Source organism: Procambarus clarkii, chromosome 50, assembly GCF_040958095.1.
Source record: "Procambarus clarkii isolate CNS0578487 chromosome 50, FALCON_Pclarkii_2.0, whole genome shotgun sequence".
Lineage (NCBI taxonomy): Eukaryota > Metazoa > Arthropoda > Malacostraca > Decapoda > Cambaridae > Procambarus > Procambarus clarkii.
The window spans coordinates 33,893,023-34,166,327 of NC_091199.1; the positions used below are offsets into that span (position 1 = coordinate 33,893,023).

The window sequence follows — 273,305 nt, forward strand, 5'->3', positions numbered from 1 at the left end:
CCGAAAAAGCATGTTTTTTTTTTTTAACCATCACAGACATGACATCTAAATAGTATGTATATAAAACCTTCTCGGATGCGAATGGAACATTGTGTGAAAATTTCAAAGCAATCGGCGAAGAAGTTTCTGAGATTAGCGATTTTGAACAAACGAAGCTTTCCATTTTTATTTATATACTAGCAGTCCCCAGCCACAGCAACCTTCCTGGTCCCCTAGTCCTGCCCACAATTCCCCACTGCACTGTCCCCAGTCGTACCTCCCCACCATTCCACGCTCCACTATCCCCTCTTCTTTCCCCACCATGCCCCACTCCCCTTGTCCCTTTGTCCTCCCTACCATTCTCCATTCCCCCCATCCCCCTCGTCCCCACCATCCCAAACTCCCCCGTCCCATCGGCTATCCCTACCATTACCCCCTCCCTTGTCTCCTTGTCCTCCCCACAATGTCTCACTTCCATCTCCTCATCATCCCACCATTCCCCATTCCCATGTCCGATGCCATCCCAAATGGTCTGATGTTACCATCAGAAAACTGGAAACATCAAGTCATCTGAAGTTCCCATCACTGAAATATAGATAAAAAGTTAAAAAACTGAAATGAAAAATAGGAAAAAATAAAAAAATAAACTATTCTCCACAAAATTAACGGTCTGGGTACAACAACATAGCTCATTCCATGCAATTAATACAAAAAAATAAAATCGAAATGAAAATACATAAAAATCTAGGAAAATTAATTATCAACTGCATTCAGAAACATTGAAATGGAATTGTAACATATCTAGTAATAGCATGTGTTGTTGCTCTTACATGCACCAGATGGCGCTATTTTTTCAAGAAATGCGTAGTTTTACCAGTCACAGGTGTGGCATCTATACTTATACTTACGAAATGAATGGTATGGTAAACAACACAACTCAATTCCAACACAATGTCACACAAAATAATTCACTAAAAATAAAATAAATCGAAATCTATGAAAATAAAATTTATCAATGAAATCGGAAACATTGAAATGAAATTTGTGATATATTTAGTATAGCCTGCATGTTGCCATTATGTGCAACAGATGGTGTTGTTTTCAAAAACGCATGTTTTTCCCTGTCACAGAGGTGGCATCTATATAGTAGGTATAAAAAAGATGCGCCTATTCGAAAGCAACGTTGTGTCAAAATTTCAAAGCAATTGGTGAAGTACTTTTGGAGATTACAGCGTGTGTTGTCCTTACGTCCAACAGATGGCGCTGTTTTTCAAGAACTGCATATTTTTTTCCTGTCACAGGTGAGGCATATATATAGTAGATATATAAAAAGATGCGCCTATTCGAAAGCAACGTGTGTCAAAATTTTAAAACAATCGGTAAAGAGGTTTCGAAGATTTTCCTCACATTAAAAAAACAGTTTTTTCAGACAAAACAAAGCATGTTTTTTACTGTTACAGACGTGACATCTATATAGTATGTATATAAATACCTGCTCGGATGCGAATGGAACGTTGTGTGAAAATTTCAAAGCAATCGGTGAAGTACTTTCGGAGATTAGCGATTTTGTACAAACGAACATTTCCATTTTTATTTATATAGATATAAGATTTCATCTTAGAGTGATAAGAAATGTTGCTACTCATCCAACAGCGATAATGAGGATCTAGCTTGTGGAAATTCCTTTAGTAACAGTGATTACAACTCAAATCTTTGTATATATATATCTATTATTTAACGTTTGTATGCCAACCTCTACATGAGGTAAGATATCGTAGCCTAGCAGCTGAAATTTAAACACTAGGCTACTACCCCATGTACTTGTTCAGCATTTGTGGGTAAGTACCCAAGTTACACGAACAACAATAGTACAATCCCTACTTAGCTTACACAAACAGACTACATGGAAAGATGAATAGAACCTTGTTAGGCCTTAATGTCCACCTGACAAGACTACTCAATAAATGTAAGAAATTGTCACAAGGATCTCCAGTTGATTATAACCAGCAGGAAATAGCTCTAAGAGTAGCTGATGGCAAATTCGATCAAGTCAAGGGAATGATTGGGTCATACATAGGTGTATTAAATGCCAGGAACACTGACTCTGATGATTCAGATCAAATCATGGCAGAATTAGCCATGTACGAGGATGACACTCAAGAAAGGTTCAATACTTTAATCAATTTACTAAGTGCACATTAAGTAACACCTAACTTCACAGTGTCTCAATCCAGTGCAGCCCAGTCAAAGGCACGATTACCCCCTCAGGACTTGCCTACTGGATGAAGAAAAATGGGACACCATTTAAATGTCCTTTAACACACACATGTTTATACTAAGACATCCATATCACAGGTAACAAAGTTCACATACCTTCAAAGCCTCCTTAAAGTGGAAGTTAAGAAGGTTATCGCTAATCTGTCCCTTGATGAGGACACCTATTATATAGTTGTTGAAAGACAATTACTACAACAAAAAATTTTGTATAGCTAATTTTTTTTATCAATTAACGGATTTAAATCCTACTAGTAATCGACCAGATTCCCTTCAAAACTTTAGGTTAGAGGTAGAGTCACTTGTGAAAGCCCTTAGCACCAAAGTAAATGTACAAGCTTCCGAATGGTCACTAAAACTGATCATCCAGAGGAAGCTTTCTCGGGATGTTTTAGCAGAAATTTACTTCCATTATAAAACTGATATCTAATCCCTTGATGATATTTTTGAGGGATTGAGAATTGCTGGCAATCGGTTGAAAGCTCATGACAGAATAAAATCTGACACTAACAAGTCTCCCATTGATAAATCAGTGAGACCAAAGAGTGCCTCAAATAAAACTAAGAAATCTAAGTCATCTACTTCCACTCTAAGGTCAAAAAACAGCTGTGTAGGTACGTACACAGTGAGTCCCTCCAAACCTACAGTCACTGTGTCACCCAAGGCAGTGACTCCTAAGCCTTCTGTACGACAGAGAGACTGTTCTGTCAAACGGAACATTCGTTATACCACTGCCAAAACTACCCTGACCATACTTCTAGAATAAAGCGTCTTAAAGAGTTGCACATATGGACTAGAGGCTAAAATCATGTGACCCGTATTACTTGTGCAATCCAACTATACACTTGCAACAGGTGCCATAAGGGTCAACACCATACAGTGCTGTGTGGGGACACTAGACCAAGGACACTCAAACCTCAGTTTGAAGAAGAAAATTCTACAACAGTTCAGTACTGTAAAGTACGACAGGAAGTAAATGTATTAACCACAAAATCCGACAATAATGCAACTTTACCCACTGCTCAATTACACATAACAAACAAAAGGTCCAAGCTCACCACTCATGATGAAATTAAGGATCTCAAAAGACGTTTGTCATAAAAGAAAGCGGCAGATGCCTTAAAACTCAAACCAAAATGTTAAATAAAATTTAATATCTCAGGGTTCCTGACCAACATGGGACTCCGAGACTACATAGTAGTATGACTACTCGTATGCCTTGACAGCTATGCCCGACCAGTACAGGCTATAGTGGTAGACAAAATCCCATCTGACCAATATGTTCATGGTCTAGGGAACACAGCCAAACTCAGTCAAAGTAAAGGAATCAAGTTGGCTGACAAAATAATGTCTGATCACCTCACCAATATTGGTATACTTGTAGGGGCTGACTATTATTATAAGTACATCACTGGAAGTACTAAGCAGCAGGGAATGAAACTCCTACTGTCCGCAGGAGGCAAACTGCTCACTTGCCCAGTATTGAGTAAAAGACAGTAGACATTTGTGGACAGCAAATAAGTCAACCCAGTGATGGTTGCGTGACTAGACATAGAGCAGTCACCACTTAAATTTGGAGACATGTCCGATGATGAGCTCGATCCCCCTTAAACAAATTATGGTATTTTGCCACCTTAGGCATTGTCTCTTAACAACCTAGTCCAGACGATACATGGATGTACTAACAGTACCTAGACTCGGTCATTTACAAAGAAAATCAATACTGGGTCAGGCTTCCATTGAAGTTGAACTATCCTACGCTTCCAGTCAATCACTTCATGGCACTAAACGAATGAAATCTCAGGTGTTGCGCTTAAATAGACAACCTGAGAACTTAAACTTGTACTATGAAATAATTCAGCAACAACTCGATAAAAAATTCATCGAAGATGTGACCATTGATTACCCTATGGAGAAACACTGTACACTGTACTAGATCATGTCATGCTAAAAGATTCGATTATCACACCTATAAGGATGATGTTTAACTGTAGTGCTAAACTAAACCATACAGTGTCTCGTTGAATGCCTTCAAACGGTCCTACTGTAACACAGAGGCTATACGATATGCTTTTACAGTTTACCACAGAGACTTATGCATGTACGGCTGTCATCAGCAAGACGTTCCTTAGGGTAGGTATCCAAGAAGAAGACTGTAATTACACCAAGTTTCTCTGAATCAAGGATCCAGTGATCCAAATAGTGAAATATTCATATTCAGGCTTGCATCAGTTTTGTTTGGTGTTACTTCTTCACCGTTTCTGCTACAACAACCTTAGATACGCATTTGAAGAAGTCTAATAGTCCAAATAAAACTGAAATCAGCAATAACCTGTTTGTAGATAATTTCCAGGGAACTACCAGCAGTGAAGAAAAACTGCTAAACATATATCAAGAGGCTAATGAAGAGTTGTTGGGAGCAAATATGCCTCTCCAGTCGTGGGCCTCCAATAATCCTAAATTAAATCAACTAAATGAAGCTGAATTTCCTAGCTACAAGGTGCCTCATAAATTTAAGGTACTAGGAGCTTAGTGGAATACAACTTTGGATGTGTTGATTTTTTAAATCGGTGGAACCAGATATAGTCAACTTAACTATAAGGAAACTAATATGACAAATCAGTAAACCATTTCACCCTTTGGGACTAGCAAGCCCTATATTAATGAAGGGTAAACTACTTATGCAGGAATACTGGCAGAATAAAATTGGTTGGGATGATCCACTACCAAATGCCTTACAAGAAAAATGACAACAGTTAACAACTGATTTAAGTATCCTAAACAACCTTAAGTTCCATAGATTTAAGAAAGCATAATTCAGCTCTCGGATTGTATGCCTGAAGAATTTAAACAGAGATGTAAATAAGCTTGATATTTTGTAATTATTGAGACTCAAATCGTTTTTCTCCACAGAGCATTAGAAATTAATTATGATAGTTCTTATTTTAATAAATTTTGTATTTTCAAAGTTTCTACAACAGAAAATAAAATTCCTTAGTGCAGATTTTATTGAATACAATTTAAGTAAACTATGTAGGAAATTTTTCAACAGTATATATAAGATGCTCCACATAGTTACAAAAAAGTATTAAATAAACAGGACGACGGGTTTTAAGATTGACAAAGTGTGAGGAGACTGAACCCTTCAGAGGATTGTCCACTTCACACACACACTAATGCACCCACAAAGTGTGAGGATAGTGGAGCCCTCAGACGACTGTCCACACCACACACACACACTACTGCATCCACCAAGTGTGAGGACAGTGGAGCTCTCAGAGAACCGTCCACAACACATACACACACACACACACTATTGCTTCCACCAAGTGTGAAGACAGTAGACTCCTCAGAGGACTGTCCACACCACACACACACACACACTACTGTCTCCCCCAAGTGTGAGGACAGTGAGTAGTGGGATGTAAGGCTTAGCAGCGCCTCTTTATTTTGGGGAAAGGCACTGCTGATGTGGGAACCGACCTGTGAGATTTATATATATGTAATTTATATGAATATATATAGAATTTATATTTACGTTAATTTATATATTTCGATAGCAATTGGTATGCTGTTAAGTGGACTGTATTTCTGCAATAATCTCACAAATCGATCCATACACATTAGGGCGGGGGGTTTATATTGAATATATATATATATATATATATATATATATATATATATATATATATATATATATATATATATATATATATATATATATATATAACCTGAAGACAGCACACTCCTAGGAGCTCCCCTGGGATGAAAGCCATCGATGAGGTCCTTGATAAGAAAATCGCCGACCTTAAGAGGATGGATGGGAGGATTGAGGATATTGATGCTCATGATGCACTCTACCTCATCACCAGATGTCTGTCCCTCCCCAGGTTAACCTACTTTCTGAGGTGTTCAGCATCTTACAGTAGCCAAAAACTAAGTGAGTATGACCGGTTACTGAAATCAATGCTAGAAAAAGCCTTTAACCTCTCTCTCGATGACCTACAGTGGAAACAAGCCTCTCTTCCCGTAAGACTTGGGGGCCTCGGAGTTCGAACAGCAACGCAAATCGCTGTTCCAGCCTTCCTGTCCTCCTTATCAGCATCCGACGACCTTGTGAAGGAAATTCTACCTGCCCACTTACATCAGCTGGCAGGTGTACATGATCCCAATTTTACACGCTGTGCCACAGAGTGGGCCTCTCGTGCAGGCCAATCACCTCAACCACCATCCCCAAAATCCCACAAGCAATCCAGCTGGGATGGTCCCATTGTAGACCAAGTTGCTGCAGAGTGCCTGGGTGCTGCAACAACACAACACGACATTGCTCGCCTCACAGCAGTAGCAGCACCACATGCAGGGGATTTCCTGTTAGCAACCCCAATGTCGGCAACTGGCACGCGTCTCACACCACACGCCCTCCGAATTGCTGTGGCCCTCCGCCTTGCTGCCCCAATCCACACCAGATATAGGTGTATTTGCGGCGAGGTGGTGGCTGACAGGTACGGTCACCATGGCCTACTCTGCCAAAGCACAGGGGGATGGCACTCGAGGCACAGTGAAGTTAACGACATCATCAAGAGGAGCCTCACCACAGCTGGATGCCCAGCTGAAAGAGAGCCCCGTTACCTAACGCCCCGTAACTCTGATGCTCTTATTGGTCGCCCGGATGGTATCACAGTGAACCCCTGGAAGAATGGCAAGCAGTTGGTATGGGACTACACGTGCGTATCAACCCTGGCTAACACCTACATTAACCTCAGTGTTGCACAACCAGGTGGCGCTGCCACCCACAGGGAAGCAGCCAAATCCCGTAAGTATAGAGAACTGGATCACCACTACAATTTTGTCCCCATTGCTTCTGAGACGCTCGGCGCCTGGGGTAAAAGTGCTACCAGTTTTTTGAAGGAACTGGGTTCTAGGCTCATTGAAACAACAAGGGACCCGAGAGCTGCAAGCTTTCTTTTCCAGCGCCTCAGTGTGGCGATACAGAGGGGAAATGCGCACTGCATCCAGGGTTCCTGCCCGCCATCTGAGGAGCTGGAGGAACTCGACAACCTATGACAACCATCTTTGTAACCCATATGTAACTCCTTTTTTGTAACAAAGTTCAAATAAAGTAAATATATATGTGTACATACAAAAGAATGGGGGGGGTAGGAGAAGATAATATTAGTGTTCAGTGAGAAACCACAAGGTCTCCTCTGAATACTTTTTATTTTCTTCTCCGAGGCTATGGGTCCCCACATTGGCACCAGAGGTGGTACCCTCACAAAATTTAAAAAAAAAAAAAAAAAATATATATATATATATATATATATATATATATATAACTGAAAACTCACACCCCAGAAGTGACTCGAACCCATACTCCCAGGAGCCACGCAACTGGTATGTACAAGACGCCTTAATCCACTTGACCATCACGACCGGACAAAATGAGGTGATAGCCGAGGCTATTTGAACCACCCCACCGCCGGCACTCGGATAGTAATCTTGGGCATAGCATTTTACCAAATCAGCAAATCAGCAAATCAGCATTTTACCAAATATAGCCTCGGCTATCACCTCATTTTGTCCGGTCGTGATGGTCAAGTGGATTAAGGCGTCTTGTACATACCAGTTGCGTGGCTCCTGGGAGTATGGGTTCGAGTCACTTCTGGGGTGTGAGTTTTCAGTTGCATATTGTCCTGGGGACCATTCAGGCTTGTTCGCATATATATATATATATATATATATATATATATATATATATATATATATATATATATATATATATATATATATATATATATATATATATATATATATATATATATATATATATATATATATGGCTAACACCTATATATATATATATATATATATATATATATATATATATATATATATATATATATATATATATATATATATATATAGGAAGGGAGTACCACCTCTAGCTTGAATAAGGGGGACCCATAGCCTCGGAGGAAACCACGCATAACGCATTAGAGGGAATGTTTGGATCCCCTCCAATACAGTTTCTGTGTGCTTTTCTCCTACCACCCCCTTCCTTGAATATTTTTTGTGCTTTATTATGCATTTGATGGTTACAAGATATACATGGGTTGATACAAAAATAATAATGCAAAAAGGTGCTTAAAGGTTATGGATCTCTTGAAGAACACAACAATGGGAAACATTGATGAATGTCACAGACGGGTTCGATCATTGTTGCAAGTCAAACACTTCTTCGAATTCCTCTGAAGTTGGACTAGTGCCCAAGACGCAACAGGCATTTCCCCTCTGAATCGCAACACTGAGGCGCTGGAACAAGAAACTTTTTGCTCTCTGGTCTTTTGTAGCGCTGATCAATTTGTCCCCCAATTCCTTCAGGAACTTCAATGCACATTTTCCCCACGAACCGAGGGTCTCCGAGCCGATCGGAACAAAGCTGTAGCAGTGTGCTAGACCTCTGTATTTAATAATTTTCTGCGATTCCCTGAAAGAAGCAGCACCACCGCTTTCACGTGTGCTGTAGTGGAGGTAGGTACTGGCCAGTGTGGCAGCGCACGTGTAGTCCCATACCACTTGCTTACCATCCTTCCAAGGTAGCAAGGTGACCCCATCAGGGCGCTTCTGAGGGTCGTTAGGTCTGGATAAGTGTGGTTCTCTTTGTGCCGGGCAGCGGGCTGTGGCGAGGCTCCTCTTGATGATGTCGTTGACTTCTTCATGTCTTGCAATTTTACCCTGTGATTTACGACATACCAGACCATGACGACCATATTGGTCTGCCATCGCAGTTCCGCAGATGCACCTATGTTCGGTGAGGATGGGGGCGGCAAGGCGAAGGGCAACTCCAATGCGGAGAGCGTCATGACTGAGGCGAGTTCCCAGGGCTGCATTGGGCACAGCAAATAAAAAATCCCCGGCGTGGGGTGCTGTTACCGCTAGGAGGCGGGCTTTGTTTTTAGCATCAGCGTTGTCAATCATTGCTGTGACAGTCTTTTCCATTATGGGGCTATCCCAGTGGGCCTGCTTGTGGTCTTTTGGGACTAGTGGTCGCGGTTGAGGGTGTGCAATGGTGTCCCATTGTCTGGTAGCTTCGATGAACGTTTGATCATGAGTTCCCGCTGTCTCTCTCATACGCTCTGGTAGGATCTGCCCTACCAACTCGTTGGCTGCTGTACATGAGGATAAGAATGCTGGAAGTGCTACCTCAGTTGCCTTTCGTATGCCTATCCCTCCAAATCTCACTGGTAGTGTTGCTTGGTCCCACTGACTGTCATCTAAATCTAGGTTGAGCGCCTTCCTGAATATTGACCTGAGGAGCTCATCATATTGATTTAGAAGTGGGTTGCCAAAAGTTGGTGCACACCTTAAGAAGTATGTTAGCCTGGGCAGGGTAAGGCACTTTGTGAGAAGGTAGAGGGCATCGTGGGAGTCCAAGTCCCCAATTCTCTCTTCCATCCTCTTTAGGTCTCTAAACTTTTCGTCAAGGACTGCAGCAATGGCATTGTGGCCCAGAGGTGCTCCGAGTAGTGTGCTGTCGGTAGGTTTAACGACTGAGGCTTCTGGTAGAACTGATTTCACTGCTCTAATGATTACTTCACTAGATGCAATAATTTCGCACTTGGAGGGGCTAAGAACGAGACCCATGGACTCCCCCCGTGTCTTCACCAGCTGTAAGTCTTCTAGCAGGGAATCTTGTGTGCCTGCCAGAGTGCCATCATCCAGGAACCAGATGTTGAGTTCGCTGGACAGTCTGGTTGTAATTTCTCGAACCGCTATGCAAAAGAGGAACGGTGCAAGTGGGTCACCCTGTTGAATTCCCTCTGCTGAGGTGACTTCATGTTTGCCAAACAGGAGGGTTGAGTCTTTGCTGTAGCCTGCTGACACAAACGGGAGAATGCTTGGGCAATGTTCCTGGACTGCAGTGAGGATTGCTTCCCTTTTGACCGAGTTGAAAGCGTTTTTAAAATCTAATTTTACTACTGCCTGGTCTTCAGTAAGAGAGCTAATGTAGGCTCGTGCAGCATGAGCCGCTGCTTCACAGCCTTGGGGGACTCCAAACCCCAGCTGGTTGGGTTGCAGCATGGTGGCTGCTTCCGTTCGGATACTTCTGACAGCAGCCCTTGCAACTAGGCGGCGAAAGGTATTACCAACGGCAATGGGTCTGATTCCTCCCCCCTTCTTTTTGAGGGCACATAGGGATGCACCAAAGAAGAATGGTTTGATTTCATCAGGGATTAACCCGGCGAGGCAGTTGTTGACAAACGTTGTGATTTCTGTCAGGAGCGCTTCTGCAGCTGGGCCAAGAACAGGGTTCACCATTTCCTTCACATGTTGAGGTCTTACCCCTGTGTAGCCTCCTGAGGAGCCCGGGGGAAATGAAACGATAGCTTTATAAACCTCTGACTCCCGGAGGACGAGAGGTTCCTGGTTAGGGGCGAGCCTGACCTGTGGGGGAGGTCCACCTACGGCCCTGACGGGGTGTTTTTCTCTCAGTGCTTGGGCTGTGGTTTCATCCCTGGGCAAAATTTTGTCCTCACTTGTGATTAACCTGAGTGCCCCGACTGTATTGCCCTCTTCAATTTTCTTGCTGACTTGGGTACCTAATTTTCTGTTGTCGCTGATTGTCGTACTTGGTCTGCCTCGGCGGTGTTTGGTGTGTTTGGGGAGGCGGACTAGGTTGTCAGCCCTCGGAAAATCCCAAATTGCTTTATTGACGGATGAGGCCAGTGTCTTGCCTCCTCTGTCTGGTACACCTAAGCATGCATTGCCAAAAAGTAACAGATTGTGCCAGGCTTTGATGGTATCAGGTGCAACAAGGTTATTTGACCCTCTGTTGACTTTTGCGATGAGGTCCGTGTATTTCCCTGCAGCAAAAGGGCGAGAGGCCTTTGGGATGTGGGTGAGTGTCCTGGTTGACGTTGCTTTAATTGCCTCTAGCAGGTCGTCTGTTGCAATGTAATCTGTTGCGATTTGTACTGGTGCAACAGGCTCCTGAGTGCTGCCTCCTCCCACGGGAGGCCTCCCTGACCCAGGACAGTCACCATGCTGGCGTATGACTCTGGAGACAGAGTTGATGCTGACGATGTTCCCACAACCACTGCATGTGCCTCTCCTTTGATTGGCTTCGGGAGGGGTGAGCTGGCTGGTAGCGGCTTCTGCCATCCCCTTAGGTAAAGTAAATGTCACCTTGCACTGGAGTATTTGTCTCTCCCTCCTGGCTGGGGGGGACGAGGTTGTCCCCTATACTATGCGTCATGTCTGGGCAGATGTCTGGGGTGGGTGGGCTCGTGGAGGTGGTGGGTGGGGGCTGGGAGGCTGCGCGCTGGCCCGGTCTGGGAGGGGGGCCGGGGAGGGAAGGCGCGACCACCTGATCGTGGGAGGTGGGGGCGGGGGAGCGGAAGACACTGCACCACACGGAGGGGGGGGGGGGGGGGAGACACTACACAGGTGGAGCGGGCGAGCGGGAGACACTACACTCACTGGGGGGGAGGCACTACACTCAGGGGGTGGGGGGGAGGTTTGATGTGGCACGTAACACTTGGATAATTTCCTTTTGTCACTAAACACTGGTGAATGTGTCCTGGCTCACTGGGTGTGGTGCTCTCAACACGATACTCACAATGGTCCAGTCACCACAGGACTGGACTCAACTTATCTTTTTCAAGCACTTATTGGCACACTGGTGTCCCAGTCTCTTGACCCCACCACATGTGTCCTTCCACCCTTTCCTGGTGAGGGAGCCGTAGGGCGTGTGGCGTGTGTGGGCGTGGGCTGGCGGTGGGCGTGGGGTAGCGGTGGGCGTGGGGTTGCGTGGGGTGACGGTGGGCGTGGGGTGGCGGTGGGCGTAGGGTTGCGTGGGGTGACGGTGGTCGTGGGGTGGACGATGGTCGTCGGGTCAGCCGCCGGGAGCGGGTAGCTGGGTGGGCTGGCGAGGCCTGTGGGAGGCTAGGGAGAGGGGGGGAGAAGGTATCCCGGTCACACACAATTAGCACAAAGTTTCACAGGTGCATTATGTTTATCACTACAAACTCACCGTTCATCTGAAAAGACGCACACATTCACTTATAAGTCTGCTGGAATACAAGCAGGTTTGTGAGCCTCCCCTTCACTCCCCCCCCCCTCCACATGAGGCCTCCTCCCCGCCTGGAGGCTGTTGTTTATGGAGGCACGGAGATAACCCTCAGCCAGGACGGTGTCCTTCCCCTCCATAGCACGCCTCCCGCCAGGACAACACACCTTTTACAGTTGATTCTGTTGCACTGCTGGAGAGGTAGGCTTCCTCGACCCACTAAGAGTCTTCAGCAGGTATTAACACAGACATGAGTCGATTCTTGACTTCCTCAGGCACTGTTATCCTTGTTGAATGGGCACAAATGTGGGACCCAACCCCCTGCACGACCGACTGCTACGGCTGCCACCATATATACGGCTGTATATATATATATATATATATATATATATATATATATATATATATATATATATATATATATATATATATATATATATATATATATATATATATATATATGCAGCCAATCAAACTACAGTATTAAACTACATATATTAGTATACATTGAGGAGGTTCCTTATCTTATTGTACAACAGGCTTAGTCCACCAGGTATAACTAGGATGTAGACACCAAATTATCCTCGTGTGAGGCAGCTTCCATCACCCAGTAACTGATATACCAAGCTTGTTTCCTCTTCTTGTACCTATCAAAGGGCGCTAGCTGTAAAGCCAGAATCCTGGCTTTACAGAGAATCCTTTTACATAATATACAGAGAAAACACTGTATATTATATATGATAAGGACCAAGGCTTAATTACCTTTAGTATGAGGCGAGTTCGCATTCTAACCAGTTCGCCCAATATCTACCTAACATTAATGGCCAAAAATGATTAGATAAACGGGTTTCGGTAGAACACTTCCCTTGATTATGTTGACAGCGTGTTGATGATGGAAGACCACTACTCTGGTCTCCTTCACACTTCGTCCAAGAGAAATGATAGGAGCCGAATTTGCTCCCTGCACCTCCGGTCTTAACAACAATGGCTGACCACTCCTTCCTCACTCACTGACGCCTCCCTCACTTTGTAGAGATGTCAGTAACTGATAGAAGGGTCACATTTACTTTATTATGATACTATAATTAAGTTAATTCAAATGAGATGTTTTTATGATGGTAAAAGTCCAAAGACTAATCTATTTAAGAATAATTCCCAACAAAATAGGTGGTGAATTTATAATAGTATGTGGCAATGATATCCCATTTTCTATTGACGAAAAATTCCATTACAAGCTACATTTTCTATGGGTTAACTTGTGTATACAATCGCAGCAATATTATCTGCAATTGCAGGTAATATTATTAAATGGTGTCGGATTTTCCGACAGCTGAGCCATCACTCTGAGAAAGATCTGGGGGTGTGACTTGGAAAGACGCCGCTAAGTCGTCACCCTTTTAAGACCAAATTTTTTCAGTTTCACTTTTTTGTAAGTCGTCACCCTTTCAAGGCCGAATTTTTTTCAGAGTTCCACTTATCGCTAAAGCATCACCCTTTTAAGACCAAATTTTCAATTTTTTCAGAGTTCCAATTTGTCTCTATGTTGCCACCTGTTTTCAGGTTAATTTTTTTCAGAGCTCAGTATATGCAGTTTATGACTGAATTTTTGGGGGAAACTGGAAAGAGTCCAGTTTTACCTACATCTGCAGTCTTAAAGAGATCTTATGGAGACAAATAACTCTACAGACTTAAGAAGATACTTTTAAAAAGATCATCAGAATTTAGTTCTCGGACCCATCTCTAAACGTTTATATGTGTGTAGTTTCGCTACTAATAGTGCCAATTTTGCCCAATTTAAATCAATCATATTTCTGACGTATTACCCACTGCACTGTGCAATGCGCTTTGAGGCGCACAATCGGTGGTGCGTAAGGCACTTCAGGGCGCTCAATGGTATAGGGTAGCTTCAAAACTCCTGTGACTATATGGGAGTTCACTTAAGCTTCCTCAGGGCTCTCGTAGACAGACGCCCAAAAAAATAAAAAATCTTAGGCAATATTCCTGCGTGTGAGAGCTTCAGGTTCGGAACCCCAGGATACTAAGGTGAGTTGTAGTATGCATCTTCGCCGTGCTCGGTCCCCAAAATGGCAGGTCCTCCTGATGGTGATGAAGGCTGACCCTGCACCGTCGTTTTCCCTCACTCACACCTGCACTATAGACAAACTCTCGTTCAGTGACCCTTTCTATCCTCCAGTGGACTTGACCCTGTCACAGCAGCTCACATTTCGTGTCGGGGCTCACCTGCAGGGCTTAACACCGCTCTTCTCCGCCAAATATTATCAGCAAAGAGCTCTTGGCGCACTCACACCAACTGAGCTCTGCCTTCTTATGCTCCCCTGGACTCCAATAGTCTTCTCCAACATCCTTAGTATGTTTGTTGCTGCTTAAATCCACTGGTCGAGGCTCTCTGACCTCCAATCTGGAGAGCTCACTGACACATGTCTGCGCTCTATGCCAGCCTGTGAAACTCTATCTCCCTCCGCGGGCGTCCACTGCCCAGTGACGTCACATCTGGGTGGTGGTACTCCCATTGGTTAACCCAGTCACGTCACCCCTCCTTGCCAATCTCCATGAGGCTGACACCTGAGCCCGTTGGCGGGAATTTTGCTGTCCCGTCGCCATATTGCAATCCTAAAGTGCGTAAGGTATTTGTAAGGTGAAAACTAAAATGATAAATTTAACTTCATATTATAACTTCCCTGCACCTCAGAGAATGTACGGGATGTAGAGATATGACTCTTACTGCCGGATAAGGGAAGATATAGGATGGGGCACCGTATAATACCCCTCCCCTTAAAATAAGAGTCATCGAATGAAAAGCACTGGAGAGGCCAACCGGTGTTCTTGCTCTCTCTATCCCTGACATGCCTCTCCTCCAGTTAGTGACGTGGCTCGTTCCACCACGTCAGTCACATCATTCTTCCACCTTGTATAGTACTGGGTGAGGTGGGTGTTCCCAGAACACCTATAAGGGGACCTCCTCCCATGTCCCAGAGTATGTTCCAGCGACTTGTTACCCCCTTTATGATTTAGTGCATGTAGGACCTACACTACGTCATGCCCTCTAAGGTACTCTTGCACCTCCACTGCATCCTACAGGTACTCCTTGCTTGCTTTCATGCCCTTCTTTTCGCCCATCTTCTCTGTTCTCAGTTCCTCTTCTCCGGTAAGTGCTTTGCCTCCTCACAGCAACACCAGTTACCTGTCCTTCCAGTAATTTCCTCTCTTCCACACTAGACTTTAGATTTGACCCAGCGAACCTCCAGCTAGGCTGGTGCCTATCCTCGGCATACCTCTTCTCGGCATTCTTCCTATTACCATTTCAATACCATTCATTCCGCTGCTCTCGACGAACATCTTCATTCCTCCTCAAAAGTTTCTTCCCTGTAAACATCTTCCTAGGTTCGTGGTCGGGCCCAACCACCTCACTGTAGCTCACATCCCCACAGTGATTCTTCTTACCCCTACCACAATTTACCTGTCTGGCGTAGAGTACAATACGTCGTCTTCCTACCTGCCCCTCACAACAGCTCGCTCACCCACTGAGCTTACCTGGCTCACACTTTCAAGTGGAGGGAATGCGGCCTGCAGCACTTTCATCGTCTAGGCGCTTGTAAAGCTGCTCCTTGTCATCCTCCACATCCATTATTAGGCTTAGTTGAAGGTCCTTGATGGGGTTCTCCACGATCTCCTACGACCTCTTTGAACTCTCGCCCTCGTCGTCTTTCCTGGCGACGTCATCACTAGTGCGGTCGGCTCCCTCGCTACTGTCTGCATCGTCTGCCACCTCACCTGGCATGGTTACACTACTGCCTGACACACAGGCACTCCTGGCCCATTCGGGTTGTATGTTACCTCCACCTAGGTCGTTACCCAGCACCATCTGTATATGCTTTAGGGGTAACGTAGGGACTACAGATACGATCGCCTTCTCGATTCCGTAGTCGGCAATCAGCTGCACCTTGTGAAGCAGTAACCTCCGTCACCTCCTTCCCCCCTCCTACAGTGCATAGTCTCACTACTCCAGCAGGTGACTCATCAAAAATCTTGGAAGAATATCTCTGGCTTCCATACTCACGTCAGCACCCGTGTCGCGAAGTACAGTAATTTTCATGGTCTGATTCCCAAAACTTAAAAGTTAACCCAAAAACGAAGGGATGCACACCAGTTTTGTCTCCCAACTATTCACATTGGGACAATATAGTAAGGAGTATGGGTAACCACTCTCTCTTCTTCCAACATCAATCCCACAGACTTCTGGTGCTCGTTACACTCCCACGATGATTGTAACAGCGTCCCACCCTGGGGAAACCTCCCCCAGTCACCTGGACAATACCTCCAAGGGTTGCCGAGCTCTGGGTCCCCGCAGAACTCCCAGACATGTACTACCTGGTCGAGCTGCTTGCACCGTAACTTCAACCTAAGCTGCCACTCGGAGACTTCCTCACAGGATCTCACATGCTTATCTGAGCTTGGGTTATGTCACTTGAGTGGCACGACACATCACGTCCAGACCCACTCTTTACTTCTCCATGGCTGCAAAAGCGGTCGTCCTCCTGTTGGGTTGGTCGCCTAGCTCGACTCTCCCTCAGAGAGCTGAATGCCTCCTCTAACGGCGTCCGCCTGATCACCTGCTACCCTCAAGTCTTTTATGCCCGGTTCCTTTACTCTATCTAACTCTCGGTTCCGGATGGAGTATTGACAAACTTCTCCATCACTATTGGTTGCTTGATTTCCTCGGCTGTCTCTGCCTCTTCAGCCTTCAACCTCTTCAAGAACATATGCTCCCGCACCCTTGCTGTCTCTTTGCAAGTCCCCCCTGGTGCTCTGATGCACACTCTCTGAACCTCTTCTGGTACAACTCAGTAGTCACCCGAAAAGAACACAGCACTGCATTCTTCACTGCCTTATAATTTGAACACTCCTCGAGGTCCAGCATGCTATATGCATCCCGTGCTTCACTAGTCAGCCTACTCTTGACCAGGGCTGCCCAATCCTCCTCCGGCTATCCTTCCAGGGTCGCGACCCTCTAAAAATGGCCGAAGAAACTCTCAGACTCATTAGGTACCAATGCTGGCAAGTCACGCTCCTTCAGTCGGTGGTCGTCCTACTGCATAGGTAGTGGGGTCATCCCATGCTCGACATGCTTCAGTTCAACCTCCTTGTTAGCCTCTATCTCTTCCTGTTGCAGCTGTGCCTCTCGTCCCTCCCACTGCAGCTGCGCCTCTCGTTCTTCCCGTCACAGCTGGGCCCCTCATTCCTCCCTTTGCATCTGGTCATCTATCAGGAGGATCTGGTTGGGGATTTAAATCTTAAGGGGAGCTCTGGTTGTTGCACCAGACTGTTACTTGGGTACAGGCGAAATGAGTTCCCCACCACTCCATGATAGAACAACAGCCGAACTCGGCAGCCACACTCCTGCTACCGTCGGTCGACCAGCAATGGACACTATAGTGCTTGCAATTTACCTAGGAGATCACCCTGTCCGCATCTTGATCTTGGAGAGGGGTTCAGCGTCACCTGTTTAGGGGTGCAGCTCCAAAACTGTCCTCGATGTCTTGAGTACACACCCTTCTGAAGCCGCCGTGACTTCCCCACTCTCTCCTTGTTTGGAATTATCTCCTAAATCCCCTTTTAGTGAATTAGTTTCTACTGTCACCATATCTGCAGCCGTGACCCTCGCTGTCCCTCTCTTGCTTTCCGGGAAACTTCACTAAGACAAGAGTAAAGACCATCTGTAGACAAGCATTTAATACAAAAAAAAAACGTACATAATAAAATATAAAATAATATCCAATATTACCTAACAACACTAAACTGCTACAACCCAGTAGCACTGCAATATCATATCCTGGCTTCACCAACTATCTACATTAGGCGGCTGCACAACTCTTGGATCTTAACCTACTATACCCTCACTGCTTAGGGCTGAAATACCTGGCGCAACAATAATGTATCTTCAACCATAAAAGTATATGAAACCCAGCTTGGGGCTGACATACCTGGAACATCTACATAAATATCCCCCAACAAAACAAGAAAATCAATCTCTCACCTTACACTGCATCTTACATGTCAATGAGCATTCAAGCACTCCCCTTATACATCAATGTGTCCACATGATTCTCTGTTCTGCTCCTAGAGGCTCACTACCAATGCACACGTCTAGGTCCTCCAAAAATCAGGAAGGCACTTCTGAAGTTTGCCTAATCTGCTGCACAACGAAGTCCTACTCCAACATCAGTCACCCTCCTCCACTGGCTCCACAAAGAAACATGTAGCTCCCCTACACTACTTAAAGTTCAACTTCTCATTATGGAGTTCCTGCTCTACCTCAGAGTTCAGCATACACTTCTCCTCCAGCCTCGAAGTTCCTCCATTAACTTCTTCCCACACAAACCCTCAGTTCCATTACCATGCCACTAAAAATGTTTTTCTAACAAAACATAAGTAATAAACCTATATCCCAGCATTAAATCTCGCCCTCCGACACTGCACCGTGCCATTCCAACTGTGGAGGGTATTTCCCCATCCTGGACAAGTCCAAGCTAGAAACGTGGCTTGACACGGCACTGGGACCTCCGCCCCGGCTACGATGCTGGGGGCCTCCTCCCCTCAGTCGCCCCTTGACCTCCATCGAGAGAGGATGTATCACTCCTCTCTCCAGCATGTTCTCTTAACTCTAACTCCTTATTTTAGCTCATTGGCTCAATAAAATATTAATATATATATACATACCTTAACTATGATCGCTGGGCACACGTACAAACACTGGTAGCTAATCTATAAACTATTTAACAAGCTTACCGCAGAAATCTATGACGTGGGGGCGCTCACACTCTGGCGCTCAACATTGCACTCACTCAGATCGCCCACAAAAATCGCTTTAGGACTATTTCACAAGGCTTCCTCCAGTCCTGACTTGAGTACATGGAGTCGCCTGGCGGGCTCCACACAGAAATGCGAGCTTACTTCCTTCCTCTTGAAGGCACTCGCAATTAGATTTCCATACAGGCACGACTAACCACTCGCTTCCAGGTTGCCTCTTACATATTCAAATCACTGTGAAATGGTGTACGATGTCCCCAACAGCTTTCTCACACTTGAAAACAAGTAGTCTTCACCCCATCGCTAACACAGGGCACTATATTCTTCCTTCTTCCAAGAGATCATCAAAGTAAAACCATTCCTGATGACTGCTGTAACTCAAGTAACGTCACGACGAGATGCTAGCATCACATCACGGCACCAAAATATCAACATCTCCATGTCACATTTACCAGATGCTCATCCTCCGCTCGTATTCTCAAATTACTCACTGACGTTTATTATATATATTTCTTTCTCTGACCTCTAATTCTCAGGTCCAGAAAGCAGAATAACTCTCACTGGGTACACTCGTTCCACCAGACTACATGGGGTCATAACAGCTTTAAAAGGGGCCTCGTAGCCTGGTGGATAGCGCGCAGGACTCGTAATTCTGTGGCGCGGGTTCGATTCCCGCACGAGGCAGAAACAAATGGGCAAAAGTTTCTTTCACCCTGAATGCCCTGTTACCTAGCAGTAAATAGGTACCTGGGAGTTAGTCAGCTGTCACGGGCTGCTTCCTGGGGGTGGAGGCCTGGTCGAGGACCGGGCCGCGGGGACACTAAAGCCCCAAAATCATCTCAAGATAACCTCAAGATAACCTCAAGCTTCTCTCCCTCATGTTCCTCCCATTGCAGCTGGGCTTTTCGTTCTTCCCTTCACAGCTGGGCCTCTCTTTCGTGTTCCTCCCTTCGCAGCTGCCACTCTTGCTCTTCCCACCTCAGCCTCGCTTCGAGTTGCATCTTCAACTTCTCCAGCTTCACACTCCTCCCACTACAGCTGGACCCCCCCCTGGTGCTTACCTCTTCACTCCGGGCCCTCCCAACACTGGCAGGTGTTTGGGATGGTTCTTCACCCAGTGGCCTCCTTCCATGCCATGAAATGTACCATGATCTCTATGTGCCGCTCCGCCACTTTGGACGACCTCAGTCATATCCCAAAGAGGTTCGCCACTGGTTGGAGCTGAGCCTTGGTACAATCCTTCAAAATACTCTCATCCCTCGACTCCACGAACTCAGCAACACACATTCGTTGCTGAGTCACGTGGAACTCGACTCCACGTGACTCAGCAACGAATGTGCGTTGCTGAGCCACAGCAACCTTCCCTTTCCCCCCAGTTTTCCCCACAATTCCCAATCACAGGCTCCTCGGCATCCCAACCATTCCCCACTCCACTGCCTCTCGTCCTCCCTACCATTCCCTACTCCACCATCCCCTTTTCCTTCCCACCAAGCCCCACTCCCCTTTCCTTTTATCCTCCCCACCATTCTCCATTCCCTCATCCCTCGTCTCCACCTTCCCAAACTACCCCGTACCCTTGTCCTTCCCCACCATTACCCCCTCCCTTGCCCCCTCGTCATCCCCATCATTCTCCACTCCCTGGTCCGATGCCTTCCCAAATGGTCTGCTGTTTCCATCAGAAAATTGGGAACATCAAGTGATCCGATGTTCCCATCACTAAAATATAAGAAAAGAAGTTAAAAAAAAATTCAATGAAAATATGAACAAATAAAAAAAATAAACTATATTCACAAATGAACGGAATGGTAAACAACACAGCTCAATTCCAACGTAATTCACATAAAAAATTAAATCAAGATGAAAATAAATCAAAACGTATGAAAATTCAATTTATCAATTCAATCAGAAACATTGAAACGGAATTGTGACATATTTAGTATTGCATGTGTGTGTGTGTGTGTGTTGCTCTTACATGCAACAAAAGGCATTGTTTTACAAGAAAAGCATAGTTTTACCTGTCACAGGTGTGGCATCTATACTTATACTTACGAAATGAATGGTATGGTAAACAACACAGCTTAATTCCAACACATTATCACACAAAATAATTCAATAAAAAATAAAATAAATCGAAATCTATGAAAATCAAATTTATCAATGCAATCGGAAACATTGAAATGGAATTCGTGACATATTTAGTATAGCGTGCATGTTGCTATTATGTGCAACAGATGGCGCTGTTTTTAAAAAACTCATATTTTTACCTGGAACAGGTACGGTATCTGTATAGTAAGTATATAAAAAAATGCGCTATTCGAATACAATGTTGTGTCAAAATTTCAAAGCAATAGGTTAGGAACTTTCTGTGATTACAGCGTGTGTTGCTCTTATGTCCAACAGATGGCGATGTTTTTAAAAAAAAAAACATGTTTTTCTTGTTTCAGGTGAGGCATGTATATAGTTGATACATAAAAAGATGCGCCTATTCGAATACAAAGTTGAGTCAAAATTTCAAAGAAATCGGTAAAAGAGGTTTCGAAGATCTCCCTCACAAGCAAAAACACATGAAAAAAACAGTTTTTTAGAAAAAGCATGTTATTTTACCGTCACAGACGTGACATCTATATAGTATGTATATAAAAAACCTGCGCGGATGTGAATGGAACATTGTCTGAAAATTTCAAAACAATCAGCCAGGGTCGTGATGGTCAAGCGGATTAAGGCGTCCTGTAGATACCAGTTGCGTTGCTCCTGGCAGTATGGGTTCGAGTCACTTCTGGGGTGGTGAGTTTTCAGTCGCATATAGTCCTGGGGACTATTAAGGGCTTGTTCGCATATATATATATATATATATATATATATATATAGATATATATCTATATATATATATATATATATATATATATATATATATATATATATATATATGTCGTACCAAGTAGCCAGAACGCAATTCTCAGCCTACTATGCATGGCCCGATTTGCCTAATAAGCCAAGTTTTCCTGAATTAATATATTTTCTCAATTTTTTTTCTTATGAAATGATAAAGCTACTCATTTCATTATGTATGAGGTCATTTTTTTTTATTGGAGTTAAAATTAACGTAGATATATGACCGAACCTAAACAACCCTACCTAACCTATCTTTGAAGGTTAGGTTAGGTTAGGTAGCCAAAAAAGTTAGGTTAGGTTAGGTTGGTTAGGTAGTCGAAAAAACATTAATTCATGAAAACTTGGCTTATTAGGCAAATCGGGCCTTGCGTAGTAGGCTGAGAAGTGCGTTCTGGCTACTAGGTACGACATATATATATATATATATATATATATATATATATATTTTTTTTTTTTTTTTTTTTTTTTTTTTTTTATATAGGGGTACCACCTCTGGTGCAAGTGTAGGGACCCATAGCCTCGGAGAAGAAAATAAAGAGTACTCAGAGAAGACCTTGTGGATCCTCACTGAACACTTTGATATTTTCTTCTCCTACCACCCCTATTCTTTTGTTAAGTATGTATATTTATCTAACTTTATTTGAAAATGTCATTACACAAAAAAAGTTACAATATTGATTACATGCAGGGTACAAGGCTGCTTGTCACAAGTTGAAAAGCTCCTCCAGCTCCTCAGATGGCGGGCAGGAACCGTGGATGCAGTGAGCATTTCCTCTCTGGATGGCCACACTAAGGCGCTGAAAAAGAAAACTGGCAGCTCTAGGGTCTCTAGTTGTTTCGATTAGCTTAGACCCCAACTCCTTCATAAAGCTAGCAGCACTTTTACCCCAGGCACCAAGTGTCTCTGAGGCAATGGGGACAAAATTGTAGTGGTGCTCAAGGTCTCTGTATTTACGTGACTTGGCCGCTTCCCGGTGATTACAGCTCCTCCTGCTTGTGTAGCACTGAAGTCAACATAGGTATTGGCTAAAGTTGAAACGCAAGTGTAGTCCCACACCAACTGTCTACCATTCTTCCAGGGGTTCACCGTAATTCCGTCTGGGCGACCGACAGGCTCATCAGAGTTGCGGGACATTAAGTAACGGGGCTCTCTCTCTGCTGACAACCGGCTGTGGTAAGGCTTCTCTTAATAATGTCATTAACCTCGCCGTGTCTTGCATGCCATCCTCCCGTCCTTTGGCAAAGAAGTCCATGCCGTCCATATCTGTCGGCCTCTGCCTCGCCGCAAATACACCTGTATTCGGTGTGGGATTGGGGCAGCTAGGCGGAGAGCCACGGCAATTCGGAGGGCCTGCGGTGTGAGACGGGTGCCGGTTGCTGACATTGGGGTTGCTAATAGGAAATCATCTGCATGGGAGCTGCTACAGCTCTAAGTCGGGCAGTGTCATGTGGTGTTGTCGCAGCTTCTAGCAAAGTTGCAGCTTCTTGGTCGGCAATGGGGCGATCCCAGCTGGATTGCTTATGGGCTTCAGAAGGCGGTGGTTGGGGTGCTGGTCCTGCGAGAGAGACCCATTTGGTTGTGCAGTCTGTGAAGCTGGGATCATGCACCCCTGCCTGTTGAACTAGGTGCTCAGGTAGGATTTCCTTCACCAAGTTGTCAGACCCCACTGAAGAGGACAGGAACGCTGGTACAGCAATTTGTGTTGCTGTGCGCACGCCAAGGCCCCCGAGTCTGACAGGAAGGGAGGCCTGTTTCCACTGTGAGTCGCTGAGGGAAAGATTGAGGGCTTTTTCTAGTGTTGATTTCAGCAAGCTGTCGTACTCTTCTAATTTAATATTGTTGAAAGATGGCGAACATCTTAGAAAGTAGGTCAGCCTGGGGAGGGACAAGCATCTGGTGATGAGGTAAAGTGCATCATGAGCATCGATGTCTTCAATCCTCTCGTTCATCCTCTTCAGGTCAGTGATCTTCTTACCAAAGACCCCGTCAATGGCATTCCTTCCAAGAGGAGCACCTAGGAGTGTGCTGTCCTCAGGGTTGGTTGTATGAATGTCAGGCAAAACAACCTTTATTTGCTCTATTATGTGCTGATTGGTGGAGGTTATTCGCACTTGGAAGGGTTCAGGGTGAGGCCTAGGCTTGCTCCTTGCTCCTGGATTATTCTTATGTCGTCCAAGAGTGAGGCTGGGGAGCCGGCTAGAGTACCATCATCCAAAAACCAAATGTTGAGCTCACTGGACAGGTTATCGGTGACTTCCTTGATAACTAGGCAGAACAGAAAAGGAGCAAGGGGGTCACCTTGTTGGACACCTTCTTGTGATTCAATTTCATGTTCCCCAAAAAGCAGAGTTAGATTCTTGCTGTAGCATGAGTTTACAAACGGGTAGAGGGAAGGAAAAAGGCGATGAACTGCACTGAGTACTGCATCCTTTCTAACCAGATTGAAAGCATTTTTGAAGTCCAGCTTTATCAGGGCTTTTTCATTCGTAATGTTGGCAATGTAGGCTCTAGCTGCATGAGCCGCTGCCTCACACCCTTGGGGAATGCCGAACCCAAGCTGTTTTGGCTTCAGCATGTCGGCTGCTGCCTGACTAACTGCTCTAGCAGCAGCCTTAGCGACGAGATGCCGGAGTGAATTGCCCACAGCTATCGGTCTGATTCCTCCATCTTTTTTCCTCAGGGCACAGAGGGTAGCGCCAAAAAAGAGAGGCCGTATGGTCTCTGGTATGTTGCCAGCTAGACATGTGTTGGCGAATCTAGTTAGTTCCACGAGGAGGCCCTGTGCAATGTCTCCCAGTGCAGGGTTGAGCATTTGTTTGATGTGGTTGGGTCGTAGTCCTGTGAACCCACCTGCTGATCCTGGTGGGAAGGATAAAGCTGCTTTGTGCACCATGGATTCGAGCACACTCAGGGGTTCTGCTCTGGTGACACCGACTAGGGGGACACTGTCGTCACGAGGCGCTCTGGGTGGGTGTTTTTCCCTCGGCTTGTGCTGTATTGGCATCCCTGGTGGCAACTGTGTCTTCACTGGTGATGACTCTGATCGCCCCTATTGTGTTGCCTTCTTCTATTTTCTTGCTGACTGTTGCTCTGATTTTGGATGCCTCGGTTCTGCTGTTGACGGGAGGATGCCATCCTCCCAGGACAATCTTTGTAAAGAAGATTACAAATTCTTGAGGCAATTCACATAAGAATAGAGCGACCTACCATGAACACCCAAATCACGGAACTATTTACTCTACCCACCATGAGAGTAAGGACAAGACAAGAACATATCGATGCCAACACAGAAGACAATGTCCAACATAACAGGCCAATTACACTGGATTAATCTTTGTGTTTAGATAGGAGATGCCTCGTATGGGCCAATAAGCCTTCTGCAGCCCCTATGTTTATCCCTTATGTATCCCCCCATGTTTTTCACCTTCATTGTATTATCACCTGACCTAATGCGGGTATAAAATCAACTAGTATTGTAAGATCTGTTCACTTGAGAATGAACCACGGAGGTTCGAAACGTCGTGCAAATTATACAAATAAGTGTAATACACTCTATAGTAAATCACTTCTTTTCTTCACCTTAAAAGTACGAAAATGAGTTTTGGAGAACTCCTATTCCAATTAAGCCCTGATGCTAAGAAAATAGTTAGAGGGATAGAAGCCCTAAACCAGAAAATAATAAATACAGAATATGCGGTCATATTCAATGAAACATGTTTGAAAGAAAACCTGCTGCCAGTATACACCAATATAAACCCACATGACCCAGCAGTCCGCAATACAGAGTTTACCTATAGGTATAGGCAAGAGCTCATTCGGCATCAACTAAACAAGAAGAAGGAAGCCCTCCAAACCTTTATAGAGCAGGCGGAGCATCTGTTAAACAAATGGACCCAGTACGACATCCCTATCCAACTCAAGCAAACCATCAACAGTGAACTATTTAACCTGAAACAACAACATAAAACTCTTGTAGAAACAAAGACACTCCGTAAGTTAACATCCCTAAACGGTGGACAGCTAAAAATCCCTCGTCCTAAAGATGGCTACTTTAACCTGACTTCTTATGATCTTACCCAGGACCAACGAGACCTCTTAAATCTTGGTCTAAATTGTCAATTCTTATCTAAACCAAAGATGCATCAAAAACGCCTGGAAATCGAAATGCTTCTGGACGATATCCATAAGCTAGAAGACAACAAAAAAGTCATCACCACGGACACACTTCAAGCTGAACTACTTGCAGAAGCAGGGAAAAAACGAGGAACATATTCATCTACAATCTTAACCCCACGACTCAAAGAAGCAGCGAAACAACTAAAAAATCTGAAAGACGTAACAATAAGAAAAGCCGACAAAACAGCAGCATATGTATTGATTCCTACCCATGAATACATGAACAAAATTAGCGACATCCTAAGTGACGACTCCAAATTTCAACGAATCACGAGGAACCCCGTAGAAGACCTTAAGCGGAAAGTAAACAAAACAATTACAGCAATCAACGCAAAGAAAGGTAGTGTGCATTTCAATAAACTTCAAGGCGACTATGGCTTAGGATATGCCTACGGCAATGTTAAGACGCATAAACCAGGTAACCCACTACGCCCTATAATCAGCCAAATACCAACCCCAACTTATCACCTGGCAAAGAAACTCAATGAACTCCTAACTCCATACACTCCAAGTAAGTTTAGTCTACAATCATCAGCAGATTTCCTAGAATTGATCAAATCTACCCAGCCCGATGGAATCATCGCTTCCCTGGACGTTGAATCCCTTTTTACCAACGTCCCAGTCGACACAACCATAGGAATGATACTGGACAGAGTATACAGAGACGAGAGCACCCCCAAATTAGACATACCTGAGCCACACTTGAAAAGTCTTCTCGAAGCATGTACAAAGGAAGCCCCTTTCATCAGTCCACAAGGAGACATGTATTTACAAATAGACGGAGTAGCAATGGGCTCCCCCTTAGGAGTTTTATTTGCTAATTTTTATATGGGAACCATCGAAGATAGGGTCTTCAGTAGCAGACAAAAACCAACTGTATACTGCCGTTATGTAGATGACATATTCGTAATAGTAAAAGACTCAGATGAACTAATTGACCTAAAAAGACACCTAGAGAGAGAGTCAGTACTCCGATTTACACATGAAAATAGTGAAAATAACAGTCTGCCATTCTTGGATGTACTAATAACAAAAACAGGAACCTCTTTAAGCACCAACGTATATACCAAGCCCACCAACATAGGATTATGCCTGAACGGTAGAAGTGAGTGCCCCCAAAGATACAAAGCCAGTGTTCTCAATGCTTATATTCGTCGAGCGCTTACCCACTGCTCTGAATGGAGCAACGTGAGTAGAGAGTTTGAAAGAGTAACTCAGGTATTGGTGAACAACGGATATAGCAACGCGGAAATAAACGCTGCTATAAGAAGACACTTGGACCGTTGGTATAATTCAGAACCTAGAACAGAAACCACAACACCCCCAATAAAATTATATTACAAATCAACCATGCACAGTGAACATATAAAAGAGGAAAGAATAATGAAAGAAATAATCCGTAAAGGAGTAAAAAGCACTACTCCTAACCAAAACATAAACCTGATAATATTCTACAAAACCAAGAAGACTTCCGAACTCCTTATCAAAAACAGCCCGAAGCCGACGGAGAACCCTCTACAGCAGTCAAGCGTTGTATACATGTACACTTGCCCCCACGAAGGATGTAACCTTCAATGTAAGTACATAGGTATGACGTCGACCAAGCTGACGAGGCGTTTGACATGCCATCTTCAATCTGGTGCCCCTAGGAATCACATGAGACAAGCCCATGACATTACTCTAACAAGGGAAATGTTGAACAAGAATACTTGCATAATAGACAAAACCCAAGATTCAAGAAGATTACAAATTCTTGAGGCAATTCACATAAGAATAGAGCGACCTACCATGAACACCCAAATCACGGAACTATTTACTCTACCCACCATGAGAGTAAGGACAAGACAAGAACATATCGATGCCAACACAGAAGACAATGTCCAACATAACAGGCCAATTACACTGGATTAATCTTTGTGTTTAGATAGGAGATGCCTCGTATGGGCCAATAAGCCTTCTGCAGCCCCTATGTTTATCCCTTATGTATCCCCCCATGTTTTTCACCTTCATTGTATTATCACCTGACCTAATGCGGGTATAAAATCAACTAGTATTGTAAGATCTGTTCACTTGAGAATGAACCATGGAGGTTCGAAACGTCGTGCAAATTATACAAATAAGTGTAATACACTCTATAGTAAATCACTTCTTTTCTTCACCTTAAAAGTACGAAAATGAGTTTTGGAGAACTCCTATTCCAATTAAGCCCTGATGCTAAGAAAATAGTTAGAGGGATAGAAGCCCTAAACCAGAAAATAATAAATACAGAATATGCGGTCATATTCAATGAAACATGTTTGAAAGAAAACCTGCTGCCAGTATACACCAATATATTATATATATATATATATATATATATATATATATATATATATATATATATATATATATATATATATATATATATATATATATATATATATATATATATATATATATATATTAGTATATTTTGGTAGCAGTCTTTCCTGTAGACATATATTATTAAATATGACCGAAAAAGTAAGATTAATAATTCTAACACGAATTTTCTCAATCTTTCGTACATTACGCTTCACTGTTGGAGGTAAATCAAAAATCAATTCTCCAAAATTCATTTTTATTTCTAGTCTGACGCGACACGGGCGCGTTTCGTAAAACATATTACATTTTCAAAGACTTTAGTTCACAAATACACAACTGATTAGAACTTACGTATCTCCAATTTTATATCTACATTTGAGTGAGGTGGGAGGGGTGATGTGGCATTAACACAAGACAGAACAAGAGGGGATATTAATAGGGTATTAAAAGTATCAACACAAGACAGAACACAAACAATGGGTATTGAATAGAAGTGTTTGTAGAAAGCCTATTGGTCCATATTTCTTGATGCTTCTATATTGGAGCGGAGTCTTGAGGTGGGTAGAATATAGTTGTGCAATAATTGGCTGTTGATTGCTGGTGTTGACTTCTTGATGTGTAGTGCCTCGCAAACGTCAAGCCGCCTGCTATCGCTGTATCTATCGATGATTTCTGTGTTGTTTACTAGGATTTCTCTGGCGATGGTTTGGTTGTGGGAAGATATTATATGTTCCTTAATGGAGCCATGTTGCTTATGCATCGTTAAACGCCTAGAAAGAGATGTTGTTGTCTTGCCTATATACTGGGTTTTTTGGAGCTTACAGTCCCCAAGTGGGCATTTGAAGGCATAGACGACGTTAGTCTCTTTTAAAGCGTTCTGTTTTGTGTCTGGAGAGTTTCTCATGAGAAGGCTGGCCGTTTTTCTGGTTTTATAGTAAATCGTCAGTTGTATCCTCTGATTTTTGTCTGTAGGGATAACGTTTCTATTAACAATATCTTTCAGGACCCTTTCCTCCGTTTTATGAGCTGTGGAAAAGAAGTTCCTGTAAAATAGTCTAATAGGGGGTATAGGTGTTGAGTCCTAGGTAGGTCCTACCTTAAGGCAGGTCCTAGTCAATAACGGCTTCTCCAATGGTTTCATCGAAGACATCATAAGAAGGAAAGTGAAAAGCCATGCAACCTCTGAAGAGACAACTAACACAACACCTATACCCCCTATTAGACTATTTTACAGGAACTTCTTTTCCACAGCTCATAAAACGGAGGAAAGGGTCCTGAAAGATATTGTTAATAGAAACGTTATCCCTACAGACAAAAATCAGAGGATACAACTGACGATTTACTATAAAACCAGAAAAACGGCCAGCCTTCTCATGAGAAACTCTCCAGACACAAAACAGAACGCTTTAAAAGAGACTAACGTCGTCTATGCCTTCAAATGCCCACTTGGGGACTGTAAGCTCCAAAAAACCCAGTATATAGGCAAGACAACAACATCTCTTCCTAGGCGTTTAACGATGCATAAGCAACAGGGCTCCATTAAGGAACATATAATCTCTTCCCACAACCAAACCATCGCCAGAGAAATCCTAGTAAACAACACAGAAATCATCGATAGATACAGCGATAGCAGGCGGCTTGACGTTTGCGAGGCACTACACATCAAAAAGTCAACACCAGCAATCAACAGCCAATTATTGCACAACTATATTCTACCCACCTCAAGACTCCGCTCCAATATAGAAGCATCAAGAAATATGGACCAATAGGCTTTCTACAAACACTTCTATTCAATACCCATTGTTTGTGTTCTGTCTTGTGTTGATACTTTTAATACCCTATTAATATCCCCTCTTGTTCTGTCTTTTGTTAATGCCACATCACCCCTCCCACCTCACTCAAATGTAGATATAAAATTGGAGATACGTAAGTTCTAATCAGTTGTGTATTTGTGAACTAAAGTCTTTGAAAATGTAATAAGTTTTACGAAACGCGCCCGTGTCGCGTCAGACTAGAAATAAAAATGAATTTTGGAGAATTGATTTTTGATTTACCTCCAACAGTGAAGCGTAATGTACGAAAGATTGAGAAAATTTGTGTTAGAATTATTAATCTTACTTTTTCGGTCATATTTAATAATATATATATATATATATATATATATATATATATATATATATATATATATTATATATATATATATAATATATATATATATATATATATATATATATATATATATATATATATATATATATATATATATATATATATATATATTATTAAATATGACCGAAAAAGTAAGATTAATAATTCTAACACGAATTTTCTCAATCTTTCGTACATTTCTTTTCACTGTTGGAGGTAAATCAAAAATCAATTCTCCAAAATTCATTCTTTATTTCTAGTCTGACGCGACACGAGCGCGTTTCGTAAAACTTATTACATTTTCAAAGACATTAGTTTACAAATACACAACTGAATAGAACTTACGCATCTCCGATTTTATATCTACATTTGAGTGAGATGGATGGGGTGAGGTGGCATTAATAGGGTATTAATTTCATCAACACAAGACAGAACATGAAACAAACTTGTGTTGATGAAATTAATACCCTATTAATGCCAGCTCACCCCATCCATCTCAGTCAAATGTAGATATAAAATCGGAGATGCGTAAATTCTATTCAGTTGTGTATTTGTAAACAAAGTCTTTGAAAATGTAATAAGTTTTACGAAACGCGTTCGTGTCGCGTCAGACTAGAAATAAAAAATGAATTTTGGAGAATTGATTTTTTATTTACCTCCAACAGTGAAAAGAAATGTACGAAAGATTGAGAAAATTCGTGTTAGAATTATTAATCTTACTTTTTCGGTCATATTTAATAATATATGTCTACAGGAAAGACTGCTACCAAAATATACTAATATATATATATATAATATATAATATATATATATATATATATTATATATATATATATATATATTATATAGAGAGAGAGAGAGAGAGAGAGAGAGAGAGAGAGAGAGAGAGAGAGAGAGAGAGAGAGAGAGAGAGAGAGAGAGAGAGAGAGAGAGAGAGAGAGAGAGAGAGAGAGAGAGAGAGAGAGAGAGAGAGAGAGAGAGAGAGAGAGAGAGAGAGAGAGAGAGAGAGAGAGAGAGAGAGAGAGAGAGAGAGAGAGAGAGAGAGAGAGAGAGAGAGAGAGAGAGAGAGAGAGAGAGAGAGAGAGAGAGAGAGAGAGAGAGAGAGAGAGAGAGAGAGAGAGAGAGAGAGAGAGAGAGAGAGAGAGAGAGAGAGAGAGAGAGAGAGAGAGAGAGAGAGAGAGAGAGAGAGAGAGAGAGAGAGAGAGAGAGAGAGAGAGAGAGAGAGAGAGAGAGAGAGAGAGAGAGAGAGAGAGAGAGAGAGAGAGAGAGAGAGAGAGAGAGAGAGAGAGAGACAGACAAATTGTGTCACTCAACCTTGGCCAGGAGGAACACCCACACTTCAGTACATGTTGCACCCACCATCACGGGAGGGTGGCGCGAGGGGGAGGGGGGTTGGAAGAGCGAGGGTGGTGGATGGTGGGTGGTTGTTGGTGGTTCGAGGGTGGGGGATGGTGGGTGGTTGTTTGTGGAGCGAGAGTGGTGGATGGTGGGTGGTTGTTTGTGGAGCGAGGGTGGTGGATGGTGGGTGGTTGTTGGTGGTTCGAGGGTGGGGAATGGTGGGTGGTTGTTTGTGGAGCGAGAGTGGTGGATGGTGGGTGGTTGTTTGTGGAGCGAGGGTGGTGGATGGTGGGTGGTTGTTGGTGGTTCGAGGGTGGTGGATGGTGGGTGGTTGTTTGTGGAGCGAGAGTGGTGGATGGTGGGTGGTTGTTGGTGGTGCTAGGGGTGGTGGATGGTGGTGGATGTTTGTGGAGCGAGAGTGGTGGATGGTGGGTGGTTGTTGGGAGAGCATATGTGGGGATGGTAGGTAGTTGTTGGTGGAGCGAGGTTGGGGGGTGGTTGTTGGTGGAGCGAGGGTGGAGGATGGTGGGTTGTTGTTGGTGGAGCGAAGGTGGGGGATGGTTGGGTTGTTGTTGGTGGAGCGAGATTGGGGGGATGGTGGGGTAGTTGTTGGTTTAGCGAAGGTGAGGGATTGTTTGGTTGTTGTTGGTGGAGCGAGGGTGGGGGATTGTTTGGTTGTTGTTGGTGGAGCGAGGGTGAGTGAAAGTCGGGTGGAAGTTGGTGTAGCTAGGAACTTGGTGGAGCGATATTGGGGGATGGTGGGTGGAAGTTGGTGGTCGAGGGTGGGGAATGGTGGGTGGAAGTTTGTGGAGCGAGGGTGGGTGATGTATGGATGGTGGATCATCAGTGGGAAAAACGGTGCCAAAGTACTTTTTATTGGGAGAGACGAGAGAGAGAGAGAGATCTGGGGGGAGAGGGGAACCCAGAACGACACCGATAGTTGGAGAGAAGTATTTTCCATTGCAAAAGAAAGGCTATAGATTCAACACAGAATCTGATGAATTAGTAGGAAGTGGGAGATGAAGGAAGCGGGGCTGAGGGCTACCCAGCCAGCTTACGCCGAGCTACCCCATGGCTGCGGTGTCTACACCTCTGGCTACACCCTGTGGATACACCCTTTGGCTACACCCTGTGGCTACACCGGGTCTATACACGTGGTTGTGACAGAACCACGTGTGAGAAGTTGGGTGATCTTCAGACCCAGTGCTTCAGCTTCAGTGGAGTGAAATCAGATACCTGGTGTGGTTGTCCGAAGCACCTTGCTAGGTGATGGAAGCTAGTTGGTGAGGCGCACCTTTATTGACGTCATTTAGCAGCTGTGGGAGGGCACAGACTGTCTGTAAGGACGTGAGTGTGTATGATATACACATTAACACAATTAGATGTATATGTAGTACAAATTGTGTGCTGACTGGCTTGGTTATATATACCTTGTATATTCATCTCATTCCAAGAGAAAAGCAGGTGCAGGGCCAGGTAATATAGGTTTAGCCAAGTGTCACCTTGAGGTCTGTAATATCTGTGCAATTTTCTTTAGTGCTGTAATTGATTTATTCGTTAGGGGTTATAGAGTACGATTTATTATATATATTGTGCTAGGACCATATCCAAGAATGTCTCACTGCAGGTCCAGTAATTTGTTATTGTTGTTGAGTTAGAGGCGACGACGATCGTGGGATCGGATGCGCCCCGGCGTACCCGTTAAGGGTTAATCGCGAAGCCAGGAAAGGCGAAACGCCAAGCCAAAACGCGAAACGAGTGATGCCAAACACTAGAAACGAATGTGCCACACGGCAAAGAAACGCACAAAGGGAGAGGCACGAGCACATAATATAACAGGGCAAACAAACAGCCAGAGGGGCACACAGCATTTCATATAGCAAATATACAGGAAATCAGTGGACATACTTGCCTGGGAACCTGGCCCGTGGGAACCGTACATTGAACGCTTCCCAGAGCACCCACCGCCAAGGGTCCCGTCTATCCACCGGGGACGCCATAACATCCAGAACCGGGGCAACAAACACCCGCAAACAGGGGACACTACTCGCCTACCCATGAGGCGAGTAGCTGCCACCCGCCCCCACATGAAGGGAACCTGCCCACCAAGAAAGTTCTCGGTCCGTTAGACAGCACTAACTTGGCAATCTCCGTTCAATGACCCGGTGGCATCACAGATGTCGGCAACACGTCCTCCAGGTCCCCAACGCGCACCCTCACAGGAACGAACGGGCCACAGGGCACCACCACAGGGGCACCCGTGGCCCCGGGCACACCACCAGAAGACAGCAGGAGAGTCCCCTGGCGAGGAAAGAACCGAAGGCATGTCCGAGACACAGGCACCAGCACCAGCAGGCACATAGACCTCCGCCACCACTAACTGCGGAGACATCGACGTATCCGCATCTACACCGTCAACACCCGAAGACCCACAGTCACTGAAGTCACCAACATCGGCCCAGGCAGAAGACAAACGCCAGGAACGTTTGGGCCCCGGCCGGATATCGTCAGAGCCGGAAGCGGACCCAGAAACACGGGTACCACGAGCCGGATGAACCGACGCCCGACACAGAACGGCAGCAGCCTCCACCACAGGGGGAACCAGGCCACACACAGCAGGAGGCTCCGCAGCCACCCCAGCACCCAGCACATCCGGGACCCAAGTTACGGAAACAGGGCCAGGCGCAGCATCCGAAGACGAGGGAGAAGACAGCGATGCCACACAGGGAGCACCAAGAAGGCCCACGGGAGCAGCTTGGACAGTGACAAGATCAGGCAGACTAACCGACGGTACTGCAATACCTGGAGGAGGGTCGGCAACAACCGGAGGAACGTCAGACGTCGCCGGGGGAGCTGCAGCAGCGAACGGGACACGCACCTCCTCATCACTGGAGACTGCCTCCAGTGGGAGCGGCGGGAAATCCTCTTCTCGGAATAAGTTGACAGGAGTAGCTGGGGCCTCAGAGCACCCGGCAGCCTGATGCCCCAACAGGCCACATCGGAAACAGGTACGAGGCTGCTGGGCATAATACACACGGACGTAGTATCCCATAAGCCAGACAGAAGAAGGTATGTCCGACCGCAGGTACATTCCCAACATGCGAATGTTCGTTCGCCTCCCAGCATACCGCCCCGAGGAGAGCGTGTTCACCCGCACGCTGACAACAGTACCAAACCTCCCGAAGGAACGACGGAGGAGGTCTTCATGGAACTCCAAGGGCACACCATGGACACTGACATAAGTCAGGGCACCACTGCGGTCCGAAATCGCCACAGGGCCGGCATCATCCGGCAACGGCAACGTACAGCCCTTGTACTGACGGAGGAAGTCCCGGTACTCCTCCTCCTTCTCGAACTTAATAACAACCCGGTGGGCTGTAACAAGCTCTACACCGTAGATAGCCTCCACTGGGATACGGAGCATGTCACATATCACCATTTCGTGGTCGTATATCCAGCCTTACAAGTGAACTCCAGGCCCACGGAGTTCACACGCACAACAGGGGGAAGATCGCCTCCCATGTCAGAACCGACACGCAGCCAGGCAGCAACAAACTGAGAGGGCAGAAACGCCCACACCACCTGGCGACCAAAATGGCAAACAACCCCAACACCCACGGAGGGTCGGCAAGACGTCCTCACTCCACGGCCGCCAGCAGTTGACCCTCTGCTGTAGCTGGAGAACCCACTCGTCCAGTAATTTGTCAGACCAAGGTCATGGGTGGTCGGTTGACACCCTGGTGTCTGTAATTACTGTGTCATGTGTCGTGTGGGGAGTCAGTAATTGGTATTACTAACTTAATGTGTAGTGATGTCATTAACATAGGGATATGTTAATGACACCTTCGTTGGTTGTCTTTGGGTAGTAGCAATGTATGTATATATGTTTATATGGCTGCCCCGTGAGCTGTGTTGCCTGGTGGAAATCTTAAGTGCGAAATTGGGGTTTTTAGGGTAAATTATGGGGTAATTAACTACATCAGGGGATGCGCATTGGTTTTGATGAGCGCATTAGCGAGTGGGTGACAGTGCCTGGGGTTAATGTTTACGTTAAGAACTAGTTAATTGTTCGTGGGGCCATTATTTGGTTACTGTGGCTAATTAGGGTTAATTAGTGCCAGCTGTCGGTGGAACAACGGTGAGTTAACGTATTTTCATTATTTACTCATGCTAATTAGGATAATTAGCATTCAAAGTGATTCCACACAGTAATTCTTTGCAGGGTGTTGCAGAATTGTGGGGCAGTGATGTTGGTGTATACAGATGTATTGTTGCCAAACCGTGTGTGTCATTACTGAGGGTGTTCACAGTAATTAACGTGTTGCAGTGGGATGCAAGCGTATGGGGCTGTGACATTTACGTATATATCACTGAGTGGTGTGACTTGTGTCACTTACGTGTGTTGATTGTCTGTGGAGACAAGACCCTGATAAATTCTTGTAGTGATCTTGGGTCATTAAGGATTCAGAGTTAATTAGGGGTCATTAACTTTATAAGGGGTTGCACATTGTTTAATGAGGGATTTGCTGAAAGAGTAGTAACGAGAGACGTTTCAGGTGCAATCAATTCTCCGTGTGACAGCTAATTGCTAACTCTAGCTAATTGTGTAATTAGCATTCTCATCATGAATTCACATAGTGGTGAGGGACTGTCAAGGGTGACAGTATTTTGTGTTAACGTAATTTGTTTGTGACTAATTACCGGGCTGTGGGACGGCTAATTAGTGGCTCATGTTAATTACAGTAATTAATGTCAGAGAGATTGACTGTTGTAGAGCGAAGTCATTGGGCTAGCATTACTCGCTGGATTAATTGTATCTGGCTGTGGGACATATGATTAAGCACTAATGTTAATTAAGGGTAATTAGCACCTCGTCCGTGAATTCACTGTGTTTGATGGGACCTGCTTAGGCAGTGTAGAGTGAGACGTATTTGTGTATAATTAATTATCGGTCCCTGGGACAGTTAATTAATTGTTCAAGGTTAATTAGGGGAATTAACTCTCATTAAAGTAAATTTGATATAGGCTGTGGAGAAGATACCAAGAGGGTGGTAAGCTTGATTAACGTAACTCGATGGGGACTTAATTAGCTGACCGTTTGACAGTAATTATCAATTACTCACTGAATGCTTGATGGATCAAGTGTAATGTAATTATGAGATAAAGAGTTATTTTTTAACAGTTTGACTTGTCAGACAAGTGTTTGTGATTAACGTAGAGTACTGTTGTTGTTTGTTGTCTGAGAGAGACAAGTGTTTGTGATTAACATAGAAGTACTTTGTTGCTGACTGCTGTTGACAATTAACGTAAGTAATCACAGAATCACTTTAGTAAATGATTAAGGCAATTTGCTTGATTATCGTCTCTGGAGACGAAAGTTAAAGTAATTTGGGGATTACCAGAGAAGTGTTTCAGGCTCCCACCTTGCCTAGCTTTGGTTACATTTGCAACTTCATTGCAGGGAGTCGTAAAGAGGGACTGAGAGGAGGTTATTGGAGGTACTGTCTTAGAACCTGCCTTGATGTTGTTTGCAATAGTTACTGTATTGCAGGATGTTGCAGGGGTTTTCTTGATTGCATTCTCGTGTCGTCTGGGGCACCATTGTTCATTTAGTCAGCCCAAAGTGACAACAAGATGGAGATTGTTATTATTTCTCGATAAGCTACTGAATAGCTGTCTTTCAATATGCCACTGGATGAACATTAACATAACGTAACGCTCGCTGTTGTGTAAACCTCGTCTTGTTGAAGTAATTTGCTTGCAATATTGTCGTCAGTGGGCACACCTGTGTTCAGGTTAGATCAGTATTCAGCCTCGCGGCAATTGACAGGAGTCATTGATACATGCTTGTTAAGTAGCTGTTGTTCAGTGCTACTGGATGGACATTAACGTAACATAAACTCGATGTTGTATTAGTTTAGTCTCTTTATTAATGAACTTGCTATTGTTATAGAGAGTGGTCTTTTTGTCAAGCCCTTCAAGAATATTGTTCCACCCATGTTCTGCATTTTACGATTGTTCTAAGTAATGTGATCTTTTTAATTTAATGAAGGTCTGCTTCTGGGAATTCGATCCTGATTCGCCACACACCAAAATAAGAATTTGATATGAGAGTCCATGGGTTACCCTTTCTTGTGCTACGAATGGAGCCCAGCGACCTAGCTGATAGGGATTTCACCCTCAGTGAATCCTGGCGGTTGCTCCCGCCTTCCTTTTTCACATTACCAGCCCTTGTGGGGTGTTGGATGAAAGCTTATGCTAAGGACCATCGTTTAAGACTAGCCAGTAGTTTGTGACTGGTCTGTAGAGAGAGTTACAGAATTTAGTCTGTTTTCTGAGAAATGGGACTTGTGAGAGTGAGTGTGGCATGAGAGGGTACTTGAACTTGTTAGCCAATGATTTCATGGGAGGTGGGGGGGACAGAGGGGTGAACGTCGCCTCCCCCACCCTGTGTGGTATGACGTCACACTCCTAGGCCTCTCCCGCCTTGTGACGTCACGGAACACCTCAGGGTAGGGACGTCGGTGATTCGTCTAGGCATCACAGCCTCGTGGTGATGTTTAGGCGCGAAAGGCTGTAATTCGTAGCGACACGATAGGCTGTGCCGGCTTTGCTCTGATTGATCAAGATAAGGTGGGGGGAAACGATGATCTTTTGAGTCCGCTAGCCTGCCAAAAGTTAGTCTAGGACCCGCGAGCAGTGGACAAGGTGTCCCCGGGTGGGGATGGCGTGTTTGCTACCTCCACCACCGGTAATCGCCGTGTTATCTTCTTCTTACTCACCATGCACGGTAATCCTGCCATCGCGGATCGTGTCTGGATCCAATTTGCGTGATCTTGTGCCAAGGAGTAAGGAAGGAACTGTGTTAGACTCTAGAGAACAGTGCAATCATGAGGCCCCAGGCAAGCCTCGTGGTGTATGAGATGTTATTGCTCACATCTGATAACGGACAAGTGGTGGAATAGGGCAGGGCCTCCCAGTGTAATTGAGGTGAAATTACAGGCCCCGTTTGACTTTGAAATTCCACCTTGCCATGTGCGCCATTTTGTCTCCCTCCATTCATCACACCCGGTGTACGAGCGAGCCCTGCTTGTGGTGTGTGTGGGTGTGAGTGAACCTTCTACCCACGTTTGTACACCTGAGACAACCCCAGGTGAGCGCCGCGCACCACTCCATGGCTAGACACCGTGGGGCCACGTGATGGTCACACCCTGGCCACACGCCTGTGGGCCACACCAGCTACCCTGCGCACCTCCACCTCCTGGGTGGGATGCTGCGACCGTCTCGCGCTTGTCCGTGGCCACCCCTTAGGGTCACGCGGTGGCCACATGTCTTGGCCACCTCCTTGGGCTACGGTTGGCCACATGCCTTGGTCACACCCTAGGGCCATACCTAGTCAACACACGTGGGAGCGAGCTAGGTGTTCTTCAGCTTCAGTGCTTCAGCAAGTGAGATTGTGACCGGGGAAGTTAATGTAAAGAGAGTGGTAACGTGAGTACTCATTATTATGTAATGTTGTTACAGTGTCTCTGGACTGATGTTAGTTCCGGTACCAGTTGTGTTGTCCCCATAACGCCTGCCAGGCGAGGGGAAACAGCTGAGAGGCTGTTCTGTACTGACGTCTGTACTGACGTCAAGGTGACAGTGTTGTGACAGGAGTGTACGTTATACACAGAACCACACATGTAGATGTATATGGATATATGTTGTGTGTAGACTGACTCGAGTATGTAAACAGGTCAGTGTAGATATTTCTCCCGTATAAGTGATTGTTGATCTGTCGATTCAATGTATATCGTTCAGAGTCAAGATAAATGCCATGTTGCCGCATGTTAATTATATCATTACAGAGGTAGGCAGGCCACAGTAGTAGCGTTGTCAGTGGACACCCTGAGGTCTGTATAATTATGTATAATTTCTCTAGTGATATTTTATTATAATGAAATTGATGTGGATGCATGATAGGTAGCTATTTGATTTATGATCATTGATTAGTGTGTACCATTTCTATGTGTTTCATTTGCATGTATATATTATTACGGTGTTGTGTGGTGAGTCAGTAATTGAGATTGCTGACTGATTGCATAGTGATGCCATTAGCATGTGGGGTATGCTGACGGCATCCTTATATTTGTGTGTTTGGGCAGTGTTGATGTGGTATACGTTATATTATTGCCCTAGGCACTGTGTTGTAAATTAAATGACGTCCATCTTTAATTATTCAGGGGAATTCTAAGTACTTAATGAGAGAGCAAGCAAATGATTGGTTAATCTGCTTAGTTAGGAGAATTTTTATTTTTTTTATTTTTATTTTTACATGCAAGCCTGCGTATACATACAATAAAAACAAACAAAAACTAGAACAGAGCATTAAGTATAAATTGACAAATCACAAACATGCAAAAGTACAAAAATAACAAATTTCTAAATCACAAAACACCGGCTGGATGGGCCGACCACAAAATAACAATAATGACAAGCACAGTACAGAACAGAAATAACATTACAACCAAACCCGCACCCAACAACCCAAACACCAGAACATAAGTACACAGAGCAAGCCTAAAGGCACCGCAACCACACACGGAGATGCACCAATACAAAACGATAATAATATACAACAATAAAGGAAATACAAATATATAGCAGAAACAAAAAGAGAAACACAATCGCATTACATGATAATTAGAACAACCCGGGCCAGGCCATGCGCGCAGCCTGAAGGGCACTCGACACTACACAAACAAGCGCACAATCAGTAACAGTATAACATGACATCCACAACCAGACATACACACTAACAAACACCAGAACGCACAGAAACCGGACAAACACACAAGCCACACAAACCCACAACCACAAACTGGAGCACGCAGGAACCGGGAAAACAAACCCACCCCACCCACATACACACACTCGACCCGCACCCAACAACCATGCACACAAATGGAAACAACCCACAACATACAGCATTCAAAGGAATCGTGGGTGAGGAATACATTTCTCAGAGACTGGAACATATTTCTCAGGGAACACATCCTGAGCATACCTGTTCTTATAGGCCTCCTAAATCAAATACTCCATGTCGGTAGGCGGACGATCCCCCTCCCACCGTGGGCCCCGCATGAACTCAGGAATCACCAAATCAGGCGGAAACGGCCACTTCCAAAGCTCTCCGACGCAAGTCGCATAACGAGGCAGGGGAGGGCGAAACACCCCCTCCGAGGAAGCAGAAGACACCAAAGAAGCGTACGAAGGCCGCCGAGACGGCCTCGCCGCTAAACGCACAGGAGACGAAGGTGATGGCTGACGAGACGGTACCACCTCCACCGCAGGAGACACAGAAGAGACGGCTGGAGACGGAAGAGGCGGCAAGACCGCCGCCGATGAAACAGGGAACGAGGAAGGGGGTGCGGAATCCCCAGAGCGAGCAGGCGTTTTCAACTCCACCACCAGGTAACCATGCTCACCACGAACCTCCGCAGGGGGAACCACCCCCCACGAAGAACCGGAACCATCCGACGCAGGCGACGCACCCGAAGCAAGATCCACAGACATCACACTGGAAGAGGAGGCTGAAACTCCGGCACCGGCATCCGCAAGCAAATGCACCTACACCACCATCGTAGAATGCAACACAACCGGAGCCACCCCATCGTCGCCGGAAGATCCACTGTGGATCCACTGTGATGTTGGCGAAATCGCCAACATCAGCCCAGGCAGAAGAAGAACGCCGGAAACGCTTAGGCTCCGGCCGAACATCATCAGATCCGGAGGCTGACTCAGAGACACGTGCACTACAAGCCGGGCGAACCAACACTCGTCGTAGAACGGCAGCATCCTCAACCACATGGGGTACCAGGCCAGGCACAGGAGGAGGCGCCGTATCCACCCCAGCACCCATCACAGCCGGGACAAACGGTGAGGGTGCAGGGACTAGGACAGACGGTGAGGGTGCAGGGACTGGGACAGACGCAGCATACGAAGAACTGGAAGACGGGGGAGCCACGCTGAAGGCAGTTGGAAGATCCACAGGAACTCCAGGGACACCAACCGGAGCAGAACGGGCACCAGACGGCGACACAACCACCGGAGGAGAGGCGCAACAATCGACACCGGGGGTGTATCATCGGCCAAAGAGACGTCCACATCCACACCCACCGAAGCCTCCTCCACAGGAAGTGGCGGGAAATCCTCCTCACTGAAGAGGTTCACAGGCGCAACAGCAGGCGCAGAACACCCAGCAGCCTGATGGCCCAAAAGACCACAACGATAACACGTCCGAGGCTGGCGGGCATAAAACACCCGAACGTGGTATCCCATGAGTTTCACGGAGGACGGAATGTTCGACCAGAGCCGCATGCCCAGGGTGCGAATATTCGTCTGCACACCCTTGAGCGGACTCAAGGAGATCATGTGCAACCTCACACTAACAACGGCGCCAAACTGGCCAAAGTAACGCCGCAACAGGTTCTCCGGAAACTCCAAGGGTGCCCCATGAACACTGATATAAGTGAGGCCACTACTACGATCTGAGAGGGTCACAGTGCCCGCACCGTCCGGCAGGGGTAAGGTCCGCCCCTCGTAGCGATGGAGAAACTCCCGAAACGCCTTCTCTTCTGTGAACTTGACAATAGCCCGATGGGCAGTCACCAACTCGACGCCATACACGTCAATCACAGGAACACAAAGCATCTCACATAACACCAGCGCCACCTCAGGATAACCGGCTCGGCCGGAAAACTCCAAGGCCCACGGACTGAGCCCTCACTACAGAGGGAAGAGGTACCCCCTTCTTGCAAACCATGTCAGCACTGACCAGGCGGGCAGAGACACTCACACCCTCTACCGGCCAAAATGACAAATTTCCACCAACTAGCTGTTTAGGAGAATTAGTGCCAGCTGTCAGTGAAGCGACGGTGCCTAATGTTAACCTAAATTGTTTTCCTAGAGTAGTGATTCTACACAGTAGTTCCTTGCAACTGTTGCAAGATTAGAGGGGGAAGTAATGTAGGTATACTTTTGTGTGATGCCAAACCGTGTGTCATTACTGTGGGGGTACGGTAATTAACGTGTTGCAGAGAGCTGCAACCGTATGTGGTTGTGCATTTATTTTGTTATGCCACTGTAAGTGTGACCTATGTAACCTGGGGTTACTTTGTGCTCTTTAAGTTGTGTTGATGACTTAAGGATTCAGTGAGAGTTAATTAAGGGGTAATTAACGTCGTAAGGGTTGTACATTACTTAATGAGAGAGCTGTTAAGGGAAACAGTGTTGAGCTTGTTGAGATACGTTTCAGGTGGAATTAATTGTCAGTGTGACAACTAATTGACCACTCTAGGAGTTGCTCTTTAGCTGCCGTGAGGTGCAGACGTGTCACCTGAGCTGTCCGGTAGTTGCAGTGTTTGTCGCTTTCGTCGGCAGGGGATGTGGGTGTCTCTACCCTCCCTGCTGTTCCTTGCTAGTGTGGACGTGGCACTTTTCACATGGGCAGCCATCTTCCCCTTGGCTCCCTGCTGTTCCTGGTGGTGGAGACGTGGCGTGTTTTGAGATGGGCGGCCCTATTCCCGCTGTCATGCGGTTAAACTCCATCGGATTGGAGTTTACTGGCCGTGCTGGTTACCCGCTGGTGGACGTGGGGTTGAGTGACATGCTTCGTGTCCCGGTTGGGGACGTATATGGCATTGAGCTGGTAACTGCTCACCGTGTTGTTATCAAGTTTGTGGGTGAGGTGGTGTACCGTGCTTTCTTATGGAGGTACGAGGGACGTACTTTGCAGTTACAGGACGGCACCGGGTCTGTGACCATTTCAGACCGTAGTAGTGCTGTGACGTATGTCAGTGTTCATGGCGCCCCCATGGAGTTTCCTGAGACTCTCCTCCGGCGATTCTTCCAGAGGTACGGCTCCGTCGTCAGTGTGCGGATGAACTCCCTGTCGTCTGGCACGTATTCGGGTGTGAAGACCAACATTCGGACCCTCGGGATGCGACTGAGGTCGGACATACCGTGCTCTGTCCGGCTGTTGGGGTACTACGTGCATGTGTTTTATGCCCATCAACCCAGTACTTGCTTCCGGTGTGGCTTGTTGGGGCATCAGGCTGCCGGGTGTACTGCTGATCCGGTCACTCCTGTGAACTTGTTCCGTGAGGAGGATTTCCCGCCGCTCCCTCTGGAGGAGGACTCCGGGGGTGAGGAGGTGAGCGTCCCGTTCGCTGCTGCAGCTTCCCTGGCGGCGCCTGCCGTTCCTCCGGTTGTTGCCGTCCCTCCTCTGGTTCTTGAGGTACCGTCGGTTGGTCTGCCTGATCCTGTCGCTGTCCCGGCTGCTCCAGTGGGCATTCCTGGAGCTCCCTTGACGTCGCTGTCTTCTCCCTTGTATTCTGATGCTGCGCCTGGCCCTGTGTCCGTGACTCGGGTCCCGGATGTGCTTGGTGCTGGGGTGGCTGCTGAGCCTCCTGCTGTGTGTGGCCCGGTTCCCCCTGTGGTAGAGGCTTCTGCCGTCCTGGACTCGGTTCCTTCGGCTCGTATGCACCCGTGTTTCTGGGTCACTTACCGGCTCTGACGATATCTGGCCGGTGCCCAAACGTTCCCGGCATTCGTCTTCTTCCTGGGCCGACGCTGGTGACTTCAGTGACTGTGGGGCTTCGGATGTTGACAGTGTGGATACGAATGCGTCGATGTCTCCGCGGTTCGTGGTGGCAGAGGTCCATGTGCCTGCCGGTGCTGGTGCCTGCGTCTCGGACGTGCCTTCGGTTCTTTCTCCGCCGGGGGACTCTCCACAGTGGGGGGTGGTGGCTTCCGCTGCCAGGGATGGTGTGGACTCTGGGCGTGGCCTGGTGGTGACGTTACGGAAGGATGCGCGCCGTCCGGGTTCCCTGCTGTCGTCTGGTGGTGTGCCCGGGGGCACGAGTGCCCCTGTGGTGCGGGTGCGCGTCGGGGCCCTGGGGGACGTGTTGCTGGCGTCTGTGATGCCACCGGGTCACTGGTCGAAGATTGCCGAGTTACTGCTGTCTGACGGACCGGAGTGCTTTCGTGGGGGGCAAGTTCCCTTCCTGTGGGGGCGAGTGGTGACTTCTCGCCTCATGAGTTCTACCATCTGGGTCCCCAGTTTGCAGGTGTTTGTTGCCCCGGTTCCGGATGTTATGGCGTCCCCGGTGGATGGACGAGACCCTTGGCAATGGGTGCTCTGGGAGGCATTCAATGTAAGATTCCCGCGGGCCCAGTTCCCGGGCAAGTATGTGCTCTGATTTCTTGTGTATTTGCTCTGACATGCAGTGTGCCCTTCTGGCTGTTTGTTTGCCCTGTTCTATTATGTGCTTCTGCCTCTCCCTTTGTGCGTAGCTTTGCCGTGTGGCATATTAGTTTCTAGTGCTTGGCGTCACTTGTTTCGCGTTTTGGCTTAGCATTTCGCCTTTCCTGGCTTTGCGATTCACCCTTCACGGGTACGCCGGGGCGCATCCGATCCCACGATCGTCGTCGCCCCTAACTCAACAACAACAACAACAACAATCTTCCCCTTGTTGTGAGAGTAAACTCCGTGGGTTTAGAGTTTACGTGCAGGATATCCTGTCGTGAAGATGGTTATGTGTGACATGCTCCGTATCGTGGTCATGGATATCTACGGTGTTGAGCTGGTAACTGCTCACCATGTGGTTATCAAGTTTGTGGAAGAAGCGGCGTACTGTGACTTTCTCCGGCGGTATGAGGGACATACCTTGCAGCTGCCAAATGGCGCCGGATCTGTGTCTATATCGGATTGGAGCGGTGCTGTGACGTATGTGAGTGTCCATGGGGCCGCCCATGGAGTTTCCCGAGACGCACCTCTGGCGTTTCTTCCAGTGGTTTGGCACGGTCGTCAGTGTGTGGATGCACTCGCTGTCTTCTGGCAAGTATGTGGGTGTGAAGACCAACATTCATACCCTAGGGATGCGCCTGAGGTCGGACATTCCATCCTCTGTCCGGCTGTTAGGGTACTACATACGGGTGTACTATGTATGGCAACCGCGGACGTGTTTTCGTTGTGGCCTGTTGGGCCATCAGGTTGCCGGGTACACTGAGGCTGCAGTTACTCCCGTGAACATGTTCAAAGAAGAGGATTTCCCGCCGCTCCCTCTGGAGAAGGACTCCTGGGGTGTGGAGGTGAGTGCCCCGTTGGATGCTGCGGCTCCCCCTGCATCGCCTGTCCTTCCTTTGGTTGTTGAGGACCCTCCTCCGGGTGTTGCCATGCAATTGGATGTTTTTCCTGATCCCATCACTGTCCCCACTGCTCCTGATGACCTTCCGGGCGATCTCTGTGCATCGTCGGCGCTTTCCTCTCCCTCGTCCTTTGCTCCTGCACCTGCCCTTGCGCCCTCGCCTTGTGTTCCGTCAGTGATGGGTGCTGGGGTGGCGGTGCTGCCTCGGCGGTGCTGCCTCCTGCTGTGTGTAGTCCGGTTCCACCTGTGGTTGAGGCTGCTGCTGTTCTGTGCCGGGCGGCGGTTCGTCCGGCTGGTAGTGCCCGTGTTTCTGGGTCTGCATCCGGCTCGGACGATGTCCGCCCGGTTCCGAATGTGCTGAGTTGATGCTGTCTGATTATTCGGACTGCTTTCATGCTGGGCGGGTTTCCAGCATGTGGGGACGCGTGGCGACTACTCGCCTCGTCAGTAATACCATCTGGGTCCCCTGTTTGCGGGTGCTTGTTGCCAGGGTTCCGGAGGCTATGGCTTCCCCAGTGGATGAGCTAGACCCTTGGTGGTGATTGCTCTGGGAGGCATTCCATGTGTGGTTCCCACGGGCCCAGTTCCTGGGCAAGTATGTCCACTGATTACCTGTTTCTTTTACTTTATGTAGAGCTTGTGCCCCTCTGGCTGTATGTTTGCCCAATTGTGTTATGTGGTCGTGCTTCTCCCTTTGTTTGTTGCGAGGCCGGTGGTTAGATGTGAGTGTTTTTGTTTATGTGTTTGTTTTATGATGTTATTGTGCCCTGTATGGCTTTGTTTGTTTTTTATTTATGGCTTGTTGTGTATTTCGATTTTCTTGTTAAATTTCATGTTGTTATATTTATGCCTTACTTGTACGTCATGAGAATTATGTTTGTTTTGTTTCATGTGTTCTTATGTTTTGTGCATTGATTGCTTGTTTACATTGTTTTCTCTGTGTTATGTTCTTGTCTTGTTGTATGCTTTTTTTTCTCTAGTTATGCTTATTGCTGTACTGTGCTGTCGGTCCTTCTGGCCGGTGTTTTTTTGTTTTGCTTTGTTATTCTGTTTCCTCTGTTTTTTATTGTATTTATTGTATTTCATTTGCATGCTTGCATGTAAAAGTAAAAAAAATAAAAATAAAAAAAATTGACCACTAGCTAATTATGTAATTATCATTCTCATCATGAATTAACATAGTTGGGAGGAACTGTCAAGGTCTAACAGTATTTGTGTTAACGTAATTTGCTCGAGACTAAGTACCTGTCTGTGGTACAGCAATTAGTGGCTCATGATAATTAGTGGAGTAATTAACGTCAAAGGTCTTGATGACTCGGTAAAGCGAGGTCACGGAGCCACGGTGACAGTGGATTAAGATGCACTCATATTAATTAGGGTAATTAACACCTCGTCTGTGAATTTACATGATGAGGCCTGCTTAGGCAGTGAGGAGTGAGACGTATTTAAGTATAATTAATTATCGGTCCTGGTGACAGTTAATTAATTGCTCAGGGTTATTTATGGCAATTAACGCTAATTAATGTAAAGTATGACATAGACTGTTGAGAAGCTACCAAGATAGTGGTAGGCTTAGTTAACGTAACTCTATTGGGACTTAATTAGATGTCCGTTTGACATTAATTAGGAATTACTCAGTGAATACTTGAAGGAGTCAAGTGTGATGTAATTTAAGAGACTTTGAGTTATTGTTAACAAGTTGACTTGTGTTAAGAGAGACAAGTGTTGATGATTAACGTAGAGTAACATTATGTTGTTGTCTGAGGGAGCCAAGTGTTTGTGACTAACGTAAAGTACTTTGTTGCTGACTGCTGTGGACAGTCAATTAACGTAATTAATTACATAATCAATTTTGTAATTGATTAAGGTAATTTCTGTTGTTTATCGTCTGGAGACGAGAGTAAAGTAACTTAGTGATTACTGGAGAAGTGTCTCAGAATCCCATCTTGCCTGGCTTTGTTTACATTTGCAACTTCTTGCAGTGAGCGGCAAAGAGTGTTCACATTAGATTGTGATAGGGGGAGTCAGTGTTGGACTACCCGCCTAGTTACGTGGGTATCGCGCCTGGAGGGCTGGAGGATCCGCAAGATTCTGATTGTAGTATCTGGTCACCGTGAAGCCGTCACAATATTGATTGCAAGCTTGTGTCATCAGTGGACATCATTGTTCAGTTAGTTCAATTAATCAGCCCGCAGTGCGAGGGGCTGTTGAATAGCTGTGTTGCAAGTACCGCTGGATAGACATTAACTTAACGAATCACTCACTGTTGTGAAAATTTAGTCTTGTGAATATTGGTTTGCAATATTGCGTCGTCAGTGGGCACACCTGTGTTCAGGTTAGTTCAGTATGCAGCCGCACAGCAATGGTTCGGAGTCGTTGCTATTTAGCTCTTGTTATAGTGCCACTTGATGGACATTAACGTAACGTAAACTCAATGTTGTTGTAGTTTAGTCTCTTGTTAATAAATTGTTTTATTGTTATAGAAAACGGTCTTTGTTGTCAATCCCTCAACCACTATTTTCCACCCATGTTCTGCTTTATGCGATTGTTTGCGACGTGATCTTTTTTAATGACATCTGTTCTTGGGAAATTCGAATTCCAATTCATAGCACCACATCAAATACAAATATTTGCTTATGAGAACCCTTCGGTTACCCTTTATTGGTTTTAATGTCATTTTTAACTAGGAGGAACTAGCGGCCTAAGTGGACAGGTTTTCATCCTTGTGGTGGAAGCCTGACAGTTTGCTCCTGCCTTTCCTTTTTCTATTGGTCTCATGCTTAGAGTATAGATATCTGCAGTGTTCAGTTCTTTATGCTTCAGGTCCACCTCCTAAGGGAGGTAAGCGTAGAAAAAAATCTCACAGAGTGAAGGTGGAGGGTAGGGGGGGGGGGATGGTGGTTGTTGGCGTAAAGGTTGATGGTAATGGGAAATGGTGGTTGGTGGTGTGCAGGTGGAATGTAGTGGGAGATGTTATATTGTTGTTGGTAGAGCATGAGTGTAGGGTAGTGAATGGTTTAGTGAGGGTGGGGGATGGTGGGGTGGTTGCTTTTGGTGTGTGCAGGGAAGGTGGTGGTGGGGTAGTGGATGGTTTAGCGATGGTTATCTTCTTCTTGAGGTTATCTTGAGATGATTTCGGGGCTTTTTAGTGTCCCCGCGGCCCGGTCCTCGACCAGGCCTCCACCCCCAGGAAGCAGCCCGTGACAGCTGACTAACACCCAGGTACCTATTTTACTGCTAGGTAACAGGGGCATAGGGTGAAAGAAACTCTGCCCAATGTTTCTCGCCGGCGCCTGGGATCGAACCCAGGACCACAGGATCACAAGTCCAGTGTGCTGTCCACTCGGCCGACCGGCTCAAACTGGCTGGTGAGGGATTGTGGATTGGTTGGTGGTGGTGGTGTGTACTCACCTAGTTGTACTTGTGAGGGTTGAGTTTAGTCTCTTTGGTCCCGCCTCTCAACCGTCAATCAAGTGGTGGACTATCGAAATAATCCTTATATTGTGCTTCAGTGAACCAATGTATAACCCAGAAATGCTATCCTCATGTACCTAGTAATCCTTGTTTCTCTATTATGTATTATTATTATTGTGTATTATTCTGATCTGCTTTTGTGTCAAAATTTCTTCAAATTACCTGTAAACATTTTTTGTTGATTTTACTGTAATTATTCGTCTTAAAATTATCTGTACCTGTAAAGAAAAGCTGTAAAATACCTGCTAACATTTTTTATCAATTTTACTGTTAATTTATATAAAAAAAATGCTGTTAGTTTAAGGACTTGCCCGAAACGCTATGCATGCTATTGGCTTTACAAGAATGTTTAATTAACTTATTTTCTATATTCTCTGTTAACCCCCAATGTAACTTCTTGTCTATATATAAATAAATAAATAAATAAAATAAAACAATAAATAAATAAATAAATAAGTAAGTGAGAGATGGTGGGGAGGACGAGGAGACAAGTTAGGTTATCTTCAGATGATTTCGGGACTTTAGTGTCCCCGCGGCCCGGTCCTCGACCAGGCCTCCACCCACCAGGAAGCAGCCCGAGACAGCTGACTAACACCCAGGTACCTATTTTACTGCTAGGTAACAGGGGCATAGGGTGAAAGAAACTTTGCCCATTGTTTCTCGCTAGCGCCCGGGATCGAACCCGGGACCACAGGATCATAAGTCTAGCGTGCTGTCCGCTCGGCTGACCGGCTCCCGTAGGGGGTAATGGTGGGGAAGGACAAGGGGACGGAGGAGTTTGGGATGATGGGGATGAGGGGATGACGGAATGGAGAATGGTGGGGAGGAAAAAGGGACAAGTGAGTGGGGCATGGTGGGAAGGAAGAGGGGATGGTGGCGTGGGGAATGGTTGGGAGGCCGAGGAGATGGGTGAGGGGGGAATGGTGAGGAGGACTGGGGGACAGGGAAGGTTGCTGTGGCTCAGCCACACACATGCCTTGCTGAGCCACAGCAACGCGTGGCCGGGTACTGCTAGTTCCTTAATAAAACTTTTATGACAATGTTCTCTGAAAGTGGTCTTTTTTAAATAATTTCGGTCTTAAACTCGTAAATAAACTTCTATGATTATATGAGCTCTGAAATATTTTCATAAAACTGAACTCTGATTTTTTTTTTTAATTTTCCCCATAAGAACTTCTTAAGAACATATGGTCCCCTTTTGTCTCGAATTTTCTCCATAAGAACTTTTTAACTCCAAATGAGTGATTTTGAAGCAAACAAAAATTGACCATAGAATTTATTCTTAGTAAGAAGGGAGCGAACTTTGCCCCCTGAATTTTTCTATAAGAGTTTCTTGAGAAACTTCTATGATCTATGAAATATTTTCCTAAACTGAACTCAATTTCTTTTTAAATTTCTTCCATAAGAAACCTTTAAGACCATATGAGGGACTGGGAAATTTAACTGGAAACCCCACGTCACAAACACGATTCCCCCCCCCCCCCCAAAAAAAAAAAATCGTGTTTAAGCCGTCATCCCTACTACCCTACTGGATGTATATTTCTTATATGGATATATATCCCTACTATCCTACTGGATATATATACATCCATACCTACTGGACTACATCATACCTATATTTGAAACTTTGTATGGAGTCAGCCTCCACCACATCACATCCTAGTGCAGGAGTTGCGCCCTAGCTGCGGTGGGGGTGTAAGCGTCCCCACCCTCCCTGCAGTTGCCGCTTGGCTGGTGTTGACGTCGCACGCTTGCGATGGGAGGCCTTCTTCCCCCTGTTGTGAGAGTGAATTTCATGGGCCTGGAGTTTACAGGCCGTGTTGGTTATCCTGTAGTTGAGCTTGTCATGTGTGACATGCTCCGTGTCCCGGTAGATAACGTCTACGGAGTTGAGCTGTTAACTGCTCACCGGGTTATTGTCAAATTAGTTGGGGAGGAAGTGTACCGTGAGTTCCTCCGCCGTTACGAGGGGCGTTCCTTGTCGCTGCCGGATGGTGCCGGCTCTGTGACCATTACGGACCATAGTGGTGCCCTGACATACGTGAGTGTGCATGGGGCGCCCTTGAAGTTTCCCGAGGCCCTACTCTGGCGTTACTTCCAGCAGTTTGGCACTGTCGTCAGTGTGCGAGTGAACACGCTGTCCTCGGGGAGGTATAAGGGTATGCGTACGAACATTCGTACCCTTAGGATGCGCCTGAGGTCTGACATTCCTTCTTCAGTCAGGCTTCTGGGGTACTACGTCCGGGTATACTATGCCCGGCAACCTCGTACCTGCTTTCAGTGTGGCCTGTTGGGGCATCAGGCTGCCGGGTGCTCTGGGGCAGCAGTCGCTCCTGTGAACCTGTTCCGGGTGCAGGATTTCCCGCCACTCCTTGTTGGGGTGGATTCAGTGGGCGAGGATTTGGACGTCCCGTTGGCTGCTGCGGCTCCCTCTGCATCGCCCGGTGGTCTTCCAGATGATGCAGCCCCTCCTCCTGGTGTTACAGTGCCGTCGGCTGATCTTTCTGCTCCTGTCACTGTCCCAGATGCTCCCGTGGGTCTTCCGGATGGTCTCTGCTAGTCGTCGACGTCTTCATCTTCTTCGTCTGCTGCTGCTACTGCGACTGGCCCTGCGCCCTCGCCGGCTGTGCTGAGTGCTAGAGGGGCTGCGGAGCATCCTGATGTGTGCAGTCTGGTTCCCCCTGTGGTTGAGGCTGCTGCCGTTCTGTGACGGGCGTCGGTTCGCCCGGCTTGTGAAGCCCGTGGTTCTGGGTCCACCTCTGGCTCTGAGGATGTGCAGCCGCAGCCCAAGCGTTCCCGGCGTTCTTCTACTGCTTGGGCTGATGTGGAGGATTTCGACGCCGTTGGATCTTCGGGCGATGATGTGGTGGTTCTGGGTGCATCGCGCTCTACGTCGATGGTGGTTGCTGACGTCCATGTGCCTGCTGATGACAATGTTTGTGCTTATGATTTACCTCCTGTTCTTTCTTCTGCAGAAGGTTCTCTGCAATGGGGGGTGGTCGCTCCTACGGACGTGGGTGGTGAGGGTGCTGGTGCGGGCAGAGGCCTCGCGCTGGTGCTGAAGAAGGATGCCCGGCGTGGGGGGGTCCCTGCAGGTGAAACATCCGGTGGTTGACGCAGGACCCTGTGAGGTAGCCGAGGACCCTGTGAGGTAGCCGAGGAGACTCCCAGTGCGCTGCCCATTGCCCGGCCCCGTGGGAAGAAGCCCCTCCGTCTCGTTTTGGCCTCCGACGTGGCGAATGACGATAAGAACCCCTTGCTGTTTGACATTGTTGACTGCGTGCATCCTGTTCCATGGAGCCCTTCTTCCATCTGGGTTCCGCGGGCTCGGTGTTTTGTTGTGGGTGTGCCGGAGTTGATGCCTGATCCTCGTACAGTTCATAGTAAACCTGTTCCGGATAACCTCATGTTGCTTTGGGGGGCATATGGTGTTCGATTCCCGGCAGCAGAGTGGCCGGATAAGTATGAGCATTTTGAGTAGTCTGTGTGATTGCTGTGCGTTTGGTGTGTGAATGGGACCTGTGGTTTGTTATGCTAATGTGTTATAATTATTGTGCGCCCTTCGGGCTGGTGTTATGTTTTGTTCTCATGACCTTGTTTTATTGTATTTATTGTATTTCTTAGCATGCTTTGCATGTAAATATAATAACAATAAAAAAAACTTCCTGTTGCATTCCATTTACTAACTACTCTGACACTGAAAAAATTCTTTCTAACGTCTCTTTGGCTCATCTGCGTACTAAGTCTCCACCTGTGTACTTTTGTTCGTGTTCTACCCGTGCTGAAGAGTTTGTCTTTGTCCACCCTGTCAATTCCCCTTAGAATTTTGTAGGTGGTTACCATGTCTCCCCTTACTCTTCTGTTTTCCAGGGACGTGAGGTTCAACTTCTTTAGCCTTTCCTCGTAGCTCATTCCTCTCAGTTCCGGGATGAGCCTGGTGGCATACCGCTGAATCTTCTGTGTGCAGGGAAGGTGGTGTTGGGGTAGTGGTTGGTTTAGCGATGGTGAGGGATTGTTGGGGAGGGGGGTGATGGTGGTGTGTGCAGGGAAGGTGGTGGTGGGATAGTGGTTGGTTTAGCGATGGTGAGGGATTGTTGGGGGTTGGGTGTCGGAAAATCCGACACCATTTAATAATCATACAGATAATAGCTGTATTGTATAAACAAGTTACCCATAGAAAACGTAACTTGTAGTGGAATTACCGTCTAAAGAAAACGGGATATCATCACCACATACTATTATAATTCACCAGCTATTCTGCTGGGAATTATTCTTAAATACATTAGTCTTTGGACTTTACCATCATAAAAACATCTTATATAAATTAACTTAATTATCAATATTAAAGTAGAGTAAATGTGACCCTTCTATCACTTTCTGAAATCTGGACAAAGTAGGCCAGGCGTCAGTGGGGAAGGAGGGCAGCCATTGATATACGAGACCAGAGGCTCACACGGGAGCAAATTCGGCTCCTGTTAATTTTACTTGGACGTAGTGTTATGGATACCAAAGGTGTACCATCTGTCAACACGCTGTCAACAAATCAAGTTAAGTGTTCTTTCCGAAACCCATTATTTATCATTAGTGGCCATTAATGTCATTATATAGGGTGACCCGGTTAGATCACATGGAAGCCTCAAACTAAAGGTAATTAAGCCAGGTCGGTTCCCACATTATTTGGACCTTCGGAACCGGAATATTTGGTCCTATGAACCCACATTTGGTCATCTTAGTACCGGATGAACCAGTTAACCAGTGGATTCATTAAATAAACTAGTGCAGTGTGATTTAAACAAAGCCAGCAGTCAAGACGGCAGCGTAGCCTCGAGGGAGCTCAGGAGCCTCCCTCAGCCCAGTTCAGCTTCGTCAGCGGTTTCATGCACACCCACAGATATTTGGTGGCGTGTTATTTCGTGAAATGACAGCGCTAATATAGAATCCAGCCAAATTAGTGGCTGGGGTCTTCGTGAGATTGTTCACGGATTTCGTGGTGTTACATTTCGCGAGAGATTATCTACGAATTTTGTGGAGTTTATTTCGCGAGGTCACTAATAATATTTAATACTTCTTGATAATATTAGAAGTTTCATAGAGGCTAATTAAGAGGCTATTATCAATAATTGTGTATATTATTTCTCCAAAATAGAGAATTATTTAATATAAATTGCACTAGTGATCACAGTATAATATTTACTAATTGCCAACCCACAACAGGGTAGGATATTAACCATTGACTAGTTGAACTATTATCGTTCATCCTAGTCCCATTATTACCATAGTCAGTTGTACTATATTGATCAACCTAACACCATTAATGCATGGTCCAGACCCTATTTTGGGTGTAATTTTTAACAACTCGAGTTGAGTTGTATATATAATAAATTACTTATGATCATTACACCTTTGAGTGATTAATTAGTGTCTCTACCATCCTAGGGTGATATAGAAGAGCTAACCTAAAGGTACTTCCAGTGACACTGGTTTATCACTCAAATCATTAGTGTGTATGATTGTATATATATAATGTGTATTAATTTTAAGTGCTAACCTCTAGTAGAGGTAGGATTATTGCCTAGTGAGTTCAGAATTTACCCTAGGCTACCATTAGAGCTAGTTCAGTATTATGAGCAGCCCAAGTACAAGTCCCACAAGGCTTCACCAACTAGCCAGTATGGATAATGCAGGGAGAATGAAAAGAACCCTTGCAGGTCTTAAAGGCCACTTAACAAGACAGATCAAGAAATGTGAAGATTTGTCACAACAATCTCAAGTTGATTATGCTGACCTGGAAAGCTATTATCAAGCAGCTGCAGGTAAATTTGAGCAAATCAAATGCCAAATGGCTGTCCTTGTGGGGACAGACTACTACCATCAATTCATTGGTAGCCCTACTAAATATCAGGGTATAACCATGTTAAACTCTGCAGGAGGTAAATTACTCTCAGGCCCAGTATCAAGCCTGAGGAGACCTATGCCTGCAGATAAACAATACCAATAGAAACTAAATTTGTCAGCTGATTATATTTCTCCAGTAGCATTATACTAAGGAGATTACAGCTGACTATACCAACAGAGGTTGATGTTAGTATCATCATTTAAAGCTGAAGATGATTTCATGAGGCCGCAGTGGCAAATCAGTGAACAGTAGCCTAAAACAGCTACAAGTCACTGCGACCAATGTCACTGATCCCACTGCAGTCTCAGAACCATACTTTACTTTAATGATGAGCTATTCAATCTTCTGAATCAATTAACTAAATTAAACCCTAATAAATCTGATGACTGATTTGATACATTTATTATTTAATCAAGATGTATTCCATGGGCCTCAGTGTTTATATATCAGTGACCAGTTACCTGAAGAAACTTCAAGTTATATCTAATGTCACTGATCTCACTGCAGTCCCTGAATCATACTTGACTGTAGTACTTGATCACATCCAGTCTTCTGGGTTAAATAATATGTAATAAGGCTTGAATATTAGCCTTTCAAGAGTTGACAGGGAAATGAAATCGCATTAGACTTCTAACCCCTACAACTCTAGTACGGGACATCCGTCCTGTACGAACAGACGCACAAATGTGTGATTACTAACTACTAACATCAAATTAATGTAATAATTCGAAGGAGGAGTATCGGTGTTCGTCTGTTCTAAAGAGGACTTCGACCCGTGAGCAGCCCCCTGGGGAATTATGTCGGAAAATCCGACACCATTTAATAATCATACAGATAATAGCTGTATTGTATAAACAAGTTACCCATAGAAAACGTAACTTGTAGTGGAATTACCGTCTAAAGAAAACGGGATATCATCACCACATACTATTATAATTCACCAGCTATTCTGCTGGGAATTATTCTTAAATACATTAGTCTTTGGACTTTACCATCATAAAAACATCTTATATAAATTAACTTAATTATCAATATTAAAGTAGAGTAAATGTGACCCTTCTATCACTTTCTGAAATCTGGACAAAGTAGGCCAGGCGTCAGTGGGGAAGGAGGGCAGCCATTGATATACGAGACCAGAGGCTCACACGGGAGCAAATTCGGCTCCTGTTAATTTTACTTGGACGTAGTGTTATGGATACCAAAGGTGTACCATCTGTCAACACGCTGTCAACAAATCAAGTTAAGTGTTCTTTCCGAAACCCATTATTTATCATTAGTGGCCATTAATGTCATTATATAGGGTGTCCCGGTTAGATCACATGGAAGCCTCAAACTAAAGGTAATTAAGCCAGGTCGGTTCCCACATTGGGGTTGGTGGTGGTGTGTGCAGGGAAGGTGGTGGTGGGGGTAGTAGTTGGTTTAGCGATGGTGAGGGATTGGGGGGGGTTAGTGGTGGTGGGGGTAGTGGTTGGTTTAGCGATGGTGAGGGATTGTTGGGGGGGGGGGGTGATGGTGGTGTGTGCAGGGAAGGTGGTGGTGGGATAGTGGTTGGTTTAGCGATGGTGAGGGATTGTTGGGGGGGGGGGGGCTGTGCAGGGAAGGTGGTGGTGGGGGTAGTAGTTGGTTTAGCGATGGTGAGGGATTGGGGGGTTGGGGGGTTGGTGGTGGTGTGTGTTGGGAAGGTGGTGGTGGGGGTAGTGGTTGGTTTAGCGATGGTGAGGGATTGTGGGGGGGGGGGGTTGGACGTGGTGTTTGCAGGGAAGGCGCTGATGGGATAGTGAGGGGGGGGGGTGTTTTTGAATGATAAACGATTTACACTTGACTCACCACTGATGACGTCTGAACACTTCCGGAACAAGTGCTTCTCTGACGACATTTGTTCGAACCACAATGATGTAAATGCTTTACCTTCTTACAAAAAAATACAAATAATTGCCAACAGAACCTAAACACCTAACCTAACTTTACCAGTGCCTAAATATGCAAAATTTGATTATATATATTTTAATTATTTATATTTGAGAAAACTTCTGTATTCAATTAACAGAAGACTGATGAATGTGTCTTCGGCGTCGACCACCGGATGGAATGGACTTGGTCTGAGAATGGGTTGCTAAGGTAAGTTAAATATAGCTCTTTAAACCTCGCCTACTTGGGCCTTGTTGTACTTGATGCATTACAGTTTAACTATTCTCACGTTCACAATCTTTTTCGAATCTTGTCTTAACATTCTTGAAGAGTGGTGGCTACTGCAACTTCTTCTTTCAGTGCATTCCACTTGTTACCTGGACATACAGGGTATGAGTATGTCCTTATTTTATTTATTTATTTATTTATTTATTTATTTATATACAAGAAGGTACAATGGGTTTGTGAGAATACATAGCATGGTGTTTACAATCTTTTTAAAGCCACTAGTACACGCAGCGTTTCGGGCAGGTCCTTAATCTTTCTTCTACTAATTTGTGTTATCAACTTTAACCTATGTCCGCCTGTTCTTTCTCTCGTTAAAAACAAGTTGTCCCTGTTTACCTTTTACATTACCTTAAGTATCTTGTATATTATGATCAAATACCCTCAGATTGTTATATCTTTTGTTTGTCTCATTCTGTTTCACAGTCTCCGTGGTGTAGTGGTAAGACACTCGCCTGGCGTTCCGCGAGCGCTATGTCATGGGTTCGTATCCTGGCCGAGGAGGATTTACTGGGCGCAATTCCTTAACTGTAGCCTCTGTTTAACGCAACAGTAAAATGTGTACTTGGATGAAAAAACGATTCTTTGCGGCAGGGGATCGTATTTCAGGGACCTGCCCTAAACGCTACGCGTACTAGTGGCTGTACAAGAGTGTAACAACTCTTGTATATATCTCAAAAAAAAAAAAAAAAAAATATCCTCCCTGGTTGTAAGGCGCAGTTCTCTTAGTTCTCATAGCTTAACCTTCTTAGTAACAGATCTCTACATTCTTTCTTATTATTTTATGCTCATTTTTCTCTCTTGACGTCTCCTCTTTATAAAAGCATGAGTAAGAACTGGGCATATTGAAGGATAGTTTCCTGGTTGACCAGTATATTTATCAGTGTGGGCGTTGAGCGCGGGTGTACTTAGTGCGTGGTGGCCAGCCAGCCAGCCAGCAGTCATGCTGGGTGTTGTTTAGTGTGTAGTGTGAGTGTGGTGGTAAGAGTCATGTCTGTCTGTCTGCTGCCTCTCCTCTGTGTCCTGGTGGGCTGGTCGGCCGCCTTCCAGGAGGTCACCATGGGCCACACGGAGGAGTTGGACTTGACTGCTAACGTCATCCTCCCGGAGGCCACCATGGGCCAAAGCAGGGAGTTGGACTTGACAGCTAACGTCATCCTCCCGGAGGCCACCATGGGTCACAGGGAGGAGATGGACTTGACAGCTAATGTCTTCCCCCCGAAGGCCACCATGGGCCACAGGGAGGAGATGGACTTGACAGCTGACGTCATCCTCCCGGAGGCCACCATGGGCCACAGGGAGGAGTTGGACTTGAATGCTAACGTCATCTTCCCTGAGGCCACCATGGGCCACACAGAGGAGCTGGACTTGACAACTAACGTCATCCTCCACGAGACCACCATGGGCCACAGGGAGGAGTTGGACTTGACAGCTAACGTCATCCTCCCGGAGGCCACCTTGGGCCACACGGAGGAGTTGGACTTGACAACTGTCATCCTCCCGGAGGCTACCATGGGCCACATGGAGGAGTTGGACTTGACAACTGTCATCCTCCCGGAGGCCACCATTGGCAACACAGAGGAGTTGGACTTGACAACTGTCATCCTCCCAGAGGCCACCTTGGGCCACACGGAGGAGTTGGACTTGACAACTAACGTCATCCTCCCGGAGGCCACCATGGGCCACACGGAGGAGTTGGACTTGACAGCTAACGTCATATTTAACCTGATTGCTATAAACCAGCTGCAGGAGGAGCAGCGAGGCGTCCAGGAAGGTGAGAATAAGAACAAAGTTATGTTCACAGTTCCTTGGGAGTTTTTTTAATGAGTTAGTAAACAAAATATTTGCTGCTTATAAAAACATCACCATAAGGCACCAGTACAGAAGATAATTTATAGGGTTGAACACATCATAGTTACACATGTAAGGATACAATCTTAATAGAGGCAACTGTTTACAGGTGTGAACAATATGCAGATGGTGATGGCTAACCTGACTGAACTGATCTCCACTCACCTGATTCTTGATGACAATTATACGCAAGGTAAGGAGTCATATGAACAAATCCACAAGGGCAGTGACGAGGATTCGAACCTGCGTCCGGGAGCATCACAGCTCGGGTGCAGGGAAGGGGGTTGTGTAATAGCCTGGTTTGTGCCTCGGAGAGGCTACGGGATCCAGTAAGTTCAGTAGAACTTCAGTTTCAACCCTTTTACCCTGTCGTAGCTCAGTCGATTAAGGCAGTGTCTGGGATGCTCCCGGACGCAGGTTCGAATCCTCGTCACTGCCCTTGTGGATTTGTTCATTTGATGCATCACGTTAGTGTGATCTCTGTGTGTAAGGAGTTATATATACAGTACATGTGTCGATGTTTCTTTGTCTCAGTTTCGACACTTGATTCATGTCAGTTTTACTTCAATCAAGTTTTAGGCACAGAAATTAGTACAAGATAATTGTTAAAATAATATTCACTTGTTCCTGGTGCCATTATGTCTACAATTTGTTGAAGAATCTTGGGAATGAAGTATTCAGTCTTGTTGCCTTCAGCATCAAGCACAGCCTGTCATTCACAGACGATAGTACCTATAGTCACTATGGACGGACGAGCATAGTACCTATAGTCACTATGGACGGACGAGCATAGTACCTATAGTCACTATGGACGGACGAGCATAGTACTTAGTCACTATAGATGGACGAGCATAGTACCTATAGTCACTATGGACGGACGAGCATAGTACCTATAGTCACTATGGATGGACGAGTATAGTACTTAGTCACTATAGATGGACGAGCATAGTACATATAATCACTATGGATGGACGAGCATAGTACTTAGTCACTATAGATGGACGAGCATAGTACCTATGGATGGACGAGCATAGTACCTATAGTCACTATGGATGGACGAGCATAGTACCTATAGTCACTATGGATGGACGAGCATAGTACTTAGTCACTATGGATGGACGAGCATAGTACCTATAGTCACTATAGATGGACGAGCATAGTACCTATAGTCACTATGGATGGACGAGCATAGTACTTAGTCACTATAGATGGACGAGCATAGTACCTATAGTCACTATGGATGGACGAGCATAGTACCTATAGTCACTATGGATGGACGAGCATAGTACTTAGTCACTATGGATGGACGAGCATAGTACCTATAGTCACTATGGATGGACGAGCATAGTACCTATAGTCACTATGGATGGACGAGCATAGTACCTATAGTCACTATGGATGGACGAGCATAGTACCTATAGTCACTATGGATGGACGAGCATAGTACTTAGTCACTATGGATGGACGAGCATAGTACCAATAGTCACTATAGATGGACGAGCATAGTACCTATAGTCACTATGGATGGACGAGCATAGTACTTAGTCACTATAGATGGACGAGCATAGTACCTATAGTCACTATGGATGGACGAGCATAGTACTTAGTCACTATAGATGGACGAGCATAGTACCTATAGTCACTATGGATGGACGAGCATAGTACTTAGTCACTATAGATGGACGAGCATAGTACCTATAATCACTATGGATGGACGAGCATAGTACCTATAGTCACTATGGATGGACGAGCAAAGTACTTAGAGTCACTATAGATGGACGAGCATAGTACTTAGGGTCACTACGGATGGACGAGCATAGTACTTAGGGTCACTACGGATGGACGAGCATAGTACCTACAGTCACTATGGATGGACGAGCATAGTACTTAGGGTCACTATGGATGGACGAGCATAGTACTTAGGGTCACTATGGATGGACGAGCATAGTACCTATAGTCACTATAGATGGACGAGCATAGTACTTAGGGTCACTACGGATGGACGAGCATAGTACTTAGGGTCACTACGGATGGACGAGCATAGTACTTAGGGTCACTATGGATGGACGAGCATAGTACCTACAGTCACTATGGATGGACGAGCATAGTACCTACAGTCACTATGGATGGACGAGCATAGTACCTACAGTCACTATGGATGGACGAGCATAGTACTTAGGGTCACTACGGATGGACGAGCATAGTACTTAGGGTCACTATAGATGGACGAGCATAATACCTATAGTCACTATGGATGGACGAGCATAGTACTTAGGGTCACTATGGATGGACGAGCATAGTACCTATAGTCACTATGGATGGACGAGCATAGTACCTATAGTCACTATGGATGGACGAGCATAGTACCTATAGTCACTATGGATGGACGAGCATAGTACCTATAGTCACTATGGATGGACGAGCATAGTACTTAGGGTCACTATGGATGGACGAGCATAGTACCTATAGTCACTACGGATGGACGAGCATAGTACCTATAGTCACTATAGATGGACGAGCATAGTACTTAGAGTCACTATAGATGGACGAGCATAGTACCTATAGTCACTATGGATGGACGAGCATAGTACCTATAGTCACTATGGATGGACGAGCATAATACCTATAGTCACTATAGATGGACGAGCATAGTACCTATAATCACTATGGATGGACGAGCATAGTACCTATAGTCACTATGGATGGACGAGCATAGTACTTAGTCACTATAGATGGACGAGCATAGTACCTATAATCACTATGGATGGACGAGCATAGTACTTAGGGTCACTATGGATGGACGAGCATAGTACCTATAGTCACTATGGATGGACGAGCATAGTACCTATAGTCACTATGGATGGACGAGCATAGTACTTAGGGTCACTATGGATGGACGAGCATAGTACCTATAGTCACTATAGATGGACGAGCATAGTACTTAGGGTCACTATAGATGGACGAGCATAGTACCTATAGTCACTATGGATGGACGAGCATAGTACCTATAGTCACTATGGATGGACGAGCATAATACCTATAGTCACTATGGATGGACGAGCATAGTACTTAGTCACTATAGATGGACGAGCATAGTACCTATAATCACTATGGATGGACGAGCATAGTACCTATAGTCACTATGGATGGACGAGCATAGTACCTATAGTCACTATGGATGGACGAGCATTGTACTTAGGGTCACTATGGATGGACGAGCATAGTACCTATAGTCACTATGGATGGACGAGCATAGTACTTAGGATCACTACGGATGGACGAGCATAGTACTTAGTCACTATAGATGGACGAGCATAGTACTTAGGGTCACTACGGATGGACGAGCATAGTACTTAGGGTCACTACGGATGGACGAGCATAGTACTTAGGGTCACTATAGATGGACGAGCATAGTACTTAGGGTCACTACGGATGGACGAGCATAGTACTTAGGGTCACTATAGATGGACGAGCATAATACCTATAGTCACTATGGATGGACGAGCATAGTACTTAGGGTCACTACGGATGGACGAGCATAGTACTTAGGGTCACTATGGATGGACGAGCATAGTACCTACAGTCACTACGGATGGACGAGCATAGTACTTAGGGTCACTACGGATGGATGAGCATAGTACTTAGGGTCACTACGGATGGACGAGCATAGTACTTAGGGTCACTATAGATGGACGAGCATAGTACTTAGGGTCACTACGGATGGACGAGCATAGTACTTAGGGTCACTATAGATGGACGAGCATAATACCTATAGTCACTATGGATGGACGAGCATAGTACCTATAGTCACTATGGATGGACGAGCATAGTCCCTATAGTCACTATGGATGGACGAGCATAGTACTTAGTCACTATAGATGGACGAGCATAGTACCTATAGTCACTATGGATGGACGAGCATAGTACTTGGTCACTATAGATGGACGAGCATAGTACCTATAGTCACTATGGATGGACGAGCATAGTACTTAGTCACTATAGATGGACGAGCATATTACTTAGTCACTATAGATGGACGAGCATAGTACCTATAATCACTATGGATGGACGAGCATAGTACCTATAGTCACTATGGATGGACGAGCATAGTACTTAGTCACTATAGATGGACGAGCATAGTACCTATAGTCACTATGGATGGACGAGCATAGTACTTAGTCACTATAGATGGACGAGCATAGTACCTATAATCACTATGGATGGACGAGCATAGTACTTAGGGTCACTATGGATGGACGAGCATAGTACCTATAGTCACTATGGATGGACGAGCATAGTACTTAGTCACTATAGATGGACGAGCATAGTACCTATAATCACTATGGATGGACGAGCATAGTACTTAGGGTCACTATGGATGGACGAGCATAGTACCTATCGTCACTATGGTTGGACGAGCATAGTACCAATATTCACTATTAATGGAGGTAAACAGTACCTATATTCACTATCGATGGAAGTACATAGTACCTATAGTCACTATTGAAGGAAATATATAGTACATATAGTCATTATTAGTGAATGTACATATTACCTATAATCACTATAGATAGATGTACGTAGAACCTATATTCACTTTGGATGGACGTACACAGTATGTATAGTCACTATTAATGGACATACACAATACCTATATTCACTATGGATTGGTCATACATATATAACTATAGTCACTATAGATGGACGCACATTCAGCCTATAGTCACTATGAATTGACATACATTGTACTTATTGTCACTATGGATGGGCGTACATAGTACCTATAGTCACTATAGATGGAGGTGCACAGTACCTATAGTCACTTTGGATGGACGTACATAGAAAATATTGTCACTATGAATGGACGTACTTAGTACCTATAGTCACTATGGATTGGCGTACACAATACCTTAGTCACTATTTCTAGAAATTTCCAAGACTTAATTACTAACCGCTAGTACAATAAGATGTAATTCTTGTACTAGGCATTATAATTAACTAACACTTCTAACCAGAAGGGTAGTGAAATTAATTTAATTTAATTAAGGCGTAGTACCGCCCGATTTCTCCCTAGAATCATGGCCGTGTTCCGTCAGTCAGCCAGCCATGCAATCATATCTATATATTAATGGATTGAGCTGAATCCAGCCACATTTACCTTTCTTTATTAACCCTTGGGCCGCTAAGGGTCATAATGGCTTCAACACCCTCAAGCGCAACAAAAAAAAATCCAAAAAACTCTTCCTTCTTATAAAAGTGTTCATTTGTGTTCCCTGATCAAGGGAAAAATAAAAAAAAATCGTAGGTGGCATAATTTGGGCGCAATAGAGCAGGGAAGTGTGGCAAAAAAGAGGCGTTGACAGAGCAGTCGCAAGACGACGTCTGCTCCGCCCGAGCTGTCAGGCGGGGTTGCCACAAAGATATTATTACCTAACTATTTCAATGTCTTTGATTGATTTTTTTTTGCAGTAATATTATTCAGTAGTGTGTATTGTGATATGTTTATATAATAAAATGTGTGAACCATCGCTGTACTCAAAACTATTGTTTTCATTTTAGTGATTCAGTTATTACGTTCATAGAACAATATACAAATAGTTTTGCTGTTATTACACTATATAAACATTTTATATATACGTATCTGCATGTTTTGTTCACCATAACGAACCACTAAGATGGTATTGTGAGTCAAAAAGCAATGAAGAATGGCCGTCACTCACAAGCCAGCCAGCCACTCGCCACCTCACTCACCTCCTCACTCGCCAACATACTCCTCCCTCCTTACTGTTTTTGCTTTTATTCACTATACACAGACGTCAAATATAAGTATCTACATGTTTTGTTCACCATAACTGTACATGTAAGCTTGTATGGTGAGTAAAGGCAATAAGACGTAGCTACACAGAGTCAACTGGTGGCGGCCGCCCTCAAGGCCAGATGCACTAATATTTCTCCTCCAACAATACTGTTTGTGGTGTTATTACAGTATATACACACATTTGTATATATAGTACATAAGTATCATATAAGCATAAGTATCTGGAGAAGAGGGGGCCGAGCGGACAGCACACTGGACTTATGATCCTGTGGTCCCGGGTTCGATCCCGGGCACCGGCGAGAAACAATGGGCAGTGTTTCTTTCACCCTATGCCCCTGTTACCTAGCAGTAAAATAGGTACCTGGGTGTTAGTCAGCTGTCACGGGCTGCTTCCTGGGGGTGGAGGCCTGGTCGAGGACCGGGCCGCGGGGACACTAAAAAGCCCCGAAATCATCTCAAGATAACCTCAAGATAGATCTCCATGTTTTATTCACCATACCTGTACAAATAAGATGGTATGGTGCCCAAAGACCATAGTGGCCACCAGTACACATGACAAGTCGTGCAGACGACGCATCTGCCTCACCAAAATGGCGGCTCCCAACCTACTCCTATTGCTGTTATTACACTTTATACACACGTTATATACAAGTATCTACATATGTGTTTACCATAGCAAACCACTAATCTGGTATGGTGAGTGCAGTCAGTAAAAGTTGGCCACACATAGTCAGATGACAACGCCACCACTCTCTCTCCCACAGCCTTACTCCTCCCTCCATGAAGCACAGCGCTAAAATCACCACAATCCTGCTATTATCAGAATCCTGGTCAGTTTGATCACTGTCAAGGGTCTTCTGTAATACTATCATCGCTAAATAATAGCATGTACATATATATTTTGACATTTTGAGGCGATGCTATGGTACAAGCTGAAAGGCAGTGATGTGCGCTCATGCTGCGTGCATCAGCCTTGTTGGCTCGCTCACTACTGAGGCTCTCACACCCAGGAATGTTGGCCACGATTTTTTTCTAGGCAGAGTCTGCCAACTATCGGTCGTGGCTGCACTAGACTTGCACTATGGAATAGCATTTACTATCTTATAAACTCTGTATTATGATGTAAATATTCGTCAGACAAGCCTCCTATATTTCGGAACTCTCTTTAAAAATAATACCAATTATACTAGGAGCCCCTGTATAAGCGCGAGTGCACATGCGTCACTGGAAGGAGTGACTTTGTGGAATCAGGAACATGTCTCTCTCAGTCTTAATACCACGCTGAAAGGCAAAACTTATTTAATTTCCACTCCAACTACGTATTCGCAGCTCTTATCCCTCTAATTATTTTAGATCTTGTGGTTAAATACGCGAATACTAAATGAGAGTGGAAATTAAATAAGTTTTGCTACACACAAAATCACAATAGCGTGATGTAGCAAATGAACAAATCCACAACGGCCGTGATGAGGATTCGAACCCATGTCTGAGAGCATCCCAGACGCTGCCTTACTCGACTGGATGTGATTTAGTTATTGTCGATTAAGACAGTGTCTGGGATGCTCTCAGACGTAGGTTCGAATCCTTGTCATGGCCCTTGTGGATTTGTTCAAATAAGTTTTGCCTTTCAGCGTGGTATTAAGACTGAGGGAGACATGTTACTGATTCCACGATCATCTGTTGACACGGATTTCTATATCGGACTGGATTAAACGTGTTGTAGAGGATGATGTGATCTACGATCGTCCAAAACAGCTAAGGCTTTTCCAGTATTCTATTGTAGAGAGTTATTTATTATTATTGAGAGTCAAATTATTTTATATATTATTTTCTTAATCGATGTGTATTAACATCTCAATATTTCTTTAACTGAATTGCATTAACTTCCCATTATTCACCCCCTAACTTGTAGGGTGTTAGGATTTAGTTCTGAATTAGTATTAATATTGCAGTCCATTTCTTTAAATATATTTAGTTATATTCATGAATAAATTATTTGAGATCCATAAGCCACTGGTTCTCTTATCTTTAATATTAATATTGCTCCTTCTAAACTTTTACTATAATTTCATTATAGATCTAACTTCTCCCCCACAACTATGGATGGACGTGCATATTAACTATATTTACTATGCATGTACTTACATAGAACATATAGTCACTATTGATGGACGTACATAAAACCTATATTCACTATGGATGGACGTACACTGTACCTATATTCACTATGGATGAACGTACATAGTACTTATAGTCACTATGGATGGATGTACACAGTACCTATAATCACTTTGAATGGACGAACATAGTACCCATAGTCACTATTGATGGACGTACACAGTACATATAATCACTATTGATGGACGTATGCAGTACCTTTAGTCATTTTTTCCTTATTCTCATATCTGATATAGACTAAAATACAAGTCATAGCTTCGTATCATCCTTTACAGATGACTCAAAAATCACCATGAAAAAATTCCCTCTGCTGAAGACAGTGAAAAACTTCAAGCAGATATTAATAAAGTTTTCGACTGGCAACAAAAAGTAACATGATGTTTAATAGTGATAAATTCCAAATACACAGGTTCGGTAAAAATGAGGATCTTAAACATAATACGGGGCACAAAACACAATCAAATGTGAACAAAGTGGGAAAGCAGCATGGAAGTGATTTGGGAATAATGATGTCTGACGACTTAACGTTTAGGGAGCATAACCAAGCAAATATTGCGCCAGCCAGATAAAATATTAGGATGGATTACGATAACTTTCAAATATAGGGATCCCATCACAATGGTTGAACTATACAAATCACTTGTACTGTCCTGGCTTGAGTACTGCTCAGTATTCACTTCCCCCTAAAAAGCGTGAGAGATTGCTGAAATAGAGGAAATACAGAGAACATTTACGGCATACATAGACTCGATAAAGCGCCTAAATTATTGGGATCGTCTCTAAGCTCTCTAAATGTACTCACTAGAAAGGAGAAGGGAGAGTTATCAAATAATATACACGTGGAAGGCACTGAAGGGTCAGGTCTCAAATCAACACAGTAAAATAACAACATACTGAAGTGAACGATATGGAAGAAAAGGCAGAATAGAACCAGTAAGGAGCAGGGGTGCCATAGGCACAATCAGAGAGCACTGTATAAGCATCACAGGTCCACGGTTGTTCCTCCCAGGTAGCATAAGAAATATTGCCAGAACAAATGTATACATCTTCAAGAGAAAACTAGATCATTTTCCCCAAGGAGTGCCTGACCAACTGGGCTGTGGTGGATATGTGACCCTGCGGCCATTCCAAGCAATAGCCTAGTGGACCAATCACTCAGAAAAAAAGCCTGACTTCGGGCCAGGCTTTGGGAGTAGAAGAACTCCCAGAACCCCATCAAGCAGTACCTGTAGTTCTTATTGATGGACATTCTTAATAGTCACTATGCAGTTCGTACATAGAACCAAGCAGGTACTATAGATGGTCTTACACAGTATCTATATTCACTATGCATGGACGTATCCGACATAACATAACACAGTTACCCCATTAAAAAAGGGAATGAGCGACTCCGTGACGTCATCACAACAGTCGTGTATATATTAACTATTATTTCTATTTAAACCTCAGTCTAGTGTTTAAACTTAATAAAAAAGTGTTCACTAGGACTGAATATAATTAAATACAACAAAAATATAGCTTGACTCTCGTATCCTTAAGACATTAATGGAACCATCAAATATTATTGGAACAAAAACATTGAAGGAGAGTCACAGCGTCACTACAGACAGCAACTTGTAAACAATAGGAAGGAGGCAGAAGGTCTCTTTGAGGTTCGCATTCGCGGCACTGCAGAGGTTAATTTATACCGCCCAATAGTGTTCCAGCCACAGCAACCTCTACATCAACCATAAGAAGTATTGTATCAGGTAAAACAAATAGTGTATATAATTGTAGCGGCCATTATAAAGTGTTTGCACTTTTGCCGGTTATGATATGCCAGCAACCCAAAAAAAAGGGTAAGCCTGGGTTTTATTTAAAACAATGATTCCTTGTTGTATAACACATTTGTGAATGAAGTTTAGTTCTCTGTAATTTATTCACAGGTGTGGTTCAAGGGAGGATGTCACTGTGAGAGTTTAAGAAATGGAATATGGAATGGTAATGAGGAATTGAACTCGGAAAATTTAAACAAAAATTCTTTAGTTCTTTAAACCTTTATTCCTGTCGTGATATTCAATTAGGTCGCCTCAGGAAGGACTTCCTTAGCTAACACACCAGTGTAGTAAGCAGCTCATTCCTTACTCTAGGACCATTTATGAACAATTGACTAGGCGCGAGCAAGCACCGAGACCCCAAAAAGCTTGAAATCCCCTCCACTAGGCCGTTGACCTTCGCCATTCGCCAAAGTGAATCTAGCGAGTAGGTCCACGGCTCTCACAACAATAATTTATTGGTGTGTGGTGCCATATATTTAGTCCAAAACCCATGAATCAGTCTCAATTTAATAGTTGTGTGTGTGAAGAAAAACTTACAGAACCATATAAATGTGTGGGGTGTAACGAAGAGACAGTGTTCAACATAACAACTTAGTTTATTCAATAAAGACTAACTACAACAACAACAAAAACAAAAGAAATATCAATGACGTTACTCGAAATCCTTCCTGTGACACTATCAATGACAGCTAGACACCAGCCCCTCGGACTGCATAATGAACTAACTCGAACATAAGGCGTGAACACAGAGGAATCAAACAAGCAAGCAAGACACAGATCTATAATCACACCTGCAACTATGACACAGCAGGTTCTGAGACACGTCTCCAGTAACCTCCTAACTGTTCTATGCCTCTGATCAGTCTACACCTGCACTAGCGGTTGCAATGCAATTAAATCAGTAGCCTGTCAATGACACATCAATGACTAATGGGTTCACTGGACACTCCAGCACCCTTCCTCAATTAATCTTTACGTTAACACTCCGTCCCACAGACGATCAACAATCAATAAAAATTTGATTTACGTTAATAACAAAGTAACATTTACGTTAACCTAATAAATCTTACAACTGTCTCTAGTAACACGGAAATTACACAAACACTCTACCCGTCGAATATTCAGTGACTAAATCCCATTAATCCCTATACGTCCAGACAGTTGAATAATCTCTTTACTAGTTATGTTAATTTACGTTATTGGTTCCTAACAATTAACGATAGTTAACTCTGATTTACAATGTCTAAAGTGCTAAGAAAACGGTAATCACTCGTGATTACCCTTAGAGCAATTAATTACTATCCTCAAGATCAATAATTAATCAATTAAATACGCAACCTTTCACACTGGCTCAGAAATTTACATTAAGGTTTGAATTCCCTTCCGAGCCTTCAATACGCAGACCAATTCAGATGATTAAGGAGCAAATCACCACGTTTACGTTATTCTAAAATGACTTAACTCTTCCCACCAGTCAGTCAAGTGCCGGTATTTCCTGACAGATAAATAACGACGTTACGTTGATGGAACAATGGAGCCTTCGTGTTAGTCGATCAAACACGGATAGAAGTTAATTACTTTGACTTCCTGAAACACGTCAATTATCCGCCCAACTGACCGGTAATTACGACAGACAATACTCAAATTCTTGTCTGGCTGATGGCTAGCCTACCCTGAGACTACCGTAGCTGCTTTCAGGAAAATAATTAACCCAAACGTATCTTACTCTACTCTACTTGTTAAAGAACAAATTCTCTTAAAGCAATGGGTGTTTCCTTGGTTACGTTATATTAATTGCCTCGCAATCACCTCACTGAATACTGGACATCGATGTCCTACCAGATAAACAGGAGAATATATGTATACCCAAGTACTCGTCTTCAACCGAGTTCACCCATGACAATGATAAATCACACTAACAAATCATAGTGATTTATGTTACAATCCGTTGCAATGACAATACTGCAGGGGTCTGACCCGAGCTTCTGTTGGGGACGGACGTGTTGCCTTGGCGCTCCGGCTGTTGGTGTTGTTTACCAATTTGGTCGGTTGGGGGGCAGGTGTGTCACTGCCTGCCTGTGCTGACGTGAAGTTCACGATGGGGGTCCCCCTCCCCCCTGTACTGCGGGCTCAGTCTGTAGTCCTCGAATTTTCCGGCCGGGCTGGGTACCCAGAGATAGGGCTGGTGTGTGAGTTGCTTCATATCCCTGTGATCAACGTTTATGGTGTCGAGCTGGTGACGGCTCGTCGAGCGATATTGAAGTTTACCAAGGAATTGGCATATTGCGACTTTCTCCGTCGTTACGAGGGGCGGACATTACCCCTGCCGGATGGTGCGGGCACTGTGTCACTATCTGATCGGAGTGGTGCCCTCACTTACGTCAGTGTGCATGGAGCTCCGTTGGAGTTTCCAGAGAGTCTGTTACGGCGGTACTTCGGCCGGTATGGCGCAGTGGTTAGTGTACGGGTGAACGTGGTGTCTTCCAATCCACTTAAGGGTGTGAGGACTAACATTCGCACCCTGGGCATGAGGCTTCGGGAAGATATTCCATCCTCTGTACGGCTCATGGGCTACAACGTTCGGGTGTTTTATGCCCGCCAGCCTCGGACGTGTTATCGTTGTGGCCTCTTGGGCCATCAGGCTGCTGACTGTTCTGCGCCTGCCGTTGCATCCGTGAACCTCTTCAGTGAGGAGGATTTTCCGCCGCTTCCTGTGGAGGAGGATTCGGTGGATGTGGCCGTCTCTTCAGCCGCGGATGTGCCCCCTGTGTCACCTGTTGCGCCGCCTGGTGTGCCCCCTGTTGTTGTCGCCTCTCCTCAAGAGGTTGTGGCGTTGCAGGGTATTCGTCCTGCTCCGACTAGTGTCCCTGGGGTTCTTCAGACTGCCTGCTGCTCGATTCCTCCGTCTTCCAGTTCGTCCTCTGCTGCATCTGACCCTGTCCCTGCACCCTTGCCGGCTGTGCTGGGTGATGGGGTGGATCCTGCGCTTCCTCCTGTGCCTGGCCTGGTGCCCCATGTGGTTGAGGATGCTGGCGTTTTATACGTGTGTCGGTTCGTCCGGCTTGTATTGCGCGTGTCTCTGAGTCGGCCTCCGGGTCTGATGATGTGCGGCCAGAGCCTAAGCGTTCCTGGCGTTCGTCTTCAGCTTGGGCTGACGTTGGCGATTTCGACGCTTGTGGCTCTGGTTGCGTTGCAGACTCCGGTGACGGCGGAGGTGCATTTGCCTGAGGATGCCAGTGCCGGTGTTTCGGCCTCCACTTCAGATATGGTGTCTGCGGTTCCTGCTTCGGGTGCGTCGCCTGCCTCGGATGGCTCCGGTTCTTCGTGGTGAGGGTGGTTCCCCCTGCTGAGGTTCACAGTGAGCGGGGTGGCCTGGTGATGGTGTTGAAAAAGACTGCTCGCTCTGGTGGTTCTGTAACCCCTTCCTCGGTCCCCGTTTCATCGACTACAGTCTCGACGCCTCTTCCGTCTCCAGCCATCTCTTCAGTGTCTCCTGCGGTCTCGGTGGAGATGTTACCATCTTGTCGCTTGTCCCCTGCTCCTGTGCGTACGGCGACGCGGCCGTCCCGGCAGCCCTTGTACGCTTCATCGGTGTCGTCTGCTACCTCGAAGGACGTGGCTTGCGCTCCCCAGCCTCGTTATGCGACTTGCGTCGGTGAGCTTCAGGAGTGGCCGTTTCCACCTGATCTGGAGGTTCTCGAGTTTATGCTGGGCCCACGGCGGCAGGGGGATCGTCCCCCCACCGACACGGAGTATTTGATTTGGGAGGCCTATAAGAGAAGGTATCTTTGGGATTCGTTCCCTGAGAAATATATTCCTGTCTCTGAGAAATGTATTCCTCGCTCATTGTTTGTGTCGTGTTAAGTGCCCTTCAGGCTGTTGGCGTGACCCGTTCTGGGTTTATGTTTTTTGTCGTGTCTTACCATTGTGCTTTTCTTTCTGTTTGTTGTATATTTGTTTTCCTTTTTTGTTATTTCTATTATTATTATTATTATTATTATTATTATTATTATTGTTTTCGTTTTGTGTTGGTGCCTCTCCGTGTGTGTTTGCGGTGCTGGTAGCCTTCTTCTGAATATTTCATGTGTTTGATGTGTTATTTCTGTATTGTATTCCGCTGTGTTTTAACTTGCTTGTTGTAATTTGTTTGTAATTATTGTTGTTTTGTGGTCGGCCCTTCTGGCCGGCGTCTTTGTGTTTAGTACAGATCCTTTATGTTTTTGCACGTTTGTGCTTTGTACTTTTGGTCTGTTCCATGTTGTAATTATTTACTTTTATTGTAATTATAAGCATGCTTGCATGTAAAAATAAATAAACAAAATAAAAAATAAATAAAATTGCCTCGCAATCACCTCACTGAATACTGGACATCGATGCCCTACCAGATAAACAGGAGAATATATGTATACCCAATAACTCGTCTTGAACCGAGTTCACCCATGACAATGATAAATCACACTAACAAATCATTGTGATTTATGTTACAATCCGGTTGCAATGACAATACTGCAGATACCCTGAAAATAACCCTCAGGACATGAACCCTCAAGAACACGCCCCCCCACAATGATTTACTGAACTACAAAACACACCTCGGTGATTGATCAACACTGGCAACAATCATCATCAATGACAACCCCTTTGCAATAACACACACAGCAATGTGCACTAAATCAAACTATATTAATACGCTGCCCAACACTTACTTACTGTTTCAAATGACCCCAGTGCTCTAATTACCAGTTGCTCTAATTAATTAATTGCTCTAATTAATTAATTACCAGTAATTAAATCGTCTGATGTGGTTCCTGGAACACCATTTCCTCCTCTCCCCTTCTCAATTTGGTTTTCACCAGTGAAAAGTCACCAGTGGAGTCCCACAAGGCCCTGTACTCGGTCCAATCTTGTTTCTGATATATGTAAATGATCTCCCGGAGGGTATCGATTCATTTCTCTCAATGTTTGCAGACGATGCCAAAATTATGAGGAGGATTAAAACAAAAGAGGACTGTTTGAGGCTTCAAGAAGACCTAGACAAGCTGAAGGAATGGTCAAACAAATCGTTGTTAGAGTTTAACCCAACCAAATGTAATGTAATGAAGATAGGTGTAGGGAGCAGGAGGCCAGATACAAGGTATCATCTGGGAGAGGAAATTCTTCAGGAGTCAGAGAAAGAAAAAGACTTGGGGGTTGATATCACACCAGATCTGTCTCCTGCAGCACATATCAAGAGGATAACATCAGCGGCATATGCCCGGCGGGCCAACATACAAACGGCATTCAGAAACTTGTGTAAAGAATCATTCAGAACTTTGTATACCACATATGCCAGGCCAATCCTGGAGTATGCAGCCACAGCATGGAGTCCATATCTAGTCAAGGATAAGACTAAACTGGAAAAGGTTCAAAGGTTTGCCACCAGACTAGTACCCGAGCTGAGAGGTATGAGCTACGAGGAGAGACTACGGGAATTAAACCTCATTTCGCTGGAAGACAGAAGAGTTAGGGGGGACATGATCACCACATTCAAGATTCTGAAGGGAATTGATAGGGTAGATAAAGACAGGCTATTTAACACAAGGGGAACACGCACAAAAGGACACAGGTGGAAACTGAGTGCCCAAATGAGCCACAGAGATATTAGAAGGAACGTTTTTAGTGTCAGAGTGGTTGGCAAATGGAATGCATTAAGAAGTGATGTTGTGGAGGCTGACTCCATACAAAGTTTCAAGTGTAGATATGATAGAGCCCAATAAGCTCAGGAATCTGTACACCTGTTGATTGACGGTTGAGAGGCGGGACCAAAGAGATAGAGCTCAACTCTCGCAAACACAACTAGGTGAGTACAACAGATGTCCTGGTGAACTTGGAGGTCTATATTCGTACTGCTTTTGCTGCAAAGACCTCCGTTGTTGCCGTCCTTTTTGACCTGGAAAAGGCTTATGACACCACTTGGCGATATCATATTCTATCTCAACTTCATTCTTTTGGCCTTCGTGGTCATTTCCCTCTCTCTCTCCGCAGCTTCCTCGCGCGTCGTTCTTTCGGGTGAGGCTTGGTACCGCTCTCTCTGCCTCTTTTCAGCAATACGAAGGTGTGCCTCAGGGTAGTGTTCTGAGCACTACTCTTTTTCTGGTTGCCCTCAATGGTCTTCTTTCCTCTCTTCCTTCAGGCGTCTTCTCCACTCTCTATGTCGATGATCTTACCCTTTGCTGTCAGGGTGTTGATTCGCCTCTCTTTCAACGCCGGCTTCAACTTTCGATTGATGCCGTGTCGTCTTGAGCCACCGATCATGGCTTTAAGTTCTCTACTACTAAGACTTGTGCCATGACTTTTACTCGGAAACGGGTCATTCTTCGTTGCTCTTTGTGACTTTATGATCATCCCCTTGAGTACAAAGATTCCGCAAAGCTTTTGGGGTTATTCTTTGACACTCGTTTGTCTTGGTCTTCCCATATCTCTTACCTCAGTGTTGAGTGCTCTAAGGCCCTTACCCTCCTTCGGGTATTGTCCCATACTTCTTGGGGAGCGGATAGGCGCACTCTCCTTGCTTTACATTCCTCTCTCGTCCTGTCTAAGCTCGATTATGGTTGCCCTGCTTACTCGTCTACTTTTCCTTCCACTCTTCGCCGTCTTGATGCTTTGCACCATACTGGTTTGCCCCTCAGTTCTGGTGCCTTTCGTTCGACTCCCGTCCTCAGCTTGTATGTTGATACTGGCTTCCTATCTCTCCAGGACCGCCGTGATCACTACTGTCTTCGTTATCTAGCGTGGTCCTTGCAACATCCTTCCTCTCGCCTCTGTCGTGCTTTATCTTTTACCCCTCCTGCGATTCCTGTTCATCTTCACCGCCTCCGTCTTTCTGTCCGGTTATCTCGCTTACAGGATTCTCTTTCCGTTCGTATTTCTAATATTTCTCCTCATGTAGTTCCTTCTATGCCCCCATGGAGAGTCCCCCCTTCCGCAGTTTTGTACGTCCTTGACCCGCATCCCTAAAGCTTTTACCCCTCCTACGGTTCTAAAACGCCTTTTCCTTGAGCACTTTTCTTCTTACTCCCACTCCGTTTCCATCTTCACTGATGGGTCTAAGTCTGCGGACGGTGTTGACTACTGTTACGGTGCCCTCTCCTATTTCTTTCGTTTGCCGGCTTAAAGAGTCATATCAGCTCTCCCTACTGATTCTCTGAGGTTCAGGGAGTCTAATGATATATGTGGCGACCAGACCGGCTGCCCGTTAATGGAAGGAGGTTAAATTATAAGTTGTAAATAAAGGAAAATTGGCGCCCTGTTTTAAAATGAAACAGTATCCCCTACGGCAGATATGACCTTTTGGAAGGGAGACAAGCCGATCGCGGATTGGCCGACGTAGGTCGCGGGCGACAAATCGGGCCCGCCATGACGTCACCGAGTGCCCCGGGCGGCGCCAACGTGAGAGTTGTACTGACCGTGGAAGCGACAGGACGCGCCTCGGTCTGCTCTCAGGGATTGGAGGCTCTGCAAGCCTTGTTCAGTGGATTGAGCTGGCTGTCGCAGCCATCATAGTTATTGGAGACCCTGCGCTTCTGGGAAGCCAAAGAGGAACCAAGTTCAGTGAGCAGAGAAGTGCCAAACTTGGAAAATAGTCGGCGACGACGCTGGGCGGCGCCGCTGGCTGGACGTTGAGGTCTGGAAGGTGGGCGAGCAAGCCTAGCTGTGACTGGGGTCACATCCACTGAGAATCTTGGAAGGACGACACCGTGCCTAGGACAAGGAGCGACGCCCCGTGGGAGAGGCGAGTGTGCGGAAAAAATAGTGATTAGCTCAGCGCCCATCGATGAACCAGGATTGGGGCAGCTGAATCTCAGGGATTGGAACGGCGACGACGCGAAGGCTTCACGACACCTGAGGACCTGTGGAACGTCCTGGATCGTCGAGGATCGACCCAAGGAAGCGTGGGAACCTCACACCATCGAGGGACAGGCGTCGTGAGCCAGGAGTGTAAGGTAGATCATTTTTCCCTCCCATTACCCCTTGTATGAGTAGGCTAGTTAGGCCACAATATTTACTCGTGTATGTGGCAGCAAGACTTTATTACTTTAATAGTAGAATAGGCTGCAAAGCAGCTTGTGTCCAGGACTGTCAGAGAGGACAGTGTGTATGGATGGCAGGACAGTGAAGAAGAGGTGCCGACGTGGTGAAGAGGCCCTCCTGTGAGAGTGTGAGACTCCTGTCTTCCTGCCCAGTTGAAGGAGAGTTGGAGGTCGTGGAAGAAGAGGCTGACGATCTCCAGACTCATTATCCATATTCCATATTCATGTATTACTTGTGATTGTGTGTGTGTGTTCATGTAATTTGCGTCAGTAAATCCACACATTTTATTACTGTGTTTGAGTGTGCCTCCATTTGTGATATTTCTCTATGAGCATACATTTCTGGCTACAAACAATATATGATACACCCACTGAACTGCATTGCTGGGGTGCAGATATAATAACCCAGCTGGCGACCTTGCTAAGAGGAAGATAGAGAAGACAGGCGGGAAAGGAGTTCCTGCAACCTTTTTTTGTCTGGCAGGCAAGACTCAGGGAGGTTATGGTTATAGGTAAGCCTGAGTCTTCCTTCACTCCCCCACGGGTCTAGGCCGGAACTGTTAACAGCAGTTTCCCCGTGGTTGACTGAAGGGCTTCCAGGGTGAATCAGTGGCACCCCTTTGTGGTGGAAGCAAAGACCTGCGGAGGTGGGCATTGTTGGTCCTATCTTGTGTGACCAAGGAGACTCCGGTGAATCCAGGGAGTCGGAGGGGCTGAGTATTTGGGCCCTTTGAGCCCCTAGCAGCCGAGTGTTAGCAGAGCCCCGGACCGCCCACCCCCACGTGACAAGAGAACTGGCGACCTCGCCAGGATTCGAACCCCAGTAGCCAAGAACTGGGAACTTCGCCAGGAAGCGTGGATCAAGCTACAGTGTGGACCAAATTGCAAGACAAGTGTTGCCAGGGTACTAATACAGTGTGGCCAGTGAATTCGGTGGTACTGTTACTCAACCAGCTAAGGGACTGAAACGGTGAAATTAGTGCCTACTAACTTGTCTGTGCTTGTCGTGTATGCTCAATGATATAGAGATGGAGGAAGACAAAGTAAAGAAATTTATTGACACAAGGGACGAGAGAATTTTGGAAGAGTGTACCAAGGCCCAGCTCCAACAAGTGGCAAACCACTTTGGGATCAGGTTGAGGACGACTAAGGTAGCGGAGCGAAGGATAGAGATCATGGCACAGCTCACAGCTCGAGAGGAAGCGACGGGAGAGGAGCCATCTCAAGAGGAGCCGTCCCGAGGAGAGCCGTCGCAAGGTGAACCGTCCCGACTAGGGCCACCCCAAGCGCCTACCAGTGTGGAGAGAATTCACAGTGAACATGGGAGCAGTGGAAGGTCCAGCTGTAGTAAGAGGAGCCTGCAACTGGAAATAATGAAGATGCAACTGGAAGCCCAGCTGCGACGAGAGGAAAGAGAAGCGCAAATGCAGCGAGAGGAACGTACAGCTGAGCTGCAGCGAGGTGAGCGAGAAGCACGGCTGCAGCTGCAGCGAGAGGAGCGAGAAGCTCGGCTGCAGCGAGAAGAAGGAGAGAGACAACTGCGACTGGAGGAGATAAAGGCAAAGAAAGAAGTCGAATTGCGTCGCGTTGAACGTGGTCTGCCCTCACTACCTGCACGGTGGGATGACCTCAAGGTAAGGGAACGTGACTTACCTACGTTCGAACCACAAGAAGCTGAGGCGTTCTTCGAACACTTTGAACGAATAGCGACTCTGAAGGAGTGGCCGGAAGATGATTGGGCTGCTCTGGTCCAGGGCAGGTTGACTGGTGAGGCCCGGGAAGCCTATAACATGCTGGACCTAGAGGAGTGTACTAGTTATGACGCGATTAAGAATGCGGTTCTCCACTCATTCCGGCTGACTCCGGAGATGTACCGGAAGCGGTTCAGAGAGTGTACAAGAGCGTCGGGAAAGACTTACGCCGAGACCGCCAGGGATATGGAACGGAAATTCCTACGATGGTTGAAGGCGGAGGAAGCGGAGTCGGTGGATGATATCAAACGACTGATAGTGATGGAGAAGTTTATGTCAGTGCTCCATCCTGAGTTGCGAGTAAGGTTGAGAGAAGCAGGTATTAAGGACCTGAAGGCTGCAGCGGATCGAGCCGACATGCTGGAGGAGGCACTACATATCAGGAGGGAGGGGCCGCCCAGACACTCGCCTTACCCCAGGTCGGGAGGGAACCTTAGGAGTTCAGGAGGAGCGAGGATGGATGGGGACTCTCCCAAGAGCAGTGTGCCCGATGAAGTAACGTGGTTCAAGAGCTCAAGAGACGCGGGGAGGAAGCCCCAAGCTGTGAGCAGTGGACCTAACTCGGGAGCAAGTGCTGCAGTCCCGGATACGACGACAAGGAGTCCAAGGAGGACACAGGGGACGTCTGCAAGTGGTACCGCCAGAGTGACTGGCGAGTGGCCGCCCAGGGGAGGCAGCCGATGCTACAACTGTGGTGTGAGAGGACATTATGCCCGCGAGTGTGAGGAGCACCAAAGGAATGTAGGATTAATGTTGGAAGAGGAGAGAGTGTTTGTTCACACCCCATATTATAGTGGACCCAACGTGAATGGTTGGGAAATGAAGTTGGGTGAACATCCCTTCGTTTTCGGGGCCAACGTGAAGTTTGGAAAGTCAGACCCAGTGGTGGTTGCCGTGCTTCGAGATACGGGTGCTGACATAAGTATGGTGACCAGGAGTATTCTCCCCAAGGAATTTAATGATTCACCTGTGGGAGTGGTGAGGATACGCAGTGTGGGGGAGGAATACAGGTTGCCACTTCACGAAGTACAGCTGATTGCCGACTGCGGAGTCGAGAAAGCTATAGTAGCTGTAGCCCCTAAGTTACCCCTCAAGCATGTACAGATGGTGTTGGGTAATGACCTCGGAGGAGGCAGGATACAACCTGATTGGGCCAGGAGTGCCTATGTTGCAAGCAGCGGTACAACCCTGCCGGGTGAGGTATCGGTCGTTCCAGATGATAGAGAGGAAGCCGACTTTGCCAGGGAAAACGTCGCCAGAGACGACGACAACGAGGGCGAGAGTGCAGAGAGGTCGTCGGAGGTTGTGGAAAACCCCGACGGGGACCTCCGACTAAGCCTGATGATGCGTGTGGAGGAGTGGCGAGGAGCAGCTGTACAAACGCCTGGGGCGGTGAAGAGGCTGCAGACCGCACTCCCTCCATACCGAAACGTGAATAAAGTAAGCTCAGTGGATGAGCGAACGGCGGTGAGGGGCAGAGTGGAGGAGCCACGACGCAAGGCACCCTATGCCGGCCAGATGAATAGTGGTAGGTGCAAGATGAACCACCGTAGTGAGGTGAGCCACAAGGAGGTGGATGAGCCCAACCACGAACCGGAGAAGACGTCTGCAGGGAAGAAAATCTCATGGAGGAGTGAAGATGTTCGTCGGGAGCGAAGGAGCGAATGGTATAGGAAAGGCAATACGAAGAAAGCAGGGAATAGGTACACCCAGGGTAGGCGCCAGCCTAACCAGAGGGGCATTGGGCCATCGCAAAAGCCTAGTGTGGAAGAGAGGAAGCTGCTGGATGGAGTACAGGTTACAAGTGCCACTGTGAGGAGACAACGCACCTATGGGAGAAGAGGAACCGAGAAGAGAGAAGATTGGCGAAGAGGAGATCATGAGAGGAAACATGGGGTACCTGTAGGACGCAGTGGAAATGCAAGACTATCTCGGAGTGCACGACGCGGTGGAGGCGCTGCATGCACTGAATCTTACAGTGGTAACGAGCCGTGGGAGTACACTCGTAGCCACGGAGAGGGGATTTCTTGTAGGTGTTCAGGGAACACCCATCACACCCGGTCCTATGCGAGGTGGAGATACAATGAGGCAAGTGACTGGCAAGGTGGTACGAGCCACGTCACCAACTGGAGGAGTGACACTTCAGGAACGGAGGGAGCAAGAGTATAGGTTGCCCTCTTGAATGCTGCTCTTCCGATATGACTCTTATTTTAAGGGGAGGGGTATGTTACGGTGCCCTCTCCTATTTCTTTCGTTTGCCGGCTTAAAGAGTCATATCAGCTCTCCCTACTGATTCTCTGAGGTTCAGGGAGTCTAATGATATATGTGGCGACCAGACCGGCTGCCCGTTAATGGAAGGAGGTTAAATTATAAGTTGTAAATAAAGGAAAATTGGCGCCCTGTTTTAAAATGAAACAGTATCCCCTACGGCAGATATGACCTTTTGGAAGGGAGACAAGCCGATCGCGGATTGGCCGACGTAGGTCGCGGGCGACAAATCAGGGCCCGCCATGACGTCACCGAGTGCCCCGGGCGGCGCCAACGTGAGAGTTGTACTGACCGTGGAAGCGACAGGACGCGCCTCGGTCTGCTCTCAGGGATTGGAGGCTCTGCAAGCCTTGTTCAGTGGATTGAGCTGGCTGTCGCAGCCATCATAGTTATTGGAGACCCTGCGCTTCTGGGAAGCCAAAGAGGAACCAAGTTCAGTGAGCAGAGAAGTGCCAAACTTGGAAAATAGTCGGCGACGACGCTGGGCGGCGCCGCTGGCTGGACGTTGAGGTCTGGAAGGTGGGCGAGCAAGCCTAGCTGTGACTGGGGTCACATCCACTGAGAATCTTGGAAGGACGACACCGTGCCTAGGACAAGGAGCGACGCCCCGTGGGAGAGGCGAGTGTGGGGAAAAAATAGTGATTAGCTCAGCGCCCATCGATGAACCAGGATTGGGGCAGCTGAATCTCAGGGATTGGAACGGCGACGACGCGAAGGCTTCACGACACCTGAGGACCTGTGGAACGTCCTGGATCGTCGAGGATCGACCCAAGGAAGCGTGGGAACCTCACACCATCGAGGGACAGGCGTCGTGAGCCAGGAGTGTAAGGTAGATCATTTTTCCCTCCCATTACCCCTTGTATGAGTAGGCTAGTTAGGCCACAATATTTACTCGTGTATGTGGCAGCAAGACTTTATTACTTTAATAGTAGAATAGGCTGCAAAGCAGCTTGTGTCCAGGACTGTCAGAGAGGACAGTGTGTATGGATGGCAGGACAGTGAAGAAGAGGTGCCGACGTGGTGAAGAGGCCCTCCTGTGAGAGTGTGAGACTCCTGTCTTCCTGCCCAGTTGAAGGAGAGTTGGAGGTCGTGGAAGAAGAGGCTGACGATCTCCAGACTCATTATCCATATTCCATATTCATGTATTACTTGTGATTGTGTGTGTGTGTTCATGTAATTTGCGTCAGTAAATCCACACATTTTATTACTGTGTTTGAGTGTGCCTCCATTTGTGATATTTCTCTATGAGCATACATTTCTGGCTACAAACGATATATGATACACCCACTGAACTGCATTGCTGGGGTGCAGATATAATAACCCAGCTGGCGACCTTGCTAAGAGGAAGATAGAGAAGACAGGCGGGAAAGGAGTTCCTGCAACCTTTTTTTGTCTGGCAGGCAAGACTCAGGGAGGTTATGGTTATAGGTAAGCCTGAGTCTTCCTTCACTCCCCCACGGGTCTAGGCCGGAACTGTTAACAGCAGTTTCCCCGTGGTTGACTGAAGGGCTTCCAGGGTGAATCAGTGGCACCCCTTTGTGGTGGAAGCAAAGACCTGCGGAGGTGGGCATTGTTGGTCCTATCTTGTGTGACCAAGGAGACTCCGGTGAATCCAGGGAGTCGGAGGGGCCGAGTATTTGGGCCCTTTGAGCCCCTAGCAGCCGAGTGTTAGCAGAGCCCCGGACCGCCCACCCCCACGTGACACTACTCTGTTGTTTTTCCTGATCACACTTATATGTGTCGCTTACCTCTGGAGACTAGCATCTTCACAGCAGAGCTTTATGCTCTTCGTCTCCTGCTCTCTCATTGTCAATCTCACTTTGTAGTTGTTGTTGACTCTCGTAGTGCCTTCATGGCTCTCGGGTCCTTTAATCTGGTTCATCCAGTGGTTGTCGAGATCCAGCATTGGCTGTTTCTTGTTCACAGTAAATTTAAGTCGGTTGAGTTTGTTGGGTTCCCAGCCATATTGGTGTCTCTTTAAATGAGCGTGCGGATGCTGCCGCCAGGGAGGCTGTCCGCTCTTGTCCCATCTCTCGTAAAGGTATTCCTTATTCCGACTTTTACCTGGTTATCCATTCCTCCATCCTTACCCGTTGGCAGGCTTGTTGGTCGTCTGTTACTGGTAACAAACTTCATTCTCTTAAAAGCTGTGTTTCCTCATGGCCGTCCTCCTTCCACCGTAACCGGCGGTGGGAAACAGCTCTGGCGAGGTTGTGTATTGGCCATACTCGCTTAACTCATGGTCACTTGATGGAGCGCCGCCCTGCTCCTTATTGTCCTAATTGCATTGTCCCTCTTACAGTCGTGCATATCCTTGTTGAATGTCCTGACTTCCGTGACGAGCGTGTGTCTTGTTTTCCGACCGTCCCCTGCGGTCGCTTGTCTCTCGATAGTATTCTTGGTGACTCGGATACTTTTGACATCGTTCACCTTATGCGTTTCTGTTCTCGTATTGGCATCCTTGGTGATATTTAGCGCCTTCTGATTATCCCGCGCATTTGATGGTGCTACATAGCCTTCCCGGTTTGGTGCCTTCTTTTTGATAATTACTTACTTACTCAATGTTTTCACGCCGAAAACTGTGCTAATTGACAAAATTCTCTCACTTATGGTAGGTAATTTCAACTCTGCTCTCATATTAACTATTCTCGTAAACTTTGGAGCCCTAGGGATGAGACGCATAGGTACATTTTGCAAGGTTTCAAGAGAATTCAGCTCTTTGTCTGTATACAGGGTGAGATGTAGATCATTGTAGTCAATCACAGAGCGTATAAATGATACATAAAACATTCTAGCAAGTCTCACGTTACTTCCATGATGACACCAACAAGGACCCGTAAGGGCTTTAATCTCTCCCAGAGTCTCCTATTGAGAGAAGAAAGGTACCTAGGGTCGTTAATGGGGTCACCAAGGTATCTGTAAGACTCGCAGTTCTCAAGTGCTCCCCATCTATATGATAATTGGCTGGGGGAATACCACACGGAATGAGGGCACGAGTTTTCTGTACAGCGATAAGGAGGCCACATTCCTCAGCTCTAGTTGCAAAAGCATCGAGCAGAACTTGCGTTTTAGGCTCGAAAGCAGCCTGTAAACATACATCATCAGCATAACAAATGACAGTGTCTTCAGTATTAGTTGGAAGATCTTTAATAAGTTTATGCATCAGACGTTGAACAACAAGGGGCTGAGAATCCCTCTATGTGGAGTTCCCAATTCAAAGTGTTTGCTCTCTGTGCTTTTAACACCATTAAACAAAACATATGCTGTTCGATTAGACAAATAACCCTTTATCCATTTCAGTAATTTTCCTTGTATTCCCAGCTCAGCAAGCTCTTCCAGTATGATTTCTCTGTTTGCTGTATCAAAAGCTGCTGCTAGGTCGATGAAGACTGTTTGAGGGGAAGCTTCAATATGTGCGAAGTATTCAGCAAAACAGTGTTGTGTACTGAGCCTAGGCATAAATCCAAACAGTTTTGGTGACAGGTGCCCCTGTATACGATACATGAGTCGGTTAAGAACAATGCGTTCAAGCACTTTACAAACACACGATGTTAGAGATATGGGTCTATAATTATATGAGTGTGGTTTGGGGATGGAAACAATGACACTCTTTGTCCAAGCATCAGGTAATACTCCTTCACTTAAACTCATTCTGTACAACACTAAAAGTTTATTACGTGGTACGTGTGAGACTAATCTTAGTAAACTGTAAGTAATACCGTTCTCTCCAGGAGCAGTTGCTTTGCCCGTCTTTAGTGTATGATATAATTCCCATTCAGTTACGTCATTAAGGTCCGACACGTCGATAGCTGTACAGGCAAGATTGATGGTTCCTTGTCTGTTGGGGCGTTTCGTATCTTTCCCCAAACTTCAACAAGTGTTGTTTGCTCATTTATACTTTTAGGAACTCTTCCAAATGTTTATTACGTATAACGTTGCTCATTAGAGAGGCGAGAGGTCTCTCACCTCTCTATTTGCAACCAGAAATGCATGCAAGTCACCTTGTGCTTGGGTTTGTTTGCATGTATCTCCAAGTTGCTTTACTTGTTCATGTTCTTTAACAAATACGGGGTCAAGGACCCATTTGGGTGGTTGTAGGTGTTGTCCACTTCTGCTAGGCTTCCGGCTTGTTCCCCAACACACCCATGTGTCATAGTAGATAGTAATCGTATCAACGATTGTTGATCGGTGCACATTCGTTATTGTGTAATCTTGATACCATTTTGAAATACAATTAATAAAGTGGTCATGCAAGCCATATGGAATATTCATTTTCCGTCTCTGATGTCTATTAGGTACATCACACTGTACCTTAAAGGAAACAGAAACTGCATAGTGATCACTAACCAAGTGATTTACCAACGAACATTCCAACCTATCTTGCTCAAGGTTTCTACCAATTAAATATTCAAGTCTGCCTCCCAATAAATGAGTTTGGGTATCCGTAGTATACACGGTTAATCTGTTGTCATAATCATATTATATAAATTTGCATCCATTATCGTTGTTAGTAATGTCTCCCAGCGTAATATGTCTAATTAAAAACTCCCATGTATATTGTCCCATGATTGTCTAGATCTGGGAGCAATGTTACATTTAGTTTCTGGCTTCTGGTACATACGTTGAGGAATGAGAAGTGACCTGCTGCAGTTTGTACATGAAAGTGATGGTACTGTGTGTGTACATTGTGTGACGTGCTCACAAGAATGTGCGGTAAATCACTTCTGAGGTTAGTAGGCCTGTGGCGTTACTGTTAGTATAGGATGCATACCCTCTGATCTTTGGTGGAGTTTTGTTTATCATGTTGGACGTGTATGTTGTTACTGGTAACATGTGCAATTAGATCATTCAGTCTTTTGTTAATCCTACGAATGTACCAACTGAGAAATCTAATGGTCCTTGTGTCAGTAGCAGCTATCGTCTTGGTGGTGTTCCTCCGTGGGACTGGTGGTCCCATTGTTGTCCTCGTCCCACTTCCACAATGTGTCAATAAGTGACTGTACGACGTGAAGAGCCACACCAACCTGATGTTTGGTGTCGTCAGTAACATCTGGTGATGTTATCAGTTTCTTGATCACTATGGAACTTGGGATGGTCCATGAGTGAATGTTCACTGTAAGTTGCATGGCATAAGTATTGTCACGCAGAATATTTTCATTTTCATTCTCGTTCTTTGCTCGAACGCGTTCGTTAAGGTCATTAATCATTTTAATATATGCTGGTGAGGATCGACTTCCTTTTCCAGTTAATGTTTCTGTGTCACTAATACTGCTGTCATCACTAAATTGACTGATGACATCGCCGCCACCGCCTCCGTTGTCGCTCTCATCTCTGTGACCGCTGCTGCTGCCGCCGCTGCTGCCGCCGCCGCCGCTGCTGCCGCCGCCGCCGCTGCTGCCGCCGCCGTTGCTGCCGCTGCTGCTGCCGCCGTTGCTGCTGCCGCCGCCGCCGTCACCACCACCGCACGAACCTTTACCAGCGCGGGCCATGGCTGTGACACAGCAGTGTGGAGGCTGCTGTATCTCTTGTGAAGGAGTCTGACGTACCGTCTCTATAATTTCGGCCAGTTCTGTTATCGGTGCTTGCAAGGCTACCAAGTGTCTTTTAACTGTAGTCGCGGCTGTTGTGTGTTGTCAGGGGCATTGCTGGTACTGTCACCACTATGGGATGGGTCAACAGTACTAGAGCCGGCATCAGTAGGCACTTGTTGAGTCTCGGGCACTTGCCTCCTTGTGCCAAGGGAGGCTGGCCGTTTGGTACAGTCTGAGTGCCAGATGGTTACTCCTTCCGTACCACATCTGAAACACTTCAGCGGCGGTTTAGACGGAGCCACAGTTTCATGTTGTTGCCCTGCTTCTGTTACAGTGTTCTGTTGCTCCTGTTCCAGCTTTCTTTGGTTTCTAGTCTTCTTATGCAGACAGTCTTTCAGTGCGTGATCACCGGAACAGAGAGCACACTTGGGTGTGGGCACCAGCAGTGCTTAGCTATGTGGCCACTGCCACAGCACACGTAACACTCCACAGGGTCTGGCTCCCAAACCCTGCACGTGCTGGGGGGCGCCTACACCCACCAAACCAATACTGGTCATGTGGCGGTTCAGGCTTCTTCCAGAGAATGACTATTTGATCAGTATGCTTACCATTCATGGTCAATCTTCGTGCTTTGTGTACCCCGTCTAATTCATAGGCCCACGCTAGTGGATACCCGTGACAGTACCTGTAGACTAGGTATTCATCCATCTTCTTCTTCCGTGTTGGATTATCTAGAAGGGAGAGCTTTACATCACCTATTTTCCCTTGTGGAAGAGCCTCCGCAACGTGCTCCTTCTCTCTTGAGACATACACATATGGGGAGTTGACATGTGGACGTAGCACGCCTGCAGAGACAGGTGGGTACACCTCGCTCAGTTTCTTACTCCACACAATCCTGTCCGCCACACTCGTGCCTTTAGGGAAGGTCAGACGTGTGTACTCGCTTCTTGGTGCTATTGGAGGTCGTCCACCCTGTTGTTCACCAGGCTTCTGTCTCCCTTGTTTCCTTCTCTGGCTCTTACCACCTCCACAAACCCATCACTGGGTGGTGGAGTGACAGTGTCACTGGTCATGGTGGGGGAGAACCCTGAGGGTCCAGCAGCTACCTCCTCCATACCTGCTTCTTCAGTTGACGTTAATTGAAGTAACTTCGTCCGATACCTGGTTATCATTGATAATCATATGATTATGATTAACACGACAAATGGCAGAGCAGGCAGCATGCCTTACCAGTCATCAGCGCCAACAGTCATAAACCTGCACTGAGGGGTAGAGCACTCTCAGTGGGTCTCAGTAGGACTAAAAGCCGAGGGTTAAGTATGCCAGATGAGAATGGTCTTTTCTGCACAGTATTATAGGGCCTGGACTGCCACCCTAGGTGACCACAGGCCACTTGAGTAAACAGGTGGTGGGGATGGGGTGGGGGGGTACCCTGTGGTCAGCACTCGCTGCCTCCCCTCACACACACAGATACTGGTATAGCACAGCGTGTGTGGGTGCCACAGATCTCAGTCAATTGTACAACTGGTCTGTGTTTCAAATAAGAATAGGAACCTAGAAGGCCAATATATATATATATATATATATATATATATATATATATATATATATATATATATATATATATATATATATATGTCGTACCTAGTAGCCAGAACGCACTTCTCGGCCTACTATGCAAGGCCCGATTTGCCTAATAAGCCAAGTTTTCATGAATAAATTGTTTTTCGACTACCTAACCTAACCTAACCAAACTTTGTCGGCTACCTAACCTAACCTAACCTATAAAGATAGGTTAGGTTAGGTTAGGTAGGGTTGGTTAGGTTCGGTCATATAGCTATGTTAATTTTAACTCCAATAAAAAAAAAATTGACCTCATACATAATGAAATGGGTAGCTTTATCATTTCATAAGAAAAAAATTAGAGAAAATATATTAGTTCAGGAAAATTTGGCTTATTAGGCAAATCGGGCCTTGCATAGTAGGCTGAGAAGTGCGTTCTGGCTACTAGGTACGACACATATATATATATATGAACAAGCCTGAATGGTCCCCAGGACAATATGCAACTGAAAACTCACACCCCAGAAGTGACTCGAACCCATACTCCCAGGAGCCACGCAACTGGTATGTACAAGACGCCTTAATCCACTTGACCATCACGACCGGACATAATGAGGTGATAGCCGAGGCTATTTGAACCACCCCACCGCCGGCACTCGGATAGTAATCTTGGGCATAGCATTTTACCAAATCACCTCATTCTTTGGGGCACACGTGAGGAACACAAATGTTCGCATTTGTGTTCCTCACGTGTGCCCCAAAGAATGAGGTGATTTGGTAAAATGCTATGCCCAAGATTACTATCCGAGTGCCGGCGGTGGGGTGGCTCAAATAGCCTCGGCTATCACCTCATTATGTCCGGTCGTGATGGTCAAGTGGATTAAGGCGTCTTGTACATACCAGTTGCGTGGCTCCTGGGAGTATGGGTTCGAGTCACTTCTGGGGTGTGAGTTTTCAGTTATATATATATATATATATATATATATATATATATATATATATATATATATATATATATATATATATATATATATATATTTTGTGCTCACTATACTGTTCCTACCTATAGGCTCACATCTGCCTAGGAATGCTGGCTCTAGAGACTCTAACTAATCCTATTCAAGAGTTTTTGCCACCCTCACACACAAGCTCCGCATTTCTCTAAGAAACTCTATTAAGGCATTGCCGGCAAGATTCACTTTGCTTGTTATTGTGTGAGGGACACTATAGCAGGGATATATATACTGGTGTATACTTGAGGTACTGGAGTATACTTGAGTAATGGCGAATACTTGAACGCTTGCATCGTAATTCAAAGCCTGGAGTCTATTTGAGTGAGTGAGCATTATTGAGAAGAGATCATATTCAATGTTTGAGGGTGCGGCCTGGCTGCTATGGTGGAACGCCTGACCCGCACGTCTGCTCTGCCCAGGGGCTGTGAACAGACTATTGCAGTGTACGTCAGGGTCTGGAATATAATTGAGGAACATGAGTATACTTGATGTATTGGATGACACTTCAGGTACTTGAGTATACTTGATGTACTGCAGTGTATATCAGGTTCTGGAGTATACTTGATGTAATGGAGTATACTTGAGGTACTGCAGGGTATTTCAGTGCCTTGCATATGCTTTATGTGCTGGAGTATACTTGAGGTACTAGACTATACTTGAGTTATTGCAGCGTACATCAGGGTCTGGAATATAATTGAGGAACATGAGTATACTTGATGTACAGGATTATTCTTCAGGTACTGGAGTATATTTGATGTACTGCAGTGTATATCAGGGTCTGGAGTATACTTGAAGTACTGGAGTGTACTTGATGTACTAAGTATACATGAGGATCAACAGTATACGTCAAGGCCTGGAGCGCACTAGAGGTATTGGTGTGTACTTGAGGTACTGGAGTATACTTGAAGTACTGGAGTATAATTGAGGAATTGCATTGTACGTCAGTGCCTGGAGTATACTTGAGATACTGCAGTTTACTTGAGGTACTGGCTTATACCTGAGGTACTGCAGTGTATTTCCGGGCCTGAAGTGTACCTGAGTATACTTTAGGTGCTAGAGTGTACTTGAGGAACTGCAGTGTTCTTCTGAGCCTGGAAAATACTTGAGGTACTGTAGTATACTGGAGGTATTGGAGTCTTTGTGAGGAACTGCAGTGTACTTCAGGGCCTGAAGTATACTTTTGGAACTGGAGGGAACTATACTTTTGGAACTGGAGGGAACTATACTTTTGGAACTTCCAAAACTTTTGGTATACTTTTGGAACTTCCAAAACACTCCAGGTGCAGTTTCCTGGACACTGCATCAGACACTGCAGTTTACTTCATGAACTGGAGTATGCTTGGGGTACTGGAGTTTATTTAAAGGCCTGGAGAATACGTGAGATACTGGAGTATTTTTGCGGTACTGGAGTAAACATGAGGTACTGGTGTAAACTTGAGGAACTGGGGTATACTTGACGTACTGCATTGTACTTAAGTACCTAGAGTATACTTCAGGTACTGGAGTATACTTCAGGTACTGTAGTATACTTGAGGTTCCGGAGTATAATTGAGGTACTTAAGAATATTTGAGGTACTGGAGTATACTTGAGGTACTGTATTATAAATGAGGTACTGGAGTATACTTGAGGTACTGTATTATAAATTAGGTACTGGGAGTATACTTGAGTAATGGCGAATACTTGAAGGCTTGCATCGTAATTCAAAGCCTGGACTATATTTGAGGTAGTGAAGTATACTTGAGGTACTGGAGGATACTTGAGGTACTGCAGGTGTACTTCCGGGCCTGGAGTGTACTTGAGGTACTGAGTATACTTGAGGTACTGGAGTATACTTGATGAACTCGAGTGTACTTGAGGTAGTGAATTGTAGTTCAGGGAATGAAGTGTACTTGAGGTACTGAAGTATACATGAGCAGCTGAAATATACTTCAAAACCTAGAGCATCCTGGAGATACTGGTGTATACTATAAATACTTTAGTATACTTAAGATGCTGGAGAATGATTGAGGAACTGCAGTGTACTTCGGCGCCTGGAGTATACTTGAGGTACTGGTGTATACTTGAGATACTGGGGTATACTTGACGTAAAGCAGTGCACTTAAGGGCCTGGAGTTTACTTGAGGTACTGGAATATATATCAGGCACTGGAGTATACTTGGGGTATTGGAGCATACTTCCGTAACTACAGTTTACTTCAATGTCTGGAGTATACTTAAGGTACTGGAGCATACTTGAGGAATTGGAGTATTCTTGAGATACTGCAGTGTACTTCAGGGGCTGGAGTGTAATTTAGGTACTGAAATATACATGCGCAGCTGAAGTATACTTCAAATCCTGGAGTGTACTGGAGCTACTGTAGATGCTGGTGTATACTCTAGATACTGCAGTATATTTAAGGTACTGGAGTATGATTGAGGAACTGCAGTGTACTTCGGCGCCTGGAGTATACTTGAGGTATTGGTGTATATTTGAGATACTGGGGTATGCTTGAGGTACTGCAGTGTATTTCAAGGCCTGGGGAATACGTGAGATACTGGAGTATACTTGATATACTGGAGTACATATGAGGTATTGGAGTACCTCGAGGTATTGGAGTACCTTGATTAACTGGAGTAGACTTGACGTAATGCAGTGTACTAAAAGGCCTGGAGTATACTCGAGGTACTGGGGATTACTTCAGGTACTGAAGTATACTTGAGTTTCTGCAGTGTAATTCAGGGCAAGGAGTATACTTGAGATACTGAAGTATACTTGAGATACTGCAGTGTAATTCAGGGCTTGAAGTACACTTAAGATTCTGGAGTATACTTGAGGCACTGCAGTGTATTTCAGGGCTTGAAGTACACTTAAGATTCTGGAGTATACTTGAGGCACTGCAGTGTATTTCAGGGCAGGAAACATACTAGGGAGCCGGTCGGCCGAGCGGACAGCACACTGGACTTGTGATCCTGTGGTCCTGGGTTCGATCCCAGGCGCCGGCGAGAAACAATGGGCAGTTTCGTTCACCCTATGCCCCTGTTACCTAGCAGTAAAAATAGGTACCTGGGTGTTAGTCAGCTGTCACGGGCTGCTTCCTGGGGATGGAGGCCTGGTCGAGGACCGGGCCGCGGGGACACTAAAAAGCCCCGAAATCATCTCAAGATAACCTCAGGATACTTGAGATACTGGAGTATATTTGATGTACTGGAGTATATATGAGATACTGGAGTATACTTGAAGTATTGCAGTGTAATTCAGAGCCTGAAGTACACTTAAGATTCTGGAGTATACTTGAGGTACTGCAGTGTATTTCAGGGCAGGGAGTATACTTGAGATACAGGAGTATACCTGAGTTTCTGGAGTTTATTTTAGATTCTGGAGTATATTTGAGGTACTGTATTATATAAGAGGTACTGTATTATATAAGAGGAACTGGAGAATACTTGAAGGCTTGGATAGTACTTCAAGGAATAGGTTATACTTGAGGTACTGAAGTGCACTTTACGTACTGAAGTATACTTGAGGTACTAAAGTATATGTGAGGTACTGGAGTGTACACGAGGGACTGGAATATTCTAGAGGTACTGGAGTGTACTTGAGGAACTGGATTATACTTGAAGTACTGGAGTGTACTTGAGATACTGCAGTGTTCTTCAGTACCTGGAGTATACTTGAGATACTGGAGTATACTTGAGATACTGGAGTATACTTGAGGTATGGGAATATACTTGATGTATTGAGTATATTTGATGTACTGGAGTATACTTGAAGTACTGCAGTGTACTTTAGGGCTTGAAGTGTTTTTGATGTACTGAGTATTCTTTGGGTACTGGGGTATACTTGAGGTAGTGCAGTGTACTTCAGGGCCTGAAGTGTTTTTGATGTACTGAGTATTCTTGAGGTACTGGAGTATACTTGAGGTACTGGAGTATACTTGAGGTACTGGAGTATACTTGAGGAACTGCAGTGTATTGGAGGTACTTCAGTGTACTTCAAGGCCAGGCGAATACTTTAGGAAATTAAGTATGCTTGAGTTACTGGAGTATAATTGATGTACAGGAGTATACTTGATGTACTGGAGTATACTTGAGGTACTGGAGTATACTTGATATACTGGAGTATGCATGACGTTTGCAGTGTTCTTCATTGCCTGGAGTGTACTTGAGATACTTGTTTATACTTGAGGTACTGGGATATACTTGAGGTACTGGAGTATAACTGAGGAACTGCAGTGTAGGTAAATAAGTATAAGTATACTTATTACCTTAAAGTATTAAGGTAATAAGTATACTTGATTTACTGGAGAATACTCTAGGTACACGAGTATACTTGAGGTACTGCAGTGTACTTCCGAGCCTGGAGTGTACTTGAGGTACTGGAGTTAACTTTAGGTACTGAAGTGTACTTGCAGAACAGAAGAATACTTTTGGTAATGGAGTATACTTGAGGTACTGCAATGTACTTCTGGGCCAGGAGTATACTTTCGGTATTGGAGTATACCTGAGGTAACGGAGTGTTCTTGAGAAACTGCAGAGGACTACAGGGCCTGGAGTATACTTGAGGTACTGGAATATTCTTGAAGTACTGGAGTAATTGAAGTCCTTGAAGTACTAATTAATTTACTGCAGTTTACATCAGATCGAGTATATTCGAGGTACTGGAGTTTTATTGAGGTACTGGATTATATTTGGGGGACAAGAGTGTAGTGTACGGTTGTGGGAGTGGTGGTAGAGGGTGTGGTGGTAGAGGGAGTGGTGGTAGAGGGTGTGGTGGTAGAGGGTGTGGTGGTAGAGGGAGTGGTGGTAGAGGGTGTGGTGGTAGAGGGAGTGGTGGTAGAGGGAGTGGTGGTAGAGGGTGTGGTGGAAGAGGGAGTGGTGGTAGAGGGAGTGGTGGTAGAGGGAGTGGTGGTAGAGGGAGTGGTGGTAGAGGGAGTGGTGGTAGAGGGAGTGGTGGTAGAGGGAGTGGTGGTAGAGGGTGTGGTGGTAGAGGGAGTGGTGGTAGAGGGAGTGGTGGTAGAGGGTGTGGTGGTAGAGGGAGTGGTGGTAGAGGGTGTGGTGGTAGAGGGAGTGGTGGTAGAGGGTGTGGTGGTAGAGGGAGTGGTGGTAGAGGGTGTGGTGGTAGAGGGAGTGGTGGTAGAGGGTGTGGTGGTAGAGGGAGTGGTGGTAGAGGGTGTGGTGGTAGAGGGAGTGGTGGTAGATTGTGTGGTGGTAGAGGGAGTGGTGGTAGAGGGTGTGGTGGTAGAGGGAGTGGTGGTAGAGGGTGTGATGGTAGAGGGTGTGGTGGTAGAGGGAGTGGTGGTAGAGGGAGTGGTGGTAGAGGGTGTGGTGGTAGAGGGTGTGGTGGTAGAGGGAGTGGTGGTAGAGGGAGTGGTGGTAGAGGGTGTGGTGTTAGAAGGAGTCGTGTTATTGTGGGTGGTGGTACAGGAGTAATCGTAGAGGGAGTGATGGTTGTTGGAGTGGTAGTATAGAGTGGACGTGAGTGTGGTGGAAAAGGGTGGATAGAAGGAGTGGTGGAAAAACGAGTTGTGGTTGAAGGGGTGGTGTTAGTCTGGGTGGTGGTTATAGAGGTAATGGTGTTAGTGTGTAGTGGTAGAGGGAGTGATGTAGTTGGTGGGAGAAGAGGGAGTGGAATTAGAGGGAGTGGTGGTAGTGCGAGAGGTGGAAGTGTGTATGGTGTTAGAGGGAATGGTGGTATAGGGAGTGGTGGTAGAGGGGGTGGTAGTATTGTGGGTGGTGGTAGAGGGAGTGGTCTTAGAGGAAGTGATGGTAGTGGGGGTGGTGGTAAAAGTAGTTGTGGTAGAGAGAGTGGTGGTAGAGGGAGTGGAGGAAGAGTAATTGGTGGTAGTGTGGATGGATGTAGTATTCGTAATGGTAGAGAGAATTGTGGTAGCGTGGGTTGTCGTAGAGCGAGTGGTAGTAGAGGGAGTGGTGGTAGAGGGAGTGGTGGTATAGAGAGTGGTGGTAGAGGAAGTGATAGTGGTGTGGGTGGAGGTAGTGTTGGTGGTGGTTGTGAGGGTGGTGGTAGTGTTGTTGGTGGTAGTGTTGTTGGTGGTAGTGTTGTTGGTGGTAGTGTTGTTGGTGGTAGTGTTGGTGGTGGTAGTGTTGGTGGTGGTAGTGTTGTTGGTGGTAGTGTGCGTGGTGGTAGAGGGAGTGGTGGTAGAGGGAGTGGTAGTAGTGGGAGCGGTGGTAGAGAGAGTTGTGGTAGAGGGAGTAGTGGTAGAGGAAGCGGTGGAAGTGTGGGTATTTAACGATGGAGTTGTGGTAGAAGGAGTGGAGGTAGAGTGAGGGATGGTAGTGTGCATGATGTTAGTTTGCGTGGAGGAAGAGGGAGTGGTGGTATATGGTGTTGTAGTTGAAGGACTGGTGGTAGTGTATGGTGGTGGTAGAGCGAGTGGTGGTAGAGAAAATTGTGGTTGTGGGAGTGATGTTAGTGTGCGTGGTGGTAGAGGGAGTGGGGGTCGTGTGTGTGTGGAGTTAAAAGGAGTGTTGGTATAGGAAGATTTGATAGTGTGGGTGGTAGTAGAGGGAGTGATGGTTGTTGGAGTGGTGGTAAAGAGAATGGTGAAAGAGGAAATACTGGTAGTGTTGGTGATGGTAGAGGAACTGGTGTTCGTGAGGGTGGTGATAGAGGGAGTGGTGGTTGAGTGAGTGGTGGAAGAGGGAGTGGTGGTAGTGTGGGAGGCGGTAGAAGGAATGGTTGAAAAAGGAGAGGTAGAGGGATTGGGGGTAGAGGGAGTGGTGTTAGTGATTGGTGGTAGGATGGATGGATGTAGTGTGCGTAATGGCAGAAGAAATTGTGGTAGTGTGAGTTGTGGAAGTGTGGGTTGCCGTAGAGTGCGTTTTAGTAGAGAGAGTGGTGGTAGTGTGGTAGTAATGGGTGTTGGTTATCTGGGACGTTAACTCAAATATATGAATATTTAATTAAGAGAATTAATATACTCGAAGCACCACACACTTTTGAGAAAAAGGGTAAAACAAATAAAGGGATTATAAGACTGACACTGTAGAACCAGTGACTATGTATGTTAGATTATTTAACAAATATTTAAAGAGAATGAATGGACTGTAATAATAATTAATTGAGAGTTAAAAGCCTCAAATATCAGCATTGGGAGGTATTACTAAAAATTCATTTATATCTAGGAATCAGTGTGGTTCGTCGCCAGTTCATTAATGAGTTTTTTTTTTTTTGAGATATATACAAGAGTTGTTACATTCTTGTACAGCCACTAGTACGCGTAGCTTTTCGGGCAAGTCCTTAACCCTATGGTCCCTGGAATACGATCCCCTGCCGCGAAGAATCGTTTTTTCATCAAAGTACACATTTTACTGTTGCGTTAAACAGAGGCTACAGTTAAGGAATTGCGCCCAGTAAATCCTCCCCGGCCAGGATACGAACCCATGACATAGCGCTCGCGGAACGAAGGTTAGTAAAGGTTATCGAACCTTGAATTGAATGTAGATTCAATAAGATTATGAAATAATAAATGATCAATTCTATAAAATATTACTAAATCCTAAGAAATAATAAATGCAAACTCATTGAGTATTGAGCAGTAAATTATTGATTTATATTATTCCTCTTGACATTATATGCATGGAAACACATATTAAAATTAATAATGGTAGTAGTCAAGTATTCTACGAAACGTGATTTGTGTCTTAGCTGTGAGGACGACTTCTCTAAACCCGTTTCACTACTCGTAGTCGTGATCACAACGTTCATATAAGGATGAAACACCAGTGGTGAACATCGGAGGTGAAGGAAGAAATGCTTGCTTCGTCCTCGCCTACACGCTGTAATCAAAGAAATTTTAGTAACATTTATTTATTTATTTATTTTATTTATTTATTTATATACAAGAAGGTACATTGGGTTTGTGAGAATACATTGAATAGTACAGTATTTATAATCTTGTCAAGCCACTAGTACGCGCAGCGTTTCGGGCAGGTCCTTAATCCAACAGATAATTTTAAGTAGGTAATTTCTATCAGAATTAATAAATGATAACAAATACATTGCAAGAAAAAAAATGAGTTGAGAGAGCTTAGTAAGTATATTAAAGCACATTGGTATATTAAAGCTCTGATTGATTACATTGACAGCTTGAGTGGTAATTTAAACAAGATTAATAGACACCATACAGCAGATTCACAGCACATATAAGAAGACTGCAATGATCACAATGATAAAGATGTTCAGATTGGGTACATAAAGATTGGGAGATTGGGTAGCAATAGATACAGTGCAATTTTAAAGCAAAAGGTAAAAAACTATGAAGATGAAATTAGGTACTTTTTAGTTTTGTTTTTGAATGACGCTTTTCAATTCAGTAGGGAGTGAGTTCCATAGACTAGGTCCCTTTATTTACATAGTGTTTACACAGATTAAGTTTGACTCTGGGGATATCAGAGAGATATTTATTTCTGGTGTGGTGATAATGGGTCCTATTACATCTGTCCAGGGAGAGTTTCAGAGCAGGATTTGCATTTAAGAACAGGGTTTTGTAAATGTAGTTGACGCAAGAGAATTTGTGGAGTGAGATTATGTTTAGCATGTTTAGGGAGTTAAACAAGGAGGCTGAGTGTTGTCTGAAAGCAGAATTTGTTATTATTCTGATAGCAGATTTTTGCTGGGACTTGAGGTGGTTTGCAGTGGTTGAACCCCATACACAGATACCATAATTAAGATAGGGATAGATTAGTGCATAATATAGAGAGATGAGAGCAGAGTTAGGTACATAATATCTGATTTTGGAGAGTATACCAACTGTTTTAGAGACTTTCTTAGTTATGTGTTGTATGTGGGTAGTGAAGTTGAGTCTCTTGTCTAGGAATAGGCCCAGAAACTTTCCATCATTTTTATTGCTAATGTTTACATTGTCTATCTGAAGCTGAATTGCATTTGTAGATTTGCTTCCAAATAAGATGTAATAGGTCTTTTCTATGTTATGTGTTAGTTTGTTGGTTGACATCCATAAGTGGACTTTTTTTAGTTCATTATTAACAACATTATTTAGTGTATGTGGGTTGGGGTTAGAGTAGATGAGGGTAGTATCATCAGCAAACAAAATAGGCTTCAGAATGTTAGAGACATTAGGCAGATCATTGATGTATATAATAAATAGGAGAGGTCCCAAAATGCTGCCCTGTGGCACTCCAACGGTTAATGGTAGAGTGGGAGAGGTTATATCATTGATGGTTACACATTGGTGTCTATAACTAAGATAGGATTGGATATTGTCCAGTGAACGGCCTCAGATTCTATAATGATGGCGTTTACGTAAGAGGTAATTGTGATTAACAGTATCAAAAGCCTTTCTCAGGTCAATGAAGAGTCCAATCGGAAACTCATTTTTGTCAAGGACTGAGTAAATTATATCAAGGAGACTAATAATTGCATCGTTGGTACTCTTTTGGGAGCGGAAGCCTAACTGACAGGTGCTAAGAATGTCGAATTTTACGAGATAGGAGTAGAGCTGTTTGTAGATAATTTTTTCAAATATTTTTGATAGTATGGTAGGTTGGATATTAGTCTATAATTGTTTATGTTTGCCGGATTACCTCCTTTATGAACTGGCGTTACTCTTGATTTTTTAAGGATATCAGGGAAGGTATGACACTCAAGGTATTTGTTGAACAACAGAGCTATAGGTGGCGCAAGGGCATGGGAGGCGCTCTTGTATACAATGGATGGGATTTCACTGATGTTCTCAGCTTTGGTTTTTAGTATATGTATGATTTGACTAGGCTAGAAAATTATTCCAATATTCACTGAAATTGGAAAATAAAGTTGAATGAAACTAACATTGTATTTGTGGTCTGCGTACATAAATATACTATAGAGTTGAGGTAAAGGAGAAGCAGTGCCAGACATGTGGCTTTATTGAGCAAATAATTACAGTACAGTTACATCCTGCAATAGCACAAGCCATATAATATACAATACATATAAAGAATAAACAGTGCTTAAGCTATATAAGCAAACTGCACATGACTAACGCTAGGACAAATAGAAATTACCTAGGAGTTAACATTAACCTAACCTGTACACAGGCATGAAACAGCAGGTCTGACAACAACAAAACAGTCAAGCGAGCATCCATCCGGGTACAATAATATAATATCACTTTTACTACAAGAGTGATGCATCAAACTAAAATGTATACTTAACGTAGGCGTGATGGAACACTAAGGCCTGCCGTAACACGTCTGTTAGTCCCTGACGTTCACTGCTGTGGATGAGTAATTGCGGGACGTGACTATCTTTGTTGACGCGTAATTGAACAGTTTCTGGCACTGTATGACCACGTGACCTTGATGCAATGGCTGCCGTCTGTAGAGGCACGTGTACACCCCGCAGAGCCCTATGCTTGAAACAACGCCTCCTTCCTGCCCTGACGCCCGATCACGCACGCGCAGAGACGCTCATAGCGATCCCGAATTTAAACCAATTCAGTTTACTATCAATTATTTGAGGAACTGTAGGAGTACAATTTAAACTATCATTACCAATAAATATATTGGATAATAATACCTTTTCTCGTAAGGCATTTGATCTAATTAACATTGCACAAACTGAACGAGACGGGTTGACGTGTATTTATTTTGCGCCACAGTAATATTTTACTGGAATAATTAATTTAGTTAAATAGTCGAGCTCAGTATGTATAAACATGCGAAATGGTTATTTCTTTCATAATAACAATAATTTTTGAAAGAAAGAGTAATTAACTGAACTCTATATTTCTCCAACATGTGTGGTAGACTTCATGTTTAAGCTTGCTATCGACGCTTGGCGTCATGATGGCTGGGAATTTTCTCGCTAAATTATGCCTTACTATGGAACTGCTAATGCTGTTAATTCTACGTGTTAGTGTTATTATAGTGTTAGTGTTAACTAACACATGTTAGTGTTAGTAGTAAGTATTAATATTATTAGTAAATATTAATATTAGGGGTTAAGGGAAAACAATCTGTTGGTTATTTCCAATAGTGGTGGAAATAGGGAGAAATACCACATCTCTACCATATAGGGAATGGTGGTTGAGGGACACGTGGTGGAGAAAGTGGTGGTGGGGTGGATGGTCGTAGAAGGAATGGTGGTAGAGGTAATGGTGTTAGAGGGAATAGTGGTAAAGGGAGTTGTGGTAGTTGGAGTTTTGGTAAAGGGGAGTAGTAGTCTTAGAAGGCATGGTGGTAGTGTGGGTGGTGGTAAAGGGAGAGGTAGAGGGATTGGTGGTAGTGGGATTCGTGGTACAGTGAGTCGTGGTATATAAAATGGTGAAAGTGTGCGTGGTGGTAGAGGGAGTGGTGGTAGAGGTAGTGGTGGAAGTATGGGTGGGTGGTAGATGGAGTTGTGGTAGAGAGAGTGGTGGTAGAGTGAGTGGTGGTAGTGTGGGTGGTGGTAGTGTGGGTGGTGGTAGTGTGCGTGGTGGAAGAGGAAGTGGTGGTAGTGGGAGTGGTGATAGTGTGTGTGTGGTTGTAGAGGGAGTGGTGGTAGTGGAAATGGTGTTACAGTGAGTAGTTGAAGAAAGAGTGGTAATAGAGTTACTGGTGGTAGAGTAAGTGCTCTTGGAGGGAGTGTTGTAGGTGTGGTGGTAGAGGGAATGGTGGAAGAGGGAGTGGTGGTAGAAGGAGTGGTGGAAGAGTGAGTTGTGGTAGTGTGCATGCAGGTAGAGGGAGTAGTGGAAGAGAGAATGGTAGAAAAGGGAGTTTTGGTAGTGTTTAAAGTGGTAGAGGGACTGTTGGTAGTTAGGTGTGGGGATATAGAGAGTGGTGGAAGAAAGAATAGTGGTAGAGGGAGACGTGGTAGAGGTGGTGGTAGTGAGGGTCGTGGTGGTAGAGTGCAACCCGTTCTCGCACAAGCTTTTAGTCAATATTGGTTTATTTAATAAGTGCATATGTGACATACTAATTGATTGTGAATATTTTAGTTTACCTTGAAAAGTTTCATAGAAAACACCTACCTCACCTATCCTTCTCAGTATGTTAAGATAAGCATCTTATTGCTTCTTATTTACAATTATTACTTAACCTATCAACGGTATAGGTTAAGTAATAATTGTAATTAAGAAGCAATAAGATGCTTATGTTAAAATACTAAGAAGGTTAAGTGAGATCGGTGTTTTCTACAAAGCTTTTCAAGGTAACCTAAAATATTTACAATCAATTAGTATGTCACATAAGCACTTTTTTAAATAAGCCAATATTGACTATAAGCAAGTGCAAGAACATCCTCTCCTGAGCTTTCAATAGATTGTCATTAGCAAATTTACGTACATTCTCTCTAGAATGTGCTTTAAGTTTTGAAGAAACTGGCGTGTACACCCCGTGTACACGCCAGCTCAATAATGCTCTGCGGGCGTGTAGCTTGTGCACGGGTGGTCACCAAAACCGGAGGAGAAACTTCATCACTTTCTTGAACCTCTGCTGGAACATACTTTAAGATGGGGTTGTCCACTATACAGAGTCACATACTTGGGGTTTGCCAATGATGATCAGGTTGGAAGGTTGCAGATCTTCAGCCAAGTCATTGCCCAGGAGAAGTTGCACTCCAGACATGGGAAAAGGCTTTCCCTGATGGCGACTTGGACTTCACCGGTCACGAAAAGACAATCCAGGTGGACTCTGGCGAGTGGATACGGAGTGATAGCAGTGAGGTCAGTGATAAAGACGGTTTCCCTGGTGTAGGTGATGTTAGGCACAGCCGATTTCAATATTATTGACTGAAGAGCCGCTGTGTCCCTCAAGATCTTCAATTGAAACGTCCCTCTGAATCTATACCGTTGGCAGAGACAGTTCAAGGATACAGGTGTTTGCTGAAGAGAGAAAGGTCATTAACAGGAACACCAACATTCATCACAGGCTTACCGGACTTAGGAGGAGTCGGTTTGGGTTTAGTTGTTTCATTGTTGCCTTTGTATTGAGCTTTACCACATTTATCCATGGTATGTCCATAGAGCTTGCAATACTTACAATACAATTGAGAGCTCGCTTGATCGGTACTCACTTTATTATAACTATACCAAGACTTCTTACTGGAAGGTGGATCTGGTGTTAGCCGGTGTATGAGGCTGTAGGTGTCAGCCGACTTCGCACATCTGGTGTAGTCGGTTTCTTCTTTGTCTGCTAAAAATAAACGGGTGGAAGGGGGAACACGTCTAAAGAATTCTACAACTAGAATGAGGTTGACGAGTTCTGAAAATGTAGAGACATGTGCTGCTTCCAGCCATTTCATGAAATATTTTTTCTTTGTATTGACAAATTCTAAAAGGTGGTGGTACTTGCCTTTAGATAATCACGGAATTTTCGTCTGTAGCTTTCGGTGGAGAGAAGGTAGGCGTCCAAAACTGCTTGCTTCAGGGTCTGGTAGTCATTCTCAGACGCTAAGGTACTGAGAGTAACCGCAGCTCTACCTGTGAGGTGCACTCTGAGAAGGGTAGACCAATGATCTGCAGGCCAGCTAAGTTTTTTAGCTAGGGTCTCAAAAGTGGTGAAAAATACATCGATCTCTGTCTCAATGAATGGTGGCATTAACTTACTTGCATGGGAGACATTGAAACTACGGGAAGACTAGCTGTAACTTGTTGGCGCTGAGTGTGGTGTGTAGTTTCCAACGTGAGTTCTTGTTGACGACATGCTAGAACCATATCAGCTTGCTTCTTATCATGCTCGTGTTGCATCTCCAGGTGACATTGTCTTGCTTCGAGCTGTACTCGCTCACGCTCTTGGAGTAGGGCTGTCTCTTCTTTCTTTAGGGCTATCTCGCGTTCCTTTAGGGCCACCTCGCGTTCTTCTTCTTCTTTCCTTAGGGCCGCCTCACGTTCCCTTATTTGGAGAGCTTCTTTTTGTTGTTCCCGCTCGATCTTTGCAAGTTCGAGCTTTAGCTTCATTGCTGCCAGAGCATGTTTCTGCAATAGAATAGTTTTGTGAGTTTCAGAGTCTATCTTCCCTTCATCTAAGAGGTGATCCAAGATTATATTATGCAAGTCATTTTGTTGGCTCCATGGGGAGCATCTAGTTGATACTCGTGTGCAAGAGTTTGTAATTCGGTCCTCTTGGCACGACTTAAGTTCCCTACTTCACTTGCTAGATCCTTATGAAATGCTGCGAGACTAAACATTTTGAAAATAGCAAATAAATGTACAACGAATATACTGGTGATAATGTAAGTGTCAGTAACAGGATGACGTGGCAACTGGTAACTATCCTGTGGTAATTAAATATTTAACAATTAACGTTAATCTTAGTATGGTAAATGATTAATCAACCAAAAGCGCAGGAAATCTTGTACCCGGTACTCAATGTAAGAGAATAAGGGCAAGAAAATCCTACTAAATAAATGAAAGCGATAGTTTCGAAAACAAATGAAACATTTAATTGTTTCAAAAGTGAATAAGGTAGTCCAAGAATGTAGGCATACCTTGCCGAGTCTCTATAGGATAGAAGCAAGGGTTTTCCTACTAAATGAAATATGATACCTACAGAATTAGCGACCTTTGTGCTCTGAAAAAAGAAAGCTAAGTCCCTACCTAAGTAAATATCATCATCTCTGACCGCCGTATAGGGGTGCGAGTGTCAACCGCTGACGAGAACTACTGTTGAGGTCCCAACTCAACAACGTAGTCCGTGCTAGAGGAATTATGGCCCTCTGTATCCTGTGGTCGGATTGCAGAAGATAGGGTGCTTTGACCCGAAGACAAATCAAAGTACCAGGGTACCAAAAGGATGATCTGCCGGAATGTGAGAAATATCCTAGGGACAAAAGGTGGAATACACGAGTAATAACACTGAGGGAGGGATGACCAATTAAGAGAATGACTGAGGCCTTCAGTCACCACGTAATCCACAGTTATCCAACACTCACAATATGCTACCCTCAGAATGCACAAAATACACAGCACCAAATAAATATTAAAAGTAATGAAAATATTGAAAAGCAACTGCATCAGAGCCAAGTACACTTACCACAAATTGATGTACTGGTACTAGTACCTGAGTGAAGCTCCTTGGACAGGCCCCCATAAAAATGTGACGGGAAAGTGTAGGGGTAGGTGTTCGGCAGTCCTCCTAATGGCTGGTGTCAATGCCTATCACATTTTAGAAAAAAAAGATCAACTGCTTGCTGTTGTCTGTGGTAAAGTAAGGGAAGACACACAAACACATAGTATGAACAATGAAACTTTAATTAACTTTAAAAATTATGAATAAGACAATTCCTTGGCTATGTACAGTGCAAACAAACAAGTCAAAATATATAACATAAAAATTAAGAACAAGGGTGACGTTACTCTACAAATAAAATGAAGACAAAAGAATGAATAAACAGGTGCTGAGAATATAGCACTAGCTGAGAACCTCCACCAATAAACAGAGCGTATATCAGTTGGTTGTTCACAGCTTGAGAGCACAAGGATATTCTGACTTCAATGACTGGTTCAGGCCCAGACATCGACTTGGTACGAGGGGCACTGAGGGTGCAGAGGTGCAAGGTGTGCAGTCGGCGGGTCACCAATCAGAAGCAGGTAGGCTAGAATGGTAGTTTGCTGGTTGACGACGGTGGCGAGCCGGCATGGAGGGAATGAGGATTGAGGGAAGTTTTGGGTACGTTTGCCTCCTGGTCAAAACGTTTTGTGCTACTGGTAGGACGTATCTTGAAGGTAGCATCTTAGTGTTGTATATATATATGTCGTACCTAGTAGCCAGGACGCACTTCTCAGCCTACTATGCAAGGCCCCGATTTGCCTAATAAGCCAAGTTTTCCCGAATTAATATATGTTTCTTTAATTTTTTTTCGTATGAAATGATAAGCTACCCATTTCATTAAGTATGAGGTCAATTTTTTTTATTGGAGTTAAAAATTATGCGTAGATATATGACCGAACCTAACCAACCCTACCTAACCTAACCTAATCTATCTTTATAGGTTAGGTTAGGTTAGGTATCTGAAAAGTAGGTTAGGTTAGGTTAGGTAGGTTAGGTAGTCGAAAAGACATTAATTCATGAAAAACTTGGCTTATTAGGCAAATCGGGCCTTGCATAGGAGGCTGAGAAGTGCGTTCTGGCTACTAGGTACGACATATATATATATATATATATATATATAGATATATATATATATATATATATATATAATATATATATATATATATATAGTATATATATATAAGTAACTTTACGTAGGGAAGAGCAGGCTCAATCTCACTTGAAAGAGATTACCGTCACAAAGTGTACACATTTATATTAAAAGTATGTCGGACACTCAAGTGTTCCAGTTGTGTGGTAGAGGTGTTGCTGTTGTAGCTCTCTGTGGATAGAGTAATTCTATCGTGCGAGACTAGTATCACAATTCTCTCCGGAAGACTCTCATGTGTTTGTTAGGATTCTATGTGTACGTGACGACGCCCTAGCCAATGTTTTGGTTCTACTTATGATTTTATTTAACAGTAGCAACGGAAGTCAAGCTGTACTTCTTGTTGCTAGGAAATTATATTCAGTCCTAGTGAACACTTTTTTATTAGTTTAAACACTAGACTGTTTTTTTAAAAGAAATTGAATTAATATAAATATACGTCTCATTGTTGACATCATGGAATATCCTGTTCTCTGATTTCTTTAATGGGTAACTTCTGTTATTTTGTGTCGCATTTCTGACATAATTCCTGGGGGTGGGGGGGAGGAACACGGGTCAAAGTCCTCGGTAAGGACTGCGATCACTTTATTCCTCTCCTTCAGAATTATAATGTTGCTTTAATTTGAGTTTGCATTGTTTGTGCCTGCAGTCCTTTGGAGACGGATGTCCTGTACTGGCGTTTCGGGGTGCTGGAAGTCGTTGAACGTCTTTTCCTACCAGTTCTAAATGAACTAATTTCTCTAATGTTTGAGAGTAGTGTTGCCTCGGCATCATACTTTCACTATTCTCAAGATGCCCTGGCTGTCTGAATAAACAGAGACTATATGGCCTATAGGCCACTCTGAGCGTGCCCATCGCTGTCCACCAGAACTATCCACCAATCTGGGGTCCCTCGATTGTTTCAAGCATAGGTTGGACATGTATATGAGTGGGATTGGGTGGTTATAAATAGGAGCTGCCTCGTATGGGCCAATAGGCCTTCTGCAGTTGCCTTTGTTCTTATGTTAACTATGTCACCAGGGTTCAAGTTAATTCTGTTGTATGGGTTTGTTTTTCCCCGTAATGATACTCCCTCAGAGCAGTAAGGTATTCTCGAGTCCATAACATCAATTCCACCAACTTATCACCCCTGATAGATGTTTGAAACGTTGAACCAAATCAATTCTCGGACATATGGAGGATCCTCTGGTTCCTCGTCCATAAGGTACACTAGGATGGTGAGAGGTCTCCCATACATCAGATGAGCTGGACTTAATGGTTCACACTGCAAAACATCATCAGAGAGGTATGGAAAGTGGTCGGTTATTTACCTTGTGCTTCTATCTCTATGCTACGGTTTGGAGCTCCTGTAGGTCAAATCTTTTGGCGGTGTAGGGTTTCTGTAGAGTACATTTCACTTTACCAATCATGCGTTCATAGAAGCCTCCGTGCTATGATGCTGTGGGAGGTATGAATTTCCAGTGGCACTCCCAGTGATTTAGACCCTAGCACACCTTTGGGTGTGTCCAAATTTTCAGACATGCTTCTCCTGCCACTAAGTTGAACCCATTTTCTGAGATCATTAACATAGGACAGGATCTATGTGAAGAAAACCTGCGGAAAGCCTGTAAGAATGCCTCGGCACTCATATCGGGAATCACTTCTAGATGGACTGCCCCTGTTGTGGCAGAAGTGAAAAGACAGATATATGCCTTTACTGTTCTTTTGTCCTTGGTGCCTGTTAGTGCTCCTGTGAAATCTACTCCTGTAGTATCAAAGGGACGAATATGTACAACTCGTTCCTTTGGAAGTGGAGGAGGGCCTGGATATGGACACACTCTGACATCGTATCACTGGCAAATAACACAGGATTTAATTATGGATTTTACTGTCTGCCTACCTTGGGGTAGCCAGTACTGTTGTCTTAAGTCCGTGAGAGTATCTAATACCCACCATGCAGAGTGTTGCATTTGTGTATGTGTAACACAATTTGTTTGCTTACTATGTGGTAACGAGAAAGCAATATTGGATTTTTTGCTTCCAGATCTATGTCCGCATGCTGTAAGCGGCCTCTGCATCTGATTATGTTATAATTGTTGGTATCTACCCAGAGACCCAGATCATTTTGTAGCTTAGGGACATTGTCAAATTCTGTCCCGAATGTGTCTGTCTGAGCTCTTTTGACCCAGTACCTTAGGGCACTAGGGAATTTATGCTTGATTCCTATTTTCTTTAGAAAATCAAACACTACTTGGGTGACTCTGACTCCTATTAGTTTGTTCAGTTCAGAGTACCGATTAGGATCAATTACCAAAGTCCGAGGTAGTTCTGAGTTCTCAGTGGTAACAGTAACATTGGTCACAATGACTTGTCTCTTTTGTTTAGGCCACTGGTCGCTGACTAGCTACTGAGGTAAATTGAACCACATCTCTGCCTTTGTTAATTGCCATGAAGTCAGGCCTTGGGAGAGATAGTCAGCTGGATTCTCTTTGGTGGGTACATATCTCAGTTTGTACCCTGCCGACAACTCTCGTATTTCCTTAACACGCTTACTCACGTAAGGATTTTTACTATTATTGTTTATAACCCACTGTAGCACTGCATCATTATCTGACCATACTACTGTTTCTTCAAAGTGGATGTTGCTTATGGCCTTAATCAGATAATGAGCCAATCTTACACCTAGCAGTAAGGCTGTTAATTCCAGTTGTGGCAATGGTCGTTTCTTTAATGGTGCCACTCTGGCCTTTGATGTGAGCAAATTAGCTTGCCCACTTGAGACCAGATAAGCTACTGTGCCATAAGCCTTTCTGAGGCATCACAGAATACATGTAGCTTAATTGGTTCTATTCTTTTACTGTGTTCCGAGGGAACTTGACAGACTCTAGGATACTTAAATCTTTCACTAGTCCTGGCCCTTTTTCTTGTAAAGTAGGTGTTAGAAGATCATCCCAGCCTATCTTTTGTTGGCAACATTCTTGCATTATCATCTTTCCAAAAATTAAGATTGGACTTAATAGTCCCAATGGGTCGAAGGGTTTGCTCACTTGTGAGAGTAATTTTCTCAGTATTAGGTTGGTGGTATTTGGCTCCACCGACTTGATTGTCAATTGATATGCTGTCGTATCCATTCGACGCCTAGTACTATTTTCTTCTCGGGTACCTGGTAATCGGAAAATCAGTTTCGATCAGTTGATTTAATTTGGCATTGTTGGAGACCCACGACTGGAGAGGCAATTGCTCCCATTAATTCTCGATTGGCCTTGTGGTATATGTTCAACAGTTTACTGTCACTGCTGGCTGTTCCTTGAAATTGTCCACATACAAGTTATTGCTAATTTCTGTTTTATTTGGGCTATTGGACTTCAAGTAAGGTAGCTTGAAGCAGAAACGGGGAAGATGTGGCACCAAACAAAACAGACGCAAGTGAGTGATTAGTAAGTTATTAGTTCACTGTTTGGATCATTAGGATCCTTGATCCATAGGAACTTTGAATAGTTATAGTCTTCTTCTTGGAGACCTACCCTAAGGAAAGCTTTGCTGATGTCGGCCGTATATGCATAAGTCCCAATGCGGAACGGAACTTTAACAGCAGGTCGTATAGCCTTTGTGTCAGGCTAGGGCCAGTTTGAAGGCAGTCATTTAATGAAACATCACTCTTCTTTGACTTAGCACTGCAATTAAATATTATCTGTAGTGGGGTAGTAGCTGAATTTTTCAGTACTGGGTGATGTGGCAGGTAGTACCCTTCCTTTGGGTTATCATTTGTGACAACGATAAATTTGTCATCGAGTTGCTTCTGTATTATTTCATGGTACTCAAGTTCTCAGGATGTCTTTGTAAGCGCAACGCCTGTGATCTTAATTGGGTTTGTCATAAAATGGTTGACAGGTAGCTGAGGGTGATTCAGCTTCCATGGTAACCTGACCCAGTATTGATTATCTCTGTAGATAACCGAGTCCAGGTATTGTTTGTAAGTCCAGTCGTCATCTAGACTAGGTTGTTCAGGGACAATGCCGAGAGTTGCCAGGTCCCATAGTTTATGTACAGGGGGATCAACCTCATCATTGGACATGTCTCTGAATTGTAGTGGAGACTGTTCTCCTAGTCATGCAACCATTACTGAGTTGGCATGTTGGTGGTCTACAGGTGCGGGTTGCTTCAGTCGTAATACTGGGCCTGTTAGCAATAGCCACCTGCGGATGGTAACAGGTTCATTCCCTGTTTTATCCCTTTCCTTTGACAAACATATGGTAGATATCTGATCCCATAACGATTCCAATATTGGAGAGATTGTCTGATGTAATTTTGTCAGCCAATATGATTCCCTTTTCTTTCAGGAATTTGGCTGGTGTCCCTAGACCATACACATACAGGTCTGATGGAAATCTATCTACTACAAGAGCTTGTATCGTTCGCACATAACCACCTAAACGTACTTTAGGTTTGTACTACCTTGAAGACTTGGGCTCCAGAGTTAGTCAGGAATCCTACTCTGTCTATTCGTATCTCTTGGCTTATGTATGTTATGTTACTGTACTTTTGTATATGTAAGTATTTCAGTTTATAGGCTTACCTTGTAAGCCGTGTTATATTTACCTTTCACCTTTGAGGGTAAATTAAGTTAGTAGTCTTGGGTATCAGTCATGCTACATTCTGTCTTGTGTAGATGTGGCAGTAGACAGAGTTAGGCCAGGCCTACCATCTCCTCCCTGTCTGGAGGCCTAGTGTTAGATACTATGTAATTAGTTTGTACTGCTTCACTTCACTTTGATGTTGGTCCAGTAATAATCAGCTGATTCTGCTTTACCGTTTCTAAGTGAAATAAAGGTTAGCCTTGCAGAGGTAGCGTAGCAAGGACTTATTAAGGCCTAGGGCGTTCGAACTCATTTGTCCGAACGCAGGCTGCAAGCAGGCCGTAGCGCTGGTGTTTGGAGTCAGTTTGTACTCGGGAGCTGTAGATGGAAGGACGTGGTCTAATGACTCGGGGCATGGCCCGTTAAGTTAAGTAGGATTACGGCCTGTTCATTAGGATAACATTTAGTGGAGTGTTAGCAAATCATTTTAGTATTTCCCAATTGAGTGGGAATTATTCTTATTGTGTTTGCTATATAGCCTAGTGCACTTGTCTCTCTCCCTTCTGGAGCAGGTTACGTGGTGTTTGTGTAGTACATGAGTTGTTTGAGTTTGTCTTTTTATTAATATTTAACCTGGTAGAATTATACTGGAGAAATTTAGTCCTGAGTTCTTTTTACCCCATTTCATGCCACAGTATATAGTTGGGGGATGAATAACGTTTCTCGAGCTTAATTGAACCAGGTTGTATCACACCACACACACTACCACCATTTCCTCTACCACCACCACCCACACTACCACCCCCTTTAACAAAATTCCTTCTACCATAACTCCTTTACTACCATTCCCTCTTTCACCCACTCTCACTACCACCAATCCTCTACCACCACCAGCACTACCAATACACTCTTCCACCATTCTCTCTACCACCACTCCCACAACCACCACTCTCTCTACTACCATTCCCTCGGCCTCAAACCCACACTACCACCATTAAAACTACCACCACTACTTCTACCACCACTGCCTCTCCCACTATGCACCCTACCACCACTCCCTCTACAACCACACACACACTACCACCACTCCCTCTACAACCACACACACACTACCACCACTCCCTCTACAACCACACACACACTACCACCACCCCATATACAACTACACACGCAATATCACCACTCCCTCTACGACCACTCCCTCCACTACAACGCACACTAACACCACCCACACTTCCACCACTCGCTCTACCATCACTCCCTCAACCACCACTCCCTCTACCACCACATACTACCACCCTCCCTCCATTACCACTCCCTGTACCACCTCTCTACCACAACTCCCTCTACCACCACTTCCTCTACCACCTATCCCTCTGCCACCATTCCCACTACCACCACTCTCACTGCCAAAACACAATCTACCACCTTTCCCTCTACCACCACTCATTCTATCATAACCCTCACTATCACAACTTCTTCTACTACCATCCACAATACCACCTCTCTCTCTTCCACCATTCCCTTTACAACTAATCACACTACCACCACTTCCTCTACCACCATTCCCTCTACCATCACGCCCTCTAACAACACACACAGTACCTAAAATAACACTACCACCACTCCCTCTACCATCACTCCAGCTACTATCCACTACCACCACTCTCTCTACCACCACTCATTGTACCAAACACCCATACTATCACCACTCCCTCTACCACCACTCCCTCTACCATCACTCCAGCTACTATCCACTACCACCACTCTCTCTACCACCACTCACTGTACCAACACCCATACTATCACCACTCCCTCTACCACAACTATTTCTTCAACCACACTCAATACCCCTTGTTCCTCTACCACCACTGTTGGAAATAAACCAACATGTAATTACCATTTGTATGCTAAGCACAGCATTTACTAACATTGCTAACTTGTAGAACTAATTGAAATTAATATTTTCCCTACTACATATTATTTTGCCAAATTCTTCCTACTTGGCATAGCGATATTGCGTCAGACAACTCCGCAGAGGAATAAATACTATCTACATATTAGAGAATTAAGTAATAGTCTCACTTTCTGTCAGTATTCTTTCTAAGAATTATTAACTGACAGTATAGCAACCAGTGATCTGATATTAGCGTGTTATCAGCTAGAGATCACTATTTAACAGTTTAAGTGTATATTAAATTGTCATGGAGGAACCAGAAATTTCCCTCCATTTCTCGTCCAATAAGAACCCTGTTCGTATAAATTATTACCTGACGAGAATTTATATAATATCTAACTCCCTGTTTTATCGTCTCATTAAGTAGAGTAATTATAACGAAAGGAATTTTCCATTTCTGCTGAAACATGTTCGCGCCTGCGTGAGCGAGACGCGAGGGAGAAGAGCGAACTTTCGAGAAGTGACCAGCGTCCAGTCTAGAACTGGACGGGCTACGTTACGTGCTCATACCTAGCACGAGAAGCGGCCATTTTTCTTATTCAATTGGCCTGGAGCACATCATTTAGTGCTACACAACGATTGCTGGTGACTGCTGTGACTCTATCAATTATCATATGATCGTTTGGGCGAACACCTATACGGTTAAGTTTTTTTTATTTATTTTTTTTTTTTTTATTTTTACATGCAAGCATGCGTATAATGTACAATAAAAACAGAACAAATATAACATAGAACAAAAGTACAAAGCACACACACGTACAATGACAAAGGAACAAATCAAGAGAAGACCAGCCAGAAGGGCTGACCACAAAACAAAAATGCATATACAAACATAACACAAATATAAACACAGCGCAATACAAACATAAGGGAAATATAGAGGCGAGAAACATACAAAACAAGTCTGCTAACACCTCAAACACATAATGCACACATAACAAAGAGCACACTCCAACAGCCTGAAGGGCACACAAGATGACAAACAAGCGCACACGACATCCACAACCGAACACACACACGCATAGGAACCGCACACCCCCCACTAGCCATACAAAAAAACCCACAATACAAACCGGAGCACGCAGGAACCGGGAAACAATACCCACCCCACCCACTCACATACACACCCCACAACCAGGCAACACAAAATACATAGAAATCACTTGCGAGGAACCTCGTGAGAAATGCACTTCTCCGGGAAAAGAGCATGAGGATATTTCGCCTTGTAAGCTTCCCAGACTAGATATTCAAGGTCGGTAGGGTTTGCGATCCCCTGCTCTCGAGCGGGTATCATAAACTCGGGAACATCTATATCTGGCGGCATCGGCCAACGCCCAAGGTCACTGACGCAAGTCGCATAATGAGGCTGGGGAGCGCTAACCACGCCCTTCGAGGAAGCAGATGACACCGGAGAAGCGGACGAGGGTCGCCGAGCCTGCCACGCCTTCTTCATCGGAGCAGGTGCCGGACGCTGAGACGATAGCACTTCCACGGATACCGCAGGAGACATGGAAGGGACTGCAGGAAACGGAAGAGGCGGCAAGACCGCTGCCGAGGAAATGGGTAACGAGGAAGGGGCCACAGAACATCCAGAGCGAGCATCCTTTCTCAACATCACTACCAGGCCACCCCGCTCACCACCAACTACAGCAGGGGGAACCACCGCCCACGAAGAACCGGAGCCATCCGACGCAGGAAACGCACCTGAAGCAGGACCCTCGGACACCGGACCAGAAGGTGAGGCCGAAACGCCGGCACCGGCATCCTCAGGCAAGTGTACCTCCGCCACCACCGTAGTGTGCACCACATCCGGAGCCACTCCACCGTCAACGGAAGGACGACACTCGTCGAATTCGCCAACATCAGCCCACGCAGAAGAACGCCGGGAACGCTTAGGCTCGGGCCGCACATCATCAGACCCGGAGGCAGACTCAGCGACCCGCACAGCACCAACCGAGCGAACCGACGCACGCCGCAGCACGGCAGCCTCCTCAACCACACGGGGCACCAGGCCAGGCACAGGAGGGAATGCCGGAACCACCTCAGCTCCCAGCACAGCCGGAACAGACGGCGAGGGCGCAGGGACCGGGACAGACACAGCAGAGGAAGAACTGGAAGACGAGGGGTCTGAGCAAACGGCAGGCGGAAGAGGCTCAGGGACACCAGCTGGAGCACTAGGCGAGGACCCAACCTCTGGAGGAGATGCGGCAACAACAGGGGGCGCAACAGGCGGAGCAACAGCTGCTACAGAGGGCACCTCCTCAGCCGAAGAGACGTCCATACCCACCGAATCATGCCCCACAGGAAGGGGCGGAAAATCCTCCTCACTGAAGAGATTCACTGGTGCAACAGGAGGCGCAGAACAGTCAGCAGCCTGATGGCCCAAAAGACCACAACGATAACACGTTCGCGGCTGACGGGCGTAAAACACCCGAACGTTGTACCCCATAAGGCGCACAGAGGACGGAATATCCGCCCGGAGTCTCATGCCCAGGGTGCGAATGTTAGACCTCACACCCTTAAGAGGACTAGAAGACACCACGTTCACTCTCACACTAACAACTGCGCCAAACCGGCCGAAATACCGCCGTAGCAGAGCCTCTGGAAACTCCAAGGGAGCCCCATGCACACTGATGTAAGTAAGTGCACCACTCCTATCCGAGAGGGTGACAGTGCCCGCACCATCCGGCAGGGGCAGTGTCCGCCCCTCGTATCGCCGGAGAAAATCGCGATACGCCACCTCCTCTGCAAACTTCACAATTGCCCTACGGGCCGTTTCCAACTCGACCCCATAAATCGCAAACACAGGGACAGAGAGCATTTCACAAGCCAGGGCAATCTCCGGGTAACCAGCCCGCACAGAGAACTCTAGTCCCACAGACTGAGCCCGGACGACAGGGGGTAGAGGGACCCCCATCGTAACGCCACGTCAGCACAGGCGAGCAGACACACACCCGCCCCCAACCAGCCGAAACGGGCAAACAACACCAACTCCTATACGGTTAAGTGGTACAATCTTTTTGTATCAGAGCTCAATACATTAATTTTTACCCTTGTTCTTCGTTACATCGTATGCCCTCCTCTAACTACCAAGTGAATTCCCAAGTGAACTAAATTTATTCCCTAATTCATTAATAGTTGTGTAAATATTTGAGTGTAGGCATCTTCTACATTTTACTGGGTTTGCAGCCTGTGAAGAGTCTGCCTGAGGAGAGATCAACTCCCACGCCACTCTTGTTTTAGGACGCATGTTCTAGCAAGTTCCAGATGAGCCTACCCCACACGAGTACAACTATTCTCAATCCCAGCTAAGCATCTGAAACTATTTTAGTACTTTAACCTCTTATTAACGATTGAGATTCATTATAATATCCATTTACTGTAAACTTATTATGTATGCAATATAATTTCATACTTATATTTTTTAATACTTTACTAACAGATTTGATGTGAATAATTATCTAATCTGATGCTAATTACTGCATTATTTTTACTATTGATTAATTCTTGTTCTACCGTGTATAATCATTGATTTTATTGAACATTTGAATTTCTCAATAATTTTGATTAACTCATTGATGATGCACCTGCATCAATTATTCGTAATAGGGATGTATTAATTTCTAGTATTAAATCTCCAATGCTTGTGAAAGTCGAACTCTTAATTGATTAGTATAATTACAGTTCATTATTGCTCTGCAAATAACTTCCTAATTATTATACCATCCATAGGCACTGATACCTAATCACATTCATTATTTCTTTTATTTATTTCCTTCTCTTTTTATAAGAGGCTGGACCATCGAATATTTCTATTTCAGTTAATTAAATATTATTTACATTAAGAGTTAGATTTCCCACAACCACCAACACTACCACCAAACGACCAACCCCACTACCTTTTCCACCATTCTCTTTACCAACACTCCAACAACCATCACTCCCTCTACAACCACTCACACTACCACCACTCCCTATACCACCACTCACTCTACGTCCATCCACACGACCCCATCTCCCTCTACCACCACTCCTTCAATCTCTCCCCCCTACCACAACTCCCTCTACCACAATTCCTACTACCACCACTACCTCTTCGACAAGGCATATTACAACCACTCCCTCTACCAACATTTCCTTTTCTACCACTCCCCTACCACCACTCCATCTACCACCACTCACTCTACCACCATTCCCTCCACCAACACTCACTCTACCACAAATCCAACTACCACCACTACCTCTACCACCATGTACAATACCACCACTCCCTCAATCATTACGTACACTACCACCCATCCCATTACCACCACTCTACCACAAATCCAACTACCACCACTCCCTCTATCACCACTCCCTCTATCACCACGCACACTACCACAACTCCCTTTACCACCACTCCCCCCACCACCACTCCCACTACAACCACACACACACACACACTACCACCACTTTCTCTACCACTAGTCCATCTTCCAACACGCAAATTAACACCAGCCCAACTCCTTCTACCACCACTCCCTCTACCATTAAGCACACTACCACCTCTCCCTCTACCACTTCCTCTACGACCACTCCCTCTACCACAACTTCCTCTAGAGGAAGTTGTGGTAGAGGGAGTGGTGGTAATGGGATTGGTGGTAGTGTGCGTAGTGATAGAGGGAGTGGTGGTATTGTACATGGTGGTAGAGGTAGTGGTGGTAGTTGGATTTGTGGTAGAGTGAGTGGTGGTAGAGTGGTGGTAGATGGAGTTGTAGTAGAAGGACTGGTGGTAGTGTGTATGGTGGTAGAAGGAATGGTGGAAGAGGGAGTGGTAGTAGAGGGAGTGGTGGTAGTGGATGATGGAAGATGGAGAGGTGGTAGTGGGAGTGGTGGCAATGTGTGTGGGGTGGTCGTGTGGGTGGTTGTAGAGGGAGTGGTGGTAGATTGAGTGTTGGTGGAGGGAATGGTGGTAGTGTGTGGTGGTAGAGGGAGTAATGGAAGAGGGAGTGGTGGTAGGGGGAGTGGTGGAAAAGGAAATGTTGGTAGAGGGAGTTTTTTTTTCTTTTTATTGTTAAAACAAAGTAAAACAGCGTACATGCAACCATATAAACAGTAAAGCATAGAATTACAAAGAACATTGAAAGACATAAAATAACACAGAGCAACATAACAGAAAAGAGAAAACAAAGAACAAAAAAAAATCATAGGAAAGTACATAAACTACACATAAAAACAGCTAGTCAAAACAGTACAAGCAGTGATCCATAAAGCACAAAGAAACATGAGAACAACAGAAAGAAAACATAAAACAAAAAAAAAACAAATAAGCGTACAACAGAAACAAAAAAAAGACTCAGAATGACATGGTACAAAATAATACAAATCTAGTAACAAGCCAGCCTGAAAGGCCACACAAGCAATACTACAAGCCAAGACAGACAGGAAGTTCATAACTGGAACACGCAGGAACCGGCAAACAAACACACATACAAACAGCCCTAGAACCAACACAAGCAACAGAACACAACACACACACAGCACAGCCAAAAAAAGTGAACTCAGAACAAATACACAAACACACCGCCCAACAGGGCGAAACCAAACACGGAGACAAACCAGACATAGAACCGCAGACACGGTAAGAAAATAAACAGAGTACCCAAATAAACACAGGCGCTAACGATACTTGTCTGGAAACTCCTTGGCTGGGAAGCGCAAGCAGTACGCCTCCCAGATCAGCTGGACGTCCTCGGACACTTGTCTACCAGGAGACGCACAAGGCCGAGGCATCCAATCAGGCACCCCATAAATAAACCCCTTCAACCTCGGTACCCAAATAGTCGACGAGCACCACGGGCCCTCACGCACCCGGTCGTCCCAAACGAGGTTCAAAACCCGTGACTTAGGGACCACGCCCCCGTCGGCTGCGAGCACAGGGAGGGGGTCCACACTAGGTGGTTTCGCACTGGTATCGGCACTGGGAGGTTCGTCGGGCGCCGCACAGGGCTCCGTACCAACCGGCACACGAGGCTTGTCACGAGGCCTCTCACGAGGCTTCACACGAGGCTGCACACTAGGGGAACCTGCAGAGGACACAGACGAGTCGGGGCCCCCTCCACCAAGCAGATGAGCAGAGGCACCTCGGCGCACATCCTTCCGTAAGACCACGACGAGGTCCCGTGCGGCAGGAACAACCTCCCACCGAGGGGAGTCATCAGCAGTAGGTATAGGGGGTGATTCCGGAGGCAGCACAGAACCCCCCACAGCACCGCCAACCACGACAGGAGACGTCGGAACAACGTATTTTTCCACCTCCACCCAAGGCACCCCACGAAGGGGGGGCACACTCCGGACCCGCCTCGAGCGCTTGGAGACAGGCTGCCGGTCATCCAAACTATCACCCCCATCATCCCGTAACACAGTAGAACCTCCAATGGACGCGCTTTCAAGGCCCGACTCCTGAGAATCGCAGCCTCCACGACCGGGGGCACTGGACCACACATCACAGGAGACTCCCCGTCGCTAACATCCAAAGGGACAGGAGACGCCACATGTAGGGACGGAGCAGGCACGGGCGGCTGAGACGGAGCGGGCAGGGGCGACAGGGGCAGGGACGTCGAAGGCGGGGAAGCCGGTGACGGGGGCGAGGCCGCCACAACCCCTACGTCAACATCCACACCACCATCCAACACCGGGGTCGAAACCAGCAGGGAAGCAACATCCTGACCATCACGGGGAGACAGGTCCGGGGCCGACAGCGGGGGAAAATCCTCCTCCTGGAAAAGGTTGACAGGGGTGACCCGGCGCTCCTCACACCCGGCGGCCAGGTGACCCGGCAGGCCGCACAGGAAACAAGTCCGAGGTTGTCCTGCGTGAAAAACACGAATCGGGAACCCTAACAGCATGATGGAGGACGGCACAGAACCCCGGAGGCGCATGGCGAGAGTGCGGGTCCCACACGGAACCCCCTTTCATCTCCCGGTAGGGACAGCGTTCATCCTCACATGTAGAACCCGCCCAAACCGGGCAAAGTACCTACGTAGAAGATCCTCAGGGAACTCAAAAGGCATCCCATGCACAGCCACATACGACGTGGCTCCACAACGGTCGGATAGGGTTACCGACCCACCATCCCCAGGAAGAAGCCCATCATAGCGCGTGACGATATCTTGATAAATCGCCGGAGAGTTGAACTTGACTATCGCCCGCCGGCCGGGGAGCAGCTGCACACCACATATAGACTCCACTGGGACACGTAATATATCAATCATTACCACCTCCACAGCGTGGTATGAAGCAATCCCAGAAAACTCCAGGCCAATGGAGGCCTGCCTGGAGACACGGGGCACATGCTCCCCCATGATCGCAGACCGTCACGGCCCCAAGGGCCCCTCAGCAATAACACGGTACACAAGCTACGTCAGCAGCGACACCAGGTCCTCACTCCTCGCCGGGTCAACAACAACTGCCTGGTAGAGGGAGTGGTTGTACTATGCCTTGTAGTAGGAACTGTGGTAGAGGGAGTAGTGGTAGGGGGGAGAGATTGAAGGAGTGGTGGTAGAGGGAGATGGGGTCGTGTGGATGGACGTAGAGTGAGTGGTGGTATAGGGAGTGGTGGTAGTGTGAGTGGTTGTAGAGGGAGTGATGGTTGTTGGAGTGTTGGTAAAGAGAATGGTGGAAAAGGTAGTGGGGTTGGTGGTTTGGTGGTAGTGTTGGTGGTTGTGGGAAATCTAACCCTTAATGTAAATAATATTTAATTAACTGAAATAGAAATATTCGATGGTCCAGCCTCTTATAAAAAGAGAAGGAAATAAATAAAAGAAATAATGAATGTGATTAGGTATCAGTGCCTATGGATGGTATAATAATTAGGAAGTTATTTGCAGAGCAATAATGAACTGTAATTATACTAATCAATTAAGAGTTCGACTTTCACAAGCATTGGAGATTTAATACTAGAAATTAATACATCCCTATTACGAATAATTGATGCAGGTGCATCATCAATGAGTTAATCAAAATAATTGAGAAAATATATGAAATAAGTATTATGTAAATGTTCAATAAAATCAATGATTATACACGGTGGAACAAGAATTAATCAATGGTAAAAATAATGCAGTAATTAGCATCAGATAAGATAATTATTCACATCAAATCTGTTAGTAAAGTATTAAAAAATATAAGTATGAAATTATATTGCATACATAATAAGTTTACAGTAAATGGATATTATAATGAATCTCAATCGTTAATAAGAGGTTAGTTAAAGTACTAAAATAGTTTCAGATGCTTAGCTGGGATTGTGAATAGTTGTACTCGTGTGGGGTAGGCTCATCTGGAACTTGCTAGAACATGCGTCCTAAAACAAGCGTGGCGTGGGAGTTGATCTCTCCTCAGGCAGACTCTTCACAGGCTGCAAACCCAGTAAAATGTAGAGGATGCCTACACTCAAATATTTACACAACTATTAATGAATTAGGAAATAAATTTAGTTCACTTGGGAACTCACTTGGTAGTTAGAGGAGGGCATACGATGTAACGACGAACAAGGGTAAAAATTAATGTATAGAGCTCTGATACAAAAAGATTGTACCACTTAACAGTATAGGTGTTCGCCCAAACGATCATATGATAATTGATAGTCACAGCAGTCACCATCAATCGTTGTGGACCACTAAATGATGTGCTCCAGGCCAATTGAATAAGAAAAATGGCCGCTTCTCGTGCTAGGTATGAGCACGTAACGTTAGCCCGTCCAGTTCTAGACTGGACGCTGGTCACTTCTCGAAAGTTCGCTCTTCTCCCTCGCGTCTCGCTCACGCAGGCGCGAACATGTTTCAGCAGAAATGGAAAATTCCTTTCGTTATAATTACTCTACTTAATGAGACGATAAAACAGGGAGTTAGATATTATATAAATTCTCGTCAGGTAATAATTTATACGAACAGGGTTCTTATTAGACGAGAAATGGAGGGAAATTTCTGGTTCCTCCATGACAATTTAATATAACACTTAAACTGTTAAATAGTGATCTCTAGCTGATAACACGCTAATATCAGATCACTGGTTGCTATACTGTCAGTTAATAATTCTTAGAAAGAATACTGACAGAAAGTGAGACTATTACTTAATTCTCTAATATGTAGATAGTATTTATTCCTCTGCGGAGTTGTCTGACGCAATATCGCTATGCCAAGTAGGAAGAATTTGGCAAAATAATATGTAGTAGGGAAAATATTAATTTCAATTAGTTCTACAAGTTAGCAATGTTAGTAAATGCTGTGCTTAGCATACAAATGGTAATTACATGTTGTTTTATTTCCAACAGTGGTGGTAGAGGAACAAGGGGTATTGAGTGTGGTTGAAGAAATAGTTGTGGTAGAGGGAGTGGTGATAGTATGGGTGTTGGTACAATGAGTGGTGGTAGAGAGAGTGGTGGTAGTGGATAGTAGCTGGAGTGATGGTAGAGGGAGTGGTGGTAGAGGGAGTGGTGATAGTATGGGTGTTGGTACAATGAGTGGTGGAAGAGAGAGTGGTGGTAGTGGATAGTAGCTGGAGTGATGGTAGAGGGAGTGGTGGTAGTGTTATTTTAGGTACTGTGTGTGTTGTTAGAGGGCGTGATGGTAGAGGGCGTGATGGTAGAGGGAGTGGTGGTAGAGGAAGTGGTGGTAGTGTGATTTGTTGTAAAGGGAATGGTGGAAGAGAGAGAGGTGGTATTGTGGATGGTAGTAGAGGAAGTTGTGATAGTGAGGGTTATGATAGAATGAGTGGTGGTAGAGGGAGTGGTGGTAGATTGTGTTTTGGCAGTGAGAGTGGTGGTAGTGGGAAAAGTGTCAGAGGGATAGGTGGAAAAGGAAGTGGTGGTAGAGGGAGTTGTGGTAGAGAGGTGGTACAGGGAGTGGTGATGGAGGGAGAGTGGTAGTATGTGGTGGTAGAGGGAGTGGTGGAAGTGTGGGTGGTGTTAGTGTGTGTTAGTGTGCGTTGTAGTGGAGGGAGTGGTCGTAGAGGGAGTGGTGATATTGCGTGTGTAGTTGTATATGGAGTGGTGGAAGTGTGTGTGAGGTTGTAGAGGGAGTGGTGGTAGGGTGCATGGTGGGAGAGGCAGTGGTGGTAGAAATAGTGGTGGTAGAAGTAGTGGTGGTAGTTGGAATGGTGGTAGTGTGGGTTGAGGCCGAGGGAATGGTAGTAGAGAGAGTGGTGGTTGTGGGAGTGGTGGTAGAGAGAATGGTGGAAGAGAGTATTGGTAGTGCTGGTGGTGGTAGAGGATTGGTGGTAGTGAGAGTGGTGAAAGAGGGAATGGTAGTAAAGGGAGTTATGGTAGAAGGAATTTTGTTAAAGGGGGTGGTAGTGTGGGTGGTGGTGGTAGAGGAAATGGTGGTAGTGTGTGTGGTGTGATACAACCTGGTTCAATTAAGCTCGAGAAACGTTATTCATCCCCCAACTATATACTGTGGCATGAAACGATGTAAAAAGGACTCAGGACTAAATTTCTCCAGTATAATTCTACCAGGTTAAATATTAATAAAAAGACAAACTCAAACAACTCATGTACTACACAACACCACGTAACCTGCTCCAGAAGGGAGAGAGACAAGTGCACTAGGCTATATAGCAAACACAATAAGAATAATTCCCACTCAATTGGGAAATACTAAAATGATTTGCTAACACTCCACTAAATGTTATCCTAATGAACAGGCCGTAATCTTACTTAACTTAACGGGCCATGCCCCGAGTCATTAGACCACGTCTTCCATCTACAGCTCCCGAGTACTGACTTCAAACACCCGCGCTACGCCTGCCTGCAGCCTGCGTTCGGACAAATAAGTTCGAACGCCCTAGGCCTTAATAAGTCCTTGCTACGCTACCTCTGCAAGGCTAACCTTTATTCACTTTGAAATGGTAAAGCAGAATCAGCTGATTATTACTGGACCAACATCAAAGTGAATGAAGCAGTACAAACTAATTACATAGTATCTAACACTAGGCCTCCAGACAGGGAGGAGATGGTAGGCCTGGCCTAACTCTGATTACTGCCACATCTACACAAGACAGAATGTAGCATGACTGATACACAAGACTACTAACTTAATTTACCCTCAAAGGTGAAAGATAAATGTAACACAGCTTACAAGGTAAGCCTATAACTGAAATACTTATATATACAAACCCCCTCCCCGCTCAGCTCGTTGTCGCCGTGTGGGGGCTTAGTGGGCGGCTGCCGGAGTGTGATGCTCCTTGGGACAGTCCTCTGCCCTTTTCTAGCCTTGTGCTCCTGCTGCCGTCCTCTCCAATTCTGCTGGGCATCTTTTCCTTTTCCTTCTGTTTCGTTTTTCTCCCCCCTCTTCTCCAATCTGCTTGCCATTTCCTGCCGACCTTTTGCTCGTTCTGGTTCTTCCCTTGGACTTCTTCTACTTTGACGCCCGGGTGCTTGAGGAGGCATACTCTTGCACCCGTAGAACTGCAGTACCCGACGTCGAGAGCGAGGGGAACCTTTTATTGTCAATCCCCACTTCGTCACTGAACCCGATCTCGACGGACTGTCGGTTTCTTAAGGTGGCGTTTGTGGGGCGTATACTCACGACGCACCCCTAGGAGGCCCCGACAAGATCGGCGATAGCTTCTTGTTGGGTGTCCTGCCTCTAATTGTGGCTCCATGGTGGGTGTGGGGGCACATTCGTGAGTGAATTCTTCTTTTCGTCAAGATGCTTCGGCTTCCCCTGCTTCGGCTTCTTCTGGTTTACCTTCTCAGGCTCGTGGGGTGGGCGACCAAGCCCCCGAGTCGGTCAGTATTGGAAGACCGGGCTCTGTAGCCTCCGCTGCATTGGGCCCCGACCTTGCTCCTCCTTTGGCCTTTCTGACTCCTTCCTCTGGCTCCCCTCCCTCCTCTGTGGTTGGGTCGAGCCCCAAGCCCCCAGTGGTGACTACCTCGTCCCCTGGCGCGGCTCCTTCTCTAGTTGTAACTACTGCGCCTTTTAACCCCTCTCTCTCTGGGGGTTCTCACCGCCGTCCTCGTCACGGCCGCCCTCGCTCGATTCCTTCCAGTTCTGCTACCTATCAAGCCTTGTTTGGTCCCGCTTCGTGGACCAAATATTTTGATCTCCTCCCTCTTGATTCTGCGCCTCCTGACGATTTCTCCCTCTTGATTCTGCGCCTCCTGACGATTTCTCCCTCCATCGACATCTCATTGATTCCGTGGATGCCTCCATTACTTTCAACCCCACTCGTCTCGGTACACGTGTCGTTGCTGCTCCTTCTCAGGATGCTGCTTCCCGCTTGGCTGCCTTATCCTGCCTTGGCGAGACCCCCGTTCGGGTCTCGAAGAACGCTCAGTTGAATGCCAGTGTTGGCACTATTTTGCTCCCGCCCCATGTTGCGACCGGTGTTCGGGACCTGCGCGACTGCCACGACGATATTCGACATATTCTCGCTGCCCAGGGCCATTCTATTCTCCAGGTGGACACGTTTACTCGTCCCCCTCGTGGTAGTCGCCGTCAACCCCTCCGGGTTGTGAAGATTACCTTTGATGGTAGGACCCTTCCACCCTCTGTCATTCTTGCTGGTGCCAGGTGCTCTGTCCAGGAGTACATTCCTTCTCCTCGGCTCTGCAACAAGTGCTGGAGGTTTGGGCATGGTGCCCTCCGCTGCTCCGGGACTGTCTCTCTCTGTCCTTTGTGTGGTGGCGTAGGTCACTCTAAGTCGGAGTGCGCTTCTCCCCAGGCTCGTTGCCTCAACTGCGGTGAGGCCCATCCTACCTTCTCCCGTGCGTGTGTCCATTACAAGCTTGAGGCAGCCGTCCTCAACTTGAAGCACCGGGAGCGTTTATCTTTTCCTGAGGCGAGGCACCAGGTTCGCCGGCTCCCGCCTTATGCTAATATCTCTTATGCTCGCGTGTTGCGCTCTTCCTCTCCTCGTCCTTCCCGCCTTCCTCAGACTCACATCCGTTTCCGGGCCTTGGACCCTGATGCGCCCACTGCCCCCTCCTCTGTCCCTTTGGGTTCTCTCCCGAAGGATCCTCCTCCTGGTCCTCTGTCTGGGGTTCCCCTTCCTTCTACCCGGTCTGTCGTGTCTTCTGTGTCTTCTTCCTCGTCCCCCTCCGATCCTCCTTCCCATCCTCTTCCTCCATCTATCGGCTCTCCCCACCGCCTGTCGGTGCGGGCGGATGTCCATCGCTCTCCTAACGGCCGTCGTGTGTGCTCTCGTTCGGCTTCTCCTGTTGAGACACTGGAATCCGTTGCCCGGTACGTAGTTGCTGGGACACCGGTCTCTTTAAGTCAGAAGCGTAAGCCTGGCTCCTCTCCTTCCTCTTCCCCGGCGGGTAAGAAGGCTTCGCTTTCTTCCTCAGCTCCTCCTTCTGGCTCTGTTGCTCCTTCCCCTCCCGTTTCGGTGCTTGCGCCCCCTGTTCCTGCTATGGAGGTTTCTTTGGCCCCTGCTTCCCTTTCGGTTGCTGCTCTTGCTGGGGTGCGCTCCCCTCTTTCTACTCCCCCTCTTCCTGCTGCTGTCCTTGACTGCTCCTCTCCGTTGTCTCCTCCTCTTCCTCCTCCTCCTCCTCCGGACCCTGCCCGCCCACCTCTGATCTGTTCTCCCGTTTCCTTCCCTCCGTCTTTGCTCAGTTTACCCATGCCCCCTAACCCTGACTTTGCTGACCCTGATCCCGACCCTGATATTCTTTAACGTGCTCTGTTGCTCTTTCGCCTTTGTTTCTTCCTTGTTCTGTTTTTGTCCTTTCTCTTCTCGTCGTTGTCCATTCTTCAATGGAACGTTCTAGGTTATTACGCCAATTTCCTCGAACTCCAACTTCTGATTTCGCGGTTTTCGCCCCTTTGTGTCTGTCTCCAGGAGCCAATGCTTGGTGCTCGTCCTGGTCGTTTTCGTGGCTATTCTTTTCTCTCCCCCCCCCCCCCAGCCATTGCTGGGGCTTCTAATTCTTCTGCTCTCTTGATTCGGGCTGATCTTCGCTTTGTTCCTTTACTTTTTCCTTCGCCTCTCCATTGTTCTGCTGCTCGTATCTATGTGGGGAAATGGTACACAGTTTGTTCCATTTATCTCCCCCCGAGTGTCCCGCTCTCTCTTCCTGATTTGAAACACCTCCTAGACTCCTTGCCGGAGCCTGTGCTCCTGCTGGGTGACTTCAATTGTCGTCATTCTCTTTGGGGTGACGTTCTGACGAATACCCGGGGTCGCCTCCTTGAGCCGTTTCTCCTCTCTTCTTCCCTGTCTCTTCTGAATTCTGGTGAGCCCACTCATTTGGACTCTCGGACTCGCACCCTTTCTTGTCTTGACCTTTCTCTCTGCTCTTCTTCTCTTTACTTAGATTTCACGTGGCAGGTTCTTGATGACCTCCATGGAAGTGATCATTTCCCCATCCTTGTTTCCTTTTTCTCTTTTCGCCCTTCCCTCTCTTTCCCTAGGTGGCAGTTTGCTAAGGCGGACTGGACCCTATTTTCCCTCAGTGCTACTCTCTCAGACCTCTCCCTTCTGCCCCTCTCTCGCGCCCTATTGCTCTCACAAGTTGGACTTTCGCCCTATTGCTCTCACAAGTTGTGTCTGCAAACTCTTTGAACGTATGGTAAACGTTCGTCTGATGTGGTTCCTGGAACACCATCACCTCCTCTCCCCTTCTCAATTTGGTTTCCGCAAGTGCCGCAGCACGACAGATGTCCTGGTGAACTTGGAGGTCTATATCCGTACTGCTTTTGCTGCGAAGACCTCCGTTGTTGCCGTCCTTTTTGACCTAGAAAAGGCTTACGACACCACTTGGCGTTATCATATCCTATCTCAACTTCATTCTTTTGGCCTTCGTGGTCATCTCCCTCTCTTTCTCCGCAGCTTCCTCTCTCGTCGTTCCTTTCGGGTGCGCCTTGGTACCGCTCTCTCTCCCTCTTTTCAGCAATACGAAGGTGTGCCCCAGGGTAGTGTTCTGAGCACTACTCTTTTTCTGGTTGCCCTCAATGGTCTTCTTTCCTCTCTTCCTTCTGGTGTCTTCTCCGCTCTCTATGTCGATGATCTTACCCTTTGTTGTCAGGGTGATGATTCGCCTCTCCTTTAAAGCCAGCTTCAACTTGCAATTGATGCCGTGTCGTCTTGGGCCACAGGTCATGGCTTCATGTTCTCTACTTCTAAGACTTGTGCCATGACTTTTACGCGGAAACGGGTTGTTCTTCGTCCCTCTTTGTCACTTTATGGTCATCCCCTTGAATACAAAGATTCCGCGAAGCTTTTGGGGTTATTCCTTGACACTCGTTTTTCTTGGTCTCCCCATATCTCTTACCTCCGTGTTGAGTGCTCTAAGGCCCTTACCCTCCTTCGGGTCTTGTCCCATACTTCTTGGGGGGCGGATAGGCGCACTCTCCTTGCTTTACATTCCTCTCTCGTCCTGTCTAAGCTCGATTATGGTTGCCCTGCTTACTCGTCTGCTTCTCCTTCTACTCTTCGCCGTCTTGATGCTTTGCACCATACTGGGTTGCGCCTCAGTTCTGGTGCCTTTCGTTCGACTCCCATCCTTAGCTTGTATGTTGACACTGGCTTCCTGTCTCTCCAGGACCGCCGTGATCGCTACTGTCTTTGCTATCTTGCGCGGTCCTTGCAACATCCTTCCTCTCGCCTCTGTCGTGCTTTAACTTTTACCCCTCCTGCGGTTCCTGTTCCTCTTCACCACCTCCCTCTTTCAGTCCGGTTATCTCGCCTACAGGATTCTCTTTCCGTTCGTATTTCTGATGTTTCTCCTCGTGTTGTTCCTTCATTGCCCCCGTGGAGGGTCCCTCTTCCGCGGTTTTGTACTTCCTTGACCCGTATCACTAAAGCTTTTACCCCTCCTACGGTTCTCAAACGCCTTTTCCTCGAGCACTTTTCTTCTCACTCCCGCTCCATTTCTGTCTTTACCGATGGGTCTCAGTCAGCGGACGGTGTTGGCTACTCTGTTGTTTTTCCTGATCGCACTTATATGTGTCGCTTGCCTCCGGAGACTAGCATCTTTACAGCGGAACTTTATGCTATTCTCTATGCTCTTCGTCTCCTGCTTTCTCGTTGTCAGTCTTCCTTTGTGGTTGTTGTTGACTCTCGTAGTGCCCTCATGGCTCTCGGGACCTTTAATCCGGTTCATCGAGTAGTTGTCGAGATCCAGCATTGGCTGTTCCTCGTTCACAGTAAATTTAAGTCGGTTGAGTTTTGTTGGGTTCCCAGCCATATTGGTGTGTCTTTAAATGAGCGTGCGGATGCTGCTGCCAAGGAAACTGTCCGCTCTTGTCCCATCTCTCGCAAAGGCATTCCGTATTCCGACTTTTACCCGGTTATCCATTCCTCAGTCCTTACCCGTTGGCAGGCTTCTTGGTTGTCTGTTACTGGTAACAAGCTACGTACTCTTAAATGTTGTGTTTCCTCGTGGCCGTCCTCCTTCCACCGTAACCGGCGGTGGGAAACAGCTCTGGCGAGGTTGCGTATTGGCCATACTCGCTTAACCCATGGTCACTTGATGGAGCGCCGCCCTGCTCCTTATTGTCCTAGTTGCATTGTCCCTCTTACGGTCGTGCATGTCCTTCTTGAATGTCCTGACTTCCAGGACGAGCGTGTGTCTTGCTTTCCGACCGCCCCTCGCGGTCACCTGTCCCTCGATAGAATTCTTGGTGACTCGGATACTTTTGATATCGTTCACCTTATGCGTTTTTGTTCTCGTATTGGCATCCTTGGTGATATTTAGCGCCCTCTGATTATTTTGCGTATTTGATGGTGCTACATAGCCTTCCCGGTTTGGTGCCTTCTTTTGATAATTACTTACTTACTTGTACAAAAGAACTAATAAAGGGGACGGAAGTTGGAGCTCGGTAAATGTTTGTATATATTTTACTATATCTGAAATACAGAGGTTTAAATTTCATTGAAATTGGTTTGTTACTAAAGAAGTTATACAAATAAACTAAGGTGGGGGACAGGAGCTGGAGCTTGGTAACCGTTTTGATTTATTGTACTACCTCTGAAATATGACGTAGACGCATTTCAGGGAAAATGATCTGGTATTGACAGAATTGTAACAGTTAAGTAAGGCAGAGACAAGAGCTAGAGTTTGTTAAATTGCTTTCATCTGTTTTATTATGTCCCAAATAAAGCGATTTTTAAATTTCAGGGAAATTGATTGGGTATTAATGAGGATACGTGAGGAGATTAAGGCGAGGACAGGAGCTAAAGTTCGGTAATTGCGTTGATCTATTTTACTATGTTTGAAATATGACTGTTTAAAATTGTGCTAAAATTGGGTTATTAGTAGCGAAACTCTACTTATAAATGCGGGATCTGATAAACTTTGGTCTCAAAGCGGTGTCTGTCACATTTTGGTCTTTAACTGGACTCTGATTTTTTTGAGCTAAAAGTGGATTCTGACTAATTTCGATCTTATACTAAACTCTGGCGATTTTTGGGCATAAACTGGACTCTGATTAATTTCGGTCTTCAACTGGATTATGATTAATTTCGGTCTTCAACTGGACTATGATTAATTTCAGTCTTTTACTGAACTTTGACAAAATTCGGTCTTTTACTGGACTCCAACGAATATCAGGCTCAAACTGAACTCAGACGAGTTTTGGTCTTTTATTGGAGCCTGTTAAATTTTGCTCTCAACGTGGACTCTATTAAATTTTGGGCTTAAACTGGTCTCTAACAATATTTTGGTCTAAATATGGTCTCTGAAATTATTTCGTTTTTTAATGAGCTCTGTTATATTTCGGTCTTCAACTGGTCTCTCACTAATTTTTGGTCTTATAACTGGTCAATGATTAATTTCGATCTATACTGGACTCTGATGAAAATCAGTTTGAAATTCGTCTCTGTCAAATTCTGATCGATTTCGATCTTTAAATGGTCTCTGAATAATTTTCGATCTTTTTACAGGTGAAATAGCCATAAATGGGTATAAAAACTAAAACTTACTTTAAATCAAATTTAGATTTATTTGATTTTTTATTGAATTATTTTGTGTGGCTGTGTTGGAATAGAGCTGTGTTGTTTACCATACCGTTCATTTCATAAGTATAAGTATAGATGCCACACCTGTGACAGGTAAAACTATGCTTTTCTTGAAAAACCAGCACCATCTGTTGTATGTAAGAGCAACACACACATACTATACAAAATATGTTACAATTCCATTTCAATGTTTTTGATTGCATTGATGAATTTAATTTTCATATATTTTGATTTATTTTCATTTTTATTTAATTATTTTCTGTGAATTGCATTGGAATTGAGCTGTATTATTTACCATAACATTCATTTCGTGAGTATAGTTTATTTTTTTATTTTTTCATATTTTCACTTCATTTTTTACCTGTTTTTCTTATATTTCAGTGATGGGAACATCAGATCACTTGATGTTCCCAATTTTCTGATGGGAACATCAGATCATTTGGGAAGGCATCGGACCAGGGAGTGGAGAATGGTGGGGATGACGAGGGGGTAATGGTGGGGAAGGACGAGGGGACGGCGGAATTTGGGATGGTGGGGAACGAGAATATGGGGGAATAGAGAATGAGGGGGGAGGACAAAGGGACAGGGGTGTGAAGCATGGTGGGAAGGAAGAGGGGATGGTGGAGTGGGGAATGGTGGGGAAGACGAGGGGAGGTTATCTTGGTTATCTTGAGTTGATTTCGTGGCTTTAGTGTCCCCGCGGCCCGATCCTCGACCAGGCCTTCACCCCCAGGAAGCAGCCCGTGACAGCTGACTAACTCCCAGGTATCTATTTACTGCTGGGTAACAGGGACATGGGGTGAAAGAAACTCTGCCCATCGTTTCTCGCCGGCGCCCAGAATCGAACCCGGGACCAGAAGATCATATGTCCAGCGTGCTGTCTGCTCGGCCGACTGGCTCCCGACTCCACCTGGACGGTGGAGTGGGGAATGGTTGGGAGGCAGAGGAGACGGGTGAGGGGGGAAATGGTGGGGAGGACTGGGGGAGAGGGAAGGTTGCTGTGGCTCAGCAATGCACATGCATTGCTGAGCCACAGCAACGCGTGGCCGGGTACTGCTAGTCTATATAAATAAAAATGGAAATGTCCGTTTGTGCATAATCGCTAATCTCAGAAAGTTCCTCACCGATTGCTTTGAAAATTTCACACAATGTTCCATTGACATCTGCGCAGATTTTTATATACAGACGTCACGTCTGTGAAGGTAAAAAAAAAAGACATGATTTTTCTGAAAAACCTGTGTTTTTCCATGTGTTTTTCATGTGAGGGAAGTCTTCAAAACCTCTTTACCGATTTCTTTGAAATTTTGACACAACGTTGCATTCGAATAGGCGCGTCCTTTAATATATCAACTATATACATGCCTCACCTGTGACAGAAAAAAAACACGTTTTTTTTTTAAAAACAGCGCCATCTGTTGGACGTAAGAGCAACATTTGCTGTAATCTCCGAAAGTTCTTCACCTATTGCTTTGAAATTTTGACACAGCGTTGCATTCGAATAGACACGTCTTTTTATATACCTACTATATAGATGCCACCTCTGTGACAGGTAAAAACATGGGTTTTTGAAAAACAGCGCCATCTGTTGCACATAATAGCAACATGCACGGAATACTAAATATGTCATGAATTCAGTTTCAATGTTTCCAATTGAATTGATAAATTTTATTTACATAGATCACGATTTATTTTATTTGCTATTGAATAATTTTGTGTAACATTGTGTTGGAATTGAGCTGTGTTGTTTACCATACCGTTCATTTCTTAAGTAAAAATATAGATGCCACACCTGTTACAGGTAAAACTATGCTTTTCTTGAAAAACAACACCATCTGTTTCATGTATGAGCAACATACACATGCTATACTAAATATGTTACAGTTCCATTTCAATGTTTCTGATTGCATTTATAAATAGAATTTTCATATATTTTGATTTATTTTCATTTTGATTTAATTATTTTGTGTGAATTGCATTGGAATTGAGCTGTGTTGTTTACCATACCGTTCCTTTCGTGAATATAGTTTATTTTTTATTTGTTCATATTTTCATTTCATTTTTAACTGTTTTTCTAATATTTCAGTGATGCTCTCTTCCTCCTCACAGGATGCCTAACTCTCCCTAAGTTGACCTACTTCTGAGATGTTCTACATCCTACAGTAGCCCCTAAATTAAATGTGTATTACACCCTTCTGAGGTTCATACTGGTGAAAGTCCTGAACCTGTCCTAAACCTGACTGAACAGTCCTGAACCTTTCATGACTTTCCTGAACGGACTTTCCTGAACTCCTGACTTTCCTAATTGAAATGTAGTTGTTTAAACTACATTTGAAATGTAGTTTACAAATGTAGTTTAAATGTAGTTTGTAGTCTGACTACAAAATGAAAGGTGTAGAGTTTAAACTCTGTTTAGTGTTTGCAAGTTATAATTGTGTGTGTATAAACTAAAGTCTTTGAAAATGTAATAAGTTATTACGAAACGCGTTCACGTGTCGCGTCAGACTAGAAATAAAAATGAATTTTGGAGAATTGATTTTTCAGTTACCATCAACAGTGAAAAAAAATATAAGAAACATTGAGAAAATTCGTGTTAGAATTATTAATCTTACTTTTTCAGTCATATTTAATAATATATGTCTACAGGAAAGACTGCTACCAAAATATACTAAAATAAATAAATAAATAAATATATATATATATATATACATATATATATATATATATATATATATATATATATATATATATATATATATATATATATATATATATATATATATATATATATATATATATGTCGTACCTAGTAGCCAGAACGCACTTCTCGGCCTACTATTCAAGGCCCGATTTGCCTAATAAGCCAAGTTTTGCTGAATTAATATATTTTCTCTATTTTTTTTCTTATGAAATGATAAAGCTACCCATTTCATTATGTATGAGGTCAATTTTTTTTTATTGGAGTTAAAATTAACGTAGATATCGGACCGAATCTAACCAACCCTACCTAACCTAACCTATCTTTAGTGGTTAGGTTGGGTTAGGTAGCCGAAAAAGTTAGGTTAGGTTAGGTAGGTTAGGTTGTCGAAAAACAATTAATTCATTAAAACTTGGCTTATTAGGCAAATCGGGCCTTGCATAGTAGGCTGAGAAGTGCGTTCTGGCAACTAGGTACGACATACATATATATATATATATATATATATATATATATATATATATATATATATATATATATATATATATATATATATATATATATATATATATATGTCGTACCTAATAGCCAGAACGCACTTCTCAGCCTACTATGCAAGGCCCGATTTGCCTAATAAGCCAAGTTTTCATGAATTAATGTTTTTTAGACTACCTAACCTACCTAACCTAACCTAACCTACCTTTTTTGGCAACCTAACCCAACCTAACCTATGAAGATAGGTTAGGTTAGGTTAGGTAGGGTTGGTTAGGTTCGGTCATATATCTACGTTAATTTTAACTACAATAAAAAAAAATTGACCTCATACATAATGAAATGGGTAGCTTTATCATTTCATAAGAAAAAAATTAGAAAAAATATATTAATTCAGGAAAACTTGGCTTATTAGGCAAATCGGGCCTTGAATAGTAGGCCAAAAAGTGAGTTCTGGCTACTAGGTACGACATATATATATGTATATATATATATATATACCTCTAGCTGGAAGAAGGGGGTTATCTTGAGATGATTTCGGGGCTTTAATGTCCCCGCGGCCCGGTCCTCGACCAGGCCTCCACCCCCAGGAAGCAGCCCGTGACAGCTGACTAACTCCCAGGTACCTATTTACTGCTAGGTAACAGGGGCATTCAGGGTGAAAGAAACTTTGCCCATTTGTTTCTGCCTCGTGCGGGAATGGAACCCACGCCACAGAATTACGAGTCCTGCGCGCTATCCACCAGGCTACGAGGCCCCATAGCCTCGGAGGAAACCATGCATAACGCATTAGAGGGAATGTTTAGATCCCCTCCAATACAGTTTCTGTGTGTTTTTCTCCTACCACCCCCTTCCTTTTTTATTTTTTGTGCTTTATTATGTATTTGAAAGTTACAAGATATACATGGTTTGATACAAAAATAATAATACAAAAAGGTGCTTAAAGGTTATGAATCTCTTGAAAAACACGACAATGGGAAACATTGACTTTTTGCTCTTTGGTCTTATGTAGCGCTGATCAATTTGTCCCCCAATTCCTTCAGGAACTTCAATGCACATTTTCCCCACGAACCGAGGGTTTCCGAGCCGATCGGAACAAAGCTGTAACAGTGTGCCAAACCTCTGTATTTAATAATTTTCTGCGATTCCCTGAAAGAAGCAGAACCACCGCTTTCCCGTGTGCTGTAGTGGAGGTAGGTACTGGCCAGTGTGGCAGCGCACGTGTAGTCCCATACCACTTGCTTACCATCCTTCCAAGGTAGCAAGGTGACCCTATCTGGGCGCTTCTGAGGGTCGTTAGGTCTGGATAAGTGTGGTTCTCTTTGTGCCGGGCAGCGGGCTGTGGCGAGGCTCCTCTTGATGATGTCGTTGACTTCTTCATGTCTTGCAATTTTACCCTGTGATTTACGACATACCAGACCATGACGACCATATTGGTCTGCCATCGCAGTTCCGCAGATGCACCTATGTTCGGTGAGGATGGGGGCGGCAAGGCGAAGGGCAACTCCAATGTGGAGAGCGTCATGACTGAGGCGAGTTCTCAGGGCTGCATTGGGCACAGCAAATAAAAAATCCCCGGCGTGGGGTGCTGTTACCGATAGGAGGCGGGCTTTGTTTTCAGCATCAGCGTTGTCAGTCATTGATGTGACAGTCTTTTCCATTATGGGGCTATCCCAGTGGGCCTGCTTGTGGTCTTTTGGGACTTGTGGTCGGGGTTGAGGGTGTGCAATGGTGTCCCATTGTCTGGCTGCTTCGATGAACGTTTGATCATGAGTTCCCGCTGTCTCTCTCATACGCTCTGGTAGGATCTGCCCTACCAATTTGTTGGCTGCTGTGCATGAGGATAAGAATGCTGGAAGTGCTACCTCAGTTGCCTTTCGTATGCCTTTCCCCCCAAATCTCACTGGTAGTGTTGCTTGGTCCCACTGACTGTCATCAAAATCTAGGTTGAGCGCCCTCCTGAGTAATGACCAGAGGAGCTCATCATATTGATTTAGAAGTGGGTTGCCAAAAGTTGGGGCACACCTTAAGAAGTATGTTAGCCTGGGCAAGGTAAGGCACTTTGTGATAAGGTAGAGGGCATCGTGGGAGTCCAAGTCCCCTATTCTCTCTTTCATCCTCTTTAGGTCTCTAAACTTTTCATCAAGGACTACAGCAATGGCATTGTGGCCCGGAGGTGCTCCAAGTAGTGTGCTGTCGGTAGGTTTAACGACTGAGGCTTCTGGTAAAAAGATGATTTCACTGCTCTAATAATTACTCCACTGGATGCAATAATTTCGCACTTGGAGGGGTTAAGAACGAGACCCATGGACTCCCCCCCGTGTCTTCACCAGCTGCAGGTCTTCCAGCAGGGAGTCTTGTGTGCCTGCCAGAGTGCCATCATCCAGGAACCAGATGTTGAGCTCACTGGACAGTCTGGTTGTAATTTCTCGAACCGCTATGCAAAAGAGGAAGGGTGCAAGTGGGTCTCCCTGTTGAATTCCCTCTGCTGAGGTGACTTCATGTTTGCCAAACAGGAGGGTTGAGTCTTTGCTGTAGCCTGCTGACACAAACGGGAGAATGCTTGGGCAATGTTCCGTGACTACAGTGAGGACTGCTTCCCTTTTGACCGAGTTGAAAGGGTTTTTAAAATCTAATTTTACTACTGCCTGGTCTTCAGTAAGAGAGCTAATGTAGGCTCGTGCAGCATGGGCCGCTGCTTCACAGCCTTGGGGGACTCCAAACCCCAGCTGGTTGGGTTGCAGCATGGTGGCTGCTTCCATGCGGATACTTCTGACAGCAGCCCTTGCAACTAGGCGGCGAAGGTATTACCAACGGCAATGGGTCTGATCCCTCCCCCCTTCTTTTTCAGGGCACATAGGGATGCACCAAAGAAGAATGGTTTGATTTCATTAGGGATTAACCTGGCGAGGCAGTTGTTGACTTTTATACATACATATATATATATATATATATATATATATATATATATATATATATATATATATATATATATATATATATATATATATAAATTTTTTTTATTGGAGTTAAAATTAACGTAGATATATGACCGAACCTAACCAACCCTACCTAACCTAACCTATCTTTATAGGTTAGGTTAGGTTAGGTAGCCGAAAACGTTAGGTTAGGTTAGGTAGTCGAAAAACAATTAATTCATGAAAACTTGGCTTCTTAGGCAAATCGGGCCTTGCATAGTAGGCATAGAAGTGAGTTCTGGCTACTAGGTACGACATATATATATATATATATATATATATATATATATATATATATATATATATATATATATATATATATATATATATATATATATATATATATATATATATATATATAATGTCGTACCTAGTAGCCAGAACGCACTTCTCAGCCTACTATGCAAGGCCCGATTTGCCTAATAAGCCAAATTTTCCTGAATTAATATATTTTCTCAAATTTTTTTCTTATGAAATGATAAAGCTACCCATTTCATTATGTATGAGGTAAATTTTTTTTATTGGAGTTAAAATTAACGTAGATATATGACCGAACCTAACCAACCCTACCTAACCTAACCTATCTTTATAGGTTAGGTTAGGTTAGGTAGCCGAAAACGTTAGGTTAGGTTAGGTAGTCGAAAAACAATTAATTCATGAAAACTTGGCTTCTTAGGCAAATCGGGCCTTGCATAGTAGGCATAGAAGTGAGTTCTGGCTACTAGGTACGACATATATATATATATATATATATATATATATATATATATATATATATATATATATATATATATATATATAACTATATATATATATATATATATATATATATATATATATATATATATATATATATATATATATATTGGTAGCAGTCTTTCCTGTAGACATATATTATTAAATATGACCGAAAAAGTAAGATTAATAATTCTAACACGAATTTTCTCGATCTTTCGTACATTTCTTTTCACTGTTGGTGGTAATTCAAAAATCAATTCTCCAAAATTCATTTTTATTTCTAGTCTGACGCGACACTTGAGCGCGTTTCGTAAAACTTATTACATTTTCAAAGACTTTAGTTTACAAACACACAACTGAAACTGAAGAGAGCTTTCACATCTTCGAGGTTTATATCTACATTTGGGTGAGGTGGATGAAGTGAAAAACGAACTTTCAACAATGGGTATTCAATGGGTATTAACTTCCAACACAAGACAGAACACGAAACAATGGGTATTGAAAGGGTATTAAATTCAAACACAAGACAGAACACGAAACAATGGGTATAGAATGGAAGTAATTGTAGAAAGCCTATTGGTCCATATTTCTTGATGCTTCTATATTGGAGCGGAGTCTTGAAGTGGGTAGAATATAGTTGTGCATTAATTGGCTGTTGATTGCTGGTGTTGACGTCTTGATGTGTAGTGCCTCGCAGACGTCAAGCCGCCTGCTATCGCTGTATCTATCGATGATTTCTGTGTTGTTTGCTAAGATTTCTCTGGTGATGGTTTGTTTGTGGGAAGAGATTATATGTTCCTTAATGGAGCCCTGTTGCTTATGCATCGTTAAACGCCTGGAAAGAGATGCCGTTGTCTTGCCTATATACTGAGTTCTTTGAGGCTTACAGTCCCCAAGTTGGCATTTGAAGGCATAGACGACATTGGTCTCTTTCAAAGCGTTCTGCTTTGTGTCTGGAGAGTTTCTCATGAGTAGGTTGGCAGTTTTCTTGGTTTTATAGTAAATCGTCAATTGTATCTTCTGATTTTTGTCTGTCGGGATAACGTTTTTATTAACAATATCTTTCAGGACCCTTTCCTCCGTTTTATGAGCTGCGGAAAAGAAGTTCCTGTAAAATAGTCTAATAGGGGGGGTACAGGTGTTGTGTTAGTTATCTCTTCAGAGGTTGCATGGCGTTTCACCTTCCTTCTAGTATCAGGTTGATTCAAATAATCAAGCTTCATTCCCCTCCCGATAAGGCATACCTCTCACTCATAGAACTTTGGTACCCGAAGTTGCAGCAAGGGGACGCTTTTATTGTCAATTCTTGCCTTCGTTGCTTAACCCGATCTCGACGGACTGACGGTTCTTAAGGTGGCGATTACTGGACGTATACTCATGATGCACCCCTGTGGGGTTCCTCGTCTTGCCGGGTGTGCTATCCTCAAATTGTGGCTTCATGGTGGGTATAAAGGCTTATTCGTGAATGAAATTGTTACCCGTTCGTTATTATGCTCATAAGTGACTCTCTTTTTACTTCCCAGACTGGTGGGCGACCAAGCGTCCAAGTTAGATAGTGTTGGAAGACCGAGCTCTAGACCCTGCTACATTGGGCCCGACTATGTTCCTTCTCGGATTCTCCTGACTGCCTCTCTCTGTTCCACTCCCACCTCTGTGGCCGGGTTGAGCCCCAAGCCCCTATTGGTGTCGACCTCATCACTTGGCGTGGCTCAGTCTCTAGTTGTCAAAACTATACCTTTTACTCCCTGTCTTACTGGGGATAATCGGCGTCATCACCTCCACACTCGCACGCATTTGATTCCTTCCCAATCTACTTTTTTCTAGGCTTTGTTTGGTTCTACTACTTGGACTAAGTATTTTGATCTTAGTCATGTTGACCCTACTCGTCCCGATGATTTATTTCTCCATTGGCACCTTGTTGATTCAGAGGATATTTTGGTCACCTTGAGCCCCACCGTACAGGTACCAATGCTCACCATAGCCCATGCTACTTGGAACTTTTTGTTTCAGGTAGCGAATCTTTAACAACAACAACAACAACAACAGGTACCAATGTTGTTGCTACCCCTTCTCAGGAAGCCGCTGCCCGCTTAGTTTCATTGTACTACATTGGGGAGACCCCTGTTCGTATTTCCAAAAAAAGCCTGGTTGAATGCCAGCATTGGCACAATTCTTCTGCACAATGTTCTGATTGGAGACAGGGAACTTAATGACTGCCACAAGGATATTAAGTATATCCTTGAGGTTCAAGGCCATTCTATCCTCCATGTGGATACCTTCACTCGACCCCCTCGTGATCGTCGTCATCAGCCTCTTCACATTGTGAAGGTCACGATTGATAGTAGGTTTTCGTTCTCTTCAGTCATTCTTGCTGGTACCAGATGCTCCGTTCAGGAGTACATTCCCTCTCATCTCCTCTGCAGCAGATGCTGGAGATTTGGACAAGATCCCTTCATGTGCACAAGTGAGGTCTCTCTCACCTCCTTGTGTGGAACCTTGGGTCATTTTAAGAACCTCATTCTGAGGAGTGCCCTTCTTCCCAAACTCTGCATCAATTGCGGTGATGCCCACCCTGCCTTCTCCTGCGCATGTGTACATTACAAATTTGAGGAAGCCATCCTCAGTTTGAAACATCGTGATCATTCGTCTTTTCCTGAGGCTAGGCGTCAGGTTCGCCGTCTTCCTTCTTTCTCTGGCATGTCTTATGCTCATGTGTTGTGTTCCCCTTCTTCTCGTCCTCTCCCTCTTTTTCAGTTTCGCAACTGTTTCGAGGCCTTGGTCCCAGACACCTTCACCACCACCTCGTTTGCTCCATCTGCTCCTTTACGTTCTGGACCACAGGCTCCTTCTCCTTGTTCTCCGCATGGTGTTTCTTTCCTTCGTTCCCGGTATTCCTTGTCTCCCGTGCCCTCTTTCACTTCTCGTTCCACTCCTTCTCAGCCCTCCCATCTGTCTTTTGGTCTTCCTCTCCGCCTGTCTGTTCAGGCCACTGTCCATCCTCCTCCCAGCGTTCGTCATGTTTCCCGTTCCCATTCTCCTTTTGCTGTTGAAATGTCGAGGCGGTCGCACAGTCGCCCAGTATATTGCTGATGGTATTCCTGTCTCTCTACGTAAGCTTGGAGACAGGCTTAAATAGAGACGTTACGCTTCTGTCTTAGATAACAGGCTTACATAAGCCTGTCTCCAGGCTTATGTAAGTCAGTAATGTAAGACTAAAGCGTAAGCCTGGTTCCTCTCCTTCTTCCTCCCCGGCGGATCAGAAGACTTCGTTGAATTCTTCACCTTCCGATTCCGACACTATCCCTGCTTCAACTACCATTTCAGTAGCGGGGTCTCCTGTCCCTCCTATGGAGGTTTGCTTAGTCCTTGATTCCTCTCTTGGATGCTGCACTTGAAATGGTGCCCTCACCTGTTTCTGTCCTTCCTGCCTTCGATTCCCTTGACCGCCCCGCTCCAGAATCTGACCGAGAGTCAGAGTCTAGTCTGTCCTCCCACTCCCTTGTCTCAATTATCTTTGCTAGCTTCACCTCTGCACCATCACCCTAATTTCACTGATCCTGATCGATCACGTTCTTCTTCAGTCTACTGTGTTTTACTTTTCCTTTGCTTCTCCCTTGTTATCTCTGTTTCTTTTTTGTCTCTGTTATTCAATGGAATATTCGTCTTTTTTATGTCAACTTTCATGAACTCCAACTTCTGATGGTGCAGTTTTCCCTGCTTAGTGTTTGTCCCCAGGAGCCAATACTTGGCACTCGTCTTGGTCGCTTCCGTGGTTATTCCTTATTCTCTTCCCCTCCAGCTCTTGCTGGGGCCCATGCCTCTACTGCTCTCTTGATCCGTCTTGATATTCCCTTCGACCCTCTACTTTTTCAGTAGCCCATTCAGTGTTCTGCTGCCCATGTCTTCGTGAGTATATGGTATACAGTCTGTTCCGTTTATCTCCCCCCGAATGTCCTACTTTCTCTTCCTGATCTTAAATACCTGTAGGACTCCTTACCAGAGCCTGTTCTCCTTTTGGGTGATATTTACGGTCGGCATACCATCTGGGGTAATGTCCTGACAAACACCCACGGACGCCTTCTTGAACCTTTTGTCCTCTCTTCTTCTCTGCCTCTCCTGAATTCTGGTGAGCCCACTCATGTTTAGTCCTGCACTCGTACACTTTCATGTCTTGATCTTTCTCTCTGTTCGTCTTCTCTTTATTTGTACCTCACCAGGCGGGTTCTTGATGACCTACATAACAGTGACCATTTCCACATCTTTTCACCTCTTTTCGCCCCCTCCTCCTCTCTCCTTCCCAATGTGGCAGTTTCCCAGGGCTGACTGAAACCTCTTCCCCTTGCATGATACTCTTTCCGACCTCTCTGATCTGCCTCACTCCCGCGTCCTCCTCCTCATGACACAGTTTTTGACGCTACCCTCTTCACTGTTCCTCATTCTACCTCCAGGGGCGCGTGGTAGTGCGATCCCTGGTGGAATGCAGACTCTGTTCGAGCTGTCTGCTGTAAGCGTGCAGCCTGGAAGAAACACCATTGATTTGTAATGCCAGTTTCTTTCGTTTGTATCGGAGGGCAAGTGCGGTGGACCGTAGGGCCATCCGTAGGGCTAAATGTGAAGGTTGGAGATCTTTCGTTTGCACCATTACGTCTAACACTCCTCTGCCCCCTGATCTAGAAGAAAATCTACGAAATAAAAGGTAAGTTTTTTTCCGGATTGTTCGCCTGCCCATCACCTAACTCTATGGTTTTATTGTAGTGGATCCGGTGTCGGTTGCGACCGAACTGGGTATTCACTTTTCAACTGTTAGCTCCGGCTCTCATCTTCCTCCTTCTTTCCTTACTCGTAAACCCCTTCTTGAATCTTTCCGCTTAGATTTTTGCACTTCTCTTTGACTTCCCTCTAACAATCCTTTCTCTCTCTCAGAACTCCAGTCTGCCCTGGCCCTCTGCAGTTCTATGACAGAGGGCTTGAATGATATTGAGATGCTTCGCTTTCTCCCTCCATGCACGTTTCAGTATTTGTTGAGTGTTTATAACCGTGTCTGGGAGTCGTCGTCAGTACCTGAGGACTGGCTTGAGGCGATTGTTCTTCCTATTCGGAAACCTAGTTCTCTAGGGTCATTTCCTAAAGTATTCCGCCCCATTATGATGCTACATAGCCTTCCTGGCTTGGTGCCTTCTTTGATAATTACTTACTTCCGCTCCATTGCTCTCACGAGTTGCGTCTGCAAACTCTTTGAGCGTATGGTCAATGTCCGTCTGATGTGGTTCTTGGAACGGTATCACCTGTTCCCTTCTCAATTTGGCATTCACAAGTATCGCAGCAAGACTGATGTCCTCGTGAACTTCGAGGTTTACACTCGTACTGCCGTTGCTGTGAAGAGCTCCGTCGTTGCAGTCCTTCTTTACCTGGAAAAGGCGTATGATAACACCTGGCGATACCATATTCTGTCCCAACTCCGTTCTTTTGGCTTTCGTGGTAATCTCTTTTTCTTCCTCCAGGGCTTCCTCTCTCGTCGTTCATTTCGAGTGCGGCTTGGTACCGCTCTCTCTGCTTCTTTTCGGCTATATGAAAGTGTGCTCCAAGGTAATGTTTTCAGCACTACTCTTTTCCTAGTTGCCCTCAATGGTCTTCTTTCCTCCCTTCGCTCTGACATTTTATCTGCTCTTTATGTTGAAGATTTTACCCTCTGCTGTCAAGGTGATGACTCCCCTTTCCTCCAATGGTGGCTTCAAATTACTACTGATGTCGTGTTGTCCTGGGCCACCAATGACGGCTTCAAGTTCACTCCGGCTAAGACTTGTGTTATGACCTTTACTCGGAAGTAGGTTGTCCTTCGACCTTCTCTGTCGTTTTGTAGTATTCATCTTTTGTATAAGGATTCTGCTAAGCTTCTTGGGTTTATCTTTGACACGCGCTTCTCCTGGTCACCTTATATCTCCTGTATCCGAGTTGAATGCTCTAAGGCCCTGAACTTACTTAAAGTCTTGTCCTATACTTCCTGGGGAACTGATAGGTGCACACTCCTTTTTTACATTCCACTCTCATGCTGTCTAAACTCGATTATGGCTGTCTTGCTTATTCGTCTGCCTTTCCCTCCACCTTTCGTCGTCTTGATGCTCTTCACCATACTGGGCTCTGTCTTAACTCTGGTGCCTTTCGTTCGACCCCTACCCAGAATCTGCATGTTGAGACCACCATACTGTTTATTCAGGATCGCCGTGATCGCTACTGTCTTCGCGACTTTGCGTGTTCCCTACAACACCCTCAGTCTCGCTTATGTCGTACTTTGACCTTTGCTCTTTCTGGGGGCCCTGTTCCCTTTCACCCCCTTTCACTTTCTGTATGATTGTCTCGCTTGCAAAGTTTTCTCTCGGCTCGTGTTGCCAGTGTTTCTCCTCGTGTCAATCCGTCCTTGCCCCCTTGAAGGGTTCCCTCTTCCTAAGTTTTGTAGAATCTTGACCTGCATGACTAAGGCTTTTACTCATTCTATAGTTCTGAAACGCCTTTTCCTTGCTCACTTTTCTTCGCACTCCCCTCCATCTCCGTCTTCACAGATGTGTCTAAGTCTGCTGACGGTGTAGGCCACTCTTTTGAGTTTCCTGGCTGCACCTATATATGACGCCTGACTCCGGAGACTAGCATTGTCACGGCTGAACTTTGTGCAATTTTGTTTGTTCTTCGTCAACTTCTTTATCGTCGTAATTTTTCCTTGTTGCTGTAGTTGACTCTCGCAGTGCCCTCATGGCTCTGGATTCCTTTAATTCTGTCTATCCAGTGGTCGTCGAAATTCAATATTGGTTGTTTCTTATCTCCAGCAGATATAAAACAGTCGAGTTTTGCTGGGTTCCCAACCATATTGGTGTTTCCTTAAATGAGCGTGTGGATGCTGCCGTGGAGGAGGCTATGCACACTTGTCCCATTTCCCTCAAAGGTGTTCCTTATTTCGACTTCTAAACCTGTTATTCATTCCTCGATCCATGCCCGTTTGCAGGATCGCTGGTCTTCTGTTACGGGTAATAAGTTGCATGCTCTTAAAGGTAGTGTGTCTCCACATCCTTCCTCCTTCCAATGAAACCAGCGGTGGGAATTGGCTCTGGCAAGGTTACATATTGGCCATACCCGTTTAACTCATGGGCATTTAATGGAGCGCCTCCCCACTCCTTATTGTTCAAATTGCATTGTCCCTCCTGCATTAGTGCATATCTTTGTTGACTATCCTGACTTCCAGGTTGAGCATGCGTCTTGCTTCCCAACTGTCCCTCACGGACACCTGTCCCTCGATAGTATCCTTGCTGAATCGGATGCCTTTGATGTTGTTCGCCTTATGCGCTTTTGCTTTCGTATTGGCATCCTTAGGGATATTTACCGCCTTTAAAATATCCCACATTACTGACATAGTGTTACATAGCCTCCCCGGCTTGGCGCCGTCTTTTGATAATTACTTACTTCTTTATGTGAACAAGCTTGAATGGTCCCCAAGAGTATATGCAACTGAACTTACTTGTATATATTTAGTTTCTATATATCTCATCAATAATATAAACGACTTTTATGGAACATTTAAGATTGCCACAAGGTCTCAATTTTTGTTTACCCAAAGTTGTGTAGTAAGTTGTGGCAACCAATTTACAACTCCACACAAAAATGTTTCGATTACCTAAAAACGGATGTTGCCACAGCTCTCAAAAACTTTCCAGGTACATTCTGGCAACATAAAATTATTTCTTGGGTAGTGTATTTCAGGGTCTGGAGTGTATTGCAAGGCCTGGAGTGTACATCTTGTTCTGGAGAGTACTACAGGATCTGGAGTGTACTTCAGGTCTTTGAGTGTACTTCAGGTCTTTGAGTGTACTTCAGGGTCTTGAGTGTTTTTCCGGGTCTGGAGTGTTCTTCGAGGTCTTGAGTGCAATTCATGTTTTAGAGTGTACATCAATCCCTAGAGTGGACCTCAGGTCCTGGAGGTACACACTAAATCCTAAGTTGTATTTTATGGTTTGAAATGTGCTTCAGGTTCTACAGTGTACTTCAGGGTCTAAAATGTAGTTTAAGGTCTGGAGTACAATTCAGATACTCTAATGTATTTCAGGGGTCTTGAGAGTAGTTTAAAGACAGTAGAATACTTTAGGTCCTGTAGTGTATTTCAGAGCGCGAAGTCTACTTCATGGTCTGGAGTGTACTTTAGAGGAGTGTGGACTTAACTTCAGGGTGTGAAATGTCCCTCGGGGCCTAGAATGTGCTTCAGGGTTTGAAATTCACTAATGGGTCTGGAGTGTACTTCAGAGTGTGGAGTGTACTTTAAGGCCTGTAGTGTACATCAGGGTTTGCAGTGTACTTTAAGGTCTGGAGTGTACTTCAGGGTCTGAAGTATAATTCAGATCCTAGAGCGTATTCCAGGATCTAGAGTATACTTCTGTGCCTGGAGTGTACGCCAGGGTGTTTAGTGTACTTTAAGGCCTGGAGTGTACTTCAAGTCCTGGAGCATACTTCAGGGCCTGGAGCGTACTTCAAGTCCTGGAGCATACTTCAGGTCTTGGAGCATACTTCAGGGCCTGGAGCGTACTTCAAGTCCTGGAGCATACTTCAGGTCTTGGAGCATACTTCAGGGCCTGGAGCATACTTCAGGGCCTGGAGCATACTTCAGGGCCTGGAGCGTACTTCAAGTCCTGGAGCATACTTCAGGTCTTGGAGCATACTTCAGGGCCTGGAGCATACTTCAGGGCCTGGAGCGTACTTCAAGTCCTGGAGCATACTGTAACACGGGTTCGGGGTTTCCTCTCTCTCTACTTCTCTTCCTTCTACTCCCTCTACCCGTATTCTTACTTTTTATTCTCTACCAAGGGACTCCAAAACTTTTACCAAAGCCAACTCCACGCCACGTAGTCCTAAGACGATTGACCGACTTAGGATTCTACACCCAGTATGACGTGACCTAAGCTCTGATCAAAACCCTAGAGTCGCCTCTGCTGCCACCACCAGACCAGCTCTACAGAGCAATGATCGAGGTCTGGATCGATCACGCTAATTAATCAACCTTGGGGCTTGATCCCCACTAGTAGTTTATAACCTCGGAAACTTGAGTGTGGAATTAATTACACGGGAATGATTCGATGTTAGAATCGGCGCCCAATCCAACTCTGCCTCGTGTGGACCACGTGACCAGGACAAGTATACACATAAAAACACATGGAAATAATGAAATGCAAAAATATTAACAAATTTAATTTATTAAGAGAAAACTAAAACAAAATCTAAATGTGTTCACTCCCTATCACTTTAACACTCCCTACTTGACCTGAGTGGCAAATGAGACTATTTCTATACATAACCATAGCAACTATACCTCTATATTTTCCAGCTAAGATGTTGGGCTGGTCTTGGGGAGAGGTAAGATGTTTGACCTCTCCCAGCTGCTCCCGTATTCACACTGATCTTTTCCTCGTCTGGTCTACCCCAGACAAGAACATTGTAACCTTCCGCCTAGTCAAAGTTTCCAAGTTACTAGCAAGGTTTAAGTTATAACAATTAAACTCTGTTGTACTTAATTGATCCAGACTGGTTGAATTATTTTACTGAAATAAATTACACAAGCCTCTAACGGCAGAGCTGTTCCCGATCACAAAAATGGTTATTAAAACTTTGAGAAATAGTAGACCTGTCAACCCTGCTGACCTATGACCGCCGGTCACTCCGCCTTAAAAGTTAGATCTGATTCGTGACGTCACTGATGGTGACTTAAACTCAATAATTAGAATACTCTTGATATTGTATCCAGTACTATTATACAATACAATTTTACTGCAAAATGAATAAAGGCTAATTTTCTCTAAATTACTGAATACTATAGGATGATTCTTTATACGCAGCTATGAACAAAGCGTCGGTTATTTCCACCGCGAATTCCCCTGGGGGTCAGGTCCTCAGGTCACCATGCGGCTCAGCTTCCCATCCTCTTTTGTCGATAAACCACTCTGGATAATTCTTACAACAGCCTAGTTTGTTACAACCCCCCCGCACAAGCACTTAGTAAACCTTGTTAATTTGTTAAAATTCACGAGCTTTAGTATCCAAACCCACAATTCAACTCATGCCACAAACAAAAGCTAACCTAACTAATAAAATTCGACAAATAATAGTCCAACATCATAATAAACATGTTCATATTTCATAAATTTCTCAGCTGTCAACTGACAGCAATCCTCTAACATCAGGAAACATACATCCTATCCTTACTGACATAGCTAAATAACATGTCCCTACTCTACCATCAAAAACTAGCTATTAAACTCTCTTGGCTCTTCACTAGCCAAGTCCATGTGTCCTCTAGAGCCGGCCACACCGTGCTCAAACAAACATTAAAGTTATATCATCAGACTGAACTTTCAGTCATCCGGGAGCGTACTACGGAACTATCAGGTTCACATCCGTGTACTACCCACTCCCCATCAATGTCAACCTTGACATGTTAAGGAACACACCTAACGTTTATTTCATGTATCTAAAAATATAAAAAAAAAAATTCCTATACTATATCACAGGTTTCAGCTGACTGTACAGCCAAGTGTTCTCACTCACTAGAAGTGTCAATGTTTATATTGGTCCGCCTCTCCTGTGTTCAAACATTCTGAAAAAAAATAGCACAACATAATTTTCCATAACCGTTTGTTCTGGGCTGAGACAATTACACAGGGGCTTCGATTTTGATTACTGACCAATTTATAGAGCAAAATTCATATATTATACCAGAATTATTTTAAATCTGTTTTTCAACATTTAAAAAATATTGTGATTCTAACTCTGTTTTTCAACATTTAAACAAAAGTGTCCAGATGTTCTTTACACAGATGTTCAGAGCCAACTTTGTTGTTTTGTATCAATTGTTCATATTGAGTAAACGAGAAAAAAAAAATCGATGCTGCTGGATGCTGAATGTAGTCGCTGACGATGACGGTGTCGATCTTGCTTCTCCCCATGTGTAGACATCAATACCTGGTCCTCTTGTACTCCCATCCGGTACTCCTGAATGACGACAGAGTGTAGTAGAGCTGAGTGCCAAGTGACAGCTGTAGAATACTGTTACTTCGGCCATTAATCTTGCTCTCGACAGTCCACACGCCTTCATATCAATCACAGTTCACACGGTAGGCTTGATGTTAAACTTGACGGCGCAGATGACCACAGCAGAGCAGGACTGGATGTACCAACGGTGTCTCTTAGCAGGAGTGATGTTAGAAGGTCGTAGAGGCGGGTTGCTTGTTTGCAGAACAGGTGAATCTCGTCTTCCATCATTGCTCACGTCATCTCAGGCGTTTCTTGATGTCACCAGGTTACTAGGCCGTAAACACCAACTGTGTATACCCTCGTACCGCCGACTTTAGGCCAAAGGAGACAATTTTGCGACCTTCTATTGGCGAGTCCCGGTACTCTGTAGGGAAACCGTGCCTTCCACCTGTGACCGCCTTACTTCTGCTTTCTTGTTACTTCAGATGACGTAATCATTAATCTTCCGGCGAAATTCTTGAGTACTGCTACGTGCTTTCCATTTCTTGACCTCTCCTCCAACACTGCTGGAATGACTGCAGTCTTGATGACGCAGCAGGTGGGTATTGGTGATCTCGAGACAGCTACCCCGGCGTTGTATGGCACCTCCGGTGACTGCTATAATGTGGACAGCTCGCTGGCCCTGACAACCTCGTTAGTGACGTGAGGCGTCGGCCGGGTGACTCTTGGACAGTCACTCCTCCCCACAGTAACTGATGTATGGGTTACTGGGTCTGGTGGGGGGAGGGCTTGTGTAACGTGCCTCCCCCCTCGGTCTTTATAGACAAGGGTTCACGTGTGGCTGGAACAACTGGGTCGGTGTACCAATCAGACCTGGGAACAGACAGACACAACACAGCGGAAGCATAGATATACTCTGGGTTTGGTGGAGGTGGAACCCCAGAGCACGGTAAAAGTTGCTACCTGAGTTAAGTATAGACATAGTACATCTCATTGCCTTTACAGGAAAATCTAATCAATACTAAATTATACTAACTAAGGAAGTTACTTTACTGTACAGCGCGAGATCTCGTCACCATAGGGTGGCGAGACTGCACCTGACTACTGATGAGCGATGACAGAGGGTCATCCTCATCTTCTGACTCGTCGGTGAAGCCATGAGTCAGCACTGCTGAGTCAGGAACTAGACCCGCTGAAGGCAGTTCTAATTCCTCTCTAGCATGATAATGTTTCAATTTATTCACGTGAATTGTCCTTTCCACCTGGTCCTCGAACACTCCTTTTATAACAAGATTAACCGGCCCCGCCCTTTTAATTACTCTATATGGTCCTCGCCACCTCGGAGCTAGTTTCCTGCTCTGATTGGCGGGCGCAGCCTCATTCACTCTCAATACGAGGCTTCCTTCCTTCAACTCAAGAGGGCGCACTTTCTTGTCATAAAAATGAGCATACCGAGTCCGTGCCTTCTTGGACGCTTCAGCTGCAATATTCCATGCATTTCTCATTTTTCCAAGGACCTCTGAAGGATAGTCCTCCCCGTATGCAACATTATGTCTGTTAAGCAGACCTGACGGGAAATTGCATGAATTACCAGTAAACAAATGAAGTGGTTGGGTGTTAATTGATTGGTGGATGGCAGTATTCAAGGCGAACTGAACATAGGGTAGGTGTTCATCCCAGGTGTTTGCATCATGTTCAGCAAGGATTGCAAGCATATCCTTGACTGAACGATTAGTCCGTTCCGTCATTCCGTTTGCTTGTGGGTGGTAGGCTGTTGTAAAAGCCGAAGTTGTCTCTAAAATCTTACAAACTTCTCTAAATATATTCCCATTGAATTCTTGACCCCGGTCAGAGACTAAGACTTTAGGAGGTCCGAATACAGTAACGAACCTACGCAAGAACGCATCTGCAACCGTACGAGAATCCTTCTGAGGTAATGCAACTAGTGTAGTGTATCTAGACAGATGGTCAACTAGCACCAACACATATCTGTTACCTGAATGACTGTGGTGTAAATCAATCAGATCGGCCCCCACACGATCTAACGGTTCACGAATTTCAAGGAATTCCTGAAGTGGGGCTTGTACCTTAAGGGTACCTTTCCTCCTCTGGCAACGAGGGCACGACTTCACGAAATTGATTACCTCAGAAAGTAATCCTGGAAAATAAAATAGAGACTTTGCTTTTAAGTGGGTTTTAAAGATCCCCGGATGCCCTGCAATTTTTGAAGCATGCGCAAGCTTTAACGCTGATGACCGCAACGTGTCCGGAATAACTAGCTGAAATACTGCCCTATCATTCTGGCTATTAACATAATACAGGACGCCCTGTTTCATTTCAAAATCATGAATAGGTAAATTCTTTTTCTTTTTGGGGTATTTTCCTCCCTCTAAATACTCAATAATCTCTTTCCATCTAGGCTCGTTCATCTGGTATTCTCTCATTTTATCCGATGGAATGGTTTCAATATTTTCATTAATCTGCATTGCCGCTATATTTCTACTTAGCGTATCTGGCACAACATGTGCTGGACCAGGCTTGTACAAGATCTGGAATGAGTGGGCCGAAAGTTCGTGAGACCAGCGTGACATTCGTGGGCATTTCGTTCGCTTTTTAAATATGTGTGTTAACGCTCGATGGTCTGTGTAGATTACAAAATGCCGCTGAAATAGGTAAGGCTCGAAATACCTAACTGATTCTACTACTGCCAGTGCCTCCCGATCCGTAGCTGAATAACGAACTTCAGGTCCTTTGACCTTCCTACTGAAATAGGCTACTGGATGGGGTAAATTATCTGCGTCTCGCTGAATTAAGCACCCGCCAATAGCAATACCGCTGGCGTCAGTGTGCACTTCCCACTCTTTCTCAAAATCAGGAATAGCCAATACCGGTGTCGTGATTAGTTGGTCTTTCAGTTTGCGATAGGCCTCGTCATGTTCTGATTTCCACACAAACTTCGCATTTTTCTTTGTCAGATCAGTCAGGGGTGCTGAAATGCCAGCGAAACCTTCAATATGACGACGAAAATATCCGGCCGCCCCCAAAAACCTACGCACGTCCTTTGCTGTCCTTGGAGTAGGCATGTCAGCAATGGCGCGGCAAGAATCTGGGTCAGGTCGGATACCGTCCGGGCACACCTGGAACCCCAGAAATTTGAATTTCTGAGCCGCCAGGGTGCACTTCTGAACATTCAGCCTGAAACCTGCCTGATCTAACAACTTCAAAGTCTCAGTCAAGTCCTGTAGGTGTTCCTCAAACGTCCTGGAATATATCACAACATCATCCAGGTACGCTAAAGAATGCCTACCCAGTACCGGACTAAGGATAAAGTTGATGGCCCTCTGAAACGACGAAGGCGCTGTCTTCAAACCAAACGGCATCCTACGGAATTGATAAGTGTGCCTACCATCCGAGAATGCTGTTTTTTCCCTATCCTGTTCTGCCACCGGAATCGCCCAATACGCCGATTTTGCGTCAAGAGTTGAGAAATACTTAGCAGCACCAAATTGATCTATTATCTCCTGTATTCGGGGCAACGGATACACATCACCCTTAGTTAATTCGTTCACCTTCCGGTAGTCAACACAGAAACGATAACTACCGTCCGGTTTCCGAACTAGCACAACAGGAGAGAGCCACGGTGACGTACTAGGCTCTATCACGCCCTGTCTCAACATTTTCTGGCACTCCTCCCTGATAATGTTCTTTGCCTGTTCCGGCAACCTCCACTGTCTTGTGTACACAGGCACATGGTCACCAGTTGGAATGGTGTGCTCGATCTTATCAAGGAGACCAATCTGGTCATCCTCTGTCGCAAACAATTTCGGGAATTTTCGTAAAACTCCTCTCAGTGCCTTCCTATCCGCCTGTGCAACATGTTGCAAATCAAGTGCTGAAATTAATTTTTCCACTTCCTCTACATTCTGTGCAACATTTCTCGTCTGGTATTGTACTTTGGATGGTGTTTTAGTGTTCAACATATTTAGTGCACTACATTGTGCAGTGACGGCTGGCGTCTCAGCTGACTCATGGTGAAAGATTTCTGTGTCCTCCACCATGGTTCCCTGAGATACCCTATCACCTGCCCTGAAGCGAAAAGTCTTATGTGAAAGATTGACAACTGGAATGAGTGCACCTTTATCGAGCACTACAACTAAGTGATGAGGAATTAATAAACTATCACATCTCCCAGCCACCTGAAGGGTGGTACCTGGTTGTATGTGACGTCCCACGGCTACTTTAATAAATTTAACAGAATGTGGTGGGCAACTCTGTTTGGTCAATGCATGCAATGCGCATGACCTCTTAACTGTGTCTGGAAGAGACTTAAAAATCAATTTTGGATAGTGCGCATTATATTTCAGCTTCCTCTTAATTGAAGCTACAACTGGGGGATGGTCGATCATCTCCACTGGGTAGGAAGTCTGTCCCAACTGCAACCTGCAGTTCCTAGCCCCTTTTTGAGCAGACAAGGAATAATTAAATCGCGACAGAAAATCAGTTCCCATTAAGATGTGACCAGGAAAATCAAGGTTCTCTACGATCGTACATGTGTGAGGCTGCAATTCCCCATCAATCTCAAAATTAACTGTACCTTGACCTACGATCTCAATTTTTTTCCCATTGACTGCTGTTAATGTCTTTGCGCAACGTTGAAGACGGGCATACTTAAAATTGCTGAAGGCTGACTTTTTAATTACCGTTGCCTGGCTTCCTGTATCAACAAAAGCTGTCAATCTCACACCTTCCACTTTCACCTCAAAAGTAGGCCTACCATCACTAGGAGCCTGCTTTCATGCTTTCGTAGGAGTGACTTCGCAGTCCCTCTGTATATGCCCGCGCTTCCAGCAGGAGTAACACCTCCGCGGATCTCTGTTGGTACCCCGCGCAGGGTGGCTCGAACTTGCAGCTGAGGGCTGCTTCCCGCCTGATGAACCCGCGCCACAGTTCCTCGGCTTGGCTCCCTCGCCTTTACTTAACGCCTCTACGTATGGCGACAACTGAGTGCCCGGCGTCTCCGTGCGCATCTGCCTGTCTAAGGCTGTGGCGGCCTGGGGTTGGGGTTGAGGTATGGTGTGGGTGGCCTGGGGTTGGGGTGTGGATTGAGGTTGAGGTATGGTGTGGGTGACCTCAGGCTGGGGTGTGGATTGAGGTTGGGGTGGGTATGGGGTGGCCTGGGGCTGGAATGGGTATGGGTATGGGTATGGGGTGGCCTGGGGTTGGAATGGGTATGGGTATGGGGTGGCCTGGGGTTGGTATGGGTATGGGGTGGCCTGGGGTTGGTATGGGTATGGGGTGGCCTGGGGTTGGAATGGGTATGGAGTGGCCTGGGGTTGGGGGAAGGGTTGGTATGGGAACTGAGGATGGGGTTGGTATGGGAATTGAGGATGGGGTTGGTATGGGAATTGAGGATGGGGTTGGGGTTGTTGTAGTGACGGATGAGGTGTACCTAGGTGGTCCCCAGTGGTGTCGGAAGAGGTGCTGTCCTCTACACTTCCACTTCCACTCCCACTGGTCCCCACTGACTGGTCATTATCTGGGTTAAACATTTTCTGTGATTCCTGGTGTGCCACGTCTCTTCTAAACTACCCTATAGTACACCCTCGACCCGGACTCACTACAACCGTGATCTTACACAAAATAAAAAAAAAAAAATCACAACTCTCTTCTAAGAGAAAACTACTAAATTCCCAAAATAGGAAATACACCGATTTATCGAGAGAATCGCTGAAGTGAATCCAATGAATGAGTGTCTGCCCCGCACTCGTGTCTGACCGTGAAATATCCCGCAGTTCTATTGCTGAAACCTAAGTCCTTTACGTTAAAAAAATTAAAGAATCTAATTTATATAAAACAATTTAAATGATAACGCCACTAACGCGCAGCACTCGTGATGGATTAATAAAGAATATTTACTGTACTCGAATACTAAACGCGCTTGAAGTGAGCAGCGTGGCCACTGATGACTGATGGAGCGGGACCAGCTGCGCTGAAAAAAAACTAAGTCCCGCGCTTTTTCGCTTAACCGCTGAAAAATCAAAATTTTTGTTCTGAAGGAAAATAACTAGTTTTACGTTAATAAACCGCTCTAGCGATTAATATAGACGCCCAGGACCTATAAATGCTTATTAAAAATTGAATTTTTATCAAAAACTGCGTTTTTACTCAATTGCTGGACTCTGCCAATTTTTCTGACTCCGAGGGAAAAAAATTTCTATCACCCCAAATATCACAAAACTCCTTTAATTCAAAAAAATTTGGGTTTCTCGTTCCCAGATATAAATACGTTATTATTTACTACTGACGTTGTATACAGAACAATACTGACACTTCGGGCGGTTTCAACACTCACTAATTCGAATTTTCGTCAAAATCAGAGATTTTCACCTCAAATGGACTCTGACAAAATTACAACACGATTTTCTCGAAAAAATACTAAATCCGGCAAAAATGTAATTATCACTGTTTAATGCTTTACGAACAGAATTACGTCCCTTGCGCGCACTAGAGAGTAATACTGGCCCCAGAATATACACAAAACATGAAAATTCGAATTTTCGCCAAAAAGTCAGATTCTAGCCCAAGCTGGACTTAGAAAAATTTCCACCTACGTTTCTACTGAAAACAGAATTCTAAGTCTACAAACACAATTTTACCGTCTTACTGGTAAAAACTAGAAAATATCATCCGCATCGACTGGAGAATCCTAATGACACCCAGAACATACACGTGACCCACGAATACAAATTAATTACAGTTAACGACTTTCCGACATTGACTTAGCCGAAAACTTATCCCAAAATACTTAGAAATATTCCACGGATTCTATTAAGCATTTACAAGCAACTTACTATCCCTTAAACCCTTCACTTACTATAGTGACCGACATATAGCCCTAAGTCCAGAGGATTAACAACGCCTCTGACTTAGACTAATACAACAGGGAATAGCAAAACTTAACGTACGCACTTAGCCTAATATGCAAGAAAATGCTAAACACTTGGAAAAATTTTAACCGGGGATTGAATTTAGGGGAAAAAATTAATCTAGAACAACGCAAATAAACGGAAATTACTTTATAAAATTGAAGTATACTTAATTAAAAAAATGCACTCGACTTAATCCTATAATTGTCCTTACCGGCTCGCCGTACCACACCTAGCCTAGAGGCCACACCATCTAGGTTCCAACAGAGCGACACGCAGCTTTCAGCAACAATTATGACTAGGGACGACTCAACCTCCACTAAGTGTGCGATCACTTAGTTGTTGAATCGCTGCTAGGTAGGTTACTAGTCCGTCCCTCGGAGGCCGCAACGCCCTTCACGGATTACGTTTTTCCTAGCGTTTTGGGTCGTCTAATAACGCCCTCGGACTATCTATTGGCGTCCCTCAGATATATCCGCCCCCGACAGCCCTCAAGGAACTGCTGTTGAGAGTATGGTGGCTCCCAACACCTCTGAATTAATTGCAATGGGTCGAGTATGGTACCCAGTCCAATCAACTCGGAGCGGTCTCCTTTTCAATAAATCTAGTTTAACAGCCTAATCTTACTAACTAAACCTTAATCATATCAGCCCGCATGACCCAAGATTCGCCAATCCCCACTCAACCGCACTGTTGTGGGGCGCACTGCTAATCCTGGCCCGCGGCTGTCTCCTTAGCATCCGCGCACGTGTTCGAACGGCTAGACGCGTGAGCCTTTCAACAATTTCAAACAAAATTGTTGAAACCACCGCTGTGCACCATTGTAACACGGGTTCGGGGTTTCCCTCTCTTTACTTCTCTTCCTTCTACTCCCTCTACCCGTATTCTTACTTTTTATTCTCTACCAAGGGACTCCAAAACTTTTACCAAAGCCAACTCCACGCCACGTGGTCCTAAGACGATTGACCGACTTAGGATTCTACACCCAGTATGACGTGACCTAAGCTCTGATCAAAACCCTAGAGTCGCCTCTGCTGCCACCACCAGACCAGCTCTACAGAGCAATGATCGAGGTCTGGATCGATCACGCTAATTAATCAACCTTGGGGCTTGATCCCCACTAGTAGTTTATAACCTCGGAAACTTGAGTGTGGAATTAATTACACGGGAATGATTCGATGTTAGAATCGGCGCCCAATCCAACTCTGCCTCGTGTGGACCACGTGACCAGGACAAGTATACACATAAAAACACATGGAAATAATTAAATGCAAAAATATTAACAAATTTAATTTATTAAGAGAAAACTAAAACAAAATCTAAATGTGTTCACTCCCTATCACTTTAACACTCCCTACTTGACCTGAGTGGCAAATGAGACTATTTCTATACATAACCATAGCAACTATACCTCTATATTTTCCAGCTAAGATGTTGGGCTGGTCTTGGGGAGAGGTAAGATGTTTGACCTCTCCCAGCTGCTCCCGTATTCACACTGATCTTTTCCTCGTCTGGTCTACCCCAGACAAGAACATTGTAACCTTCCGCCTAGTCAAAGTTTCCAAGTTACTAGCAAGGTTTAAGTTATAACAATTAAACTCTGTTGTACTTAATTGATCCAGACTGGTTGAATTATTTTACTGAAATAAATTACACAAGCCTCTAACGGCAGAGCTGTTCCCGATCACAAAAATGGTTATTAAAACTTTGAGAAATAGTAGACCTGTCAACCCTGCTGACCTATGACCGCCGGTCACTCCGCCTTAAAAGTTAGATCTGATTCGTGACGTCACTGATGGTGACTTAAACTCAATAATTAGAATACTCTTGATATTGTATCCAGTACTATTATACAATACAATTTTACTGCAAAATGAATAAAGGCTAATTTTCTCTAAATTACTGAATACTATAGGATGATTCATTATACGCAGCTATGAACAAAGCGTCGGTTATTTCCACCGCGAATTCCCCTGGGGGTCAGGTCCTCAGGTCACCATGCGGCTCAGCTTCCCATCCTCTTTTGTCGATAAACCACTCTGGATAATTCTTACAACAGCCTAGTTTGTTACAATACTTCAGGGCCTGGCGAGCACAGTTTGGCCAGGAGTGTGCTTCATGAAGAGGAGGGTAACATGATAAAATGTTTCCATTTACATACAAGTGTTTAAGGAGTGGCTAGACATTCAGCGGTAAGACCAGAAGCAATTCACGGATGATGCCATTTCCTTCAAAATTAAAATTTTATATATACACAAATTATAATTTATATTTAGATAAAATATACCTTAATATTTGATGTGTTGGCAGGTGTGAAGGAGAGGGAGAACGCCACCCGCCGCCTCCTGGACACTCTGGACCAGCTGGAGTGTGTCAACAAGGCTCACCAAGCTGACAACCTCATGCTGGAGGAGGAAAACACTCGCCTAAATACAGCGATTCATTTGCACGAGGAGGACAACAGGAAGACTAAGAACGAAGGGCAGCTTGCTCAGGAGGAGATTGTCTTATTAAAGTCCCAGATCCGTCAAGTGGAGGAGGACTCGAGGCTGGTCAAGGAGGAGATCTGTCAAGTGGAGGAGGACTCGAGGCTGGTCAAGGAGGACAACAGGAAGGCTTGGAACGAAGTGCGTCTTGCTCAGGAGGAGATTATCCTGTTAAAGTCCCAGATCCTTCAAGTGGAGGAGGACTCGAGGCTGGTCAAGGAGGAGATCCGTCAAATGGAGGAGGACTCGAGACTGGTCAAGGAGGATAACATGAAGATTAGGAACGAAGTGCGCTTTACGCAGGAGGAAAATATTCAATTACTGTCCCAGATTCGTCAGGTGGAGGAGGACTCGAGGCTGGTCAAGGAGGAGATCCGTCAAGCGGAGGAAGACTCGAGGCTGGTCGAAGAAGAAAACAGGAAGACTAAGAACGATGTTCGCTTATCAGAGGAGGCGAATCGTCGTGTAATGGCTGACATTCGTCAAATGGAGGAGGACTCGAGGCTGGTCAAGGAGGACATCATGAAGACTAAGAACGAACTGCGCATTTCTCACTTGGAAAATATTCAATTAAAGTCTCAGATCCGACAAGTGGAGGAGGACTCGAGGCTGGTCAAGACGAGGAACCGGCAGCTGGAGCTTGCAGAGACCCAAGCCCAGGAGAGGATCAGGACAGCGTTGACGAGGATCGCTGAGCTAGAACGAGAGACACAACAGCTGCAAGAGATGAATAATAACATAGGAGGAGAGAAAAGACTTGTTGAAGAGCAACTCTCCGTCATTGAAGAAGAGACCAGAAAGTTACGGGTAGGAAACACGGCTCTACAGAGTGATAAAAACAGACAGGCACAGCAACTGAGAAGTATTCAAGAGGAAAAGAATATAATAACAGAAAAGAGTCGCTTGATGGAAGAGGAACACGAGAGGTGCAAGAGGAATGTCAGTGAGCTGTCCACAAGGTAATCTGTGCTACTTCACATCTGACCTTCTTTCTTTTGCCTTACTTCTGAGGGAGTAAGAGGGAGTGAGGAGTGTATGAATGTGTGTGTGTGTGTGAATGTGTGCATGAATGTGTGCACCAATGCGTGTATAAATTTGTGAATAAATGTCTGTATGAAAGCCAGACCATGATAGACTCACCGAATGATACATTGCAAAATGAGAAATTGATAGACAGAGAGTGGTACAGTGACAAAGGAACGTACAGAGACAGAGAGACATACAGAGACAGAGAGACATACAGAAACAGAGAGACGTACAGACAAAGAGAGACGTACAGACAAAGAGAGACGTACAGAGAAAGAGAGACGTACAGAGACAGAGAGACGTACAGACAAAGAGAGACGTACAGAGAAAGAAAGACGTAAAGAGATAGAGAAACGTACAGAGACCAAGAGACGTACAGAGACGTATAAAGAGAAGGAGACGTACAGAGACAAACAGACGTACAAAGACAGGACAGTTGAGGAACCGGGTCGACCAGGGCAAAGGAAAATAGACAGGCAGACAGGAAGATAAATAGAGTCAGACAGATAACAACACACAGAAACAGACAAAGACAGACAGACAGACATAGGGAGAAAAGCATGAATAGGGAGAGGGGGAGATTTTTAAAGAGAGGGTAGGAGAAGAAGAATGACTGACGAGAGGAAAGGAGAGAGGGGGTTAGACACGTGGAGAGGAGAGAGGGAGGAAGAGATGGGGAGAGAATATGGAGAGGGGGCAGGAAGTGTGATGGGAGGAGGATGGAGGTTATCTTGATATCTTGATATGATTTCGGGGCTTTAGTGTCCCCGCGGCCCGGTCCTCGACCAAAGATGGAGGACGAAGATGAGAGATGCTGGAGAGTTGGAGATAGAGAAGGAGAGATGGCAAGGAGAGAAGAAGGGTGAGAAGGAAGAAGGAGAGAAGTGAGAAGAAAGGAGAAAGTCCCGAGCACAACCGGGTACTCTCCCTTGTAAGATATATTTGTAAGTATTAGCTATATTTGTATTAGTGTGAATTAGATAAGGAAATATAATTAGTGCTATTTATATTTAACTATATAAACAGCTATTGGCTGCATGTACAATACGGAAAATATTATATTATATATATATATATATATATATATATATATATATATATATATATATATATATATATATATATATATATATATATATATATGTCGTACCTAGTAGCCAGAACGCACTTATCAGCCTACTATGCAAGGCCTGATTTGCCTAATAAGCCAAGTTTTCATGAATTAATTGTTTTTCGGCAACCTAACCTACCTAACCTAACCTAACCTAACTTTTTCCGCTACCTAACCTAACCTAACCTATAAAGATAGGTTAGGTTAGGTTAGGTAGGGTTGGTTAGGTTCGGTCATATATCTACGTTAATTTTAACTCTAATAAAAAAAAATTGACCTCATACATAATGAAATGGGTAGCTTTATCATTTCATAAGAAAAAAATTAGATAAAATATATTAATTCAGGAAAACTTGGCTTATTAGGCAAATCGGGCCTTGAATAGTAGGCCGAGAAGTGCGTTCTGGCTACTAGGTACGACATATATATATATATATATATGTCGTACCTAGTAGCCAGAACGCACTTCTCGGCCTACTATGCAAGGCCCGATTTGCCTAATAAGCCAAGTTTTCCTGAATTAATATATTTTCTCTAATTTTTTTCTTATGGAATGATAAAGCTACCCATTTCATTATGTATGAGGTAAATTTTTTTTATTAGAGTTAAAATTAACGTAGATATATGACCGAACCTAACCAACCCTACCTAACCTAACCTAACCTAACCTATCTTTATACGTTAGGTTAGGTTAGGTAGCCGAAAAAGTTAGGTTAGGTTAGGTTAGGTAGGTTAGGTTGTCGAAAAACAATTAATTCATGAAAACTTGGCTTATTAGGCAAATCGGGCCTTGCATAGTAGGCTGACAAATGCGTTCTGGCTACTAGGTGCCAGATATATCTGGCTACTATATATATCTTCACAAGATATATATATTCATCCACTGACTTATTCTAAAACTCGACAGCAAAAGAAAAATATAGACAAATTGGCACAGAGAGCGAAGTGGGCAGATAGAGAGAGAGAGGGAGAGGAAGAGAGGGCGAGGAAGAGAGAGAGAGAGAGGAAAAGAAAGAGGAAGAGAGTGAGATAGAAAAAGAGAGAGGAAGAGAGAGTGAGCGGGTGAGAGTGACTCAGCGTGAGAGAGAGTCAGTGGGGAAGGAGGAAAAGACCCACGTATTCCCTTAAACTATCTATAAAAGAGAATCTCTGTGTGTGAGTGCAATGTTGACAGACAAACACTTGTGTGTAGCCACGCACAACATTGCATGGTGATTATATTGCGTCTCAGAGTGTGGTTGGGGTCGGGCCTTATGTTGCCCTTGAAGAGGGGGTGGTTGGGGTCGGGCCTTATGTTACCCTTGAAGAGGGGGAGGTTGGGGTCGGGCCTTATGTTACCCTTGAAGAGGGGGTGGTTGGGGTCGGGCCTTATGTTACCCTCGAAGAGGGGGAGGTTGGGGTCGGGCCTTATGTTACCCTTGAAGAGGGGGTGGTTGGGATCGGGCCTTATGTTACCCTTGAAGAGGGGGTGGTTGGGGTCGGGCCTTATGTTACCCTTGAAGAGGGGGTGGTTGGGGTGGACCCTATGTTATCCTTGAAGGGGGGTGGTTGGGGTCGGCATTTTGATGATGATGTAAAAATTATGAGGAAGATTAAGACAAAGGAAGATAGCATGGGGCTACGAGATGACCTAGACAGACTGAACGAATGGTCCAACAAATGGCTACTAAAGTTCAACTCAAGTAAAAGTAAGGTAATGAAAATAGGCTGTGGAAACAGGCTAAAAACAAAATACCTTGTACTGAGTAGGTGTCGTATTTGTGATGCAGCGGTGGAGCTCCTACTCGTCTGAGGAGTCCATAACAGTTGGTGGTTTTGTCTTTGGTCTCACAGTCTGCGGTACCCTCAGGTGTCGTGGACTAATGGGAGAAGCTATTTCAGTAGGGTTGGTATTTCTGTTAGTAGATGTAGGCAGCACGTCTGCTGAGGTGGTGATGGTAGAAGTGTTGGGAGCTGGAGAGGGAAATACCTTTCTTTGTGCCAACCGGGTCTTGGGTGGTTATGGAGTTTGTGTTGAGATCGATATAGTGGTCATCCTGGTGGTAGTCTTCGAAATGGTAGTGGAGGCAGGGAGACTTGCGTCCAGGGCGATGATGAGGTCAAGGCCATTAACTAGGTTTAGCGTGTTGAGTTCACTGATGAATCGTTGATTGTCTGGTCTGGCATGCCTCTCCGCTAGTCGAATAAGACCACGGATAATGACTGCACGTAATGCAAGGGACTGTGAGGATGCTTAGATTCCCAATATGGAGGCCGGGAAGCTTGCTGAAATGAGCCACTGTTTGGTAGGATTGGAAAGTCTTATGGTAGGTGGGTGGGAGCTGAGGTGTTGGATTTGGTACCAGTGGCTCTGGTGGTGGAAGTAGGTTTGGCTTTATTGGATTCAGCCAGGATCCTAATGATTTTCTGTCTGCGAAGGCAGCGGTGGTAAATTGTAGGGTGAGTTACAATTCAGGAATTACATTTAGTGGTTATTTACATTTAGAGGATTTACAATTCAGTGGTGTGAAAATATAGGCATTCCCTCCAAGAGGAGCACCTAGGAGTGTGCTGTCCTCAGTTGGTTGAATGAAAATCAGGCAAAACAACCTTTATTTGCTCTGTTATGTGCTATACACAAACACACACACACACACACACACACACACACACACACACACACACACACACACACACACACACACACACACACATATATATATATATATATATATATATATATATATATATATATATATATATATATATATATATATGTCGTACCTAGTAGCCAGAACGCACTTGTCAGCCAACTATGCAAAGCCCGATTTGCCTAATAAGCCAAGTTTTCATGAATTAATTGTTTTTCGACAACCTAACCTACCTAACCTAACCTAACCTAACTTTTTCGGCTACCTAACCTAACCTAACCTATAAAGATAGGTTAGGTTAGGTTAGGTAGGGTTGGTTAGGTTCGGTCATATATCTAGGTTAATTTTACCTCCAATAAAAAAAAATTGACCTCATACATAATGAAATTGGTAGCTTTATCATTTCATAAGAAAAAAATTAGAGAAAATATATTAATTCAGGAAAACTTGGCTTATTAGGCAAATCAGGCCTTGCATAGTAGGCCAAAAAGTGCGTTCTGGCTACTAGGTATGACATATATATATATATATATATATATATATATATATATATATATATATATATATATATATATATATGTCGTACCTAGTAGCCAGAACGCACTTCTCGGCCTACTATGCAGGGCCCGATTTGCCTAATAAGCCAAGTTTTCCTGAATTAATATATTTTCTCTAATTTGTTTCTTATGAAATGATAAATCTGCCCATTTCCTTATGTATGAGGTTAATTTTTTTTATTGGAGTTAAAATTAACATAGATATATGACCGAACCTAACCAACCCTACCTATCTTAATCTAACCTATCTTTATAGGTTAGGTTAGGTTAGGTAGCCGAAAAAGTTAGGTTACGTTAGGTTAGGTAGGTTAGGTAGTCGAAAAAACATTAATTCATGAAAACTTGGCTTATTAAGCAAATCGGGCCTTGCATAGTAGGCTGACAAGTGAGTTCTGGCTACTAGGTACGACATATATATAAATATATATATATATATATATATATATATATATATATATATATATATATATATATATATATATATATATATATATATATATGTCGTACCTAGTAGCCAGAACGCACTTCTCAGCCTACTATGTATGGCCCGATTTGCCTAATAAGCCAAGTTTTCATGAATTAATTGTTTTTCGACTACCTAACCAACCTAACCTAACCTAACTTTTTCGGCTACCTAACCTAACCTAACCTATAAAGATAAGTTAGGTTAGGTAGGGTTGGTTAGGTTCGGTCATATATCTACGTTAATTTTAACTGCAATAAAAAAAATTGACCTCATACATAATGAAATGGGTAGCTTTATCATTTCATAAGAAAAAAATTAGAGAAAATATATTAATTCAGGAAAACTTGGCTTATTAGGCAAATCGAGCCTTGCATAGTAGGCTGAGAAATGAGTTCTGGCTACTAGGTACGACATATATATATATATATATATATATATATATATATATATATATATATATATATATATATATATATATATATATATATATATATATATATATATATATATATATATATGGCACAACTCTCCTAAACACGAGAGTTAAGTATACAACTTTAGAACACTTTCCCACCAGGAGACTCGAACCCTAGCCAGCACAAAAGCCTTCCAGCAACTGGCATAACAGGTACGCCTTAACCCGCTCCACCACCCGCTCAGACCCTTAAAAGAGATGGTAATTTCGGAGTATTTAAATACCCCAAAGATCAACACCTCCCAAGAGCACCAGAGCAAGTGAGGGGTCATTTATACGTTAATTTCATCAAGTCCCTGTTAATATGGGAAGACACAGTGTCTCTGCTTAAGGCACAACTCTCCTAAACACACGAGAGTTAAGTATACAACTTTAGAACACTTTCCCACCAGGAGACTCGAACCCTAGCCAGCACAGAAGCCTTCCAGCAACTGGCATAACAGGTACGCCTTAAGCGGGTGGTGGAGCGGGTTAAGGCGTACCTGTTATGCCAGTTGCTGGAAGGCTTCTGTGCTGGCTAGGGTTCGAGTCTCCTGGTGGGAAAGTGTTCTAAAGTTGTGTGTATATATATATATATATATATATATATATATATATATATATATATATATATATATATATATATATATATATATATATATATATATATATATATATATTCTCCAAAACTCATTTTCGTACTTTTAAGGTGAAGAAAAGAAGTGATTTACTATAGAGTGTATTACACTTATTTGTATAATTTGCACGACGTTTCGAACCTCCATGGTTCATTCTCAAGTGAACAATCTTACAATACTAGTTGATTTTATACCCGCATTAGGTCAGGTGATAATACAATGAAGGTGAAAAACATGGGGGGATACTTAAGGGATAAACATAGGGGCTGCAGAAGGCTTATTGGCCCATACGAGGCATCTCCTATCTAAACACAAAGATTAATCCAGTGTAATTGGCCTGTTATGTTGGACATTGTCTTCTGTGTTGGCATCGATATGTTCTTGTCTTGTCCTTACTCTCATGGTGGGTAGAGTAAATAGTTCCGTGATTTGGGTGTTCATGGTAGGTCGCTCTATTCTTATGTGAATTGCCTCAAGAATTTGTAATCTTCTTGAATCTTGGGTTTTGTCTATTATGCAAGTATTCTTGTTCAACATTTCTCTTGTTAGAATAATGTCATGGGCTTGTCTCATGTGATTCCTAGGGGCACCAGATTGAAGATGGCATGTCAAACGCCTCATCAGCTTGGTCGACGTCATACCTATGTACTTACATTGAAGGTTACATCCTTCGTGGGGGCAAGTGTACATGTATACAACGCTTGACTGCTGTAGAGGGTTCTCCGTCGGCTTCGGGCTGTTTTTGATAAGGAGTTCGGAAGTCTTCTTGGTTTTGTAGAATATTATCAGGTTTATGTTTTGGTTAGGAGTAGTGCTTTTTACTCCTTTACGGATTATTTCTTTCATTATTCTTTCCTCTTTTATATGTTCACTGTGCATGGTTGATTTGTAATATAATTTTATTGGGGGTGTTGTGGTTTCTGTTCTAGGTTCTGAATTATACCAACGGTCCAAGTGTCTTCTTATAGCAGCGTTTATTTCCGCGTTGCTATATCCGTTGTTCACCAATACCTGAGTTACTCTTTCAAACTCTCTACTCACGTTGCTCCATTCAGAGCAGTGGGTAAGCGCTCGACGAATATAAGCATTGAGAACACTGGCTTTGTATCTTTGGGGGCACTCACTTCTACCGTTCAGGCATAATCCTATGTTGGTGGGCTTGGTATATACGTTGGTGCTTAAAGAGGTTCCTGTTTTTGTTATTAGTACATCCAAGAATGGCAGACTGTTATTGTCACTATTTTCATGTGTAAATCGGAGTACTGACTCTCTCTCTAGGTGTCTTTTTAGGTCAATTAGTTCATCTGAGTCTTTTACTATTACGAATATGTCATCTACATAACGGCAGTACACAGTTGGTTTTTGTCTGCTACTGAAGACCCTATCTTCGATGGTTCCCATATAAAAATTAGCAAATAAAACTCCTAAGGGGGAGCCCATTGCTACTCCGTCTATCTGTAAATACATGTCTCCTTGTGGACTGATGAAAGGGGCTTCCTTTGTACATGCTTCGAGAAGACTTTTCAAGTGTGGCTCAGGTATGTCTAATTTGGGGGTGCTCTCGTCTCTGTATACTCTGTCCAGTATCATTCCTATGGTTGTGTCGACTGGGACGTTGGTAAAAAGGGATTCAACGTCCAGGGAAGCGATGATTCCATCGGGCTGGGTAGATTTGATCAATTCTAGGAAATCTGCTGATGATTGTAGACTAAACTTACTTGGAGTGTATGGAGTTAGGAGTTCATTGAGTTTTTTTGCCAGGTGATAAGTTGGGGTTGGTATTTGGCTGATTATAGGGCGTAGTGGGTTGCCTGGTTTATGCGTCTTAACATTGCCGTAGGCATATCCTAAGCCATAGTCGCCTTGAAGTTTATTGACATTTCAATAAACTTCCTTTTGATGGCCGTGATGGTCAAGTGGATTAAGGCGCCCTGTAGTTACCAGTTGCATTGCTCCTGGGAGTATGGGTTCGAGTCACTTCTGGGGTGTGAGTTTTCATTCGCATATAGTCCTGGGGACCATTCGTGCTTGTTTGCATTTGTGTTCCTCACGTGTGCCCCAAAGAATGAGGTGATTTGGTGAAATGCTATGCCCAAGATTACCATCCGAGTTGCCGTCGGGGAAGTGGCTCAAATAGCCTCGGCTATCACTTCCTTTTGACGGCCGTGATGGTCAAGTGGATTAAGGCGCCCTGTAGTTACCAGTTGCGTTGCTCCTGGGAGTATGGGTTCGAGTCACTTCTGGGGTGTGAATTTTCATTCGCATATAGTCCTGGGGACCATTCAGGCTTGTTTGCATTTGTGTTCCTCACGTGTGCCCCAAAGAATGAGGTGATTTGGTGAAATGCTATGCCCAAGATTACCATCCGAGTTGCCGTCGGGGAAGTGGCTCAAATAGCCTCGGCTATCACTTCCTTTTGACGGCCGTGATGGTCAAGTGGATTAAGGCGCCCTGTAGTTACCAGTTGCGTTGCTCCTGGGAGTATGGGTTCGAGTCACTTCTGGGGTGTGAGTTTTCATTCGCATATAGTCCTGGGGACCATTCAGGCTTGTTTGCATTTGTGTTCCTCACGTGTGCCCCAAAGAATGAGGTGATTTGGTGAAATGCTATGCCCAAGATTACCATCCGAGTTGCCGTCGGGGAAGTGGCTCAAATAGCCTCGGCTATCACTTCCTTTTGACGGCCGTGATGGTCAAGTGGATTAAGGCGCCCTGTAGTTACCAAGTTGCGTTGCTCCTGGGAGTATGGGTTCGAGTCACTTCTGGGGTGTGAGTTTTCATTCGCATATAGTCCTGGGGACCATTCAGGCTTGTTTGCATATATATATATATATATATATATATATATATATATATATATATATATATATATATATATATATATATATATATATATATATATATATATATATAAATGTGTGTGTGTGCAACAATGATCACAAAAAACCTGATTCAAGTATGCGGAAAAACCACATGTGGAAAACAGGGAATGCTTAACGCTTTTTCGGCTAATTCGCCTTCATCGGAGCGAAGTAGAAGGAAATTCTACTTTCATTCTACTTTGCTCTGATGAAGGCAAATTAGCCGAAAACGTGTTAAGCATTCTCTATTTTTCACTTGTGGTTATTTCGTATATTTATGTAAATAAAAATGTATATTATTCGTTTGTTCAAAATCGCTAATCTCCGAAAGTTCTTCACCGATTGCTTTGAAATTTTTACGCAACGTTACATTCACAGTCGAGCGCGTTTTTATTTACATACTATATAGATTTCACGTCTGTGATGGAAAAAAACATTTTTTTTTAACTATGTTTTCATGTGTTTTCATGTGAGAGAAATCTTCAAAACCTCTTTACCGATTGCTTTAAAATATTGACACAACGTTGCATTCCAATAGGTGCGTGTTTTTATACACCTACTGCATACATACATGCCTTATCTGTGACAGGAAAAAAACGTGCTTTTTTTTTTTAAACAGTGTCATCTGTTGAACGTTGTTTGCAAAACACTCTAATCTTGAGGTTATCTTGAGATGATTTCGGGGCTTTAGTATCCCCGCGGCCCGGTCCTCGACCAGGCCTCCATCCCCAGTAAGCAGCCCATGACAGCTGACTAACACCCAGGTACCTATTTTACTGCTAGGTAACAGGGGCATAGGGTGACGAAACTTTGCCCATTGTTTCTCGCCGGCGTCTGGGATCGAACCCAGGACCACAGGATCACAAGTCCAGTGTGCTGTCCGCTCGGCCGACCGACCGAGTTAATCTCCGAAAGTTCTTCACCAATTGCTTTGAAACTTGGACACAACGTTCCATTCGAATAGGAGCGTGGTTCTATATACCTACCATATAGATGCCACACCTGTTACCGGTAAAAACATACTTTTTTGAAAACAACACCATCTGTTGCATGTAATAGCAACACATGCTGTACTAAATATGTTACGATTCCATTTCAATCTTTCCGATTGCATTGATAAATTGAATTTTCATAGAATTCTATTCATTTTCATTTCATTATTTTGTGTGACATTGCACTGAATTGAGCTGTTTTGTTTACCATACCATTCATTTCGTAAGTGTAGATATAGATGCCCCACCTGTGATAGGTAAAAACATTCTTTTTTTTAAGAAACAGTGCAATCTGTTGCACGTAAGAGCAACACACGCTATTCTAAATAGGTTATGATTTCATTTCAATGTTTCTGATTGCATTGATAAATTGAATTTTCACAGATTGATCTGCGTTTGTTTTGGAATATTTCGTTAGTATTTGTTTGTTTTTGTTTTTTTTGCTTTGAAAACAAGAAAATGGACCACACGTTTATTTCACAGCTGCAATGTGCAACAAATGGGCATGAATCCACCGGCTACAACGCTAACTGCTTTCTTCACGTTATGTCAAAATGACACTTTCACGAAAACACTGCTATACTCAGAAGTACCTACGTATTACCAATATAATGCGCGTAGAAAATCATTTAAACGACACAAACGAGGAAAGCATGTCGACGGACAACCTGGCATATTCAAGTAAATTACAATAGGCAGATATACACTGTGCATTCCAATCGAGATGAATGCTTCTTTCTTCGCATACTGTTGGTAAATGTGCCCGGTCCAACGTCTTTCCAGCCATTGGGATTTGTCAACATCGTAACACATGCCAGGTCCCGTAGTGCATGTCAAGCTCGGAACTAATTGGAGAACGACCGACACTGGGATGTCTGCATTAATGGCGCGTCCAACACGTCACATCCAGATCAAATTCGTGCATTGTTTGCAATCATATTGACCACCTGCTCTCCTTCATCTCCAACAGAGTTATGGGAGAAATATAAATCGCACATGGCTGAAGATATTATCCGTCGAATACGCAGGAAAATTCATATATGAACATGGATTTCACAACAGAAATTTAAAACGAAGCTTTGATAATGATTGAAAATTTGTGCTTATTAATCGTGAAACAAAGTTCTTAATCAATTTAGAATGCCATCACCGAATCGATCTGCTGCTGCTTCGTTCGATGTAGAATTGCGTCGTGAACAAAATTACAACACGAGTGATCTGTTGTCGTATGTGCAATGAAATATTTCAAAGCTACCGCTTGAGCAAAAAGGCATTTATGATCAAATAATTTAAACTGTCAATAACAGGCTTGGAGATATCTTCTTAGATGCGCCAGGAGGAACTGGTAAAATCTTCCTAATTAGATTGATTCTGGCAGCAGTTCGATCACAAAATGACATAGCATTAGCTCTTGCATCGTCCAGAATAGCTGCGACATTGCTACCAGGTGGAAGAACTGCTCAATCGGCTTTGAAATTACCATTTTACATGCAATTCATTGAAACTCCCACGTGCAACATTTCCAAAGCATCCGGCATTGGAAAAGTATTGCAAAAATGCTCACTTATTGTTGGGGATAAATGCACAGTAGCCCACAAAAAAACGTTCAAGGCTCCTGATCGATCATTGCAAAATTTTCGTGGAAACATCAGACCATTTAGGAACGCATTAATATTGCTTGCAGGAGATTTCAGGCAAACATTACCTGTAATTCCTCGACCGACACCAGCGGACGAAATAAAAGCTTGCCTGAAATGGTCTACTTTGTGGCGCCACATAAAGACGTTAAAATGAACTACAAATATGCGTTTCCAGTTTCAAAACCATCCATCAGCTGAGATATTCTCAAATCAATTGCTGGAAATTAGGAATGGAAACGTACTGGTTGATCTGAACTCTGGATGAATGTCATTGCCTCATAACTTCTGCAATTTAGTGACGTCAAAAGAAGAATTTGTTGAAAAAGTATTTCTCAATATTCAGAACTGGTTGGAAAAGCATTTCCCAATATTCATCCCAATCATAAGAATCACGATCGGCTGAGTGAACGAGCTATTCTTGCGGCTAAAATTAAACACGTCTATGAACTTAGCAATGATATTCAGTCTAACATACAAAGAGTCACATACAAGTCCGTCGACACTGTTGTGGAAGCAGATGAAGCGGTTAATTATCCAAACAGAATTGTTTAATTCATTCGATCTTCCAGGGATACCACCACGTTTGTTTCACAGTCTACTGCAATTGAAAATCGGCGTGCTAATTATCACGTTGAGAAATATCAACCAGCCAAAGCTTTGCAATGGCATGCGGCTTGCTGTAAAAACATTATTCAGCATAGGCATAGAAACAACAATCTTGACAGGACCTTTCAGAGGTGAAGATGTCCTCATTCCTCGCATTTCTATGATTCAAACGCATATGCCATTTCAATTTAAGATATTACAATTCCCAATTCGATTGGCGTCTGCAATCACCATCAACAAAGCATAGGGCCAACCTCAAGAATTGTTCTGTTTAGATCTAGACACGGAATGCTTCTCACATGGACAATTATATGTTGCTTGTTCTAGAGTCGGCAAACCAGACAATCTGTATATTTCCACAGGCAATAGAACAACAAAAAATATTGCATACCCGCAAGCATTGTGAAATTAAACATATTAGAAACGCGCGGCATCTCTTTTCTTTCTTTTCCATTTAACCAGATTGAGTCACAGCATCGCGTGGCTATCTTATCTTGAAGTTATTTTAAGATGATTTCGGGGCTTTTTTAGTGTCCCCGCGGCCCGGTCCTCGACCAGGCCTCCACCCCCAGGAAGCAGCCCGTAACAGCTGACTAACATCCAGGTACCTATTTTACTGCTAGGTAACAGGGGCATAGGGTGAAAGAAACTCTGCCCATTGTTTCTCGCCGGCGCCTGGGATCGAACCCAGGACCACAGGATCACAAGTCCAGTGTGCTGTCCGCTCGGCTCCTGTGGCAGGTACAGCTAGTACATACAAATTTTAAATGAAGTTATAAATATATATATATATATATATATATATATATATATATATATATATATATATATATATATATATATATATATATATATATATATATATATATGTCGTACCTAGTAGCCAGAACGCACTTCTCAGCCTACTATGCAAGGCCCGATTTGCCTATTAAGCCAAGTTTTCCTGAATTAATATATTTTCTCTATTTTTTTCTTATGAAATGATAAAGCTACCCATTTCATTATGTATGAGGTCATTTTTTTTTATTGGAGTCAAAATTAACGTAGATATATATGACCGAAACTAACCAACCCTACCTAACCTAACCTATCTTTATAGGTTAGGTTAGGTTAGGTAGCCGAAAAAAGTTAGGTTAGGTTAGGTTAGGTAGTCGGAAAAACCATTAATTCATGAAAACTTCGCTTATTAGGAAAATTGGGCCTTGCATAGTAGGCTGAGAAGTGCGTTCTGGCTACTAGGTACGACATTATATATATATATATATATATATATATATATATATATATATATATATATATATATATATATATATATATATATATATATATATATATATATATTATATATATATATATTATATATATATATATATGCGGAAAATCCACAGAGAAATATGAAATGAGGTGAACGTTTCGGCTTTGTTAAAGCCTTTGTCAACACCAGACTGACTCAAATTTGAGTCAGTCTGGTGTTGACAAAGGCTTTAACAAAGCCGAAACGTTCACCTCATTTCATATTTCTCTGTGGATTTTCCGCATAAAAATGATCAGTGTTTTGTGATCGTCAATTGCATATATATATATATATATATATATATATATATATATATATATATATATATATATATATATATATATATATATATATATATATATATATATATATTAGTATATTTTGGTTACAGTCTTTCCTGTAGACATATATTATTAAATATGACCGAAAAAGTAAGATTAACAATTCTAACATGAAATTTTCTCTATCTTTCTTATGTTTCTTTTCACTGTTGATGGTAATTCAAAGATCAATTCTCCAAAATTCATTTTTATTTCTAGTCTGACGTGACACTTGAGCGCGTTTCGTAAAACTTATTACATTTTCAAAGACTTTAGTATACAAACACACAACTGAAACTGAATAGAGCTCTGCACATCTTCGAGTTTATATCTACATTTGGGTGAGGTGGATGAGGTGAAAACGAACTTTCAACAATGGGTATTATATGGGTATTAAATTCTAACACAAGACAGAACACGAAACAATGGGTATTGAATGGAAGTAATTGTAGAAAGCCTATTGGTCCATATTTCTTGATGCTTCTATATTGGAGCGGAGTCTTGAAGTGGGTAGAATATAGTTGTGCATTAATTGGCTGTTGATTGCTGGTGTTGACTTCTTGATGTGTAGTGCCTCGCAGACGTCTAGCCGCCTGCTATCGCTGTATCTGTCGATGATTTCTGTGTTGTTTGCTAAGATTTCTCTGGTGATGGTTTGTTTGTGGGAAGAGATTATATGTTCCTTAATGGAGCCCTGTTGCTTATGCATCGTTAAACACCTGGAAAGAGATGTTGTTGTCTTGCCTATATACTGGTTTTTTTGAGGCTTACAGTCCCCAAGAGGGCATTTGAAGGCATAGACGACGTTGGTCTCTTTTAAAGCGTTCTGCTTTGTGTCTGGAGAGTTTCTCATGAGTAGGCTGGCCGTTTTTCTGGTTTTATAGTAAATCGTCAGTTGTATCTTCTGATTTTTGTCTGTAGGGATAACGTTTCTACTGACAATATCTTTCAGGACCCTTTCCTCCGTTTTATGGGCTGTGGAAAAGAAGTTCCTGTAAAATAGTCTAATAGGGGGTATAGGTGTTGTGTTAGTTGTTTCTTCAGAGGTTGCATGGCGTTTCACTTTCCTTCTTATGATGTCTTCCACGAAACCTTAATATATATATATATATATATATATATATATATATATATATATATATATATATATATATATATATATATATATATATAGTACCTAGTAGCCAGAACGTACTTCTCAGCCTACTATGCAAGGCCCGAATTGCCTAATAAACCAAGTTTTCCTGAATTAATATATTTTCTCTAATTTTTTTCTTATGAAATGATAAATCTACCCATTTCATTATGTATGAGAAACTTTCAACACAGGATAGAACACGAAACAATGGGTAATGAAGGTAAGAATGGAAGTAACTGCGGAGGGCCTATTGGCCCATATTTCTTAATGCTTCTATATTGAAGCGGAGTCTTGACGTGGGTAGAATATTGTTGTGCATTAATTGGCAATTAATTGACCATTCAGGCTTGTTCGCATTTGTGTTCCTCACGTGTGCCCCAAAGAATGAAGTGATTTGATAAAATACCATGCCTAAGATTACCAATCGAGTGCCGGCGGGGGGATGGAAATAGCCTTGGCTACCATCCTCTTTTGTCCAGTCGTGTTGGTTGAGCGGTTAAGGGATCCTGTACACCAGCAGAGTGCTCCTGGCAGTATGGGTTCGAGTCACTTCTGGGGTGTGAGTTTTCAGTTGCATATAGTCCTGGGGACCCCTTCAAGCTTGTTCGCGTTTGTGTTCCTCACGTGTGCCCCAAAGGATGAAGTGATTTGATAAAATACCATGCCCAAGATTACCAACCGAGTGCCGATGGGGGGATGGAAATAGCCTTGGCTACCATCCTCTTTTGTCCGGTCGTGTTGGTCGAGCGGTTAAGGGGATCCTGTACGCCAGCAGAGTGCTCCTGGCAGAATGGGTTCGAGTCACTTCTGGGGTGTGAGTTTTCAGTTGCATATAGTCCTGGGGACCATTCAGGCTTTTTCGCATTTGTGTTCCTCATGTGTGCCCCAAATAATGAAGTGATTTGATAAAATACCATGCCCAAGATTACCAACCGAGTGCCGACGGGGGGATGGAAATAGCCTTGGCTACCATCCTCTTTTGTCCGGTCGTGTTGGTCGAGCGGTTAAGGGGATCCTGTACGCCAGCAGAGTGCTCCTGGCAGTATGGGTTCGAGTCACTTCTGGAGTGTGAGTTTTCAGTTGCATATAGTCCTGGGGACCATTCAGGCTTGTTCGCATATATATATATATATATATATATATATATATATATATATATATATATATATATATATATATATATATTGTGACGTGTTTAGGTGGCACAGTTAATACCTGGCAGATGGAAATTGCTTCTATGCATAAAAAAATAACATCAACATAAATAAATAGTGCTTTGCCTTTGTGGTGTGAAAGTTGCCGGGTTAAACAATAAACATAAACAAACACTTTACTATAACTTTAATCATAATAACAAAATAATTCCTGAACAATACTTGGCTAAATCACGAGAAATTAATTAAATATGTTACTCTGCTTGAAGAACAAAAATGTTGTTGAAAGCTGTGACAAGTACACTAGATCACCGTTACGCACCGTAGCAGGAAGCAACAGCAAATGAAGTAGGTGATGTGTAGATCCCAAGAGCACCAGGGGTAGTCTGAGGTTCCTAGCCACCAGCAGGGGTTTATATATGTCTGTGGGTGATGTCTGGCGGCAAGGTGCAATGGTGACGAGGAGCCAGCGAGATGACGAGCAGTTAGCGGACGCAAACAGGTCACTGGCGAGCTTCACCTGTCATGGGTTTGCGTAGTTTGGTACGGTGTACAGGGGGGGAGGGTATCCAGACGTCTGTCTGGGGGGGGGGGGCTGTCTGACTTTACTGTCGTAGAGGGTGTACAGTATCATAAAGGCGTTGAAGGTAGGAGGAAGAGGCAGCTTTCCACGCTATGCTGGGGAATTACGTGACCGCGCCTCCCCGAAACCTTTTTCTGTTGCCTAAGACGCTGATGCTGGTAGAAGATTGGAAGAGGGAGAGTGCTTTTTCAACTATATTGTTTGAGCCTTTGATGTAGGAGATCTTGAGATGCTAGTTCTACAGGAACAAAGCCCAATGGAGTAAGCATTGGCTGGAGAACTGGGCTCGTTGCAGGAACCAAAGTGGATTATGATTAGAATAGATGGTGATAGGATGGTGCCTTTGTTAATAGGGTTCATAACGTTGCAAGCACAGCACGATGGCGAGTAGCTCCTTCTCGATTGTGCTATAATTATATTGGCGAAGTTTCAGCTTGTAGCTGTAGTAGTTGACTGTCAAGAATTCTCCCTCTCATTGTTGCATCAAGACACCCCCAATGCCGGTACTGCTGGCATCAACATTAAGGATGAAGGGTCGTTTAACATCTTGCGAGGCGAGGATGGAATTAGTACAAAGCAAGGCTTTCCGTTGTTCAAAAGCAATGGATTGGGAGATAATCAAAATGTACTTCTTTTTAGGGGCCTGGTAAGGTTGATTAGAGGTGAGGCAGCGGTGCTAAAGTTTCTGCAGAATCGACGATAATATGAAGCAATGCCTAAGAAATGGATAAGTTGTTTATGTGAAGTAGGCTGTGGATATTGTTGGATGGCTTGAAGGTGAACGTCAAGAGGTGCTATGCTTCCACTGTCTATGATATGACCAAGATCGTGTCATATCATAGGCAGTGGAAGTACTTTACCTTTGGCAAACGTGGACTTGTCCAAATTAATGGCGAGACCAGCCTGGAAAAGATTGTAGAACAGACGTTGTAGCTGTTGTGGATGTTCTTCCCAGATGATGGTCGCAACAGCAATGTCATCCAGGTAGGCGTAGGTATCGTCAAGGTCTTGGATGATGATGTTCACAGCAGGATGGAAGGTAACTGGGGCATTGCAGAGTCCAAAAGACAGTCGCTCGTATCTAAAGAGGCCAAAAGGAGTGATGAAACCAGAGATGTCCTTAGCAAGCTCTGTAAGATTGATCTAAAGAACATTTCTGAGGAGTGTCTTTGAGTAGGAGAAAACGAGACTAGAGCCATCCCCTCCATCTGCAGACCTAGATGATTGACAGATGAGCATGATAGATCGCTCGCTAAACGTGAATGTGCGCACGTGCGCGCATCCCGGGGTGCGGGTGTTCAGTTGCCCACGTCTTGGCATTAGGGTTAATTAATTTATTTTTAGAGACTTTAGTCTTGGACCTGTGTCTTACTAGTTTAAACCATTGTATTGTGTTTGTAGTAAATGCCTATATATTCCAGTGTATGGATTCGTAGTTAAGTGTTATGGTTAATATCAGATGCGGTTTTACCCTCTAGTCACAGGACCATGGGTTTCACAAACAGGGATCAATGACCGCAGCAGCCCAGTCTCTGGTGTGGATGAAATCCACTTAGTCAAATAGGGCTACTTGTATTGGGCTACTTAGATTTAATGGGTTACTTATATTTTGCCCGTAGTAAAGTGTTGTGTCATAGCAATTATAATTTAAATCATCATATTTTAGACGTAGTAGAGGAATATGGCTTTATTTTAAATTATTAGCCTACCTTATTGATTCCAACTAACGTATTTTCAGAGTATAGTGAAAGTGAAATGAAAGTGATGAGTATGATCAAGTAAGTGTAAGGGAGTTTGTGTGTGTCAGTGTGTGATGAGAGGGGAAGTAGGTGAGCAGATGAGGCTCTCTGACCTTCGACCCTCTCCTCCCCCCCCCCCAGCATAACTATACATTTACATTTTACTTTACATTTTCCAGTCAAATTCCCATCGTTCTCAATAGATGCTTCTTTCTTGACGTTTAGAATGTTACATTGAACGTTTTCAAATCATAGTGTTACTCTCTCTCCCCATACCTTAACTTCGGTAGTGTATCATAGATGAAAAAATAGTAAGGTATACAATAGTCTTATTATTATCAATATTATACCAATCTATCTTACTGCAAAATAAGTAAGTTATCTTTTTCGTTTACTCGGTATCAAAATCATTCATACACATTAATATTTGTTATAAGCTTGCCCAGACAAATCTTTCCGTATCACCTCATTATGATTTATGTATTAACAAATCTCTAACACAACGGTATGCATGTATTAGTTAAACTTTTTGTGTGTTTTATGAGTTATAAATATTACCAATTCGATCTTTCATGATCCCTGCTATTATTCAGTTTCAAACAAATAAAGTAATCTTTTCCTCGTTTCCTCGTTCTTTTTCACTTTTATTAAACAATAGAGATTTTATACAAAATTTGAAAATATCCTGAGTTACTTTACAATTTATTGAAATATTTTAGTTTTGTTTTATTTGTTTTATAAAACTGTAATATCAATATAGCTATAGGTTAAGTAGTAGGTATAATAAAGATCCAATAAAATGCTTATCTTCACAAACTAAGACGGTTAGGTTAGGTCGTGGTTTTCTTTTCAGCTTTTTAGGTAAACTCAAATATTCACAATATATTTGACTACGATTTAATACTAAGTGTAAATTAGTACAATTCTTGACTGCCATACATAGTACATAATTGCACTTATGGGGCTGTGTACATTTACCTCCCCATTTTTGGAGGACGGGCTGATGCACTTACATATCTGTGCTTTCCAAACATGTTTCTCTAGATCTTTCATTTCGCATGACTAGCATGATAAGTTATAGATCTCAGATCTAACACTAGACTCCCATCCTCTTCACTATATTCAGGTAGACCTATATAAATTGGTCCCAGTAAACTACACTTCCCCGCTATTATTATCTTTTCTTTTTATGATCTTATCTCTATCTGTCGTAACTTAGTTAATCTTTCTACTTTTATCAAAATCTTTCAAACTCATCATTATTAATATTAACTTATTCCACAGTAAATCTTTTCCATATCATAACATTACTGTTTTATGTTGTATTAATCAATTTAAGTCAGCTTTAAGCAGTACAATATACATACAGTTATTCTGTTTCGTATCTTATAGTCCATCACAGATCTTTTACATCTAAAGTTGAATCATCTTGTGGGTCTTCTAGTGTAACTTATGTCTTATCAATATTACTAATTCAATCAATCTGGATCGTCCAACTAAGGTATGTAAGCTTCATGTTTTGTGTTTACTCTCAAATTTGCAATAATTAAATTGTCCCCATTTTCGGGAGAGTGACGAGACCCCCTGAGAGGATGTGAGACAAGGGTACAGAGGGTCATCGGTAGGAACAATAGAGTGAGAGAGCAGGTGTGCGGCTGTCAAGGAGGGTGGTGTAAGACTGGATGACCCAGAATGCGGGTGAACGTGGATGAGCGAGACTACTTACCTATTAGTGCTTACCTACCAATGCAGATCAGGTATTCACGAAGCATTCTTACCTAATGAACCATACAACTCTCAAGATGATTCCTTCCCCCCTTAAAATTCACTTTATTCAATATTTCATCCGTGATAAGATGGAGTTATCTGCGATGTCTTCATTCCCTTACTCAATGATCAGGGTAACACATAAAAACGTCACACACCCACGATCCCATTCAAGGAATTAAATGATAACTGTACCATTATCATATCTCGTCTTTCTCTTTATCATCTTATTTCATCTTTCATATTATATCTTCTTATATAATAACCAACCAAGAAGGTGGTAGAGGGATAGCTATATATTGTATCTTTATTCAACATCCAACTATATCATAACTTTGCAGTTTCAAAAACAAATTAACTCATCGTTCATGCTGTATCTAGCCAATATCAATCATTCTGTTTCACAATTAAACTCTTAATGTATCAAAGTTTATGATACATAAACATAATATTTTAACATAACGTGTATACTCATCCCTCGACAGGACTTTCCCAAATTCCCTGAGTATTACAGGGTGAGTGTGACTTGTGCCTGTGGACGAATGTAAGCATGCATCAGCGTGCATGAACACGTGTATTAGTGTGAGAGCTGTTTCCAGTAATTTTTTTTAGTCCGACTCACATTAGTGTTTGGCCATATCGATCTTGCTCAAGCAGTCTATATTGTATCATATCTTCCATTCTTATGATCAAGTGTCGAATATCACTATGTAGTCTCTAATTTCTATTCCTATAGATGTAATGTGTATACAGTCATTATGTAACAGCCATTCCAATTCACAACCATTTTCAGAGAAAGTTGAAAATACCCCTTGTAGGAGAGGCAAGGGGGACAATAACATTATAAAGATTTAAACCCACTTTATACAGTTCAACACACCATCACATGTCCTGTTTCGGATCATAGCACCCTTTAAATCACTTTGCTCCTATTCTATTCATTGTGTGCATCTTCTGTACTATCAATTCTACTAAATAAATCAAACTGTACCTTACAACTCTACAATTTATCTTTCTGTTTTTGTTTACTTTCCAATTTGCATTATTAAACGATTTAGGTCTCCTTTAAGCACTTCAACATACCAAACAATTGTTGTTTAATATCATAGCTCCCAACAAATAGAGTTTACATCTACCCCCACTTCAATATGTGCATCTTCTGTCTTACCAATTTTAATATTTTATTCAACTATACCTTCTATCTCAGCGAATTTAACCTTGATGTTTAGTGTTTACTCTCCAATTTGGAGCAGCAATTCAAATTTCCATGTCTCATCCTTTTATTAAGTTAAACTTTTACCAAGACAGTCATTTCATATAATTTAAGACATACTTTAAACAATTCAAACACATCAACACATGATGTGTTTCGGATCATAGCTCTTATCAGACTGACTTAGTATTTATGCAGTGACAGTTTTTTTTTCAGAGTTGCTGAGTTTTTTGCAAAAAGACGTAGTTTTTGCAGAGTGATTTAGTTTTTTTGCACAGTAACTGTAGTTTTTGCAGAATTACTTTTGTATGCAGAGTGACAAGTTTTTTTTTGCAGAGTGACTTATTTTTTGCAGAGATTTAGTTTTTTTGCCGAGACTTAATTTTTTTGTAGGCTACCTTAGGTTTCAAAATGACAATTTTTTTTAAGGGAGATCACAGTGTATTAATTTACAGAGCCATGTTTGTGTTGTTGTTTTTTTATGAAATTCACTGCATCTTTTTTGTGACTTCACAGTGTCTTATTTTTCAGAGTTCTTACTAACTTTTTTTTCAAATCAAGTTTACTTACTGTTTTTTTTATCCCCTGCTGCACTTCACATTACATATGATAATCCACTTTCATAAGATAATCTCTCATTTGACTAATACTAACTCATATCTCACAGATCTCACATGATAGAAAAAACTCATCTCTGAAATCTCAAATCATCCCAATAATTATTTTGAATGACTCACACAAAAGACTTATACTCACATGGTGTTTACACTCATATTTTATTCATACTCTTCTGTAATAATCTGTTTGCTACGCAAGAGTAACTTTCTTTAACTGCAAGATCACACCATATATCTCCTGAGCTCTTCTTTCACTCGCTAGTCAATATTAGTTTACACAATTGTTGTGTAATTAGTTGACACAATTGACAATAATTCAACCAGATATTACAATGATAAAATATTGGCAGGATGTCAACGGCCAAGGACTGTGCAGAACTGTACTGTCGGGGAGCGAGGCTGGACGGTGTCTACTTCATCAAACCTCGCAGGTAATATTATATCGTCCAAACCATGCCAGGTTAACTATCCAGGTCATGTCAGGTTAATTATCCAGGTTGTGCCAGGTTAACTCTCCAGGTAGCACTAAGGTAATTATCAAGGTCGTGCAAGGTTAACTATTCAGGTCATGCCAGGTTAACCATCCAGGTCGGGCCAGATCAACCATCCAAGTTGAGTGAGATCAACCATGCAGGTCGACAATTCAGGCCATGTCAGGTCGACAGTGCAGATCGTGCCAGGTCGACAATTCATGTCATACCATGTAAAAGCATTCAGGTCATGCTAAGTCATCAATCCAGGTCATCCATCAAGGTCGTGCTAGGTCAATAATCAATATCATACCAGGTCAGCCGTCAAGTTTGTGCCGAGTCAGTCATCGAGGTCGTACTTGGTCAACCATCAAGGTCATGCTAGATCAACCAGACAGGTTGCACCAGATTAGCCATCCAGGTGGTGCCAGGTCGTCCATCTGGATGGTGTCAAGTCAACATGGATTATGCCAGCAGCTCGTACAATGTAAGCTATGAGAAGTAACAGAGTTCCGAGAAGTAACACATTTTACCTCTGGGAACTAAACTGTATTAGTTGGGAAAGGCTACAACTAAATACATTTTGATACGAAGATAAATTTTACAGGATTATTGCATCAGAATATTTCCCTCTCAGATTCATGAAAGACCAATATACTTGTTTATAAACTTTGTATCCTAATCATCTATATACACATATGTTGTTGTTGTTGTTGTTGATTTAGGTTCGACGACGATCGTGGGATCGGATGCGCCCCGGCGAACCCGGTAAGGGTTAATTGCAAAGCTTAGAAAGGTGAAACACCAAGCCAAATCGCGAAACGAGTGACGCCAATCACTGGAAACTAATATGCCACACGGCAAAGAAACGCAGACAGGCAGATGATTGTAAAGCCCCAGGAGTCCCTCAGGGTGACTAGCACCGGGCCCGCCCCACACAGAGAACACTGGAGAGGCCCAGGAGTCCCTCAGGGTGACTAGCACCGGGCCCGTCCCACACAGAGAACACTGGGGAGCCCCAGGAGTCCCTCAGGGTGACTAGCACCGGGCCCGCCCCACACAGAGAACACTGGGGAGCCCCAGGAGTCCCTCAGGGTGACTAGCACCGGGCCCCGCCCCACACAGAGAACACTGGGTATCAAAATCATAAACTCGGCCCCCAACTAAAACGCAAAAGTCATCCAGTGCCCTCCAGCAGAGCAGAAGCCGGCTGGCCACCATGACTGAGGGCACACTGAGCCCACCAAGACCCGCCAATCCCCGGCACCTCTCGGCCAAGCCGGCACGGGACACTGTCAACCCGCCGGGAGAACCAGCCAAAACACGTGAAAAAATGTATCAACAATCCCGTGACCCAAGGCGATATGTGCGCCAGGTGTCGTACAAATGGACAGTTGAAATGGGATGCCAAACGGCAGTATCAGAGGCAAAACGCGAATACAGAACGTGATCCGGTGGCTCCCAAGCGGAGGAGGTGTCCACTCGTCATCAAGTTTGAACCAGGAGTCTATATACACATATTTATTTTAATCTAAAATTAATTTTAAATAAAGGCAAAAATAATATTTACGAAAGAGGCTTAGCTGTATATGCTGGCTTGTTTATGCTCGTCATAATGTCGGAAATTACGACACTTATTTACTAACCATTGACATACAAAGTTAAAAAGAGATGTCAGGAGTATACTAACATTACTTATTTACTAACCTTTCACAGAAAACGAATTTAACAACACACCAGGGAGAATGGGATGTTACCACATAAGCAGTTTCACGATTTATGAGTGATATTTACTCCTGTGAATAACTAAAACTTTCAATCTTGAGTTTAAATACCACAAAAAAGTGATCTATATGACTAATCGTTATTAACTGACTCATAAAATCCAAACTTCCTCCTTTAGTAATAAGTTGATAATATCGAAAATTGAGCCGTGCTGGTTGGGGAGTCCCAAGCCAAGGATAAAGCGGACACACTATATTGTGCGCATCGCAGTTGATACGTCAACACTACTAGCCTTACTTAAGAATTCACACGTGTACACACCAGATATTTCCCACGATCACCCAATCCACGATTTCGCTACTTGGTAAGTATTGTTTCCAGTTTACTAGTAAGAATGATCAATAATTCTGGCCAGTAGTATAGATAATTATTATAGTCCAGATAGGATACATGGAGGGCACCCGGAACAGGTAAACTCATTTCTTACAATAAATTAATTTCCCATGTATATATACATTGTGTAGTGGTAAGTGTTTACTACTGATACATTAATTTGCAGGTGCCATTCAGAAGAAGAATTAACATACATTCGGCCTGTTTGCGGTTTCCCAAGTTGTCATTAAGACTCCCTTAACTGATGTTTATTGTATGTGACCAAAGAAAACCACTGCCTATTATCAGGCGATTTCGACTCTAGAGCTAAGCATTTGATAAATTATTAACCTATTTAACCGTAGAACTAACACACATAATGTTGTTTCTTGTTAACCACCATTGGTGATATAGGTTACGTACGTATAAACCCCTTAACTTGTGGAAAGATAAACCTCAGCACGACTAATCAATGTAATACACTTCATTTACATCATTCAGTCCACTTCAATTAATTAATTTTAAAGTAGATTTCAACTAGTAATTTAACAGTACTCAAACTTATTCTGGTGAGAACTCCCTACACATGATGTAGTGACCGGTTCATGCTCCAGTCATGACGTAGTGGCCGGTTTATGTTCCAGTCATTATGCAGTGGCCGGTTAATGTTTGTGAGATTTTTCTATTCACCTTACATTGAAGGTTTGACCTCAAACAGAAAGGACTGCTTAGCCAACACGTTAAGAGTCGGAAGCAGCATGTACTTTAGGCAAGAGCCCATAGAAGGGTGGAAGCAATCCACCAGGCCTTCAATCTTGGTTGAAATCCCTATCCACTTGGACGTCCGGTTCCTCTAGTGATAAAGCGTTCTTAAGGGTAACCCAAGAGTTCTCACACCAAATTTTAATTTGATGTGTGGCACAATGAATCGGATTCAAATGCCAGAAGCAGGCCGTCATTAAAATTTACATGAAGTTTTGTACTATGCAGAATATGTATGTGATACACTATTATGTTGAGTTATTGACATAAAGACCGTTCTTCTGTAACAATAATAATTTATTCAATAAAGAACTACAACTACTACAATAAAGACTTTAAGTTACGTTAATGTCTTTCTGTAGTATGATAAGGAAAAGCTAAAAGGTGTTACAACTTGATAGAAGATGTTACAACTTGTCAGAAGGTGTTACAACTTGCTAGAAGGTGTTACAACTTGCTAGAAGGTGTTACAACTTGTTAGGTGTTACAACTTGTTAACAGCTGTTACAACTTGTCAGAAGGTGTTACAACTTGTTAGAAGGTGTTACAACTTGTTAACAGCTGTTACAACTTGTCAGAAGGTGTTACAACTTGCTAGAAGGTGTTACAACTTGTTAACAGCTGTTACAACTTGTCAGAAGGTGTTACAACTTGCTAGAAGGTGTTACAACTTGTTAACAGCTGTTACAACTTGTCAGAAGGTGTTACAACTTGCTAGAAGGTGTTACAACTTGTTAACAGCTGTTACAACTTGTCAGAAGGTGTTACAACTTGCTAGAAGGTGTTACAACTTGCTAGAACGTGTTACAACTTGCTAGAAGATGTTACAACTTGTCAGAAGGTGTTACAACTTGTTAGAACGTTGCAGCAACGTCGTGGTTTCACCGTGTGTTTAGCGGGATATAAACCCAAGGAATCGCCTACCTGCTGAAGCCATATTAATGCAGTATTAATGAATCAATGGGAGTTGGTCAGTAAGATTGACTAAATTCAAGTGATTCAAAGTGAGTTACTCAGATTGAGTGATTCCATGAGAGAGACTCAGTATGAGTAACTATGCAGGAGTGACTTTGTATGATTTAGTATAAATGAATCAGTGTGAGTAACTTATTATAAGTGACTCAATAAAAATGACTGTATAAGTGAGTCAGTGAGATTCAGTATGAGTGCCTCAGGATGAGTGACTCAGTTTTCGTGATTCAGCATGAGTCATACAAAATGGTGTGCGGGGCCTGGACTCAACCAAGAGGACTTTATCCGTGATGTGAGCTTAGTCTCCATAGTAATGATAAACATGCTTGGTTCTGGAGAGTTTTATATAGCTGCTGGACAACATCCACAATATGTGGCTGATGTCCAGGACTTTACCTGGTGAAATGTTGAGGTGTTTTATGAGTTGTAATCTCTCCCACAGGGAGGGACGGCTGGTGTCTGCCTGGTGTGACATGACTACTGACGGAGGTGAGTAATCTCTCCCACAGGGAGGGACGGCTGGTGTCTGCCTGGTGTGATATGACTACTGACGGAGAGTAGCTGTCTCTCCTGCTGCAGTAGTATTGGTGGTATTATTAGTTTTTATTATTATTTACCACAGACGTGGCCACACATTAACAATGCTAACCAGCATATATAAATTTTCCTCTGTCTTCAATGGACAGGGGTAGAGATTAGTTAAACATATAGTTCAGGGATTTATTAAACAATCAACTACTGAAGGTGATTGCAGTGCTTTTAAAATGCTAATCTAACGTACATTCGTAAATACATAGATACACAGATTTACGTCTGTCCTACGTAAAGTGTTCGATGTATCGTTTACATAATGTTATTAATGTGCATTTAAAAAGGTGAAATGTAATTCTGATCAGCTTCCACACATACTTTATACATACACATAAACACATACATACATATACATATATACACACACATACATACATACACATACATTTGTCTCTTACACTCTGACAGCGTGAGATAGATGATAGAGAAACTAGTGTGCAATAAGCACTTAACCACTGAAGGTGACTAAGTAGCTTTTACAAGCTCAGGTTATAAGAACATAAGAACAAAGGTAACTGTAGAAGGCCTATTGGCAAATACGAGGCAGCTCCTATTTCTAACCACCTAATCCCACTCATATACATGTCCAACCGACACTTGAAACAACCGAGGGACCTTACCTCAACCACGTTATGCGGCAATTGGTTCCACAAATCAACAACCCTGTTACTGAACCAGTATTTACCCAAGTTTTTCCTAAATCTAAACTTATCCAATTTATATCCAATGTTTCATGTTCTGTCTTGTGTTGATACATTTAATACCCTATTAATTTCCCCTTTGTTATGTCCATTCATCCACTTGTAAACCTCTATCATGTCACCCCTAATCTTCACCTTTCCAGTGAATTCAACTTAAGCTTTGTTAATCTTTCTTCATATGAAAGATTTCTAATTTGGGGAATTAACTTAGTCATCCTACGCTGGACACATTCAAGTGAATTTATATCCATTCTATAGTACGGCGACCAAAACTGAACTGCATAATCTAAATGGGGCCTAACCAGAGCTAGATATAGCTGAAGAACCACACCAGGTGTCTTGTTACTAATGCTTCGATTAATAAATCCCAGTGTCCTATTTGCCTTATTACGAACATTCATGCATTGATCGTTTTGTTTTAAATTCTTACTAATCATAACTCCCAGATCCCTTTCGCAATCAGATTTCGCAATCTCATCACCATCTAGCTCGTATCTTGTAACTCTATCATCATTACCTAGCCTCAAAACTTTACATTTATCAGCATTAAACTGCATCTGCCAATCCGTTGACCATTTCAAAACCCTATTTAGATCAACTTGAAGTGATAGTGAGTCTTCTTCCGTATTAATTTCTCAACCGATTTTTGTATTGTCGGCAAATTTGCAAATGTTGCTACTCAAACCTGAATCTAAATCATTTATATATATTATAAACAACAGAAGACCCAGGACAGAGCTTTGAGGCACTCCACTTACAACATTTTCCCACTCTGACTTGACTCCATTTATACTAACTCTCTGTTCCCTTTGGTATAGCCATGCCCTAATCCAGCTTAACCCCCTCCCCGCTCAGCTCGTTGTCGCCGTGTGGGGGCTTCGTGGGCGGCTGCCGGAGTGTGATGCTCCTTGGGACAGTCCTCTGACCTTTTCTAGCCTTGTGCTCCTGCTGCCGTCCTCTCCAATTCTGCTGGGCATCTTTTCCTTTTCCTTCTGTTTCGTTTTTCTCCCCCCTCTTCTCCTATCTGCTTGCCGTTTCCTGCCGACCTTTTGCTCGTTCTGGTTCTTCCCTTGGACTTCTTCTATTTTGACGCCCGGGTGCTTGAGGAGGCATACTCTTGCACCCGTAGAACTGTAGTACCCGACGTCGAGAGCGAGGGGAACCTTTTATTGTCAATCCCCCTTTCGTCACTGAACCCGATCTCGACGGACTGTCGGTTTCTTCAGGTGGCGTTTGTGGGGCGTATACTCACGACGCACCCGTAGGAGGCCCTGACAAGATCGGCGATAGCTTCCTGTTGGGTGTCCTGCCTCTAATTGTGGCTCCATGGTGGGTGTGGGGGCACATTCGTGAATGAATTCTTCTTTTCGTCAAGATGATAACCCCTGTTTCGGCTGCTTCTGGCTTACCTTCTCAGGCTCGTGGGATGGGCGACCAAGCCCCCGAGTCGGTCAGTATTGGAAGACCGGGCTCTGTAGCCTCCGCTGCATTGGGCCCCGACCTTGCTCCTCCTTTGGCCTCTCTGACTCCTTCCCCTGGCTCCCCTCCCTCCTCTGTGGTTGGGTCGAGCCCCAAGCCCCCAGTGGTGACTACCTCGTCCCCTGGCGCGGCTCCTTCTCTAGTTGTAACTACTGCGCCTTTTAACCCCTCTCTCTCTGGGGGTTCTCACCGCCGTCCTCGTCACGGCCGCCCTCGCTCGATTCCTTCCAGTTCTGCTACCTATCAAGCCTTGTTTGGTCCCACTTCGTGGGCCAAATATTTTGATCTCCCTCTTGATTCTGCGCCTCCTGACGATTTCTCCCTCCATCGACATCTCATTGATTCCGTGGATGCCTCCATTACTTTCAACCCCACTCGTCTCGGTACATGTGTCGTTGCTGCTCCTTCTCAGGATGCTGCTTCCCGCTTGGCTGCCTTATCCTGCCTTGGCGAGACCCCCGTTCGGGTCTCGAAGAACGCTCAGTTGAATGCCAGTGTTGGCACTATTTTGCTCCTGCCCCATGTTGCGACTGGTGTTCGGGACCTGCGCGACTGCCACGACGATATTCGACATATCCTCGCTGCCCAGGGCCATTCTATTCTCGAGGTGGACACGTTTACTCGTCCCCCACGAGGGGGACGAGTAAACGTGTCCACCTCGAGAATAGAATGGCCCTGGGCAGCGAGGATATGTCGAATATCGTCGTGGCAGTCGCGCAGGTCCCGAACACCAGTCGCAACATGGGGCAGGAGCAAAATAGTGCCAACACTGGCATTCAACTGAGCGTTCTTCGAGACCCGAACGGGGGTCTCGCCAAGGCAGGATAAGGCAGCCAAGCGGGAAGCAGCATCCAAGTAAACAAGTTTCAGCAAACAAGTTTGTCCCAGTCCAAAAAGAAAACAGTGAAATGAAGATGAGAAACCCATGGTTTAATCAGAGATGTAGGCTAGCTAAGCAGCAAAGTAAAAGGGCATGGAGAAACTATAGGAATAACAGGACACTGGAGAGCAGAGAAAGATACCAGAATGCCAGGAATGAATATGTTAGGAGGAGAAGAGAGGCAGAAAGACAATACGAAAATGACATCGCAAGCGAGGCAAAGACTCAGCCTAAATTGCTGCATAGCCACATCAGGAGAAAAACAACAGTAAAGGAACAGGTTATGAAATTAAGGTTAGGGGCAGAAGGATTCACTACAAACGACAAGGAAGTGTGTGAGGAACTGAATAAGAAATTCCAAGAGGTCTTCACATTAGAGCAAGGAGAAATCCCAGAGATAAGAGAGGGAATATCTAACCAGGAACCACTGGAAGAGTTTGAGATTTCCAGCGGGGAAGTAAGGAAGTGTTTACTAGAATTGGATGTGACAAAGGCTATAGGCCCAGATGGAATCTCCCCTTGGATACTAAAGGAAGGAGCAGAAGAACTGTGCCTCCCGCTCTCCATGGTGTATAACAAGTCACTGGCAACAGGGGAACTGCCAGAAATTTGGAAAGCAGCTAACGTAGTCCCGATATACAAGAAAGGGGATAGACAGGAGGCACTGAACTACAGACCAGTGTCCCTAACCTGCATACCATGCAAGATGATGGAGAAGATTGTGCGAAGAAAGCTTGTGGAGCACCTGGAGCGAAAGAACTTTGTAACACAGCATCAACATGGATTCAGGGATGGCAGGTCCTGCCTCACAGGGTTACTTGAATTCTACGACCAGGCAACAAAAATAAGGCAAGAAAGAGAAGGGTGGGCAGACTGCATATTTTTGGATTGTCAGAAAGCCTTTGACACAGTGCCACACAAGAGGCTAGTGAAAAAACTGGAGATGCAGGCTGGAGTGAAAGGGAAGGTACTCCGTTGGATACAGGAGTACCTAAGTAACAGGAGACAACGAGTCAGTGTGAGGGGTGAGGTCTGAGATTGGCGAGACGTTACGAGTGGAGTACGGCAGGGGTTAGTCCTTGGACCTATACTGTTTCTGATATATGTAAATGATCTTCCAGAGGGTATAGAATCGTTTCTCTCAATGTTTGCCGATGATGCAAAAATTATGAGGAGGATTGAAACTGAGGACGATAGTAGGAGGCTACAAGATGACCTAGACAGACTGAGTGAATGGTCCAACAAATGGCTGTTGAAGTTCAACCCGGGTAAATGCAAAGTAATGAAACTAGGTGGTGGAAATAGGAGGCCAAACACAGGATACAGAATAGGAGATGAAGTACTTAATGAAACGAACAGAGAGAAAGATCTAGGAGTTGACATCACACCAAACCTGTCTCCTGAAGCCCACATAAAAAGAATAACGTCTGCGGCATATGCGAGGCTGACTAACATCAGAACAGCGTTCAGGAACCTGTGTAAGGAATCATTCAGAATCTTGTACACCACATATGTAAGACCAATCCTGGAGTATGCGGCCCCAGCATGGAGCCCCTACCTTGTCAAGCACAAGACGAAGCTGGAAAAAGTCCAAAGGTATGCCACTAGACTAGTCCCAGAACTAAGAGGCATGAGTTACGAGGAAAGGCTGCGGGAAATGCACCTTACGACACTGGAAGACAGAGAAGTAAGGGGAGACATGATCACAACCTACAAAATCCTCAGAGGAATCGACCGGGTAAACAAGGATAAACTATTCAACACTGGTGGGACGCGAACAAGGGGACACAGGTGGAAACTGAGTACCCACATGAGCCACAGAGACGTTAGAAGGAATTTTTTCAGTGTCAGAGTAGTTAACGGATGGAATGCATTAGGCAGTGATGTGGTGGAGGCTGACTCCATACACAGTTTTAAATGTAGATATGATAGAGCCCAGTAGGATCAGGAATCTGTACACCAGTTGATTGACAGTTGACAGGCGGGACCAAAGAGCCAAAGCTCAACCCCCGCAAGCACAAATAGGTGAGTACAAATAGGTGAGTACACACACACACACACACACACACACACACACACACATACACACACACACACACACACACACACACACACACACACACACACACACACACACACACACACACACACACACACACACACACACACACACGAAAGAAAGAAGGCATAGGGTGAAAGAAACTCTGTCCATAGTTTCTCGCCGGCGCCCAGGATCGAACCCGGGACCAGAGGATCACGCGTCCAGCGTGCTGTCCGCTCAGCCGCCGGCTCCCAGTATGTGTGTGTGTGTGTGTGTGTGTGTGTGCATGTGCATGCGTGTGTGCATGCATGGGTGCGTGCGTGTGCGTGTGTACGTGCGCGTGCATGCATGTGTGTGCGTGCATGCGTGTGTCACGAGGGCCCCTTAACTGTCAACCTCTACCCGGAATGAGCCACTTTGAGATTTTAAATATATATGATATACTGAACAAGAATTTGATAAAATTTTACCTCACTCTGTACTCCAGAATACTGACAATAGGCGGTACATACCAGTCAGGGCCGCCTGCTCACACAACTAGGTGAATATGAGAGATGTCTGGATGACGAGGTGATCCTCGTCCCTCCCACGTGGTGCTTCCCTAAGTGTTAGTAGAGTGATGATGGCGGTTCTTCTGTATGTAACACAAAGCTCTGGAGTCAGTCACTGTATCGTTATGTCTGTTGTGTTACAGATCACTAATTTACTGTACCACTGTTCACTATAGTCCAAATATCACTTGGTACCAATAAGTAAACAAAGCCTCGTAGCCCTCCCACGTGCCCTGTACTGGTGATTGATCACTGTTTAACACAACGTTCTAGTGATAGCACAGTATTTTTCTTTCCTATTTGCGGTTATACACTTTGTGACAACCTAGAACAGTGATCTATCACTGTAGCCTTAAATAAATCCATAAACCCTATAAACCTTAAATAAACACACTACTGCACCCTTCCAAGTTATATTTGGTGGGGTGCAGTAGTGTGTGTGTATGTGTGGTGTGGACGGTCCTCTGATGGGTCCCCTGTCCTCACACTTGGTGGAAGCAATAGTGTTTATGTGTGTGGTGTGGACGGCCTTGTGATTAGTCCATTGTCCTCAAACTTCGTGAGAGTAGTAATGTGTATGTGTGGTGTGGACGGTCCTCTAAGTGGACCACTGTCCTCACACTTGGAGGGTGCAGTAATGTGTGTGTGTGTGTGTGTGTGTGTGTGTGTGTGTGTGTGTGTGTGTGGTGTGGACGGTCCTCAAAGTGGTTCACTGTCCTCACACTTGGTGGAGGTAGTAGTGTAGTGTAAAATCTCTTGTATGTATGTACCTTACCTAAATAAACATTTTATTTTATTTTATTTTATTTTTAGTGTGTGTGTGTGGTGTGGACAGTGGACGGCCCTCTGACGGGGTCCACTGTCCTCACACTTGGTTAGAGCAGTAGTGTGAGTGTGGTGTGGACAGTCCTCTGAAGGGTCCACTGTCCTCACTCTTGGTGGGAGCAGTAGTGTGTGTGCGTCGTGTGGACGGCCCTCAGAGGGGTCCACTGTCCTCACACCTATCAGCATTGGTGTCACTGATCCTGTACCCACTAGCAGCAACAGTGTCACTGATCCTGTACCCACTAGCAGCAACAGTGTCACTGATCCTGTACCCACTAGCAGCAACAGTGTCACTGATCCTGTACCCACTAGCAGCAACAGTGTCACTGATCCTGTACCCACTAGCAGCAACAGTGTCACTGATCCTGTACCCACTAGCAGCGACAGTGTCACTGATCCTGTACCCACTAGCAGCAACAGTGTCACTGATCCTGTACCCACTAGCAGCAACAGTCTCACTGATCCTGTACGCACTAGCAGCAACAATGTCACTGATCCTGTACGCACTAGCAGCAACAGTGTCACTGATCCTGTACCCACTAGCATCAACAGTGTCACTGATCCTGTACTCACTAGCAGCAACAGTGTCACTGATCCTGTACGCACTAGCAGCAACAGTGTCACTGATCCTGTACGCACTAGCAGCAACAGTGTCACTGATCCTGTACCCACTAGCATCAACAGTGTCACTGATCCTGTACTCACTAGCAGCAACAGTGTCACTGATCCTGTACCCACTAGCATCAACAGTGTCACTGATCCTATACCCACTAGCATCAACAGTGTCACTGATCCTGTACCCACTAGCATCAACAGTGTCACTGATCCTGTACGCACTAGCAGCAACAGTGTCACTGATCCTGTACGCACTAGCAGCAACAGTGTCACTGATCCCGTTCCCACTAGCAGCAACAGTGTCACTGATCCTGTACCCACTAGCATCAACAGTGTCACTGATCCTATACCCACTACCATCAACAGTGTCACTGATTCTGTACCCACTAGCATCAACAGTGTCACTGATCCTTTACGCACTAGCAGCAACAGTGTCACTGATCCTGTACGCACTAGCAGCAACAGTGTCACTGATCCTGTACCCACTAGCATCAACAGGGTCACTGATCCTGTACCCACTAGCATCAACAGTGTCACTGATCCTGTACCCACTAGCAGCAACAGTGTCCCTTATCCTGTACCCACTAGCATCAACAGTGTCACTGATCCTATACCCACTAGCATCAACAGTGTCACTGATCCTGTACCCACTAGCATCAACAGTGTCATTGATCCTATACCCACTAGCACCAACAGTGTCACTGATCCTATACCCACTAGCAGCAACAGTGTCACTGATCCTGTACCCACTAGCAGCAACAGTGTCTTGATCCTGTACCCACTAGCAGCAACAGTGTCACTGATCCTATACCCACTAGCATCAACAGTGTCACTGATCCTATACCCACTAGCATCAACAGTGTCACTGATCCTGTACCCACTAGCAGCAACAGTGTCACTGATCCTGTACCCACTAGCAGCAACAGTGTCACTGATCCTGTACGCACTAGCAGCAACAGTGTCACTGATCCTGTACCCACTAGCATCAACAGTGTCACTGATCCTGTACGCACTAGCAGCAACAGTGTCACTGATCCTGTACCCACTAGCATCAACAGTGTCACTGATCCTGTACCCACTAGCAGCAACAGTGTCACTGATCCTGTACCCACTAGCATCAACAGTGTCACTGATCCTATAACCACTAGCATCAACAGTTCACTGATCCTGTACCCACTAGCATCAACAGTGTCACTGATCCTATACCCACTAGCATCAACAGTTCACTGATCCTGTACCCACTAGCATCAACAGTGTCACTGATCCTATACCCACTAGCAGCAACAGTGTCACTGATCCTGTACGCACTAGCATCAACAGTGTCACTGATCCTGTACCCACTAGCAGCAACAGTGTCACTGATCCTGTACGCACTAGCAGCAACAGTGTCACTGATCCTATACCCACTAGCATCAACAGTGTCACTGATCCTGTACCCACTAGCAGCAACAGTGTCACTGATCCTGTACGCACTAGCAGCAACAGTGTCACTGATCCTATACGCACTAGCATCAACAGTGTCACTGATCCTGTACCCACTAGCATCAACAGTGTCACTGATCCTGTACCCACTAGCAGCAACAGTGTCACTGATCCTGTACCCACTAGCAGCAACAGTGTCACTGATCCTGTACGCAATAGCAGCAACAGTGTCACTGATCCTATACCCACTAGCATCAACAGTGTCACTGATCCCGTTCCCACTAGCAGCAACAGTGTCACTGATCCTATACCCACTAGCAGCAACAGTGTCACTGATCCTATACCCACTAGCATCAACAGTGTCACTGATCCTGTACCCACTAGCAGCAACATGTCACTGATCCCGTTCCCACTAGCAGCAACAGTGTCACTGATCCCGTTCCCACTAGCAGCAACAGTGTCACTGATCCTGTACGCACTAGCATCAACAGTGTCACTGATCCTGTACCCACTAGCAGCAACAGTGTCACTGATCCTGTACGCACTAGCAGCAACAGTGTCACTGATCCTATACCCACTAGCATCAACAGTGTCACTGATCCTGTACCCACTAGCAGCAACAGTGTCACTGATCCTGTACGCACTAGCAGCAACAGTGTCACTGATCCTATACGCAATAGCATCAATAGTGTCACTGATCCTGTACCCACTAGCATCAACAGTGTCACTGATCCTGTACCCACTAGCAGCAACAGTGTCACTGATCCTGTACGCACTAGCAGCAACAGTGTCACTGATCCTATACCCACTAGCATCAACAGTGTCACTGATCCTGTACCCACTAGCAGCAACAGTGTCACTGATCCTGTACGCACTAGCAGCAACAGTGTCACTGATCCTATACGCAATAGCATCAATAGTGTCACTGATCCTGTACCCACTAGCATCAACAGTGTCACTGATCCTGTACCCACTAGCAGCAACAGTGTCACTGATCCTGTACCCACTAGCAGCAACAGTGTCACTGATCCTCTACCCACTAGCAGCAACAGTGTCACTGATCCTGTACCCACTAGCAGCAATAGTGTCACTGATCCTGTACCCACTAGCATCAACAGTGTCACTGATCCCGTTCCCACTAGCATCAACAGTGTCACTGATCCTGTACGCACTAGCAGCAACAGTGTCACTGATCCTGTACGCACTAGCAGCAACAGTGTCACTGATCCTATACCCACTAGCATCAACAGTGTCACTGATCCCGTTCCCACTAGCAGCAACAGTGTCACTGATCCTATACCCACTAGCATCAACAGTGTCACTGATCCCGTTCCCACTAGCAGCAACAGTGTCACTGATCCTATACCCACTAGCATCAACAGTGTCACTGATCCTGTACCCACTAGCAGCAACAGTGTCACTGATCCTGTACCCACTAGCAGCAACAGTGTCACTGATCCTGTACCCACTAGCAGCAACAGTGTCACTGATCCTGTACCCACTAGCAGCAACAGTGTCACTGATCCTGTACCCACTAGCATCAACAGTGTCACTGATCCCGTTCCCACTAGCATCAACAGTGTCACTGATCCTGTACGCACTAGCAGCAACAGTGTCACTGATCCTATACCCAAAAGCAGCAACAGTATCACTGATCCTGTACCCACTAGCAGCAACAGTGTCACTGATCCTGTACCCACTAGCAGCAACAGTGTCACTGATCCCGTTCCCACTAGCAGCAACAGTGTCACTGATCCTGTACCCACTAGCGGCAACACGGTCACTGATCCCGTTCCCACTAGCAGCTACAGTGTCACTGATCCTGTACGCACTAGCAGCAACAGTGTCACTGATCCTGTACGCACTAGCAGCAACAGTGTCACTGATCCTGTACCCACTAGCATCAACAGTGTCACTGATCCTGTACTCACTAGCAGCAACAGTGTCACTGATCCTGTACCCACTAGCATCAACAGTGTCACTGATCCTATACCCACTAGCATCAACAGTGTCACTGATCCTGTACCCACTAGCATCAACAGTGTCACTGATCCTGTACGCACTAGCAGCAACAGTGTCACTGATCCTGTACGCACTAGCAGCAACAGTGTCACTGATCCTGTACGCACTAGCAGCAACAGTGTCACTGATCCCGTTCCCACTAGCAGCAACAGTGTCACTGATCCTGTACCCACTAGCATCAACAGTGTCACTGATCCTATACCCACTACCATCAACAGTGTCACTGATTCTGTACCCACTAGCATCAACAGTGTCACTGATCCTTTACGCACTAGCAGCAACAGTGTCACTGATCCTGTACGCACTAGCAGCAACAGTGTCACTGATCCTGTACCCACTAGCATCAACAGGGTCACTGATCCTGTACCCACTAGCATCAACAGTGTCACTGATCCTGTACCCACTAGCAGCAACAGTGTCCCTTATCCTGTACCCACTAGCATCAACAGTCTCACTGATCCTATACCCACTAGCATCAACAGTGTCACTGATCCTGTACCCACTAGCATCAACAGTGTCATTGATCCTATACCCACTAGCACCAACAGTGTCACTGATCCTATACCCACTAGCAGCAACAGTGTCACTGATCCTGTACCCACTAGCAGCAACAGTGTCTTGATCCTGTACCCACTAGCAGCAACAGTGTCACTGATCCTATACCCACTAGCATCAACAGTGTCACTGATCCTATACCCACTAGCATCAACAGTGTCACTGATCCTGTACCCACTAGCAGCAACAGTGTCACTGATCCTGTACCCACTAGCAGCAACAGTGTCACTGATCCTGTACGCACTAGCAGCAACAGTGTCACTGATCCTGTACCCACTAGCATCAACAGTGTCACTGATCCTGTACGCACTAGCAGCAACAGTGTCACTGATCCTGTACCCACTAGCATCAACAGTGTCACTGATCCTGTACCCACTAGCAGCAACAGTGTCACTGATCCTATACCCACTAGCATCAACAGTGTCACTGATCCTATACCGACTAGCATCAACAGTGTCACTGATCCTGTACCCACTAGCAGCAACAGTGTCACTGATCCTGTACCCACTAGCAGCAACAGTGTCACTGATCCCGTTCCCACTAGCAGCAACAGTGTCACTGATCCCGTTCCCACTAGCAGCAACAGTGTCACTGATCCCGTTCCCACTAGCAGCAACAGTGTCACTGATCCTGTACGCACTAGCAACAACAGTGTCACTGATCCTGTACCCACTAGCATCAACAGTGTCACTGATCCTGTACGCACTAGCAGCAACAGTGTCACTGATCCTGTACCCACTAGCATCAACAGTGTCACTGATCCTGTACCCACTAGCAGCAACAGTGTCACTGATCCTGTACCCACTAGCATCAACAGTGTCACTGATCCTATACCCACTAGCATCAACAGTTCACTGATCATGTACCCACTAGCATCAACAGTGTCACTGATCCTATACCCACTAGCAGCAACAGTGTCACTGATCCTATACCCACTAGCAGCAACAGTGTCACTGATCCTGTACCCACTAGCATCAACAGTGTCACTGTTCCTGTACCCACTAGCAGCAACAGTGTCACTGATCCTATACCCACTAGCATCAACAGTGTCACTGATCCTATACCGACTAGCATCAACAGTGTCACTGATCCTGTACCCACTAGCAGCAACAGTGTCACTGATCCTGTACCCACTAGCAGCAACAGTGTCACTGATCCCGTTCCCACTAGCAGCAACAGTGTCACTGATCCCGTTCCCACTAGCAGCAACAGTGCCACTGATCCTGTACGCACTAGCATCAACAGTGTCACTGATCGTGTACCCACTAGCAGCAACAGTGTCACTGATCCTGTACCCACTAGCAGCAACAGTGTCACTGATCCTGTACCCACTAGCAGCAACAGTGTCACTGATCCTGTACCCACTAGCAGCAACAGTGTCACTGATCCTGTACCCACTAGCATCAACAGTGTCACTGATCCCGTTCCCACTAGCATCAACAGTGTCACTGATCCTGTACGCACTAGCAGCAACAGTGTCACTGATCCTATACCCACTAGCATCAACAGTGTCACTGATCCCGTTCCCACTAGCAGCAACAGTGTCACTGATCCTATACCCACTAGCATCAACAGTGTCACTGATCCCGTTCCCACTAGCAGCAACAGTGTCACTGATCCTATACCCACTAGCATCAACAGTGTCACTGATCCTGTACCCACTAGCAGCAACAGTGTCACTGATCCTGTACCCACTAGCAGCAACAGTGTCACTGATCCTGTACCCACTAGCAGCAACAGTGTCACTGATCCTGTACCCACTAGCAGCAACAGTGTCACTGATCCTGTACCCACTAGCATCAACAGTGTCACTGATCCCGTTCCCACTAGCATCAACAGTGTCACTGATCCTGTACGCACTAGCAGCAACAGTGTCACTGATCCTATACCCACTAGCAGCAACAGTATCACTGATCCTGTACCCACTAGCAGCAACAGTGTCACTGATCCTGTACCCATTAGCAGCAACAGTGTCACTGATCCCGTTCCCACTAGCAGCAACAGTGTCACTGATCCTGTACCCACTAGCAGCAACAGTGTCACTGATCCCGTTCCCACTAGCAGCAACAGTGTCACTGATCCTGTACGCACTAGCAGCAACAGTGTCACTGATCCTGTACCCACTAGCAGCAACAGTGTCACTGATTCTGTACGCACTAGCATCAACAGTGTCACTGATCCTGTACCCACTAGCAGCAACAGTGTCACTGATCCTGTACCCACTAGCAGCAACAGTGACACTGATCATGTACGCACTAGCAGCAACAGTGTAACTGATCCTGTACCCACTAGCAGCAACAGTGTCACTGATCCTGTACCCACTAGCAGCAACAGTGTCACTGATCCTGTACCCACTAGCAGCAACAGTGTCACGGATCCTGTACGCACTAGCAGCAACAGTGTCACTGATCCTGTACCCACTAGCATCAACAGTGTCACTGATCCTGTACGCACTAGCAGCAACAGTGTCACTGATCCTGTACCCACTAGCATCAACAGTGTCACTGATCCTGTACCCACTAGCAGCAACTGTGTCACTAATCCTGTACGCACTAGCAGCAACAGTGTCACTGATCCTATTCCCACTAGCATCAACAGTGTCACTGATCCTGTACCCACTAGCAGCAACAGTGTCACTGATCCTGTACCCACTAGCAGCAACAGTGTCACTGATCCTATACGCACTAGCATCAACAGTGTCACTGATCCTGTACCCACTAGCAGCAACAGTGTCACTGATCCTGTACCCACTAGCAGCAACACGGTCACTGATCCCGTTCCCACTAGCAGCTACAGTGTCACTGATCCTGTACGCACTAGCATCAACAGTGTCACTGATCCTGTACCCACTAGCAGCAACAGTGTCACTGATCCTGTACGCACTAGCAGCAACAGTGTCACTGATCCTATACCCACTAGCATCAACAGTGCCACTGGTCCTGTACCCACTAGCAGCAACAGTGTCACTGATCCTGTACGCACTAGCAGCAACAGTGTCACTGATCCTGTACCCACTAGCAGCAATAGTGTCACTGATCCTGTACCCACTAGCATCAACAGCGTCACTGATCCCGTTCCCACTAGCATCAACAGTGTCACTGATCCTGTACGCACTAGCAGCAACAGTGTCACTGATCCTGTACGCACTAGCAGCAACAGTGTCACTGATCCTATTCCCACTAGCATCAACAGTGTCACTGATCCCGTTCCCACTAGCAGCAACAGTGTCACTGATCCTATACCCACTAGCATCAACAGTGTCACTGATCCCGTTCCCACTAGCAGCAACAGTGTCACTGATCCTATACCCACTAGCATCAACAGTGTCACTGATCCTGTACCCACTAGCAGCAACAGTGTCACTGATCCTGTACCCACTAGCATCAACAGTGTCACTGATCCTGTACCCACTAGCAGCAACAGTGTCACTGATCCTGTACTCACTAGCAGCAACAGTGTCACTGATCCTGTACCCACTAGCAGCAACAGTGTCACTGATCCTGTACCCACTAGCAGCAACAGTGTCACTGATCCTGTACCCACTAGCATCAACAGTGTCACTGATCCCGTTCCCACTAGCACCAACAGTGTCACTGATCCTTTACGCACTAGCAGCAACAGTGTCACTGATCCTATACCCACTAGCATCAACAGTGTCACTGATCCCGTTCCCACTAGCAGCAACAGTGTCACTGATCCTATACCCACTAGCATCAACAGTGTCACTGATCCCGTTCCCACTAGCAGCAACAGTGTCACTGATCCTATACCCACTAGCATCAACAGTGTCACTGATCCTGTACCCACTAGCAGCAACAGTGTCACTGATCCTGTACCCACTAGCAGCAACAGTGTCACTGATCCTGTACCCACTAGCAGCAACAGTGTCACTGATCCTGTACCCACTAGCAGCAACAGTGTCACTGATCCTGTACCCACTAGCATCAACAGTGTCACTGATCCCGTTCCCACTAGCATCAACAGTGTCACTGATCCTGTACGCACTAGCAGCAACAGTGTCACTGATCCTATACCCACTAGCAGCAACAGTTCACTGATCATGTACCCACTAGCATCAACAGTGTCACTGATCCTATACCCACTAGCAGCAACAGTGTCACTGATCCTGTACCCACTAGCATCAACAGTGTCACTGATCCTGTACCCACTAGCAGCAACAGTGTCACTGATCCTATACCCACTAGCATCAACAGTGTCACTGATCCTATACCGACTAGCATCAACAGTGTCACTGATCCTGTACCCACTAGCAGCAACAGTGTCACTGATCCTGTACCCACTAGCAGCAACAGTGTCACTGATCCCGTTCCCACTAGCAGCAACAGTGTCACTGATCCCGTTCCCACTAGCAGCAACAGTGTCACTGATCCCGTTCCCACTAGCAGCAACAGTGTCACTGATCCTGTACGCACTAGCAACAACAGTGTCACTGATCCTGTACCCACTAGCATCAACAGTGTCACTGATCCTGTACGCACTAGCAGCAACAGTGTCACTGATCCTGTACCCACTAGCATCAACAGTGTCACTGATCCTGTACCCACTAGCAGCAACAGTGTCACTGATCCTGTACCCACTAGCATCAACAGTGTCACTGATCCTATACCCACTAGCATCAACAGTTCACTGATCATGTACCCACTAGCATCAACAGTGTCACTGATCCTATACCCACTAGCAGCAACAGTGTCACTGATCCTATACCCACTAGCAGCAACAGTGTCACTGATCCTGTACCCACTAGCATCAACAGTGTCACTGTTCCTGTACCCACTAGCAGCAAAAGTGTCACTGATCCTATACCCACTAGCATCAACAGTGTCACTGATCCTATACCGACTAGCATCAACAGTGTCACTGATCCTGTACCCACTAGCAGCAACAGTGTCACTGATCCTGTACCCACTAGCAGCAACAGTGTCACTGATCCCGTTCCCACTAGCAGCAACAGTGTCACTGATCCCGTTCCCACTAGCAGCAACAGTGTCACTGATCCTGTACGCACTAGCATCAACAGTGTCACTGATCGTGTACCCACTAGCAGCAACAGTGTCACTGATCCTGTACCCACTAGCAGCACCAGTGTCACTGATCCTGTACCCACTAGCAGCAACAGTGTCACTGATCCTGTACCCACTAGCAGCAACAGTGTCACTGATCCTGTACCCACTAGCATCAACAGTGTCACTGATCCCGTTCCCACTAGCATCAACAGTGTCACTGATCCTGTACGCACTAGCAGCAACAGTGTCACTGATCCTATACCCACTAGCATCAACAGTGTCACTGATCCCGTTCCCACTAGCAGCAACAGTGTCACTGATCCTATACCCACTAGCATCAACAGTGTCACTGATCCCGTTCCCACTAGCAGCAACAGTGTCACTGATCCTATACCCACTAGCATCAACAGTGTCACTGATCCTGTACCCACTAGCAGCAACAGTGTCACTGATCCTGTACCCACTAGCAGCAACAGTGTCACTGATCCTGTACCCACTAGCAGCAACAGTGTCACTGATCCTGTACCCACTAGCAGCAACAGTGTCACTGATCCTGTACCCACTAGCATCAACAGTGTCACTGATCCCGTTCCCACTAGCATCAACAGTGTCACTGATCCTGTACGCACTAGCAGCAACAGTGTCACTGATCCTATACCCACTAGCAGCAACAGTATCACTGATCCTGTACCCACTAGCAGCAAGTGTCACTGATCCTGTACCCATTAGCAGCAACAGTGTCACTGATCCCGTTCCCACTAGCAGCAACAGTGTCACTGATCCTGTACCCACTAGCAGCAACAGTGTCACTGATCCCGTTCCCACTAGCAGCAACAGTGTCACTGATCCTGTACGCACTAGCAGCAACAGTGTCACTGATCCTGTACCCACTAGCAGCAACAGTGTCACTGATTCTGTACGCACTAGCATCAACAGTGTCACTGATCCTGTACCCACTAGCAGCAACAGTGTCACTGATCCTGTACCCACTAGCAGCAACAGTGACACTGATCATGTACGCACTAGCAGCAACAGTGTAACTGATCCTGTACCCACTAGCAGCAACAGTGTCACTGATCCTGTACCCACTAGCAGCAACAGTGTCACTGATCCTGTACCCACTAGCAGCAACAGTGTCACGGATCCTGTACGCACTAGCAGCAACAGTGTCACTGATCCTGTACCCACTAGCATCAACAGTGTCACTGATCCTGTACGCACTAGCAGCAACAGTGTCACTGATCCTGTACCCACTAGCATCAACAGTGTCACTGATCCTGTACCCACTAGCAGCAACTGTGTCACTAATCCTGTACGCACTAGCAGCAACAGTGTCACTGATCCTATTCCCACTAGCATCAACAGTGTCACTGATCCTGTACCCACTAGCAGCAACAGTGTCACTGATCCTGTACCCACTTGCAGCAACAGTGTCACTGATCCTGTACCCACTAGCAGCAACAGTGTCACTGATCCTATACGCACTAGCATCAACAGTGTCACTGATCCTGTACCCACTAGCATCAACAGTGTCACTGATCCTGTACCCACTAGCAGCAACAGTGTCACTGATCCTGTTCCCACTAGCAGCAACAGTGTCACTGATCCTGTACACACTAGCAGCAACAGTGTCACTGATCCTGTACCCACTAGCAGCAACAGTGTCACTGATCCTGTACCCACTAGCATCAACAGTGTCACTGATCCCGTTTCCACTAGCATCAACAGTGTCACTGATCCTGTACGCACTAGCAGCAACAGTGTCACTGATCCTATACCCACTAGCATCAACAGTGTCACTGATCCCGTTTCCACTAGCAGCAACAGTGTCACTGATCCCGTTCCCACTAGCAGCAACAGTGTCACTGATCCTGTACCCACTAGCATCAACAGTGTCACTGATCCCGTTCCCACTAGCATCAACAGTATCACTGATCCTGTACGCACTAGCAGCAACAGTGTCACTGATCCTATACCCACTAGCAGCAACAGTATCACTGATCCTGTACCCACTAGCAGCAACAGTGTCACTGATCCTGTACCCACTAGCAGCAACAGTGTCACTGATCCTGTACCCACTAGCAGCAACAGCGTCACTGATCCCGTTCCCACTAGCAGCAACAGTGTCACTGATCCTGTACCCACTAGCAGGAACAGTGTCACTGATCCCGTTCCCACTAGCAGCAACAGTGTCACTGATCCTGTACGCACTAGCATCAACAGTGTCACTGATCCTGTACCCACTAGCAGCAACAGTGTCACTGATCCTGTACGCACTAGCAGCAACAGTGTCACTGATCCTGTACCCACTAGCAGCAACAGTGTCACTGATCCTGTACGCACTAGCAGCAACAGTGTAACTGATCCTGTACCCACTAGCAGCAACAGTGTCACTGATCCTGTACCCACTAGCAGCATCAGTGTCACTGATCCTGTACGCACTAGCAGCAACATTGTCACTGATCCTGTACGCACTAGCAGCAACAGTGTCACTGATCCTATACCCACTAGCAGCAACAGCATCACTGATCCTGTACCCACTAGCAGCAACAGTGTCACTGATCCTGTACGCACTAGCATCAACAGTGTCACTGATCCCGTTCCCTCTAGCAGCAACAGTGTCACTGATCCTATACCCACTAGCATCAACAGTGTCACTGATCCTATACCCACTAGCATCAACAGTGTCACTGATTTCTGTACCCACTAGCAGCAACAGTGTCACTGATCCCGTTCCCACTAGCAGCAACAGTGTCACTGATCCCGTTCCCACTAGCAGCAACAGTGTCACTGATCCTATACGCACTAGCATCAACAGTGTCACTGATCCTGTACCCACTAGCAGCAACAGTGTCACTGATCCTGTACGCACTAGCAGCAACAGTGTCACTGATCCTATACCCACTAGCATCAACAGTGTCACTGATCCTGTACCCACTAGCAGCAACAGTGTCACTGATCCTGTTCCCACTAGCAGCAACAGTGTCACTGATCCTATACCCACTAGCAGCAAGAGTATCACTGATCCTGTACCCACTAGCAGCAACAGTGTCACTGATCCTGTACCCATTAGCAGCAACAGTGTCACTGATCCCGTTCCCACTAGCAGCAACAGTGTCACTGATCCTGTACCCACTAGCAGCAACAGTGTCACTGATCCCGTTCCCACTAGCAGCAACAGTGTCACTGATCCTGTACGCACTAGCAGCAACAGTGTCACTGATCCTGTACCCACTAGCAGCAACAGTGTCACTGATTCTGTACGCACTAGCATCAACAGTGTCACTGATCCTGTACCCACTAGCAGCAACAGTGTCACTGATCCTGTACCCACTAGCAGCAACAGTGACACTGATCATGTACGCACTAGCAGCAACAGTGTAACTGATCCTGTACCCACTAGCAGCAACAGTGTCACTGATCCTGTACCCACTAGCAGCAACAGTGTCACTGATCCTGTACCCACTAGCAGCAACAGTGTCACGGATCCTGTACGCACTAGCAGCAACAGTGTCACTGATCCTGTACCAACTAGCATCAACAGTGTCACTGATCCTGTACGCACTAGCAGCAACAGTGTAACTGATCCTGTACCCACTAGCAGCAACAGTGTCACTGATCCTGTACCCACTAGCAGCATCAGTGTCACTGATCCTGTACGCACTAGCAGCAACATTGTCACTGATCCTGTACGTACTAGCAGCAACAGTGTCACTGATCCTATACCCACTAGCAGCAACAGCATCACTGATCCTGTACCCACTAGCAGCAACAGTGTCACTGATCCTGTACGCACTAGCATCAACAGTGTCTCTGATCCCGTTCCCTCTAGCAGCAACAGTGTCACTGATCCTATACCCACTAGCATCAACAGTGTCACTGATCCTATACCCACTAGCATCAACAGTGTCACTGATTTCTGTACCCACTAGCAGCAACAGTGTCACTGATCCCGTTCCCACTAGCAGCAACAGTGTCACTGATCCCGTTCCCACTAGCAGCAACAGTGTCACTGATCCTATACGCACTAGCATCAACAGTGTCACTGATCCTGTACCCACTAGCAGCAACAGTGTCACTGATCCTGTACGCACTAGCAGCAACAGTGTCACTGATCCTATACCCACTAGCAGCAACAGTATCACTGATCCTGTACCCACTAGCAGCAACAGTGTCACTGATCCTGTACCCACTAGCAGCAACAGTGTCACTGATCCTGTACCCACTAGCAGCAACAGCGTCACTGATCCCGTTCCCACTAGCAGCAACAGTGTCACTGATCCTGTACCCACTAGCAGGAACAGTGTCACTGATCCCGTTCCCACTAGCAGCAACAGTGTCACTGATCCTGTACGCACTAGCATCAACAGTGTCACTGATCCTGTACCCACTAGCAGCAACAGTGTCACTGATCCTGTACGCACTAGCAGCAACAGTGTCACTGATCCTGTACCCACTAGCAGCAACAGTGTCACTGATCCTGTACGCACTAGCAGCAACAGTGTAACTGATCCTGTACCCACTAGCAGCAACAGTGTCACTGATCCTGTACCCACTAGCAGCATCAGTGTCACTGATCCTGTACGCACTAGCAGCAACATTGTCACTGATCCTGTACGCACTAGCAGCAACAGTGTCACTGATCCTATACCCACTAGCAGCAACAGCATCACTGATCCTGTACCCACTAGCAGCAACAGTGTCACTGATCCTGTACGCACTAGCATCAACAGTGTCACTGATCCCGTTCCCTCTAGCAGCAACAGTGTCACTGATGCTATACCCACTAGCATCAACAGTGTCACTGATCCTATACCCACTAGCATCAACAGTGTCACTGATTTCTGTACCCACTAGCAGCAACAGTGTCACTGATCCCGTTCCCACTAGCAGCAACAGTGTCACTGATCCCGTTCCCACTAGCAGCAACAGTGTCACTGATCCTATACGCACTAGCATCAACAGTGTCACTGATCCTGTACCCACTAGCAGCAACAGTGTCACTGATCCTGTACGCACTAGCAGCAACAGTGTCACTGATCCTATACCCACTAGCATCAACAGTGTCACTGATCCTGTACCCACTAGCAGCAACAGTGTCACTGATCCTGTTCCCACTAGCAGCAACAGTGTCACTGATCCTATACCCACTAGCAGCAACAGTATCACTGATCCTGTACCCACTAGCAGCAACAGTGTCACTGATCCTGTACCCATTAGCAGCAACAGTGTCACTGATCCCGTTCCCACTAGCAGCAACAGTGTCACTGATCCTGTACCCACTAGCAGCAACAGTGTCACTGATCCCGTTCCCACTAGCAGCAACAGTGTCACTGATCCTGTACGCACTAGCAGCAACAGTGTCACTGATCCTGTACCCACTAGCAGCAACAGTGTCACTGATTCTGTACGCACTAGCATCAACAGTGTCACTGATCCTGTACCCACTAGCAGCAACAGTGTCACTGATCCTGTACCCACTAGCAGCAACAGTGACACTGATCATGTACGCACTAGCAGCAACAGTGTAACTGATCCTGTGCCCACTAGCAGCAACAGTGTCACTGATCCTGTACCCACTAGCAGCAACAGTGTCACTGATCCTGTACCCACTAGCAGCAACAGTGTCACGGATCCTGTACGCACTAGCAGCAACAGTGTCACTGATCCTGTACCCACTAGCATCAACAGTGTCACTGATCCTGTACGCACTAGCAGCAACAGTGTAACTGATCCTGTACCCACTAGCAGCAACAGTGTCACTGATCCTGTACCCACTAGCAGCATCAGTGTCACTGATCCTGTACGCACTAGCAGCAACATTGTCACTGATCCTGTACGCACTAGCAGCAACAGTGTCACTGATCCTATACCCACTAGCAGCAACAGCATCACTGATCCTGTACCCACTAGCAGCAACAGTGTCACTGATCCTGTACGCACTAGCATCAACAGTGTCACTGATCCCGTTCCCTCTAGCAGCAACAGTGTCACTGATCCTATACCCACTAGCATCAACAGTGTCACTGATCCTATACCCACTAGCATCAACAGTGTCACTGATTTCTGTACCCACTAGCAGCAACAGTGTCACTGATCCCGTTCCCACTAGCAGCAACAGTGTCACTGATCCCGTTCCCACTAGCAGCAACAGTGTCACTGATCCTATACGCACTAGCATCAACAGTGTCACTGATCCTGTACCCACTAGCAGCAACAGTGTCACTGATCCTGTACGCACTAGCAGCAACAGTGTCACTGATCCTATACCCACTAGCATCAACAGTGTCACTGATCCTGTACCCACTAGCAGCAACAGTGTCACTGATCCTGTTCCCACTAGCAGCAACAGTGTCACTGATCCTATACCCACTAGCAGCAACAGTATCACTGATCCTGTACCCACTAGCAGCAACAGTGTCACTGATCCTGTTCCCATTAGCAGCAACAGTGTCACTGATCCCGTTCCCACTAGCAGCAACAGTGTCACTGATCCTGTACCCACTAGCAGCAACAGTGTCACTGATCCCGTTCCCACTAGCAGCAACAGTGTCACTGATCCTGTACGCACTAGCAGCAACAGTGTCACTGATCCTGTACCCACTAGCAGCAACAGTGTCACTGATTCTGTACGCACTAGCATCAACAGTGTCACTGATCCTGTACCCACTAGCAGCAACAGTGTCACTGATCCTGTACCCACTAGCAGCAACACTGACACTGATCATGTACGCACTAGCAGCAACAGTGTAACTGATCCTGTACCCACTAGCAGCAACAGTGTCACTGATCCTGTACCCACTAGCAGCAACAGTGTCACTGATCCTGTACCCACTAGCAGCAACAGTGTCACGGATCCTGTACGCACTAGCAGCAACAGTGTCACTGATCCTGTACCCACTAGCATCAACAGTGTCACTGATCCTGTACGCACTAGCAGCAACAGTGTCACTGATCCTGAACCCACTAGCATCAACAGTGTCACTGATCCTGTACCCACTAGCAGCAACTGTGTCACTAATCCTGTACGCACTAGCAGCAACAGTGTCACTGATCCTATTCCCACTAGCATCAACAGTGTCACTGATCCTGTACCCACTAGCAGCAACAGTGTCACTGATCCTGTACCCACTAGCAGCAACAGTGTCACTGATCCTATACGCACTAGCATCAACAGTGTCACTGATCCTGTACCCACTAGCATCAACAGTGTCACTGATCCTGTACCCACTAGCAGCAACAGTGTCACTGATCCTGTTCCCACTAGCAGCAACAGTGTCACTGATCCTGTACCCACTAGCAGCAACAGTGTCACTGATCCTGTACCCACTAGCAGCAGCAGTGTCACTGATCCTGTACCCACTAGCATCAACAGTGTCACTGATCCCGTTTCCACTAGCATCAACAGTGTCACTGATCCTGTACGCACTAGCAGCAACAGTGTCACTGATCCTATACCCACTAGCATCAACAGTGTCACTGATCCCGTTTCCACTAGCAGCAACAGTGTCACTGATCCCGTTCCCACTAGCAGCAACAGTGTCACTGATCCTGTACCCACTAGCATCAACAGTGTCACTGATCCCGTTCCCACTAGCATCAACAGTGTCACTGATCCTGTACGCACTAGCAGCAACAGTGTCACTGATCCTATACCCACTAGCAGCAACAGTATCACTGATCCTGTACCCACTAGCAGCAACAGTGTCACTGATCCTGTACCCACTAGCAGCAACAGTGTCACTGATCCTGTACCCACTAGCAGCAACAGTGTCACTGATCCTGTTCCCACTAGCAGCAACAGTGTCACTGATCCTGTACCCACTAGCAGGAACAGTGTCACTGATCCCGTTCCCACTAGCAGCAACAGTGTCACTGATCCTGTACGCACTAGCATCAACAGTGTCACTGATCCTGTACCCACTAGCAGCAACAGTGTCACTGATCCTGTACGCACTAGCAGCAACAGTGTCACTGATCCTGTACCCACTAGCAGCAACAGTGTCACTGATCCTGTACGCACTAGCAGCAACAGTGTAACTGATCCTGTACCCACTAGCAGCAACAGTGTCACTGATCCTGTACCCACTAGCAGCATCAGTGTCACTGATCCTGTACGCACTAGCAGCAACAGTGTCACTGATCCTATACCCACTAGCAGCAACAGCATCACTGATCCTGTACCCACTAGCAGCAACAGTGTCACTGATCCTGTACCCACTAGCAGCAACAGTGTCACTGATCCTGTACGCACTTGCATCAACAGTGTCACTGATCCCGTTCCCTCTAGCAGCAACAGTGTCACTGATCCTATACCCACTAGCATCAACAGTGTCACTGATCCTATACCCACTAGCATCAACAGTGTCACTGATTTCTGTACCCACTAGCAGCAACAGTGTCACTGATCCCGTTCCCACTAGCAGCAACAGTGTCACTGATCCCGTTCCCACTAGCAGCAAACAGTGTCACTGATCCTATACGCACTAGCATCAACAGTGTCACTAATCCTGTACCCACTAGCAGCAACAGTGTCACTGATCCTGTACGCACTAGCAGCAACAGTGTCACTGATCCTATACCCACTAGCATCAACAGTGTCACTGATCCTGTACCCACTAGCAGCAACAGTGTCACTGATCCTGTACGCACTAGCAGCAACAGTGCCACTGATCCAATTACGCACTAGCATCAACAGTGTCACTGATCCTGTACCCACTAGCATCAACAGTGTCACTGATCCTGTACCCACTAGCAGCAACAGTGTCACTGATCCTGTACCCACTAGCAGCAACAGTGTCACTGATCCTGCACCCACTAGCAGCAACAGTGTCACTGATCCTGTACCCACTAGCAGCAACAGTGTCACTGATCCTGTACCCACTAGCATCAACAGTGTCACTGATCCCGTTCCCACTAGCATCAACAGTGTCACTGATCCTGTAAGCACTAGCAGCAACAGTGTCACTGATCCTATACCCACTAGCATCAACAGTGTCACTGATCCCGTTCCCACTAGCAGCAACAGTGTCACTGATCCTATACCCACTAGCATCAACAGTGTCACTGATCCCGTTCCCACTAGTAGCAACAGTGTCACTGATCCTATACCCACTAGCATCAACAGTGTCACTGATCCTGTACCCACTAGCAGCAAACAGTGTCACTGATCCTGTACCCACTAGCAGCAACAGTGTCACTGATCCTGTACCCACTAGCAGCAAGTGTCACTGATCCTGTACCCACTAGCAGCAACAGTGTCACTGATCCTGTACCCACTAGCATCAACAGTGTCACTGATCCCGTTCCCACTAGCATCAACAGTGTCACTGATCCTGTACGCACTAGCAGCAACAGTGTCACTGATCCTATTCCCACTAGCAGCAACAGTATCACTGATCCTGTACCCACTAGCAGCAACAGTGTCACTGATCCTGTACCCATTAGCAGCAACAGTGTCACTGATCCCGTTCCCACTAGCAGCAACAGTGTCACTGATCCTGTACCCACTAGCAGCAACAGTGTCACTGATCCCGTTCCCACTAGCAGCAACAGTGTCACTGATCCTGTACGCACTAGCAGCAACAGTGTCACTGATCCTGTACCCACTAGCAGCAACAGTGTCACTGATCCTGTACGCACTAGCATCAACAGTGTCACTGATCCTGTACCCACTAGCAGCAACAGTGTCACTGATCCTGTACGCACTAGCAGCAACAGTGTCACTGATCCTGTACCCACTAGCAGGAACAGTGTCACTGATCCCGTTCCCACTAGCAGCAACAGTGTCACTGATCCTGTACGCACTAGCATCAACAGTGTCACTGATCCTGTACCCACTAGCAGCAACAGTGTCACTGATCCTGTACGCACTAGCAGCAACAGTGTCACTGATCCTGTACCCACTAGCAGCAACAGTGTCACTGATCCTGTACGCACTAGCAAGCAACAGTGTAACTGATCCTGTACCCACTAGCAGCAACAGTGTCACTGATCCTGTACCCACTAGCAGCATCAGTGTCACTGATCCTGTACGCACTAGCAGCAACATTGTCACTGATCCTGTACGCACTAGCAGCAACAGTGTCACTGATCCTATACCCACTAGCAGCAACAGCATCACTGATCCTGTACCCACTAGCAGCAACAGTGTCACTGATCCTGTACCCACTAGCAGCAACAGTGTCACTGATCCTGTACGCACTAGCATCAACAGTGTCACTGATCCCGTTCCCTCTAGCAGCAACAGTGTCACTGATCCTGTACCCACTAGCAGCAACAGTGTCACTGATCCTGTACCCACTAGCATCAACAGTGTCACTGATCCCGTTCCCACTAGCATCAACAGTGTCACTGATCCTGTAAGCACTAGCAGCAACAGTGTCACTGATCCTATACCCACTAGCATCAACAGTGTCACTGATCCCGTTCCCACTAGCAGCAACAGTGTCACTGATCCTATACCCACTAGCATCAACAGTGTCACTGATCCCGTTCCCACTAGTAGCAACAGTGTCACTGATCCTATACCCACTAGCATCAACAGTGTCCACTGATCCTGTACCCACTAGCAGCAACAGTGTCACTGATCCTGTACCCACTAGCAGCAACAGTGTCACTGATCCTGTACCCACTAGCAGCAAGTGTCACTGATCCTGTACCCACTAGCAGCAACAGTGTCACTGATCCTGTACCCACTTGCATCAACAGTGTCACTGATCCCGTTCCCACTAGCATCAACAGTGTCACTGATCCTGTACGCACTAGCAGCAACAGTGTCACTGATCCTATTCCCACTAGCAGCAACAGTATCACTGATCCTGTACCCACTAGCAGCAACAGTGTCACTGATCCTGTACCCATTAGCAGCAACAGTGTCACTGATCCCGTTCCCACTAGCAGCAACAGTGTCACTGATCCTGTACCCACTAGCAGCAACAGTGTCACTGATCCTGTACGCACTTGCATCAACAGTGTCACTGATCCCGTTCCCTCTAGCAGCAACAGTGTCACTGATCCTATACCCACTAGCATCAACAGTGTCACTGATCCTATACCCACTAGCATCAACAGTGTCACTGATTTCTGTACCCACTAGCAGCAACAGTGTCACTGATCCCGTTCCCACTAGCAGCAACAGTGTCACTGATCCCGTTCCCACTAGCAGCAACAGTGTCACTGATCCTATACGCACTAGCATCAACAGTGTCACTAATCCTGTACCCACTAGCAGCAACAGTGTCACTGATCCTGTACGCACTAGCAGCAACAGTGTCACTGATCCTATACCCACTAGCATCAACAGTGTCACTGATCCTGTACCCACTAGCAGCAACAGTGTCACTGATCCTGTACGCACTAGCAGCAACAGTGCCACTGATCCAATACGCACTAGCATCAACAGTGTCACTGATCCTGTACCCACTAGCATCAACAGTGTCACTGATCCTGTACCCACTAGCAGCAACAGTGTCACTGATCCTGTACCCACTAGCAGCAACAGTGTCACTGATCCTGCACCCACTAGCAGCAACAGTGTCACTGATCCTGTACCCACTAGCAGCAACAGTGTCACTGATCCTGTACCCACTAGCATCAACAGTGTCATTGATCCCGTTCCCACTAGCATCAACAGTGTCACTGATCCTGTAAGCACTAGCAGCAACAGTGTCACTGATCCTATACCCACTAGCATCAACAGTGTCACTGATCCCGTTCCCACTAGCAGCAACAGTGTCACTGATCCTATACCCACTAGCATCAACAGTGTCACTGATCCCGTTCCCACTAGTAGCAACAGTGTCACTGATCCTATACCCACTAGCATCAACAGTGTCACTGATCCTGTACCCACTAGCAGCAACAGTGTCACTGATCCTGTACCCACTAGCAGCAACAGTGTCACTGATCCTGTAACCACTAGCAGCAAGTGTCACTGATCCTGTACCCACTAGCAGCAACAGTGTCACTGATCCTGTACCCACTAGCATCAACAGTGTCACTGATCCCGTTCCCACTAGCATCAACAGTGTCACTGATCCTGTACGCACTAGCAGCAACAGTGTCACTGATCCTATTCCCACTAGCAGCAACAGTATCACTGATCCTGTACCCACTAGCAGCAACAGTGTCACTGATCCTGTACCCATTAGCAGCAACAGTGTCACTGATCCCGTTCCCACTAGCAGCAACAGTGTCACTGATCCTGTACCCACTAGCAGCAACAGTGTCACTGATCCCGTTCCCACTAGCAGCAACAGTGTCACTGATCCTGTACGCACTAGCAGCAACAGTGTCACTGATCCTGTACCCACTAGCAGCAACAGTGTCACTGATCCTGTACGCACTAGCATCAACAGTGTCACTGATCCTGTACCCACTAGCAGCAACAGTGTCACTGATCCTGTACGCACTAGCAGCAACAGTGTCACTGATCCTGTACCCACTAGCAGGAACAGTGTCACTGATCCCGTTCCCACTAGCAGCAACAGTGTCACAGATCCTGTACGCACTAGCATCAACAGTGTCACTGATCCTGTACCCACTAGCAGCAACAGTGTCACTGATCCTGTACGCACTAGCAGCAACAGTGTCACTGATCCTGTACCCACTAGCAGCAACAGTGTCACTGATCCTGTACGCACTAGCAGCAACAGTGTAACTGATCCTGTACCCACTAGCAGCAACAGTGTCACTGATCCTGTACCCACTAGCAGCATCAGTGTCACTGATCCTGTACGCACTAGCAGCAACATTGTCACTAATCCTGTACGCACTAGCAGCAACAGTGTCACTGATCCTATACCCACTAGCAGCAACAGCATCACTGATCCTGTACCCACTAGCAGCAACAGTGTCACTGATCCTGTACCCACTAGCAGCAACAGTGTCACTGATCCTATACCCACTAGCATCAACAGTGTCACTGATCCCGTTCCCACTAGCAGCAACAGTGTCACTGATCCTATACCCACTAGCATCAACAGTGTCACTGATCCCGTTCCCACTAGTAGCAACAGTGTCACTGATCCTATACCCACTAGCATCAACAGTGTCACTGATCCTGTACCCACTAGCAGCAACAGTGTCACTGATCCTGTACCCACTTGCATCAACAGTGTCACTGATCCCGTTCCCACTAGCATCAACAGTGTCACTGATCCTGTACGCACTAGCAGCAACAGTGTCACTGATCCTATTCCCACTAGCAGCAACAGTATCACTGATCCTGTACCCACTAGCAGCAACAGTGTCACTGATCCTGTACCCATTAGCAGCAACAGTGTCACTGATCCCGTTCCCACTAGCAGCAACAGTGTCACTGATCCTGTACCCACTAGCAGCAACAGTGTCACTGATCCTGTACGCACTTGCATCAACAGTGTCACTGATCCCGTTCCCTCTAGCAGCAACAGTGTCACTGATCCTATACCCACTAGCATCAACAGTGTCACTGATCCTATACCCACTAGCATCAACAGTGTCACTGATTTCTGTACCCACTAGCAGCAACAGTGTCACTGATCCCGTTCCCACTAGCAGCAACAGTGTCACTGATCCCGTTCCCACTAGCAGCAACAGTGTCACTGATCCTATACGCACTAGCATCAACAGTGTCACTAATCCTGTACCCACTAGCAGCAACAGTGTCACTGATCCTGTACGCACTAGCAGCAACAATGTCACTGATCCTATACCCACTAGCATCAACAGTGTCACTGATCCTGTACCCACTAGCAGCAACAGTGTCACTGATCCTGTACGCACTAGCAGCAACAGTGCCACTGATCCAATACGCACTAGCATCAACAGTGTCACTGATCCTGTACCCACTAGCATGAACAGTGTCACTGAACCTGTACCCACTAGCAGCAACAGTGTCACTGATCCTGTACCCACTAGCAGCAACAGTGTCACTGATCCTGCACCCACTAGCAGCAACAGTGTCACTGATCCTGTACCCACTAGCAGCAACAGTGTCACTGATCCTGTACCCACTAGCATCAACAGTGTCACTGATCCCGTTCCCACTAGCATCAACAGTGTCACTGATCCTGTAAGCACTAGCAGCAACAGTGTCACTGATCCTATACCCACTAGCATCAACAGTGTCACTGATCCCGTTCCCACTAGCAGCAACAGTGTCACTGATCCTATACCCACTAGCATCAACAGTGTCACTGATCCCGTTCCCACTAGTAGCAACAGTGTCACTGATCCTATACCCACTAGCATCAACAGTGTCACTGATCCTGTACCCACTAGCAGCAACAGTGTCACTGATCCTGTACCCACTAGCAGCAACAGTGTCACTGATCCTGTACCCACTAGCAGCAAGTGTCACGGATCCTGTACCCAATAGCAGCAACAGTGTCACTGATCCTGTACCCACTAGCATCAACAGTGTCACTGATCCCGTTCCCACTAGCATCAACAGTGTCACTGATCCTGTACGCACTAGCAGCAACAGTGTCACTGATCCTATTCCCACTAGCAGCAACAGTATCACTGATCCTGTACCCACTAGCAGCAACAGTGTCACTGATCCTGTACCCATTAGCAGCAACAGTGTCACTGATCCCGTTCCCACTAGCAGCAACAGTGTCACTGATCCTGTACCCACTAGCAGCAACAGTGTCACTGATCCCGTTCCCACTAGCAGCAACAGTGTCACTGATCCTGTACGCACTAGCAGCAACAGTGTCACTGATCCTGTACCCACTAGCAGCAACAGTGTCACTGATCCTGTACGCACTAGCATCAACAGTGTCACTGATCCTGTACCCACTAGCAGCAACAGTGTCACTGATCCTGTACGCACTAGCAGCAACAGTGTCACTGATCCTGTACCCACTAGCAGGAACAGTGTCACTGATCCCGTTCCCACTAGCAGCAACAGTGTCACAGATCCTGTACGCACTAGCATCAACAGTGTCACTGATCCTGTACCCACTAGCAGCAACAGTGTCACTGATCCTGTACGCACTAGCAGCAACAGTGTCACTGATCCTGTACCCACTAGCAGCAACAGTGTCACTGATCCTGTACGCACTAGCAGCAACAGTGTAACTGATCCTGTACCCACTAGCAGCAACAGTGTCACTGATCCTGTACCCACTAGCAGCATCAGTGTCACTGATCCTGTACGCACTAGCAGCAACATTGTCACTGATCCTGTACGCACTAGCAGCAACAGTGTCACTGATCCTATACCCACTAGCAGCAACAGCATCACTGATCCTGTACCCACTAGCAGCGACAGTGTCACTGATCCTGTACCCACTAGCAGCAACAGTGTCACTGATCCTGTACGCACTAGCATCAACAGTGTCACTGATCCCGTTCCCTCTAGCAGCAACAGTGTCACTGATCCTGTACCCACTAGCAGCAACAGTGTCACTGATCCTGTACCCACTAGCATCAACAGTGTCACTGATCCCGTTCCCACTAGCATCAACAGTGTCACTGATCCTGTAAGCACTAGCAGCAACAGTGTCACTGATCCTATACCCACTAGCATCAACAGTGTCACTGATCCCGTTCCCACTAGCAGCAACAGTGTCACTGATCCTATACCCACTAGCATCAACAGTGTCACTGATCCCGTTCCCACTAGTAGCAACAGTGTCACTGATCCTATACCACTAGCATCAACAGTGTCACTGATCCTGTACCCACTAGCAGCAACAGTGTCACTGATCCTGTACCCACTAGCAGCAACAGTGTCACTGATCCTGTACCCACTAGCAGCAAGTGTCACTGATCCTGTACCCACTAGCAGCAACAGTGTCACTGATCCTGTACCCACTTGCATCAACAGTGTCACTGATCCCGTTCCCACTAGCATCAACAGTGTCACTGATCCTGTACGCACTAGCAGCAACAGTGTCACTGATCCTATTCCCACTAGCAGCAACAGCATCACTGATCCTGTACCCACTAGCAGCAACAGTGTCACTGATCCTGTACCCATTAGCAGCAACAGTGTCACTGATCCCGTTCCCACTAGCAGCAACAGTGTCACTGATCCTGTACCCACTAGCAGCAACAGTGTCACTGATCCCGTTCCCACTAGCAGCAACAGTGTCACTGATCCTGTACGCACTAGCAGCAACAGTGTCACTGATCCTGTACCCACTAGCAGCAACAGTGTCACTGATCCTGTACGCACTAGCATCAACAGTGTCACTGATCCTGTACCCACTAGCAGCAACAGTGTCACTGATCCTGTACGCACTAGCAGCAACAGTGTCACTGATCCTGTACCCACTAGCATCAACAGTGTCACTGATCCCGTTCCCACTAGCATCAACAGTGTCACTGATCCTGTACGCACTAGCAGCAACAGTGTCACTGATCCTATTCCCACTAGCAGCAACAGTATCACTGATCCTGTACCCACTAGCAGCAACAGTGTCACTGATCCTGTACCCACTAGCAGCAACAGTGTCACTGATCCCGTTCCCACTAGCAGCAACAGTGTCACTGATCCTGTACCCACTAGCAGCAACAGTGTCACTGATTCCCGTTCCCACTAGCAGCAACAGTGTCACTGATCCTGTACGCACTAGCAGCAACAGTGTCACTGATCCTGTACCCACTAGCAGCAACAGTGTCACTGATCCTGTACGCACTAGCATCAACAGTGTCACTGATCCTGTACCCACTAGCAGCAACAGTGTCACTGATCCTGTACGCACTAGCAGCAACAGTGTCACTGATCCTGTACCCACTAGCAGGAACAGTGTCACTGATCCCGTTCCCACTAGCAGCAACAGTGTCACTGATCTGTACGCACTAGCATCAACAGTGACACTGATCCTGTACCCACTAGCAGCAACAGTGTCACTGATCCTGTACGCACTAGCAGCAACAGTGTCACTGATCCTGTACCCACTAGCAGCAACAGTGTCACTGATCCTGTACGCACTAGCAGCAACAGTGTAACTGATCCTGTACCCACTAGCAGCAACAGTGTCACTGATCCTGTACCCACTAGCAGCATCAGTGTCACTGATCCTGTACGCACTAGCAGCAACATTGTCACTGATCCTGTACGCACTAGCAGCAACAGTGTTCACTGATCCTATACCCACTAGCAGCAACAGCATCACTGATCCTGTACCCACTAGCAGCAACAGTGTCACTGATCCTGTACCCACTAGCAGCAAACAGTGTCACTGATCCTGTACGCACTAGCATCAACAGTGTCACTGATCCCGTTCCCTCTAGCAGCAACAGTGTCACTGATCCTGTACCCACTAGCAGCAACAGTGTCACTGATCCTGTACCCACTAGCATCAACAGTGTCACTGATCCCGTTCCCACTAGCATCAACAGTGTCACTGATCCTGTAAGCACTAGCAGCAACAGTGTCACTGATCCTATACCCACTAGCATCAACAGTGTCACTGATCCCGTTCCCACTAGCAGCAACAGTGTCACTGATCCTATACCCACTAGCATCAACAGTGTCACTGATCCCGTTCCCACTAGTAGCAACAGTGTCACTGATCCTATACCCACTAGCATCAACAGTGTCACTGATCCTGTACCCACTAGCAGCAACAGTGTCACTGATCCTGTACCCACTAGCAGCAACAGTGTCACTGATCCTGTACCCACTAGCAGCAAGTGTCACTGATCCTGTACCCACTAGCAGCAACAGTGTCACTGATCCTGTACCCCACTTGCATCAACAGTGTCACTGATCCCGTTCCCACTAGCATCAACAGTGTCACTGATCCTGTACGCACTAGCAGCAACAGTGTCACTGATCCTATTCCCACTAGCAGCAACAGTATCACTGATCCTGTACCCACTAGCAGCAACAGTGTCACTGATCCTGTACCCATTAGCAGCAACAGTGTCACTGATCCCGTTCCCACTAGCAGCAACAGTGTCCACTGATCCTGTACCCACTAGCAGCAACAGTGTCACTGATCCCGTTCCCACTAGCAGCAACAGTGTCACTGATCCTGTACGCACTAGCAGCAACAGTGTCACTGATCCTGTACCCACTAGCAGCAACAGTGTCACTGATCCTGTACGCACTAGCATCAACAGTGTCACTGTCCTGTACCCACTAGCAGCAACAGTGTCACTGATCCTGTACGCACTAGCAGCAACAGTGTCACTGATCCTGTACCCACTAGCAGCAACAGTGACACTGATCATGTACGCACTAGCAGCACAGTGTAAACTGATCCTGTACCCACTAGCAGCAACAGTGTCACTGATCCTGTACCCACTAGCAGCAACAGTGTCACTGATCCTGTACCCACTAGCAGCAACAGTGTCACTGATCCTGTACGCACTAGCAGCAACAGTGTCACTGATCCTGTACCCACTAGCATCAACAGTGTCACTGATCCTGTTACGCACTAGCAGCAACAGTGTCACTGATCCTGTACCCACTAGCATCAACAGTGTCACTGATCCTGTACCCACTAGCAGCAACAGTGTCACTAATCCTGTACGCACTAGCAGCAACAGTGTCACTGATCCTATACCCACTAGCATCAACAGTGTCACTGATCCTGTACCCACTAGCAGCAACAGTGTCACTGATCCTGTACGCACTAGCAGCAACAGTGTCACTGATCCTATACGCACTAGCATCAACAGTGTCACTGATCCTGTACCCACATAGCATCAACAGTGTCACTGATCCTGTACCCACTAGCAGCAACAGTGTCACTCATCCTGATATCCCCACTAGCAGCAACAGTGTCACTGATCCTGTACCCACTAGCAGCAACAGTGTCACTGATCCTGTACCCACTAGCAGCAACAGTGTCACTGATCCTGTACGCACTAGCATCAACAGTGTCACTGATCCCGTTCCCTCTAGCAGCAACAGTGTCACTGATCCTGTACCCCACTAGCAGCAACAGTGTCACTGAGTCCTTACCCACTAGCAATCAACAGTGTCACTGATCCCGTTCCCACTAGCATCACAGTGTCACTGATCCTGTAAGCACTAGCAGCAACAGTGTCACTGATCCTATACCCACTAGCATCAACAGTGTCACTGATCCCGTTCCCACTAGCAGCAACAGTGTCACTGAATCCTATACCCACTATGCATCAACAGTGTCACTGATCCGTTCCCACTAGTAGCAACAGTGTCACTGATCCTATACCCACTAGCATCAACAGTGTCACTGAGCCTGTACCCACTAGCAGCAACAGTGTCACTGATCCTGTACCCACTAGCAGCAACTAGTGTCACTGATCCTGTACCCACTAGCAGCAAGTGTCACTGATCCTGTACCCACTAGCAGCAACAGTGTCACTGAATCCTGTACCCACTTAGCAGCAAACAGTGTCACTGATCCCGTTCCCACTAGCATCAACAGTGTCACTGATCCTGTACGCACTAGCAGCAACAGTGTCACTGATCCTATTCCCACTAGCAGCAACAGTATCACTGATCCTGTACCCACTAGCAGCAACAGTGTCACTGATCCTGTACCCATTAGCAGCAACAGTGTCACTGATCCCTGTTCCCACTAGCAGCAAACAGTGTCACTGATCCTGTACCCACTAGCAGCAACAGTGTCACTGATCCCGTTCCCACTAGCAGCAACAGTGTCACTGATCCTGTACGCACTAGCAGCAACAGTGTCACTGATCCTGTACCCACTAGCAGCAACAGTGTCACTGATCCTGTACGCACTAGCATCAACAGTGTCACTGATCCTGTACCCACTAGCAGCAACAGTGTCACTGATCCTGTACCCTAGCAGCAACAGTGTCACTGATCCTGTACCCACTAGCATCAACAGTGTCACTGATCCCGTTCCCACTAGCATCAACAGTGTCACTGATCCTGTACGCACTAGCAGCAACAGTGTCACTGATCCTATTCCCACTAGCAGCAACAGTATCACTGATCCTGTACCCACTAGCAGCAACAGTGTCACTGATCCTGTACCCATTAGCAGCAACAGTGTCACTGATCCCGTTCCCACTAGCAGCAACAGTGTCACTGATCCTGTACCCACTAGCAGCAACAGTGTCACTGATCCCGTTCCCACTAGCAGCAACAGTGTCACTGATCCTGTACGCACTAGCAGCAACAGTGTCACTGATCCTGTACCCACTAGCAGCAACAGTGTCACTGATCCTGTACGCACTAGCATCAACAGTGTCACTGATCCTGTACCCACTAGCAGCAACAGTGTCACTGATCCTGTACGCACTAGCAGCAACAGTGTCACTGATCCTGTACCCACTAGCAGCAACAGTGTCACTGATCCCGTTTACCACTAGCAGCAACAGTGTCCACTGATCCTGTACGCACTAGCAGCAACAGTGTCACTGATCCTGTACCCACTAGCAGCAACAGTAGCACTGATCCTGTACGCACTAGCAGCAACAGTGTCACTGATCCTGTACCCACTAGCAGCAACAGTGGTCACTGATCCTGTACGCACTAGCAGCAACAGTGTAACTGATCCTGTACCCACTAGCAGCAACCAGTGTCACTGATCCCTGTACCCACTAGCAGCATAGTGTCACTGATCCTGTACGCACTAGCAGCAACAGTGTCACTGATCCTGTACGCACTAGCAGCAACAGTGTCACTGATCCTATACCCACTAGCAGCACAGCTCACTGATCCTGTACCACTAGCAGCAACAGCTGTCACTGATCCTGTACCCACTAGCAGCAACAGTGTCACTGATCCTGTACCCACTAGCAGCAACAGTTGTCACTGATCCTGTACCCACTAGCAGCAAGTGTCACTGATCCTGTACCCACTAGCAGCAACAGTGTCACTGATCCTGTACCCACTAGCATCAACAGTGTCACCTGATCCCGTTACCCACTAGCATCAACAGTGTCACTGATCCTGTACGCACTAGCAGCAACAGTGTCACTGATCCTATTCCCACTAGCAGCAACAGTATCACTGATCCTGTACCCAACTAGCAGCAACAGTGTCACTGATCCTGTACCCATTAGCAGCAACAGTGTCACTGATCCCGTTCCCACTAGCAGCAACAGTGTCACTGATCCTGTACCACTAGCAGCAACAGTGTCACTGATCCCGTTCCCACTAGCAGCAACAGTGTCACTGATCCTGTACGCACTAGCAGCCAACAGTGTCACTGATCCTGTACCCACTAGCAGCAACAGTGTCACTGATCCTGTACGCACTAGCATCAACAGTGTCACTGATCCTGTACCCACTAGCAGCAACAGTGTCACTGATCCTGTACGCACTAGCAGCAACAGTGTCACTGATCCTGTACCCACTAGCATCAACAGTGTCACTGATCCGTTCCCACTAGCATCAACAGTGTCACTGATCCTGTACGCACTAGCAGCAACAGTGTCACTGATCCTATTCCCACTAGCAGCAACAGTATCACTGATCCTGTACCCACTAGCAGCAACAGTGTCACTGATCCTGTACCCATTAGCAGCAACAGTGTCACTGATCCCGTTCCCACTAGCAGCAACAGTGTCACTGATCCTGTACCCACTAGCAGCAACAGTGTCACTGATCCCGTTCCCACTAAGCAGCAACAGTGTCACTGATCCTGTACGCCACTAGCAGCAACAGTGTCACTGATCCTGTACCCACTAGCAGCAACAGTGTCACTGATCCTGTACGCACTAGCAGCAACAGTGTCACTGATCCTGTACCCACTAGCAGCAACAGTGTCACTGATCCTGTACGCACTAGCAGCAACAGTGTCACTGATCCTGTACCCAACTAGCAGGAACAGTGTCACTGATCCCGTTCCCACTAGCAGCAACAGTGTCACTGAATCCTGTACGCACTAGCATCAACAGTGACACTGATCCTGTACCCACTAGCAGCAACAGTGTCACTGATCCTGTACGCACTAGCAGCAACAGTGTCACTGATCCTGTACCCAATAGCAGCAACAGTGTCACTGATCCTGTACGCACTAGCAGCAACAGTGTAACTGATCCTGTACCCACTAGCAGCAACAGTGTCACTGATCCTGTACCCACTAGCAGCATCAGTGTCACTGATCCTGTACGCACTAGCAGCAACATTGTCACTGATCCTGTACGCACTAGCAGCAACAGTGTCACTGATCCTATACCCACTAGCAGCAACAGCATCACTGATCCTGTACCCACTAGCAGCAACAGTGTCACTGATCCTGTACCCACTAGCAGCAACAGTGTCACTGATCCTGTACGCACTAGCATCAACAGTGTCACTGATCCCGTTCCCTCTAGCAGCAACAGTGTCACTGATCCTGTACCCACTAGCAGCAACAGTGTCACTGATCCTGTACCCACTAGCATCAACAGTGTCACTGATCCCGTTCCCACTAGCATCAACAGTGTCACTGATCCTGTAAGCACTAGCAGCAACAGTGTCACTGATCCTATACCCACTAGCATCAACAGTGTCACTGATCCCGTTCCCACTAGCAGCAACAGTGTCACTGATCCTATACCCACTAGCATCAACAGTGTCACTGATTCCCGTTCCCACTAGTAGCAACAGTGTCACTGATCCTATACCCACTAGCATCAACAGTGTCACTGATCCTGTACCCACTAGCAGCAACAGTGTCACTGATCCTGTACCCACTAGCAGCAACAGTGTCACTGATCCTGTACCCACTAGCAGCAAGTGTCACTGATCCTGTACCCACTAGCAGCAACAGTGTCACTGATCCTGTACCCACTTGCATCAACAGTGTCACTGATCCCGTTCCCACTAGCATCAACAGTGTCACTGATCCTGTACGCACTAGCAGCAACAGTGTCACTGATCCTATTCCCACTAGCAGCAACAGTATCACTGATCCTGTACCCACTAGCAGCAACAGTGTCACTGATCCTGTACCCATTAGCAGCAACAGTGTCACTGATCCCGTTCCCACTAGCAGCAACAGTGTCACTGATCCTGTACCCACTAGCAGCAACAGTGTCACTGATCCCGTTCCCACTAGCAGCAACAGTGTCACTGATCCTGTACGCACTAGCAGCAACAGTGTCACTGATCCTGTACCCACTAGCAGCAACAGTGTCACTGATCCTGTACGCACTAGCATCAACAGTGTCACTGATCCTGTACCCACTAGCATCAACAGTGTCACTGATCCTGTACCCACTAGCAGCAACAGTGTCACTGATCCTGTTCCCACTAGCAGCAACAGTGTCACTGATCCTGTACCCACTAGCAGCAACAGTGTCACTGATCCTGTACCCACTAGCAGCAACAGTGTCACTGATCCTGTACGCACTAGCATCAACAGTGTCACTGATCCCGTTCCCTCTAGCAGCAACAGTGTCACTGATCCTGTACCCACTAGCAGCAACAGTGTCACTGATCCTGTACCCACTAGCATCAACAGTGTCACTGATCCCGTTCCCACTAGCATCAACAGTGTCACTGATCCTGTAAGCACTAGCAGCAACAGTGTCACTGATCCTATACCCACTAGCATCAACAGTGTCACTGATCCCGTTCCACTAGCAGCAACAGTGTCACTGATCCTATACCCACTAGCATCAACAGTGTCACTGATCCCGTTCCCACTAGTAGCAACAGTGTCACTGATCCTATACCCACTAGCATCAACAGTGTCACTGATCCTGTACCCACTAGCAGCAACAGTGTCACTGATCCTGTACCCACTAGCAGCAACAGTGTCACTGATCCTGTACCCACTAGCAGCAAGTGTCACTGATCCTGTACCCACTAGCAGCAACAGTGTCACTGATCCTGTACCCACTTGCATCAACAGTGTCACTGATCCGTTCCCACTAGCATCAACAGTGTCACTGATCCTGTACGCACTAGCAGCAACAGTGTCACTGATCCTATTCCCACTAGCAGCAAACAGTATCACTGATCCTGTACCCACTAGCAGCAACAGTGTCACTGATCCTGTACCCATTAGCAGCAACAGTGTCACTGATCCCGTTTCCCACTAGCAGCAACAGTGTCACTGATCCTGTACCCACTAGCAGCAACAGTGTCACTGATCCCGTTCCCACTAGCAGCAACAGTGTCACTGATCCTGTACGCACTAGCAGCAACAGTGTCACATGATCCTGTACCCACTAGCAGCAACAGTGTCACTGATCCTGTACGCACTAGCATCAACAGTGTCACTGATCCTGTACCCACTAGCAGCAACAGTGTCACTGATCCTGTACGCACTAGCAGCAACAGTGTCACTGATCCTGTACCCACTAGCATCAACAGTGTCACTGATCCCGTTCCCACTAGCATCAACAGTGTCACTGATCCTGTACGCACTAGCAGCAACAGTGTCACTGATCCTATTCCACTAGCAGCAACAGTATCACTGATCCTGTACCCACTAGCAGCAACAGTGTCCACTGATCCTGTACCCATTAGCAGCAACAGTGTCACTGATCCCGTTCCCACTAGCAGCAACAGTGTCACTGATCCTGTACCCACTAGCAGCAACAGTGTCACTGATCCCGTTCCCACTAGCAGCAACAGTGTCACTGATCCTGTACGCACTAGCAGCAACAGTGTCACTGATCCTGTACCCACTAGCAGCAACAGTGTCACTGATCCTGTACGCACTAGCATCAACAGTGTCACTGATCCTGTACCCACTAGCAGCAACAGTGTCACTGATCCTGTACGCACTAGCAGCAAACAGTGTCACTGATCCTGTACCCACTAGCAGGAACAGTGTCACTGATCCCGTTCCCACTAGCAGCAACAGTGTCACTGATCCTGTACGCACTAGCATCAACAGTGTCACTGATCCTGTACCCACTTAGCAGCAACAGTGTCACTGATCCTGTACGCACTAGCAGCAACAGTGTCACTGATCCTGGTACCCACTAGCAGCAACAGTGTCACTGATCCTGTACGCACTAGCAGCAACAGTGTAACTGATCCTGTACCCACTAGCAGCAAACAGTGTCACTGATCCCTGTACCCACTAGCAGCATCAGTGTCACTGATCCTGTACGCACTAGCAGCAACATTGTCACTGATCCTGTACGCACTAGCAGCAACAGTGTCACTGATCCTATACCCACTAGCAGCAACAGCATCACTGATCCTGTACCCACTAGCAGCAACAGTGTCACTGATCCTGTACCCACTAGCAGCAACAGTGTCACTGATCCTGTACCCACTAGCAGCAACAGTGTCACTGATCCTGTACCCACTAGCAGCAAGTGTCACTGATCCTGTACCCACTAGCAGCAACAGTGTCACTGATCCTGTACCCACTTGCATCAACAGTGTCACTGATCCCGTTCCCACTAGCATCAACAGTGTCACTGATCCTGTACGCACTAGCAGCAACAGTGTCACTGATCCTATTCCCACTAGCAGCAACAGTATCACTGATCCTGTACCCACTAGCAGCAACAGTGTCACTGATCCTGTACCCATTAGCAGCAACAGTGTCACTGATCCCGTTCCCACTAGCAGCAACAGTGTCACTGATCCTGTACCCACTAGCAGCAACAGTGTCACTGATCCCGTTCCCACTAGCAGCAACAGTGTCACTGATCCTGTACGCACTAGCAGCAACAGTGTCACTGATCCTGTACCCACTAGCAGCAACAGTGTCACTGATCCTGTACGCACTAGCATCAACAGTGTCACTGATCCTGTACCCACTAGCAGCAACAGTGTCACTGATCCTGTACGCACTAGCAGCAACAGTGTCACTGATCCTGTACCCACTAGCATCAACAGTGTCACTGATCCCGTTCCCACTAGCATCAACAGTGTCACTGATCCTGTACGCACTAGCAGCAACAGTGTCACTGATCCTATTCCCACTAGCAGCAAACAGTATCACTGATCCTGTACCCACTAGCAGCAACAGTGTCACTGATCCTGTACCCATTAGCAGCAACAGTGTCACTGATCCCGTTCCCACTAGCAGCAACAGTGTCACTGATCCTGTACCCACTAGCAGCAACAGTGTCACTGATCCCGTTCCCACTAGCAGCAACAGTGTCACTGATCCTGTACGCACTAGCAGCAACAGTGTCACTGATCCTGTACCCACTAGCAGCAACAGTGTCACTGATCCTGTACGCACTAGCATCAACAGTGTCACTGATCCTGTACCCACTAGCAGCAACAGTGTCACTGATCCTGTACGCACTAGCAGCAACAGTGTCACTGATCCTGTACCCACTAGCAGGAACAGTGTCACTGATCCCGTTCCCACTAGCAGCAACAGTGTCACTGATCCTGTACGCACTAGCATCAACAGTGTACACTGATCCTGTACCCACTAGCAGCAACAGTGTCACTGATCCTGTACGCACTAGCAGCAACAGTGTCACTGATCCTGTACCCACTAGCAGCAACAGTGTCACTGATCCTGTACGCACTAGCAGCAACAGTGTAACTGATCCTGTACCCACTAGCAGCAACAGTGTCACTGATCCTGTACCCACTAGCAGCATCAGTGTCACTGATCCTGTACGCACTAGCAGCAACATTGTCACTGATCCTGTACGCACTAGCAGCAACAGTGTCACTGATCCTATACCCACTAGCAGCAACAGCATCACTGATCCTGTACCCACTAGCAGCAACAGTGTCACTGATCCTGTACCCACTAGCAGCAACAGTGTCACTGATCCTGTACGCACTAGCATCAACAGTGTCACTGATCCCGTTCCCTCTAGCAGCAACAGTGTCACTGATCCTGTACCCACTAGCAGCAACAGTGTCACTGATCCTGTACCCACTAGCATCAACAGTGTCACTGATCCCGTTCCCACTAGCATCAACAGTGTCACTGATCCTGTAAGCACTAGCAGCAACAGTGTCACTGATCCTATACCCACTAGCATCAACAGTGTCACTGATCCCGTTCCCACTAGCAGCAACAGTGTCACTGATCCTATACCCACTAGCATCAACAGTGTCACTGATCCGTTCCCACTAGTAGCAACAGTGTCACTGATCCTATACCCACTAGCATCAACAGTGTCACTGATCCTGTACCCACTAGCAGCAACAGTGTCACTGATCCTGTACCCACTAGCAGCAACAGTGTCACTGATCCTGTACCCACTAGCAGCAAGTGTCACTGATCCTGTACCCACTAGCAGCAACAGTGTCACTGATCCTGTACCCACTTGCATCAACAGTGTCACTGATCCCGTTCCCACTAGCATCAACAGTGTCACTGATCCTGTACGCACTAGCAGCAACAGTGTCACTGATCCTATTCCCACTAGCAGCAACAGTATCACTGATCCTGTACCCACTAGCAGCAACAGTGTCACTGATCCTGTACCCATTAGCAGCAACAGTGTCACTGATCCCGTTCCCACTAGCAGCAACAGTGTCACTGATCCTGTACCCACTAGCAGCAACAGTGTCACTGATCCCGTTCCCACTAGCAGCAACAGTGTCACTGATCCTGTACGCACTAGCAGCAACAGTGTCACTGATCCTGTACCCACTAGCAGCAACAGTGTCACTGATCCTGTACGCACTAGCAGCAACAGTGTCACTGATCCTGTACCCACTAGCAGCAACAGTGTCACTGATCCTGTACGCCACTAGCAGCAACAGTGTCACTGATCCTGTACCCACTAGCAGCAACAGTGACACTGATCATGTACGCACTAGCAGCAACAGTGTAACTGATCCTGTACCCACTAGCAGCAACAGTGTCACTGATCCTGTACCCACTAGCAGCAACAGTGTCACTGATCCTGTACCCACTAGCAGCAACAGTGTCACTGATCCTGTACGCACTAGCAGCAACAATGTCACTGATCCTGTACCCACTAGCATCAACAGTGTCACTGATCCTGTACGCACTAGCAGCAACAGTGTCACTGATCCTGTACCCACTAGCATCAACAGTGTCACTGATCCTGTACCCACTAGCAGCAACAGTGTCACTAATCCTGTACGCACTAGCAGCAACAGTGTCACTGATCCTATACCCACTAGCATCAACAGTGTCACTGATCCTGTACCCACTAGCAGCAACAGTGTCACTGATCCTGTACGCACTAGCAGCAACAATGTCACTGATCCTGTACCCACTAGCATCAACAGTGTCACTGATCCTGTACGCACTAGCAGCAACAGTGTCACTGATCCTGTACCCACTAGCATCAACAGTGTCACTGATCCTGTACCCACTAGCAGCAACAGTGTCACTAATCCTGTACGCACTAGCAGCAACAGTGTCACTGATCCTATACCCACTAGCATCAACAGTGTCACTGATCCTGTACCCACTAGCAGCAACAGTGTCACTGATCCTGTACGCCACTAGCAGCAACAGTGTCACTGATCCTATACGCACTAGCATCAACAGTGTCACTGATCCTGTACCCACTAGCATCAACAGTGTCACTGATCCTGTACCCACTAGCAGCAACAGTGTCACTCATCCTGTTCCCACTAGCAGCAACAGTGTCACTGATCCTGTACCCACTAGCAGCAACAGTGTCACTGATCCTGTACCCACTAGCAGCAACAGTGTCACTGATCCTGTACGCACTAGCATCAACAGTGTCACTGATCCCGTTCCCTCTAGCAGCAACAGTGTCACTGATCCTGTACCCACTAGCAGCAACAGTGTCACTGATCCTGTACCCACTAGCATCAACAGTGTCACTGATCCCGTTCCCACTAGCATCAACAGTGTCACTGATCCTGTAAGCACTAGCAGCAACAGTGTCACTGATCCTATACCCACTAGCATCAACAGTGTCACTGATCCGTTCCCACTAGCAGCAACAGTGTCACTGATCCTATACCCACTAGCATCAACAGTGTCACTGATCCCGTTCCCACTAGTAGCAACAGTGTCACTGATCCTATACCCACTAGCATCAACAGTGTCACTGATCCTGTACCCACTAGCAGCAACAGTGTCACTGATCCTGTACCCACTAGCAGCAACAGTGTCACTGATCCTGTACCCACTAGCAGCAAGTGTCACTGATCCTGTACCCACTAGCAGCAACAGTGTCACTGATCCTGTACCCACTTGCATCAACAGTGTCACTGATCCCGTTCCCACTAGCATCAACAGTGTCACTGATCCTGTACGCACTAGCAGCAACAGTGTCACTGATCCTATTCCCACTAGCAGCAACAGTATCACTGATCCTGTACCCACTAGCAGCAACAGTGTCACTGATCCTGTACCCATTAGCAGCAACAGTGTCACTGATCCCGTTCCCACTAGCAGCAACAGTGTCACTGATCCTGTACCCACTAGCAGCAACAGTGTCACTGATCCCGTTCCCACTAGCAGCAACAGTGTCACTGATCCTGTACGCACTAGCAGCAACAGTGTCACTGATCCTGTACCCACTAGCAGCAACAGTGTCACTGATCCTGTACGCACTAGCATCAACAGTGTCACTGATCCTGTACCCACTAGCAGCAACAGTGTCACTGATCCTGTACGCACTAGCAGCAACAGTGTCACTGATCCTGTACCCACTAGCATCAACAGTGTCACTGATCCCGTTCCCACTAGCATCAACAGTGTCACTGATCCTGTACGCACTAGCAGCAACAGTGTCACTGATCCTATTCCCACTAGCAGCAACAGTATCACTGATCCTGTACCCACTAGCAGCAACAGTGTCACTGATCCTGTACCCATTAGCAGCAACAGTGTCACTGATCCCGTTCCCACTAGCAGCAACAGTGTCACTGATCCTGTACCCACTAGCAGCAACAGTGTCACTGATCCCGTTCCCACTAGCAGCAACAGTGTCACTGATCCTGTACGCACTAGCAGCAACAGTGTCACTGATCCTGTACCCACTAGCAGCAACAGTGTCACTGATCCTGTACGCACTAGCATCAACAGTGTCACTGATCCTGTACCCACTAGCAGCAACAGTGTCACTGATCCTGTACGCACTAGCAGCAACAGTGTCACTGATCCTGTACCCACTAGCAGGAACAGTGTCACTGATCCCGTTCCCACTAGCAGCAACAGTGTCACTGATCCTGTACGCACTAGCATCAACAGTGTCACTGATCCTGTACCCACTAGCAGCAACAGTGTCACTGATCCTGTACGCACTAGCAGCAACAGTGTCACTGATCCTGTACCCACTAGCAGCAACAGTGTCACTGATCCTGTACGCACTAGCAGCAACAGTGTAACTGATCCTGTACCCACTAGCAGCAACAGTGTCACTGATCCTGTACCCACTAGCAGCATCAGTGTCACTGATCCTGTACGCACTAGCAGCAACATTGTCACTGATCCTGTACGCACTAGCAGCAACAGTGTCACTGATCCTATACCCACTAGCAGCAACAGCATCACTGATCCTGTACCCACTAGCAGCAACAGTGTCACTGATCCTGTACCCACTAGCAGCAACAGTGTCACTGATCCTGTACGCACTAGCATCAACAGTGTCACTGATCCCGTTCCCTCTAGCAGCAACAGTGTCACTGATCCTGTACCCACTAGCAGCAACAGTGTCACTGATCCTGTACCCACTAGCATCAACAGTGTCACTGATCCCGTTCCCACTAGCATCAACAGTGTCACTGATCCTGTAAGCACTAGCAGCAACAGTGTCACTGATCCTATACCCACTAGCATCAACAGTGTCACTGATCCCGTTCCCACTAGCAGCAACAGTGTCACTGATCCTATACCCACTAGCATCAACAGTGTCACTGATCCCGATCCCACTAGTAGCAACAGTGTCACTGATCCTATACCCACTAGCATCAACAGTGTCACTGATCCTGTACCCACTAGCAGCAACAGTGTCACTGATCCTGTACCCACTAGCAGCAACAGTGTCACTGATCCTGTACCCACTAGCAGCAAGTGTCACTGATCCTGTACCCACTAGCAGCAACAGTGTCACTGATCCTGTACCCACTTGCATCAACAGTGTCACTGATCCCGTTCCCACTAGCATCAACAGTGTCACTGATCCTGTACGCACTAGCAGCAACAGTGTCACTGATCCTATTCCCACTAGCAGCAACAGTATCACTGATCCTGTACCCACTAGCAGCAACAGTGTCACTGATCCTGTACCCATTAGCAGCAACAGTGTCACTGATCCCGTTCCCACTAGCAGCAACAGTGTCACTGATCCTGTACCCACTAGCAGCAACAGTGTCACTGATCCCGTTCCCACTAGCAGCAACAGTGTCACTGATCCTGTACGCACTAGCAGCAACAGTGTCACTGATCCTGTACCCACTAGCAGCAACAGTGTCACTGATCCTGTACGCACTAGCATCAACAGTGTCACTGATCCTGTACCCACTAGCAGCAACAGTGTCACTGATCCTGTACGCACTAGCAGCAACAGTGTCACTGATCCTGTACCCACTAGCAGCAACAGTGACACTGATCATGTACGCACTAGCAGCAACAGTGTAACTGATCCTGTACCCACTAGCAGCAACAGTGTCACTGATCCTGTACCCACTAGCAGCAACAGTGTCACTGATCCTGTACCCACTAGCAGCAACAGTGTCACTGATCCTGTACGCACTAGCAGCAACAGTGTCACTGATCCTGTACCCACTAGCATCAACAGTGTCACTGATCCTGTACGCACTAGCAGCAACAGTGTCACTGATCCTGTACCCACTAGCATCAACAGTGTCACTGATCCTGTACCCACTAGCAGCAACAGTGTCACTAATCCTGTACGCACTAGCAGCAACAGTGTCACTGATCCTATACCCACTAGCATCAACAGTGTCACTGATCCTGTACCCACTAGCAGCAACAGTGTCACTGATCCTGTACGCACTAGCAGCAACAGTGTCACTGATCCTATACGCACTAGCATCAACAGTGTCACTGATCCTGTACCCACTAGCATCAACAGTGTCACTGATCCTGTACCCACTAGCAGCAACAGTGTCACTCATCCTGTTCCCACTAGCAGCAACAGTGTCACTGATCCTGTACCCACTAGCAGCAACAGTGTCACTGATCCTGTACCCACTAGCAGCAACAGTGTCACTGATCCTGTACCCACTAGCATCAACAGTGTCACTGATCCCGTTTCCACTAGCATCAACAGTGTCACTGATCTTGTACGCACTAGCAGCAACAGTGTCACTGATCCTATACCCACTAGCATCAACAGTGTCACTGATCCCGTTCCCACTAGCAGCAACAGTGTCACTGATCCCGTTCCCACTAGCAGCAACAGTGTCACTGATCCTGTACCCACTAGCATCAACAGTGTCACTGATCCCGTTCCCACTAGCATCAACAGTGTCACTGATCCTGTACGCACTAGCAGCAACAGTGTCACTGATCCTATACCCACTAGCAGCAACAGTATCACTGATCCTGTACCCACTAGCAGCAACAGTGTCACTGATCCTGTACCCACTAGCAGCAACAGTGTCACTGATCCTGTACCCACTAGCAGCAACAGTGTCACTGATCTTGTACGCACTAGCAGCAACAGTGTCACTGATCCTATACCCACTAGCATCAACAGTGTCACTGATCCCGTTCCCACTAGCATCAACAGTGTCACTGATCCTGTACGCACTAGCAGCAACAGTGTCACTGATCCTATACCCACTAGCAGCAACAGTATCACTGATCCTGTACCCACTAGCAGCAACAGTGTCACTGATCCTGTACCCACTAGCAGCAACAGTGTCACTGATCCTGTACCCACTAGCAGCAACAGTGTCACTGATCCCGTTCCCACTAGCAGCAACAGTGTCACTGATCCTGTACCCACTAGCAGGAACAGTGTCACTGATCCCGTTCCCACTAGCAGCAACAGTGTCACTGATCCTGTACGCACTAGCATCAACAGTGTCACTGATCCTGTACCCACTAGCAGCAACAGTGTCACTGATCCTGTACGCACTAGCATCAACAGTGTCACTGATCCTGTACCCACTAGCAGCAACAGTGTCACTGATCCTGTACCCACTAGCAGCAACAGTGTCACTGATCCTGTACCCACTAGCAGGAGGGTGTGTATCTTTGATCCTGAACTCAATAACAGGAGGGAGTGTTAAATTGATCCCAAATCCAAAAAATAGGAGGGGAATGTATTGTTGGTCAGAAACTCACACCTACAGTACAGTTGGTCATAAACTCACAAACAAGAGGGGATGCTCCGTTGATCTCACACTCACAAGCAGCAGGGAATGTTCCGTTGGCCACAAGTTCACAAATAGTGTATCCGTGTTCCCAAACAAACAAAGAGAAGAGAGTGTACGGTTTATCCCATACTCACAAACAGGAGAGTGTTCAGTTCTTCCCAAACTCCCTCTCTTCCAACATCCTCCCAGCGACTATGAGAAATATTGCCAGAACAACCGTAGACATCTTGAAGAGAAAACTAGATAGTTTTCTCCAAGGAGTTCCGGAGTTCAAGGAGTTCCATATACCCACCACAGACCAATCGATCTGTGGTGGTACGTGAGCCTGCGGGCCGCTCCAAGCAACAGCCTAGTGGACCAAACTCTCACAAGTCAAGCCTGGCCTCGGGCCGGGCTTGGGGAGTAGAAGAACTCCCAGAACCCCATCAACAGGTATCAAGCAAGCAGGTAAGCTCACAAACAAGAAGGAAAGTACCGTTGATCTCAAACACTAAAACAGGACGGAATGTACCGTTGGTCCCAAACTCATAAGCAGGAGAGAGTGTATTGTTGGTCCCAAACCTCACAAACAAGAGGGAGTGTACCGTTGTTCCCAAACCTCACAAACAAGAGGGAGTGTACCGTTGTTCCCAAACCTCACAAACAAGAGGGAGTGTACCGTTGCTCCCAGAACTCACAAACAAGAGGGAGTGTACCGTTGCTCCCAGAACTCACAAACAAGAGGGAGTGTACTGTTGCTCCCAGAACTCACAAACAGGAGGAAGTGTACCGTTGCTCCCAGAACTCACAAACAGGAGGAAGTGTACCGTTGCTCCCAGAACTCACAAACAAGAGGGAGTGTACCGTTGCTCCCAGAACTCACAAACAAGAGGGAGTGTACCGTTGCTCCCAGAACTCACAAACAAGAGGGAGTGTACCGTTGCTCCCAGAACTCACAAACAAGAGGGAGTGTACCGTTGCTCCCAGAACTCACAAACAGGAGGAAGTGTACCGTTGCTCCCAGAACTCACAAACAAGAGGGAGTGTACCGTTGCTCCCAGAACTCACAAACAGGAGGAAGTGTACCGTTGCTCCCAGAACTCACAAACAGGAGGAAGTGTACCGTTGCTCCCAGAACTCACAAACAGGAGGAAGTGTACCGTTGCTCCCAGAACTCACAAACAGGAGGAAGTGTACCATTGGTCCCAAACTAACAAACAGCATGTAGTGTATCGTCTCCAATGACCCCTTCAGGTGCAGGGTCCTGACACAGCGAACGTAATGTACACCTGATGCACCAAGCGTAATATACACCTATATATATGCGGCGCCGGTGGCTGTGTGGACAGCATAAAGGACCTGTAATCCTGTGGCCCGGATTCGATTCCCGGCGCCAGCGAGAAACAAAAATGGGCAGAGTTTCTTTCACCCTAATGCTCCTGTTACCTAGCAGTAAATAGGTACCTGGGAGTTTGACAGCTGTTATGGGCTGCTTCCTGGGGTGTGAGTGCGCGTATGTGGGAAAAAAATAATAGTAACAGTTGATTGATTGAGAGCTGGTTGTTGGCAGTTGATTGACAATCATATTCACCAGACGAAGCGAGCGTAATGTACTCATAACCCTGCAAGCAAAATATAATCCTGACCCAGCGGTCGTAAAATGCAACTAACGCTGTGATCATAATATACACCTGACCCAGTGAGCATAATGTACACCAGGCACAGGGAACGTAATATACACTGAACCAGTGAGCGTAATACACTGACCCAGTGAGCATAATATACACATGACCTAGCAAGCTAAATATACACCTGACCCAGCAAGCATAATATACACCTGACCCAGTGAGCATAATGTACACCAGACACAGGGAACGTAATATACACTGAACCAGTGAGCGTAATACACTGACCCAGTGAGCATAATATACACATGACCTAGCAAGCTAAATATACACCTGACCCAGCAAGCATAATATACACCTGACTAAGCGAACGTAATATACACCTGATGCAGCAACATTAATATGCACCTAATACACCGCGCATAATACAAACTTGACCCAGTGAGCGTAATATAAACCTGATCCAATGAGCGTAATATACACCTGACCCAGCGAGCGTAATATAAACCTGACCTAGCGAGCGTAATATAAACCTGACCCAGCGAGCGTAATATACACCTGACCCAGCGAGTGGAATATAAACCTGACCTAGCGAGCGTAATATAAACCTGACCCAGCGAGCGTAATATACACCTGACCCAGCGAGTGGAATATAAACCTGACCTAGCGAGCGTAATATAAACCTGACCCAGCGAGCGTAATATACACCTGACCCAGCGAGTGGAATATAAACCTGTCCCAACGAGTGTAATATAAACCTGACCCAGCGAGTGTAATATAAACCTGACCCAGCGAGTATAATATGCACCTAACCCAGAGAGTGTAATAAAGACCTGACCCAGCGAGCAAAATACACCTGACCCAACAAGTGTAATATACACCTGACCCAGCCAGCGTCATGGACAGCACCGCTCCTGTGCCAGGTAAGTCCACTACGGGCTCACCATAGCCCGTGTTATGTGGAACTTATTCCGAGTAGCTGAATCTATAACAACAACAGCGTAATGTAAGAATAGGTGGGTAGAATATAGTTGTGCACAACTATATTCAACTATATAGTTGCACATATAGCACAAATATATAGTTGCACAACTATATTCTACCCACCTCAAGACTCCGCTCCAATATAGAAGCATCAAGAAATATGGACGAATAGGCTTTCTACAAACACTTCTATTCAATATCCATTGTTTTGTGTTCTGTCTTGTGTTGATGAAATTAATACCCTATTAATACCACTTCTTGTTCTGTCTTGTGTTGATGAAATTAATACCCTATGAATACCACATCTTGTTCTGTCTTGTGTTAATGCCACATCACCCCTTCCACCTCACTCAAATGTAGATATAAAATCGGAGATGCGTAAGTTCTATTCAGTTGTGTATTTGTGAACTAAAGTCTTTGAAAATGTAATAAGTTTTACGAAACGCGCTCGTGTCGCGTCAGACTAGAAATAAAAATGAATTTTGGAGAATTGATTTTTGATTTACCTCCAACAGTGAAAAGAAATGTACGAAAGATTGAGAAAATTCGTGTTAGAATTATTAATCTTACTTTTTCGGTCATATTTAATAATATATGTCTACAGGAAAGACTGCTACCAAAATATACTAATATATATATATATATATATATATATATATATATATATATATATATATATATATATATATATATATATATATATATATATATATATATATATATTATATTTGGAAAAAACGAGGAACATATTCATCTACAATCTTAACCCCACGACTCAAAGAAGCAGCGAAACAACTAAAAAATCTGAAAGACGTAACAATAAGAAAAGCCGACAAAACAGCAGCATATGTATTGATTCCTACCCATGAATACATGAACCAAATTAGCGACATCCTAAGTGACGACTCCAAATTTCAACGAATCACGAGGAACCCCGTAGAAGACCTTAAGCGGAAAGTAAACAAAACAATTACAGCAATCAACGCAAAGAAAGGTAGTGTGCATTTCAATAAACTTCAAGGCGACTATGGCTTAGGATATGCCTACGGCAATGTTAAGACGCGTAAACCAGGTAACCCACTACGCCCTATAATCAGCCAAATACCAACCCCAACTTATCACCTGGCAAAGAAACTCAATGAACTCCTAACTCCATACACTCCAAGTAAGTTTAGTCTACAATCATCAGCAGATTTCCTAGAATTGATCAAATCTACCCAGCCCGATGGAATCATCGCTTCCCTGGACGTTGAATCCCTTTTTACCAACGTCCCAGTCGACACAACCATAGGAATGATACTGGACAGAGTATACAGAGACGAGAGCACCCCCAAATTAGACATACCTGAGCCATACTTGAAAAGTCTTCTCGAAGCATGTACAAAGGAAGCCCCTTTCATCAGTCCACAAGGAGACATGTATTTACAAATAGACGGAGTAGCAATGGGCTCCCCCTTTGGAGTTTTATTTGCTAATTTTTATATGGGAACCATCGAAGATAGGGTCTTCAGTAGCAGACAAAAACCAACTGTATACTGCCGTTATGTAGATGACATATTCGTAATAGTAAAAGACTCAGATGAACTAATTGACCTAAAAAGACACCTAGAGAGAGAGTCAGTACTCCGATTTACACATGAAAATAGTGAAAATAACAGTCTGCCATTCTTGGATGTACTAATAACAAAAACAGGAACCTCTTTAAGCACCAACGTATATACCAAGCCCACCAACATAGGATTATGCCTGAACGGTAGAAGTGAGTGCCCCCAAAGATACAAAGCCAGTGTTCTCAATGCTTATATTCGTCGAGCGCTTACCCACTGCTCTGAATGGAGCAACGTGAGTAGAGAGTTTGAAAGAGTAACTCAGGTATTGGTGAACAACGGATATAGCAACGCGGAAATAAACGCTGCTATAAGAAGACACTTGGACCGTTGGTATAATTCAGAACCTAGAACAGAAACCACAACACCCCCAATAAAATTATATTACAAATCAACCATGCACAGTGAACATATAAAAGAGGAAAGAATAATGAAAGAAATAATCCGTAAAGGAATAAAAAGCACTACTCCTAACCAAAACATAAACCTGATAATATTCTACAAAACCAAGAAGACTTCCGAACTCCTTATCAAAAACAGCCCGAAGCCGACGGAGAACCCTCTACAGCAGTCAAGCGTTGTATACATGTACACTTGCTCCCACGAAGGATGTAACCTTCAATGTAAGTACATAGGTATGACGTCGACCAAGCTGACGAGGCGTTTGACATGCCATCTTCAATCTGGTGCCCCTAGGAATCACATGAGACAAGCCCATGACATTACTCTAACAAGAGAAATGTTGAACAAGAATACTTGCATAATAGACAAAACCCAAGATTCAAGAAGATTACAAATTCTTGAGGCAATTCACATAAGAATAGAGCGACCTACCATGAACACCCAAATCACGGAACTATTTACTCTACCCACCATGAGAGTAAGGACAAGACAAGAACATATCGATGCCAACACAGAAGACAATGTCCAACATAACAGGCCAATTACACTGGATTAATCTTTGTGTTTAGATAGGAGATGCCTCGTATGGGCCAATAAGCCTTCTGCAGCCCCTATGTTTATCCCTTATGTATCCCCCCATTTTTTCACCTTCATTGTATTATCACCTGACCTAATGCGGGTATAAAATCAACTAGTATTGTAAGATCTGTTCACTTGAGAATGAACCATGGAGGTTCGAAACGTCGTGCAAATTATACAAATAAGTGTAATACACTCTATAGTAAATCACTTCTTTTCTTCACCTTAAAAGTACGAAAATGAGTTTTGGAGAAGTCCTATTTCAATTAAGCCCTGATGCTAAGAAAATAGTTAGAGGGATAGAAGCCCTAAACCAGAAAATAATAAATACAGAATATGCGGTCATATTCAATGAAACATGTTTGAAAGAAAACCTGCTGCCAGTATACACCAATATATATATATATATATATATATATATATATATATATATATATATATATATATATATATATATATATATATATATATATATATATATATAGATATATATATATATATATATATATATATATATATAGATATATATATGTATATATATATATATATATATATATATATATATATATATATATATATATATATATATATATATGTCGTACCTAATAGCCAGAACGCACTTCTCAGCCTACTATTCAAGGCCCGATTTGCCTAATAAGCCAAGTTTTCATGAATTAATGTTTTTTCGTCTACCTAACCTACCTAACCTAACCTAACCTAGCTTTTTTTGGCTACCTAACCTAACCTTACCTATAAATATAGGTTAGGTTAGGTTAGGTAGGGTTGGTTAGGTTCGGTCATATATCTACGTTAATTTTAACTCCAATAAAAAAAAATTGACCTTATACATAGAGAAAAGGGTTGCTTTATCATTTCATAAGAAAAAAATTATAGTAAATATATTAATTCAGGAAAACTTGGCTTATTAGGCAAATCGGGCCTTGAATAGTAGGCTGAGAAGTGAGTTCTGGCTACTAGGTACGACATATATATATATATCCACATCTTCTTCAGCGTCTATATTGATTATATATTTATGTATGACTACTAGTGACATTACAATGCCAGTTATTATAACAATATTGCAATTATATATTCTTTGTTATTATATAAATTAAACTCTAAATAATAGCAGTATTACACTTGTGAGGTATTATAATACGCCAGCTAACAACCCATCTTCAACAGTCCCACCCATGAACCAACAGCCATCATCATTCCATCCAACACAGAAAACGGACAAGATTACAACTAACCACACACTACAACAAATTCAGCAAGTGGCTTGCCCCGTTTACCGTCTAACCCACAAAATGCCCTTGTAGCTATTATATTAAGCACAACATAATTGCTACAGATCCTCAAAAGTTTCATTGCAGATAATTAGATGTGCCTGTTAATTCCAGATAAACTATTCATAAGAATTCCACATTCCAAGATTTCTTCACTATTCCGTTTCATTCGGGGACCACCAAGCTAGGTATAGATTCCCAGGAGTGCCACCGTTGATAGCGTGGAAAAAGAGGTAATTGGCTCAAGGACTGCCTAGTAACGGCGAGCCTCACAGAAGAACCAAACCGAACCGAACCTAACCCGACCTAACCGAGCTAGACAAGGTACTGACAGCGTATGAAGCGGTTAAGGAGGCCACACAAACCGGACCAGACCTAACCTAGCAGGATAAGGTAATGACAGTATATGGAGCGGTTAAGGGGGACCCACAAACTGGACAAGAACTAACCTAACTAGACAAGGTAATAACAGTGTATGGAGCGGTTAAGGGGAACCCACAAACTGGACAAGAACTAACCTAACTAGACAAGGTAATAACAGTGTATGGAGCGGTTAAGGAGGACCCAGAAAAACAGAGGTTCTATATATAGTGATTATTATGTCATTATAAATGTTTATATTTTACTTATTATTTTAAATGAATATATTTTTGCTAGACCGTGTCGATTCTTGCTTGGGGAACTGGGATGGGGTCCGTTGGAGGGATGGGTTGTGGGGGACTGGGATGGGGTCCGTTGGAGGGATGGGTTGTGTTGAACTAGGATGGGGACTGTTGGAGGGATGGGTTGTGGGGGACGGGTTTTGTGGGACTGGGACGGAGCCCGTTGGAAGGATGGGTTGTTGAGAATAGATAGTGAGGGACTGGGTCGGGGTCCGTTGAGGGATGGGTTTTAAGGAATGGGTTGTCGAGGACGGGTAGTTGTCGTGGTGGGGGAGTAATAGGAGTTACTCATATCAGTCCCCCCAAGTTCTAGTGTGTTTATTCAAGTTCAAAGCGGGGCAGCTAAAGAATTAATCCTCTCAATATTCTTTTACATTACAAGTGATTCACCAAGAGGCTCACAATAGTCTCTATACAAGGAGCTTTACATGTATGGTAAGTCATGCAGTTACTAGTCTTTTGCTCCACACCTACCCAACTGGGCAGCAGCCTCACAGTCATGTTCAAAGGCTGATTCATGATTACAATTAATGTCAGTCATGAATTATGTGCATGCATAATTCATGACTAAAATTTGCTTAATATAATAGCTACAAGGGCATTTTGTGGGTGAGACGGGTAATGGGGCAAACAGTAAGCAAGTTTGAATCCTTTGCTAAGATTCCTGTCGGTACATCATTATGAATGAAATACTTACACATTTCTTGGACTCCATATCTTGAGGTTATCTTGAGATGATTTCGGGGCTTTAGTGTCCCCGCGGCCCGGTCCTCGACCAGGCCTCCACTCCCAGGAAGCAGCCCGTGACAGCTGACTAACACCCAGGTACCTATTTACTGCTAGGTAACAGGGGCATAGGGTGAAAGAAACTCTCCCCATTGTTTCTCGCCGGCGCCTGGGATTGAACCCAGGACCACAGGATCACAAGTCCAGCGTGCTGTCCGCTCGGCCGACCGGCTCCCTTGATGGTGTTATCTCTGAATTCCGCGAGTTTTTTCTTTCGCATTCCATTATATAATGACGCAAAGTATGCGAATAATTCTGCTGACAGAGTGTACATTTAATCTAGTCTACATCAACAGATGTTACAAACTGAGATACATGTAGCCGAGCCTAACCCTAGCAGTGGAAACATCTAGAAGTCTGCTAACCTTATTAGATGACTGATAGAGATGCGGTTCTTCCTGCATACTAGAATGATAATAGCTGGAGTAATTGGGGTGAATTTCACTTTTTTGCCTCAAGTTTGCGAGATTTGTTGATGCTCCCGGCATAATGCTGCCCTCAGGCTGCTCAAAGGTAGTCCAAGATGGTAATCAATTCCCTTCTTATTAGTAAAAACTTTCGGCTAACTCATCAGTTCTATCATGCATTCGGATATCAATAGGGAAAGGAATCGACAGGAGCCAAACTCAGAGTCCATTGATTATTTCATTATATCAGTGTTTAGCCTCAGACACAAGCACAGAAAGAGATAGGAAATAGTGCAGAGAAAGAGAACAATAAGACTGAGAGTAAATAGCACTTATGAGTAATACTCAGAAAATTATTTTTATCAACATTTCAGATCAAAACTAATACTGATAATCTCGTCTCAAGATATTATAAGAAATTTGTTTCCTAATAATTGTGATGATTGATAAAGATTAAGCCCCCCAAGAGCTGACATGGGCATGAATAGCCCGTAACTAATAATTGTGAAAGCCATCCGAAATTGTGTCCTCCAAATGTTACTTTTATTAGGGTCCTCAAGTAATTATGTTAAAATAAATAATAAGCATAATAAGATTCAAATATTTTTAATAAACCTAACACAGTTTTATCTAAAATGTACAATCACAATATAAATCTGTTTATCTCTTAATTATGTTTTCAAACGAAATATGTAGTTTGCGTAATTGCGGCCTGGACCTAGATTCACGAAGCTTCATGTATTTCTTTCAACCCATTCTTGCACTTGCTTATAGTTAATATTCGGCTGATGAGTAAGTGCATATGTGACATACTAATTTTTTGTGAATATTTGAGTTTACCTGAAAAGCTGAATAGAAAACCACAACCTAACCTATCCTTCTTAGTACGTTAAGATAAGTACTTTATTGCTTCTTAATTACCTATATTGATATTACAGTTTTATAAGAATAATAAAACTAAACTAAAATATCTAAATAAATTGTAAAGTAACTCAGGATATTGTCAGTTTTTTTATAAAATCTCTATTGTTTAATAAAACTTAAATAGAAGAGTTAGTGCCTTGAAAAAATTGAACTTGGAATATATCACATATGTACTTATTTATAAGCCTAATATTGACTATAAGCAATAAGTCACATATTGATGGTTTTGTGCGAGAATAGGTTGATTTCTTCGTAAGTAGGTTTGCTACGAAGGTTCCTAACTGGTGGCTAAGAACAAGCTAAAGGGGGATTCAGAAAAGTAAACTTTCAAAGATTTTTAAGTAGTTCACTTAGGTCTTGCTAGATATCACTAGGCTTTTAGTTTGGCGAATCAGAGAGAAGGTAACATTTTTCATCTTACAACTGTAGCCAATCACGACGCTAACATATCGGAGCTTATCCGTGACCATGAGGTACTTTGAGCTCTGAAAGGGGTACTTTCTCCCTTGACTCCATGTATGCCTAACCATCCTGTGAGATGAGAGTATTAGATAAACCTATAGCTAGTTTTTTTATCTACACTGTGTAATCTTCCATATAGAATAGGGTAGCAATACATTGCTGTGTATACCTAAGCATCTTAATACAAAAAGTCAGTAATAAAGATTTTAAATTATAGTTTGTGTTATTACAAGGTGTTATTACATTATTATTAAATCATGTGTCCATGCATCATTAAGATCTCGTGATGATATGTAACAGTCATATTTCTTTTGAATCATTCATTAAATTGTGCTTTATGTTTCAATTTTTCACTTACTTGGATATACTGTACAGTACAAAAAATAGGATAAAAATAAACCAGTAATATTTCTTTCATTATATATTTTTTTTTTTAATAACTGCATCAATATTTTTACAGCTGACAGGATTTGTTTTACCATACAGGTGCATTATTTGTTAAAAATAAAATTTACACACAATAGTGCAACATAGCCTTCCCGGCTTGGTGCCTTCTTTTAATAATTACTTACTGATTAATAAATAAATAATAATAAAAATATTTTATTCAGGAAAAGTACACACATAGTAGATTTACAAACATAATGTTGGATTTATAGACAGAGCTAGTACATACAATACGTAAAGCCACTAATATGCGTAGAATTTCGGGCAAGGTGTGGGGGAAAAAACACTTAGACTAAAACTTAAAATTAATAGTAATGGGGATTAGGTATAAATTGTGTTGAAAGAAGGAATACAAAAAAAGGGGGGGAGACATAGCAGAAATCAGCAACTGTACATGTTGGTGAACAAACAGCATTGTTTAAAAAATAGCAAGACATGGGTTGACATTTAGGGGTAAGGTAGGTTACATGGAGTTAATTAGGTAGGACTTGGTTTAACTCTTAAACTGGTTGAGAGAGGTACAGCCTTTGACATGATTCTGGAGGTCATTCCACATTCTGGGTCCCTTGATTTGTAGAGCACTTCTAGTTTGGTTACACACATCCAAATTGTGTAACAGGAAGAGATCTTGGACACAAATTTCTTCCATGCTAAATGTAGAAGAATAAGCTGAGTATTCCTCAAATAAGCTGCCTCAGCTTATAAGGTAAATAAAATAAGCATTCCTCAAATAAGTAGCTGCCTCAGCTTATAAGGTAAATAAAATAAGCATTCCTCAAATAAGTAGCTGCCTCACCTCACTGCCTTACTGCTACATAGCCTTCCAAGCATGGGGCCTTCTTTTGATAATTACTTGTTCGACACCCAAGTTGCGTAACAGGAAGAGGTCTTGGACCCCTACTTCCCTCTCTCTTTTTTAATAGTTCATATAGTCATAATTATAGCTTTAAGTATTCAATGAGAAAAGTTTTTGAAGTTTTTACCCTTCTCCTTGCCTAACATCATTTGTGTAGGGGACTGGGAAGTCTCTGAAGAATCGCAAGTCTCACCCAAATTTAATTTCAAAATAAAACCTAACAAAATAAATTAAACATAGCAGGTGTACCTTAGCTATACATACCCACCTACACTTATTACTAGGTGAACTTGGCGATAGTAAATGCTCCCATCAGGCAGGGCTTATCACCTTCTCTCATATTTCATGTTCACCAGTGTTTATTTACTTAATAACTACTGGTATAATATCTTGCTATTATAAAACCTAATTCTAATACCATAAAAGACATATTTACTGCGAGTTTCAAGTAGAGAATGCATATATAACTAGCACGAAGGACTCCTTCCTCTTTACGAGATTCACCAACTAATAATCTTTTGTTTATATAAAATCGATCCTCCGTGTTGTGTAGTAGAGAATAATTGAGTTATATCCAGTTTACATAAAACTACGAGTGGTCGTGGGCAACCTTAGCCGACGGAGCAAACTTACAAAGGCAAAGGTTTTCCTTCTTAGTGTGCCTACCTGAATACCGACGTTATCTTGAGATGATGATTTCGGGGCTTTTTAGTGTCCCGCGGCCCGGTCATCGACCAGGCCTCCACCCCCAGGAAGCAGCCCGTGACAGCTTACTAACACCCAGGTACCTATCAATTTTTTACCGCTAGGTAACAGGGGCACAGGGTGAAAGAAACTCTGCCCATTGTTTCTCGCCGGCGCCTGGGATCGAACCCAGGACCACAGGATCACAAGTACAGCGTGCTGTCCGCTCGGCCGACCGGCTCCCTCCAGCCGTAGCCGCTATGAAGGCGCTAAGAAGGAAAAACATTTGTAAGTACCTTCGTGGATCTGGCCTCCTAGTTTCTTTGGCTCTGGGAAGAGGGACCGGTTGCCCTGTTTTCTAATATCTCGTTTTCTGTAGTGGGATCTAAGAAAATGAGTCTATGTGAGTCTAACTGGGATACATAGTTAATGTTCCCCCACCCCCAAATCAAATATAAAGTGTGATTCTTATGCTCATTTTAAATTATACTGTAGGTTTTACTGTATTTTACTGTAGGTTTATTTACCTTAGGGATTAAAGTAAGGGACTCATTAGGTAGATAGTAGAAATCCATCAGTCTCAGGAGACTATGGAATTACGCTCTGGTTGTCGGTCTGGAGTGGCCTCTCCAGGGCATAAAGCCAGGGTAGCTTGATACAGGGAAGATGCTGTCACCCATGCAGCAGTTTTCCCCTCTCCACTGCACCGAAAGTCTCCAATGGAAAGGCAAATGCCAATACGATTGGTTCCAGCTCCGTCGCAGGAACTGTCAGAACGAGGTTGAAGGTAACATCAAACTGCCCTAGGGGCTCCAGCTCCAGAGGTTACCTCGAAGTTGGTAAGTGAAGGCACAGGGACTCCAAACCCTGAGACCGCCGTGGTCGGGGCCGGAGAAGAACCACCCCCAGCAAGGGCAAGAACGACCATAGCCTCCTGAAACAATGTTGTTGTATTATTGTGGTTTAGTTATTCTTAATAATTTCAACAATCTTTGCAGCGCGAGCCCCCTGGGGGTGAACGTCCGAGCCCCGCACCTAAGGGTTACAGACAGAGATTGTCACAGCCACTTTTCACCCGAGGCCAGCTTCCGTCAAGACCAAGCAGAAGGAAGAGGTATAATTATTAATTACAACAATTATTATTATAATTGTTGTAATTAATTATAATTGCAAATTATTGTATTATTATAATAAAAATATAATTAATTATTAATTATATGCTCCTCCTTCTGCTTGGTTTTGAAGCAAGCCGGCCCCGGAAGATAGGGGGCTGTGACGATTTCTGTCTGGAAAACGTAGGTGCTTGGCCGGGAAGTCCACCTCCTGGGAGGTCTCGTCTGGCCCAAGCTCTGCTTCAGGAGGCTTGGCTAGTTCTTGTTCTTGCTGTGGTTGTTCTTCTCCGGCCTCGACCACGGCGGTCTCTAGGTTTGGAGTCCCTGTGCTTTCTTTTACTGTGATAACCTTGTTACTGTGATATTTAGGTCAAAGGCTTAAATGGTGGTGGGGTTCCCTCTTTTACTCCTGTTTCTTTTCCGGTTCTGCATTAGCACAGTGGTTTTAGTCTTGTTTTAATAACATTATCTTGGTGACGGATATAGATGCTCAGTACGCAATAGTGTGTCCCATTCTTCAACTGTGTTTCTAATCATTTTAGTCGCTGTGGATTTTACATCTAATGCTGCTATTCTTGCTGGATTATTGTTGAGTTTGATGCAGGGCTTCAGTTACTTCACATTCCAGTAAACAATTCAATAGTGGCGCCTCTGCATATGTTCCACAGATATGACACCTCTTAACTATTGGGTTTATTACCTCCCAGCAACACTTATACCAAGTCTGAGTCTGTGTCTGGCTACAGCAATGTCTCTGAATTTATTTTTGACAGGCTTGAAAAAGGAGTACACAGTGGCTTGTTTGTATCACATTACAGAGGAACTTTCGTCCGCTACTTAGGCTCTGTGGCGACTTTTGATAGTTGGGTGTATTTTCTTCTTGATTTCCTCCTAAATCTGTGAAGAACTTGGAGGCTTGCCACTGCTCTACCAGTACAACAGGTAGAGCAGTGGCAGTTTTTGTTAGTGAATCTGCCTTTTCATTACCATCTATGCCAATGTGACTTGGTATCCAATTTATGGTGAGTGACAGCCCTAGCTTGTATGTTTCATTTCCTAAATGTAGGATTTCTGTGATGAGTTGTGTAGTCTCTTTGCTGGCTAGATATTAATGCCTGGTGCGAAGATTTAAAGTCGGCATGAATAATGACATCATTTAAATTATTCTCAATTGCATAATTTATGGCCTCATTCAGGGCATATAATTCTGTTTGCAATGTTGAGCACTCACTATTCATGCTCCAGTAAGCTTCATGGTTGGTAGTGTAAACTGCTGCCCCAGCAGAATCTCTTTCTTGATCAACTGATCCATCTGTGATAATGTGAGTGGTTGTCAGTCTTGAGATGGTTTCCATTTGTTGTTCTATGATTGCTTTGAGCCTCTGCGTGTCACATGCTGATTTTATAACTCGTAATCCTTCAAATATTATCTTTAGACTCGATTCTTCCCATTGAGGAGGCTGCCGAAAGTGTTGATATGGTCTATCATCTCCTTAGATTTTGATGGTCCGTTTCAAGTCCACTATCTCTAGAATCATGACCAAATTATCCGTCCATGCACTTGTTCTATATTGATGGTTTCTGGAAAGTGATCTGTGTATGCTATCTTTGATTGACAGTCTGGCAGTAGGTACAACAAGTTTTGCTGTTATTGTGGCTATTCATTGTTTGATCCTGTTTTCTAATGCTGGTAAGTAGGTTTCCATTCTTAAATTCTCTCGACGCCTCCATAACGGTGCTCCCAGCATTGCTCTGAAGGCATCATTTTGTGACACTTCCAGTTTCTCCCATTGGCTATCACTGAGGGATGTAAGAGCAGGAGAAGCATAGCCAATGAGTGACCTAACTGCTTGAACGTTGTACATTTTGAGTACTGGTAGAGATGCACCCTCTCTAAAACTTGTCAGGGAGCGCAAAGCTGAGTTTCTGACTGTACAACGTAGCCGAAGCTATTCAATTTCTTGAGTGAATTTCAATTGTTTGTCAATTATGACTCCAAGATATTGAAAAGAGGTAACCCACTCAATTTCTTGTCCTTGTATTGCGAGTCTGATTTCTTGAGTTCTCATTTTAACGGCCGTTGCTTTGGGTTTATTGCTGTTTATTTCCACTGCTATGCGTTCCGCTTCCCTGCTGATGACGTCTAGGCATTTTCGTGCATGGTTCCTGGCGTCTTTGCCATTGATGATGACCACAAAGTCGTCTGCATAGTTAAGCAGTTTGGCTTTTGGTAACTTGAGCTTCAGGAATTTTTCCATGATACAGTTGTAGAGGAACGGGCGTAGTATTCCTCCCTATGGAGTCCCGTTTTCCCGCCATCTTGAGGAGAATTTTTTCCTTGGAATTTGACTTTAGCTTCTCTGCTAATCAGACTTCCTTTAGTAAAGGCATGAGCGCGTCCTTTGATTTCCTTATCCACCAACCAGCACAGTGTAGCTGGAGCATTGGCTATCTTGAGGTTATCTGGAGATGATTTCGGGGCTTTTTAGTGTCCCCGCGGCCCGGTCCTCGACCAGGCCTCCATCCCCAGGAAGCAGCCCATGACAGCTGACTAACACCCAGGTACCTATTTACTGCTAGGTAACAGGGGCATATGGTGAAAGAAACTCTGCCCATTGTTTCTCGCCGGCGCCCGGGATCGAACCTGGGACCAGAGGATCATAAGCCCAGCGTGCTGTCCGCTCGGCCGACCGGCTAGCTCGAAGGCTTTTTCTAGGTCCAGAAAAATAAGGATTCCTGGTTTATTTTTTATTAGATCCTAGAAGGAGGTAATGCATTCTGGGGTTCTAACACCTTCTCTGTAAGCAAACATATTTTGGGGCATTGGATTGGCTTTTCAGTCAATTCGATTAAGAGCCATTCTCTCCTCAGTTTTGGTAAGACAGCTTGTTAACGAGATGGGTCTTGGACTTCCTGGATCTTTAAGTTCTGGAATTTAAACAATAATTGCACTATTTCAAGAGAGTGATTGAGTTCTTGTCACCCATACTCTATTTATGAAATTCAAGAAGCTTTCTTCAATCTTTTCTCTTAGCTTGGCCAGCATGGTGTAAGTGATTTTCTCCTCACCCGGAGCTGGGTTTTTAATTTTTTTTGTAGCTCTTCTGAGTTCTTTCAGATTCAAAGGTTGGTCTAGTTAGTCAGGTAAGGCTAAAGCATCGTCTATTGTTTTCCATCATGCTGCTTGAAGTCTTAGTTGGTGAGTCAAAGTTGCTTGAGAAATTAGAGTGGAACTGGATCTTAAAGCAAATATTATTAGCAAATATATTGCTTATCTTTCTGCTTCTTGACCTGGATGAACATGATGGGGCGGAGCAGGAGGCAAATTTCCAACAGAAGGTGTGAGACAATAGTAGGTGTAATAATTTTGCTGCCGTGATCTGTGCGACTGTTGTTGCCTTGTGGAGTAGTGCTCTGTTTTCTCAAGTTGTTCGAGGTCCTGTTGTTTAGACTAGAAGGAAATGATGCTCTAGACTGTTGCTGATTCTTATTTTCATATATTTGGACTGGCCGAAAAGTTTTCAATTGGCTTTCAACTGAGGATCTGGTAATTTGTTGTCGTGGATTTGTGGCTTCAGGTGGCTGGGTAGATCCAAAAGCCTGGATTCTTTTGACTCTTTCTGGACATCGTTTATTCCAGGCGTGATGTTTATGCACGCAGTTTGGGCATTTTGCATATATCAGTGTTGTGTAGCTCGTTGCATATACATCACCTTTCCAGGCCTCTGGTGGCGTCTTTATTATGGCCGAAGCTCTGACGTCTTTAACAGAACAAGGGCTCTGGATTGAATTGCCTTAGCCAGAATTGTCCGTAGATACCAACATTCAGAGCTGATGAAAGATTCTTTAATTAAATTAATTAATTGATGTAAGCACCTGTCTAGTTTCTACATTGTCGTGCTTGCACCTCTACGCTCTTATGACATTGATGTATTCTAAGAAACTATTTGGATTTAGTTTAACCGGGAAATGTTGTACTGTCATTTTTGAGACTTTATCCTCTGGTTTTAGTCCAACTACTTTTTCCGTATTCCTGAGGTTGGCAATTATGTAGGGTTAGCTGTGCAGGTGTTGAGGTTGGGAGTGTCTTAAGGTTGGCCAGGTGTTGAGGTTGGGAGTGTCTTAAGGTTGGCCAGGTGTTGAGGTTGGGAGTGTCTTAAGGTTGGCCAGGTGTTGAGGTTGGGAGTGTGTTAAGGTTGGCCAAGTGTTGAGGTTGGGAGTGTCTTAAGGTTGGCCAGGTGTTGAGGTTGGGAGTGTCTTAAGGTTGGCCAGGTGTTGAGGTTGGGAGTGTCTTAAGGTTGGCCAGGTGTTGAGGTTGGGAGTGTCTTAAGGTTGGCCAGGTGTTGAGGTTGGGAGTGTCTTAAGGTTGGCCAGGTGTTGAGGTTGGGAGTGTCTTAAGGTTGGCCAGGTGTTGAGGTTGGGAGTGTGTTAAGGTTGGCCAAGTGTTGAGGTTGGGAGTGTCTTAAGGTTGGCCAGGTGTTGAGGTTGGGAGTGTCTTAAGGTTGGCCAGGTGTTGAGGTTGGGAGTGTCTTAAGGTTGGCCAGGTGTTGAGGTTGGGAGTGTCTTAAGGTTGGCCAGGTGTTGAGGTTGGGAGTGTCTTAAGGTTGGCCAGGTGTTGAGGTTGGGAGTGTCTTAAGGTTGGCCAGGTGTTGAGGTTGGGAGTGTGTTAAGGTTGGCCAAGTGTTGAGGTTGGGAGTGTCTTAAGGTTGGCCAGGTGTTGAGGTTGGGAGTGTCTTAAGGTTGGCCAGGTGTTGAGGTTGGGAGTGTCTTAAGGTTGGCCAGGTGTTGAGGTTGGGAGTGTCTTAAGGTTGGCCAGGTGTTGAGGTTGGGAGTGTCTTAAGGTTGGCCAGGTGTTGAGGTTGGGAGTGTCTTAAGGTTGGCCAGGTGTTGAGGTTGGGAGTATGTTAAGGTTGGCCAGGTGTTGAGGTTGGGAGTGTCTTAAGGTTGGCCAGGTGTTGAGGTTGGGAGTGTCTTAAGGTTGGCCAGGTGTTGAGGTTGGGAGTGTCTTAAGGTTGGCCAGGTGTTGAGGTTGGGAGTGTCTTAAGGTTGGCCAGGTGTTGAGGTTGGGAGTGTGTTAAGGTTGGCCAGGTGTTGAGGTTGGGAGTGTGTTAAGGTTGGCCAGGTGTTGAGGTTGGGAGTGTCTTAAGGTTGGCCAGGTGTTGAGGTTGGGAGTGTGTTAAGGTTGGCCAGGTGTTGAGGTTGGGAGTGTGTTAAGGTTGGCCAGGTGTTGAGGTAGGGAGTGTCTTAAGGTTGGCCAGGTGTTGAGGTTGGGAGTGTCTTAAGGTTGGCCAGGTGTTGAGGTTGGGAGTGTCTTAAGGTTGGCCAGGTGTTGAGGTTGGGAGTGTGTTAAGGTTGGCCAAGTGTTGAGGTTGGGAGTGTCTTAAGGTTGGCCAGGTGTTGAGGTTGGGAGTGTCTTAAGGTTGGCCAGGTGTTGAGGTTGGGAGTGTCTTAAGGTTGGCCAGGTGTTGAGGTTGGGAGTGTCTTAAGGTTGGCCAGGTGTTGAGGTTGGGAGTGTGTTAAGGTTGGCCAGGTGTTGAGGTTGGGAGTGTCTTAAGGTTGGCCAGGTGTTGAGGTTGGGAGTGTCTTAAGGTTGGCCAGGTGTTGAGGTTGGGAGTGTCTTAAGGTTGGCCAGGTGTTGAGGTTGGGAGTGTCTTAAGGTTGGCCAGGTGTTGAGGTTGGGAGTGTCTTAAGGTTGGCCAGGTGTTGAGGTTGGGAGTGTGTTAAGGTTGGCCAGGTGTTGAGGTTGGGAGTGTCTTAAGGTTGGCCAGGTGTTGAGGTTGGGAGTGTCTTAAGGTTGGCCAGGTGTTGAGGTTGGGAGTGTCTTAAGGTTGGCCAGGTGTTGAGGTTGGGAGTGTCTTAAGGTTGGCCAGGTGTTGAGGTTGGGAGTGTGTTAAGGTTGGCCAGGTGTTGAGGTTGGGAGTGTGTTAAGGTTGGCCAGGTGTTGAGGTTGGGAGTGTCTTAAGGTTGGCCAGGTGTTGAGGTAGGGAGTGTCTTAAGGTTGGCCAGGTGTTGAGGTTGGGAGTGTCTTAAGGTTGGCCAGGTGTTGAGGTAGGGAGTGTCTTAAGGTTGGCCAGGTGTTGAGGTTGGGAGTGTGTTAAGGTTGGCCAGGTGTTGAGGTTGGGAGTGTGTTAAGGTTGGCCAGGTGTTGAGGTTGGGAGTGTCTTAAGGTTGGCCAAGTGTTGAGGTTGGGAGTGTCTTAAGGTTGGCCAGGTGTTGAGGTTGGGAGTGTGTTAAGGTTGGCCAGGTGTTGAGGTTGGGAGTGTGTTAAGGTTGGCCAGGTGTTGAGGTTGGGAGTGTGTTAAGGTTGGCCAGGTGTTGAGGTTGGGAGTGTCTTAAGGTTGGCCAGGTGTTGAGGTTGGGAGTGTCTTAAGGTTGGCCAGGTGTTGAGATTGGGAGTGTCTTAAGGTTGGCCAGGTGTTGAGGTTGGGAGTGTCTTAAGGTTGGCCAGGTGTTGAGATTGGGAGTGTCTTAAGGTTGGCCAGGTGTTGAGGTTGGGAGTGTGTTAAGGTTGGCCAGGTGTTGAGGTTGGGAGTGTCTTAAGGTTGGCCAGGTATTGAGGTTGGGAGTGTCTTAAGGTTGGCCAGGTGTTGAGGTTGGGAGTGTGTTAAGGTTGGCCAGGTGTTGAGGTTGGGAGTGTCTTAAGGTTGGCCAGGTGTTGAGGTTGGGAGTGTCTTAAGGTTGGCCAGGTGTTGAGGTTGGGAGTGTCTTAAGGTTGGCCAGGTGTTGAGGTTGGGAGTGTGTTAAGGTTGGCCAGGTGTTGAGGTTGGGAGTGTGTTAAGGTTGGCCAGGTGTTGAGGTTGGGAGTGTCTTAAGGTTGGCCAGGTGTTGAGGTAGGGAGTGTCTTAAGGTTGGCCAGGTGTTGAGGTTGGGAGTGTGTTAAGGTTGGCCAGGTGTTGAGGTTGGGAGTGTGTTAAGGTTGGCCAGGTGTTGAGGTTGGGAGTGTCTTAAGGTTGGCCAGGTGTTGAGGTTGGGAGTGTCTTAAGGTTGGCCAGGTGTTGAGGTTGGGAGTGTCTTAAGGTTGGCCAGGTGTTGAGGTTGGGAGTGTGTTAAGGTTGGCCAGGTGTTGAGGTTGGGAGTGTCTTAAGGTTGGCCAGGTGTTGAGGTTGGGAGTGTCTTAAGGTTGGCCAGGTGTTGAGGTTGGGAGTGTCTTAAGGTTGGCCAGGTGTTGAGGTTGGGAGTGTGTTAAGGTTGGCCAGGTGTTGAGGTTGGGAGTGTGTTAAGGTTGGCCAGGTGTTGAGGTTGGGAGTGTCTTAAGGTTGCACAGGTGTTGAAGTAGGGTCTGTACTCATCTATTTGTACTCACCTATTTGTGCTTGCGAGGGTTGAGCTCTGGCTCTTTGGTCCCGCCTCCCAACTGTCAATCAACTGGTGTACAGGTTCCTGAGCCTATTGGGCTCTATCATATCTACACTTGAAACTGTGTAAGGAGTCTGCCTCCACCACATCACTTCCCAATCCAATCCATTTGTCAACCACCCTGACACTAAAAACGTTCTTTCTAATATCTCTGTGGCTCATTTGGGCACTCAATATCCACTTGTGTCCCCTAGTGCGTGTGCCCCTTGTGTTAAATAGCATATCCTTATCAACCCTATCAATTCCTTTGAGATTCTTGTATGTGGTGATCATGTCCCCCCTAACTCTTCTGTCTTCCAGCGACATGAGGTTTAGTTCCCGTAGTCTCTCCTCGTAACTCATACCTCTCAGCTCGGGTACTACTCTGGTGGCAAACCTTTGAATCTTTCCAGTTTAGTCTTATGTTTGACTAGATATGGACTCCATATCAGAGCTGCATACTCCAGGATTAGTCTGACATATGTGGTATACAAAGTTCCGAATGTTTCCTTCACAAGTTTCTAAATGCGGTTCTTATGTTGGCCAACCAGGCATATGCCGCTGATGTTATGCTCTTGATATTGGCTTGAGGGGACAGGTCTGCCGTGATATATGCTACGAACCTGTTATCTCATTTAAATGAATAACTGATTCGTAACGTTTATTAGAGTAGTAAGTAGTATATATATTATATTTTAGAGGAAATAATGATAGTAGTGTGATTATTTTACCTATTATTGTTGTTTTGTGAGAGTATTATTATGTGTCTTGGATGATTAGCGTATTCATGTTGGATATGTGAGGGAGCGCACGAGCGCCAGGCAAGGAGTCAAGTGGTACTTTTGAGGTCACGCTAGGCTTGACCGAATGCTGTGGGATTAAGATACCAACCTTGTCGTTGAGTGAGGGGTATGAGTATGTTGTTGGCTGTTCCTTGACCCCCAAGCTGTGTTTGTGCGAGTGGGAGTCATCAGTATAATGTATGGAGGATTTGCCGGCTTGCTAAATATGTTTTTGCATTCTGTGTATTAACTAGTATTAGTGATTTACCAGTTACTAAGGGGAAGAGTGTAAGTCATCTCCCCACATGTTGTACATGCGGTCTGCTGCCAAGTTTGGGCATGTTAGTTCCTGTACTTTTGTATATGTCAGTATTTCAGTTGTAGGCTTACATTATGGAATCTATGTTACTTATACCTTTCACCTGTGAGGGTAAATTAAGTTAGTAGTCGTGTGTAACAGTCATGCTACACTCAGTCTTGTGTCCAGGTGGCAGCAGTCAGAGCCAGGGGAGGCCTACCACCTCAAGTCTGTGTGGAGCCCTAGAGTTAGATACTATGTTGTTAATTAGTACTACTTCATTTACTTAGATGTTGGGCCAGTAATAATCAGCTGATTTTGCTTTACCGTTTCTAAGTAAATGAAGGTTAGCCTTGCAAAGATAGCTTACCAAGGAATTAATTAGGCCTAGGGCGTTCGAACACATTTGTCTGAATGCAGGCTGCAGGCAGGCAGCTGCGCGAGTGTTTTGAGCCAGATGTGACGCTGGAGCTGTTGATGGGAGACGAGGACTGGTGATTCTCAGGGCATGGCACATTAAGGTTAAGTAGGGTTACGGTCTTTTTGTTAGTAGAACATTAGTGAAGTTTTGCCATTCCTTTAAGCATTTCCCGGCTGAGTGGGAATTTTCATTAATTGTGTTTTACTTAGAGAGCCAAGTGCACGAGCTTATTTTATTATAATATGTAGTCTGGAAGAATTATACTGGAGAAATTTTGTCACGAGTTTTTTCTACCCCCGTTTCCGTGCCACAGTATAGAGTTTGGGATTTTTTCATTTGGGTGACTAACTATTCTCGAGCCTTAATCGAACCAGGTGTTACGAACCCGGATCCAGCTTCCGAGCCTGGAGCAGTGACAACCACGCCATCTGTGGGTCAGCTCCCGAAACCCCCGCCAAACGGACGACGACACCTAGTGAGGACAGCGTGTACTGGCCTCGAGGACCAGTTTCCAGTCCTGTGCAGCTCATAACACAGCCGCTCCTGACCTCTGGTGAGGTGGTGCTCCGACGACAGCGCCATCTATGGACTGGATACGTCAAGCGTTTGTATCTGAGCCCGTAAGTGAGATGTATTAGTGTCCCGGTTATTGATGACGTGTCTGCTTACAGAGTCGACCTGGGACCACTGTGTTGACGATTGAGTCAGTCTACCCGAGGCAGCCAGTCTCCATACAGTGAAGTTTGCTGCAGCTGTTGTGACGTCGTCCCCCCGGAAGAACACTGTGGTGTGTTAAGCCTGCCAGTGGAGTGGCAGTGAAAGGATTTACCCGGGACCGACTGTTGGAGACGATCATCCACTGGGGTATTGAGGACAGGAGGGTGATTTGTGATATCACACGAGACTCCTGTCTAGGGCGTACCCCTTTTATCGTTCGTGGAGTGGCCGTAACAGCCTTGGTGGCTCAGTACCTGCCAGCAGACCTGCTGGACGTGTGGTTGACGGCCTCCACGACGGTGCCCCCAGTGGACCTGTGTTTTGGCTGACCTGTGGCCAGGGTAGGCTCGGCATTCTCAGAAGACACGTCTTGAGGCCACGAAGAAAGCACCGCGGACTCAGCACCTAGCTTCTTGATCAAGAGTCTTCAGCAGAAGACTAGATTGTGCACGATCCCCATGTAAAGTGTTAATACCCCTCCCCCTTGTGTACTCTTTTATTATATATATTTAATCGGTGATGGTGAACATTATATTATATTAAGTTCTTAGCTTTCTTTCCCTACTCCCTTTAAGTTAATTGCGTCACGGATCTCATCCCTTGATAGCCAATACTGGCTTGGGAACGGATACATATATCTTCCTCTAACAACATCAGAGCAAGAACCCCGTTGCGTCCCGAGAGGGCCGTAACACCAGGTCATAACAATATCAACCCCCAAGTCTTTCTCTCTGACTCTTGAAGAATTTCATCTCCCAAATGATACCTTGTATCTGGCCTCCTGCTCCCTACACCAATCTTAATTACATTACATTTGCTTGGGTTAAACTCTAACAGCTATTTGTTCAACTATTCCTTCAGTTTGTCTAGGTCTTCTTGAAGCCTCAAGCAGTCCTCCTCTGTCTTAATCTTTCTCATAATTTTGGCATCGTCATCAGCAAACATTGAGAGGAATGCGTTTATACCTTCCAGGAGATCATTTACGAATATCAGAAACGGGATAGGACCGAGCCCTGTGGGACTCCACTGGTGACTTCACGTCAATCTGCAGTCTCACCCCTCACTGTAACTCTCTGCTTCCTATTGTTTAGGTACTCCCTTATCCACTGGAGCACCTTACCATGCACTCCTGCCTGTCTCTCCAGCTCCTTACCTCTCCAGGCAGGGAGCGAGTTAAGGTTGTGTAGGTCTTAAAGTTGTGCAGGTGTTCAGATTAGGAGTGTGTTCAGGTTGTGCAGGTGTTGAGTTCGGGAGAGTGTAAAGGTTGGGCAGGTGTTCAGGTTGGGAGTATGTTAAGGATTTTCAGGTGTTAAGGTTGTGCAGGTGTTGAGGAAGGGAGCGTGTTAAGGTTGTTTATGTGTTAAAGTAAGGAGTGTGTACCATACGTAAATATGGTTTGCATATGTTAAAATTGTGCATGTGTTCAGATTAGGAGCGTATGAAGGATGTGCAGGTGTTGAGGTAGGTAGTATGTTAAGGATTTGCAGGTGTTAAGGTTGTGCAGGTGTTGAGTTTGGGAGTGGAGTGTGTTAAGGCCTAGAGTGTGTTAAGAGTGTGTTGAAGTAGGGATTGTTTTACAATCACTTCTACAAGCTCGGCTGGTGTGTAGGGCAGCTGGGGGAGGAGGTGCTGGAGCTGTTGACCATGGTCACTGGTGTGTAGGGCAGCAAGGGTGGTGCTGGTGCTGTTGACCATGGTCACTGGTGTGTAGGGCAGCTGGGGGAGGAGGTGCTGTTGACCATGGTCACTGGTGTGTAGGGCAGCTAGGGAGGAGGGGCTGGTGGTGTTGACCATGGTCACTGGTGTGTAGGGCAGCTAGGGTGGTGCTGGTGCTGTTGACCATGGTCACTGGTGTGTAGGGCAGCTAGGGAGGAGGTGCTGGTGGTGTTGACCATGGTCACTGGTGTGTAGGGCAGCTAGGGAGGAGGGGCTGGTGGTGTTGACCATGGTTACTGGTGTGTAGGGCAGCTAGGGAGGAGGAGCTGGTGCTGTTGACCATGGTTACTGGTGTGTAGGGCAGCTAGGGAGGAGGGGCTGGTGGTGTTGACCATGGTCACTGGTGTGTAGGGCAGCTAGGGAGGAGATGCTGGTGCTGTTGACCATGGGCACTGGTGTGTAGGGCAGCTAGGGAGGAGGTGCTGGTGGTGTTGACCATGGTCACTGGTGTGTAGGGCAGCTAGGGTGGTGCTGGTGCTGGAGCTGTTGACCATGGTCACTGGTGTGTAGGGCAGCTAGGGAGGAGGTGCTGGTGCTGTTGACCATGGTCACTGTTGTGTAGGGCAGCTAGGGTGGAGGTGCTGGAGCTGTTGACCATGGTCACTGTTGTGTAGGGCAGCTAGGGAGGAGGTGCTGGAGCTGTTGACCATGGTCACTGGTGTGTAGGGCAGCTAGGGAGGAGGTGCTGGTGCTGTTGACCATGGTCACTGGTGTGTAGGTGTTATGATCTCAGGCAGCCGAAAACGAGTCTCCCCTTTGAGAATTATTCTATCAGGCCTGACCTGACTAGGAGGTCGGAGTTATACTGACATGAAGATCCGTACGTAAAATAATTGGGTAAATTTTACAGAGAGTTTAAGAATATGGGCAGTGAATAATAAAATAGATAAATGACTGGTTATGAGATGTGGATAATTTGCTGGAGGCGTGAGGCTCGCTTCTGGTGGGCTCTGACCGCACTTGAGTACCAGACATCGTCAGGGGAAGGTGCGCTCCATTTGAGCTTCCGTTGGAGATGATCCCCTGTTGGATATACATTCAAGAGAAAGGAAGGGTGCAGACGTTCCAGCTGTGGAATCGAGCTGGGAATGTGAGGTCTCAAGTCCTGGACGACAAAGAGAGATTGTTAAGCCGCCCAGAGACATTATCGTGGGCTGTGGGAGCGCCCTGAGCAGACTCGGTCAGAGGGAGAGCACCCTCGACTAGACAATCTGTGGTAAATACAATTTTAAGCCAGTTTATAGTGATTACTTGTAGTTGGTTGTGTGCCCAGCGACAGTAGCGAATGTTTATTGATAAGTTAGACATGTTTTGGTAAGGCAGAAGGCCTAAAACAAGAGTGAAGATGGAGGAACGTCCTGGAGGACGCAGTGACGTCCGTCTCCTCTGAGCGCTGGCAGATGACTGAGGGAGCCCAGCTCCTGGCAGGTAGCTGCCTCGAGGACCGCCGAGCAAGGCGGAGCATGGACCAGCCCAAACGGGGAAGTCCGCTCTCACAGTATGTAGCGAGCAGATAGATGTTGGATGCAAACATATTGTGTGGATTATTTCGTCTTTGTTTATAAGGAAACGTTTTATTGGCGTGTCAATGGGTTGCAGGTTTGTCTTTGGAAGAAGTTGCTGAGAACTTCGAAGCCAGCACAGAGGGAGTAGTTGATGAGACTCCAAGGTAGTGGAAAGCACTGAGCTCTGTGGGAGAGCAGCCATACAGTGAGGAAGAGAACCTCAAGCTGTGAGAAGAGGAGTAGTGGAATGAAGTTTCACAAGTTTTTGTGATACCAGTGTTGAAGCACCATTGTTGATCAAGGAAGACTTCATGTTGTAGTAGCCTGGAAGAGCTGCGAAGGATCCTGGTAGATAAGCCCGGAAGAACCTGAAGATGTCAGGGTAGTGAGCTTCCAGATGTGGATGGGAAGTTCTAGTTGATTACTTGTAGGGAGTTGGTAGAGTGTTTGGTTGTCATTAGCGTGCAAGACGCAGTGAAAGGTGAGTGATTGTTTGCCATTTTTGTGCCAAGGAGTACTTATACTGAAATATAGGGTTACAGTCGTAAGTCGGATTACCTACAGAGACATACATATGTGTTCTAGTACATATAGGGTGATCGATTGATCATTGTTGTATATCAGGGAACATTTATACTAACATTTATGTTATTGCATTGTTACGCTGATTTTCCTTGCACATGTTTACAGATATATATTCTCTTGCTGATAGTGCAACATTGTGTTATAAGACTTGACCTACTTGAGGAGGTTGCTAGCACTAGGTGGTGAATCAGGAGATAGGATGCCACTTGATAAGCAGATGATAGAGTTCTGATGGTGTTGGAGTGCAACCTGACTGAAATAGTATAGAGTGTAGGATTCATTATTATTATTATTATTATATGTGTGTATGTACTGTGTATGTGCTCTGTCCAGTAAATGTATTTAAATTTGCTGGAGTTTGCTCTTGTCCTAGTGAGGCTTCCCAGGAAGTAGGAAAGAAGGAGAGAGAGAGAAACAACCAAGAACCACCACTGTGGACAGGGTAGAATGTAATACTAATAAGTCAAAGGGGATTGAGGAGATCATATCACCTAAGGAGAGAGTGGGGAGTCACAGCGGCTCGAGTGCGTGTGTGCACGTGACAACGAGGCTAAGTATTGGAGCCGCATCCCCTAAACGTGTGACGTTTAGCCCCTCTCCAAGAGCCAGAAGTGCCCAGGGTGATCTCTTGGTAAAGTATAAGCACTCTACCGAGTTTTGGGTTGGGTTGTCCGTAGAGAAGGATCAACGACAACACCACCCAACCCATAATAATAAATTGGGGGCCTGTCTGGGAGAGTGAACTGACACACCCACACCCTGTCCAGGAGTGGATTGGTACACCCCTTGTTGAAATAGATTAACTGTGTGACCGCAGGTGTATATTCTCTCTCTTGGGAAGACTCACTGGACAAGATGGATAAGGTGCAGGCATTTGTGGAGTCAGGCAAGCCTGAGGACTTGGAAGGTTACACCAGGGATCAGTTAAAACAAATAACAGAACAATGTGGCATTAGGTTGAAAGCATCTAAAATAGCTGGGATGAAGGATGAGATCCTGAGGCAGTTAAGAGCAAAGAGTGAAGCGGCAGAACAAGGAGCCCAGAAAGAAGCTGAAAGTGGAAAGGAGGATGATGGGCAGGATGAAGTGAGATCCCAAGGATCGAGTAGGAGCAGTAAGAGTAGCCGCAGTAGCAGGAACAGGAGTCTGGAAAGGTTCCAGTTAGAGCTCCAGATGCAGCAACAACGAAAGGACAAGGAGAGCCAGTTCCAGTTGGAAAAGATGAAATTAGAACTTGTTACGGCGATAATAAGACACAATCGGGTTCTTTTCTGATGGTATTAGTTTTTGGGTATCCGGCCCCAAGTTAGTAGAGGCTTTCAAGGGGTGAGCTCCATAATGCAAGTAAAATATACAGGGGAGGTACATTAAATACACAAAATTATCACTTTTCTTTATATATATTATTTTCCCACCACCATATACAAATTAAAAGTCACAAACGGGAACTATTACTACACAATATATCTCTTCGTCTCCCTCTGAAGACGCTGAACACTTGGCGACGCTTACTCTGTGTAGTCGTGCCTGGTTTCCTATTCCGTGGCCCAGAACCCACGATGAATCTACCCTGGCCACAGACCAGCCAAATCAGAATCCCACTGGGTGCCCCGTCGTGAAGGCCCACAACCACAGTCCAACCTGTAGCTGGCAGGTACCAATCAGCCTCGCTGTTAGGCCATTTCACGACGAATACTAGGGTTGCGAGCCCTAGGCAGGAGCCTCGTGTTACTCACAGGTTACTCTCCTCGGTCGGCACCGCAGTGGGTTGTCTCTTCCACCAGCCAACCCTGGGTACGGCGAATCCCGTCACTGCCACTCCTCAGGCAGACAATTGAACACTCAGCAGTGCTCGTCCGGGGGCGGCTCACAGCTTCTACAAAGCAGACTGGTGAAGAGACCTTGGCTGCCTTGGGTAGACTGATTCATCGTACATCACAGCCGTTCTAGGTTGACTCTGTGAAAGCAGACACGTCATCAGTACTGGGACACTACATGGGAACCACTAGGAAACATCACTTACTAGCTTAGACACAAACGTCCACCTTTTCGCTCCATAGATGGCATTCACTGTCTAAGCGCCACCTCACCAGAGGTCAGCAGCGGCTACTTCACGAGCTGACTAGGACAGGAATCCAGCACCTATTGCCGGCATATCCCGTCATCACTAGATGGCGTTGTCCATGTTGTGGGGGTTTTCGGGAGCGGACTCACAGATGGCGTTGTCGTCACTGCTCCGTGTTCCGACGGTAGACTTGGGTTCGTAACAAAACTCCAGATGAAAAATGAAGCCGAGAAGGAAAATGAGAAAACCAGACTGGAAGTAGAAAAAGAGAAACCCAGACTGGAGGTAGAAAAAGAGAGAGCAAGACTAGAGGTCGAGAAAGAAAAAGGCCAAGTCGAAAAAGAAAAAGCCCAGGTCGAAAAAGACAAAGAGAGAACAAAACAAATACAGATAGAAGCGAATAGAACCTTGGCTGAACAAAGGATCGAACATGGGTTGCCAGAGAGCACCACCCAGGTATCACACCCACCAGATAATAAGGTTAGGGAAAAGGACATTCCCCTGTTTGTGCCCGAAGAGGCAGAGAGCTTCTTCGATCATTTTGAAAAAGTAGCCAGTATCAAAGAGTGGCCACAGGAGGAATAGGCCCAACTGGTCCAGTTAAGATTGACCGGTGCAGCCAGGGAGGCATACACCCAATTGTGACTGGAAGAGTGCCAGGATTATGCCACAGTAAAGAGCAGCATACTGCGCTCGTTTCAGCTAACCCCAGAAGCTTATAGGAAGCGCTTCAGAGAGATGGTGAAAGTTGGAGCATGTACTTTTGCTGAGACAGTAAGGGATCTTGAAAGACGATTCCAGAAATGGATTGAGGCTGCCGGAGTTAGATCTTACGCTGACCTGAAGCAATTGATGGTCATGGAAAAGTTCTTAGAAATGATGCATCCTGAAACAAAGTTCAAGATCCAAGAAGCGGGGGTAAAGGAGGTGAAAGATGCCGCAGATAAAGCAGATATGATTACTGAAGCATACAGGAGCTTGAGGGAGAACAGAGTGAGAAGCGAGGCGAGACGCAGCAATAGCAGACCCGGTGGAGTCTGGGGAGGAAAAGGTTTTGGGGGACAGACGAGCAGACCTGCTAATTTTAAGCCCCAGGAAGGAAAGTTGCTGAGTCTGCCTGCTGGAGGTAAGCAGGAAAATAAAAATGTGCAGAGGAGACAAGAGTCCAGTGATGCTCCACAGAGTACGAGTAGTACGCCTGGCCTGAGGAACTCCAATACGAGTGGGCAGAGTCAGGGCCACTCGGGGGCGTATAGGAGAAATTTATCCCAAGTGAGATGCTACAAATGCAACAGATCGGGTCACATGATGCGCGATTGTCGGCAGGGCAGGAGAGTCGTGACCCTGACCACGTGTGATCCCCGGAAGAAGTACGTTGATGCACAACAAGACAAACCACAGAGGGTAGATTTGATGAACGAGCGGTATAGGCTGTTCATTAGTAAAGGTTGGGTCAGCATAGAGGGTCAACCCGAGGTGGAGGTTAGTATCCTCAGGGATACTGGAGCCAATCAGAGTTTGATTCTGAGGCCTAATCGGAAACGATCGACTGTTAGCTGGCAATAGGAGGGTCAAGGTACATGGAATGTTGTCTAAGAGTGACATACCCATGTGTGCTGTCCAGTTGAAGTTAGATTATTTGTCGGCAGAGGTGATGTTGGGAGTGTGCCCCAGCATACCTGTTCCAGGAGTTCAAGTGATACTGGGGAACGACTTATGTGGGTCCAAGGTGTTGCCAGAGCTGATAGTAAAAGCTGTGCCGGAGGAGTACCGGAAGGACCACAGTACAAGTGGAACACCGGACAAGGTAGATCTAGCCAGCATCCTCGAAGATGAAACAGAGGACAATCAAGTCATTGTATACCCGGCCTGTGTAGTGACAGAGTCAAAAGTAGCCGCCGAGATCGACACTGAAGATGATATGGCAGTGTCGACTCCACTAAGGGAGGAGGTCAACATGGGCATTTCTGGGCTGTTCGGTGAAGATCCAGCTCAGAAGAATGAGGATTCGAGGAGACAGGAAGTGAAGATGACCCTACCTAAAAGGTTCAGCGTGAACCGAGCGGACCTGATTAGGGCTCAGAAAGAGGAGTCTGTAGATCTAATCAGGGAGGCAAAAGAGGGGAAACTCATGTCCGGAGTCCCCCCGTGTATTACTACTTGGACGATGACGTACTAATGAGGAAGTGGCGATCGGACAAAGCCGGCACAGATAAGGTATGGTTGGAGAAGCACCAAGTGTTAGTGCCGAAGGAGTTTAGGGCGGCAGTGTTAAAACTAGCCCACTCTGTAGATATGGCAGGGCACTTAGGGGTGAAGAAGACCTTAAATAAGGTGCAGGAGCACTTCTACTGGCCGAACGTGAGGAAGGATGTAAGGAAATATTGTTGGACATGTTTGGCATGCCAATGAGTGGGTAAGCCGGCTCCGGGTATACCGAAGGCACATTTAAAGACCATACCGGCATTTGGCGAGCCTTTTGAGAGAGTCTTGAAGACTGTGTAGGTCCGTTGCGAAGGACCAGAAGAGGCCACGAGTATTTACTGACCATAATGTGCACAGTCACCCGTTTCCCCGAAGCGATCCCCCTGAGAAGAGTGACGTCGAGAGCTGTTCGGGATAGACTACAGAACTACATTGCGTGGCTAGGCATGCCCAAGGTTATCCAGACGGACCAGGGGAGTGTCTTCCAGTCGAAGTTGTTTAGGGAAACTGTGATAGGATGGACGGTAGAGCAAGTGCGCTCGTCACCAAATCACCCTCAGTCGCATGGAGCATTGGAACGTTTTCATGGAACGCTAAAGAGCTTGTTGAGGATATACTGTGCTGAGGAAGGGAGTAGTTGGGACGAGGCATTACCATCCGTGTTGTTCGCCATCAGGGATGCGGTAGTAGAATCACTCGGATTCACCCCATTTCAACTGGTGTACGGACACTCCGTGAGGAGCCCAGTGGGTGCGCTGAAGGAGCAGCTCACCATGGATAGGCCTAAGGTGGACGTGGGACAATATGTGAAAACTTTTAGAGAGCGACTCTCTAGGGCCAGAGATTTGGCCAAAGAAAATTTGAGAACGTCCCAGGCAGAGATGGTAAGGTACCACGACAGGAAGGCGAAGGGCAGGAGATTTCAAGAAGGAGATCAGGTGTTAGTCCTACTGCCGGTGAAAGGAAGTATATACGAGTCGAGATTTTGTGGACCATATACCATCCAAAAGGCGCTAGGGGATGTGAATTATGTAATACACATGCCCGATCGTCCGAGGAAGTCACAGGTTTGCCACATGAACATGATAAAGAAGTACTATGATAGAAATAAGCCTCTAGGCGAAGAGCAGATGAAAACCCCATTGCAGGCGACTGTGCTTTGTGTGGGAGACGGCAAAGGAATAGAAGAGGAGAACTGTAAGTTAGAGAGGGCCGATGGCGCGAAGATATCGAATACGGAAAGCCTAGCCAAGATAGGTGAGCGTCAGGGTCATTTGGAGGATGACCAACGCCAAGAACTAGTGAAGATCCTCCAGAGGAATAAGTCGTTATTTACGGACGTGCCCAGAAGACACTGTGGAACGGTGCACGAAGCAAATGTAGGGAGTGCTGACCCCATCAAGCAGCACCCTTACAGAGTTAACCCGGAGAAAGCAGCGGCGATGAGAGCAGAAGTAAAGTATGTGCTAGACAACGACTGGCAGAGGTTAGCGACAGTGACTGGAGTTCGCATTGCCTCCTCGTGAGGAAGAGTGATGGCACATACCGGTTCTGCACCGATTACAGGAAAGTAAATGCAGTCACCGTCGCTGACTCGTTCCCGATACCACGCATAGATGATTGCATAGATCGGATTGGGAGTGCACGGTATGTCTCGAAAATAGACCTGCTGAAGGGATACTACCAGATTCCCCTGTCTGAGGAGGCCAAGAAGATCTCAGCTTTTTTGACACCCGACGGCTTGTACCAATAAAAAGTGGTGCCGTTCGGAATGAAGAATAGTGGTAGTTGTTTCCAACGAGTAATGAATCAGGTATTACAAGGCGCGACCGGATGTGCAGTGTACATCGATGATATTGTAGTGTTCGCTGATTGCTGGAAGGATCATGTGGATCGACTTTTAGATTTGTTCGATCGATTGGAGAAGGCCAACATGACGATCAACTTAGCAAAAAGCGAGTTCCGGAGAAACCGCCTGGAGTACCTTGGATATATAGTAGGGCAAGGCGAGGTTGCTCCGGTAAGAACAAAGGCCTAGACTAGGAGGCCATTGACAACTTCCCGGTGCCCAGGAGTAAGAAAGAATTGTTGAGATACCTCGGTATGATTGGATATTACCGGAGGTTCTGCCGAAATTTCTCCACCATAGCCGCTCCTATGACAGGTTGCTATCAACGAGCAAGAAGTGGGAGTGGAATGGAACAGCACAAGAATCGTTTGAAAAGACCAAAAGACTGTTGACTGAGGCGGCTGTACTAGTGTCGCCAGATTTTTGAGCGCCGTTTACGTTATTTGTAGATGCCAGTGATATAGGGGCCGGAGCTGTACTGACGCAGCAGAATGATGAAATTTACCGCCCTGTGTCCTTCTTCTCGAAGAAGTTCGTTAAGCACCAGAGGTCGTACAGTATGGTCGAGAAAGAGACTTTGGCCCTGGTGACGCATTGAAACATTTTGAAGTGTATGTGAGTGGAGGAGAACACCCAGTGACGGTCTATACAGACCATAATCCCCTAGTTTTTCCTGAGAAAAATGAAGCATGCGAACCAGAGGTTAACCAGATGATTTTTATTACTCCAAGAGTATGACCTGGTGATAGCGCACATAAGAGGGCGAGACAATGTAGTAGCTGATGCATTATCTCGAGCCTTGCCACTAGAATAATTCTCAAAAACAAGGGGGAGGGAGTGTTATGATCCCAGGCAGCCGAAAAACGAGTTTTCCCTTTGAGAATTATTCTATCAGGCCTGACCTGACTAGGAGGTCGGAGTTATACTGACATGAAGATCCGTACGTAAAATAATTGGGTAAATTTTACAGAGAGTTTAAGAATATGGGCAGTGAATAATAAAATAGATAAATGACTGGTTAAGAGATGTGGATAATTTGCTGGAGGCGTGAGGCTCGCTTCTGGTGGGCTCTGACCGCACTTGAGTACCAGACATCGTGAGGGGAAGCTGCGCTCCTTTTGAGCTCCCGTTGGAGAAGATCCCCTGTTGGATATACCTTCAAGAGAAAGGAAGGGTGAAGATGTTCCAGCTGTGGAATCGAGCTGTGAACGTAAGGTCTCAAGTCCTGGATGGCAAAGAGAGTTTGTTAAGGGGGCATATTCATGTAAAATTAAAAGTGGTTCAGTTTGCTTATAAATTTTTTTATGAAATGGTTATAGAAAGGGCTGCAGCTGGTCCAAGTTTCATCATCACACCCTAAACAGAAAAGGAGAAGAGATATAAACAACGAATTATGCAACGAATTTTCAAATAGTTTCAGGGAACACATGTGTCAACTAAAATCATTTCTATAACACTCAGATATTAAATTAAGCACATAATAAAGGATTCTAGTGATCAGTTTTATCAAAGAAGTGTTTAGTGCAATAATATAATTTTTCAAAGTTACCCTACTAAAAAAATATGCAATTTATGATATTTATAAAATTTTATAAAATCAACAAATAGACTTTGGACTAAAATGTCTACCAGAGTCTGTAGAAGCACAAACGCTTCATATAAGGTGTATTTTGCATGTAAATTGATTAATAAATGAAAGCTCTGAAGTACTTTGGTGTAAATTACTTTCCAGAGTAAAATAAAGATCCAAGTTCGGCCACCTGTAGCTGAGCTTGACTTCGACAGATTTCGTTCATAATTAGCACCCTTGCAGATAGGCATCCATTGAGAAAGGTGTGCAAGTTTCATGAAAATCCCTTGATAACAAACGAGAAAAAAAATTTGGCAAAAAAAAAAAATAAAAAAAAATAAAAAGGAAAAAAAAAATTTAAATATAAATATATTGAACATACATATTACAATTATTACAAGAGTTTGTGCTTCTACAGCACATAGTAGACATTTTAGTTGACAGATGTGTTCCCTGAGATTATTTGAGAATGTTGAACATTTGTTGCATAATATGTTGTGTATTTTTTTTCTCCTTTTCTGTTTAGGGTGTGATGGTGAAACTTGGACCAGTTGCAGCCCTTTCTATAACCATTTCATAAAAAAAATTATAAGCAAATTGAACAACTTTCAATTTATAACGATTTAGAATGATATGCCCCCTTAAGCCACCCAGATATATTATCCTGGGCTGTGGGAGCGCCCTGATCAGACTCAGTCAGAGGGAGAGTGCCCTCGACTAGACAATCTGTGGTTAGCACGATTTTAAGCCAGTTTATAGTGATTACTTGTAGTTTGTCGTGTGCCCAGCGACAGTAGCGAATGTTTATTGATACGTTAGACATGTTTTGGTAAGGCAGAAGGCCTAAAATAAGAGAGTGGAGATGGAGGAACGTCCTGGAGGACGCAGTGACGTCCGTCTCCTCTGAGCGCTTGCAGATGACTGAGGGAGCCCAGCTCCTGGCGGGGTAGCTGCCTCAAGGACCGCCGGGAAAAGCGGAGCATGGACCAGCCCAAACGGGGGAGTCCGCTGTCACAGTATGTAGAGAGCAGATAGATGTTGGATGCAAACATATTGTGTGGATTATTTCGTCTATGTGTTTATAAGGAAACGTTTTATTGGCGTGTCAATGGGTTGCAGGTTAGTCTTTGGAAGAAGTTGCTGAGAACTTCGAAGCCAGCACAGAGGCAGTAGTTGATGAGACTCTAAGGTAGTGGAAAGGACTAAGCTCTGTGGGAGAGCAGCCATACAGTGAGGAAGAGAACCTCAAGCTGTGAGAAGAGGAGTAGTGGAATGAAGTTTCACAAGTTTTTGTGATACCAGTGGTGAAGCACCATTGTTGATCAAGGAAGACTTTATGTTGTAGTAGCCAGGAGAGCTGTGGAGGACCCTAGTAGAAGTGTTGAAGCGCCATAGTTGCTCAAGGAAGACTTCATGGTGTAGCAGCCTGGAAGAGCTGCGAAGGATCCTGGTAGATAAGCCCGGAAGAACCTGAAGATGTCAGGGTAGTGAGCTTCCAGATGTGGACGGGAAGTTCTAGTTGATTACTTGTAGGGAGTTGGTAGAGTGTTTGGTTGTCATTAGCGTGCAAGACGCAGTGAAAGGTGAGTGATTGTTTGCCATTTTTGTGCCAAGGAGTACTTATACTGAAGTATAGGGTTACAGTCGTAAGCCGGATTACCTACAGAGACATACATATGTGTTCTAGTACATATAGGGTGATCGATTGATCATTGTTGTATATCAGGGAACATTTATACTAACATTTATGTTATTGCATTGTTACGCTGATTTTCCTTGCACATGTTTACAGATATATATTCTCTTGCTGATAGTGCAACATTGTGTTATAAGACTTGACCTACTTGAGGAGGTTGCTAGCACTAGGTGGTGAATCAGGAGATAGGATGCCACTTGATAAGCAGATGATAGAGTTCTGATGGTGTTGGACTGAAACCTGACTGAAATAGTATAGAGTGTAGGATTCATTATTATTATTATTATTATATGTGTGTATGTACTGTGTATGTGCTTTGTCCAGTAAATGTATTTAAATTTGCTGGTGTTTGCTCTTGTCCTAGTGAGGCTTCCCAGGAAGTAGGAAAGAAGGAGAGAGAGAGAAACAACCAAGAACCACCACTGTGGACAGGGTAGAATGTAATACTAATAAGTCAAAGGGGATTGAGATCATATCACCTAAGGAGAGAGTGGGGAGTCACAGCGGCTCGAGTGCGTGTGTGCACGTGACAACGAGGATAAGTATTGGAGCCGCATCCCCTAAACGTGTGACGTTGAGCCCCTCTCCAAGAGCCAGAAGCGCCCAGGGTGATCTCTTGGTAAATTATAAGCACTCTACCGAGTTTTGGGTTGGGTTGTCCGTAGAGAAGGATCAACGACAACACCACCCAACCCGTAATAGTAGGGCAGCTAGGGAGGAGGTGCTGGAGCTGTTGACCATGGTCACTGGCGTGTAGGGCAGCTAGGGAGGTGCTGGTGCTGTTGACCATGGTCACTGGTGTGTAGGGCAGCTAGGGAGGAGGTGCTGGTGCTGTTGACCATGGTCACTGGCGTGTAGGGCAGCTAGGGAGGTGCTGGTGCTGTTGACCATGGTCACTGGTGTGTAGGGCAGCTAGGGAGGAGGTGCTGGTGCTGTTGACCATGGTCACTGGTGTGTAGGGCAGCTAGGGAGGTGGTGCTGGTGCTGTTGACCATGGTCACTGGTGTGTAGGGCAGCTAGGGTGGAGGTGCTGGTGGTGTTGACCATGGTCACTGGTGTGTAGGGCAGCTAGGGAGGTGCTGGTGGTGTTGACCATGGTCACTGGTGTGTAGGGCAGCTAGGGAGGTGCTGGTGCTGTTGACCATGGTCACTGGTGTGTAGGGCAGCTAGGGAGGAGGTGCTGGTGCTGTTGACCATGGTCACTGGTGTGTAGGGCAGCTAGGGAGGTGGTGTTGACCATGGTCACTGGTGTGTAGGGCAGCTAGGGAGGAGGTGCTGGTGCTGTTGACCATGGTCACTGGTGTGTAGGGCAGCTAGGGAGGAGGTGCTGGTGCTGTTGACCATGGTCACTGGTGTGTAGGGCAGCTAGGGAGGTGGTGCTGGTGGTGTTGACCATGGTCACTGGTGTGTAGGGCAGCTAGCGAGGAGGTGCTGGTGCTGTTGACCATGGTCACCGGTGTGTAGGGCAGCTAGGGAGGAGGTGCAGGTGCTGTTGACCATGGTCACTGGTGTGTAGGGCAGCTAGGGAGGTGCTGGTGCTGTTGACCATGGTTACTGGTGTGTAGGGCAGCTAGGGAGGTGGTGCTGGTGGTGTTGACCATGGTCACTGGTGTGTAGGGCAGCTAGGGTGGAGGTGCTGGTGGTGTTGACCATGGTCACTGGTGTGTAGGGCAGCTTGGGAGGTGGTGCTGGTGCTGTTGACCATGGGCACTGGTGTGTAGGGCAGCTAGGGAGGAGGTGCTAGTGCTGTTGACCATGGTCACTGGTGTGTAGGGCAGCTAGGGAGGAGGTGCTGGAGCTGTTGACCATGGTCACTGGTGTGTAGGGCAGCTAGGGTGGTGCTGATGCTGTTGACCATGGTCACTGGTGTGTAGGGCAGCTAGGGAGGAGGTGCTGGAGCTGTTGACCATGGTCACTGGTGTGTAGGGCAGCTAGGGAGGTGCTGGTGGTGTTGACCATGGTCACTGGTGTGTAGGGCAGCTAGGGAGGAGGAGCTGGAGCTGTTGACCATGGTCACTGGTGTGTAGGGCAGCTAGGGAGGAGGTGCTGGAGCTGTTGACCATGGTCACTGGTGTGTAGGGCAGCTAGGGAGGAGGTGCTGGAGCTGTTGACCATGGTCACTGGTGTGTAGGGCAGCTAGGGAGGAGGTGCTGGAGCTGTTGACCATGGTCACTGGTGTGTAGGGCAGCTAGGGAGGTGGTGCTGGTGCTGTTGACCATGGTCACTGGTGTGTAGGGCAGCTAGGGAGGTGCTGGTGCTGTTGACCATGGTCACTGGTGTGTAGGGCAGCTAGGGAGGAGGTGCTGGTGCTGTTGACCATGGTCACTGGTGTGTAGGGCAGCTAGGGAGGAGGTGCTGGTGGTGTTGACCATGGTCACTGGTGTGTAAGGCAGCTAGGGAGGAGGTGCTGGTGTTGTTGACCATGGTCACTGGTTTGTAGGGCAGCTAGGAAGGAGGGGCTGGTGGTGTTGACCATGGTCACTGGTGTGTAGGGCAGCTTGGGAGGAGGTGCTGGTGCTGTTGACCATGGTCACTGGTGTGTAGGGCAGCTAGGGAGGAGGTGCTGGAGCTGTTGACCATGGTCACTGGTGTGTAGGGCAGCTAGGGAGGTGCTGGTGGTGTTGACCATGGTCACTGGTGTGTAGGGCAGCTAGGAAGGAGGGGCTGGTTGTGTTGACCATGGTCACTGGTGTGTAGGGCAGCTAGGGTGGAGGTGCTGGTGCTGTTGACCATGGTCACTGGTGTGTAGGGCAGCTAGCGAGGAGGTGCTGGTGCTGTTGACCATGGTCACTGGTGTGTAGGGCAGCTAGGGAGGAGGTGCTGGTGCTGTTGACCGTGGTCACTGGTGTGTAGGGCAGCTAGGGTGGAGGTGCTGGTGCTGTTGACCACGGTCACTGGTGTGTAGGGCAGCTGGGGTGGTGCTGGTGCTGTTGACCATGGTCACTGGTGTGTAGGGCAGCTAGGGAGGAGGTGCTGGTGCTGTTGACCATGGTCACTGGTGTGTAGGGCAGCTAGGGAGGTGGTGCTGGTGCTGTTGACCATGGTCACTGGTGTGTAGGGCAGCTAGGGAGGAGGTGCTGGTGGTGTTGACCATGGTCACTGGTGTGTAGGGCAGCTAGGGAGGAGGTGCTGGTGGTGTTGACCATGGTCACTGGTGTGTAAGGCAGCTAGGGAGGAGGTGCTGGTGGTGTTGACCATGGTCACTGGTGTGTAGGGCAGCTAGGAAGGAGGGGCTGGTGGTGTTGACCATGGTCACTGGTGTGTAGGGCAGCTAGGGTGGAGGTGCTGGTGCTGTTGACCATGGT

The 273,305-nt window shown here is 45.4% G+C and overlaps 1 protein-coding gene and 1 long non-coding RNA gene across 2 annotated transcripts; both read left to right on the top strand.

Moving 5' to 3' along the window:
• The first annotated feature begins 35,703 nt into the window (after window positions 1-35,703).
• LOC138351548 (uncharacterized) lies at window positions 35,704-68,136 on the top strand. The gene is made up of 4 exons (XR_011222504.1): window positions 35,704-35,832; window positions 57,655-57,725; window positions 59,761-59,844; window positions 67,923-68,136. It is a non-coding gene; the product is annotated as an uncharacterized lncRNA (long non-coding RNA).
• A 1,001-nt stretch (window positions 68,137-69,137) lies between these two features.
• On the top strand, window positions 69,138-158,553 carry LOC123750959 (putative golgin subfamily A member 6-like protein 19). Its single transcript, XM_069303341.1, has 2 exons — window positions 69,138-69,395; window positions 157,370-158,553. The coding sequence occupies exon 2, from the start codon at window positions 157,462-157,464 to the stop codon at window positions 158,506-158,508; it is 1,047 nt and encodes a 348-aa protein (XP_069159442.1). The 5' UTR covers window positions 69,138-69,395; window positions 157,370-157,461; the 3' UTR covers window positions 158,509-158,553.
• The last annotated feature ends 114,752 nt before the right edge of the window (window positions 158,554-273,305 follow it).

Coding starts and splice junctions, on each gene's coding strand:
- LOC123750959 (XM_069303341.1), top strand. CDS start 157,462: ATGCTGGAGGAGGAAAACACTCGCCTAAATACAGCGATTCATTTGCAC.